Here is a 288,358-nt window from a genome sequence, read left to right on the forward strand (position 1 = left end):
AAATGCTTTTTAAATATCTTTTGCCCATTTTTTTTCTCTTGGACTTTTTTCCTACCCAACTGGTGGGAGACCTTTTTATATTATGAAGAATAACTTTTGTGCTTGTGTGTGTGTGTGCTTAGTCGCGTACGACTCTTTGTGACCCCACAGATTGTAGTGTAGTCCACCAGGCTCTTCTGTCCATGTAATTTTTCAGACAAGAATACTGGAGTGAGTTGCCATTTCCTTCTCCAGAGGATCTTTCTGACCCAGGGATCGAACCTGCACCTCTTGAGTCTGCTGTATTGGCAGGCGGAATTCTTTACCACTAGCACCACTATATTTCGTACTTATTTCAAATATTTTTCCAGGCTGTTATTTATGCTTTAACTTAAAAAAATTTACTAAGCACTTATGATTATACATAGCAGATACTCACCTAAGAGCTGTGCATACATTGCTTCATTTACTTCCCATAGCAAGTTTATGAGGTGTGGACTATCATTTATTTATTTAAAATTTATTTTATTGAAAAATAGTTGATTTACAATGTCATGTTCATTTCTGCTGTGCAGTAAAGTGATCCATTTACCCATACAAATACATTCTTTTCCATATTCTTTTCCACTGTGGTTTATCACAGGATACTGAATATGGTTTGCTGTGCTATACAATAGAGCCTTGCTGTTTATCCACTCTATATATAATAGTTTGCATATGCTGAGGTGGGGACTATTATTACCCTAGTGTTACAAACAAAGAAACAGAGTCAGAGGGAAGCCAAGTAAATGGTCTAAGATCACATGGCTAGGATAGTGGAGCTGGGATTAGAACCCAGGCAGCTTGGTCTGTTGCCATGGTCTTCACCTCTCTTTCACATAATCTTCTTTGCAGGCATCACTCAATATCTCCTGTCATCTTTACAACAGTCCTAGAGGTGGGTACTGTAGCTATCTGCATCTTACAGATTAGAAAATGGAGGCTCAGAGAGGTCAAGAGAGGTCAAGGCATTTGCCCAAGGTGAGAGAGAGAGCTAGGCTTTGATGTGAATTTGTCTCCAAAGTCCATGTTTTTTCTCATCTACAGTTCCCCAGCATCTCCCGTTTTGAAGAATTCTCTCAAAAGGGGGAGCTCTCAGAAGGGTTGCCTGAGCTCAGAAGGGCTGGGAAGACCTTGCTAGTCACAGAGCTTTGTATTAAGGCCACTGCCCTGCCTGCTCCTTTAAGTCCCGCCCAGTTTTCAGACTGTGCTTATTTAGAAAACTCCCTTCCTCCATCTTAAATTTGCTGGTACAACATAGTGGGATATGGCATGAATGTGCTGGCCGGTCTCTAATGGGATCGTCGGGTCTGTAGGACACTTGTATCTCCCAATATGCCTTTCTCCTCGTTCTGGACCACATCCTGCCTCCTACCCACTCTTGTCCTTGGAAACAGAAATTGACATGAGTGGGGGTGGTGGTGCTTGAATATACCATCTGTGTGAAAGGAGATTTCAGAGTCTGTATTTTCAGCAGCCTTCAAGAACATTCACCTTGGGGTGGAAGCCAGAGCAGACATGTTAGGATGTGGGATGCGAATCATATGTCAAGGAGATAGAACAACCAGATCAGAGCGGTCTGGATCCTGACACTTCAGAGTACTGTGCACCGGGTTGTTTAGATTCAGTTCACCGTATGAGAGAGGAATAAATGTATCTTGTTGAAGCCTCTGTTTTATTTTGTAAGTAGCTACCTTTATGCTAAGATAGCTAATGAGCATATAAAAATACACTCAATTATGTTGATAGAATACAAATAAAACCACAAGATACTGTTTTACATCCACCAGATTGGCAAAAATGTAAAAGTCTGATACTATTGATTGTTGACAAAAATATGGAAAAACCAAAATTCTACTCATGAGAGAATGAATTTGTCAATTTTGCTAATTTGGTCTTTGCTAAACAATTTGGTGTTATTGTGGAAAATATGCTCTAGTAGCTACAGTCTTTGATATATTCCCAATATAAACAAGTGCACATAGATATTGAGAAGACAAATTTCTAGCATTCATAGGATCATTATTTGTAAAAATAACAAATTGGAAATAACTCAAATGTCTACTAATAGGTGAAATACATACAAATATATGACCTGCTTCTTGAGAAATCTGTATGCAGATCAGGAAGCAGCAGTTAGAAATGAACATGGAACAACAGACTGGTTCCAAATAGGAAAAGGAGTATGTCAAGGCTGTATATTGGCACCCTGCTTATTTAACTTATATGCAGAGTACATCATGAGAAATGCTGGACTGGAAGAAGCACAAGCTGGAATCAAGATTGCCGGGAGAAATATCAATAACCTCAGATATGCAGATGACACCACCCTTATGGCGGAAAGTGAAGAGAACTAAAAAGCCTCTTGATGAAAGTGAAAGAGGAGAGTGAAAAAGTTGGCTTAAAGCTCAATATTCAGAAAACTAAGATCATGGCATATGGTCCCATCACTTCATGGCAGATAGATGGGGAAACAGTGGCTGACTTTATTTTTGGGGGGTCAAAAATCACTGCAGATGGTGATTACAGCCATGAAATTAGAAGATGCTTACTGCTTGGAAGGAAAATTATGAGCAACCTAGAGAGCATATTAAAAAGCAGAGACATTACTTTGTCAACAAAGGTCTGTCTAGTCAAGGCTATGGTTTTTCCAGTAGTCATGTATAGATGTGAGAGTTGGACTATAAAGAAAGCTGAGTGCAGAAGAATTGATGCTTTTGAACTGTGGTGTTGGAGAAGACTCTTGAGAGTCCCTTGGACTGCAAGGAGATCCAACCAGTCTGTCCTAAAGGAGACCAGTCCTGGGTGTTCATTGGAAGAACTGATGTTGAAGCTGAAACTCCAATACTTTGGCCACCTCATGCGAAGAGCTGACTCATTGGAAAAGACCCTGATGCTGGGAAAGATTGAGGGCGGGAGGAGAAAGGGGTGACAGAAGATGAGATGCTTGGATGGCATCACCAACTCAATGGAGATGAGTTTGGGTAAGCTCTGGAAGTTGGTGATGGACAGGGAGGCCTGGTGTGCTACAGTCCAGTTCAGTTCAGTTCAGTCACTCAGTTGTGTCTGACTCTTTGAGACTCCATGAACTGCAGCACGCCAGGCCTTCCAGTCCATCACCAACTCCTGGAGTCCACCCAAACCTATGTCCATCAAGTCAATGATGCCGTCCAACCATCTCATCTTCTGTTGTCCCTTTCTCCTCCCACCCTCAGTCTTTCCCAGCATCAGAGTTTTTTCCAATGGGTCTGCTCTTTGCATCAGGTGGCCAAAGTATTGGAGTTTCAGCTTCAACATCAGTCCCTGCAATGAACACCCAGGACTGGTCTCCTTTAGGACAGACTGGTTGGATCTCCTTGCAGTCCAAGGGACTCTCAAGAGTCTTCTCCAACACCACAGTTCAAAAGCATCAATTCTTCTGCACTCAGCTTTCTTTATAGTCCAACTCTCACATCTATACATGACTACTGGAAAAACCATAGCCTTGACTAGACAGACCTTTGCTGGCAAAGTAACGTCTCTGCTTTTTAATATGCTCTCTAGGTTGCTCATAACTTTCCTTCCAAGGAGTAAGCATCTTCTAATTTCACGGCTGCAATCACCATCTGCAGTGATTTTTGACCCCCCAAAAATAAAGTCAGCCACTGTTTCCCCATCTATCTGCCATGAAGTGATGGGACCATATGCCATGATCTTAGTTTTCTGAATATTGAGCTTTAAGCCAACTTTTTCACTCTCCTCTTTCACTTTGATCAAGAGGCTCTTTAGTTCTTCTTCGCTTTCTGCCATAAGGGTGGTGTCATCTGCATATCTGAGGTTATTGATATTTCTCCCAGCAATCTTGATTCCAGCTTGTGTTTCATTCAGCCCAGCGTTTATCATGATGTACTCTGCATATAAGTTAAATAAGCAGGGTGACAATATACAGCCTTGACATACTCCTTTTCCTATTTGGAATCAGTCTGTTGTTCCATGTCCAGTTCTAAATGTTGCTTCCTGACCTGCATACAAGTTTCTCAAGAGGCAGGTCAGGAAAGGGAGCTAGAACAGTATAAAGAAGCTGATAAGAAACTTCACTCTTCACTCCAGGTTTCAAACTGAGGATAAGGATGAGGAAATGAGGAAATGAGAAACAAAAGTGTCTGGAGTGTTTACTATTATCCTGGACTATAGTTAATATGATTGTTCGACTGATTTGGATTGTTTGTTTTTAAAGCTAAGAGTTCTTGGGAAATATGTGAAAACTGTCTAAGATCTTATCCAACGTACTGAGAAGGAACTTTTTGTCAGAGGGAGGAACACCAAGGAAAAGAATAGGTGCTTTGTGATTGTACCTTACTGGGTCCAGCTCCCTCGGGAACACAGTACAGTTGGCACTATCAAATCTTTTCATATGTGCTAATTTTGGGGTTTGCTTGTTGTCCTTTAGGAGAAGGATCTATATATTTCAGTGTCAGAGTTGAGATGAGTTCTATTTCAAGCGAGGATAGAACTTCTCTACTGAAGGAAGGAGAGAAAATTTTATTTTATTTTATTTTTTTTTATTTTTATTTATTATTTTTTTTTTTTTGGAAGGAGAGAAAATTTTAGACTAACTATTGTTTTGTTTTTAAAAAACCAGAAGCCTAATTGGTTGGGATGGTGGCCAGAATATGGAAGTGAGGAGCTTCTCCAAGGTTCTGTTTGAGTTGCAGCTTGGCAGTTGTTTGGGAAATTCCCCTGGGCTGCAGCTAGCCTGTGAAGGTCTTTTCACGGACAAGGGCACCTACCTGGGCAAAACAACCTCATGACCACAGTGCTTAACTGGAGGAGGGTACTGTTGCATACAAGAAAAAAGCGCGCCTTCCCCAGAGCAGCAATACTGGGGGTCTTGTCAGACATAGCTTAAATCTCAGCCTCTCACTGCGGCCGTGGCAAACTGCGCATGTGTTCTGTGAGCCGGAAGCTCCCGCTAGCCCCACCCTTTCATCTAACAGTCCCCATGGTCTACAGGAGCACTGCACTTCTCCTCCTTCAGATCCACTCACGGCACCGAGTGGGCTGACAGTAAGTGCCGAGCAGCACTATTCCATGGTTCTTGGTTTCCCGCACTTCTCCAAATGTTCTAACAAGACTAGGATTTGATTGGCATCAAACTTCAGCAGACCATACTTCCGAAAGTTAGTCCTTTCAGTTTGTCCGTGTTAGGGGGATTCCTCTGGTTATCCATCCTCTTAGTTTTTGCTTGTTGGTGGTGATGGTGTAAGGCCTTTTTAAAAAATAGCATCTTTAAAAATCTGAAATTTCTCTGACTCAGTGGACATGAATTTGAGCCAACTCCAGGAGACAGTGGAGGACTGAGGAGCCTGGCATGCTGTAGTCGGTGGGGGTAACAAAGAGGCAGACCCTACTTAGCAACTAAACACATCTTTAGACAACGAGACTTATGACTGCATTAAAATCTTGAACTTAACAAAGGTGCACTCTTTTAAAAAGTGGTGTTCTTTACCTTCAAAATGTTTAGAGGGAGAGAAAGAACTGATGAAATAAATTTTCCATTGCAAAAGAGTCCTGGTTCAATTTAAAGCCTTTATGAACAAATAGGATGTGAACATAACAATATGGAAATGGTTACATCAGAATCTACATCTGCACAGAAGATGAATTGGAAATGCCTTTTTTTTAAACTAAATATTGACTATATTTTAGAATAGTTTTAGACTTAAAAAAAAATTATATAGTAGGGAGAGAGGTACTATATGCCCTCTACTCAGTTTCCTCTATTTTTACATTCAGTCCAGTTCACCCACGCAGTCATGTCCAACTCTTTGCGACCCCATGGACTGCAGCACGCCTGGCTTCCCTGTCCATTACAACGCCTGGAGCTTGCTCAAACTTATGTCCATCGAGTTGGTAATACCATCTAACCACCTCATCTTCTGTTGTTCCCTTTTCCTCCTGCCCTCAATCTTTTCCAGCATCATGATTTTTTCCAATAAGTCAGTTCTTCCCATCAGGTGGCCAAAGTATTGGAGTTTCAGCTTCAGCATCAGTCCTTCCAATGAAAATTCAGGACTGATTTCCTTTAGGATTGACAGGTTGGATCTCTCTCATTGCAGTCCAAGGGACTCTCAAGAGTCTTCTCCAACATCACAGTTCAAAAGCATCAACTTTTCAGTGCTCAGCTTTCTTTGCAGTCCAATTCTCGCATCCATACATGACTACTGGAAAAACGATAGCTCTGACTAGATGGACGTTTGTTGGCAAAGTAATGTCTCTGCTTTTTAATATGCTGTCTAGGTTGGTCATAACTTTTTTCCAAGGAGTGAGCATCTTTTAATTTCATGGCTACAGTCACCGTCTGCAATGATTTTGGAGCCCAAGAAAATAAAGTTTGTCACTGTTTCCATTGTTTCCACATCTATTTGCCATGAAGTGATGGGACTGGATGCCATGATCTTAATTTTTTGAATGTTGAGTTTTAAGCCAGCTTTTTCACTCTCCTCTTTCACTTTCGTCAAGGGGCTCCTCAATTCCTTTTCACTTTCTGCCATAAGGATGGTGTCATCTGTGTATCTGAGTTTATTGATATTTCTCCCGGCAATCTTGATTCCAGTTTGTGCTTCATCCAGCCTGGCATTTCGCATGATGTACTCTGCATAGAAGTTAAATGAGCAGGGTAACAACATGCAGCCTTGACGTACTCCTTTCCCAATGTGGAACCAGTCTGTTGTTCCATGTCTAGTTCTAACTGTTGCTTATTGACCTGTGTACAGATTTTTACATTAGTATGACCTATTTGCCATTATTAGTTCACTGGTATCGATACATTATTATTAACTAAAGTTGATACCTTCTTTAGATTTACTTAGATTTCCCTTAATGTCCTTTATCCTGGATCCCATCCCATGTTACAGTCATCACATATCCTTAGGCTCCTCTTAGCTGTGGTGGTTTCTTGGAACTTCTTTGTTTTTGATGACTTTGAGTACCAGTCAAGTATTTGGTAGAATGTTCTTCAGTTGAGACTTGTCTAACATTTTTCTCATGATTAGGCATGAAGAGTACATACTTTCAACCTGAGCTCTCACTGTTGGTATTGACCTTGATCACCAGGCTAAGGTTTGTCTGTTTTCTCCACCATAAGCATATTCTTTTTTCCTTCCTATACTATACTCTTTGAAAGAAAGTTACTACAAACAACACACGACTAAGGAGTGGGATTTCTGCTCCATGTTTTTGAGGGTGGAGTATTTACTCAAATTAATTGGAATTCTTGGAATAGATTTGCCTGTTCTCTCATTTATTTAATTATTTAATTCAGTAATTTGTTTATCTATCTTATTCTTTGGACTATAGTCCAGTACTGCTTTATGTATTTTGTAGTTCAAATTGTTCCAGCTCTGGCCATTGGGATTTCTTTCAGTTGGCTCCTGTGTCCCTTTGACATAACCCATCATTGCGGTTTTACTTATTTTAGCAATTTTTAGCACTTCCTTACTTTCTGACACTACAAGATGCTCCAGGCTCATCTTGTGTGTTTCGTGCCGTAGTCTGAGAATCATCTATTTCTCCACGGAGCCCTCATTTCTTTTACTGGAGATAGTGCATCAAGATCTGGGCAGTAGGCGTGTGTGTCTTAATCAGTTTAGGCTGCTGTGACAGACTACCACAGGGTGTGTGTGAGTTACTCAGTCGTGTCCAGCTCTTTGCGACCCCATAGACTGTAGCCTGCCAGGCTCCTCTGTCCATGGAATTCTCCAGGCAAGAGTACTGGAGTGGGTAACCATTCCCTTCTCCAGGGGATCTTCCTGACACCAGGGTTCAAGCCTGGGTCTCTTGCATTACAGGCTGATTCTTTACTGTCTGAGCCACCAGAGAAGCCCTGGGAAGGCTGCTATGACAAACTACCATAGACTGTCTGATAAACAACAGAAATTGATTTTTTACAGTCCTGGAAACCAGATATCCAAGATCAGGGTGCCAGTGTACTTGGGTTCTGGTAAGGGCTTTCTTCTCTATTGCAGACTGCCATCTTCTTGTGGTATCCCCATGTAGCAAAAAAGCAGAGAGAGAGAAAGCAAGCTATCTTGTGTCTTTGTATTAGGGCACTAATCCCATTCATGTGGGCTCCACCCTTATGGCCTAATTACCTTCCAAAGGCTCCATCTTCTAATACCATCACATTGGGGGTTAGAATTTTGACATATGAATTTTGGAGGGACATAAACATAAAGTCCATAGTATTGTGGCTGTTGCTACCAGGGTGTTGTTGCTTCTTCGCCCTCAGCTAGCAAAGCTAGAAGATATATGTGTGGAAATGCTTTCATTGAAGGAAATGGGTATATGCATAGATAACTTTTATATTTCTTTGATCATTTCTACATGAATTTTGTGTCTCTGTGTCTGTTGGGAGGTTCATTTCAGTTCAGTTGCTCAGTCATGTCCAACTCTTTGCGACCCCATGGACTGCAGCACACCAGGCTTCCCTGTCCATCACCAACTCCTGTTGGGAGGAATTGCTGTTTAATACGCATACGTGGTTCATTGGAACTGACTCATTGGAAAAGACCCTGATTCTGGGAAAGATTGAAGGCAGGAGGAGAAAGGGATGACAGAGGATAAGATGGTTGGATGGCATCACCAACTTGATGGGCATGAGTTTGAGCAAGCTCCAGGAGTTGGTGATGGACAAGGAAGCCTGGCGCGCTGCAGTCCATGGGATCACAAAGAGTAAGACATGACTGAGCAACTGAACTGAACTGATGGGTGCTTGGTTACGTATTTTGCGCTGGAGGCCCACTGGGCAGAGACTAGATATTCTCTAATGGGTTTAAATAAATTAATAATTTAAAGTTTTCCTTTTGTTGGGAGACACTTCTCCATGGATCTCTTGTGTTTCTCTACAATTTGCAAGCAGAGGCACTGTCTTTTCATGGATGTTTGTATAGTGAAAAACAACCTTGGAAGGTAGAGAGAGGGTGTCTCTCCAGAGCAAGGGCAGATTTGTTTTACTGTCCAATATCATTTCACATGCTAGCAAGGTAATGTTCAGTGTCCTTCAAGCTAGGCTTCAACAGTATGTGAACCAAGAACTTCCAGATGTACAAGCTGGATTTAGAAAACACAGAGGAATCAGAGATCAAATTGCCAACATCTACTGGATCATAGAAAAAGTGAAGGAATTCCAGAAAAACCTCTACTTCTGCTTCATTGACAATGCTAAAGCCTTTGACTGTGTGGATCACAAAAACTGTGGAAAATTCTTCAAGAGATGAGAACACCAGATCACTTTGTCTGCCTCCTGAGAAAACTGTTTGCAGGTCAAGAAGCAACAGTTAGAACCAGACTTGAACAACAGACTGGTTCAAAATTGGGAAAAGATTAAGTCAAGCCTGTATATTATCATTCTGCTTATTTAGCTTATATATAGAGTACCTCATGTGAAATGCCAGGTTGGATGAAGCATAAGCTGGAATTAAGATTGGTGGGAGAAATATTAACAACCCCAGATATGCAGATGATACCATTCTAATGGCAGAAAGCAAAGAGGAACTAAAGAACCTCTTGATGAGGGTGAAAGAAGAGAGTGAGAAAGATGGCTTAAAACTCAACATTCAAAAAACAAAGATCATGGCATCTGGTCCCATCACTTCATAGCAAGTAGATGGAGGGGAATGGAAACAGTGACAGGTTTTATTTTCTTGGGCTCCAAAATCACTGTGGATGGTGACTACAGAAATGAAATTAAAAGATGCTGCTCCTTCGAAGAAAGGCTATGACAAACCTAGACAGTGTATTTAAAAAGCAGAGACATCACTTTTCCAACAAAGGTCTGTCTAGTCAAAATTGTTTTTCAAGTAGTCAGGTATGGATGCAAGAGTTGGCCCTTAAAGAAGACTGAGCACTGAAGAATTGATGCTTTCGAACTGTGGTGTTGGAGAAGACTCTTGAGGGTCCCTTGGACATAAAGGAGATCAAACCAATCAATCCTAAAGGAAATTGACCCTGACTATTCATTGGGAGGACTGATGCTGAAGCTGAAGCGCCAATACTCTGACCACCTGATGTAAAGAGCCGACTCATGGAAAAGACCCTGAAGCTGGGAAAGATCGAAGGCAGGGGGAGAAGGGGGCGACAGAGGTTGAGATTATCCGATGGCATCACTGACTCAATGGACTTGAATTTGAGCAAACTCCAGTTGATAGTGAAGGACAGGGAAACCTGGCATGTTGCAGTTCATGGGATTGCAAAGAGTCAGCCCCGACTTGGCAACTGAACAACAACAATAGCAATAATAAAGACAATGTCTCCCTCTGAGGCAATGTTTGGGCAGGTTTGCTTGCAGCCCGTGATCAAAGATTCGGGTTCCCTAAGCTTGAGTTCTCAGCTGTGATGCAAACCTCCTGCATGTTGCAGCATCCATTTGGGCCACTCCATCTTGCCTCACAGTCCTTGCCTCACCCCTCACAGTCCTCACAGGGGTAAGAAGAACAACACAGACACGAAGCTTATCCTTCCTGCTGTGCTGTGAGTAATAACGTCCTTTGTTCCATCCTAAGGTCTGAAAGTCTGGTATCTGATGTCAGCTTCCACCAAACTGCGGAGACAAACTTGTAAACTTGCACGTAGGTAAACCTCAGACTCTTCCCTGGTTTTGACACCTCCATTTAGGTTGAGTACTAGCAGTATTCTGATACTTTTCAGCCACATGTAAGGCTTTTTTGGAGTTACCCATGCTGAAGAATAAGTTATTAGAAATTTAAATTAAAAAAATTAAAATATCAAGGTGAAATCATGACTCACGTGTAATAAAGTAAAAACTTTATTTAGCTCATGAATTAAAGTGGGAACCAGCCAGATATCACAACTGGTTCAAAGAAGAAGTCAGAGACAAATTCATATTGAGGAAAGGAGTGGGAAAGTCAATTTACAAATGGACAGAAAGTTGGCTTTTTCCCTGGGGAGTGGAGCGGGGTTGAAACTCCATCACAATTCATTTACATGTTCATAGACAAGAATTGTTTGCATTGCTATCAGTTATCCACAATTTATAGGGTTGTGAAATAATTCAAATACAAGGAAAAGTACAAACTTCATAGAATTAGAGAATGTGCAAAGTTGTGCCATAAATGATGCCTAGTTTTCCAGTGGAGACACACGATAATCTTTTTTGTTTATTCCAAAGTCTTAAAATTTCCTTACACCAATAAAATATACTAGAAGAATTGTTTCCAAGGTACTGATCCAGTGTGGGAGAATTAAAAGGAATATGGTTCACTCATGTCTGACTCTGTGTGACCCTATGGACTGTAGCCTGCCAGGTTCCTCTGTCCTTGGGATTCTCCAGACAAGAATACTGGGGTGGGTTGCTATACCCTCTTCAAAGGGAACTTCCCAACCCTGGGATTGAACCCATATCTCCTGCATTGCAGGCGGTTTTTTTTTTGTTTTTTTTTTACCACTTTGCCACAGGGGAAGTCCAAAAAGAATACAGAAAGAGACTTAAGTCTAGACACATACACATAAAAAAGATTTTAATAGAAAAGGTTCTAATTGTGTGATCTGGGAATGGCATCTACAGAGTAGCCGGCATGTGCGTGCTGAGTCACTTCAGTCGTGTCTGACTCTTTATGACCCCATGGACTGTAGCCCGCCGGGCTCCTCTGTCCATGGGATTCTCTAGGCAAGAATTACCAGAATAGAAGATTTGCTAAATATTCTGGCTAGAGAAGTCCTAGGATGTCATTGATCCAGACAGTTCACTCTATTGACCACTAGGGGTAGCTAAGCAAGCATAAGGACCCCTGGCAGGAGGAGGAGAAGCCAGGGTGGTGGTATCTAATACAGCCTGGTAATGTTCAGCTGATGAACAAGCTTGGGATGCTCCTTGGTGGCAAGACAGTTTTACCTAGTCCAGGGCCTGGCACACATGGTAAGCATTCAATACATAGTCCTTTAAAGGAATTACTTGGAGTGCAGGGGATGTTTTTACACTGTAGGCATTCAAGAGACAGATTTTGGAGAAAGGATTCTTTAAGACCTCTGGTGATATTAGGACAAAGAGAGAAAACATTATAAATTAGGTATCAGTGGGTTAATTAAGCAAAAATAGATACATTTAGCCATGAAATTTGACTTGATAAATCTATGATGTGTTGCCTGTATAAACACCTAAGCAGCAAAATACTTGTTTCAATGCAGATGTGGCAAGTCATCCTTTTATTTGTTTCTGTTTTGCTTAGATGTCATCAAATGCCAACTCTTCCTCTCCTATCCCCCCATAAAACCTTTCTACTAATTTTTTTTAAAACTAATTTTGGTGCAGTGAGAAACTGATGGCAAGTCACCTATAATTTTAGGGAACTGATTAGGGTAAAATGAAAAGTGAAGTTAGAGGAACAATGACTGCTGGTGAGGAGAAGAGGGAATCAGGAAGCCCTTAGGAAACCCCAAGAACAGATATTCTTCCTGCCCTTCACTTTCCTGGCTCCTCACATGCCTTCTGTGGACATTTATCAGATTTGCCTGCCTAGGGGCCCTTCACTCTTCTACTGTTAATAATAGGTTAATATTGATTTTACCCTGGGGATGAGTCCCTTTCCCAAGGCACTGTCCTGATGGGGCTGCTCAGATGACTGAAGGGTCAGCACCAAGTCAAGCTAGGCCAACCAAGCGTGAGGGGCCCTGGAAACTCTTGCAGAGCCTGAAAACCACAAGTTCTTTCAGTTTTGTGGTTCAATGAGACTGTCCCATTACCTCTTGCTTCTTAGAATCTCACAGCTGTCCAGTTTTATGTCCTTTCAAAAACTGGAGTCTTTATTTCTTCAAGTCCATGAGCCACCCCACACTCTTCTAGAAAGTTCCTATTTGCCTATATAAGCCAGAGTTGGTTTCTGTGTGACTGCAGCCAAAAAATGCTAACTGATGTAATAGGGAAAGTGAACTAGTCAAAAATTTAGTCCTGTGTTACTTCTATAATCTGAGCTGAATTTATCATTGAAAAGGACTAGCCGTAAAGAAATGGAGACTCCTTGAAAATGAGGCATTGCTAACATTTATGGGCACCTATTATGTTCCAGACACTTTTCTAATCATTTACAAGTATTCTTATTTAAGAATACTTAGATAAAAAAAGAATGCTTACATAAGAATGGTCCCATTGAATAAATGTTATTATTCCCATCCTACCCATGACAAAACTGAGGCATAGGTGATTAATCCAATGTGATCATTTTCACATAGCCAGATTAACATTCTCAAAGTTGGTTTTATAGAATATTAGTTTTCCAGAGTGTATTAGTTTCCTAGGGCACTGAAACAAAACACCAGAAACAAGGAGACATATGCAGGGGTTAACAGTCAGCCGCCTGTCACTCTGGCTAAGCCATGAGAAAATCACTATGGGAAAAGAATAAAAGCAAAATGTAGCAATACAACATAACCCAAATAAAAGTACACTGGGTCGATCAGTTGAGTCATGCCCTGCTAAGCTAAGGAAAAACACAGGGGTAGACCTTGGAATGCCCAGTCAGCGCAAGTGCACTGCTTGTGCACACACTAAGATGCTTTCCCAAGGCATATGCGGGTCTATGACCTCCAGCTAGGTGATAGCCTTTGTACAAGAAAATAACAAATATTAGTTTAAAGTAATCAATAAAATGGGAGACTGGGGACACAGGAGGCTGACTTCATCGTAACACAACAGATACTTTCTGCTTGCCAAGACACTAAATAAAAGTGATGTGGTTCCAAGGAACAGGGCTCTTGATCCAAGAGGTCTTGAGTGCCCCGGTCCCATCTTTAAAACTTTAATTCTGTCTCTAGTTTCTTTTTCCCAAACTGTGCATTGACCACATTCGATCCCTACCTGCTGTGCTGGCCGCAGCACGTGGCACCCAACGTGGGGCTCGAATGTGAAGGAGAACGAAACTGAAGTTGAAATATCCGCGCATGACCCTGAGTAAGAGTGGGGTGAGGCCTCTGAAAATCCTCCTTTGCGGTAAATAACCCTCTCTCAGCACTGAAACCGGAGTTGCTGCTGCTGCTAAGTCGCTTCAGTCGTGTCCGACTCTGTGCCACCCCATAGACGGCAGCCCAGCAGGCTCCCCCGTTCCTGGGATTCTCCAGACAAGAACACTGGAGTGGGTTGCCATTTCCTTCTCCAATGCATGACAGTGAAAAGTGAAAGTGAAGTTAAATATGGGAAATTCAGAGAGCTCGGAACAACCCTGACCATGTATATGCCTCTTCACTTCAGTTCAGTTTAATAAGCCTCTTAAGGCAGTGAAAGCAGGGTGAACAAAAATAAGTGAGCACCGGCTATTGGAGCTTTTACAAACCATTGAGAAACATTGCTCATGGTTCCTTTCTCTCCTTACTTTAGATTTAGGAACGTGGGAGAAGGTAGATAACGAATTAGAGAAACTTCTTTACAAGGGAGTACCCTTGCCTGTATCTAGCTGGTCAATTTGGACACTGATAAAATCTATTTTAGAACCTCTTCAGACCCCAGAAAGCTCAGAAGGAAGGGGGAGGATGACGGTGAAAACCCATCAAAGGGAGAATGTGAAAATGCAAAGGCCGAGGGGATAGAAGAAAAAACGCAGGAGGCTCTTAAGGCTACAGTTCCTTCTGCACATTTGTTTGGGGAGGATGAATTTGCTTTACCTCCTCTTCCTCCCCTTCCTGTCTTAACTGCTGGAGTGACTCAAACTTTTCCTTCCTTGCCACAGACCCCTCTTTCTGTCACCCCTCCAGAAAGGTATTTGGTGGGCTCGACGTGAGGGTGACTTGGACGCCATGTCTATGGCATTTCTAGTGACAATACATGAACAGATAGCTCCTGGGAAAGATCCTAATAATCCTAATGGAGTGTTTTAGGCTGTACATAAACAGATTCCCTTCAAAATACTAAAGGAACTTAAGAAAGCTGTTCAAAATTACGGAGTAAATTTTCCTTTTACTTTGAAAATAGTGCAGGGACTAGCTGAGGGTTCCCATTTGATTATGGTGGCTCATGACCAAGCCAGACAGATACCCATCTCTTTTAATTTTTTTTTTTTGGTTTTTAAAAAATTAATTTATTTTAATTGGAGGCTAATTACTTTACAATGTTGTAGTGGCTTTTGCCTTACATCGACATGAATCAGCCACGGGTGTACACGTGTCCCCCATCCTGAACCCCCCTCCAACCTCCTTCCCGATCCCATCCTTCAGTGTCATCCCAGTGCACTGGCCCTGAGCTCCCTGTCTCATGACTGAACATGTACTGGTGATCTACTTCACATATGGTAATATACATGTTTCAATGCTATTCTCTCATATCATCCCACCCTCGCCTTCTCCCACAGAGTCCAAAAATCTGTTCTTTATCTCTGTGTGTCTTTTGCTGTCTCACATATAGGGTCATTGTTACCATCTTTCTAAATTCCATGTATATGCATTAAGATACTTTATTGGTGTTTTTCTTTCTGACTTACTTCACTCTATAATAGGCTCCAGTTTTACCCACCTCTTTAGAACTGATTCAAATGCGTTCTTTTTAATAGCTGAGTAAAAGACCCTGATGCTGGGAAAGATTGAGGGCAAGAGGAGAAGGGGACGACAGAGGATGAGATGGTTGGATGGCATCACCGACTCACTGGACACGGGTTTGGGTAGACTACGGCAGTTGGTGATGGATAGGGAGGCCTGGCATGCTGCTGTTCATGGGGTCGCAGAGTCAGACACTACTGAGAGACTGAACTGAACTAAATTCCATTGTGTATATGTACCACAACTTTCTAATCCATTTGTCTGCCGATGGACATCTAGGTTGCTTCCATGTCCTAGCTGTTGAAAACAGTGCTGTGATGAATATTGGGGTACACGTGTCTCTTTCAATTCTGGTTTCCTCAGTGTGTATGCCCAGCAGTGGGATTGCTGGGACATATGGCAGTTCTATTTCCAGTTTTTAAAGGAATCTCCACACTGTTCTCTATAGTGGCTGAACTAGTTTGCGTTCCCACCAACAGTGTAAAAGGGTTCCCTTTTCTCTGCACCCTCTCTAGCATTTATTGTTTGTAGACTTTTTGATAGCAGCCATTGAATGGCATGAGATGGTACTTCATTGTGGTTTTGATATGCATTTCTCTAAAATGAGTGATGTTGAATATCTTTTCATGTGTTTGTTAGCCATCTGTACGTCTTCTTTGGAGAAATGTCTGTTTGGTTCTTTGGCCCATTTTTTGATTGGGTCATTTATTTTTCTGGTATTGAGCTGTATGATCTGCTTGTATATTTTTGAGATTAATTCTCTGTCAGTTGCTTCATTTGCTATTATTTTCTCCCATTCTGAAGGCTGCCTTTTCACCTTGCTTATAGTTTCCTTCATTGTGCAAAAGCTTTTAAGTTTAATTAGGTCCTATTTGTTTATTTTTGCTTCTATTTCCATTATTCTGGGAGATGGGTCATAGGGGATCCTGCTGTGATTTATGTCAGAGAGTGTTTTGCCTGTGTTTTCCTCTAGGAGTTTTATAGTTTCTGGTCTTACATTTAGATCTTTAATCCATTTCAAGTTTATTTTTGTGTATGGTGTTAGAAAGTGTTCTAGTTTCATTCTTTTACAAGTGGTTGACCAGTTTTCCCAGCACCACTTGTTAAAGAGATTGTCTTTTCTCCATTGCATATTCTTGCCTCCTTTGTCAAAAATAAGGTGTCCATAGGTGCGTGGATTTATCTCTGTGCTATTTTGTTCCATTGATCTATATTCCTGTCTTTGTGCCAGTACCATACTGTTTTGATGACTGTAGCTTTGTAGTATAGTCTGAAGTCAGGCAGATCGAGTCCTCCAATTCCATTCTTCTTTCTCAAGATTGCTTTGGCTATTCGAGGTTTTTTGTATTTCTATACAAATTGTGAAATTATTTGTTCTAGTTCTGTGAAAAAGACTGTTGGTAGCTTGACAGGGATTGCATTGAATCTATAGATTGCTTTGGGTAGTATACTCATTTTCACTATACTGATTCTTCCAATCCATGAACATGTTATATTTCTCCATCTATTTGTGTCCTCTTTGATTTCTTTCATCAGTGTTTTATAGTTTTCTATATATAGGTCTTTTGTTTCTTTAGGTAGATTTATTCCTAAGTATTTTATTCTTTTCATTGCAATGGTGAATGGAATTGTTTCCTTAATTTCCCTTTCTGTTTTCTCAGTGTATAGGACTGCAAGGGATTTCTGTGTGTTAATTTTATATCCTGCAACTTTACTATATTCACTGATTAGCTCTAGTAATTTTCTGGTGGAGTCTTTAGGGTTTTCTATGTAGAGGATCATGTCATCTGCAAACAGTGAGAGTTTTACTTCTTCTTTTCAAATATGGATTCCTTTTATTTCTTGTTCTTCTCTGATTGCTGTGGCTAAAACTTCCAAAACTATGTTGAATAGTAGTGGTGAGAGTGAGCACCCCTGTTCCTGACTTTAGGGGAAATGTTTTCAGTTTTTCACCATTGAGGATAATGTTGCTGTGGGTTTATCATATGTGGCTTTTATTATGTTGAGGTATGTTCCTTCTATTCCTGCTTTCTGGAGGGTTTTTATCATAAGTGGATGTTGAATTTTGTCAAAGGCTTTCTCTGCATCTATTGAGATAATCATATGGTTTTTATCTTTAAATTTGTTAATGTGGTGTATCACATTGATTGATTTACAAATATTGAAGAATCCTTGCATCCCTGGGATAAAGCCCACTTGATCATGATGTATGATCTTTTTAATATGTTGTTGAATTCTGTTTGCTAGAATTTTGTTGAGGATTTTTGCATCTATGTTCAAAAAAAAAAGCTTTCTTTTTTTGTGGCATCTTTGTCTGGTTTTGGTATTAGGGTGATGGTGGTCTCATAGAATGAGTTTGGCAGTTTACCTTCCTCTGCAATTTTCTGGAAGAGTTTGAGTAGGATGTGCATTCGGTTCAGTTCAGTTCAGTCACTCAGTCATGTCCGACTCTTTGCGACCCCATGAATTGCAGCACGCCAGGCCTCCCTGTCCATCACCAACTCACGGAGTTCACTCAAACTCACGTCCATCGAGTCGGTGATGCCATCCAGCCATCTCATCCTCTGTCGTCCCCTTCTCCTCCTGCCCCCAATCCCTCTCAGCATCAGAGTCTTTTCCAATGAATCAACTCTTCACATGAGGCGGCCAAAGTACTGGAGTTTCAGCTTTAGCATCATTCCTTCCAAAGAACACCTGGACTGATCTCCTTTAGAATGGACTGGTTGGATCTCCTTGCAACTCCAAGGGACTCTCAAGAGTCTTCTCCAACACCACAGTTCAAAAACATCAATTCTTCGGTTCTCAGCTTTCTTCACAGTCCAACTCTCACATCCATACATGACCACAGGAAAAACCATAGCCTTGACTAGACGGACCTTTGTTGGCAAAGTAATGTCTCTGCTTTTGAATATGCTATCTAGCTTGGTCATAACTTTCCTTCCAAGGAGTAAGTGTCTTTAAATTTCATGGCTTCAATCACCATCTGCAGTGATTTTGGAGGCCAAAAAAAAGTCTGACACTGTTTCCGCATCTATTTCCCATGAAGTGATGGGACCAGATGCCATGATCTTCGTTTTCTGAATGTTGAGCTTTAAGCCAACTCTCTCACTCTCCTCTTTCACTTTCGTCAAGAGGCTCTTCAGTTCCTCTTCACTTTAGTGTGGTGTCATCTGCATATCTGAGGTTACTGATATTTCTCCCAGCAATTTTGATTCCAGATTGTGCTTCTTCCAGCCCAGCGTTTCTCATGATGTACTCTGCTTATAAGTTAAACAAGCAGGGTGACAATATACAGCCTTGATGGACTCTTTTTCCTATTTGGAACCAGTCTGTTGTTCCATGTCCAGTTCTAACTGTTGCTTCCGTTAGCTCTTCTCTAAATTTTCAGTAGAATTCAGCTGTGAAGCCACCTGGTCCTGGGCTTTTGTTTGTTGGAAGATTTTTGATTACAGTTTCAATTTCTGTGCTTGTGATAAGTCTGTTAAGATTTTCTGTTTCTTCCTGGCTCAGTTTTGGAAGGTTATACATTTCTAAGAATTCATCCATTTCTTTCAAGTTGTCCATTTTATTGTCATATAGTTGTTGATAATAGTCTCTTATGATTCTTTGTATTTCTGTGATGTCTGTTGTGATTTCCCTATTTTCATTTCTAATTTTGTTGATTTGATTCTTCTCCCTTTTTTATTTGATGAGTCTGGCTAATGGTTTGTCTATTTTATTTATCTTCTCAAAGAACCAGCTTTTAGTTTTGTTGATTTTTGCTATAGTCTCCTTTGTTTCTTTTTCATTTATTTCTGCCCTAATTTTTATGATTTCTTTCCTTCTACTAACCCTGGGGTTCTTCATTTCTTCTTTTTCTAGTTGTTTTAGGTGTAAAGTTAGGTTATTTATTTGATTTTTCTCTTGTTTCTTGAGGTAAGCTTGTATTGCCAGGAACCTTCCCCTTAGTACTGCTTTTACTGAATCCCATAGGTTTTGGGTTGTCTTATTTTCATTTGTTTCTATACATATTTTGATTTCTTTTTTTATTTCTTCTGTGATTTGTTGGTTATTCAGAGGCATGTTACTTAGCCTCCATATGTTTATATTTTTAATAGTTTCTTTCCCTGTAGTTGACATCTAATCTTACCACAGTGTGATCAGAAAAGATGCTTGAAATTATTTCAATGTTTTTGAATTTACCAAAGCTGGATTTATGGCACAGGATGTGATCTATCCTGGAGAATGTTCTGTGTGCACTTGAGAAAAAGGTGAAATTCATTGTTTTGGGGTGAAATGTCCTTTAGGTATCAATTAGGTCTGATTGGTCCATTGTATCATTTAAAGTTTGTGTTTTCTTGCTAATCCCCATCACTTTAGATCAATTGATAGGCAGTGGAAATTGGGGGGAAACTCAAGATCAAGTGCTTATGGAAGATCAGGCTATAGAACAGGTGAGGTGATACTGCATAAGAGCCTGGGAGAAAATAGAGGTTAAAGGACAGGCTTTCTTTACTTTAAGAGAAGACCTCATCTGCCCAGAGAGACAATCTCTGCTGGGACAACTTCTTATTAGTCTGTCCAGTCCTGTCATCAGAGCCAATTTGAACATTCTCTGGTGTGATTTTTAACTATGAAACTATGACTACAAAAAGAAAGATGAAATTTTTGATACTGAATGGCCATAATATTCTTTAGACTCCAGAGAAAACGGGTTAAAATGAAGCCTTTTGAAATTGCAAAACTGGTTCTTCTTGCACATGTAATTAAAATAAAAATGTTGGCTTGTTAAAATACTTTTTTGGAGCTCAAATTCTACCTGAGAAACAAAAACAGGCCTAGGCAAAAACCTAAAGTTAAGTCTTATCATGTGCTTGGGATGCACAGCCCACTCTATCTGGGACTCCAGCCATGAACAAATTGGTAGAACTCAAACCAAGAAAAAGAGAAGGGGCAAAGAGACATTTTAAATATCGAATAGGAAAAAGAGACATTTTAAATATCAAGCAGAAAACTATGAGATCTCTGTCTATATGGCTATCAAAATTTATGAGTCTCAGTGTGTGTCTTTGTCCTTGGACAAAATTGCTAAAGGCTGATTGGTCAATGAGCTCTATTTAATTGGCCTAAAGAGAAATAAGTGCTTACAAATCAATTCTAAATTCAAAAAAATTAAACTAAAATGAATTTCAGACTTGTGTAAACTGGGAAATATTCACTATTGATTTGATACCTGGTATTAATGTTTATTTATTGACTCTGTGAAGATACTTTTGCAAATGACATAGCTTTGAGTGGTTTATATTTACCAATCTACAGAATGATGATATAAGGTACAGTTCATGGTTGCTAAAGGAAAGTAAGCTGTGTTTTTAATAAAAAGGTATAAGGAATGGAATTACATTCTATTAACGAAAAAGGAAGTACATCTGAACTTGCAGGTGGCTGTTTTCTGAATGGGCAAATAGAGTGATGAATATAGAAGTGTAAAAAAGATGTGTGGCAAGTGAAAGAGAGTTTTGTGCATGATACAAGTTTCTTAAGACGTTAAACTGCCTTTGAAATCTTTTACTGTTACTATGACTAAATGAATAACTATTGTTTCACAATGAATTTAAGCTGGTATCAATCTGGAATTTGATTTTCTTTTCTTGTTAAAAAAAAACAAAGTCTTCTTGGAATATGGCTTTTGATAACAGACTATGTAAATTTCTTTGTCTTTAAGTGAGTCATATTTGCTTTTAAAATCTTTTGTTACTTTGATAAAGTGAATGAGTGTTATTTCACAATGATCTATGAAGACTGTGACACGCATAGACAAAGCTCATTCTGCTTCTACAAAATTAACCCCTCATCAGGAAATTTAAAATGGATAAACAATGGCTATAAACCAAACAGTCAGGGCTATGGGAAATCCAAGATAGCTGCTTGGCTTTTCCCTGCTCCCTGAACAACCTTACTTTTATTTGATAGGATGAAGCCTTTCTTGGCTGTGGGGTTAATAATCTCACAATGAAAAAAAAAATGGTTAAAATACATTTTCTGCAATCTCCAGTGATCGGAGCACCCACTTTGCTGGTCAGGTCATACAGACACTGGCAAAAATTTCATGAGCTTCTTGGAGACCATCACTTTCACTGATGTCCTTTGTTGTCAAGCAAGGACCACAGAACAAAGGAACTGGTTACATGAGATTAAACAGACTGCTAAATATAAATACTATTTTCATGACTTTTAGTCTGATGCATTACTGGCTTCTAATCTTTGTTTTCAGATATAAAAATCTTTTCTCCTCAAGTCACTGATGGTTTAAAACAATTTAGTGATTTACACCTGTGGGTAAAATTAAAACATTTTTCTTTTCTCTCTGCCTCATCCCTCCAGAAATTGAATACACATGAGTTCTGAACAGCCTCATCAAGGTAAAAAAGACTGTCTCCAGACATATACAAAAATCTCAGAGTATACTGGGGAGCCCAAACTCATATAGATGAGATTAACAACAGGTTGGTGGATATAAAAAAATGCAATGCTACTCTTAGAAGATGAAGTACAATGTCGTAAATTATAAATATGTTTAAAGTGTGATTGGAACATTACTACTTTTTGTGTAACCCCCCAGGAATATAACCAATCTGAACACTCCTGGGAAAAAGTTAGATGGCACTTGCAGGGCCATACAGATGACAAACCTTCCTCTAGATATTAAAAAGCTACAAGCAAAAATCATTGGCATGCAGCATGGTTCTCTTAGACTATTAACAGATATAGGTAAACTTCAAGGAATAGAAGAGAGCCTTAACTCATTGAGTCCTCTCGATGGATCAAAGGCATTGGAGGTGGTCTCATTGAAACACTAGCCTTGTTTTGCTGTTTGTTGTTTTAGCTATAATCTTCTGTTTAGTCCTCAGATACATGCAAAAATCCCTCTGAGAACCAATGAAGAAAGAAATTGCAAGAGCAACATATCTTCAGCTACAAAAACAAAAAAGGGTGTATGCAGGGGTTAATAGTCAAGCCACCTGTTGTTCTGGCCAAGCCATGAGAAAATCACCATGGGAAAAGAATAAAAGCAAAATATAGCAATACAACATAACCCAAATAAAAGTACATTGGGTTGATCAGTTGGGGTTGTCATGCCCTGTTAAGCTAAGGAAAAACATAGTGAGGACCTTGGAATGCCAGGTCAGCATAAGTTCAGAACACTGCTTGTGTACACCCTAAGATGTTTTCCCAAGGCATATGCAGGTCTATGTACAAGAAAATAACAAAGATGGTTTAAAGTAACCAATAAAATTGGAGACGTGACCGGGGACACAGGAGGCTGATGACTTCATTGTAGCACAACAGATACTTTCTGCTTGCCAAGACACTCAGTAAAAGTGATGTGGCTCTGAGGAACGGGGCTCTTGACTCAAGAGGTCTTGAGTCTCCCGGTCCCATCTTTTAAAACTTTAATTCTGTCTCTAGTTTCTTTTTCCCAAACTGTGCGTCAATTACTTTTGATCCCTACCTGCTGTGCTGGCTGCAGCAGACATAAAACATCAGAGATTGATCATTTCACAATCCTGGAGGTTAGAAGTCTGAAATCAACTGGCAGGGCCATGTTCTCTATGACTGCTGTAGAAGAGAAATTTGCCTGCTTCTTCCAGCTTTTGATATTTGCTGACAGTCCTTGACATTCTTTGGCATGTAGAGATATCACTCCAATTCTGCCTTTGCTCTCACATAACTGCTTTCTTTCTGTGTCTCACTCCTCTTCCTTTTTTTTTTTTTTTTTTTTGATGTGGCTATTTTAAGAGTCTTTATTGAATTTGTAACACTATTCTGTTTTATGTTTTGGTTTTTTGACCACAAGGCATGTGGGATCTTAGCTTCCTGACCAGAGATCAAAACTGTACCCACTGCATTGGAGGGTGAAGTCTTAATCATTGGGTGACCTGGGAAGTCCCCTTACTCTTCTTATTTAAGGGAACCAGTTATATTGGATTAAGGCCCAACCTACTCCAGTATGACCTCATCCTAACCAATTACATCTTCAATAACACTATTGCCAAATAAGGTCGCATTCTAAAGTACTGGGGGTTAGGACTTTTTTTTGCGGTTGAGGGTCATTTTTAGATATTCATGTTAAATATGTTTTTGAGTTTTTTTTTTCAATTCAACTTATAACAAGAATGTTGATAGAAATTGCTCAAAAAAGAATTCTGTGGTCAAATGAATTTGAAAAACACATTTTAAACACCATGACAGCAGGATTCTTGGCTGTAGTACTTGTGGGTGTGTGTGTGTTGCGGGGGGGGGGGGGGGGCGGTCTTTAATTTGTACAGCTTCTCAAACATGTTTGAATACTGGCTTCTTTTTACTGTGGGATTAACGTTCTGTGTGACACACGCATCTCGCGCCAGATAGGAGACCCAGCGCCCTGGTAAGGACGCTCCCTACTCTTCTGGCCCTTACCTGCTGTGTATCCTCAAGACAACTCTTTTCTTCTCTAAGCACAAGTGTCCTTACATCTTGAGTTTTACAGAAGGAACAGTATACTGTCCCCTATGGGTTTCTTGTAACAGCTACATTAAATGAGGCCGGCCGAAACACACCTCGGAGAATACCTGGGACAGACCTTCACTTAATACTGGTTGCCTTTATGTTCACCAGTTTTGAATTTCTTGGCATTTTTATTAAGCATTTTGAGGCTCTCAGGAATAATTCCTAAGCCAGGACAATTTCCATGAGTAGGGTTTTCTTTTTCACTTTCACCTTCCTTTCCCCATTTTTCTCCCTTTAGGAGAACGCTTTCGTTTTTGGTAATAAAAATTGACCCTCAGGTAAATATTCAACCCAACTGTACTTATGGTAAGTCTCCAACATTAGCAAAGAATGGGTTGTTTCAAGCTGCAGTTCCTTATTCTGATCTTCCACCCCAGTGAGGAGAAGAGGATGTGATCACGAGATTGCCCGCAGAGGGGAAATTGTGAAAGAGACCTCACTCTAGAAAAGCAGCCCACAACTGCCCCACCTCTCAGAGGAGGCTGAGCTTCTGAGACGACTCATCTGTGAGGGCCCCCGGCTGTCTGTCCATCCGACATGGAACCAAAGCGGATCAGGGAGGGCTATCTAGTGAAGAAGGTAAGCAAAGAGTCACCTGCATCGGTGACCCTGGGCATAGGGTGGGGTAGGATTGGGGTCCAGCTTTGCACTCTCTACCGCTGAAATAGGAGAGTACTGCAGGTTGTGGAAGGTTGTGGGGAGAAGCCAGTATGTATTCCACTGCCTTCTGGTTCTTAAAGGTGGAAGGTTCCACCTCAGGTGTCAGCATAGCTTGATTATGTGGGACTGAGAATTCCAGAATGCGGGGTCTGGAAATCCTTCATGATTTAGAGCATCCTTTTCAAGAGTATGCGTGTGTGTTATGCCAGAAGACTCAAACTCCTGCTATAGAGGTTATTAGGAGAAACTACTCATTTGTTAGTTAAATTCTTCCTCCCCTTTTTACTTTTTTGGAAAGGAAGAAGAAGCAAATGATTAAAGATGAGCTGATATAGTGATACAGTAATGGTAGCTTATTTATCTTTTTTTACTGGACTGAAATCTCTTTATTTGTAGTTCTTAGTGAATTTGTATAACATGCTGTTAAGATGGTAGGTAGATACACCATTTTAAAGGTTAGAAAATAGAGACAGGAGTTTACTCAAAAAAGCTCAGTTTGACTGGTTAGGCATCAGGAAACTGAATTTCATTAGCACTGCTGGTTTATCTTCTGATGGTGGGTGTGTGCCGCGCCACTGTGAATCTTCCCAGGAGGGTGAGTTCTCACATAGGCTTGTTAGCATCCTGTGGACGACACTTTTATGAGCAAGTAACTCACACTGACCCAAGTGAGCTCAGGGTGTTAGAAGTGAACTGGATTCAGTACATTCCTTTAGAGGCCCCGTTTTTTAATTGATGGAGTGCATAGTGGGACTTTGTTTAGACCATTCATGGTTTAACCTGAATTTTAGCCTGAAGTGTTCTACTAAGAGGGGGTCAAACTGCTCACATTGCTGCCTGATTCTGTTTTGATTTAAATCTAGAAGGGACCTTAGACCATCTGACCTCATTCCCTCATTTCCACAAGAGTAAGCTGAGACCCAGAAGCTGGTGACTGCTCAAAGTCACATGGCTGTGACAGTGTTGGGATCAGAAACTTACTCCCTGTCTCCTGGCACTGCCTGTCTCCAGTACACTGGGATTTTCAGAGTAAATTTCAGAGTAAACCCTAAATTAGGGTTTGTAATGTGTAATGGCACCCCACTCCAGTACTCTTGCCTGGAAAATCCCATGGACGGAGGAGCCTGGTAGGCTGCAGTCCATGGGGTCGCTAAGAGTCAGACACGACTGAGCGACTTCACTTTGACTTTTCACTTTCATGCATTGGAGAAGGAAATGGCAACCCACTCCAGTGTTCTTGCCTGGAGAATCCCAGGGATGGGGGAGCCTAGTGGGCTGCCGTCTGTGGGGTCGCACAGAGTCGGACACGGCTAAAGCGACTTAGCAGCAGCAGCAGCAATGTGTCTGTGGTTGTGAGAGTTACAAGTAGGTGCCAGAGAATAAATGAACCCTCAGCAGGTATTCTCTCTCATTAGCCATATTTTGAAACATCCTTTGGAAAAGATGCACATATACACACAGAGGTGTATGTAGATACTTTGCAGTAGGCCCTAATAATCTCTTTGAGAACCAGTAATAATTAATGTTGCTATTTCTTTCCTGCTTGCTTAGGCTAGTATCCTGACAAGAGCAGATGAATGGAAACATTTTCTGCAAAGGTTTTCTGTTTGTTTTAAAAACAATTTAAGCATCTTGTAATTAAAATTGCTCTTATATTGTATACTTGTATTTTTAACTCTATAAATTAGTTTATCAGAGAGAATAAGTGACTTGCCCATATCCAACAACTGATAAGAGGACAACCTGGGATTAAAACCCAGGCTTGCCTAACTGCAAAGCCTACCACCATCTTGTTGATCCCAGGCAGCCTTCTGAAAGGCAGGTTTCCCCAGCCAGCTAAAGGGAGGTGAGATGAACTTTGCAGAGCCAGAGTGGGGTCTGGACAAACTGGACTGTGGGTAAGAGTGTGTGCAGTGACCTCAACCTCTCTTTGTCTCTGATTAGGGGGTTACTTCAGACAATAAGCATAAACATATTTTGGAGGTCCTTGAAAGCAGACCACTGATTTGAATATGTTTGTAATAATAGCTTAAAAGAAGAGAGAGAAGCAGGTTATATGCAACCAATAACTTAGACTCCACCAAGTCACCTCCCAAACTAACCTCATTTCTACACAACTTATGGAATCAGCTGTTGTTTCTATGACAACCATTCCACCATCATGTTGAATGGCAGGACTGATCCAAAGAGTGTATTCGGAATTTAGGTGGCCTGAGAGGCTGGGGAAAGCACAAGAATAGGAGTGGTGAGAGAGAGGACAAGGGATTTTTAAGGAAAGAAAATGGCTGCAAAAGACGGAAGCAGAAGGAGAAAAGCCTGGGGCAAAACAGAGAGCAGGACTCGGTGGTCTCCGCCCAACAATTCTTCCAAACCTTGTCTTCCAGATGCCATGAAATAATCCCCTATGATCTGCACCCATTGAATTATCATTGTCAGAGTAGCCAGTATATGTGGCCCTTACTTTGTAGCAGTAACAGATCTAACCATTTAATGCACTTTATGTACATATAATGGGTACAACTATTACCTTTACTTTATGGAAGAGGAAAGTAAGATCTGACTTTCATGGATTGTAGCCCGCCACGCTCCTCTGTTCATGAGATTTCCCAGGCAAGAATACTGGAGTGGGTTGCCATTTCCTTCTCCAGGGGACCTTCCTGATCCAGGAATTGAACCCACATCTTCTGCATAAACAGGCAGATTCATTACCACTGAGCCACCAGAAAGTAAGGTACAGAGAGGTAAAGGGCCTTGCCTAAGGTCACGCAGCTATTAAGTGGCAGATCTGGACTGGAACCCAGCAGTGTGATCCAGTGTCACAGAAAGCCATGCCTAGCCATGTTTTATGTGGCCCTCATGGGCCCAGACTGCAGTGATTTTTCTTTTCCAAAGAGCTGTTGTTGTGATGGGTGGTACCCAGGAGAACCTTAGGCCAGAATGACTTCACAGTACTGCCTACAAAACTGTGCTATCTTATCTGCCTATATGGTTACCATTTTTTGAGCATCTACTATAAGCTAGATGTAAGTTATCAGCCCTTAAAGTGTATTATCTCATTTAATCATTGTAGTAATGGGAAATTGGTACTATATTATTTTCATTTTACAAGTGAGGAGACTAAGGTTTGGAAAAAATGAAGTAACTTGCCTATGGTCATGGAACCCGGAAGAGACAAACTTGAAATTTGAACCTAAATCCCTAAGACCCCAGAAACCATACTGTTAAACATTTGTGTCATCTCTCTATTGCTAACATAATATGTTTTCATTGAGAAATTGTCCAACCTGGAAAAGTTTATATTTATATAAAAAAATACACTGCTGAACAAATTAGTTTCCTTGCCTTCAAAGTATTCAAACAGGAACAAAATGACCATGGATCTGGGATGTTATACCCGTGATGTCATGGATCAGACTGGTTGACTAAATGATGCAATCTAGGATGTAGCAGAAATAAGGACTTCATTGACTGTAACACCAAACTTAAAATAACATTTCCCACAAGCATGGGAGAATAGATGATACTGACTCACAATTCTGCTTTAGTTCAATACGTAGTTTTGACCATCAAATAGTTTTCCTTTGAATTCTAGCTGTATGTCAACATGGGAAAAGAGAAGTTTGAGGAAAAGGAGAAGTGAAGGGAGGTGTCTGGGAGGGGGTTCCACACAAAATCAAGCTTCTCCACCTTCAGCAATGAGTCATGACTTCTTTCTGTGAAACTGCCCATGTGTAGGAAGGCTTCTCTCAGTTTGTGCATTATCACTCTGACCTGGAGTTTCAGGTCAAGGTCACTCTCTCCCCGGTTAGACTATGAGCATTTTGAGAGTAAAGATAGCATTTTGTTTATTTTTTTACCGCAGTACAAAGGCAAACGTCTGAAATGTGCAGGCTGCTTTATCATCATTTGTAGAGAAACCAGTTAGCAGGGCAAAGGCTAATAGAGTTTTGCCAAGAGAATACACTGGTCATAGTAAACACCCTCTTCCAACAACACAAGAAAAGACGCTACACATGGACATCACCAGATGGTCAACACCGAAATCAGATTGATTATATTCTTTGCAGCCAAAGATGGAGAAGCTCTATACAGTAGCAAAAACAAGACCGGGAGCCGACTGTGGCTCAGATCATGAACTCCTTCTTGCCAAATTCAGACTTAAAGTGAAGAAAGTAGGGAAAACCTCTAGACCATTCAGGTAGGACCTAAATCAAATCCCTTACGATTATATAGTGGAAGTAACAAATAGATTCAAAGGACTAGATCTGATAGACAAAGTGCCCGAAGAACTATGGATAGAGAGGTTCATGACATTGTATAGGAGGCAGGGATCAAGACCACGCCCAAGAAAAAGAAATGCAAAAGGCAAAATGGTTGTCTGAGGAGGCCTTACAAATAGCTGTGAATAGAAGAGAAAGTGAAAGTGAAGTTGCTCAGCTGTGTCCGACTCTTTGCGACCCCATGGACTGTAGCCCACCAGGCTCCTCCATCCATGGGATTCTCCAGGCAAGAATACTGGAATGGGTTGCCATTTCCTTCTCCAGGGGATCTTCCCAACCCAGGGATTGAACCCAGGTCTCCCGGATTGCAGGCAGATGCTTTAACCTCTGAGCCACCAGCTCAAATTGAATAGAAGAGAAAGGAAAGGCAAAGGAGAAAAGGAAAGATAAACCCATTTGAATGAAGAGTTCCAAAGAATAGCAAGGAGAGATAAGAAAGCCTTCCTCAGTGATCAATGCAAAGAAATAGAGGAAACAATAGAATGGGAAGACTAGAGATCGCTTCAAGAAAATTAGAGATACCAAGGGAACATTTTATGCAAAGATAGCCTCAATAAAGGACAGAAATTGTATGAACCTAACAGAAGCAGAAGATATTAAGAAGAGGTGGCAAGAATACACAAAGAACTATATAAAAAAGATCTTCATGACCCAGATAATTACAATGGTGTGATCACTCACCTAGAACCAGACATCTTGGAATGTGAAGTCAAGTGGGCCCTAGGAAACATCACTATGAACAAAGCTAGTGGAGGTGATGGAATTCCAGTTGAGCTATTTCAAATCCTAAAAGATGATGCTGTGAAAGTGTTGCACTCAATATGTCAGCAAATTTGGAAAACTCAGCAGTGGCCACAGGACTGGAAAAGGTCAGTTTTCATTCCAATCCTTAAGAAAGGCAATGCCAAACAATGCTCAAACTACTGCATAATTGCACTCATCTCACATGCTAGCAAAGTAATGCTCAAAATTCTCCAAGTTAGGCTTCAACAGGATGTGAACTATAAACTTCCAGAAGTTCAAGCTGGATTTAGAAAAGGCAGAGGAACCAGAAATCAGATCGTCAACACCGGCCAACATCCGGAGAAAAATAGTTGGGACTAGGAATTGGGGCAGAAAGCAAAGAACTAAAGAGCCTCTTGATGAAAGTGAAAGAGGAGAGTGAAAAGCTGGCTTAAAATTCAACATTCAGAAAACGAAGATCATGGCATCTGGTCCCATCACTTCATGGCAAATAGATGGGGAAACAATGGAAACAATGACAGACTTTATTTTTTTGGCCTCCAAAATCACTGCAGATGGTGCCTGCAGCCGTGAAATTGAAAGATGCTTGCTCCTGGGAAGAAAAGTTATGACCAACCTAGACAACATGTGAAAAAGCAGAGACATTACTTTGCCAACAAAGGTCAGTCTAGTTAAAGCTATGATTTTTCCAGTAGTCATGTATGGATGTGAGAGTTGGACTATAAAGAAAGCTGAGCCCCGAAGAATTGATGCTTTTGAACTGCGGTGTTGGAAAAGACTCTTGGGAATTCCTTGGACAGCAAGGAGATCCGACCCGTCCATCTTAAAGGAAATCAATCCTGAGTATTCATTGGAAGGACTGATGGCTGAACCTGAAACTCTGATACTTTGGCCAGCTGATGTGAAGAACTGACTCATTTTCAAAAGAGCCTGATGCTGGAAAAGATTGAAGGCAGGAGAAGGGGACAACAGAGGATGAGATGGTTGGATGGCATCACCAACTCAATGGACATGAGTTTGAGTAGGCTCTGGGAGTTGGTGATGGACAGGGAAGGCTGGTGTGCTGAAGTCCATGGGGTCACAAAGAATAGGACATGACTGAGTGACTGAACTGAACTAAACTGTAGAGAAACCAAAATGTCAGGGGTTCATATTATAGTAACTTAAAAAATTTCTATTGAAGTCATTTTTAGACATTCATGTTAAGCAGGTTTTTGTGGGTTTTGTGGGGTTTTTTTTTTCATTGTTTTTCTTGCAGATGAGGCCCAAGTGTTCAGATGAGGATAAGGAATTAGGAGACTAAAGGCACAATAGGGACAACAGGTTTTTGGAACAGATGTGTAGAATCTGAGGATTGAAAGGAATGTGAAGTATTTAATTGAACTTCTCATCTGTGGCCTGCATTTCTTTTACTAATCTGTTCACAAACATGCTAGAAGACCTCTTGTGCCAGGGAACTCACTAACTTGACTTTCTCCCATAAGTTATGCAACAAACTGTTTTTTTTTCCTGAAACTTTCACCTGCTGGGACTTCAAAACAATTTAGTGTTTCACACCTCTGAAGACAGCCCTCATTTACTCTGTCTGTCCCCTTTTGAGCCCAAATTTGTGAGTTCCAATAATTTCCCAAGAGAGATGCCATTTTTTCTCTTTTTTAAAAAAATTTTTCATTGGCTTATAGAACAGGCTTCACTTCATCTGCAACTTCGAGGCTTCCTGAACTCAGTTTCATTCTCCAGTTATATCTATATGGTTAGTCAATCAGTCGTGTCCGACTCTTTTGTGACCCCATGGACTGTAGCTCTCCAGGCTCCTCTGTCCATAGGATTTCCTAAGCAAGAATACTAGAGTGAGTTGCTATTTCCTTCTCCAGGGGATCTTCCCAACCAAGGGTTCGAACTAGTGTCTCTGATGTCAGGTGAATTCTTTACCCACTGAACCATCAGGAAAGCCCTGAGGTATATCTATAAACACAGAATTACAGAGACTAGGTAGGTTTTATTGGTATATCTATAAACACAGAATTACAGAGACTAGGTAGGTTTTATTGGGTGCTTATTATGTTCTGGATATTGCCCTTAGCAATTTACATGGATTATTTTAGTTAATCTCCCAATCATCCTAAGAAATATGTAGTAGCATTATTTGCATTTGCCAGACATAGCAAATGAGGTTTAAACATTCCTCAAGGTCACATTCCTAGAATGAGGCAGAGCTGGGATTTGAGTTTGGGCCACCTATCTCCATGGTCACTACTGGTTAGGCTCCATTTAAAGTTAGAACCTTTCTTACTTTCCTATGCTTCTATTTATACAGCCCACAAATGACTTCACTCATTTTGACATCCCACATCAAAGTGCTGACTCATAGAGCTTCTTTGTTGTCCTCCACATGCCAATTTCCCCAAATCTTCATATATTTTATAAATCTTTTAAAAAAACATATTAAAAAACAAGACTATATTTTATTTAATTTGCATGTGTTTGAATGCTGTTGAAGCAGTGCATTTTTACATTTATTGGACCCAGATGTTTCTTCTCTTGAAAATTGCCTGCTTATATCGGTTGCCCATCTAAAAAATTGATAGGGTTTGTATATATCTTATTGATTCTAAAGGGTTAAAAATATATTAAGGATATTAATCTTTAATTATATGATAATTTGTTATAAATATCCACACCTTTTAATTTGTTTTTCAGTTGTTCAGCATTTTTGTTGTTATTGTTGCTGTTTGTTCATTTGCTTTCTTACTGTACAGAAATTCAATTTTTTTATATGGTCAAGTATCTTGACCTTTAAGTTTTCTTCTTTTCGTGTCATTCAGTGTCAGACTTTTATGCACGAAACTAGCTGTTTCCATGGTGATGTACAGTGACTCACTTGGAAACTTTAAATTTGATTTAGTACCTAAAACTTGCTGGTTCTGACACGTAATTGTATAGATTTTGGCCTATAATGGAAGAAAGCAGACATGTGCCACATATATATTTATTTATGTGTATAAACCTTATATATGTACAGTATCATAAAACATAGCTTTTATATATGATCATGCTATGACATGATTTATGATTTAGATATGTTTTATGATTGATGGAGTCATAAAGAGTCAGACATGACTAAGTACACACACACACACGATTTTATACACATACACACATATATATAGCTGGCTAAGTGACCTAAAAATTGATTTAGATTCCAATATGACTGAAGTTTATGTGAGACCCAGAATGGAGATGGCATCTAAGAGGAAGTAGAAAGAACATAAAGTTGGGTATCAGTAGACCTGGGTTCTAATTTTGGTCTCACATTAACTGGTCGAGTATACTAGCCCCAGTTACTTAAACGAGCTTCAACTTTCTTGCTTGTGTGATGAGGGTGATGGTAGATGATACTAAATGTCCTTCTAGCATGGACACTCTGTGATCACACTTCAGGGTTTGCTCTTGTGTGAGCACCAAGAGAGTTAAGGACAGAGAAGGGTAAATACAGGGATGGTGGAGGGAGGTGCTTTCAGGTTACTCCAGGGAGAAGCTGGCAGATGCAGAGAGTGATGACCCAGAATTCCATCATCCTAACCTAACTAACAGTGTTCTTGTCTGGAGAATCCCAGGGACGGGGGAGCCTGGTGGGCTGCCGTCTCAGGGGTCGCGCAGAGTCGGACACGACTGAAGCGACTTAGCAGCAGCAGCAGCAGCAACCTAACTAACCACCACCAAGCCTGGAAGAAAGTCCCCACTTTATAAGCTCTCGGGATTTCTCTTGCTTTTACCAATATCAGCCTCCTCAATGAACACAAAGGCCCCGAATCCCAAATGACACCCTCCTCTGAGTGAGCAGACAGACCCTGAGGCTACATTTGAATTAGGAGAGCACAAGCTCATTTTGAACAGTTGGCTGCATAGTAGTTTTATTTAAACTGTCTACAGAAGGAATGCAGTGTTGGCTGACTTCTCATTTTATGCCAGTTCCAAGGTCAAAAGCCCTGAGTGACTCTGGCATTTATAAACCTTTGATAGGCATGAAGTAGAATCTAAAATTTGAGCCTTGACAGGCATTTCAGCAGTCATCTAGTCCAGCTTCTACTCCTAGCTCTGTGAGTAGATCTTTTACTTGTTTCAGATACTTGATTTTTTTAGACTTGTCTGTATATTTCCTTAAAAGTACATCCCAAATTTCAATATGTAGTGTCTGACCTTGCTCATTTCTTTTAAAAAAGGGAAATAATCCAGTGTTAGCATGAATAGTTATTCTGCCTGTACAGAAAAGAGATAGTGTGTTTTAATTAGTGTCATATTGTTAATTTATTTATTACTTTTCCCCAATTATTTAGAAAAATTTCAAACTCATAGAGAACTGGAAAAAATAGTGCAATTAGCTATATACTCTTTCCCTAGATTTATTAATTGTTAATTCATGGCTACATTTGCATATCACTCCATATTACTATATAAATATATACACATATTTTTTTGCTGAGATATTTGACAATAAGTTTCAGACATCTTGCTCCCTTGTGTCTAAGTGTATCAACATATATATTCTGAGAATTAGAACATTCTCCACAGTTTTCCTAATTGAATGTACCATATTGCTCTCCTGCCAGCCATGTATGGGAGTTCCAGTTACTGTCTTTGTGAAGTCTTGCTTTTCTCAATCTTTCAGAATTTTAGCTGCTCTAGTGTGTGTGCAGAGGTATTTCATTGTGGTTTTAATCTGAGTTTCCCTGATGGATTGTGATATTGAACATATTTTCAGAGTCTTTTTGGATACCATCTCTAATGAAATGCCTCTTCCAGTTTTTTGCTCGTTAAAAAAATAGATAATTTGTATTTTTTCTTATTGATTTGCAGGAGTGTTTTATATTCTGAGTAGATGTAAAACAGAAAGACATTTGATTGAAATTATTTCATGTGTTGGCATAGTGTCCGACCTTGCCCATTTTTTTAAAAAAAGGGAAATAATCCAGTGTTAGCATGAATAGTTATTCTGCCTGTACAGAAAAGAGACAGTGTGTTTTAATTAGAAACTTTTTTTTTCAGTAACTAAAACAAAGGAAACACTTGGACCAGCAAAATGATAGTTCCATGAGTATTTATCTTCAATGCATAAATAGTCTTCCTTTTGGGCAACTGGACCTTTATATAGAGGCTCTTGGTATTTTAAGATAAGCAGAAGGATCTTCTAGGAACTGGTTGATAATTCCATTTTTGTGGTAATCATGACAGGGTGACAATCAGGAGTTCAAAGATGAGAGGCAAAGAACGCTATTCTCTTCTTTTTCCAAAGTCCTCATAAAGTACAGACAAGAAAGAAAGACTTCCTAGTCAGAATGGTTATCTGTTACTAAAGGCACAGTTGGCATCAACCCAAACTGAAAACTTTTAAAGTAAGAACTGACATGATAGCACCATGCTGGCATCAGAGACCATTCTGAACGTGGTTTTCATCCCTCCTAGCCATGCCTATACACAAGGCTGTGCTCTGAGTCTCTTCTTGACATTCATACCCAGATAAAATCTGATTAGACCAAAGGATGGAAGTAAGTGGAGCTTCCATGCTGCCATTAATGGCACTTTTCCAGGGAGTCCAGCTTCAAGCACCAGCTACTATGCAGTCTGAGTTGGCACTTGAGGTAGATTCTTTTGCCATCCTTACTTAAGTTGAACTGAAAACAACGGGCAGGGTTAGGAGCAGAAAATATGCTGCAGAAAGTCAGTCTGAAATGCACAAGAAGGAGAGTTGAGATCCATACCATATTCCCTTGGTAATGGCCCAGGAGAGGCTTATGGGCTACTGATAGATGTGTATACATTTTATATTAAAATTTTTAAAGAAGTTCCAGAAGAATGGCATTGCCCTTCTCCCCTGGTCACACAAATGTGGGTCTCCTGCATCCACGCTGGCCAAAGGTAGGCTGTTTACCGAGCCCTGCGGCATCTACAGAAGAGCTTTAGAAAACATCCTTACCCGAATCTTTCTGTTGGCATCACAGGGGAGCATGTTCAACTCTTGGAAACCCATGTGGGTTGTATTGTTAGAAGACGGAATTGAATTCTATAAGAAGAAGAGTGACAACAGCCCCAAAGGAATGATTCCCTTGAAAGGAAGCGCTCTGACCAGCCCTTGTCAGGACTTTGGAAAAAGGATGGTGAGTTGATGTCATTAACTGTGATGAACATCTTCTCAGGTGCTGACCTTTGCATAGCCTACTAATGTGAATGGAGCTCCCTGGGCCAGTCCCTCTGCCCACCACTCATCCTGAACCCTGGGCGTTTGGGTCTTTATTGGCTAAGCATTTCCAGAACAGGGTTGGCTCAACTCCTGTGCTTCATAAAAGCCCTCACCCCCTTGAAAGGAGTCGTTCCTAATGGGATGTGTTTTGATTTCAGTTTGTGTTTAAGATCACTACGACCAAACAGCAGGACCACTTCTTCCAGGCAGCCTTCCTGGAGGAGAGAGATGCCTGGGTTCGAGACATCAAGAAGGCCACTAAATGCATTGAAGGAGGCCAGAAGTTTGCAAGAAAATCCACCAGGAGGTCCATTCGACTACCAGAAACGATTGACTTAAGGTGACTTTCTATGTCTACTTTCCTTCACTCTTTCTTCCTTCCACCCCACTCCTTGAGGCAATCCCACAGCAGACCCTACTCCAAGGCCTGCTTTGGGCACCTCTGAAGGCTGTACACACCCTTACCAGTCCTTAGTACTTTCACTTGATGTACTAAGATGTTTACCTGGCTCTGAAGGAGTGGTCATGGCATCTCCAAAGCCTAACAGCTGAGGAGAGGAGGCATGGGAGTTCCCTCATGTCTGCGTAATCTTTGCAGAGGGACGGACGGGGAGAAGGAGAGATAGAGAAAAAGGAGGGAAGAGAGAAAGAGATAATACATCATTGCATTTATAAAGTAGCTATAGTAAATTACTCTTAAAAGAAAGCTTTGGGATCTATACATAGGTAGGAAAAGATAGGAACTATGTGTTCATGCAGGTAAGGTTTTTCAAGTTCAAGTTCACATATTCAGCAAGAGTGAATATCTCTCCTAGGCAGAAACCATTTGTGCCCCGACCTAGCTTAGTGACCTCTAATGTTGACTGGTGATAGTTGACAGGTGATAGTTGTTGCCTAAAGATTGATATCACTTAAGTCCCTTTCTTTAGGAGTGTCTTTATTTTTTACTGGTTTTTGCTTTTATGTGGCACATACCCTGTAACAGGAGCTCTATCAGGAAGAATTTCATATTGACTACTTACAGCATCTATCCAGGATTCTGTTTACCAAATGCAGGAAGTCCCTAGGAAGAGAATAGAAAAAGCCCCATGCACACCTAATGCAGGATTTGGCAGGTCATAGGAGTTTCATGAAGTTTGCACATTGAGCTTAGAGAGAATGAGCGCTTTTTCTCACTAAGAAAGCTTTCTGGTAAAGACCCAAGAGGAGTTGCCTAGTCCAGCTGTAGCTGCTGGGTGGGTGGTCCAGTGACTGCATTTCTGGCCACAACTGTCAGAGCTAAGTGGGAATGATGTTTGTGCTACATGGAGCCACAAGACACACAAAATTGCTGCTTGCAATTTTTCTGATAAGGCTATCTTTATTATTCAAGGATAAAAATGAGAACATCTCACTATTTTGTTTTATCTCTTATAAATTTTAGGATAAAGGATAAGTTTAGTCAAAACATTCACTTTCTTGGGACTTCTGTGATGGCCTGGTGGTTAAGACTTCACCTTCCAATATCAGGGGTGTGAGTTTGATCCCTGGTTGTGGAGCTAAGATACCACATGCCTTGCAGCCGAAAAACCCACATGTTAAAAAAAGAAGCAATATTGTAACAAATTCAATAAAGACTTTAAAAATGGTCCACATTAAAAAAAAAACAAACCAAAAAACTCTAACCCCTTGCAACTCCCCTCTGCTGCTGCTGCTGCTGCTAAGTCGCTTCAGTTGTGTCTGACTCTGCGACCCCATAGACGGCAGCCCACCCCACCAAAACACATTCACTTTCTTGGAGTCAAATGTCTACACCAGATGGTCTCTTAAAGGGCACAAAGAACTGGGACATGAGTATTGAGGCCTGAGAACTTTTAATCTTTTGACACCTAACTGGAGACAACTCTCCATCTCAGATACTAAAAGTTAAATCAACAAAATTTAGTGAATTTAAGGGCTATTAAATACCTTCCCAGTACATTTTGCTGAATGCTGTGCAGGCCGCAGAGTTCAAGTATGAGCTCTGCCTTCTAATGACCTACTTATGATCCAGTGGAGAGATTAGGCTCAGGTTTCACCTGGGGAGGGGGAAGCTTGTGCTCAGGGCCAGCCCCTCCAAGCCAGCGAGTCCCAGAGAGGACGAGCTATACTGAACCGCTCCTGCTCATCCATGTGTTTTCATCTCTGCAGTGCCTTGTATTTGTCCATGAAAGACACTGAAAAAGGAGTAAAAGAACTGAACCTAGAGAAGGACAAGAAGATTTTCAATCACTGCTTCACAGGTAAAAGGCCTTGTGGGTCTGATGTGGGGCTTCTGGGGCAGGCAATATGGAGGTCTTGCTCAGCCTTGAGTGTGTGTAGGGGGATGTGGAGCGAGGTGGGGGGTTTGGTCTCATGGAACACAGACCGATGGACATGATCATTGGACTTCCCCAGCATGGAAAGAGAAAGAAAGGTAGGCCCATACTTTGTGGTTCAAGGTAAAATCTTAGAAGTTCTAGCTATATCAATCAAAGGGTCATTTTTTGCCAGAAAATGGCAGGATGTTGAAATAGACACAGAGTTGAGCAAGATGATAAATAAGAATCAAGACACCTAATGTTAGACTTAAGTGACAAATTAGGGATGTCTGAGGCTGCATAGTGTTTTGTTGCTGTTCAGTTACTAAGTTGTGTCTGACTCTCTGTGACCCCATGGACTATAACATGCCAGGCTCCCCTGTCCTTCACTATCTCCCAGAGTTCGCTCAGATTCATGTCCATTTAGTCATTCTTAAAAGAGGTCTGTACTTACCTCCCTACCTCTTTTACAGGATCACTGCAAGGATTAAAAGCAGAAATGCAGTATTAATTAGTTTTTCTTTTCAGAGAAAGAAAACTGGGCAAAGCCTTTTGTATATGAAATTCATGAAAGGTGCTCTTATCAACTAACTGCTTTCACTCTTGTTTCAAAGATGGTATACCTTACTGCTTTGATGACCTGGGGCCTGTTAAGTTGGCTCTTTGGTTGGCTATATTTGTACAGTATATATTGTAGAGCACAGGGAACTATACTCAGTATTTTGTAATAATGTATATTTAATAACATAAATTTATACATATATATAAATGTTTGAAAGAAATTTGTTTTATTTACTTTTATTGAAGTATGGTTGATTTACAATATTGTGTTAATTTTAGGTGTATAGTGCAGTGATTCAGTTATGCATACACACACATACATATATATATTCTTTTTCAGATTCTTTTCCCTTATACATTTTTACAAAATACTGAGTATAGTCCCCTGTGCTATACAATAGGTCCTTGTTGGTTGTACAAAATATTTTTAATACAGAGCTTCATTGTAGCCTGCTAATAATCCAGTTGGTGGGTCAATTTCATTTTATTCTCCTCACAGTCTTCCCTTGATTCAGAAGACTGATTGAATGACTTCTCAAGGTCCCTGCTAGATCCTGCAGTGGTGTGACATTCGATGTAAGGGATGGCATAAAATTCTAAATTAGGACATACACATACTAGCACATGTTGTTTTCTGCTTAAAAACTTGCAACAGCTCCTCATTGCCAAATTCTTAATGTACCATCAAAGCTCTCCCCACCCACCCCATGACTTCCTCTCTCTCTTGTCTTCTTTTGTCTTCTTTCCACCGGCCCCTCTCCCATCAGCACCCGGAAGGGATCCGTCATGCCTGTTTGAGTCTGTTCACACTGCTGCTCCCTCAGATCCTGCTTCTCCTTCGGCCTCTGCCTAGGTAAATGCTTGATAAACATTGTCACTTCCTCTGTGAAACAGTACCCATTGCCCCAGCCACCCCTCCACACCTTCCTACAGATTTGACCCAGCAGCTCCACTGTGCTGACCCCACAGCAAGGCACTTGTTACAACACTTACTCATTACCCAGATCTTCCTTTTAGACTCCCCCCGGGGGGCCTCCCCAATAGCCATTACTGAACTTAGTTCTCAGCAGAAGTTCTGGGTCATTAATGGAAGACGCATGCATTGCTGCTTAAGGAGCATGTAGGTGTTTTTTTTAAACCGTTTACATGGTTCCTTTTGTTTCCAGGTATCTATCTCAATAATTTCATTTTTCCTTCTTGGAGTAACAGGGAAGATGAAACAAGTAAGAAAGCTGGGTGCTCTGCAGCTCTCTAGGGGCAACTGTCTGTGCCTTGTTCTTTGAAAAAGAGAATTAACCTTCTTTCTGATGGTCCCATCCAGGTAACTGTGTCATTGATTGGCTTGTTTCCAATAAGTCTGTTCGGAACCGCCAGGAAGGCCTTGTGATCGCCTCCTCCTTGCTCAACGAAGGGTACCTGCAGCCCGCTGGAGACCTCTCCAAGAACGCGGTGGATGGAACTGCTGAAAACCCTTTCTTGGACAACCCTGATGCCTTCTATTACTTTGTGAGTGAGGGAGCTACCCATCTACTCCTCCGGGCATGGGGGTTGACCTGGGTGCGTTCTAGGTTGATTTCAGTTAATATCTGCTGATGTGAAAGAAAGCACCTATCCCTACAGCTTTGGTCCATGTCCTTGACTTGACAGCTGTCCCTCTCCATAATGCCTATCACATCCAGTAAGTTAGTCTAAAGGAAAATACTGTTTACTTGAATAGTTTTCTTTATTTTTGTTTAAAAATTTGCTATATTTATTTCTATTTTAAGCAAGAATTTCTTTTGTAAAAGCTTATTAGGCCCCAGTACATGCCAAGTGGGGCTTCCCTGGTGGCTCAGTGGTAAAGGATCTGCCTGCCAATGCAGGAGATGAGGGTTCATCCCTGGGTCGAGAAGATTCCCTGGAGAAGGAAATGGCAACCCACTCTAGTATTCTTGCCTGGGAAATCCCAAGGACAGAGGAGCCTGGCAAGCTACAGTCCATGGGGTCACGAAGAGTTGGATGTGACTTAGGGACTGAGCACATGCCAGGCACCCATTTAGTCAAAGTAGATCCAGTAGTGGAAGGAAAAATAACCAGCAAAATTATGGCCCCCGGGAGTCCAAATATACATTGAAATATGTGACTCATTACCAAGTATGTTCATCCTTATTCCTTCCCTCTGTCATCATGGGTACCTCCAGTGGCATGCTTCCCACAGGCTGGGAAACACTGTATGGTACAACATGGACTTAAATCTTGGGTCACATGAACATCTGGCAACAGTGGATTTCTAGGGGGATTCTGGCAATTTTGTTTCTATTTGGGGTCAGAACACAAAAGTAAGGAAGCTACTTATATAAATGAAGTGAATGTACCAAAGAGAGTTTCATTTCACTTTGGGGAATTTCCTCTACCAGAATATTTTTTTCTTTTCAGAATTTTAACCTGGTTGTTTATAGCTATTTAAATGTAGGACTCTAAAAAAAAAATGTAGGTCTAAAAATACCGAGCACAGTGGCTTGTGTGATTCACTGGTCTCGTTTAGCTGAGCAAGGCCCAGTTCCTGCCTGAACTCAAAGGATGTGGCTGGACCTGGGCTCTTGGTTTCTTAAAGTGGGGGAGCCGAGGAGCAGGGGGCATATGGAGGTTATGTTTTATGGACAGTGTCTTATAAACCAGCCAGCTCGCTTTCAGCAATGTGGCCATGAGGTCCCTAGAGAAGGAAGGCTTTGAAGGGAGAGATGTGCTGAGCTAGACATCCAATACAGCTTGGGGAACCCAGGAAAATGAAAGTATATGGACAAGATCATAATTGCATGGAGACAAGGGAGCATCCAGCAACAAGCAATAAACATCTAGATGGGACTTCCCTGGTGGTCCAGTGGTCAAGACTCTATGCTTCCACTGCAGGGGGTTCTGGTTTGATCCCTTGTCGGGAAACTAAGATCCCACATGCTGCATGGTGCAGCCAAAACAAAACAAAACAAAAAAAGAAGAAGAAATAAGCATCTAGAAACAAGAACAGTGCGGAGGGGGAACAAGCTAACCAAGGATAACCTTTAACGTTCAGGTTGGGATGCGAATCACAGGGAGAAGGAGTGGCTAGAGGGAAGAGGGGAGAGGAAGGTGGTATAATTAGCACTATGCCTAAGACTGGAAAAATAAACTGGTTCTTTGGTTCCCCAACAGCCAGACAGTGGGTTCTTCTGTGAAGAGAATTCCAGTGATGATGATGTGATTTTGAAAGAAGAATTCAGAGGAGTCATTATCAAGCAGGGATGTTTACTGAAGCAGGTGAGTGGTCACTATATTCTACCCTAGGCTTTCTCCCTAACCAGGCCCTTTGTATTCTATAGGATCAAATGGTGTTTTGTTTGTTTGGTGAATAGTCAACTAGAGAATGAAACTGACCTAGTGAAAGAGAGACAAATAGTTAAGTAGATGATCAAAGTGGCATTAGGTCAGGAGGACTGAGGCAGGCAGGGCAGAAGGACCTAAAAATAGGGAAATTTCTATCAGTGTTTCAGGAAAATGCTGAACTTTTCATTAGTTGGAGGATATCAGTTGGCCAAGAGATGCCATCCAAAAGACAGAGATGTTTCACAATGAAAGTTCTTCCATTGGCCTATCCTTCCTCCTTACAAAGTAACCAGGAAATAGAAACAAGCTGCACCCAGAAGAGGAGCATCATAAACCACTGAGAGCAAGGAAGTACCATTGCAGACTGTGGGTAGGTCACAATGAGACCATACCCAGGCCAGCTCTGCAGGAGCAGCAACAGATGAAGGTCAAATCCGGTCAGAGGGCATAGACTCAGTCATTATCAGGTATCATCAGGTACTGGCCACTGTCAGTCTGGGAGACAGGGGCTGGGGTGAGCTGAAGAGCTCTGGTCAGTTACCAAGTGCAAAGGCATGGGACACCAAGAGGTAAGAGAACCCGAGGGCTGGAGCTGAGTGAGGAAGCCAGGGTCAGCACCTGGTAGAGAAGAAGCAACTGGAAAACAGGAATATTCAGAGTGAAACAACTGATGCTGGTATATGTTGTCATAGAAGCCTAAGCTGCTTTATGAGGCCAAGGTCTTGCCCCTTGTGATTGCGTCATGAGCTGTCTCAAAGGCACTGCTCTGTACCTGTTAATAAAAGAGAGGATCTGGCTGCTGCAAGATTTCTGTGCATTGTGTATAGATCTCATGGGACTGAGAGATTTGACTTATCTCATGATAGAAGCCTGAACTTCTGGGTAAAGAGGGAAGAACCAAAGTTGAGCATATATTTACATTTAAAAAGGAGAACTTTGGGTTGACTAAGTATAGATAGACATTTTTTAGTTTCATTAGAAGTAGAGCATTAATGCGGAAAACTTACCTTCCCATTATATTTTGAGAGAACAGGGTCCTAAGAGGATGGGGAACACATGTATACCTGTGGCGGATTCATTCTGATATTTGGCAAAACTAATGCAATTATGTAAAGTTTAAAAATAAAATAAAATTAGAAAAAAAAAGAAAGAAAGAATTCCAGACTATTCTAATAACTTGTATGCCCACTGACTAGATTAAAGAATGAGCAAAGGAGCAGGGTCAGCCTTACACAGGGTAGGTTCTGGAGGTTGCCCATAGGCAGAGTTTGCATATCACCTGCTTCCTCTTTGGTTCTGGCAAATGTTTGTATGTATATGGCTCTGATCACAGGCTGTTAAGGCAGGAGTCACTTGGAAAGGAGTTCCATTATTTCCTTATGATATCTTCTATAATTCTATGTTACTATCAGCCATGAATGTCTTTTCTTGAGTGAGTTGATCCGACTGAACGTGAAGGTTGAATAGGGATAGATGAAGTCCAGGCTGGACTGGAGTGAGGTCTGGGCAACGGATGCAATGGAGATGCTGGATGTTCAAAAGTCAGCTGAGGGTTGTGGTGTGAGTGTGTGTTGAAAGTAGTGGGACTAGATGTAGGCTTCCCCTTCCATTTTTCTTCATCTTCTTTACGTGGCCTTTGATAGGTACAGGTCAGCCTTCAATAGCTCAGGTGGTGTACATTTGAACCCTCCAGGGATCTGTTAAAATTGCACCCCAGGCCAGTTAAATCAGAGTCTCTATATGTTACAGGTCCCCAAGAGATTCTGGTATGTGGCCAATGTAAAGAATTACAGAGCTAACCATTTTCTTAAAAGTTAGTTTATCCTATTATCAAAATATCACTGTTTAAATAGTCATAAACCTCCTTTTAACATGAAGAAAACAATTTTTTTTCATTCAGGAATTTTGTTCTTTTTTAATATTCCCCCCATCTCTAATTTCTAGGGGAGGGAGAGGGAAGAAAAACCTCTTCTACTTGAATTGATAGTCCCCCTTTAATGTTTCCTGTCCCTTATCTCAGTCGTGTATAATCCTAGCTCATAGCAGGATCATCTGAGAGATTTTTGAAAATCTTTTTAAGTACCAAAAAAACTAATCAACCCTATGTCTTCTGTTGTGAGTTAGCCCGGGTTACCTGGCAGAAGCCTTATTTCAAAAAAGGGTACCTGTGCTCCACACTTCATAGGTGGGAAGTAGATGGATCCACTTGGGGGTCAGTCCTTACCCTCATTCTACCCCATTCACTGGTTCCAGAGGCATTAATTCAGTTTGGGGGACATAGCCAGTTTGAGGATGAATGATACTGGATTATATTCAACATAATCCTTTTTATATAATTCATTCTGTGACTACTGCTGCTGCTGCTGCTAAGTCACATCAGTTGTGTCCGACTCTGTGCGATTCCATAGACGGAAGCCCACCAGGCTCCTCTGTCCCTGAGATTCTCCAGGCAAGAACACTGGAGTGGGTTGCCATTTCCTTCTCCAATGCATGAAAGTGAAAAGTGAAAGTGAAGTTGCTCAGTCGTGTCCGACTCTTAGCGACCCCATGGACTGTAGCCTACCAGGCTCCTCCGTCCATGGGATTTTCCAGGCAAGAGTACTGGAGTGGGGTGCCATTGCCTTCTCCGTGACTATGATGAATAAAATACCTCATTTCTCAACCACATGTAGATTCTTTGATGAGAAAGGACAATGTGTTATACATATTTTTCTTGTATCTGCTGCAGAGTTCAGCATCCTTCTTAGTCTGTAATAGACAATAAACATTTTTAGAGTGAATTAAGTTGAATGTAGGTACACCCGTTCCTCAGTACCCACAGAGGATTGGTTCTAGGACCTGCTATGGATACCAAAATCTATGGATGCTCAAATCCCTTATATAAAATGATGTAGCACATAGATGTTGACAGAGCAGCAACACTTCTTGGAAACCCCAGCTGTGCATGCATTCCTTAAAGTGCCTCAGGAAACACTCATTCAGTGAAAGACAACTCTTCAGCGCCTCACATCGTGTGCCAGTGAGGACCTCAAGACAATGTGGTAGTTGGCCAGGGCTGGCTGATTTCACATCCTCCTGTGCCTTCCTCTTCCATTGACTCCTGAGTACTTGATACTCACCCACTGACTGTGTACGAGAACATGATTTGTGTGCCTGTAGATCTGGAGAAAATGGTGTGGGGCAGCACCCTTTGCGACCCCATGGACAGTAGCCTGCACCAGGCTCCTCTGTCCGTGGGATTTTCAAGGCAAGAGTACTAGAGTGGGTTGCCGTTTCCTTCTGCAGGGAACCTTCCCAACCCAGGGATCGAACCCAGGTCTCTCGCATTGTAGACAGACAATTTACCGTCTGAGCCACCAGGGAAGTCCTCTTGGCCTATGGGTAACGTCAATTAAGGCAAAGAACAGGGACTCCTGACAAGAATTTTAGAAGTTGATGCTTTACAAAAGCCATATAATATTGCAGATAGAAATATTCTGTTTTCTCCCGTATGACTCTGCAGTGTTCTTGGCTCCATCCTTCAGGCAAGGAAAGTGTTCTTTGGAGATGAGCTCCTTGACCAAATGCTCTGCCAAATAACTTAAACCCATTCTTGAAAGTGCCCTGACCTGGCTTTATGAAGGAGACATCGTTTGCTAAAATCGCAGACGTTCCATTGCTTTCTATACAAACACAGAGAAAAACTTTGGAAGCTTTCTGTATGTGCCTCTTAATACATGCTGCTTCAGAAATAACACATAATATTCTTCATGTTGGCAACATGGAAACTATATATTTTCTAATCTAAGGTTTTTAACTTCTGGAGTTAAAAGTCACTTGAATTTACTGTAGGAAATCATAGAATCAGGTTTAGCACAACATTTTAAACAACTACTATCAGCTAATGGAAATAACTGGGCAATTCAAGGCAATTACAAACATACGAAGTGGCTCCCACAGGCCAGGCGCAGTGCTGGGCTTGGGAGGAACAAAGAGAAACAGACACAAATCCTGCTTCAAAACCCACAGTCTAGACAATGGCAGTGTTTGACATTGGAAGAGTCAATGGTTCTCTAGGGAAGGGCCAAGTCCTGTTCTTCCTCATCGTGTCTGTCACAACCACTACTGCTTCCAATTTCCATTGCTGCTCCCTGTTGTTGCTGCTGCTGCTGCTGTCACTTCAGTCGTGTCCGACTCTGTGTGACCCCATAGACGGCAGCCCACCAGGCTCCTCCGTCCATGGGATTTTCCAGGCAAGAGTACTGGAGTGGGTTGCCATTGCCTTCTCCGGCTCCCTGTTGTTAGTTCCTACTAATTTTATGCTGGGATTGTTGTAATCATTTCTTGATGGTCTTCTTTCTACCTTATTATATTTCCCCTGGCTTTATCTTTAATCCCTAGCTGATCCATCCTGTATGTTGTCCCCATATTAATCTTCCTAAAGTGTTACAGTAATCTTTTTGCTTCCAACTCAAAAGCTGTGAGTGACAACAACCCCTGTGTCTTATTTTTACTGTCTCCTTCCACTTTTCCAAACTTGCCTCTGCTATACCTGCCTTCTAGCCTGATGGTCTTACTCATCAGGGTCTGAATATGCCTTAGACATTCCCACCACGGTTTTTTTGTTGTCAATGGTCTTCCCACCCACCTCTTTCTCACCCGTCTAACTCCTGTGTGTCCCACATGGATAAGTGAAGGTTTTTATGAGGCTCTCTTTGACATGCCAAACCACAGTTATATATCTTTCATTTAAATCCTTTGAAACTGGACCTACTGAATAGCACAGGGAACTATACTCAATATCTTGTAATAACCTATAATGGAAAAGTATCTAAAAAAGAATAATATACGTGTGTGTGTGTGTATAAGTGAATCACTTTGCTGTATACCGGAAACTAACACAACACTAAATCAACTATATTTCAATGAAAAAAAAAAAAATCTCAAATGAAGTTTCCAAATAATAAATAGTAAATTAAAAAAAAATCCTTTGAATCTGTATATATGGAATCTAGAAAAATGGTACTGAAGAATTTATTTGCTGGGCAGCAGTGGAGAAACAGACATAGAGAATAGACTTGTGGACATGGGGAGAGGGGAGGAGAGGGTGAGATGTATGGACAGGGTACCATGGAAATTTACATTATCATATGTAAAATAAAATGAAAAATCCTTTGAAAAACCCTTATCTATAGAGATTATTTGATTTGGACATTTGCTATTTTATATTTCCACATAGATTATAGACTCTTTGAAGAGCAGGGCCATGTCTTAAATCTCTTGATAGCCCCACATTACCTAACATAGTATGTTATACATAGTGCTGTCTTATATGATGCTAAAGCTGCGAGATGATCTTAGAAATAATTTAACCCACAATTTAATAACATCTAAATTGTTCGTTGGTTCTAGTGCTATCTCTGACAAGGCCTGGGTTGTGGCCTGAATTCTTCTGGAGATAGAATATCATCTTTATTTTTTTCTTCTTTCAATTCAACAAGATTTATCCTGTAGGGACTATGTGTACTGAGTGAGACTAAAAACTCATCCTTCCTTTTTCTATGTTCATCCTGGATATAGGGCCATAGGCGGAAGAACTGGAAAGTGAGGAAGTTCATTCTGAGAGAAGACCCTGCCTATTTGCACTACTATGACCCTGCTGGGGTGAGAAACTGTGCTCCAGAAACCCTCCCAGTAGAAGCTTGCGCTGCTCCTAATCACGGGGCTGCCTGGGCCCTTCCTGCTCTGCTCCCTTCATCTTCACCCTCCCTCTTCTTTTTCCTCACCCTCCTCTACCTTTTCCAACCCCTTCTTACTGCAAAGATCTGAGACCTTAGGCTTTGAGGCCAGCGGAATCTCAGGGGATGGAAGAAAATATCATTATATGGCCATTTATTTGATCAACACAACACAACTTTTTATTATTTATTCCAAGCTGATATTTTCAGAGGAACTCAACCAACCTAGCACCGTGCTCTTGGTTTAATGTGCAAAAAAGTGATAATCCCTCTTCTAGGCCTATTTGAATGAGAGCATCTTTTGAGCCCAACCGTTTAGGCTGTTGACTATTCAGAAGAGGGCTTTTTCCTTAATAAGTTGAGTCATGTCTATCTGGGTTGGGTCCTCAGCTTCTGCAGGGCTCTCTTGATTCCCTCCTATGAGGGTTCTACTACTATGTCTGTTGCTTGGGGCCAAAGGACTCTGGAAACACCTGGCCATTCTCCCGTGGGGAGATGATTCGGCCTCCCTACCTCCCCCAGCTGTCACTTTCTTCCAGACGTGAAGCTCAGGTTGACTTGCGTCTCCTCATCCAGCTCCCCACCTCCCCTCTGTGTGAAGTGGGAAGAGGGGTGGAGGATCCAGAACGGGTTCCCTTTAATCTCCTTCAGCTCTTCTCTAAACCACAGTGAGTCTGTGTGGCTTTTGCACCAAGAGGATCAAGTATACGCCTATGTTTTACTTTGGAAACATAATGAAGGACTCCTTTCTCCTTTAGGGGGAAGATCCCTTGGGAGCGATTCGCTTGAGAGGCTGTGTGGTGACCTCAGTGGAGAGCCACCCAGATGGTAAGAATGAATTTTGGGGGGAGAGAGGTGTGTCTCCCCGGGCTCCCTTCCCACACCTGTGCACCCTGAGCCAACAGCAATCACTCCCTCACTCACTCCCTTACTCAGGCATGAATAAGTTCACTGTCTGAAAACTTCAGAGAGACCCAAAGCTGTTCTCTCTCAACTGCTGTCCTGGCTGTCTGGGTCTTGGGGAGCTGTAGTGGTTTTGTGGATGCCTTGAATAAATCCTAGCACAATGCTGAGAAAAACCCATCACCTCAGAACCGGCATGGGTGGGGAGACTTTTTACCTCCTGATGCCTGTGATGGAGCCCAACATTCCTCAACGTGCACCTTTACAAAATAGGAAACGTCCCACAACAAGAGGAACATTTGTGCCGGGAGGCAGTGTGGGGAACAGGAAGTGCTCTGGGGTTATGTTAGGTCTAGGTTCCTTAGTTAGGGGCACAACTTTGAGTGAGTTGCCTAACCTGGGTTTTGGTTCCTTCTCTGAGAATGATGGAGTCCTACCAGCTGACCCTTGGGTCCTGATCACAACTCTATGATTCGGTGATGAAATGACCATCTTCTCAGGTGTAGGAATGAGTGAGTAGTGTCAGCAGGAAGATGTGGTTCAGACCCCCAGACCCTGGTTTCTCTTGTCATTTGGGCTAGTGATGCTATAGAGGTGGACTGGAAATGCTGCAGCTGCAAGTGCCTAGATTTTAACTATTCCTGGATCTGCTCCCTCCCCTCTCCCCTTAGAGTCATCCTTCACTGTCAGGGTGGACAGTGTGCTTCTTTTTGATCTGCGATGGATGTGTTTTGAGCCTTGTCACAGTATTGGCCAGTTTTCTGCCTTCTGATCTTTCAGTAGAGATGCTCACTTAGCGCTTGATAAAAACTAGTTTAGACTGCACCGATGGTACTGGTGGCACATCTTTTTTTTTTTTAATTTCTTTTTTAAGAAAACTAATATTGAGGCCAGCTTTTGATTTATATTGTGAGTGGAGTACCTTTCACTCACTGGACACTATTACAGATTACTCATTATACACTGTATGCAAAAATGAGAAATGTAGTTTGCTTACAAAAGAAAATGTTTTTCCTTGACTGTTTTTAACTTACTTCTTAAACACACAAACACAATCATACTGCACACCTGTCTGTATAAGTACTATATATATATATATTAATCATACATATATAAATGTATAAGCATACAATAATGGTAAGTTTGAAAATCGCATTTAATTTCCTTAGAACACTTGGAAAATTGCTTGCAGAAGGAGGGCAAGCTAGGTGGCCTTTCTGGTGCCCACGCTCACTGTCATCAATTTCTTTCTCACCAGGCAAGAAGAGTGAAGAAGAGAACCTCTTTGAGATCATCACGGCTGATGAAGTTCACTATTTCCTGCAAGCAGCCACCCCCAAGGAGCGCATTGAGTGGATCAAAGCCATCCAGGTGGCCTCCCGGACAGGAAAGTGAAGACACTCCCTTCCAAGGGAACCACATGGATAAGCTCAGTCCAGGGCCTGGCCACTTCTGCAACAGAAGGCCCAGGGGTGGGATATTGTCATCCTCGGGGGTCCTGAATGTAACTAACCTCATGCCGTGTGATGTTCGCCCACACTGACCACATCAGTCGCTGAAGCCTCTCTGCCACTCTCTGTGTTCCCTGGGCAGACATGCCAAGCTGTGTGGCCTGGGGACATTGCTTACCCTCTCAGACCTCAGGTTCCTCCTCTGGAAAATGAAGGAGTTGAACTAGAGGAGAACTGTCCTCCCTAGCTTCAAAAGCCTGCCAATCTAATACCCATGGCAGGGCAGCTGAAGTCCCTCCATGACCAGGTCTTGGCCTTCAGAACCTGAGACAACTGTTCCTGTTAAAGCCATTGCCCATCTGTACTAAGAGCACTAGCACAAACCTCTTTTGTTCCCCTTTGCTGCCTTCCCCTGCTCTTGGCACAAGTTCATGTATCAACACCAAAGAGAGCCCTCTTCTTCCTTCTTTGCCCTCGCCAGAAACTTCCTGACAGCCAGTATACTGCAGTCGTGGTTTTTAGCTTGAAGCCTTGTGACTTCAGTCTGGAAAGTTTTGTCTTCAGAGAAAAAGACCCGAGGAAGCCAGGGGTAGCTGAGGGTCCTCTCCTCTTCCCGAGGCCTCCCAGAGCAGGCGTGTTGCACTCTACTGGGGGCTGGTCAGACAAGAAGCTATCTTTGCCTCTTTCCAGAGAGCATTTCTAATTAGGAGCAGGAACTCCAAATTTGTGAGATTCTGTTTCATTTGACTGTTTACAGAGAAAAGTGGCCAGAGGGGTTTTCTCTATGAGGTCTCTGCTTGGGTGAGGGGGCTGGACAGCTGCCTGATTCAAATGTCCCCTCCTCCACCCCCCACCCCAGCTCCAGAGGGTGGAGGACTTAGATCACGGGCCGGCTGATGGGATAATGAGTTTATACAAAGACAGCTCTGAAAGGACTTAACGTTTAGCTTGCAAATGGATGTGGCCGTCACATCACACTGTGCCTTCAGTGCTCGAGTTGTTGAGATTGTGGTCACACCTTAAAGCATGTGCTTTAAGCACAAGCTGTCCGATCTCCTGCTTGGCCAACAAGGGGCCTCATGGGCCCATCATCATTCAGAGGGGTCTGATCTAGATTCAGATTGTGTACTGGTTTTCAGTTTTTTTTTTTTTTTTTTTTTTATCCTGTCTGCCAACTAATGATTCTAAACCAAAATTGAGAAAGAAATTAAATATGTTTGCGAAGGTGTATTTTCCAACTTTCGATTTTTAATTTTAAGGCCCTAGTGAGAAAAGAAGAGTAGAAAGTTCTTCTTGATTTTAGCAGCTCCTTTCCCCTCCCCCAATTCCACACAATATCCTTGAGGCTACTCTTACCCCCAGATTGTTTTTTCATTGGCCAAGAGGTGAAAGACTACTTTTCTGTGATTCTTTAGTAAACTGTATTAGAACATGCACAGTACTTTTTCTACATTCAGTGTTAGAAGTATTTATTAATGTGGAGTGAATTTTAAGTTTTGAAATAAATGTTACCATGTTGTGTGTCATCTTGGTGTGATGACTGACGTTTTGCCTGTCGCTAGTGACTCTGCTTTTCTACCACCTACATTCCCTTACTGATTTCCACACCATCTGTCATCTATGAAGTCATCCCAATGGTTTTAAAATTGTTTTAAAAACAAAGTCCGTGTATTCTAAGGAGCAAGATTATAGGGAAAATAAAGATAAGGCTTAGGGAATAGAAAGATATATGGACAGCATAACTTTCTGTTCCCTAAACCTTTATCAGTGATTAAAAAAATGAGTTACTTGCATTATACACTTTTTTCTTTTCTTTTTTTATTTATTTGGCTGCATCGGGTCTTAGTTGTGGCATGTGGGATCTTCATTGCCTCATACAGGATCTTTCATTGTAGCATTCAGACTCTAGCTGTGGCCTTAGTTGCTGCTCAGCATGTAGGATTTTAGTTCCCCAACCAGGGATTGAACAAATGTCCCCTGCATTGCAAGGCAGATTCTTAACCACAGGACCACTAGCAAAGTCCCAGTAATTTTTAACTTATGAGAACTTATAATGTTTAGGCAAGCAAAAGAGTCCATACATGGCCATTACCTATTAAGAATGCTGAAAACTGCTTACATTAGGGGGAAAGAAGTTTCTCACTGAAAGGCTGCTCAGTATGGTTGAGCAGGATGTGCACTGCTCAACTTCAGGGGGCCTTGTTCACTCTGTATCCGGGCGATTGTCATCCCTTGGAATCTGCATTATACAATTTGCATTACATGTTTGAATATTGTGGTCTGCAAAGAATTCAAAGCATCATTATGGCTTCCTAATGGGGGCAACTGGAATGAAGGTATCACTTGCCAAAGTAGATATTTAGAGTATAGGTATAGATATTATCCCGGAGTAGGAAATGGCAATCCACTCCAGTATCCTTGACTGGGAAATCCCACGGACAGAGGAGCCTGGTGGGCTACAGCCCATGGGGTCGCAAAGAGTCAGACACAACTGAGTGACTGAGCATGCATAGATATTATGTCTGAATTGCTTTGGCTTAGAAATCATCTGTGTGAGCATGCTTAGTGGCTCAGTTGTGTCTGACTCTTTGTAATCCCATGAACTGTAGCCTGCCAGGCTCCTCTGTCCATGGAACTTTCCAGACAAGAATACTGGAGAGAGTTGACATTTCCTACTCCAGGGGATCTTCCTGATCCCTGGAGTAGAGACCCAGGGATCCAACCTGAGTCTCTTGCATCTCTTGCATTGGAAGACATATTCTTTACTAGTAGTAAACAATCGGCCTTTCAGTGCAGAAATAAGCAAACTACACAGGGCAGAGCCCCAGTGATGAATATTGCCCTCAGTGATGTGGGTGAAGGAGTGTACTACCTGTCATTCCATTTGAAGGACATTAGAAGCTAGGAAAGGGCTGCTCAGCATTTATCCAGGATTCCAATTTAGAGTGGGGAGAAAAAAAAAATCGGAAAAGAATAATTTATAAGAGAATTAGGAGAATATATATAAAGGGGGAAAATGGATTCTCACATCATGTAACTGACAGCAAGTCAGAAAAATAAAACATTAAGTCTGCTAAATCTAACACCCTTCTGGGAAACAAAAAATAGAAGGAGAACTTGTAAGGTGAGGGCTTCCCTGGTGGCTCAGCTGGTAAAGAATTTGCCTGCAATGCAGGAGACCCCAGTTTGATTGCTGGGTCAGAAGATCCCCTGGAGAAGGGATAGGCTACCCACTCCTGTATTCTTGGGCTTCCCTGGTGGCTCAGCTGGTAAAGAATCTGCCAGCAATGCAGGAGACCTGGGTTCAGTCCTTGGGTTGGGAAGGTCCCCTGGAGAAGGAAACAGCTTACCCACTCCAGTATTCTTGCCTGGAGAATTCCACAGACAGAGGAGCCTGGCAGGCTACAGTCCGTGGGGTCACAAAGAGTCTGACACAACTGAGAGACTTTTAGTTTGTGAGGTGAGAATCTTACACGCAGGTGGAAAACCCAAGACTAATTTAAGGAAGGATGTTAAGTGTCTCTTGCAGACACATAGGCACACACAGAGTGGCTAAAATCCTACCAACAGGAGTTGTCTTTCAAAACCAGAATGAGGAACAGGCTTAGATTAAAATAACAACCAGTTTCCCAGTGCTTGCTGGTAGACATGTGAGAGAGCTAAACAGCGCATCCATATCATTTCCTGTGGATTTCAGGTGAAGTCCCCTCTGGACAAACCCCCTCCGATCCCCAGCTACCACCCATGTTACCCTTAGGGTAAAAAGAAAACCACGAAAAGAATTATTTAAGATTTTATGTTCCGTTTGTGTCTTGCTCTGAATAAGAAGTTTTGTGACTGCATAGGGTGCTTTCCCATGTACACTGCAGTATTATTTACAAAAACCAAGATCTGGAAGCAGCCTCAGTGTCCACTGATTGATGAATAGATAAAGAGGATATGATGTATATGTACAATGAAATGCTACTCTGTCATAAAAAGGAGTGAAATCTTGTCATTTGCAATAACATGAATAGACATTAAGGGTATTACACTGATTGAAATAAGTCAGAGAAAGACAAATACAGTCTGATATTACTCGTATGTGGAATCTAAAATACAAAAAGCAAAATACAACAAAATCTCTTACATACAGAGGTCAGATTAGTGGTCACCACAGGGGAAGTGGGTCATGGGTTGGATAAAATGGGTGAAGAGGGTCAGCTGGATGGTAATGGATGGTAACTAGATTCATGGTGATTATTCTGTAGTGTATATAGATGTTGAACTATAACGCTGTACACCAGAAACTTTACAAAACAAAACTGCATAGAATAGATTAGGAGGTGTCACAGAGAAGAGGGTGGAAGAAAAAGAAAGTTGGAATAAACTTGATTATAGAAATGGCAACCCACTCTAGTATTCATGCCAGGAAAATCCCATGGACCACAGAGCCTGGTGGGCTACAGTCCATGGGGTCGCAAAGAGTCGGACACAACTGAGTGACTTCTGTCTCTTCTATAAAAATAAACTCCACTTGAAATGATGGCCCTCAGTGATTTTGGCTCAGCTTCAGGGCAAAGGGAAGGTAAACTCAGATTTCACTGGAGGAGAGAAATGGGGATGGGGGTGAGTGATTATGATGCCACTTTTGCTACTGGGCTTTGAACTGCACTAAGATACAGGGGAAGGATGACGGGCGTTTCTGGGGCAATCGGGTGGTACGGAACAAAGTATAGTCATTCTGACTCCTGGGACTTGACTTTGAAAACCCTCATTGTGACTTATAGGCTTCCCTTGTGGCTCAGCTGGTAAAGAATCCGTATGCAATGTGGGAGACCTGGGTTCCACCCCTGGGTTGGGAAGATCCCCTGGAGAAGGTTGTGGCTACCCACTCCAGTTTTCTGACCTGGGGAACTCCATGGACTGTATAGTTCATAGGTTAGCAAAGAGTCAGACACGACTGAGCGACTTTCACTTCACTTCTGTGATTTACACATCTGAGTTCTGACTTCTTTATCCCTAACATGAGAATCAGAAAGTACCCCCCCAATGGACTGTTGTTAGGACTCAATGGAAAAATATCTGTCAGTCCCCTGGCATGTGTGGGCTCTCAGCAAATCCTAGTTTTCTTCCTCCTGACCCCTCTGCCAGAGAAATTGTCATGATAATCCAAGTTTTTAAGGCTTTGTAGCAATGGATTTCAACTTCTGGTTTCTATCAAAACAGCCTGTGGAATTCTTTCCCTGAGCCTCTGTGTCAGGAATTCTGATTTCTTAAGTGTGCAGTGGGATCTATAGGTTTGCATTTCTGCTTTTTAACAAAAACAAGACTGGTAATTTTAATCAACATTAAAGTTAAAAACTAGCAATAAAGTGCTTGAATCCCCGCTGCTTCTAGTGTAGCTAGCTTTAAAGACTTTTTAGACTAAAGACTTTTAATGACTTTTCAAGAGCTGGCCCCCAGTACCTTTCCTAAGTAATTGCTCCTTTGCCCCCAACTCCGGACACCTGCCCTCTCTCTGATTCTGAGAGACCAGCACCACCATGGGACCCTTGAGGCCCAGAACACTCTTTGCTCCCTGTCTCTTTGGCCCTCTCATTCTTCTTCATCCTCAGGGTCCAGCTGGATTCCTTAGCGCCTCACCCTTCTCTCATATTCCTCTCCCCACAGCTGTGGTCGACCTTACACCTCTGAACTTCTCCGTTATCTGCTTGCATCAGGCATTTATGAACAGTTGCATACTGTGTTGGCTGAAGTTACTAACTCTGCTTCCTGTTTTAGGGTTTGTGTTCTTTGGGGTCAGAGAAAGTACCTGTGTCTTACAACTCTTTCAATCCTTCCTAACACTTGTGTAGAAGGTGCACTATAAATAGCTGGTAGTTAAGTAATGTGAATGAATGAATTACTAGTCACAATTAGGAGGCTCCAGATACACTGTCTTGAGCTTAGAGAGATCACTGCAGCTGTAACAGCAAATGTTTCCTGTTTGCTACCGCCTTTCTAAAGACTTTGCACACATGAACTCAGCTGATATTCATAATAAATCTAGGAGGTTTATCTCATATTATTCCCATTTTATGGATGAGAAAATTGTGCCTGGAATGGTGACGAGATTGTCCAAGGACACACAGCTAGGAATTGTCCAAGTTGAAATTCTAGCCAGGTTGGGCTGACCCCAGAGTTCATGCTTTTAACCCCTACTTTTAATTTCCCCTTCATAAGAGCTGGAGTTTAATTAGCGCTGACTATGAATGCTAGGAACTTGGCTACATACCACACGAGTTTTCCACTTAATTTGTACAATTCATTTTTTTCTAAAATTCGGAGATATATTTGAGTCCAGGTTTTGATTTTAACTTGCATCATTTCACTGTAGTTAAAAGCAGTTTATGGTAGAATGGCCACACTTTGAATTAACCCAAGCATGTTGTGACTCCCTGTCTGCCTTTTTCTAAGTGAATGCTATTTTGCATCATCTTTTTCAAACTGCTCTGATAAGCTATCAAAAAAAATTAGCTTCTTTATACTCAATCTACAAGTAAGGGAAGACATTCCTTTGGAAAGAAGAGAGAAGTTGCATGGTCTAGAAGTGTTCCCTGTGGCACAGAGTGGAGGGATGATTGGAAATGGGTTAGGTATTTATTGGGTTGCGTCCCCAGTTTGCAAATGAAGGAAATGAGTATAGTCATACTGGGGAAGGGCCCCAAGCTGGTCGCCCAAGGAGATTCAAACACAGATCAGCCTGGCTTCTGAATCCCCGTGCTGAAGTGCTCTGTTCTGTAGTGGATAGATCTCACTCTCACTGCCTTTCGGCTCTTTATCTTGTTGCCAAGGGAACACCTGGCTTACTCCACCCATCCGCCTGCCCTATCAGCTGCAGCCCACGTTTCCTGTCAGGCCACGGCTACCTTCTAGGCTTTTCTTAAGGAAAACCTCTACAGTTAGATACAGCTATGCAAATAGCTCTGCCCTCCTGATACTGGTTTTGAGGCTTTTGAGGATTGTATTCTTAATGTTACATGTGGCAAAACATTTCCCGAGTTGATTACTGTGTATGCGCCTATATATGGACACATATGCAGTATATATATTTATTTGTATGCTTATGTGCCTATTTAAAGTTTTTAAACCTAACTACTGATATCACTGGGTGGATGCACATGAAAAATTGCTATGTGGTCAAAAGCCATGTTTTGCCAATAATAAGAAATTAAAACATAACTCAGTTGGTAAAGAATCCGCCTACAGTGCAGGTGACCCCAGTTTGATTCCTGGGTCCGGAAGATCCACTGAAGAAGGGATAGGTTAGTCACTCCAGTTCTTGGGCTTTCCTTGTGGCTCAGCTGGTAAAGAATCTGCCTGCAATGTGGGAGCCCTGTGTTCAATCCCTGGGTTGGGAAGATCCCCTGGAGAAGGGAAGGGCTACCCACTCCAGTATTCTGGCCCAGAGAATTCCAGGGACTGTATAGTCCATGGGGTCGGAAAGAGTTGGACACGACTGACTGACTTGCAGTTTCAAAATATAATAAAAGGGGGGACATTGTGCTGAAGATGTATGGTTGGCAAATAAGCACATGAAAAGATGCTTACCATCATTAGGGAAATGCAAATTAAAACTGCAATGAGATGCCAAGGCATTTCTAGTAGAAAGTCCAGAATTACAAAGACTGATCACTCCAAGTGTGTGCAAAGTGCAGAGGAACTGAAACTCTCATATGCTGCTGGTGGGATAGTAAAATTATTACAACCATTTTGGAGAACAGTTTGAGAGCTCCTAAAAAAACTTGAACATGCACCAGCCATTCCACTCCTGGATATATTTTAAGAGAAATGAACGCATATGACTATACAAAATTTACATATGAATGTTCATAACAGCTTTACTTGTAATAATCGAAAACTGGAAACAACCCAAATACACAGTAAAAGGTTCATAGAGAGACAAATTATGTATACTTATACCAGGGAATGGGAGAAGGCAATGGCACCCCACTCCAGAACTCTTGCCTGGAAAATCCCATGGATGGAGGAGCCTGGTAGGCTGCAGTCCATGGGGTCACTAAGAGTTAGACACGACTGAGCGACTTCATTTTCACTTTCCACTTTCATGCATTGGAGAAGGAAATGGCAACCCACTCCAGTGTTCTTGCCTGGAGAATCCCATGGACGGAGAAGCCTGGTAGGCTGCAGTCCATGGGGTCGCACAGAGTCGGACACGACTGAAGCGACTTAGCAGCAGCAGCAGCAGCATACCAGGGAATATTACTCAGCAATAAAAAGAAATGAATATTCAACATGGTGGTGTTGGTTTAGTTGCTAAGTTGTGTCTGACTCTTGTGACCCCAAGGACTGTAGCCTGCCAGACTCCTCTGTCCATGGGATTCTCCAGGCAAGAATACTGGAGTGGGTTTCCATTTCCTTCTCCGGGGGATTCTTCCTGACCAAGGAATTGAACCCAGGTCTCCTGCATTGCAGGCAGATTCTTTATTGACCGAGCTATGAGGGAAGCCATGACATTCAACATGGGGTGAATGTAAAAATAAATTGTGGTGAGTGAAAAAAGCCAGACAAAAAAGTGTACCTACTGGACTCCTCTGATGGTCCAGTGGTTAGGAACCCACCTACCAATGCAGGGGATACAGGCTCAACCTCTGGTCTGGGAAGATTCCACATGCTGTGGAGCAACTAAGCCCATGAGCCACAGCTACTGAGCCCTTGTGATGCAACTACTGAAGCCCAAACACTTTAGGGCCCATGAGCTACTCCTTCTGAGCTCGCGTGCTAAAACTGCTGAAGCCTGTGCACTTCCAGACTGTACTCTGCAACAGTAGGAGCCACGGCAATGAAAAGCCCGCACACTGCAACTACTAGGAAACTCTCTTAAGTACCCCTGCCCCTGCTCTGCACCTGATCTCTCACACTGACCTGCTGTCTTGTGGCTTGCTGCTTTATTTTAGATTGGAATATAGAAGAGAGTTCCTGTTAGTTTGAAGTTCTGGTCAGTTGGGTTTTGTTCAGTCAATTTTTCCTGTAATTTCAATAATCAAGTTCCCTTTGAATGGCAGTTCAGAGGAAATAGATTGTCTGATGTGCACAAATCTTGAAGCTGAACACACTCCCAAGAAAGGCCAGAATGACAGAGAAATGTTGAGTTAGCTGGTGAGCACACATTAAAATTGAAGTGTGTTTGGCTTCATGATCAGACAAGGAAGCCTGAAGTTCCTCCCAACAGCACACATCTAATAGATCAACCCACTGAAGTTGAATAATTTTAAATAATTGTGAATTTTTCTACCCCTACTACAAAAAGGGATTTTACCCATAGTCAGTAGGCAGATCAAATGCCAGACTTCCTTCACCAAATACTAACCTCTCTGAGCCTTGCATATACATCTGTAATGTGGAGAGGTTGACACTGACGTTGCACCATTCACATGACAATTAAATAAGACCATGGAAGTGAAATGACTTATGTGGGCATGAATGGTCAATATATAGTAGTTTAGCAACATGTTAAAATAGGATCCTTTTTTTTCTATTTGGGTGATGCCCTTAAAACGTCCTGGTATTGTACTCCCATGTCAGAACGACGCTAGACTTGCAAAAGATAGACAAAAGCCAGATGTAGGACTCTTTGTCCTTCTCCCATCTAAGAGATCTAAATAGGAAGAATTTTAAAATATCATTTGGAAATCAGGGAGACTGTTTCTTTGGGGAAAGCACTTGCAGTGCAATGGAAGTTTTCTTTTTCACTCCATGAGGGTACTTCCCTTCACCCCAAGTAGACCGTGAAAGGCTTTGAGAAGACTCTCACCTTGACCTGAATCTGGTGGAATCTGTGTAGCCCAGAAGTTGATGGCAGATCACACCTGGAAATAGCCTAAGGCCAGAGGCTGTGACTGGTGTGTCCTGGTGGCAGAAGCAAGGAGCAAAGGTTACACTGGAATTGGGCTCTGCTCCTGGATTGCTGGGGCACTGGCTATTTGAATGAGTGTGTCCCAGTGTGCAAGGAGATCCAACCAGTCCATTCTGAAGGAGATCAGCCCTGGGGTTTCTTTGGAAGGAATGATGCTAAAGCTGAAACTCCAGTACTTTGACCACCTCATGCGAAGAGTTGACTCATTGGAAAAGACTCTGATGCTGGGAGGGATTGGGGGCAGGAGGAGAAGGGGACGACAGAGGATGAGATGGCTGGATGGCATCACTGACTCGAGGGACGTGAGTCTGGGTGAACTCTGGGAGTTGGTGATGGACAGGGAGGCCTGGCGTGCTGGGATTCATGGGGTGGCAAAGAGTCGGACACGACTGAGCGACTGAACTGAACTGAACAGAACTTACCCAGTGTGGGCCACAGGTAGGAGAAGGCCATGTGGAGCTTTATAAAATTCTGCCAGAGAGGACTGCCTGAATGGAAAGAACATGACCTCAACAATTGGAATAGGCCATCGGATTCTCATGGGCAAAAGGAGAAATGTAGGCAGACAGCCATGGGAACACATGTGGCAGGCCTCATGAAAAGTTCATCTTAATGTTGCTGGGGGTGTCTATGAGGGCAGTGTCTTTGGGAACCCACCAAAACCTCCCTGAAGAGGCAGCTTTGAACTTGTACAAGTTGAGAGGAGAGTAACACAAGATAAGATTGGTAACCAGAATGCGAAACCTTTCCTTCCCTTGCTTCCTTCCTTCCCCAACCCTTTTTACTTCTGGAGGAGCTGGAGGAAGCAGGGCCAGGGGTACAGGGCAAGGAAAGGGAGAGGACTTCATCCACCATCACCCTTTCTCCTGCAGAGTTCTCAAGCCCCCAGGACTGATCTGTGAAGGCAGCCTCCTTACTTCGAGATGAGTTTTGGAGTACTGTATGGAACACTGCATTTTAATTACCCAGTTGAGATGGTTTTGTGACTTGAAGTATCTGGAGGATTTTTCATTACCCTGGAGACTGAAAATATGATGGAATCTGCCTGATAGTCCATCAAGAGTGGAGAAAGATGTAGTCCCAGAGAACTGATTTAAATGGGTTATGGGACTGGGGCTTATCATGATTGCCTCCTAGGAGACCAGCTTTCCAACATAATGGTTACAGTAGCTATGGTTATGACAGGAAGACGTTATTCCTGGAAGGCATATGTGGCAGTCCTGAAGGCTGCTCACTCTATCGGTTCAACTCTCTCTCTTCCGGAAACCTGGAAGGACTGTACTTTTCAGTCCCTCAGGGTTGGGTGTTGTCATGTGGCAGGTTCTGGGTTAAGCATTTCAACGTGGTATAAGCCTTTTAAGGGTTCTCTTTTCCCTTATCAGTGTCCAGATCCACCCTGTAGCCACTGTGTAGTCACATGGAGCCCCTGAGCACTCAAAAGTGGCTAGGCTAAACTGAGGTATAAGTGTAAAAGACACATCAGATTTCAAGGACTCAGTACTCCCCAATCCTTGTAAATATCTCACTAAATTCTTACATTTATTACTTGTTGAAAAGATACTATTTTGAATGCAGTGGGTTGAATGAAAACATTCTTAATCTCATCTGTCTCTTTTTACTATTTAAAATATGACTATGAGAAAATTTTAAATGTACATACTACTTGCTTTATGTTTTTTAAAATTTATTTTATTGAAGAATAGTTGATTTACTGTGTTGTGTTAATTTCTGCTGTACAGTAAACTGCATTACGTTTTGTTCTAGTAGTCATTCAAAAGGAGAACAGCAGATCCAACATCACTGTGGATTTTCCTTTTTTGGCAGTATCTTGACACATGGGAAGATAACTTTCCAGTTGTCTTTGGATTAGTAAATGAGTCAACATAAAAACGGAAGACAAGTGACCCAGTTTGGTCACTTGCTTCCTGCCACAGTGAGTGATCCAGTTGGATAAACAGTTGCTCTTTCTCTTATGCCTTCCTTCCTGTTCCTCTGGCTCTCTAGGCCTCTCTGTGAATGGTTTGCATTAGCATTTTACAAGGTCATTCTGACCACAGTGTGAGTATCTGGAGCTGACTGAGCATCTTTGGGAGAATAGTGGCAGTAAGGCTCATTACTGTAATCCAGGTGAAAGGTAACAGAATCACAGCCATCAAGGTGAGGCAGGTGAGAGTCCATTTCAGTCAACAGTTGAATAAATATCTATGGAAGGTGCATCTTATGTCTGGATCTGTGCTAGAAAGAGAAGTACCTACACCTTACTCTCTGCCCTCAAAGAGCTCATGAACTAATGATTTCAATACCCTGTGACTGCTGAGTGTTCTGATGGGCAGATTAAGAAGGGAAAATGGGCTGTTTAGGGTAGAATTCCTGGAGGTGGTGATAACTGAGTGAAACCTTGAAAGATGGATAAGATTTACCAAGGCAAAGAGTGTAGGAGACAGATTTGACAGATACTTTTAGGAGAAAGACTCAATCTTTTCGTTAAGAAATCTAATATGATTTCCAGTTTCTGACATAGCAACCTGGAATTCTGATGACCATTTTGTTGATGAGTGTAAGAAATACAAAAATCTGCAGCCTAGTTCCTGAAAAGGATATTGCATTTAGATGGAAAAATATTGAACTTAAAGTCCTAGTTAGGAATCTAGGAGTGACTGCTTAGTAGGAATTAGGAATCTACAGGACTGGAGCAAAGAAGAAGGGTCAAAGTGGAGTTTGAGGTTTTGGAGTCATGAACTTGTCTGTGGGCATTTGAAGCTGTAGTAATAAGGGAGAACATGAGTCCATGTATTCATTCACTCATATATTCAACATTTACTGTGTGCCCACTGTGTGGTAACTGAAGAACTGTGAGATCAATCTGGGTCAGTGTTTTAATGACAAACAAGAGTTTAGACTCTTCTTTCAAGGTTCTTGATAGTGTAGAGAAATAGATGAATAGCTGATAATTAGGGATGGGAGAGAAAACCAAGAGAACACTCTTTAAGGATGAGATAGACTTTATGGAGTTGAAAAGTTGAATATAACCTACACTTGAAAAAATTTTTTGCCAGTGAGAGAATATAACTTAAAAATTTTAATTGATTGTACACGTAGGTGTTAATACTGTTAAATGTGCAGAGATTCCAATAACCTTTATTAATGATTGTAATTAATTCATTTACATCTATGCTTTTTCTGATTCTTCTGTTTTGCACATGGGCACAGAAGACTTCTGCTTCAAAAGAAACTGGCTGGACCACCTTTAATTGACCAACTCCTGAGCTAGGTCTCATGCTGCTGCTGCTGCTGCTAAGTCGCTTCAGTCGTGTCCAATTCTGTGCAACCCCATAGAGGCAGCCCACCAGGCTCCGCCGTCCCTGGGATTCTCTAGGCAAGAATACTGGAATGGCTTGCCATTTCCTCCTCCAATGCATGAAAGTGAAAAGTGACAGTGAAGTCGTTCAGTTGTGTCCGGCTCTTCACAGAGGCACAAAAGTCAAGACCCAATCATGCCCTCTGGGGCATAGTGTCTGTTTATAAAGCTAAACATGAGTGCACTGTATAGATGATCCCTGTGATGAGACCACAGTTGAACTTAATACCATAAAAAGTAAGAAAGCAGACATATCAAGAAAAATCTAGAAAATTGGCTTGTGGCTCTATTTATACTGAATTAGTAAGTAAGGAATTTGAGCTTTCCATCTTTCTTTGGAGGCAATGGGGAGTTCAAGGGGTCCTGGATGGAGGTAACTTGGGAGAAGGTGACTCACGGACTAGGAAATTAGGTAGTGAACTTTTGTTTATTTGAATTGCTGGTATTAAGAGTGTAGGCAGTAGAAATAAGGATGAAGATAACCATTTCAGAGGAAGGATCCACAGGTAGTACAGACTGAATAAAGTGGTGAGAGTTGAGAAGTACTTAGAACTGTAGTATTTTAATCCTCTGAGAACAGCAGCTCTTTAGTAGAAAAAGGAAAATCATAGCATGAGGGTGGGTTTGGGACATGAATTTGCTGTAAAGAGAGTGGAGATGTAGGGGTCTACTTAGACTTATAGGCAAAGAAGGGTTGCAGTCTTAGGAGATGGGTTCCCCAAAGGAGAACGTGTAGAATTAAGATATGAACACAGGTTTATGTTGAAGAACTGGAACTACCTATAGATGGAGTTCAGGAGCAGGAAGAGGATCCAGCAAAGGGGTTGGTCAAGATGCGGTCAACAGAAGAAGGCTTTCAGAAGCCTTGGGAGAAGCACGATTCTGCAAGAAAACGTAAGTGGTCAATAGTGTCAAAGGCATGGTGGGTGCCTGGTGGGTAAGAAGGCTGAGGCCTCTAGAAGCCAGTTGGGTGTGGTCATGAAAGCACACAGTGGTGAAGTTTCAAAAGGATGGTGAGGGGAAAAGTCACAACAGAGTGAAAATGGGGTGGGTAGTATTAATAAAAAAGGGAAGCAGTGGTTGCAGATGATTCATTCTAGAACTTTGTTACATTGCGTTATAAGGTAGACAGTTGGGCTGTAGCTTCCAGAAGTATACTAACTCACATTAACTCATTCATTATTTGTTCAATGAACCCACATTAATTAGAGTCTATGAGTGCTTGTTCACTGCTAGGTGAGTAAGGCAGGTAAGATCCCCAGGATTAGGGAGTTTTCATTCTAGTGTAGAGGAATAGTATGTAAACAGTCAAGACAATTTCAGATACTGAAAGTGCTTTTGATGAAAATAAAACAAGGCAAGAAATAAGTACATACTAGTCTGTGGAAAGAGAAAATGCACAGATCTGGAGGCAGGATTGAGTGTTGCATGATCAAGGAACAAAAACAGGCCCATTGTATCTGATGCTTGATAAACTAGGGGGAAAGTGATAGGAGAGATCAGAGAGACAAGGAAGGAACTTGGGTTATATTCTCAGTGCAAGAGGACATCATTGATGGATTTTAAGGAAGTGACATGTTCAGATTGACAGCTTTCAAATTCTCCTTGGCTTCCTCAAGAATGGACTATGAAGGAAAGAATTAAATCTTGGGAACATGGGAAGTTGCTGACTCATTCAGGCAAAGGGTAAGGTTGATTTATCCAGACTGGTAGCACTGAAAATGGAGAGAAAGAGTTAGAATGAGGATATGTTTTAGTGGTAGAATGATCAATTAGGATCTGCTAAACAAGTTGGGATAAAAGGAAAAGACAAATGAAGGATGACTCCTAGGTTTTTGACCTGAGTGACTGGACAAATGGTAGAGCATTTGCTGATATGAGGAGCCTGGGGGAAGTACAGATGTGGGGTGTGGTAGGATGTTAGCATCAGGGGTTTTGTTTTGCTCACAGTGGCCTGTTCTGAGTCATCCAAGTAGAGCTGGGGTCCAGAGGACTGGTCAAAAACAAGTGAAAGATTTTTGTTTCTAAGTGGAACACTGAATCTTTGTAAATTGTAGGCTGAGGATAGGAATACGTTGGAGACGATAAGAAAGGATGAAATGAGGAAGGAAGGTTATGGAGGTGGTGATGAAGGGTTGTATCATGGGGCCAGACAGAACATTTTCATGAGAAACAGGAGTGATACCACTAACATGAACAAGGAAATAGAGACAGACGTAGAAATAGATTTCTTTAGAAGTTGAGAGGAAGAACGAGGGAAGAGGTTATGCTGATTGCCCTTGACATCTCTCTAAAGCAAGAGAAGAAGTCACTGCAAAGGGAGTTTGAGTGAGAGGAATTCTTGGGGAGCTTGAGGAGAATGGTTTGGAACAGATGTTTTGGAGACTTGGTTGAGAATAAAGAGCATCCATCTCTATGTAGTGCAAGGATGAAGAAAGTCTTTTTGACCTCTTTCAGGAGTTCTGTCACTAAGATCCTAAAGTAAGAATGAGGAATCCAATGGAAATGAACCTGGGCACACAGGTTGGGTGAGTTACTAGCAGGAGGTCAAGCACATGTTGGTAGACTAGATGAAGGGCATGCATGGGATCTGAGCAGGGGGTCTGGAGTAACCAGAAAAGCCATATGTGCTGAGATGGGGTGAGGAACCGGTTAGGTTCATGATGTAGGCCAACATGGAGTGAGTTCACTGTGGGACAGAGATGTGAAAGTATGGCTATAAGAGTGGTCCACAGACTGGCAGCCTTAGCACCTCCTGGAAGTCTCTTAGAAACACAGAAGCTGGAGTTCCAGTCAAATCTCTGAGTCAGAGCATGAGTTTTAACTAGATTCATCAGATGATGTCCTATGCATATTACAATTGGTAATAAGCTGCTCTGGGGAATGAGCTTGCAAAGGTTAAATATCTTTAAAAATAAGACCTGTGTGTTTCTGCTGAAGATCAGAAGATCTCTCTTAGGTTCAGTCATTCAGTCGTGTCCGACTCTTTGCAACCCCATGGACTGCAGCTCACCAGGATCCCCTGTCCATCACCAACTCTCGGAGCTTACTCAAACTCATGTCCATTGAGTCGGTGATGCCGTCCAACCATCTCATCCTCTACCATTCCCTTCTTCTATGCCTTCAGTCTTTCCCAGCATCAGGGTCTTTTCCAGTGAGTCAGTTCTTCCCATCACGTGGCCAAAGTACTGAAGTTTCAGCTTCAACATCAGTTCTTCAAATGAATATTCAGGACTGGTTTTCTTTAGGATTGACTGGTTTGATATCCTTGCAGTCTAAGGGACTTTCAAGAGTCTTCTCCAAAACCAAAGTTCAAAAGCATCAATTCTTCAGCATTCAGCTTTCTTTATAGTCCAACTCTCACATCCATACATGACTACTGGAAAAACCATAGCTTTGACTAGATGGATCTTTGTCAGCAAATAATGTCTCTGCTTTTTAATATGCTGTCTAGGTTGGTCATAGCTTGTCTTCCAAGGAGCAAGCTTCAGTCACCATCTGGAGTGATTTTAGAGCCCAATAAAATAAAGTCTCTCACTGTTTCCATTGTTTTCCCATCTACTTGTCATGAAGTGGTGGGACTGGATGCCATGATCTTTGTTTTTTGAATGTTGAGTTTTAAGCCAGTCTTTTCACTTTCCTCTTTCACTTTCATCAAGAGGCTCTTTAGTTTCTCTTCACTTTCTGCCATAAGGGTGGTATCATCTGTGTATCTGAGGTTATTGATATTTCTCCCAGCAATCTTAATTTCAACTTGTGCTTCATCCAGCCCAGCATTTCGCATGATGTACTCTGCAGAGAAGTTTAATAAGCAGGGTGACAATATACAGCCTTAACATACTCCTTTCCCGATTTGGAACCAGTCTGGTGTTCCATGTCCAGTTCTGTTACTTCCTGACCTGTATACAGATTTCTCAGGAGGCAGGTCAGGTGGTCTGGTATTCCCATCTCTTGAAGAATTTTCCACAGTTTGTTGTGATCCACACAGTCAAAGGCTTTGGCATAGTCAATAAACAGAAGTAGATGTTTTTCTGGAATTCTCTTGCTTTTTCTATGATCCAATGGATATTGGCAATTTGATCTCTGGTTCTTCTGCCTTTTATAAATCTAATTTGAACATCTGGAAGTTCATGGTTCATGTCCTGTTGAACTTGCAGAATTTTGAGCATTACTTTGCTAGCGTGTGAGATAAGTGCAATTGTGCAGTAGTTTGAACATTCTTTGGCATTGCCCTTCTTTGGGCTGGAATGAAAACTGACTTTTTCTAGTCCTGTGGCCACTGCTGAGTTTTCCAAATTTGCTGGCATATTGACTGCAGCACTTTCACAGCAGTATCTTTTAGGATTTGAAATAGCTAAACTGGAATTCTATCACCTCCACTAGCTTTGTTCATAGTGATGCTTCCTAAGAACCACTTGACTTTGCATTCCAGGATGTCTGGCTCTAGGTGAGTGATCACACCATCGTGGTTACCTGGGTTGTGAAGATCTTGTATATATAGTTCTGTGTATTCTTGCCACCTCTTCTTAATATTTTCTGCTTCTGTTAGGTCTATACCATTTCTGTCCTTTATTGTGCCCATCTTTGCATGAAATATTCCCTTGGTATCTCTAATTTTCTTGAAGAGATCTCTAGTCTTTCCCATTCTATTGTTTTCCTCTATTTCTTTGCATTGATCACTGAGGGAGGCTTTCTTATTTCTCCTTGCTATTCTTTGGAACTCTGCATTTAGATGGGTATATCTTTCCTTTTTCTCCTTTTGCCTTTTGCTTCTCTTCTTTTCACAGCTATTTGTAAGGCCTCCTCAGACAGCCATTTTGCCTTTTTGCATTTCTTTTTCTTGGGGATGGTCTTGATCCCTGCCTCCTATACAATGTCACAAAGCTCCAACCATAGTTCTTGAGGCACTCTGTCTATCAGATCTAGTCCCTTGAATCTATTTGTCACTTCCACTGTATAATCGTAAGGGATTTGATTTAGGTCATACCTGAATAGTCTAGTGGTTTTCCCTACCTTCTTTTAGTTCAGTCTGAATTTGGCAATAAGGAGTTCATTATCTGGGCCAAAGTCAGCTTTCGGCCTTGTTTTTGCTGACTGTACAGAGCTTCCCCATCTTTGGGCGCAAAGAATATAATCAGTCTGATTTTGGTATTGGCTGTCTGATGATGTCCATGAGCAGATTCTTCTCTTGTGTTGTTGGAAGAGGGTATCTGCTATGACCAGTGTATTCTCTTGGAAAAATTGTTAGCCTTTGCCCTGTTTCATTTTGTACTCCAAGGCCAAATTTGCCTGTTACTCCAGGTAACTCTTGACTTCCTACTTTTGCATTCTAGTCCCCTATGATGAAAAGGATATCTTTTTTCGGTGTTAGTTCTAGAAGTTCTTGTGGTCTTCATAGAACCATTCAACTTTAGCTTCTTCAGGGCATAGACTTGGATTACTGTGATATTGAATGGTTTGCCTTGGAAATGAACAGAGATCATTCTGTCATTTTTGAGATTGCACCCAAGTACTGTATTTTGGACTCTTTTGTTGACTATGAGGGCTACTCCATTTCTTCTAAGGAATTCTTTTCCATAGTAGTAGATACAGTAATGGTTATCTGTTAATCTCTTAGAGATTAACATATTTTACTTTTAAATATATCTATGTTTTTCTGCCTGTGGTCATGTATGGATGTAAGAGTTGGACTGTGAAGAAGGCTGAGCGCCGAAGAATTGATGCTTTTGAACTGTGGTGTTGGAGAAGACTCTTGAGAGTCCCTTGGACTGCAAGGAGATCCAACCAGTCCATTCTGAAGGAGATCAGCCCTGGGGTTTCTTTGGAAGGAATGATGCTAAAGCTGAAACTCCAGTACTTTGGCCACCTCATGTGAAGAGTTGACTCATTGGAAAAGACTCTGATGCTGGGAGGGATTGGGGGCAAGAGGAGAAGGGGACAACAGAGGATGAGATGGCTGGATGGCATCACTGACTCGATGGACGTGAGTCTGAGTGAACTCCGGGAGTTGGTGATGGACAGGGAGGCCTGGTGTGCTGCGATTCATGGGGTCGCAAAGAGTTGGACACGACTGAGCGACTGATCTGATCTGATCTGATGTTTTTCTGATTTTAAAAAAGAATGTATACCTGTTTGGAAGTGGGAAATACAGATGTGTGTGAAGAAAACCATAATTCAATAAGATACATGCATCCTAATGTTCCTTGCAGCACTGATTACAATAGCCAACTACATGGAAACAACCCAAATGTCCATCAGCAGATGAATGGATAAAGAAGATGTGGGTCTTCCCAAGTAGTCCTAGTGGTAAAGAACCCACTTGCTAATACAGGAGACCAAGGGAACCAGCTCAATTTCTGGGTCAGGAAGATCCTCTGGAGGAAGGCGTGGCAACCCATTCCAGTACTCTTGCCTGGAAAATTTCATGGATAGAGGAGCCTGTCCATGGGGTTGCAAAGAGTCAAACACAACTGAAGTGACTTAGTCCGCACACACACATGATGGAATACTCCTCAGCCATAGGAAAAGAATGCCTGTTTTTTGTCAAAACCTCATAACTGGTTTTTCTTGCCTTATTATTGGCTCCCTTCAACGTATTTTCTGTACAGAGTCAAATATTTTAACTCTAAACTCCTCCACCTGGGATGAAGGACTCGAGGATTTAATCCCATGTATTTCACAAATATCAGCCGTCCTCTCTAACCATCCCTTGCTTAAACTCTAATGAACACTCATGAACTATAGGGAGTCCACCTTAGTCAAACACTAATGATTTCAATCACCAAATCCAGAAGGTTCTATTGGATAGAAAACCAATTCAACACAAACATTTTTACTGAAAAGCAGACTGTTTAAAAAAAACTATGCCCCTCTCAAACATCCCTCCCACTTAAACGAATACCCATGTCCTGCCACCACATGAGTGTATTGTTGGTAGCCACGATGTTGTCTGGGATAAACATCTGGTAATAGGGTGAAAAAATTTACAAGAATTCCAAAGGATGTGGGATTCTAAGAGACTAATACAAGTGTTTCAATAGCAGCTCCAAGAATATGAAAGCCAATGATAAAGGTTATCTAGGAAGAAGCAGAAATCAGCAGGGTGATGTGAGATAGTCACTTCAAAGGAACATGATCTGAAGATCAAGATGTTAAAGCCACAAAGATTTCTGCAAAATAACTTAAGTTCACACTGAAAAGAATGATCTTGTGTTCATGGAATTCGTGGAATTCTCTAGGCAAGAATACATTCCCTTCTCCAGGGAGATCTTCCTGGGTTTCTTGCATTTTAGGCAGATTCTTTACCATTCCTGGTGGCTCAGACAGTATTAATATGTGGAAGACAAAATTTTGATGCTTTATAAATTTAATTGTATGCAGGATTTCAATAAAAATTTATTATATTAATTTCCTGCTGTTGTAATAAATTACCACAAGTTTAATGACTTAAAATAGCACACAGTTATTATCTTTTAATTCTGAAAGTTAGAAGTCCAAATGGGCCTTACTGGGCTAAAATCACAGTGTTGGCAGGGCAGTGCTCCCCTCTGAAGGCTCTAGTCGGGGAGAGTTGTATTTTATTTTGCCTTTATGAGCTTCTAGAGGCTTCCTACATTCTCTAGCTCAGAATCTCTCTCCATTTTCAAAGCCAAAAATGGCCATATGATGCCATCTGCTTGTTTTTGACTCTTCTGCCTCCCACTTCCCCCATTTAATACCCTTGTGATTACACTGGGCCCACTCGAATAATCCAGTAGAGTTTCTATACAATATTGTAAAGTTTAAAAAAAAAAAAAAAAAGTCAGTTGGTTAATGGGACTTCCCTGGTAGTCCAGTGGCTAAGACTCTGTGTTTCCACTGGGGGCACAGGTTCAATCCCTGATGGAGGAACTAAGATCCTGCATGCTATGTGGTATGGACTACCTGCCAAAACCTCCAAAACAAACAAGCAAAAAAACCTGAAAAACAAAGGCAGTTGGTTAACAACATTCATTCTCTCTTACCAAGTATCCTGATATACTCACATGTTCCAGGGGATAGGATATGAATGTAATTGAGAGGCTTGTTATTCTACCATAATTATTATCCTATAGGCTTCCTTGTGTTGTTGAAAGAGGGTGTTTGCTATGACCAGTGCGTTCTCTTGGCAAAACTCTATTAGCCTTTGCCCTGCTTCATTCCATATTCCAAGGCCAAATTTGCCTCTTGCTCCAGGTATTTCTTGACTTCCTACTTTTGCATTCCAGTCCCCTATTTAAAAAATGGACATCTTTTTTTGGGTGTTAGTTCTAGAAGGTCTTGCAGGTCTTCATAGAACCATTCAACTTCAGCTTCTTCAGCATTACTGGTCGGGGGATAGACTTGAATCACTGTGATACTGAATGGTTTGCCTTGGAAATGAACAAAGATCATTCTGTCATTTTTGAGATTGCCTCCAAGTATTGCATTTCGGAATCTTCTGTTGGCTATGATGGCTATTCCATTTCTTCTAAGGGATTCTTGCCCACAGTAGTAGATATAATGGTCATCTGAGTTAAACTCACCCATTCCAGTCGATCTTTGTTCACTGATTCCTAAAATGTCAATGTTCAGTCTTGCCATCTCCTATTTGACCACTTCAAATTTGCCTTGATTCATGGACCTAACATTCCAGGTTCCTATGCAATATTGCTCTTTACAGCGTCAGACAGTACTTCCATCACCAGTCACATCCACAACTGCATGTTGTTTTTGCTTTGGCTTCGTCTCTTCATTCTTTCTGGAGTTATTTCTCCACTGATCTCCAGTAGCATATTGGGCACCTATCGACCTGGGGAGTTCATCTTTCAGTGTCCTATCTTTTTACCTTTTCATACTGTTCATAGGGTTCCCAAGGCAAGAATACTGAAGTGGTTTGACATTCCCTTCTCCAGTGGACCACATTTTGTGAGAACTCTGACAAAACAAGACTGGGAGCTAACTGTGGCTCAGATCATGAACTCCTTATTGCCAAAGTCAGGCTGAAATTGAAGAAAGTAGGGAAAACCACTAGACCATTCAGGTATGACCTAAATCAAATCCCTTACGATTATACAGTGGAAGTGACAAATAGATTCAAGGGATTAGATCTCATAGACAGAATGCCTGAAGAACTACGGACGAAGATTCATGACATTATATAGGAGGCAGGGATCAAGACCATCCCCAAGAAAAAGAAATGCAAAAAGGCAAAATGGCTGTCTGAGGAGGCCTTAAAAATATCTGTGAAAAGAAGAGAAGCAAAAGGCAAAGGAGAAAAGGAAAGATATACCCATTTGAATGCATAGTTCTAAAGAATAGCAAGGAGAGATGAGAAAGCTTTCCTCAGCGATCAATGCAAAGAAATAGAGGAAAACAATAGAATGGGAAAGACTAGAGATCTCTTCAAGAAAATTAGAGACACCAAGGGAACATTTCATGCAAAGATGGGCACAATAAAGGACAGAAATGGTATAGACCTAACAGAAGCAGAAGATATTAAGAAGAGGTGGCAAAGATACACAGAACTGTACAAAAAAGATCTTCATGACCCAGATAATCACGATGGTTTGATCACTCACCTAGAGCCAGACATCCTGGAATGTGAAGTCAAGTGGTCCTTAGGAAGCATCATTATGAACAAAGCTAGTGGAGGTGATGGAATTTCAGTTGAGCTGTTTTAAATCCTAAAAAGATGATGCTCTGAGAGTGCTGCAGTCAATATGCCAGCAAATTTGGAAAACTCAGCAGTGGACACAAGACTGGAGAAGGTCAGTTTTAATTCCAGCCCAAAGAAGGGCAATGCCAAAAAATGTTCAACCTACTGCACAATTGCACTCATCTCACATGCTAGCAAAGTAATGCTCAAAATTTTCCAAGTTAGGCTTCAACAGGACGTGAACCATGAACTTCTTGATGTTCAAGCTGGATTTAGAAAAGGCAGAAGAATCAGAGATCAAATTGCCAGTATCCATTGGATAATAGAAAAAGCAAGCGAATTCCAGAAAAATTCTACTTCTGCTTTATTAACTACACTAAAGCCATTTACTGTGTGGATCACAACAAACTGTGGAAAATTCTTCAAGAGATGGAAATACCAGACCACCTGATCTGCCTCCTGAGAAATCTGTATGCAGATCAGGAAGCAACAATTAGAACTGGACATGGAATAACAGACTGGTTCCAAATTGGGAAAGGAATACGTCAAGGCTGTATTGTTGTCCTGCTTATTAAACTTCTCTGCAGAGTACATCATGCGAAATGCTGGGCTGGATGAAACACAAGCTGAAATTAAGATTGCTGGGAGAAATATCAATAACCTCAGATACACAGATGATACCACCCATATGGCAGAAAGTGAAGAACTAAAGAGCCACTTGATGAAAGTGAAAGAGGAGAGTGAAAAGTTGGCTTAAAACTCAACATTCAGAAAACCAAGATCATGGCATCCTGTCCCATCACTTCATGGCAAATAGATGGGGAAACAGTGGAAACAGTGACAGACTTTATTTTGGGGGCCTCCAAAATCACTGCAGATGGTGACTGCAGCCATGAAAGTAAAAACACTTGCTCCTTGGAAGAAAAGTTATGACCAACGTAGACAGCATATTAAAAAGCAGAGACATTATTTTGCCAACAAAGGTCCATCTAGTCAAAGCTATGGTTTTTCCAATAGTCATGTATGGATGTGAGAGTTGGATTATAAAGGAAGCTGAGTGCCAAAAAATCGATGCTTTTAAACTATTGTGTTGGAGAAAACTCTTGAGAGTCCTTTGGACTGTAAGGAGATCAAACCAGTCCATCCTAAAGGAATTAGTCCTGAATATTCATTGGAAGGACTGATGCTGAACCTGAAACTCTAATGCTTTGGCCACCTGATGTGAAGAACTGACTCGTCTGAAAAGACTCTGATGCTGGTAAAGATTGAAGGCGGGAGGAGAAAGGGATGACAGAGGATGAGATGGTTGGATGGCATCAGTGACTCAATGGACATGAGTTTGAGTAAACTCCGGGTGTTGATGATGGACAGGGAGGCCTGGTGTGGTGCAGTCCATGGGGTCGCAAAGAGTCGAACACGACTGAGTGACTGAACTGACTGAACTGACTGAAACTTCTTTACTTTACAATTAAAGTTTTCAAGATGAAGTCCTAATCAAAAAAGTTTCTTAACTATTCACTATCATATTTGATCGCATTTTCAAGTGGCATCTCCTTAAATAGACTTTTCCTATGGGGCTGCACAGAGTTGGACACGACTGAAGTGACTTAGCAGCAGCCGCAGTACCAGTTACTCTTGGATAAAAGAGTCCTCTGACTCTAGTGCTCCCATGTCAATAACATGCCTCATGATGATCCAATCTCTTGTCCTGGCAATTCTTTGAAATATAACAGAAAAATTTTAGCTGTAAAGAATGAGCTACGCAGGTTTCTGTGGGGAAAAACATGGAAAAATACATATCAAGAAAGAAAAAAAAAATCGGCTGTGACTTCCCTCTCAAGGAGCTCGAAAGTCAGTTCACCCCTCAAGGAGCAGAGGCTGTGTGACCGCCTTGACCACTCCCAGAAACTTGGCTCTGTCGTTGGTGTTGATTGGGCCTTTGTTTTCTGAGAGTTCTGCACTTTACCTGTTACCCCTGTCTCCTGGAGAAACAGTCCAGCAAGTGTTCTTCAGTGGTAATGATCCAGCATGCATGGAAAGTTTTCCAAAATTTTACACAGTACTTAGAAAAAATATATTTTCTGGGTAGGACAAGGCATCAAGTAAGGTGATTTATATGACTTTAATTTTAAACAAGATTGACTGGTGAGTTCTTATTCTCTTAACTACATAAGATCTCTAAATTCCATTGTTGAAGCACTGCAGTTATGATGCTGGAGTGGATGGTGCTAAACTACCTGGTAATTTTGTTTTTGTTTTGTTTTTGCCCAGGCCATATCGTTTGTGGGATTTTAGTTCTTATATCAGGGTTTGAACTCTTGCCCCCTGCAGTGGATAGATGGAGTTTTAATCACTGAATCACCAGGGAAGTCCCCTACCTGGTAATTTTGTAATCCTCTGTAATTTCTCATAATTTTGTAATCCTCCGTAATTTCTCTAATTTTGTAATCCTCTATAATTTCTGGTAATTTTTTAATCCTCTGGAATTTACAGGTAAAAAAATCAACATGAAGTTTCATCACAAATAAGGCAATGGGATGAATACTGAAAAAATCCTAAACTTGGATTTGACTTACACTTAAAAAAAAAAAAAAAAAAGAGCTTATGGTATAAAAATGGAAGATTTTAAACAGAGAGTGTAGTATTAATTTTTCTAGGCCCATCATTGTGAAATTCAAGAACATCAGAGAAACAACAACAAAAAAAAATTGGGCACACAGATGGAACTGGAAATAAGAATGTTATTGGATTCCTCAACAGCAACATTGAAACTGTAAGACAATGGATCAATGCCTTCAAAATTCTGAGTGGAGTTTATTTTTGACCTGGAATTCTATATTTGTCTCCCTTAAGGCATTGTACCTTCAATTTCTGAGCCATTCTGGATTTCCACTATGCTTCTCACTCAGATTCTTTCTGGTATCTCCCCCTGCAGGCACTTAAGATCCCTCCTCCTCTTCCTCTGCTAAAGCATTTCACATTCCTCTAGCTACTTTCTGTTCCCATACCATGTTTTTCTTTTTTTCCCTTTGAGAAAATCTTTATTACACATCATTGAATTAATTTGTTTGAAAAAACAGCACACAAACAAAGATTTATGTTGTGACTGTAGACTTTGGTTTTGTGTCTTTTTAAGGCATATGTTTCCCATTTATTTTTAAATTTTGAACATAATTGTTTTCCAAAATATTTTTGATGTCAGTTATAGAACTTCTCCCCATGAAACCGCAGTTCCTGACCCTTAAAATACTACTCTTTTCTATGAAACTGAATGTGCCCCCAAGGGACCTGGTGCATCATGCACTTTTCACAAGGCTGTGCAAATACTAATAAATCAATCCTTGTGGGATCGAATATTCATTTGGTATGCACTTTATTATTTTTTTTTTTTTTTAGGGTTAGAGCACTTTTTATAGATGCCTGGGTTCATAAACACAGCAGCACTGCTGCCTCACAGCAGTGTTGACACATCTTTCTTTTTCTTTTTTTTTTTTTAATTTTATTTTATTTTTAAACTTTACATAATTGTATTAGTTTTGCCAAATATCAAAATGAATCCGCCACAGGTATACATGTGTTCCCCATCCTGTATGCACTTTAATTTTCATAGATATATAGAATACTCTTTCAGCTTTGTCCTTTAATATTAAAGGAAGGGAGAAAACCTATACGCAAGTACTAAAAAATGTGATCTTCTCCAGAAATCAAAACAGTATCAAATAACAGTTGTCCTTCAGAACCGAATATGTGACTGTTAGCTGATGATTGTTTTTCCTTTCTCATTCTTTCTTTTGAAAGTGAAATTCACTTAGCTGTGTATGACTTGTGAGATCCCATGGACTCTTGTAGCCTGCCAGGCTCCTCTGTCCATGGAATTTTCCAGGCAAGAATACTGGAGTGGGTTGCCATTTCCTACTCAACCATACCATATCTTCATGTAGTCTTAATGAAGATGCAATTTGTATTGCTGTTTCTTTCACTTCTTCTTGTTTTGGGGTAATATGCAAGAAAGCCCATAAGTCTTTGCCTTCCTTCCTTGAGATGGAAAGTTCATTTTTCTTTGTACTACTTATTCAGTCTTTCAGCAGGTGCTGATTGCTGCTCTCAGCAAGCCTGAGAAAATAAAACAAAGGTAAGCTCCTAATGGCTTTATTACAACCTATTGGCAGTTCTAATTCCATCCTGTTCTTCCCATGCAGGTTGATGACTCTAGGTAGTGCTGAGTCACTCAGTCATGTCCAACTCTGTGACCTCATGGACTGTAGCCCTCCAGGCTCCTCTGTCCATGGAGTTTTTCCAGGCAAGAATATTGGAGTGGGTTGCCGTTTCCTCATCCAGGGGATCTTCACCAACCTACAGACTGAGCCTGAGTCTCCTGTGACTCCTGCATTGCTGGTGGATTCTTTATAGCTGAGCCATTGGGGAAGCCCACAGGTAGATGACTAGGTCAGGTTTTAATTCTCAGGAAGGCAAAAGAATAAAACACATTCAAATTGTGAACACTATCCTGTTTCTTGCACATTTTCACACCCCATCCCATATCCTCTCTATCCTCACTCTTCATTTGCATTTATCTATGAATTTCTTGTCTTTTGTCAAATGAGTCAGCAAAGATGTAAATGTCCCTTTGTATGACTTGTTTCAGTGGGATCCTGAAGCATCAATGCCAGAGATGCTGTACTGAGGTCCACCGTGTCTGTACATGTGGCATATGGTGTGCACATACGAAGCACCTATTTATCTTTTCTGCTCCATCTGGACATGAAGCTGTTGGATACAAATGCTAATTGGTTGAATGCTTTGTGTACTTTCTTTTACAAAGTTTGAAGGTTTTTTTTTTAAAAAAAACAAACCTGAAACTTCTAACATCGATAAAGCTAAAGTTAAAAAGTGAAGCCTCAAAATAAAATATGGTATATGTAGTTTATTAAAAAGCTAACTTGAGAAAATTATCATTTATAAAGAAAGAAACTTTAAAGTAATACATTTGCTGTGCTGTTCAGTTGATAAGTCATATCCGACTCTTTGTGACCCCATGGACTGTGCCAGGCTCCATGGGGTTCTCCAGGCAAGAATACCCCAGGCAAAAAATGGGTAGTCATTTCCTTCTCCAGGGGATTTTCTGACCTGGGGATCAAACCCTGTCTCCTGCGTTGGCAGGTGGATTCTTTGCCACTTGAGCCACTAGGGAACTGTATAATTCTTCTACTAACTAGTGTGTAAAAAAAAAAGCTTATACAGTATATATTTTTTATTCATTCCAAATTGAATGAAAAAACTTCAGAAACTGTTGTTACTGGAGGGTATTTAGAGAAGAGGAAAGAATCCACATTAGAGCTTTGAAGAGAATGCTCTCAGGTAGCCATTTATATCTTGTTAGACATAAACGTGAGGGTGGGGATATTTGCAAGACATTTGCCTTGTGGACTCTAAAAATATGTCCCTTAACCAAAGTTGGGGTTTTCACCCTTCTTGGTGAATGAATAATTATGTTGCATCTAGTTGCTCTGAAAATATCCTGGCCAGTTGTTTTTCATTCATTTTTTTAATGAATGTTCATTCAAAATATTTATTGGATAATCACTGTCAGCCACTGTTTTGGCTGCTAATCTCATTGAGTTTATATTCTTGATAAACAAATAAATTATATGATAATTGTTACACAAAAAGATAATAGGAATAAAGGATTGAAGGTCAGTGCCTAGTGGTGCTCTTTTAGTGAAAGGAGTTGGGGAAATCCTCTTCCATAAGATGGCATTGGAGCAGAGACCTAAGGGAAGAGATTGAACCATGTTGCTATCTGGAAGGAGAAGCATTCTAGACAGAAGGAACAGAAAGGACAAAGGCTCTGAGGTGGGAGTGTGCTTGAGGAACATCAAGGATGCCAGTACAGAAAAGGCAAAGTATGAGTGGAAGGAGAACAAAAAGGTCCTGAAAGTAAGATCAAGCATCTGTGGAGTCTAGGTCAAATGAGACCACTTAGAAAATTTCCTTGTAATGTGTCCTACAAGTTCTCAGGCATCTTCTCAACTCTTGAGCAACAATATTTCCAATTGAATCTGTATATGCAATAAATGGTACTTGTTAACTTTTTGTACACATAAATGACCTCTACATTGTTAAAATCAATGGTCTTAGTCATCCTATTATTTGACTTATCAGTGGCACCTGCAGTCATTGATTTCTCCTGCCTCCTTAGAGCATTTCACTTCCTAGTTTTCCCTCTACCTCATTTCTCAGTCTCCTTTGCTGACTCTTCTTCATAATTTTCATTTCTGAATCATGGGGTGTCTCAAGGCTCAGTCCACGGACTTTATCTACTTAATCCTGTGCTGTGAAAAGTCTTACACTTTTTAATTTAAGCTGATCAAAATATTATGCTTCTACAATGGTTGGTATTGATGCTGGACTTACTAAAAAACTTAAATTCAAAGACAAATATTTCCCAAGGATTTGATACATACACGTGTTCACTACAGGGTCACCAAGAATACTGTGTTTAAAATAAAATAGAAGAGACTTCCTTGGTGGTCCAGTGATAAAGAATCCCTCTTGCAATGCGGGGGACATGGGTTTGATCCCTGGTCAGGGAACTAGGATCCCACATGCCACGGAGCAACTAAGCCCAAGTGTTGCTACTATAGAGCCTGTGTGCCACAATTAAGAACTGACACAGCCAAATAAATTAATATTAAGAAAAAAGTAGTTCTAAAAATTAGAAAAATATAGAAAACACCATGGATGCATCACTACGAACTAATATGACACCGTTGCTTCAGTTCAGTTCCTTCACTCAGTTGTGTCTGATTCTTTGCGACCCGATGAACCGCAGCACACCAGGCCCCCCTGTCCATCACCAATTCCCGGAGTTCACCCAAACCCACGTCCATTGAGTCGGTGATGTCATCCAACCATCTCATCCTCTGTCGTCCCCTTCTCCTCCTGCCCTCAATCTTGCCCAGCATCAGGGTCTTTTCAAATGAGTCAGCTCTTTGCATCAGGTGGCCAAAGTATTGGAGTTTCAGCTTCAGCATCAGTCCTACCAATGAACACCCAGGACTGGTCTCCTTTAGGATGAACTGGTTGGATCTCCTTGCAGTCCAAGGGACTCTCAAGAGTCTTCTCCAACACCACAGTTCAAAAGCATCAATTTTCCAGTGCTCAGCTTTCTTTACAGTCCAACTCTCACATCCGTACATGACCACTGGAAAAACGTAGCCTTGACTAGACGGACCTTTGTTGGCAAAGTAATGTCTCTGCTTTCTAATATGCTGTCTAGGTTGGTCATAACTTTCCTTCCAAGGAGTAAGCGTCTTTTAATTTCATGGCTACAATCACCATCTACAGTGATTTTGGAGCCCAGAAAAATAAAGTTAGCCACTGTTTCCCCATCTATTTTCCATGAAATGATGGGACTGGATGCCATGATCTTCGTTTTCTGAATGTTGAGCTTTAAGCCAACTTTTTCACTCTCCTCTTTCACTTTCATCAAGAGGCTCTTTAGTTCCTCTTCACTTTCTGCCATAAGGGTGATGTCATCTGCATATCTGAGGTTATTGATATTTCTCCCAGCAATCTTGATTCCAGCTTGTGCTTCTTCCAGCCCAGCGTTTCTCATGATGTACTCTGCATATAAGTTAAATAAGCAGGGTGACAATATACAACCTTAATGTACTCCTTTTCCCAATCTGAAACCAGTCTGTTGTTCCATGTCCAGTTCTAACTGTTGCTTCCTGATCTGCATACAGGTTTCTCAAGAAGCAGGTCAGGTGGTCTGGTATTCCCATCTCTTTCAGAATTTCCCACAGTTTATAGTGATCCACACAGTCAAAGGCTTTGGCATAGTCAATAAAGCAGAAATAGATGTGTTTTTCTGGAACTCTCTTGCTTTTTCGATGATCCAGCAGATGTTGGCAATTTGATCTCTTGTTCCTCTGCCTTTTCTAAAATGAGCTTGAACATCTGGAAGTTCACAGTTCACGTATTGCTGAAATACCCAAATGATTTTATACTCGGTTTAATAAATTTGCTGCACAATGTGGCAGCAGCAATTGAATGACTTAGTTCTGCAAAATGTTGAAGAGATTTCTTGAAATGTTAAACAAAACAACCAACTTGTTTCATGCTATTACAAAAGAATCCCTACCTTAGATAACCAGCAAGGTTGGATCAAAGGTTTGTTTTAGTTGTCATTTCAGCTCATCACTCTGAACATCATCTTGCCTGGGCATCTTTAAGTGGTGACATAAATATATTATGTAACCTACTCTTTCCTGGAAAAATCTTTCTTGAGGAAACTCAACTGGCACATAAAAACCTGACCCACTTTTGCTACACTGAAGTCAGTCTCCAAAAATAGAAATTGTCATATGAAGTATGATTGTGAAAACTAAGGACTAAACTTCAAAAAGTTCTCTGATTTAAAACTTTATGAAAATGAGCTAAGATTCTTTTTACCATCTAATTGAATATTGAGTATATAGAAAATTGCTACAAAGGGAGTCTATGAAATTGCAGTTAAACAAAATCATAAAGAAGAAATAAGGGGAGTTCAGAAGGGGAGAATTTTACAAATATCTTGAGAGGTAAGTAAAGATACAAAAACCATGGTGCAAAGATTGCATCCATATTTGGAAATAACTATATTTGCGATCAGCAGATTTTATTATAAATGAAGATAAGTATCCCTTTTGTTTTAAGGCTAAATCCTGCATTGCAAATTGGAGCAAAAAAACAAAAAACCCCACCACCCGACAGCGGCATCTTAGTGAGGAAGGAAATGTTTGAGATTTCAGTTCCAAATTGAAGGGGTAACCACTTTTTTAAAAACTTGATTTGATAGAAGTGATATTTAGAGAGTATCATTATGTCTTTTGTAGTACCATTATGCCTTTTCTAAGTATCATTATGCCTTTTCTAATATATGACTATCTCCCTGGTTGGTTTTGGAGGAGATTTCAATCTATTACAGAAGCTGTGTGAGAGTAAGAACAATGTAATACTTCTTTTCTGACATTCTTTGAAATTTACAGCAAGACAGTAGGCTTAAACTGCAGTTAATGGTGAGAGAGAGGGTTTAAGTTTTTTTTAAGGCCTGAACACTGAGTTACTGTAAAGAAGGGACCCCAGTAGGGATGGTGAGGTGGTGAAGCTAAAGCACAGGAAGTGCTGGTGATTATGGAAACCCACCTGTCTGTTCTAGTTATGGGATTGTGGGGAAGGGCAGAGAGAAAGAATCAGGAAGGTGAGAAGGAGTGTGTTGTAATTGCCCTCTTGACTCTTGGTGTGGACAGTAGGAAGAGACAGGTAAGTTGAAGGGAGAGTGGCTTTTCCTGCTCTCAGTTTGAGATTCTGTGGGAGGGGCTCCATGCCAATATGGGCCAACCAGCACAGCCAAGAGAGTTGTTGGACATGGTCAAGAAGAGAGCAGCTGTAGTTTAGACACCAAGTCTCCCTTGGTCCCATGCTGACAGCCAGAGGGCTTGTCATCATGCCTGCCATTGGTAGGAGCAGGTTGCTCCACAACAGATATTGGAGGAAGACCAACTGGCTATGTGACTGCATGGTGGACCTGGAAGAGACTCAGGTCTACAGCCAAGCGATAGCCAAGGGTAAACTGGAGTAGCTTGAGGCTGCACAGAAAAGACCACATATCCATCAGATGTCGGTCAGCAGTTGACGTCAGTAGAGGGCCCTTGGACAGTACCAGTCAACCATGCTTCCAGCAGCCATAAGAGCAGATGATGATAGAGGAATGAATGTCATATGACTTCTTCTGATGTGAAATCACATAAATCCCTCTGTCCCTGGGAGCTTTTTACAATTTTTTGAATGATAGTAGGGTATAAGGCAACAGAGTTCAAGGTAGTGAACATTGTTCTCAAAAGTTGGATATTTAATAATGCTTTCTGTCATTGGATTGGTCTAAGGTTTGAAATGAATTCAATAGTAAATCTTTCTCCTTCTGAAACTCAGAGGTTATGGGCTTGCAAGGAGCACAGTTATATCAGCTAATAAAGGAAAAACACCTTTCTATGTGTATGTAAGTTGTGTATAAAACCTGTGATAGTATTTAGGATCATTATATTTCTAATATTTTTCATTGTTTGGGTGGGGTTTCCATTTCATTTTCAAAATAAAACTTCCAATATTTTATGAATGTATATGAGATTGTGTGCTTAATCTGTAGTTGAATCACAACAAGATAAGTTTAACTATGTCTTTCTTCTGTTGACTTCTACATTCAGCCTACTTCATTCCTATATATTGCCGATTTGACTTCTGAAGGTATTTGCGTTTATAATTTTGTATTTAAAGAAATCAAATAACTCTCCAGGAACAACTTGACCCTGAAAAGAATACAAAGGGTAGAGAGTGAAGAAAATCCATACAGTAAGTAGATTTCAGACATTAAAAGATTCTTTAAGAAATTCCCCAACAATGGACACAAATCCAATTAAAATTCACAGAAGTAGGCTTGTGAGGAATATGTTTGCCTCATTCCACAAGGGTTTGCAAGAAGGTTATAGTTCCTTACAAAGGTAAGCCTGAGTGTTACATTAAGGGGTCCTTCCTCTTCCTTCTCTCATCCTTCCTTATTCCCTTCCTCCTTTCAACAAATATTGCCAGGACCAGTTCTGGGCACTGGGGAAATAATGGGGAATAAGATGGGTATGTTGGTACTCATGATATTTAGGCATTTGGGAAGAAGACAAAGAGAAAGCGAATAGAGAAATATATAGAGTAAGTGCAAATTATATGTAGTAAGTCCTCCCCATGAAGGAAAAGAAACAGGATGCTGAAATGAGAACAATGAGTGGTGGTTGAACGGGGAACCCACTGTGGACATCACGGGCTAGGAAAGCTTTCCTGAGGAACCAAACTTGAACTGAGAATTGAAAGTTCGTGATCTATTTGACCAACTCAATTTGTTCAGGACTTTATTGGTTTTAAAGCTAAAAGTTCTGCATCCCTGGAATCCCTTTAGACCTGTGCAAACCACCCTACCTGAAGGTCAGTCACCCTACCTGAAGGATGAGAAGGCACTGGCTTTACAAAGAGTAGGAAACAAGCCCTCCAGGAAGAAAGAATCATCAGTATTGATACAAAGGCTCTGAGGTGGTAAAGAGCTTGCCATATCAGGGAAGGGTCAGTGCAGGGAGGAAGTTCAAAGAGCAAGGTGAGGAGGAAGAGACAGGCAGGGACCAGGTCACTACGTGGAGATCTGGTAAAGAGTTCTGACTTACTTGAGGTACAGTGGGCAGAGAGACATCGAACAGTTTTACTCAGGGAGTGATATGGTTTGATACATTAACACATCACTTTGGCTGTTTTATGTACGGAGGGGTCAGCATTAGAAGTCAAGCTGGGATGATAAGGCAGTAGCCCAGGTGAGCAGTGAAACTGAAGACTAGGGGACAAGTATGGGATATACAGTGGTGTTGGTGAAGACTCTTGAGAGTCCCTTGGATTGCAAGGGGATCAAACCAGTCAATCCTAAAGGAAATCAGTCCTGAATATTCATTGGAAGGACTGATGCTGAAGCTAAAACTCCAATACTTTGGCCACCTGATGCCAAGAGTCAACTCACTGGAAAAGACCCTGATGCTGGGAAATATTGAAGATGGGAGGAGCAGGGGACAACAGAGGATGAAATGGTTAGATGGCATCACTGACTCAATGGACATGAGTTTGAGTAAACTCTGGAAGTTGGTGATGGACAGGGAAGCCTGGTGTGCTTCAGTCCCTGGGGTCGCAAAGAGTTGGAAACTACTGAGCAACTGAACTGATGGGATATACATGGGTAGAATGGATAGAATTTACTACAGGGTGTATCCTGGGATTCTAGTTTGAGCAGCTGATACCTGGTTAGCTGCAAAAGGGAAAATTGGAGGAATATGTGGTACTTTTTGTTTAAATCTCTGCCCCTTATATTGGCTAGCTATGTGTCTTATAGACCTTAGATTTTTAGAACATGTAACTCCTTATAAAGGGCACTCATTCCAGCATTTCAAATATGTTTTTTTACATAAGTAGGAAGTTTAGAGCCATATGAAGTTGTTGTCATTCCTGAGTTTCTGGTATAACCTAGTTAACATTTATTTTTGGAGGAAAACACTGATTAAGACAGATGATCTGCCAAGCAGAGCCAGAGAGGTAAGCGTGGAGATGGCTAGAAGGAAAAAGGTACTCAATATTTCTGTTTGTGGTGTAGACCTCACCTTAGCTGTGTTACTTCTAGACCCATAAATCCTGCCTACAATTATAGGTTAGGATATAAAAAGGATAAAATATACACTGTGAAGTCAACAACAGATATGGTGAAGAGTAAAAATTCTGACCCCAAGATTTAGAAGAGTAAAATCATGACAAAGCTAAAATAAGCTAGAGGATAAATATAGAGTGCGAAAATAAGGAGGTGGCAAAAGAAAGAAGTGTACAGAAGCAAAATGTTAAAATTTGTTCAAATTGAACTCCAATTCTCCAAGTCCTCAAACATTTGTGGAATGAAGGTCTGTAAAACCTGTTACTTAAAAACAGAAAGAAGACTGAAGCTAACAAAGTTACTCAGAGTGATCTCTGGACTGAAGTAACTCCCACAGGTTGGGAGCTCCAGCAGAGCTTGAGGGCAGAGATGGCCTGAAATGCCAGGGTCTGTGATTCTTCAAGTGCCTTTTTAATGCCAGTACAGGTCAATAGCAAGTAATCAGCCTGGAGAGTCACTATTAACAGGTGTTAGTAATATTTCTATGGCTCTAATTGCTTCTATTTTTACTACACAGAAGTGTGTAATACAGACAATACCAGAAACACAATATTCCTTGAGTATCAACGAATTGTTAACAACTTTGCAACTTCAGCTATAAAAGAGTTATAAATGAGGTAGAGATTGGCAGGAGAGATAGTCCAATCACCAACTCTTTTTTTTCTGGGACACTTTTCTCTCTCCTCTTTGTGAAACACTCGGCCAACTAAGGTAATGTTAAAAACAAATAAATAAGAACAAAACCACCACTATCCTCCAGGAACCCAGAATAGCCAAAACAATCCTTAAAAAAGAACAAAACTGGAGGACTCACACTTTCTGATTTCAACACTTAGTACAAAGTTAGAGTAATCAAGATAATGCAGTGTTGGCATAAGGATAGATAGACCAGTGGAGTAGAGTTAAGAGTCCGGAAATGAACCCATACATTTACGGTCATCTGATTTTCAAAAAGGTGCTGAGACTATTCAAATGGGGAAGAAACAATTTTTTCAACAAATGGTGCCGGGATGACTGGAGAGCCACATGCAAAAGAATGAAGTTCCTTAATTCACACTATCTAGTTGCCTTGCACGTGAGAGTTAGGGGTGCCCACTCCACAGAGTCCAAAATCCACACCAAACGCTGTAGTCTGCCCTCTGTATTCCATATCCTTGGGTTTGACCGACTGTGGATCATGCAATTCTGTAGTGAATATTTAGTGAAAAACTTCAAGTATAAGTGGAGCCTTACAGTTCAAGCCCGTGTTGTTTATGGGTTAACTGTATAAAGAAATGAACTAAAAATGAAATTTCCAGAATAGGCAAAGCTATAGAGAGAGAAAGTAGATTACTGGTGGCTGAGGCAAGGCAGGAGGAGGTATGAGAGATGGGACATGACTGGCAATCCTCATAACAGCTCCACGAGTTTGAATACTTTTGTTCATTCTACAGATGAAAAGCAGAGGCAGAGACAACTTACTCACACAGTTAATAAGGAATTGTAGCAGGAATGAATTATCTCCAAGGGTTGTCGGAAAGACGTCTTCTCCATAGTAAGCACTCAACTTAGGGTAGCTACAAATATCTATACGTTCAACTTGAGTGGTAATTTTTGCCATGCCCTCCTCCGGGGTTTTCCCAACCCAGGAATCCAACCCGCAGCTCTGAGGTCTCCTGCATCTACAGATGGGTTCCTTACCGCTAGCGCCACCTGGGAAGCCTGGAGTGGAGATTCTTGTATCAGAAATACACTGTGCTTTAGACAAAGTCAGGACATACTGAGTCAAAGCTGAGTCATATTGAGACAAAACTCTACATCACACTTGGGCACACTTTGTTTTCCCTTTTGAGATGTGGCTATTTCTTACATAACAAAGTATGTAACTCAGGAGATGAATTTCAAAACTTACATGTGACAGGTGTGTTTTCAAATGAAATGGAATCTTGCATGTGAATTCTTACTACCTTGCTCAATTCCTCAAGGTTCCTGGATCAATCTTTCTGCCTAAATGAGTTTCAAAGGAAAAGAATAAAATACGATTCTAGAAGTATCTTGACCTCTGGGTAAATCCCTTTTATAGTCTTTTCATATATAGAAGTGGGATTTATTCATCATGTTAGTAAAAGGGTGAGAAATTTCTTTACACCTTAAGACTGTTAAACCATAAATGTCTAATTCTAAGCTCTTGGAGCCAACAAACTCAGAACTTGCATTCATTACTTCAGTAGAATACACTCACAGCTCAACCTTAAAGAGCTACAGAATCAGTGGAGGCATTGAGCTGGAGATTTGGAGAACAAACTCATAGAAAATGAAATAATACCCCTTTGGAAAAACATCTGAACAGAATAATGACTTGGACTTTTTTTTTCCTTGACAAAAAAAAAAAAAAAAAAAATTCAGATGTTCTTAATTGTGCCTTTGGAGATTAAGGTAGAAACCCTTAATCTCCAACCTTGGACCCAACCCTTAAATCCAACTCTTGGATGGTCAGGCCAGGACTGGAGGGTGGTGTGGACGGAGGGTGGTGTGGATAAGAATTCTCTTCATTGGAGTATTTTATTTCCTGACATCTTAACTTTCTAGCTGTAGAGTCTGTCATTTTTGGATGGACAAATGCTCTCTTCCAGGAAAGTCTCACTTCACTCTCAGCCCATCCCTCTCACCTGAGATGGGCAATACTAGTTTCCATTCTGTCATTTGCAACTAAATGGGTTTGGGCAAAGTTTGACATCTGAAAATTTCGAATCAGCAAACACAGGTGAAATGAACTCTGCAGTCTCGCTCCTGCTCTGTTTCAATAGGAACATTGCTCCCTCTGCTGGCAACAGTTAGCTATCACCAGGTCTCAAGGATGGCGTGGCAGAAACAGTTTTGAGTCAGACCTGGGGTCAGGATTTCTCTCCTTGTAAAAGCTGTTTGACATTATTCAAGTTACTTTGCTTTTATGAGTCTTAATTTTTGCATCTTTAAAATATCAATGTTAAAGAAACTACTTTTCAAGACTGCTTTATGAGTAGATTGCCACATAAAAGGTCCTTAATAAATGAAAGATAATATCACAATATAAGGAGAAGGCCAGCTTGTTCATCAAGCTTTTCAAAATTGTAACATATGATCTTCAATATTGTTGATTTTCTGGATTTGAGAAAACATACGTGTGTTATGTCAGCCTAGGACGCTATTCTTAAAGAATGTAGAATAGTAACATGTTATTTGTAAAGTTCTTAAAAATTGTCAGTGAGAAATGCTTAACTTAAATTATAGATGCCAAACAGCTCTTTAATAAAATACAGATGCATTAGATAATAAAATATCCTTTAATAAAATACATATGCATTAGATAAAATATAAGTTAATGGCTATTCCCCTAACATGATTATGCATATATATATTATATGTAGAATATATTCATATATCATATACATATGATAGAGTGAGGGAATGTTATGATGGAGAAATGCTAGAAGCATTCCCACTAAGGTAAGGAACAAAGCAAAAATGTCCACTATGTACCAACAACATACTGGATGCATTAGTCAGTATATTCATTCAAGGAAAAAATATAAACATTGAAAAAAAGGAAAATTCCATTTGCAAGTAATATGATAATACATTTGGAAAACCCAAGAGAGTCAGTGATAACACTAATATGAACAAAAGACTTCAGTAAGCTAACAGGCTACAAAACTAACATAGACAAATTAATAGTGTGTGTGTTTATACTTGTAACCAATTAGAAGATAAAGGAAGAGAAAATCACATTTACAATAACAGCATAAAAGATAAAAATACTTGAAAAATAAAGCAAATGTTCAAAACCCATATGAGGAAAAATGTAAAACATCCCTGACAGATAAAGTCCTTGATCTTGGATAAGATGACTTGATATCATAAAGATGTAACTTATCCCTAAATTAACACGACTTCCATAAAATTTCAACAAGTATTTTTCTTGAAATTAGATGAATTTATTTTATTTTTTAAATTAATTTATTTTAGTTGGAGGCTAATTACTTTACAGTATTTTAGTGGTTTTTGTCATATATTGACATGAATTAGCCATGAGTGTAACATGTGTTCCCCATCCTGAACCCCACTCCCACCTCCCTCCCCATCCCATCCCTCAGGGTCATCCCAGTGCACCAGCCCTGAGCACCCTGTCTCATGTGTCAAACCTGGACTGGCGATCTGTTTCACATATGATAATATACATGTTTCAATGCTATTCTCTCAAATCATCCCACCCTCACCTTCTCCCACAGAGTCCAAACACAGTTCTATACATCTGTGTTTCTTTTGCTGTCTGGCATATAGGGTCATTGTTACCATCTTTCTAAATTCCATATATATGCTTTAGTATACTGTATTGGTGTTTTTCTTTCTGACTTACTCCACTCTGTATAATTGGCTCCAGTTTCATCCACCTCATTAGAACTGATTCAAATGTATTCTTTTTAATGGCTGAGTAATACTCCACTGTGCATATGTACCACAGCTTTCTTATCCATTCGTCTGCTGATGGACATCTAGTTTGCTTCCATGTCCTGGCTATTATACACAGTGCTGTGATGAACACTGGGGCACACGTGTCTCTTTCAGTTCTGGTTTCCTCGGTGTGCATGCCCAGCAGTGGGGTTGCTGGGCCGTGTGGCAGTTTGCATGGAAAAGTGAACACACATGCATATGTGGGAAGCTGGGCGGCGGGGAAGAGTCACTGAGGAGAGATAACCTTATTAAGGGCTTCCCAGGTGGCACAGTTAGTAAAGAATCCTCCTGCCAGTGTGGGAGACACAGGAGCCTTGGCTTTGATCCCTAGGTCAGGAAGATTCCCTGGAGAAGGAAATGGCAACCCACTCCAGTATTCTTGTCTGGAAAATCCCATGGATAGTAGAGCCTAGGGGGCTACAGTTCATGGGGTTGCAAAAAGTTGAACACAACTGAGCATACACACAAACACAATCTTGTTAAGTACAAATACACTCTAAATCTTCTATAACTAAAACCGTGTGGCATGAACAGATGCGTAGACCTGGGGCATAACTGAAAACTCAGAAACAGAATCAAGTCAACTTTTCTAATGAGTAAAGTGGCATCTCAAACCATGAGGTTAAAGACAGACTTGTTAAAAAATGGTGTTAGGACTACTGCACAGCTATTCGAAAAAAATTTTTCTTTGGATCCATAACATACTTCACATTTCAAGAAAATTTCCAAATGGAAAAATCAGCCAGAAATGTACTAGGAAAAAAAAAAAAAAACCCAAGTTAATTTATTCATAGTCTTGCGGTGGAGAAAATCTTTTAAAATATGCTCATCATCCAGATGCAATAGTGGAAAATATCAACAAAGTTGACTATGTTAATAAAAATAAATTTTATGAAAAGTGACTATAAGCAAAATCAAAAGACAAGTGACAAACGGGGAAAAATGTAATTGCAACATATACTGTAGATAAAGAACTAATTTCCGTATTTACAAAGCACTCAAACACCGAGAAAAGCAAAGATTTATAAGTACCAAAAAATACAAGCTCCTTTAAACATATGAACTTTATTTATGAGATGAGAAATGCAAATCAAATCTACATGAGAAAGTTCTTTCAACCTTGTTCTTTGCTTGAAAAAGTTCATAATAAGTCATTTCAAAAAGCCACATGAAGATATCGCTTCTTACTGACAGATTGGCAAGCATTCAAAAGCATTGAGTGAAACTTGGAACTGAGCTGGGTATTAGATGATATATTCATGTTTTTCCATGACGTCTTATAGAAAAAACTTATTGTACGAAAGCTAAATTTCTTGGATGTGATTATGGGGTTGTGGTTATGAAGGAGTGTATGTTTACATGTCCTAAGGAAAAAATATTCTTGGGTATTTATGGGTAAGATATGAGGCCTGAAAATTTAGTTTCAAATATTTCAGCTCAGTGGAAGCAGTGTGTGCTTTTACTATAGACTAGTTCTGATTCAGGGACATTTGGCAATGATTGGAGATATTTCCATGTCACTGCTTGGGAACGGGATGCTCTAGGAATCTAATGAGTAGAGAACAGGGATACTGTTAAATAGCATACAAAGTACAGGACACCCCCTAAACAACCCATAATGTCAATAGTGGCAATGTTTAGAAACCTGATATAGATAAAGCAAATGTGCCTAAAGTTAACAGTTGGGTATTCTAGGTGATTGTATCATTATGCTATTCTTTCAAATTCCTGTATCAGTTCAGTTCAGTCACTCAGTCGTGTCCGACTCTTTGTGACCCCATAGACTGCAGCACACCAGGCCTCCCTGTCCATCACCAACTCCCAGAGTTTACTCAAACTCATGTTCATTGGGTCAGTGATGCCATCCAATCATCTTGCCCTCTGTCGTCCCCTTCTCCTCTCGCCTTCAATTTTTCCCAGAATCAGGGTTTTTTCAAATGAGTCAGCTCTTCGCATCAGGTGGCCAAAGTATTGGAGTTTCAGCTTCAACATCAGTCCCTGCAATGAACACTCAAGCTAATTTCCTTTAGGATGGACTGGTTGGATCTCCTTGCAACTCCAAGGGACTCTCAAGAGTCTTCTCCAACACCACAGTTCAAAAGCATCAATTCTTCGGTGCTCAGCTTTCTTTATAGTCCAACTCTCACATCTATGCATGACTACTGGAAAAACCATAGCTTTGACTAGATGAAACTTTTTGGCAAGTAACGTCTCTGCTTTTTAATAGGCTGTCTGGATTGGTCATAACTTTTCTTCCAAGGAGCAAGCGTCTTTTAATTTCACGGCTGCAGTCACCATCTGCAGTGATTTTGGAGACCAAAAAAATTAAGTCTGCCACTGTTTCCACTGTTTCCCCATCTATTTACCATGCAGTGATGGGACGGGATGCCATAATCTTAGTTTTCTGAATGTTGAGCTTTAAGCCAACTTTTTCACTCTCCTCTTTCACTTTCATCAAGAGGCTCTTTAGTTCTTCTTCACTTCCTGCCATAAGGGTGGTGCATATCTGAGGTTATTAATATTTCTCCTGGCAAATAAGCAGGGTGACAATATACAGCCTTGACATACTCCTTTTCCTATTTGGAACCAGTCTGTTGTTCCATGTCCAGTTCTAACTGTTGCTTCCTGGTCTGCATACAGATTTCTCAGGAGGCAGGTCAGGTGGTATTGTATTCCCATCTCTAAGAATTTCCCATAGTTTGTTGTGGTCCACACAAAGGCTTTGGCATAGTCAATAAAGCAAAAGTAGATATTTTTTTCTGAAACTCTCTTGCTTTTTTGATGATCCAATGGATGTTGGCAATTTTATCTCTGGTTCCTCTGCCTTTCCTACATCCAGCTTAAACATCTGGAAGTTCACGGTTCATGTACTGTTGACACCTGGCTTGGAGAATTTTGAATATTACTTTACTAGTGTGTGAGATGAGTGCAATTGTGCGGTAGTTTGAGCATTCTTTGGCATTGCCTTCTTCGGGGTTGGAATGAAAATTTCTGTATGTTTGAAAATTTTTAAGCAAAACATTTAGGGAAAAGGTAAATTGTGTAATAAAAGAAGTCTAGGAAAGAAAAAAAGAAGCTGAATTGCTAAACTGACATTGCTGCCAAAATCTTGGCTTTCTCTGCCCATTGAGGCCGAATAAAAAATATGAGACAGAGTTTGCAGGAAATAGAAAGATGGCTTTAATCCTCATCCAGGTGAGGGGAGAATACAACAATCTAGTGCCTCGAAGAACTGTACCCGCACTGTGGAGAGTCTGAGGGGATCATATAAATGGGCCTCGAAGTCTGGGGCATCCTTTGTCACCCTGTTCTCCTCCTGCCGTCAGTCTTTCTCAGTATCAGGGTCTTTTCTAATGAATCGGCTCTTTGCATCAGGTAGCCAAAGTACTGGAGCTTCAGTTTTAGCATTAGTCCTTCCAATGGATATTCAGGATTGATTTCCTTTAGGATTGACAAGTTTGATCACCTTGCAGTCCAAGGGACTCTCAAGGGAATTTTCCAACACCACAGTTCAAAAGTACCAGTGCTCAGCTTCTTTGGTGTTCAGCCTTTTTTATGGTCCAACTCTCACATCCATACATGACTACTGGGAAAACCATAGCTTTGACTATACAGACCTTTGTTGGCAAAGTAATTTCTCTACTTTTTAGTATGTTGTTTATGTTTGTCATAGCTTTTCTTCCAAGGAGCAAGTGTCTTTTAAGTTGAGAAAATTATCAAGCATGGCTTTTATAAAGCTTCTTTTATAATGTATATATTTTCTCCTAGGTTTTCACTGATCATCAAGTAGATGATTTTGTCTTTTTAAAACTAAATCAAAACAAGCAAATTTGGAAACCAGCAGTGAATTTCTTCCTTACTGGGCTCAGAGACCCATAGCTAAAAAATAGACCTTAGAAAACAGTTATTTAAAAATTTTTCCTTGCCAGGTTAATGTTTATGGTAACAGCATAATTGGTGTGGTTTGCAAACCTCTAGTTTTATCTTATTTTATCATCCATTCTGCCCAGATGTCAGGGACTAGGAAGGTGTTGGAAAGTGTGAAATGAGTCTACAAAAAAGGGGGTGGTTATTTTTAGTAGAGCTGACTATAAAAATGCTGAGCTCTAACCAGATCTGACTTGCACCCTTCATTTGTACTTTGACATTCTTCGGGCTCATCTCAGTCTCTGCTGTTCTCACTGTTCCTTCTTTCCCCAGATTGTTTTATCATGAAAAGTAACAATAGAATGAGTTGATTTTTTTGGTATCACTTCCCACTGTACTTTCCATTCCCAGTAAGTCTTGTTTCTCTGCCTTCTCCACCTGTGAAGGCACCTGTCCAAGTCTTTGTAGGAAGGATGGAACATATGACTAAGAATAAAGAAGTCAGAGCTGTTTTGAATTTCAAGGACTAAAAGAAAAAGAAAAAAAATCACAGAAGAAATGAAAGTTTTCATAAGCCAGCTTTGAATGCAAAGATCCAGGTACTTGAGAAAAGGGTCGTCTGAATTCCAAAAGATTCACTTTAAATAAATCAAAAACATTGTTTATTAACTGAACTACCATAAAATAGGAAGGATATAAGATACAACTAAAGTTCAGCATTCCCTTTCAAAAAGCGATTGAGGTGTTTGCCAGCTGGTGGAAATGTTGCAAGAAGGGGGACCTCTTCTAGGGCTGCAGAGTAATGCTGACCAAGCAAGAGACTTCACTGGGAAGGGGTGCCTGGGGGGAGAGCTGGAGGTCAAGGGAACCCAGAACTGCTCTGCCATGTGACTCGCTCTCTCAGGTTTTATGGTGATGGGGTTAGTTTCCGGGTTGTCTCTGGCCAATCATCCTGACTCAGGGTCTTCCCTAGTGGTGAGCACATTGCTCGGCCAGGGTGGATTCCAACAAGTAGGATTCTGGGAAGTTGGTAGGACATATGGACTGGCATCTCCTCTTTGCTTTTGATCATTCCTGAGTCCTTCTGATTGATAGTGGCTTGTTAGTTTCATGTTCCTTACCAAGACCTCCTATCCTAAAACAACTCAGGCAAATGGTTACTATGGTGCTTGGCCAGGGTTGGCTGTTCCTGGCCGTGGGTCCCCTAACAGAAGAAAGAAAGTCAGAGAAGTCTAAGGAAGTCATAGCGGGGTGCCTCTGAGCACCCTTCTCCTACCTTCTGGAGAGTAGAAGCCCCCAGACACATTTGAGGGGCTTCATGGTAGAACATTCTATGGGAATGTTCTATGGGAGAAGGACGTCTTATAACATTCTATGGGACGCACAAGGCAGCCACAGCAGAGTGGAAAGGGGCATGCTGAGGGTATTTAGGCCAAGGGGGGCTGAGGAGAGGCTGGATTACCTTATGGTGTCACACTCAGTCAGCAACGATTTTGTGTTCAGTGAGGGGTGTGGAGTTGGGAGTGGAGATGGGACACACTACGAGACTCAACCTTGGTATTCTACAGTCATTTTCTGGTTAATTCAAACTCAGCCCTTTATTCTTCAAACTACCGCACAATTACATTCATCTCACACGTTAGCAAAGTAATACTCAAAATCCTCCAAGCCAGGCTTCAACAGTACGTGAACGGAGAACTTCCAGTTGTTCGAGCTGGATTTAGAAAAGGCAGAGGAACCAGAGATCCAATTGCCAACATCCGTTAGATCATTGAAAAAGTGAGAGAGTTCCAGAAAAGCATCTATTTCTGCTTTATTGACTATGCCAAAGCCCTTGACTATGTGGATCACAACAAACTGTGGAATTCTTCAAGATATGGGAATGCCAGACCACCTTACCTGCCTCCTTAGAAATCTGTATGCAGATTAGGAAGCAACAGTTAGAACTGAACATGGAACAACAGACAGGTTCCAGATAGGAAAAGGAATATGTCAAGGCTGTATATTGTCACCCTGCTTATTTAACTTACATGCAGAAACATCATGAGAAACACTGAGCTGAATGAAGCACAAGCTGGAATCAAGATTGCCAGGAGAAATATCAATAACCTCAGATACGCAGATGACACCACCCTTATGGCAGAAAGTGAAGAAGAACTAAAGAGCCTCTTGAAAGAGGAGAGTGAAAAAGTTGGCTTAAAACTCAATATTCAGGAAAGGAAGATAATGGTATCTGGTCCCATCACTTCATGGCAAATAGATGAGGACGTAATGGAAACAGTGACCAGCTTTATTTTTTTGGGTTCCAAAATCACTGCAGATGGTGACTTCAGCCATGAAATTAAAGGACGCTTGCTCCTTGGAAGACAAGTTATGACTAACCTAGACAGCATATTAAAAAGCAGAGACATTACTTTGCCAACAAAAGTCCATTTAGTCAAAGAGATGGTTTTTCTAGTAGTCATGCATGGATGTGAGAGTTGAACTATAAAGAAAGCTGAGTGCCAAAGAATTGATGCTTTTGAACTGTGGTGTTGGAGAAGACTCTTGAGAGTCCCTTGGACTGCAAGGAGATCCAAACAGTCCATCCTAAAGGAAATCAGTCCTGAATATTCATTGGAAGGACTGATGTTGAAGCTGAAACTCCAATACTTTGGCCATGTGATGGCGAAGAACTGACTCGTTGGAAAAGACCCTGATGCTGGGAAAGATTGAAGGCAGGAGGAGAAGGGGACGATGGTTGAATGGTTGGATGGCATCACTGACCCAACGGACATGAGTTTGAGTAAACTCTGGGAGTTGGTGATGGACAGGGAGGCCTGGTGTGCCGCAGTCTGTAGGGTCGCAAAGAGTCGGACATAACTGAGTGACTGAACTGAACTGAAGACTGAGTTATAAACTAGAAGCAACTGAGAAAAGGTTTCTATAAACAACAACAACAACAACAACAAAACTAGATCTTGAGCTGATCAAACATTAAGAAACACTGGAAATTCCTCTTTATAGATTGTATATATATGTTTTTTTAATCTCTGAGTTAAAGCACTCCTTTCATTTGAATCCACCCACACACCTTCTCAGATGCTAATGACTCGATCTGATAAATGCACAATTCATTCTAAACCCGTTTCATATATTTATCATTAAGTTCCAAAACTTTCCTTTCAGTGTAGACTGTAATCACAGTAATAACTTATTATACAAAGAATTATTTTAATGGTATAAAAATGGTATAAAACAAAAACCAAAGATTATTCATATAACAATATTTAAAACTGGGGTGATACAATAAGTAAAAATGAATGATGCTTTTGGGTGAAGTATATTTTCAAGTGTTTATTCAAAAAATATTTCTTCTTTACTATTTTTCTCTTACAGCTTTTAAGAAAACAAGAATAATTCTTCATATATTAGCATTAATATTAAGCATCCCATATATCTTATGGGTTTGTACACTGTATTTCAATATAATATTATCTACTAAAATATGTTGAATTATTTTTATTTTACATTCTGGGTAGGATTAAAATAAATAATATAAAAATAACTTAACAATTCTATGAAATATCTACTATATTCCAGGTTTGGGAACACAAAAATAAATAAATGGTCCCTGCCATTAAGAGGCTCACAATCTAATGGGGGAGATACACAAATCAAACAGAAAATTTAATGTAGTATGACAGCTTTGAGAATGGTATGTACAAAGAACTACACAACCTTAAAAGGGTCACTTAATGCAGAATGGTAGAAAGTAGGAATGGTTTCCAGGTTAGGATGATACACTGCACAAAAGAATTTACGAAGAAAATTGCTGATGAGTGAAAAGAAGAACATTCCTATAGTGGGGATTACTGAATAATCCTAGAGACTGGACTGCCTGATCTTCAAGGTCCCTTCCAACCCCAAGAAGACAGTAGGAGATAACACTGGCATGCTGCAGTCCATGGGATCGCAAAGAGTTGGACATGACTGAGTGACTGAACTGAACAGAACTGAACTGAACCAGTCATCACCTACTTGATTCAACAAAGGGAATCTGTATAGAGTGGGACATATTCCTCATATTTTTCTACTTGTTAAATATTGAGTTCCTGGACTCTTACTTTTCATGCAATAGAGCATAATTTAAGAAGAAAATCCCATACTAACTAAAATGTTTTGTAGTCACGTTACCTATGGTGCTGATCACAGTTTCAGACTGAACAATCTCGTAGCGTGAGTAATGTGTCATCTACTTTTAAGTAAAAGAGAACAAAAGTTAAAGGTTCCTATAAAGCTATAAATTCTAACAAATTCAAGTATATAGGTTTCTTGTAAATAATATTTTCCTTTCTTTTAAATGTGGAAAACCAAAAAGGAGCTGGTCCTTTTTCTTGGTTATCTACAAGGAGTACACTAGATGGTGCTATAAGATGTCAGAAAGAAGATAAGTTTTACCAAGAAAAACAGCGTGGAGTTTCTGATGGCACTTTCCATACATTTCAGCCCCTGAGAGTAATCTGAGGTTTGTAGGCAAGTAATGGGGAACTTAATCTCACAAATGAGTCTGGTTGGACTCATTTAAAATTAAACCACATGTTTAACACAAAATGTTTTCAGTGTTTGACAATTCAATCTGCACTGAAATGGAAAATTTTAAGTTATTAAAATATACATTTATTATACATTTAAACATATTGCTATTAATTTCATTTAGGGATTTTGCCCATAAGCCTATGTCTAACAATTAATAAATCTCTAAATCAGTTCCTTCACATGGTTTCTTGAATTTTCAAATTATCATTAAGCAGAGAACACTAATAAAACTCTCTAATCATTAAAATGCTGAAGTACTGCAACAGACCAACACAAATACATGAAATAATACATTTTGAAATCACCCTATCAGTATAGTATTTTTAAATAAATAACATTTCATGGTTTTTCCACATTACAGTAAAACCAGAAACATTTAGATAAAACATTATTTTACCTAAAGTGCAAAATAAAAACAAAGTTTTATTTTTTATATTTTCTATTTAGTTTTCTTTTAAATGTTAAATAGTAAAAAGGCAAACAAAAAAAATGGGCAGTTAGAGACATACTTTTTATAATCTAAGAGTCATTTTAGTTTTAAACTCTCAAAGTTAGGAGAGTTTTCTGCTTATCTTTCCAGTTCTGCTTCTAGAATTTCCCCCCACGTGTCTGCATCCATTGGGTACATGATTTTTTCTGGTAGGCTGATAGGAGAACATATGTTGCTGTATCTGCCACTTAGCCATTCATGTTTCACTTTACTCTTCTGGTAATTCCTCAGTAGTATGACCTGAAAGAAGTAAACCACCATTGTTAATGGCAATCCACTCCAGGATTCTTGCCTGGAGAATTCCATGGAGAGAGGAGCCTGGCAGGCTACAGTCCATGGCAAAGAGCGACTAACACTATTTACTACTACTACTACCACCACTGTTAAAGAAGGTAGTCAGTGATTGGTGAGTGAGTCTGTTTGAAGCTAGAGAAGCTGATTGAAAGGCTGGAAAGATTAAGTATTTACAATGATACACATGTCTATTAAATGTGTGTGTGAGTGCGCACGTACAGAACAGTGTGAGTAACACAGTTTGCTGGGGATTTTGGATATGTGGAGTAAAATGTAGCCATTGTGGTTTATGAGGTAAATGCTCCCCAAATTCAGAAGGATAGATGGGAGATATCCTTTTTGCAGGAAAAGAATATAATTGGACTTTAACTCCCAAAGCCAACCCATTCTCCCAAAGCCAACCCACTCTGTATGTCATTCTGTATATGAAATCCTCTCTCCAAGCCAGAAGGTAGAGTGTGGCTCAAACAGACCACCGTATTTTCAAGAGGACTTCATATTTCAAAGGTTAAACTTACCCTCCAGGGATAACCACTCTCTAGATCGTCGTCTATCTCTCTTTGACATACAGCTCTTACAGTCAGGCAGTGAGGTTTCCATAAGGAGTCGCTGTGTCTTATTGCATGATTCCAGCTCCTGCATGTCACTGAAGCCCTGCACAAGCTCCGGATGTCTAGCTGACTGAAAATTTTAAAAGTAACTTCTGGAGGCAGCAGTTCAACAAAATTATTTGGACACTCTTTTTTTTCCCTTTCGGCATCCACAGAGTTCCATTCTATGTCAGAAACTCTTGAAGCATGGTTTCTCTTGGAGTTTTTCTTCATAGCTTGGTATTTTAGTGAATTATCCTCATAAATAACCTGAAAGGCAAAGGTTAAAAATATTCACTGCCTTTAGATCAGACTGTAGACCCCGCTTTGAGTTAGATACTTTCGTGGTTAGATTTAATGAACTTTAACTTTCTTGACTTGAGCTCTTCAGTCTGTCAAATGGAGCCAGTGATGCTTCTCTGGTGAGTCTTCTTACAAGGATGAACAGAGATGATGAGTGAACAATCTAGCCCTACATCTGAACTGCACGCAGGAGAAACCCAACACATGCTACTCCTTTTCTTCTTTTTAGATATTTTTGGTAAATGCGTTTGTTTCTAAACATTTTTCTACTCCCAAAGAAAATTATCTGAAAAAGAGACGTGATTCTTCACATTCAATCTATAATTTATTTTTAGTAGTAGAAATAACTATTGTGAGAACACATTCTATTCCAAGTATTGATTGAAAAAACTTTTGAAAATGTATATGTTTCAATTCTACTCAACACACTGAATACTAGTCTGTGGGAACAAATGCCTTGTCTTTAAGTTTTTCACTTATAACTTATGACTTAAAGACAAACCTGATGAACTTTTAATAGTTTATATAAGAATTGTTTATCTACTTGCACTTAATGGGTAGGTGCTCACATTTGACACAAAAGCTGTCTGAAATGGATAAGAGGTTGAGGTCTGGGCTATACTGACAAAATCTCTAATATTCAATCAGTTATAAGAGTTGTGTTTTAGAAATAGCTTCTTGAGGCTATTCCACATGTATAGTTAATTATGAACTAAGATAACTAGTCATTAAGCCATCAAACAACAGTGACTAACAACTATAAACAATATTTATAACATCTAGGTAAAGCACATGACTAAAGATTGAAAGTCCAGTTTGAGCTAATTTACCTAAGGTGAGTGGTATAGGCTCCTGATATTAGTTGAAAGCATGGAGGTATTTTGGCATATAAAGACAGTTCATATTTACTTAAGATCAGTTTATTCCGGTTTGTACTTCCTTTTATAGTGAGGGGTGTTGGTGCAGGAGGGGTTTCAGATACAGCTAATACTTCATTTATTTTAGCTAATGAAAAATTCCCCTTTCTAGATGTGCTACTCACCTATATATTTCTAAACCTGCCAAGACCACAGATGCTCCCGTTCATTTGGTTATGGATCCAAGTTGGCTACAGTGGTCAGAATTTTAATGTCTGAGTTCAACATAAGATTTCCTCTTGAGAGTTTGGGGAAGTAAGAAAGCAACCTGCAAAAAATAAGTTCATAAGTCAAGTTTTTGCCCTTCCACCCTCTAGCCCTCATCAATATAAACTAAAGCCAAACTACTCTATTCTTGAAAAGAATCTCATACTAGGAAAAAGTTACTGTGCATTTAAACGCACATTTGTTATTTCTCCTAAGATCTCACTGGAGATAAAATACGTCCTCCCGTTACAATTATTCCACGAGGCAGATGAAAGAATTTGAATTTAACAGATGGGGGTGCCTAAACTCCACTATGTTTCTTCTTCTAAGTCCCATTTTGCCTGGATGTTTAGAAATCTATCCTCTTCTTTCTAAACCAAACTTTGCTAAATTACCTCTCTAATTAGGTGACAGGTCACCCCTCTTTCAGGTGTCACACGGAGGGAGGAATCGTAAAGCAGGGCAGACGCCCGGCTCTCGGGGAGCCTCCACCCCAGGCAGACACTACAGGCCGGAAGGAATGACCCCACGTCTCATGTGAACCACCCTCCTGGCATGCCCGGAGCCGACAGCAGCTGTCGGAGTCCAAATACCTGGGCATTGACAGGTAAACAATAACAACTGTCAGCACCGACTGTCACCGCAGCTCCGGTCGGCCGAACAGAGGCTGTGCGAGCGCCAGGGCCGCGCCCCGGATCACGCCTGCCAGATCTCAGCGTAAAGGGAAGACCCGTCTCCTACCTACTGGGCAGCTGCTACCTCTCGATTCGCGATTTAAATTGTCCAGAATTCGAATCCTTCCCTCTAGTCCCTGTCTTCCCACCCACTCTAGCCCCGCCTTGCTGACTCGGATTTCGCACAGGCGCAGAGAGGGGAGCGCATTGCCTCCTGGGATTGGTAGTTTTCTCAGGGCGCCTGAGATCGTCAGTGGAGGAGAAGGGAAGGCGTCATGGACTACAAGGACCGGCGTCCTCCGAGCCGGGTGGGCGGTTGAGAAGGGCTGGGGTTGGGGGGTTGGGTAACCGGGGCTTTTAAAAAACAGATTGGAGGCGGTGTGAAAAGGGATTCCCTGAGTACGTCACTGGCCGGAGTGGAAGGGCGGGGTTCGGTCCCCCTTGGTGGGGCCCCATCTCCGCGCAGCCGGGGCATACTCGAGGGCAGTCTTTGCTCTACCTCCCCCTGTGTTTCTTGGGGCCTCTCTGGGCCCAGCGCCTGTCGTTGGAAGGTGGAAACGGTTGCAGGGTCTCGCTTCTTGCGAAGGGGTCTGTTTAATCCTCGCCGCCATGTCCGGGGGCTTCGAGCTGCAGCCGCAGGACGGCGGCCCCCGGGTGGCCTTGGCGCCCGGGGAGACGGTCATCGGCCGCGGGCCGCTTCTGGGAGTAAGTGTGGCGGGGGTTCGGCGGCCCCGGAGAACCGCGAGGTCCTGGCGGGCTCCTGAGGCCCTACTGTGGGTCCTGCCCAGGTTCCCCACCGCTCCGGCCAGGTCTTTCTGGATTTTAGAAGTTTGAAGGCAGCACGTTTTTCAGTCAACTTGAACTAACTCGCAGACGTTTCCTTCTGCTGCCTTTAAAAAGCACTGACCTGGATTATCGTCATTAGTGTTTTTACCCCGGAGAAGGCAATGGCTCCCCACTCCGGTACTCCTTCCGGGAGAATCCCGTGGACGGAGGAGCCTGGAAGGCCGCGGTCGATGGGGTCGCTGAGGGTCGGACACGACTGAGCGACTTTACTTTCACTTTTCACTTTCATCCATTGGAGAAGGAAATGGCAACCCACTCCAGTGTTCTTGCCTGGAGAATCCCAGGGACGGGGGAGCCTGGTGGGCTGCCGTCTATGGGGTCACACAGAGTCGGACACGACTGAAGTGACTTAGCAGCAGCAGCGTTTTACCCGGAGGTCGGCAAACTGTGGCCCTGGCTCCAAATCCAGCCTGCAGTTGTTGGGACCCACATACTAAGAATGCTTCTCAGATTTTAAAATGTAAACAAAAAAACCCATATTAGCCTTTCAGGGAGAAGATTTTCTCTAAGGGTTGGGAATATTGCCTGTTGCCTTGATAAGCCACGATATTTATGGTAGTTTCTGGCCCTTAACAGAAAAAGTCTGCCAACCTCTGATCTTAGTTTTTCTAGAATAATTTCTTTTAAGCTTTGGTCCATCTGGTGGTACTGCTTGGGCTTTACTTTTATTGTAAAAATCTTTTTTAGTAACGTCAGTGACTCACCGTTATATAGTGTGTAGAATTCCAGGCATTGATCCTGTACCAGCTTCTTTAAACCTTTCCAGACTTTTTGAGTTAGGTGCTCTTATCGTCATTGTTCAAATGAGAAAATCGAGTTATTTAAAGGACACACACAACAAGATTTTGGGTAACAGAGCGCAACTGGGTTATGTATTCTTTCTCTGGGGTGTTTAGGAGTTAGAAAACTTGCCTGTAACATTCTGGAAATTTGTAGATCTCTCACTAAATACGTATATATTGTTTTCTCTACATTCGACGTGTCTTGTTTACTGGCCACTGTATGCTGCGCATCTGCAGACCCTAGCACTGCGGGGCACACATAGATAAAATGGGTACTTGCCCTTCAGTTTTCTCTTGGGCTGTCTGAACAAAGCTGTGTCAGTGAGCCTATACCAGGGAGTAAGGAGTCTGGTCACTTAGCCTGATTAACCACCAGTGTCTAAATGGAACTTTGGTATTAGACTTAGGACCCCTCTCGGAGCAGAAAAAAGAAAGGTGGTTCAAGGTGGTGATGGGGAAATTAGTTTTAGAGGAGTGTGAGTGTATGTATATGTAGTGGGATTGTTGAGAAACTTCAAGTTTACTTGCTGGTTTTTTGTTTTTTTTTTTTACTTAAATGTGTATTACTTTTCTCCATAGTCTATTATATACATAATAGTATATTATGTACATAGTAATAATATAGTATACTATACTATCACAATAGTAATTGACAGTAATAGTATTTTCTCCATAGTCTATTATATACAAACCTTTGGAGGAACTGCTTGGGAGGTTTTCTCCCTCTCCTTCCAGTTTTCCTTCCTTTCTTCCTCCCATCTGTCCTTTGCTCTCCTCCCTCCCCCTCTATTCCTCATTCGCTCTCCCTCCCTACTTCTCTCTCTCATTTCATCTCAATTAGAAATAGAGTATCTGCTTCATCTAGAAATCTTATGTCTGGTTACTAATGAGTTTTAATTTACTTAACAAATCGTGTAACTAACGTAGAGTACTATGGATTGGGTTAAATGATGGGTGAATTTTAGGCCTCTGTTTTATAAACTTGGCACCAGGTCACAGACCCTTCATTATTTGTAGCTTGCTGTTTGCTAATAGGTTTGCTAATGTGAGACAAGCTTATTTGATTTCTGTTTTTTTAAATGGTAAGGAATAGGAAGTCAATTATCTGGTCAGGATTAAGCTTTTCCTTTTTGAATAGTCATTCGATGATGAGATTCTGTTGCCAAGTTTGATGGGTATTAGAAGTGAATGATACTAGATGTGTTGAAGGAAAACTTTGAAGAACAAACAAATCACCTTGTGGTTTTCAAGATTTTGGAGCTGACAGGTGTTTCTTCTCTGCAGTGGTTTAAAACTCCACACGAGGGCTGCAGTTTCAAACAACAATTCCAGTGAAGGTTTTTTTTTTTTTTGTCTTCATGGTGTGTGAGAGAGCACATAGTTCTAAGTCAGAAAACTCAGGGAGTTTAATTCATATCTATCATAAGTGATTAATAATAGGATGATTTTTTTTACTCTCTTAATTAGTCATGTCTTTTGGAAACAAATTTCACAAACCTTCATGGTTACAACCGTTACGTTTATAATTCCAATGTGTTAAACATTCTTTGTGGTAAAATAATTTGGCAGTGGGAATGTCTTCATGTTTTTACAGTGGAGGGAAAGCTTAGAACTCTTGTAGATAATAGAACACAGTGAAATTTCAATTTCTCGTGCCCTTTGCTTTAGTGTGAATCCTCAGGGAACCCAAGGTCTTTGTTTACTGAGTTGTAATTCTGGTTCCTGATCACCAAACAAAAGGTTTTGCAGCAGGATGAATCTCCAGGGAATTATCCTGGCCAATTCCAAAGGTCACATATTGTATGATTTCACTTACATGATGTTATTGAAATAACAAAATTATAAAAATGGGGACTAACGTAGTAGTTGCCAGGGCTTACTGAAGAGGTGAGGGGAGCAAGAAGCAAATCACGTGTGCCTGTAAAACAGCAATGAGGAATTTGTTTTGTATCTTCACTGTGTCAATATCAATATCTGGTTGTGCTGCTGTACTGTAGGTTTGCAAGATGTTACTGCTGGGGGAAATGGTAAGCAGTACAAGAGATCTTTTTGTAATAGTATCTTATCACCATGAACCTACAACTATCTTAAATTAAAAATTAGTTAAAGATTTTACAGCATCTCAGCAGAATACCATTAGACCAAATTATTTGCTTTGTGGTTTTCCTTTAATTAAATCTGATTATACTCTTAATGAAAACTACTCTTTCTGGTTTCACATTTTCCTTATTTGATAGCAGGGATTATAGGGCACATTCCTTAATGATCTATTTTCTTTCAAGGAAATAGGACAGCACCAGGTATCTAGTGAGATTTCCTGAAGGCAGATGTAATTGAATCTATTGCTCTAATTAAAAAGGGAAGGGGCGCCCAGTGAGGTGTGGGGATAATCCTGGGCTCTAGTGCAGACTGCTCACCAGGCATCAGTTGACTACTGTTGTAAGTGTTCCACAAAGTTTATATTAATACAAAGTAACCACTCCCAAGCCTGGCAACTCTGCACTGTTCCTTTGTGTGTGTGCAACTGTGTGACCTATGGACTGTAGCCCGCCAGGGTCCTCTGTACGTGGGATTCTCCTAGCAAAAATATTGGAGTGGGTTGTCATGCCCTCCTCCAGGGGATCTTCCTGACCCAGGGATTGAACCCCAGTCTCTTTCGTCTCCTGCAATGACAGGTGGTTTCTTTACCACTAGTGCCATGTGGGCAGCCCCTGCACTGTTCTTCCTTGTTGCCAAACCTCACCCACTCTCTTGGAATGCTAGTTTTACTTGGTCCAACAAGATTTGTCCCTGGGGAGGTGCCAAGCACTTCTAGCTGCAGGGTTTTTTGCCCCTCCCTCAGTTATTGAGCCTAGTTAATTCCTGGCACATAATAGGCCTTCAACACATGATTTCTTTCTTTTCTATTTCTCAAACCCACTCTTCCAAACCTCATAAAGAGCCTACTCGTAACTTAGGTATAAAAAGGACAGCATAGAGTTTTGAAGTGGATATAAATATAGTAAAGAGGCAGTGCTGCCAACCGCTAAAGCTTAAGGAGCAACAGTCATGATGGATTGTTTACATTTTTCCTATTTTGTTGACTAATTAGCAAACTCAGAAAATAGTTCATGAATATTTACTCTAGTTAGATGGGAAGAATGAAGAGAAGTTAGTCCTTGCTTTCAGGAAACTTACAGTTAGTGGGTACGAGAGATACAGAAGCAAGTAACTAGAGAAGGGAGCTGGACAGACGCTTCCAGTGAGTGGAGTGGAAGACAGTAAGGAAAATGACATGGAGACAATGACAGATGACAGCAGTATCATGAATGGCACTGCTTTGGGGTTGGGGAGGCCACAAGGAGAGGGACCTGTAATGTAGCTTGTGCTACTTGTCCCCATTCCTGGTACTGGAGTAACTGTTGGTACCTGGGAACAGTCATTGTTTTTCTCAAAGGTACTAAGAAATCTAGATTTTTAGGTATAACCTCTGATTTAAAAAATTAATTTATTTAAATCGGAGGCTAATTATTTTACAATATTTTGGTTGTTTTTGCCATACATCGACATGAATCAGCCACAGGTGTATATATGTCCCCCATCCTGAACCCCCCTCCTACCTCCCTCCCCATTGCACCTCTGCTGCTGCTGCTAAGTTGCTTCAGTCGTGTCCGACTCTGTGCGACCCCATAGACAGCAGCCCACCAGGCTCCCCCGTCCCTGGGATTCTCCAGGCAGGAACACTGGAGTGGGTTCCCATCCCTCTGGGTTGTCTTAAAGCACCAACTTTGAGTGCCCTGCTTCATGCATTGAACTTGCCCTATAACCTCTGATTTTTAAAAGGTCACATTAAAAGTTGTTTCAGTACCTTGAGCCAAACAGAAGAATCCTACACCTACAGAAAGATGTAGGAAGGAACCCACAATTTAGATGAGGTCCGAGAAGGCTTTGTGAAAACAGTGACGTATTGAGCTGACTTTGAAGTGATAGAACAGCTAGAGTTTTGGTAGGTGGAGAGTGAGTGGTAGGAAGGGAAGGGCCCTTCAGGCTAAATGAACGTGTGACTTAAGGCTCTGAGTTTGGAGAGTGTATGGCATATTGGATAATTGGATAAGAACGAGTAGACTTGTGGGATGATCACATTACAGCAGTGATTCTGTTTAACTTTTACAAACATTTAACAGTATGTACTAGTTTTCTTTCTTTTTAAAAATAGTCTCTATTAAGTTCACAGCAGAACTGAGCAGAAAATACAATTCTCATATACCCTCTGCCCCCACGCATGTACCATCTTCCCCTCTGTCAGCATGCCCTACCATGGTGGTGCATTTGGTGAACCTGTTTTGGCATGTCATTATCACCCAAAGCCCAGTTTACACTAGAGTTCACTCTTGGTGTACATTCCATGGATTTTGACTAATAGGTAATGACACGTATCTACCATTGTAGTATTAGAGAATACTGCCCTAAAAATTCTTAATGTTCTGTCTGTTCATCTTTCCTTCCTTCCCCAACTCCTAGCAACTACTGGACTTTAACAATCTGCACAGTTTTACCTTTTAGCAGAATATAATATAGTTGGAATCACACAGAATGTATATGTAGACTTTTTTTCAGATTGGCTTCTTTTCATGTATTTTCATGGTTTTTGAATGATGAGTAATATGTTCCACAGTCTGGATGTTTCAGAGTTTATCTACTTGCCCACCAAAGGATATCTAGGTTACTCCCACATTTTGGCAGTTATGATTAAAGCTCTTATAAACATCCGTCTGCAGGTTTTTGTGTGAACACAAGTTTTCAGTTCTTTTGGTTAAATAATAATTAGGAGCACAATTGCTGGGTAGTATGGTGAAAATATTAGTGTTGTAATATTAGTGTTGAAAATATTAGTGTTGAAACTGCCAACTGCCTTCCAAAGTGGCTGCACCATTTTTCATTCCCACCATCAACGGATGAGAGTTCCTATTGTTCCTCATCCTTGTCAGCATTTGGTGTTGTCAGTGGTTTGGATTTTGGCCATTCTAATAAGTGTGTAGTGAATTGCTTTTCATATGTGTTTATTTCTAAGTCAGTGTCTTTAAATTATCATCCCCTATGTACTATTGGATGTGAATACGCTGCCTTCTCACTTGCATCCAGACCTCTGTCCAAACACTTTTCTCTGGTTATTTGATTCTGTAGATAGTTTCTGGGTATCTGTATTTTTTAAAGCTCTGAAGATGATCCTGTTGAGAAACCAGATTTGAAAACTGCTTCTAGACACACTAAGTAGAATGCTTTGCACAGAATAGTCTTTAACAGATGTTTTACCAAAGTCCCAAGTGGAAATTTAGACCCTGTTTTATCTTACTAAGTTGTATTTATGTTTTTATTCACTATGTTGCCTCTTTCGTAATATATTAAAGATGAGGATGATGTTCTCAAATTTGTATAGCATTCACTGTGTAAGCAGAATTGCAAGCCAAACAGGTTGAGTGAGTTGACATTTCAACGGCAGCAAGTCAGCACAATTCCATTATATTGGCTAACAATTCAGCAGTCTTGAATTAGGAGCTCAGAAAGTATTGGATTTTACTTTTAAAAATCTAAATGATCCATATTTCATTAGTATTGTGGATTACGCAGGTGTTTGTGAGGTAGCCTGATAAACTAACTCTAATTTACTCCATTAGTCATTGGAGAAAGTATGTTGACAGGTTTCAAAGCCCACGTGCAATATAGTAATAACCTTTTTAAAGAGAGATCATTCATAAACTGGAGTCTGCCTCTGACTAAAATCAAGTCCATTTTCTCAGACTTGTCCTTTCTTAGTTTCAGAAGTTGGACTCTGATGCAGCAAGTACAATGATATTAAACATCTTCTATCAACTAGCTTTTGCTCTGTTGAGAAATAAGGTCCATTTATCATCTAATATATGGCAGGCTTGGTGTGGATGTGTGAGCTCTGGAGTGTGTGTTGGACCTGATACTGGGAAGCACTCTAGATAAGAAGAGTTTATGGTGTGTCGACTGGTTTATAGTAACCAGTCTGTCTTCAGTTTGGCTCTTAATTTTACATTTTACTTACTTGCTACACAATTTAAATTTGGGGAAAGAATTTTATGCCAATTATGCCTAACTAGATCCCATGCTTCTTTAGGTTTATGTATTTTCTCATAATACAGGCTCAAATCTCATAGCAGATGATTTCCTGTATTTTTCTACCATGATAGTTTGAATTTGTCTGTTGTTGATAGAACAAACCAGATAATCTTATGTGAAAGTACTGGAAATTATAAAGCATTGTACAAGAAAATTTTTATTATCTCAGTCCTTGGTTTGCTATGTAGTTTGTTCTGAAAAAAACTAATTTTGCCCCTTCTCTGTTCTTCCATTAATAGGAACCAGGCTAAATGGTAACATTGACTTCATGAGATATATTATTCCTGTCTATGATATTCAGAAATTTCTCTAGGAAACATTGTCAGAAAAGTTAAATGCTGTTGATTTTTCAGTCAATACTGTTGTTATTCACTTGTGTCCGACTCTTTGTGACCCCATGGACTGTAGCATGTCAGTAAATATTATATATGGACAAAATAAAATGAAAGGTCCAGTAGCTTTTCTACTTCTACTTTTGCTTTATTCAGGTTTGTTTTTTATTTTTAGAATTTTGGGAAAAAACAAATAGTTCAGAGACCTTGTTTCAAAACACTTAAACGTTTCTGCTGGTAGCATAAGGAGCTCTTCATTTTGTTTGACTTCAGTAAATGCCAAAAATAAATATTTGGCAAAGAAATCACAAATGGTTCTTTTAAGCTTTCATGTCTTTTTTCCCTCCACAAACACCATGTCTTATAAATGGAGAAAACTTCATCATAATACGTGAAATACACAATTCAAAACCAAAAAATCAAAGATACGGGATCCACACTGTAAAATACAAATGTGATAACAAAAACAGAGAGCTTTGTCCCCATTCAAGACACAGCATGAAGAATTTAAGCAAAAGGGTTTTTTTATAGTATCTGAAGAAAAATTACCATCATTTTGGCTGTTGCTAACAAAGGATAGAAGTGGTTTAACAAAGGATAGGAGTGATTTCAGTGTATTCTTCTATTGTATTCTTCAGAATTTCTTTTCTAAGCTTCTGCTGTGTGCTCTGCAGTTCTTTTAATAATAAAATATACCTGTACTTGAATGCTCAGTTTAGTTAACTTTTTTGTTTTCTAATATTCCTTCTCTGACCGGCTGAGTATAAAGAAATTTACTGTCAGTGTCCAGTATCAATATAACATTTGTTAGAGTAGTGTGTGTTAATCATAATTACTTTGGCTACAAGTAACAGATGTGACAAACAGCAGTGTAATCAAATTCATTTTTCTTCTGTAACAGAATCTCAGGGGCAGTCGGTCCAGGGCTAGTGCAGCTGTTCAAGGAACCCCTGTTCTCTGCTCCTTCTTGGTCGTGCTTTGCGTATGGCTTCCTGTCTGTACTCATAAGACAGCTGCTGTACTTCGAGGTGTTTGCATGTGAGCAGGAAGAAAAGGAGAAAGGCAGACGGGAAAGGGTGTAGGCTGTTTGAGCCTGTTCCTTTTTACCAGGAACACGTGAGTCTTCCTAGAAGCTCTACTCTGTTTTGAAATGTAGTTTTGTTGTTTCATTAGGTATGGTGAGGCCCAGGGACCAGGAGATGATAGTTGTTGAAGAGAGAATTAAAATTCCAGAGAGAAATAAGGGCACACTGCGCCACACAGGACCACACAGGATTGGTGGAGGGCAGAAGGCAGAGCTAGGGGAACTGCTGGAAAGCCTTTCTTGTGGTTTTCTTGGAAATGAATGGGCAAGGCAGGGAAACAGAGTATCATCTAATTTAAATAATTATATGGGACTCTGGGCTATGAGGGCCACCTCTCGTTGTCTGATGCTAGCCTGGGTGGTTAGGACAGTGTAAAAATCAGGTAAAGCCAAGATTGGGGTATGGCTTTGAATGGGTTCATTTGCATATGAAGGTTGCACTTGCAGGTAAGTCTTTTACTGTCTCTTTAGAAGTAGTCTTTCTCTAGTCAGCAGTCTTAGATACCAAAGCATCAGGTATAGAAACTAGAAAACATGGTTCATACACAGTCTTTTGTTTGTGCTTGGCTCGAACTAAGTATCTGAGCCATCTACAGTGATGAGGAATTCTCGGCTTTTGGATGTTTTTAACTGGATATCATGTTACCCTAAACAAAATTTAAGTAAAATTAGTGTAAAAGAAGAAGTGAATGGATACTGATTAAGCAACTAGTAGCAACTGGTATACATGATACGTGTCAAGAATTAGCATCTAAAAAGTTTGGGTGTAGTTTAAATCATGAGTTACAAATTGAAATGCCTGCAGAGCCAGATATGCAGAAGAGTGGCGTGGGCTAAGTGGAAGATTATAGGGAGTGCTAGGGACTCTGAGGAGATGGAGGGTACGTGTACTCTTCAGAGCACAAATTTAAAAAAGATAGTGATTTCCTGTGTTGGCTACCAGTTTGTGGTGCTTAGTCTAAATCAAAGAAGTTTAAGAGAAAAAGTAGATATAACTAATAGAAAGAAGCTTATTAATTTCAGTGGCATAGCTGTAAATTAAATCATACTTCAATTATCATGTCACACTGCTTTTATCATGTTTACTGCTTTTTCAATAACCCAATGATAATCCTTTTAGTACCAAACAAAAATGTATCAACACCTCAAAAATATTAACTATTTTCCTCTCAACTTTTTAGTTTGAAAGATTTCAGGCCTGTTGAAAAGTTGAAAGGCTGGTACAAAAGTACCTATGTAGCCTTAACTTAGATTAAGGCTACATAATCTTAGATTAGTTGTTAACATTTTGCCACATTTACTTTCTCTTTCTCTGTTGCAAATTAGTGAGTTAGCAACAGAGAAGCTGTAAGTATCTTTTTTTTTTTTTTTTAAAGAAAACCTTTTTATTTTGTATTGAGGTATAGCTGACTAATAGTGTTGTAATAATTTCACTGAACAGGGAGGGATGGCCATAGGTATACATGTATACATTTTCCCCCAAACTCTCATTCAGGCTGCCACATACCATTGATCAGACTTCCATATGCTAAACAGTAGGTCCTTGTTGATATCCACTTGAAATATAGCAGTGTGTACATGTCCATCCCAAACTCCCTAACTGTTCCTTCCCCGATCCTTCCCTCTAGCAACTGTAAGTTCATCCTCTAAGTTTGTGAGTCTTTTTCTGTTTTGTGAGTTCAGTTGTATCATTTCTTTTTAGATTCCACATATAAGGGATGTCATACGATATTTCTCCTTCTCTGACTTACTTCACTCAGTATAACACTATCTATCCATGTTGCTGCAAATGGCAATTTTCCACTCTTTTTAATGGCTGACTAATATTCCATTGTATATATGTACCACATTTTCTTTATCCATTCTCCTGTTAATGGACATTTAAGTTGCTTCCAGGTCCTGGCTATTGTAAATAGTGCTGCAGTGAACACTGGGGTGCATGTATCCTTTCCGATCATGTTTTTCTCTGGATATATTCCGAGGAGTGGGATTGCAGAGTCTGAGGGTAGCTCTATTTTTATTTTTTAAAGGATCTTCCACAGTGTTCTCCATAGTAAGCCTTTAGTACCTTTTGAAGGATGTTATGTCTTTCAACCTACTCTCAGTAGCCTCTAACCAGTGTACTACTTTGAGTCCTTACATTTCTTGGATTTTCTTTAACCTCTTTCCACTTGCAGACCAACACCATTGTCAATGCACTGCCTACTAAACTCTATGCACTTTACTGTCTACTGTGAATAGACAACTGGAAATTCACATGACTCATTAGACTTGGGTGTGCTCTTAGAATAAACAGGACCATATGAAAGTCGGAAGGCATCTTGAAACTTTATTTAGGGCTTGAGTTTTCCCAGAATGTCTACTTGCTTAATAAATAGCCATTTGTCTTATTTCTAGATTTTTAATATGTTCTAGTTTAGACAGTTAAGCTGATGTTAAATCATCTAAAAATGATGTTTTACATAACGATAATGAGGGAAGCAGTACAGCACTAAGAGCGAAGGTGTCTTTAAATCACAAATCCTGGCCCCTGTCCTCTGCTTATTGGCTCTGTAACCTCTCTGCCGTTCCATTTCTCACCTGTAAAATAAAGATGGTAGTATCTTCCACAGGTTTTGTAATGGGAAAAAATATATGTGATAAATATAGAACAATGCTGTGGTCTTGATAAATAATTGCCATTACAGTTTGTATGTTAATAAAAATGTGTGGATATTTACTCTGCACAAAAAGCAGTGATTGCTGTTACATAAAGCAGGTCATCAGATCTTTAGGATCAGTTTATGACCTTACTCCTTTAAGCCCCTTACCACCCCCATCCTGAAATTAAAATAAGCTTTAAATATCATTTGTTAAACCTTTAAGCTCTCTATTGAAAAAGCATAAATTACTGTTTTGTATTACCAGCTCAATGGACATGAGTTTGAGTAAACTCCGGGAGTTGGTGAGGGACAGGGAGACCTGGCATGCTGCAGTCCATGGTGTCGCAAAGAGTCGGACACGACTGAGCGACTGAACTGATTGTTTTGTAACTTACTCATTATTTAGAGGTGTGGCATAAAAGGGACAGTTGTAGCTGAATGCCTGAATGATGTTAATTTCAGAGACTCTTTAAAGCACTTTTGTGGGTACTATAGAAATACACAGCTTGCAGTGAAATCACACTGTTGAAGAAACATGTGTCCACTAGAGGTCATTAAACCTTTATATCATTGCTTTCTGCAAAAACATGGCTTGAAAATGAAAGAAACCCAAGTTGGACTATTACATGAACTATAATTATATATCATGGTTTTATATTTGACAGTTTGTTACTCTGTTGGTTAGAAGATCAATTTGTATAATTGAAGTTAACAATAAGATATTACTCCCCAAGTTATATATAGAAACTTCTTACTCCTCGCCTCAGAATAATTTGCAGTTCTTGAAACTATTTCTGAATGATTACATGTAGGTATAGAGTAATAATACATGACTTTTTCTCACGTATTTATTTTTGTTAATTATGGAATTGGAATACTTACTGTGTGAAGAGTGACCTACACAAGCAACTAAAATTCTCTGGACTTTGAATTTCCAATATGTAAAATGTGAATAACATTTATGACAGCATTATGGTGTAGCTCAACATTTAAGTGAAAGTTCTATGCAAATCATAAAATCTGTGTGAATGGTGAAGTGGCTTATCAGATGACTGCTGTTTTGGGCCCACTAAGACGCATTATGGGAAGAATATAAGAGCCTCCAAATTTCTATCCTCTCTTTTCTGATTGGCTAACAGTTTATATTTAATTTTCAGAAATAGCCTTTGTAGCTAATAATGGGTGTATTTTAAATAGGCTTCCCAGGTGGCTCAGTGGTAAAAAACCCTCCTGCCAATGCAGCAGCTGTAGGAGATGCCAGTTTGATCCCTGGGTCCAGAAGATCCCCTGGAGGAGGAAATGGCAACCCACTCCAGTATTCTTGCTGGGATAATCCTATGGGCAGAGGAACCTGGTAGGCTATACAGTTCATGGGATTGCAAAGAGTCAGACAGAACTGAGTGAACAAACACACACCTGTAAGATACTTTATTTTAGAAAATGTCCTAAACGTTAACTGTAGCTTTGTGGAAAAGTCACATATATGGAATTTATTTCACTGTGATGCTGGATGTTACTATTTTTGTATAGTCACAGCCATAAGTCAAGTTGGCCTTAGGAAGCATCACTATGAACAAAGCTAGTGGAGATGATGGAATTCCAGCAGAACTAGTTCAAATCCTAAAAGATGATGCTGTGAAAGTGTTGCACTCAATATGCCAGCAAATTTGGAAAACTCCGCAGTGGCCACAGGACTGGAAAAGGTCAGTTTTCATTCCAATCCCAAAGAAAGGCAATGCCAAAGAATGCTCAAACGACCGCACAATCGCACTCATCTCGCACGCTAGTAAAGTAATGCTCAAAATTCTCCAAGCCAGGCTTCGACAATATGTGAACCATGAACTTCCAGATATTCAAGCTGGATTTAGAAAAGGCAGAGGAACCAAAAATCAAATTGCCAACATCTGTTGGATCATCGAAAAAGCAAAAGAGTTCCAGAAAAATGTCTACTGCTGCTTTATTGACTGTGTCAAAGCCTTTGACTGTGTGGATCACAATAAACTGTGGAAAATTCTGAAAGAGATGGGAATACCAAACCACCTGACCTGCCTCATGAGAAATCTGTATGCAGGTCAGGAAGCAACAGTTAGAACTGGACATGGAACAACAGACTGGTTTCAGATTAGGAAAGGAATACCCCAAGACTGTATATTGTCACCCTGCTTATTTAACCTACATGCAGAGTACATCATGACAAATGCTGGGCTGAATGAAGCACAAGCTGGAATCAAGATTGCCAGGAGAAATATCAATAACCTCAGATATGCAGATGACACCACCGTTATGGCAAAAAGTGAAGAAGAACTAAAGAGCCTCTAGAAAGTGAAAGAGGAGAGTGAAAAAGTTGGCTTAAAACTCAACATTCAGGAAATCTGAATGGCATCTGGTCCCATCACTTCATGGCAAATAGATGGGGAAACAATGGAAACAGTGACTTTATTTTTGGGGGCTCCAAAATCACTGCAGATGGTGACCACAGCCACTTGCTCCTTGGAAGAAAAGTTATGACCAACCTAGATACCATATTAAAAAGCAGAGCCATTACTTTGCCAACAAAGGTCCATCTAGATAAGGCTATGGTTTTTCCAGTAGTCATGTATGGATGTGAGTATTGGACTATAAAGCTGAGTGCTGAAGAATTGATGCTTTTGAACTGTTGTGTTAGAGGACTCTTGAGAGTCCCTTGGACTGCAAGGAGATCTAACCAGTCCATTCTAAAGGAAATTAGTCCTGAATATTCATTGCAAGGACTGATGCTGAAGCTGAAACTCCAGTACTTTGGCCATGTGATGCGAAGAACTGACTCATTTGAAGACCCTGATGCTGGGAAAGATTGAAGGCAGGAGGAGAAGGAGATGACAAGATGAGATGGTTGGATGGCATCACCAACTTAATGGCCAAGACCTTGAATATTCTCGGGGAGTTGGTGATGGACAGGGAAGCCTGACATGCTGCCGTCCATGAGGTCTCAAAGAATTGGATGCAACTGAACTGAACAGCCATAAGTGTGGAATTGCTCTTTGGTTAAAAAAATGAGTAGTGATTCCTGGAAATTTCATATTTTTGCAAGTTTTTGCAGAACTAATGGGATTGAACTGAACTGAGTGGATTTAATTGAATTTAGGCCTTGCTGCAGTCTGTTTTTACTGATAATTTTGGTCCTGATGTGGATAAGGTTAGAGATGAAGTGATAAATACTAAGGTAATGAAGAGATAGGCCAAATAATTATGCTATTAAGTAAAGTTGATGATTGAAACATTTTCATTACATAAAACTACAAATCATGAAGATAATCTTCTTAACTGTTGAGTTAATAGCCATGTAGGGAAGGCTTGCTTGGCAATTTCAACACTTAAAGTGCAAGCAAGTTTTAAACTTTGGTGTGCAGAAGTACACACCAAATGTAAAAGTGCACACCTTTTACATTTACCAGACTGCTGCTTGTTAAGACCTTTTTTCATTGTAACACATGGTATATTTTCTGTATTTGAAATGTTTCCTGATACATATTATATAGAGTTTTTTTCTCATCTTATGAATTTTATTGATAATCCCTGCTAAAGATATGTCTTGAAATGATCGTGAAAGGTTTTGGGATCTATTAAGTTCCAAGCTTGAGTCTCTGCTTCACTATTTATTTTTCTGTGACTCTGGGGAGGTCCTTAATCTCTGAGTTGTTTTCGATACGTATTCAGCAAGGACAGTCGTTTCAATGTACAGTCATCAAATGAGTAATAGATTTCATATCTAGTCTACTAATTTCAGAAACATTGCTGTGGGGTTTTTTGTTGTTGTTGTTGTTGTTGTTTTAAGGAAGGTGGCTGTGTTTGAAATGTTAATTTTTTTTCCCCCTGTAGATAACAGATAAGAGAGTGTCCAGAAGACATGCCATTCTTGAAGTGGTGGGTGGTAAGCTTCGAATCAAACCGGTAAATATGTCATTAATGATTTATTTTAACTTTTTCCTCTCTCACCTTTTTCCAGCTCCTGATTGGAGCGACTTATTCTTAAAGTTATGAAAATAGGGAATTAATGTTAGAGTGTGTTTCCCTTATTGCCAGAAGATAACTGGGAGACAAAGATCTAAACTATTTAAGCTCCTTTTTTTCCCATGGGGCAGTGCTACATTTAAGTAGTTAGAATTTTAATGAAAGGTGACTACCAGTTCATGTATGCATTACGATTTTGTTCATAAGTGGATATTACAAAGAAGATTCTATAAGAAAGCACCTACGGTGTAATGGTTAGTTTTTGGGGGATGGGGCAGCAACCAAAGTCACTTAAGTGTTTTAGGCTTGTTTTAATGGATTTCTAGACCTAGAATATTTTCCAAATTGGCTTAAAAAAGATGTTTAGTTGGAGTTGTCCATACTTGGATGAAAAGTATTCAGATATATTCTGAACTTCTATGACTATTTAAAAGAGTATTGATAATGTAAAATACATAAAGGTGATTTTATTAATGGAAAATTTCTTCTTTGAGTTAAACATGATCCGTTATAAAGTGGGTCAAATATCTGTATGGGAGTTTAATCAATGCTTAATCAAAGAAGACACCTTTTAGAAAACATTCTTCACCTTACTTGGTCTTTAGTTAGATTGTGCTTATATAAGTAAACAGTTGTTTTTTGAGCACCAAATTGTGGTAGATACAAAATTAGACCTTGTACCTCAAACCATACATAAAAATCAATTCCAGCTAGATTAAATGTGAAAGTCAAAATTATAAAACTATTAGAAAATATAAGAAAAAACCTTTATGACCTTAGAGTAGGGAAATATTTTTAAATAAGATATAAAAAGCAGAAACTGTAAAAGAAAGATTGGAAGAAAAAGCCAATTACATGAAAATTAAGAACTTTTGCTGATCAAAATATAATGAAAATGAAAAATGCCACAGGGAGAAGATATTTAAAACACATAAAATTGACAAAGGAGTGATATCCAAAATTTACAGCAAATGCTTTGAATCAATAAGAAAAAGATAATCCAGTAGAAAAATGGGCTGATGACTTGAGTTTCACCTTACAGAAATGAAAATCTGATGGTTAGTAACATGAAAAGCAGGCATACAGTCTTCTTATTAGCTGGGGAAATAAATGAAACCACAATGAGATACCATTGTACACAAAAGAGATTGGCCAAAATGCAAAGACTGACAACTTCAAGTGTTGGTGAGGAGGTAGAACAAGTGCAGTAGTGATGAACTGTGGGTGGGAGCTCAAATGGTGCAGCCACTTTGAAAAATAGCTTGGTGTTATTTCTAAAAGTTAAAGGCTTGTATTCCCTCCAAGCCAGATGTCACACGTACACAGGATATATACAAGAGCCCGAAGAGCAAAATTGTATGATAGCAAAACACCAGAAATTTCCACCAACAGTAAAATCAATAAATATATTGTGATATATTCATTTAATGAAATACAGTACAACAGTGAAGATATTGTGAAAGCTGAGAAAATATAGATTAAATTCTGGAACAAAGTATTGAATGATGAAAGCATGCATTGGAAGAATATATATATAGTATGGCTCCTGCAAAATTAACAATATATTCTGTGGTCAGACATAGGTGGTGAATAGGAACCAGAATGTACAATAGTCAGGGTAGCTATGTCTGAGGGAACTGAGAAGAGAGTGAATAGGGAAAGACAGGGAGCGTCAAAGGAATGGTAATATTCTTCTTAAACTGGGTGGTGGGTCTATACATACTATCTCACATTAGTTACCTCTCTGAAAAATTATTACGGAATATTTATAACATGAACAAAGTTATGAATACTACAGCAGTTATTTCTGTAATGCCAGACTACCAAACATTGGAAGACACAAGAAAAGTTTTTTAAGGAAATCTGCAGTTTTAGTACTAGAATTTGATTCCTCTTTTAGAAAAATATTTAATTGGGTTTGTGCTTTATTCCCACAATTATTAAATTCACATTATATTAGTTGAAGGAAAACTGACTCTTGGATTTAGTGATATATGTCTAGTTTCTTTGCTTTATGTAATGCTTGATTTCTTATTTATATTAATATAGTGTCAATAAAATAACTATCCCCTGGAAATAGATTGATTTATTTAATCGGCCTCTTACTATTGCTGTACCTTCAAGGGGTGATGTAGAGAAATTTAGAGGAATTCTAATGCAGACTTTGGTAATGAAATTTAAGATCAGTAGTAATGAGTGCGAGATGGACAGATAACTTCTAGTCTTTATCATAATGCTAAATATCACTTATTCTCTGTTCCTAGTCAATTACAAATTATTTGATCTACTAAAGCAGATTATATATGCATATAATAAAATGTTGAGAGAAGTTTTAGTTTAAAATCTTTGTAACACTGCGTAAGTAAATATAGCAAATATTTTTTTATGATCCCTTCCATAAGTTATATATTTCACAGTTATCTTTATGTAATTAAATATTGTAATGTTATGTTTAAGTAATTAAATATTTTTTTGCTTTCCTTCAAATTAAATAAAACAGTAGCTTTGCCAGTGATACATGAATGCAATTAGGGCAAGAGCTAATTTAGACTTTTAGATTAGATGAATCTGTCTCTTTTTTCCTCTTCTAATATTTCCCTTTAGAAAAGGCTGTAACACTTAGTAGTTCTAGGAAATAGTGCATGAGGAGATAATATTAACTCATGAGGAGATGATGTTAGCTTTTTTGTGTGTCATTTAATCTACAGTCTGGTATCAGCAGGGAGAAAATGCATTATGAAGGCAAAATGACAATGTTCTCTATAAATGACTGTATCACCAGTGGTTAGTTATATCCTCCGGGTGAATTCATAGCTATCGGTGCTTTTATTTCATTTTAATAAAAACTTACTTCTTGGTTCTTGGATGACTGAAGGAGTAATTCTATAACTTTAAATTGCAAAAGATATTTATTTTTTGCCATTTCATATTGGTTCTCAAAATATATAGCTTTAAGTGATTGTATTTTTTCTATTGCACAGTGAAATTTCTGAGTTGTGATTGTTTTCGTCCCATGAAATTATGAGTGTACTTGTAAAATAGCTGTAAGATACTACAGTAGCTTTTCCACGACTCATTTAGTTTAAAAAACAAACAACTTTCTAAATTAAAAAAACAATCACACAATATTGAAGAGCTCTTTTTTTTGTGACACATTAATCTTTCTTTAATATTTAATGATAACTCCAAGAGCAAGCTATAGGAAATTGATTTGTATTTTAGTTCTGTTCTTTCAGGGATAATGCATCCTTTGTATCACTTTGAAGAACACAGCATATTCATTTAAGTTCATACTTATAGTCACATGGATCTGTGAAAAGGCACATACCTCATGTATACCTCTCATACAGGTAGCTTGCATCTGTTATTTACTGTGGGTTTGGGTTTGCCAGTATTTTCCTTGCCCTTTTCTGCTAGCCTCATTGAAGGAATCAGAGCCTTCAATCTTTTTTTGGTCTCAGAGTTTGAATATTAAAAAGAATCTTTAAGGTTTGGGGAAGAATTGGAAAGATTTTTAGTTATTGATTATATTTTTAAAATATAAGTCTAATTCAGTCTTTTTTGTTATTAAACACTTTTTAAACAGGCCACACATGCACATAACATACATGCTTTTTTTAAAAAGTCAGTTTAGTGTATATTTAAGATAGTTGTCAATTTCTGCCATATTTATAAATATATTGATATTAAAGTATTTATAGTGTTCTATTAATTTTTAAAAGTTTCATTTTATGAGTACTTATGTCATTGTTTTCATTCCAAATATTCCATATATATTCTCCATTTTTATTAATATCACTAGATTTTTGTCTACTTTATTACTTATAAAAAACTATCTTTTGGATTTCTTGTATACATGGCTTTTTAGTTGGAGTGTACATAGTTTGACATAGTTTTTTTATTTTAGCTGACTGAATGAGTAATATTTATTTAGATGTAAATTATAGGATCAAACATCAGACCTCTTGCGATGTCACTCTTGTGCTTAGTGGGGATCTCCTGGCGTGGATACTTTTAGGGAAAGAAGAAGGTGATGATGGACCACACAGCTTGGCCCACTTTCTTTGTGGGTGGATTTGCTAAATGCTTAGCATTTCACCACCTGTGTATTAAGTGCTTTCAGCTGAGGAAAAATACTCAAGTTGACTTTTGTTTGACTTTGGGTTTTTTACGTCTTTTTAAAGAAATATAATCACTTTCCTTTCTTAAATATTTAACCTTTTCTTCTCTTAGAATTTTATGCTTTTGTATTTAACATCTTACTTTTGTAAACTTAGGGCTGTATCATTATTTAATATTGTTTATAGATTCATCTGAATCTTTCAAATGCTCATGAATAAGAACATCATCTTATCTTAACCTATGAGAAGGAAACCTCAGAGTTCAGGCAGAAACTCTGTATATTCTTGTTTTGACTGTTGCCCTTTACCGCTACCCAGCATTCCTCACTGGTGACCATGACATATCAAGAAAGGGGAGGCTTCACTTAAAAGGCTGAGGAATAACAGGGAACATTTCTAAGCCCAGCAACGTGCAAAAGCACTCAAAAGCTCTAACCGTATACCAGAGTGCCACATTGAGAGAGAAATTAGGGGTGGCTGATAACATAATGAAAGGTTAAGTTTAAATTATAACTTAGAAAATATCAAACATTCACAGCTCTTTTTAGGAATATAATATTGCATAAATGACACTGCATCTCTGTTCTTATGCCATCTTGTTTGTAAAATTTTATATTATTATAGTTTGTAAAATGACTCTGACCCAGTGAAATAAAGTGTAAGTTGCTCAGTTGTGTCCAATTCTTTGCAACCCCATGGAATTCTCCAGGCCAGAATACTGGAGTGGGTAGCTGTTCCTTTCTCCAGGGATATCTTCCCAACCCAGGGATCAAATCCAGGTCTCCCTCATTGCAGGTGGATTCTTTACAAGCTGAGTCACAAGAGAAGCCCAGTGAAATAATTACCTACCAAATCTAAGGGCTTTCCCTAGTAGCACAAAGGAGAAGGGAATGGCAATCCACTCCAGTACACTTGCCTGGAAAATCCCATGGACGGAGGAGCCTGGTAGGCTACAGTCCATGAGGTCGCTAAGAGCCGGACATGACTGTGCGACTTCACATTCACTTTTCACTTTCATGCATTGGAGAAGGAAATGGCAACCCACTCTAGTATTCTTGTCTGGAGAGTCCCAGGGATGGAGGAGCCTGGTGGACTGCCATCTGTAGGGTTGCACAGAGTCAAATTCGACTGAAGTCACTTAGCAGCAGCAGCAGCTAGTAGCTCAGACAGTAAAGCATCTCCCTGCAATGCAGGAGACCTGGGTTCAATCCCTGGGTCAGGAAGATGCCTTGGAGAAGGAAATGGCAACCCACTCCAGTATTCTTGGCCTGGAGAATTCCATGGACAGAGGAGCCTGGTGGGCTACAGTCATGGGGTTGCAAAGAGTCAGACACGACTGAGCGACTGACACACATACACCAAATTTATATATCCTCTATTTTTAATTTCTAATTCTATCCTTTCCTCCAAATTTTATTTTACTGCTTTTTTATCTTTTTCAACACAGACAGGAAATAGAAATGTTTTCCCTTGCAGATACACCTGGGAAGGACTTAAGGCTAGATCCTCATGAAATTCAGTTGCTGGAACTAGATAAATTATATTCCTTGCAGCTTTCAGAGTTTTTTTTTTTTTTTTTTTTAGAATTGAGCTTATATGTAGCAGTGCTTATTTTCCTGGTAGCTTTTACTTTAATACTCCCAATTCTGTAGTAGGTCTGCTCCCCACCCTACCTACCCCTCTACTCCCCTACCCCTTACCCCCCACACTAACCACAGGCCTGGATTAAATGTACTGTTTGGATGGTTTAGCTTGTAAAATGTAATCATTTTCTTTCTCAATTTAGCTAAATACTTTCTGATTCCTCTACCCAAATTCTATGATTCTGTGGTTAATTTAAAAGTATATTGTGGTATTTGATCAGATGAAGTCATATGAAGTTACAGCTAATGTTCAGTTCAGTTCAGTCACTCAGTCGTGTCCGACTCTTTGCGACCCCATGAACTGCAGCATGCCAGGCCTCCCTGTCCATCACCAACTCCTGGAGTTCACTCAGACTCACGTCCATCGAGTCGGTGATGCCATCCAGCCATCTCATCCTTGTCGTCCCCTTCTCTTCCTGCCCCCAATCCCTCCCAGCATCAGAGTCTTTTCCAATGAGTCAACTCTTCACATGAGGTGGCCAAAGTATTGGAGTTTCAGCTTTAGCATCATTCCTTCCAAAGAAATCCCAGGACTGATCTCCTTTAGAATGGCCTGGTTGGATCTCCTTGCAGTGCAAGGGACTCTCAAGAGTCTTCTCCAACACCACAGTTCAAAAGCATCAGTTTTTTAGCACTCAGCTTTCTTCACAGTCCAACTTTCACATCCATACACGACCACTGGAAAAACCATAGCCTTGACTAGATGGACTTTTGTTGGCAAAGTAATGTCTCTGCTTTTGAATATGCTATCTAGGTTGGTCATAACTTTCCTTCCAAGGAGTAAGCATCTTCTAATTTCATGGCTGCAATCACCATATGCAGTGATTCTGGAGCCCAAAAAAATAAAGTCTGACACTGTTTCCACTGTTTCCCCATCTATTTCCCATGAAGTGATGGGACCAAATGCCATGATCTTCGTTTTCTGAATGTTGAGCTTTAAGCCAACTTTTTCACTCTCCTCTCTCACTTTCATCAAGAGGCTTTTTAGTTCCTCTTCACTTTCTGCCATAATGGTGGTGTCATCTGCATATCTGAGATTATTGATATTTCTCCCGGCAATCTTGATTCCAGCTTGTGCTTCTTCCAGCCCAGCATTTCTCATAATGTACTCTGCATAGAAGTTAAATAAGCAGGGTGACAATATACAGCCTTGATGTACTCCTTTTCCTATTTGGAACCAGTCTGTTGTTCCATGTCCAGTTCTAACTGTTGCTTCCTGACCTGCATATAGGTTTCTCAAGAGGCAGGTCAAGTGGTCTGGTATTCCTATCTCTTTCAGAATTTTCCACAGTTTATTGTGATCCACACAGTCAAAGGCTTTGGCATAGTCAATAAAGCAGCAGTAGATGTTTTTCTGGAACTCTCTTGCGTTTTTGATGATCCAATGGATGTTGGCAATTTGATTTCTGGTTCCTTTGCCTTTTCTGAAACCAGCTTGAACATCAGGAAGTTCACGGTTCACATATTGCTGAAGCCTGGCTTGGAGAATTTTGAGCATTACTTTACTAGCGTGTGAGATGAGTGCAATTGTGTGGTAGTTTGAGCATTCTTTGGCATTGCTTTTCTTTGGGATTGGAATAAAAACTGACCTTTTCCAGTCCTGTGGCCACTGCGGAGTTTTCCAAATTTGCTGGCATATTGAGTGCGGCACTTTCACAGCATCATCTTTCAGGATTTGAAATAGCTCAACTGGAATTCCATCACCTCCACTAGCTTTGTTCATAGTGATTCTTTCTAAGGCCCACTTGACTTCACATACCAAGATGTCTGGCTCTAAGTGAGTGATCACACCATCGTGATTATCTGGGTCATTAAGATCTTTTTTGTACAGTTCTTCTGTGTATTCTTGCCACCTCTTCTTAATATCTTCCTGCTTCTGTTGGGTCCCTACCATTTGTGTCCTTTATTGAGCCCATCTTTGCATGAAATGTTCCCTTGGTATCTCTAATTTTCTTGAAGAGATCTCTGGTCTCTCCCATTCTGTTGTTTTCCTCTATTTCTTTGCACTGATCGCCGAGGAAAGCTTTCTTATCTCTCCTTGCTATTCTTTGGAACTCTGCATTCAGATGCTTATATCTTTCCTTTTCTCCTTTGTTTTTCACTTCTCTTTTCTTCACAGTTATTTGTAAGGCCTCCCCAGACAGCCATTTTGCTTTTTTGCATTTCTTTTCCATGGGGATGATCTTGATCTCTGTCTCTGTCACGAACCGCCGTCCATAGTTCATCAGGCACTCTATCAGATCTAGTCCCTTAAATCTATTTCTCACTTCCACTGCATAATCATAAGGAATTTGATTTAGGTCATACCTGAATGGTCTAGTGGTTTTCCCTACTTTCTTCGATTTCAGTCTGAATTTGTCAATAAGGAGTTCATGATCTGAGCCACAGTCAGCTCCCGGTCTTGTGTTTGCTGACTATATAGAGCTTCTTGTAATTTTCGTGGGATTTTGAAAGCTAGTAAGCTCATGTGCTGAGCTGTTGGCTACTAGGAGCTTTTTAGAGGATGAAAGTGGATTCTGTTTAAAATTTAGTTTACCTAATTGTATAGATTATAATTTCTTAAGATCATACAATATGGTATCTTGTAGAAAATGGAATTAACACATTTTAGGGTGAATCTATTTAAGTGACTCAACAGGTAGCATTTTTAGTAAGTATTTTGGATTTCCAGCCTCACTTCTTATAGTAAACTATTTGGAACCATTCCTAAGATTATTCATGTAATGACTGACAGTTGAAATACCATTGATTCTTCCTGCTACTAGAGACTCCTGTAGTCATTTTAATCATAGACTGTAAGAACTGTGGTAGATAATTATCTTCGCCCAGGGACCTTAGAGTCTAGTGATGATTTGTCAGATGATTGTAGGTAATCTTTGACTGATAGAAACTGGTTCCAATAGTTCAAGCAGAAAGGTGGTTGGGACAAGACATTACTGAGGCTGTAGTAAACAATAGAGCATTTTTGAGTAGGTCTTAATGATTGGACCAAAGATTGTATGTATAAGGTGAAGATTTTGGTGAATGTGGGAGTTGGGGTTGGAAACCATTGTAGGTTTATGAAGAACCTTCATTTCTATGCTTTTTTATATTGGAGAAGCATCAGAGGCCTTATGTAGAAAAATGTAAAAAGTAACCTGGGAAGCAGTAGGTGATAGAAGACTGGGAGACTTGATGTGATGTTAGCACAAGTAAGAAATGCACGCAGTGGGTCAGAGTTTGAACTAGGGCCATGACTGCTAATGGTAAGAGAAATGGACCTGGTATACTTTAGAGGAAAAGGATCTGGGGTTTGACATTTGAATGGAATGAAAAAAGGTTATAGATGTTCAATAAAAGTTTGTGGATATTTTGCTGTGGCTTAATATAGAAACTAAATCAAAATATCTTATATTTACCCTTTAAATACCCTATTCTTTTTCCGTAGAAATAGACATTTTTAAAAAATAACAAATGAAAAATATAATGCAAAGTAATATACCAAAGTTAATAACAGTATTTGCTTCATGTTTATAATAATATTCTAAACTTACTTATATTTTACTTAGTTTGTATTCCATAAATGATTAAGATTTTTTAAAAAAGAAAGTAACTGTATTTAACAAAAATTTTAAACTGAATTTCCCAATGGAAAGAAGATTTTTGAAGGGTAAAAAGAAAAAAAATACTAATGCATTTTTAAAATTTCAAAATACATTTAAAAAGAAGCCTATTACAAGCTTCCTTAATTTTTCTGTAATTAATTTTTTTTACAGTAGTAACAGAAGGTTTTACCTTTTGAATTTATACTCAGTTCAAGTCTGTTCAAACTCAAGGTGAATAAGACATATCTTAACACCTACAGATAATTTAAATGGTTGGGGTCAGAAAAGGTTTTGATGTATTAATGAAAATATACTTCTGTCTCAAGATACATTAATGAATTATAAATAGAAAAATTGAGAGCGTTCAGCATATGTCAGTCTCAAGGTGATATTTATGTTGCCATGCTGGAGAGATGATTGATGTCTCCAGAAAAAAATGTCATTTAAATTGATAAAGTAGACAGATGGGTGGTAGGGGGGAGTTGCTTTATATAAAATTCTTTAAAAAATAAACCTGAAAATCTGCATTAATGTGGATTTCTTTGTTATATGCTAAAGCTTATTTATTTAAAAGACCCAATGGTATGGATGACAAGAAGGCTATCTGAAAGTGGCTACTTTCAGTTTGATTCTAGTTAGAACTTTTAAGGTGCCTTTCAATAGGTCTTAGTCATGAAGGCAGCTCATGTTGTCTTTGCTAACACGAGGTAATTAGTGGAAACATAATTCAAAATAATGGCTATTGTAATAGTTTTGACAGTGATATATATTTACTTCTTGCAATTTGAATATGAATGATGATCTTCAGAGGGGAGTTTCATTGAAACAAAATAAGATTCTTCTGTGAGGATTTTTTTTTTTTTATAAAAAGGTATGTTGTTTGCTTGAGAAATTTGGTCAGAATTTTCCTTCCCATAGATTCTCATTTTTTAATTATAGTAATTATTAGGGGAAAATGAACAGAATTGAATTTTCAAGGGATTAGTGAATTTTGGATAAAAATTGGGGGACTCAGTTTCCATACTGATTCCGTACTGATAATTATTTATCATGTTTCTCTTTCCAGTGTCTAGTCATCTCTCAAGCACAGCCTCTTTTAACCAGTTAATTAATAACTTTGCTTTTTTCTTTGATTCCTAGAGAAATCAGAAGTATAATACAACTGTTTTTTTGTATGGTTAGATTATAATTATATGGTGTCTTGAAGTGCCAAATTTATTAGACTTTTAAGTGTAGATTTATACTTAAAATTGTTTTGACACTAACATTTTGAATCAGTTCATATTTAGTTGTATTTTTATCTTGATTTTGAGTTATAACATCACTGTATTCTGTTTTTTAAATTTGTTAGCTACACAGAAATCCATGTTATTATCAGTCTTCTGAGAAGAGCCAGCTCTTACCATTGAAGACAAATATATGGTGCTGGTTGAATCCTGGAGATCACTTTTCTTTATTAGTTGACAAATACATTTTCTGTGTCTTGTCTACACATTCTGAAATGGAAATGGAGTGTACTTTAAGGTAAGATTGCCTGATGAAGTGTGATTAAAGTGATGATATTTGTAATCTAATTCCTCAGTCATGCACAAAAGCTTCAGTTGAAACCACTCTAGAATTTAAATATAGTGGTGATGTAGGGGTGTGTGTGTGTGAGTGTGCTTCTAGAAAACATATGGTTTTGGAAACTTATGCCTCAGTAGTGGTTGCTTCTATATGTTGCATCTTTTACAAACATTGTATTTAGAATGCTTTTTCCATCAAATAATAATCAGGATAATTAATATGAAACTGACTATATTTTCTTAATCTTTTCTTTTTTTAACTTTTAAAATTTTCTTAAGGTATTAACCTCTGGTTTAGATTATATTTGTGTAATTCCTCTTTCTTATAAGAATAATAGAAAATATAAAGTAGGGAAACTGGTGAAATGAGGTATTACAATAAATAGCTGATGTAAAGTTATAATTAATGCAGTGAGTTTTATTGAGGCAGTCATTAGCAGATTATTTGCCTTTGTTTAGCTTTTAAATTATAGAATACTTAAACTGGACCTATAGAAATAGATGGACAGAATTATATAGAGTATGTTCTTTGATTGCACTGGTATTAAATTAAAAATCAATAAAAATACAATATCTAGGAAGATGTTTAAGTGTTTTGAAATTAAGTAGCATGTACTAAGTAGCCCATGGGTTCAAAAGAAATCTCAAGGGAAATTAGAAAACATTTTGAACAAAATAATACTGAAAGCATAACAGAAACATTTATGACAGTAGGCATTTGAGGAAAATTTATATTAAATGCTTTTATTAGGAGAGAAGAAAGCTATAAAGTGAATGCTATATGCTTCTACTTTTAGAAGATAGACAATCAGGAGTAAATTAATCCCAAAAAAGAAATAATAAGAAAAATAAGACTAGAAATCAGTGAAATAGAACATAGACAAATAACAAAGAAAATCAACAAAGCCTAAAGTTAGTTCCTTGAAAAGACTAATAAAATTGATAAGACCTTAGTAAGGCTTACTAAGGGAAAAAAAAGCTGAAAACAAATTGAAAACAAATTGTCAAAACCAGAAATGGAACAGGGGCTATCACTACTGATCCTGCAGACCTTGAAAGAAGATGAAGAAATTATTATTTAAAATTCTATGGGAGTAAAATTGATGGCCTAAATGAATACATAACATTTCTAGAGAAACACAATTTACAAAAACTGACACAGGAAGAAATAGAAAATCTGATGAATCCTATATTCATCAAAGAAATTGAGTTCCTAATTTAAGAATTTCCCACAAGGAACTTCACCAGTGAATTCTTTTAACTTACAAAGAATAAGTGATACCGCTATTATACTTTTTCCTCCAAAATAGAAGAGAGTACACTTCACCACTCATTTTATGAAGCTTTTATAATCTTAATAGCAAAATCAGATAAGAACATTACAAAAGAAGTAAATATAGACCCAAAGTTATTATAAGTTATATACTTATAAGTTATTTACAAGTCAAAACCAGCAATGTGTAAAAAGGATTTTAATATTCTATGACCAAGTGAAATTTTAAGAACTGCAAGGTGAGTTTATCATATAAAAATCAATCAATGAAATTTACTATAACAGATTAAAGAACTGTCATTTCAGTAGATGGATAAAAGCAGCTGTGACCAAAATTTAATACATGTTCATGATTAATTTTTAAAAACCTTAGAGAAAACTAGGAAAAGAAGGAAATTTCCATCCTATAAAAATATACTTAATAGTGAGGTATTGGAAAGTTCTCTGCCTACTGTTGGGGGCAAAACAGAAATATCTATTTACTGAAGGTCCTAGCCAATCCAGTAAATCAAGAGAAAGAAACAAAGGGCATCCTATTGAAAAGAAAGAAGCAGAACTGTCTTTATTTGCAGATGATGTTATTGTCATCACTCTAAATTCTTTCTGATAGGTTCCCTATTTCCTCTCTATGTGTTACGTTTTGTAGATTTTTACCTTGCGCCTTCATCTGTAACATATATATATATATATTTTTTTTTTTTTGCCTTTTATTTCTTTTTGTTTTTGATGGACGGTATTGTGTTCCTGTCTTCCTAGTTCTTTGGCTTGAGGTTTCCAGCAGTAGAGTTTGCAGGCAGTTGGGTGTGGAGATGTGGACCTCTGGGATACCTCACTCCAGTTAATCTCTCTATACTTTTATAATACATGTTGAAATATTTTAAAATTTGAATAAGAATAAAAAACCTGTGTGCTTTGTGTAAGTTATGAGGACCCTGATTTCATTATAAATTTTTTCTTCCAACCAGCTATGAATTTAAGAAAGAGGTTTGAAGAACAAAATAACAGTGCAAAAGCTTGTCGTTTCTTCAAGTTCTCATTTTACTCATGTCAGCATGCTTTTCATGTAGTATTTAGAGTCTGTATAATAAAGCCCATTCATAATTGACTTAGAGCGTAGGGGTATATACACATTAGCTCTAGTGTGTTCATTTTTCACTCTGTATATGTTTCTATGAAATTATTGTACCAAAAGCTGTACTTTTTTCAGAAGTCAAAGTAAGAGAATGTAAAAAAAAGTTTTATATTTTAGTTAATTAAATTATGATGTATTTCATATAGAAGGACCAGCATTAATTTTGCATTCCTGTTGCCTTCCCAGCAGTGGGTGCTTAGCAGCCATTTTGTTGCTGTTATTGTTCAGTTGCTCAGGTGTGTCCGATTCTTTGTGACCCCATGGACTGCAGCATTCCAGGCCTCTCTGTCCTTCCCTGTCTCCCAGAGTTTGCTTAAACTCACGTCCATTGAGTTGATGATGACATCCAACCATCTCATCTTTTATTGCCACCTTCTCCTCCTTGGTGTCTTGAATAGATGAATGAAATACTCTATAATACTTTCCTCATCTGAATCTCATTGCTGATAAGCAAGTACAACATTAGCTCTCCGGAGTGATTGTTTTCTTTAAAACACTGTTGAAGAAAGGAAAGTAAATCATTTATACCAAATTATTTTTTCTTTCAAATTTTTAAAGTGCTTAATAGTTTCCATTTAAATAGGTACTTTTAATAACTATTTAATTTTGGACAAAATAATGAAATGTTGATGAAAATGCCATTGTAGTATGAAAACATGCATGTTTATAATTTATTTATAATTATTTTAAACTTATAGGTCTAGCTCATTCACCTTAATATATTTTGTATTAAACACAAAATATATAACTTATATTTAAATATAACAGACTATATTTTTAAAAATAACTTAATTGCCAAAATAGTCTTTATTTTTATTTATGTATTTATTTTCGGCTGCACTGGGTCTTTGTTGCTGTGTGGGCTTTCTCTCGTTCCGGTGAGTGCAGGCTGCTATTTGTTGTAGTGCATGGTCTTCATGCTGCGGTGGCTTCTCTTGTTGCGGACCACGGGCTCTAGATGAATAGGCTCCAGTAGTTGCAGCACGCAAGTACTGGACTTCCAAGCAGTCTTTAAAAAGAAGAAAAGAGTTGGAAGATTCGCACTTCTCAATTTCAAAACCTGCTTCAAAGCTACAGTAATCGAGACAGTGTGATACTTGTGTAGGAAAGACATATGGATCAATGGAATAGAATTGACAGTCCAGAAATAAATCTTTACACTATGGCCAATTAATTTTCAATGAGAGTGCCTAAACAATTAAATGGAGAAAAGAATAACAAATGGTGCTGAGACAAATGCAAAATACTCCTACCTCACACCATATAAAAATAGATCAGAGACCTAACTAAAAGAGCTAAAACTATGAAATCCTTAGGAAAAAACACTTGGATCTGGCAGTGATTTCTTAGATATAACACCAAAAGCACAAGCAAGCAAGAAAGTAGATAAATTGGACTTCATCACAATTAAAAACTTCTGCACTTCTAAGGATGTCATCAAGAATGTAAAAAGATTACCCTCAGAATGAGAGAGAATATTTGCAAGTCATGTATCTGGTAAGGGACTTCTATCCAGAATATATAAAGAACTTTTACAATTCAGTAATAAGAGAACCCAATTTCCAAAATCCATACTGGACTTGAGTAGACATTTCTTCAAAGGAGGTACCCAACTGGCCAATAAGCACATGAAAAAAGATGCTCAACATGATATGTAAATGAAAGCCACAATGAGCTCCCATTTCACATTCATTAGGATAAGATAGTAAGTTAAGGATAAGATAAGTAAGACAGATAGTAAGAAGTGCTGGTGAGGTTGTGGAGAGATTGAAACTCATATATTTTGGTAGTGGGGTTGTAAGTCTACTGCCTCTGTGGAACTCATTCTGGCAGTTCCTCAGAATTTTAAATGTAGAGTTACTTGTGACCCAGTAATTCTACTCCTAGGAATATACACAAAAGAACTGAAAACAACTGTATACACAAAAAGCTGTATGATTCTGTCTATATGAAGTGTCAGAACTGAAAACAACTGTGTACACAAAAAGTTGTATGATTCTATCTATATGAAGTGTCAGAAAATGTACATGCCTAGAGATGGAAAGTAGATGGCAGTTGCCAGGGCTGGAGAAGAGAATAAATGACTGCTAATGCATATGGAATTTCTTTTTCAGACAATGAATACATTCCAAAATTAGATATTGGTGATGATTGTACAACTTTGTGAATATACTGAAAACTACTAAATTTTATACTTTAGAAGCATGAATTTCATGATTATGTAAATTATGTCTTGATAGCTATTGCCAAAGAAAAGGAGAATTCATTTATCTTTGTTTTGTATTTAAATTCCAAGTTTTTAATTTTTAACAAATTCTAGTTCACTGTATTATAAATCTGTGATAGTTGATTGCTCGAGGAAGTATTAATATTTGAGGCTAAAAATAGGAAGATGTTCGTATTACAGTGGCAATATTTATATTTAAATAAAAGTGTACTAAAATCATTTGTATTTTGACCTATTTGGAACTAAATGTTAAATAGAATTTTGGGGAGGGGGTTAGGGTTTTTTTTTTTGTCATATTTATTCTTGGTAAATACTAAAAAATTTCCCTATGGCCATAGGATGTATATTAGTGGATTTATGCCAGAACAGAAAAACTAGAAATGGAATGGATGATGTTGCTCAATTTCTAACAGTGTAAGTTGTGAAAAGCCATAACATTTCTCTAGAGTGTTTCTTAATATTTTTCAAATAAAATGTTAAGAAAATTTGAAGGAAAAAATTAGAATTTGGAAGCACACCTGTGTGTTGTAAGTAAAATGGATTTGAATATTTTGTGGGAGTGCAGTTTTATGGGTAGAACAATCATACGTTTTCAACTCCAAATCCCCTATACCTGGTGTAGTATCTAACATACCCTAGGTATTTTTAAAATATTTATTGAATGAACAAAAACTGTGGTGTTACACATAAACTTGGTCTAAGTTTTTATTTTGGCTGATTCCTGCCATGAATTCAAGTCTGCCTTTGAGGGAGGTTATTACTAGGAGATAACACAAAACAAGATAAGCCACTAATTATTCTCTTCTCAGCTAGACAAATTTTAAAAATCTTATATCTTTAATTTTTAAAATTTCCCTTTTACTGAGAAACATTTTACACGTAGTAAAATTTACCCCCTTTAAATGTACAGTTCGATGTAGTTTGACGAATTTATATAGTCACGTAAGAACCACCACAATGAGATATAGAACATTTTAATTTCCCCCCAAAATTCCCTCTTGCCTGTTTGTGGTCATTCCTCTCCCCCCATCCCAGCTTCTGGAGACTACCGATCTGATTTCTGTCCTTTCAGCTTTACGCCTTCAGAATGCCACATAATGGATTCATGTGATACATACTTCTGTGTCTGGCTTCTTTCACTTAGCAAACTGCCTTTGAAATTCCTAGGATGTTGTATAATCAGTACTTTTTTCCTTTTTATTTCTGAGTAGTATTTCCATCTGCATTTTCACATTGTCAAAAGTAAGTTTATTGATTCCTGTCTATGCATACATAAAGAATAATGATTTAGAACTTTGGATAATCTCACCACACTTTGCAGCAAGTAGGAGGCAGTTAGTTCTTCTGGTATGTTCCACATATGACCTTGGATGCTCCTTTGTTGGACTACAAGTTGGGAGATTTCACAAGTGGCTGTAATGGCCAGGACCCAGTCGCAGCTGTGTGTGAACTTGACCTCAGGGTTTTGTTTTTTCTTCAAGAGCCTAAGTAGTTTAGCTGATGTTCTTACAGTTTGCATTTTCTCTTTGGAAACTTAGAGGTGATCTTAACTTTTGTAGACAACCTGGACTTATTTGCCTATTTACTAAATAAGTAAGTAGCTCTTCATCCTTCATAGAGTTGGCTACTGCCCATTTTATAAATAGCTGTGGTTTCTAGGCCCATCCTTTGGGAAGATTAATGTGATGGTGATGCAGTGGGCAGAACATGAAGAACATATTCTAGTCTATGTATTTTATTTGGGTATACCATAATCTGCTTTTGTCTTCCTAAGTCTGATAAAAGTAGCATGACTCATTAGTTAGATATACTTGGGAGACTCACATAGTGTCATGGTAGGTAATAGAAGTGTCTTCAGTTTAAATGGTTAATAAATGAATTTCAATTGTATTTTATAGAAATAGTCAAATGCTTGATGAAGATGATATATTGAATGAAATACCAAAATCTTCCTCAGCTGATTTGCCTGATAAAACACCCAGTGCCCCACGGCGGGAAAGAAGTACAGAAACAGCAAAGCCCCAGGCCGCTGCAAATAACATGGTAAGAAATTTAAGATCTCACCCATTTATAACACGTTACTTAAGTTGTATTGAGGAGAGAAAAGACAACTGATATTAGACATATCTTGACAAAATTGCTAGCATTGATCTGCTTTTCCTGTTTTTAAGTAAAGCTCTAGAGAAGGTCACACTAGACCAACACTTCAGCTAATAGAAATGTTGAATTTCTTCCTTTGAGAAATTTAACTAATTCAGTCCACAGCTGCAGATGGGTTTTTTAATGGTAGCTTTCTTCAAAGTAAATCATTGTGAAGTTTCATTAAGGATGCAGGATTATTTTTAGCACTTAATACGTAGATGCCTTTTAGTCTTTCATAGGTGAAAGTAGAGACTTGAGTAAGCAACAGCCAAATCCTTCCGAGAGGAAAAGAATCCTCCCAGCATGGATGTTAACAGAAAATTCAAGTGATCAGAACCTTTCAGTCATCAGTGGAGGTAGGTTTTGTTTCAAGAAATATTTGACAGAATTTGAAAGTTTTTGAACAAGTGAAGATAAAATTATAGTTATATATGTGTGTAACTTAGCATAACATTTCTTTAGGAAGGAGTCTTCATGAAGTTTAATTTAAATCATAAATTATTATTTTGTGCCATTTATCAAACACCGTTCTACTACTTACTATTATTTTTTAATTTTTTAATCTTTTAGCAGCTTAAAATAATACCCGTTATTAACTCACAATTTTAAAGTCTGGGCAGATTTGACTTAATTGTCTGTTGAGATTTTCACGAGACAAATCCAAGTGTCAAGCTGGGCTCTGACCTGGGCATCATGGGATATCCACTTACAAGATCATTTCAGTTTTTATGGAGAATTTGCTTCCTTGTAGTTGGAGCCTTTGACTGTGTGGATCACAATAAACTGTGGAAAATTCTGAAAGAGGAATACCAGAGCACCTGACCTGCCTCTTGAGAAACCTATATGCAGGTCAGGAAGCAACAGTTAGAACTGGACATGGAACAACAGACTGGTTCCAAATAGGAAAAGAAGTATGTCAAGGCTGTATATTGTCACCCTGCTTATTTAACTTCTATGCAGAGTACATCATGAGAAATGCTGGGCTGGAAGAAGCACAAGCTGGAATCAAGATTGCCGGGAGAAAGATCAATAATCTCAGATATGCAGATGATACCACTCTTATGGCAGAAAGTGAAGAGGAACTAAAAAGCCTCTTGATGAAAGTGAAACTGGAGAGTGAAAAAGTTGGCTTAAAGCTCAACCTTCAGAAAACTAAGATCATGGCATCTGGTCCCATCACTTCATGGGAAATATATGGGGAAACAGTGGAAACAGTGTCAGACCTTATTTTTTTGGGCTCTAAAATCACTGCAGATGGTGACTGCAGCCATGAAATTAAAAGACGCTTACTCCTTGGAAGAAAAGTTATGACCAACCTAGATAGCATATTCAAAAGCAGAGACATTACTTTGCCAACAAAGGTCCGTCTAGTCAAGGCTATGGTTTTTCATGTATGGATGTGAAAGTTGAACTGTGAAGAAAGCTGAGCGCCGAAGAATTGATGCTTTTGAACTGTGATGTTGGAGAAGACTTTTGAGAGTGTCTTGGACTGCAAGGAGATCCAACCAGTCCATTCTGAAGGAGATCAGCCCTGGGATTTCTTTGGAAGGAATGATGCTAAAGCTGAAACTCCAGTGCTTTGGCCACCTCATGCGAAGAGTTGACTCATTGGAAAAGACTCTGATGCTGGGAGGCATTGGGGGCAGGAGGAAGAGGGGATGACAGAGGATGAGATGGTTGGATGGCATCACTGACTCAATGAACGTGAGTCTGGGTGAACTCCGGGAGTTGGTGATGGACAGGGAGGCCTGGTGTGCTGCGATTCATGGGGTCACAAAGAGTCGGACACGACCGAGCGACTGAACTGACTGACGGACTGACTGAGTCGGAGGATTTGTTTTCCTGCTGACTATTGGTCAGGGCTCACTCTCAGCTACTAGAGGGCATTTTTCAGTTCTGAACTTCATCTTCAAGGCTAGCATGGCACAACAGACCTTTCTCGTGCTTTGCATCTAATTTCTCCTTGGTGACCAACTGAGAAATCTCTGCTTATAGAATTTGTTGATTAGATCAGGCCCATGTACATTATCTTCCAGTTAATTAACTCAGGATAAACTGATATGTAAACTTAAAAATAGGTGCAACATTTATTTTGCCATATAACCAAACACAATCATGGGCATGATATTGCATTCACAGTCCTGGGGATTATGACAGGAAATCTTGGGGAGGGTTCATTTTACAATTCTGCAGACCACACTAATGTCTCTTTACTTGTCCACTCTCCTCATATTAATATATCATAATTTAAGCAATATGTTATTATTTAACTTTTGTCACTGTCCCAAATTATAGTGTCATTAAGTGTGATTAAAAACTGTGTAAATGTCTTAAAATAATGTCTACCATTATTTTATTATTATGGTATAAATTGTAGAAAGGAAATTACTTGATCAGAAACTACAAGTATTAAAGGATCATGACATGTTACTAAAATACTCCCTTTGTACTACAGTGAAAAAAAACCATTTTGAAAAATTGTTTCCTGTCAACTCTAGGTTTCACCCATAACAATATGTGCCATTTATATATGTAAGAAAAATAGTAAAAGTAAATGTAGAGGCAGTAGTACACCCATTAGTGAGGGAATTCACTGGAGCCCAAATGACAGGGATTGAATCCTAGTTCCTCTGCAAATTCTGCTAATTATTATTATTATTTTATTTTAAATTCTGCTGGTTTTTTGATTTATACTAATTTTAGTTCCAGATGTCATTAAATAGATTTTCAAACTAATCCATTAGGGTCATGCCTATGATAAAAGACAAGCACAGTAAAAACATTTCAAATTAAATTAAAAAATTACAAGCACACAATATTATGTGCTGAAAGAGTCAAAGATGATGAGACCAGTGTTCTAGCACAGTTTGTAGTCGTGGCAGATACCACAGTCATCTTCTGGATATTCCCATTGATTAAAGATTATTAAACTTTTTGCTACATTGTATTATTCAGTCAGCATTTCATGTGCAACTTCTCAGTCATCTGAGGTTTAATTTCTGTTGGTTGCCTGTTTTCCTTTATGTGGTCACATTTTCCTGTTGTGCTATTGGATGTTGGATGTTATAAATGATATAGTATAGAGACTTTGATTTTATATCCTTCTGAATAAATATTTTTATTCTAATAGGCAGTTAACTTGTCCTAATAGAAAATAGGAAATTTTCTTCCTGTTTTCTTTCCCCCCACCAAGATTATGAAAATCTTATGCTTTACTTTAAAAAAGGTATTTTCAAAATTTAATATGATTTTTCACCTACACAAATGCAGGGTATAAAATAATGTGTGATGAAGTCAGTGATGGAAGAGCCAGAGATTCATGTGAGTGAGGATTATTCCTAGCTCATTGCAAGCCTCGATCACAGCTTTGCAGCAGCAGAAGTGGAAGGGGCAGCATATAGGCCATGCCACTCCTTTTAGCTCTGTCTACATTGTCCCAGAAAGGAAAGAAGCATCAGAGCTGATGGAAGTTTCATTAAGTTTGTCAACCCATTCCTTCCTTTCCTTCTCAGTTAACAACTCAGGGATCTGTACATAATATTCCTTACTTAAAATGCTAATTTGGGTAGGATCAGAACGATCTTGTGGCAAGAATAGGTTATATATTATGTGTTGAGGGAGATGTGATTTAATCCAGAGCATTTTCACATTTAAATCTAAGATTTCCTGGTAAGGGTTTTATTTATTCCAGGACAGTGGTTTTGAATTCCCTACTCCCCACATCATTACATGTATATCTTTATCAGTAACATTTCTCATTAAGTGTGGGTCCTCTCCTTTTGCTGGAAGGGAGTGGGAATGGGGGATGGTAGTGGAGAGGGGGCAGATACTTCCTCTCATTAGAACATTTTCTGTAATATAGAAAGAATAACTACTTAACCAAAAATTGACCAGTGTGAATTTCTTCCTTGCAGGCAAGTTCTTTTCTTTCCTAGTTGTCTTGTTCTGTAATTGCTTCTGTAAGGCTGGGCTGGAAGAAGCACAAGCTGGAATCAAGATTGCCAGGAGAAAGATCAGTAACCTCGGATATGCAGATGACACCACCATTATGGCAGAAGTGAAGAGGAACTCAAAAGCCTCTTGATGAAAGTGAAAGTGGAGAGTGAAAAAGTTGGCTTAAAACTCAACATTCAGAAGACGAAGATCATTGCATCTGGTCCCATCACTTCATGGGAAATAGATGGGGAAATAGTGGAAACGGTGTCAGACTTTAATTTTTTGGGCTCCAAATCACTGCAGATGGTGATTGCAGCCATGAAATTAAAAGACACTTACTCCTTGAAAGAAAAGTTATGACCAACCTAGATAGCATATTCAAAAGCAGAGACATTACTTTGCCAACAAAGGTCCGTCTAGTCATGGCTATGGTTTTTCCAGTGGTCATGTATGGATGTGAAAGTTGGACTGTGAAGAAAGCTGAGAATTGATGCTTTTGAACTGTGGTGTTGGAGAAGACTCTTGAGAGTGTCTTGGACTGCAAGGAGATCCAACCAGGCCATTCTAAAGGAGATCAGCCCTGGGATTTCTTTGGACGGAATGATGGTAAAGCTGAAACTCCAGTACTTTGGCCACCTCATGTGAAGAGTTGACTCATTGGAAAAGACTCTGATGTTGGGAGGGATTGGGGGCAGGAGGAGAAGGGGACGACAGAGGATGAGATGGCTGGATGGCATCACTGACTCGATGGACGTGAGTCTGAGTGAACTCCGGGAGATGGTGATGGACAGGGAGGCCTGGCGTGCTGCGATTCATGGGGTTGCAAAGAGTCGACACGACTGAGCAACTGAACTGAACTGAACTATCATTATTACATTAATTATAATTGTCCAAAATATATTTGCTTCCAATTATGAATATATTCATTTATTTTCACTTGGTAAATGTACCATATAAAATATGAAGCACTTTTTTGGACATCTCACCTTGAAAACACAAATGAGAGTAATTTGACATTGCTTTAGACAGGAATATTAAATAGTGTGTGTGCGCTAAGTTGCTTCAGTCAGGTCCGACTCCTTGTGACCCTATGGACTATAGTCTGCCAGGCTCCTCTGTCTATGGGATTCTTCAGACAAGAATGCCATGCCCTCCTCCAGGGGATCTTCCCTACCCAGGGATGGAACCCCTATCTTTATGGCTCCTGCATTGGCAGGCACTAGCTCCACCTGGGAAGCCCCCATTATATAGTGCACAAAGCTAAAGCTTCAAAATAAAGTCTTTGCATTTACGCATTTCTTATAAATTCCTACTTTGGGGAAATATAAGAAAAAAGGTAGGTTACTTAACTTTTTTAAAGACAGATTTAGAAGGAAATAACAGTTTAGTACTTGAATGCAGCTAATTAAAGTTTGGAGTACTTTGACTTTTTCTGCTTTGTAGTTTTTATTGTTGTTGTTATGTTCGTTTAAGTAGTTTATCATCCAGGTCAATAGACCAATGCTAGTGATTTTTAAAAAATCAATTTCCAGGATGCATTTTAGGCTCATTTAGGTATAGGATACTTTAAATCTTTTTACAGCTTTAATACTATATTGTGTTCATTGATCTTTATGTAGACTACCTGAAACCATCTTGATATTTTTGAACCATCTGTGTCTTTAAATACAGGACAAATAATAATGTTAATTGATGTTAACTGACTTGACTTACCTAAGATCATAATAAATGGCAGAGATATAATTGAGATGTAGCTCTGCCTGACTGTAAGGCACATGCTCTGAACCATATCACTTTATAGCCACCTAAATTTACCCTCTGTATGTTTTGGAGGTTTAGTTTTGTTTTTGCTTTTTATTTTATTAATATGCCCTTGCATTCTCTTCTAGATCTTTTCTCAGTTTAACTGTTGTTTTAACTCTTTTATTTTTAATTTTTTTTCCATTTTTATTTTATGTATTTATTATTATTATTTTTTTTTTTTTTTTACTTTACAATATTGTATTGGTTTTGCCATACATATGTACATGAATGTTTGCTGTGATCAGGCTATCCTTTCTGTTTTTCAACTAATATACTTCTAGTTTATTTAGTTTTCTGGGTCCCCAGGTATTATCCCTTGGATGTTATCATGAGTTTCTTAGACCTGAGCTAAAATTGTTTCCATGTCCCTTAGTGATTGGTAAGTGAGTATATTTGGGCAAAGACTATCAGAGCTTCCCCTTTTCTTTGCTTATGTCTGCTTCCTTAGGTCTCTAGGGCCCAGGACAAGGTGTAACTCCTAGGGTTTGATGTTCTTGGTAGATTAAAAGGAGCTTTTATATTTTTACTGGCTTTATGCTACCCTTTAGTACTCTTCTTTCCCCATCTTCTAACCCTCCAACATGAAGTAATGAAAAGTGACAGATGCTGATAAAGGTTGAAGTAGTAAATAGTCCCCAAACCGTTTGGTTTACATTTAATTTTGTACACTGAGTATTTTCTCTGTGACAATACAGATGATAAATATTTAACTGACATTGTTTAGTTTGATTATAGTTCAGTGTTTACTTAAAGTACTAGTTATTCTGTTTATCTCAAGCAACCTTGTTAAGTGGTTTAACTAATTCTGATTGTTTTTAGCCTCTTGGATTTTCTAGATGTATAGTCATATCTATAGAATTATGATAATTTCAGCTCTTCTGATCTATTTATTGCTTTTAAAAGCATTTCTTATTTTATAAGTTAGATCCTGTAAGTTTTAAATAAAAATGGATAAAATTGGCATCTCTGTGCCTTTCCTTTATCACAGTCTGGGCCTGGTGCCTACTTCTAGTAGTTGATAGTTCTGCCATAGGACTTGGTTAAGTTGACCAGTGAAAAAGAATGAAACACCTCAAAGCAAATTAGAATGACACACATTTAATGTACAAGGAATTATCAGTTCAAATTGGTGGAGAAAGGATGCATCATTGTTAAATACAACGTGGGAGAATTAGATTTCCATCTGGAAGAAAATAATAATAGAGCACTCACTGCTCATGTCACATTTATAAATAAGCTTCTACTGAATTAATAACCAGTGTTAAAAATTGAAACTAAGGCATTTGAAGAAAATTTGGGGAAACATTTTTCTATTACTTCTGGGAGACTTTGCTAAGATGATGGGAAGCCTAGAATAAGGGAAAATTTGACAGACATATTTTGGTCCAGAAATTCCAACTCTAGATATTATTTTCTGGGCTCCAAAATCGCTGCAGATGGTGATTGCAGCCATGAAATTAGAAAATGCTTACTCCTTGGAAGGAAAGTTATGACCAACCTAGATAGCATATTAAAAAGCAGAGCCATCACTTTGTCAACAAAGGTCCATCTACTCAAGGCTGTGGTTTTTCCAGTGGTCATATATGGATGTGAGAGTTGGACTATAAAGAAAGCTGAGCACTGAAGGATTGATGCTTTTGAACTGTGGTGTTGGAGAAGACTCTTGAGAGTCCCTTGGACTGCAAGGAGATCCAACCAGTCCATCCTAAAAGAGATCAGTCCTGGGTGTTCATTGGAAGGACTGATGTCGAAGCTGAAACTCCAATACTTTGGCCACCTGATGTGAAGAGCTGACTCTTTGGAAAAGACCCTGATGCTAGGAAAGATTGAGGGCAGGAGGAGAAGGGGACGACAGAGGATGAGCTGGTTGGATGGCATCACTGACTCATTAGACATGGGTTTGGGTGGACTCCGGGAGTTGTTGATGGACAGGGAGTCCTGGCGTGCTGCAGTCACCAAGAGTCGGACACGACTGAGCGACTGAACTGAACTTTGTGTTAGGTCCAGGTCTAGACACTGGAGGCACAAAGTAGGGAATAGTGAAGAAGGCACAGGAAGCCTCTGCCCTCTTAAATTAGAGAAGAAAGACAACCATGAAGATTTCCTTCTTTAGATCTTTTTTCTTTTCTGATTAGATAGTTCATGAATTTTTAAACAAAATATGATACTGACTTAAGTTTCTCCACTACACTGAACCTTGAATAAGGGTTATGACAATGCAGTATCCATTGTTATTGGAGATTTGTTTTCTTAGTTACGTTTGTAGAGGTTGCTTTCCCTTTTCAGTTATTTTAGGTTTTTAATCTGTCTTTAGGTAAGGTATCTAAAGGTAATCTGTTTTAAGGTAATTTAAGTTGCATTTCTCACTGTGGGTGGTAGGGGCTCAGTAAGTATGTGTAAAATTCATTGGTTTCTATAGATCAGATTTTCTGTTAAAGAAATTCACTGCTAAAATTAAGAAACTATCCATATATGTATATCACTAATATACATGTGATACTCTGATAATTTATGTATCTTACCTGATTTACTACTCCTAATAACTCCATGAGTTATTATAATTCCCTTTTTCTAGATGATGAGACCAAAGTTCAGAGAGGTAAGGTTAAACAGTTAAAGGATGGTGCCTGTCCACATTAGCATCTTGGCCTGGATATATATCTTCAGGGCTGGAGTTCTTGGCCATGGTGCTGCTTAATACTTCTTGAGATTGGGAAATATGTGTTTTCAGATTGGCCTTAATATAGATAGAACTTTAGTTTTTGCTCTTTTATCATTTTTATTTTTGCTTTCATTTCTTTTTTTGGGGGGGGGTATGAATTATTGACATTTGAAGGTACGGGAGATAATTTTCTTCTTCTTTTTCCTTGTGTTTATGTGCTTGTGTATGATTAAGGTAATAATGTAACCTGGGAAAGTGAAAAAGAAAGAGTCTGCAAAGATAAAACCCAAGTAAACATAACACAGCCAGGAAAAAAGCGATTAATTTCATCAGGAAGTTCAGAAAGTACATCAGCAAAGCAAGACACAGGAAAAAAGTGCAAAAATGATGATCAGGAAGAGTCTATCATTTCATCCAAGGTGATTTTTAAAATATTCATTATTTGGTTGTTTATTTTCTCTGACAAGTGTTCTAGTTAAGATAATTATATGCTATATATATCAATGAAAAACCAAAAATGCTTTTTATATTGTTTCTCAAGATTTGTTATTTTGTTTGATTTTGTTGTTTGGCTTTTTAATATAGGACTTGCAATGTAGAAGAGCTATTTAATTTAGAAATTTTCAAACTGAAAAATAGGTGGAGACCACTTGACCCTGGTCATAATTTGGTACCTTCCTTTTGAAACTCTGGGTTTTTGGTCATTCTCAAGCTGCCTTTCACTACTTTTCTCTTGCTAAGTATTAAGAGAGGAACAATTAATGAGTAGTTCTTAACAGCCTGTTGCATAACTACTTCTGGGTTTACTTGCAGTATTTATAAATCTTTTCTATCCTCTTTCAGTTTTTGCTAATTCATTAGAATGGTATGGCTGACTTAAGCATTCTTTGATACTGGGTACTCTAAGAAAATGAGATTATTGGATGAATTTTAAAAGAAAGAAAGGGGAAAAAAAGGGAGAGATATGACTCTAGGACAAAAAGGTCAGGTATTCTTCCTTTCAGGAGAAGAGTGGCTTTAAAAGATCATTTTCATGATCCTTGTAGTCCTGTGGCTACGCTGTGTGGGTCTCCATCTGTTTAGTCTCAGGGAGAGCCAAAGGAATAGGATTGCTTTTAGAATTGTATGGACTGGATTGATTGAAATTTCAGCCACTATCCCAGAGAATCAGGTCTTTTATAGTTCTCCCCTCACTCCTGCCTCCTTTCTAGTGAGAAACAGGATCCTTTCTTCCAGCTAGAAAGCAGGGTCTAATCACTATAGGCTCAACTCTTCTGCTTACTTATGGAGTCAAGCTTAATAAATGAAAACAAAATGTATTCTAACTCACATATATGGACCATAAAAACTTACCTATAAATTTTATGTGAATTTTGAGCCCTAATATTCTCTGCTGTACTCTCTAAACATATTATTGACCTAAAGGAAATAGATTTCCAGATATTTCTCCAGCAAAGATGAGTTTATTTGGGATCAGCAGAGAATTGTATTTTGGAGTCTTCAGCCATGGGTGCAAGTTCCTGCATAGCAGAGGAAAAAGAATACTTTTATAGCTGATAGTAAACAGATTTCATGGTTTTTCATTGGCTGAGTCTTTGCCATGAAGGAAGAGGACTCTTTCGTCTTCCAGTTGTGCCCTGCTGTCATCTCAGGGCATGAGAACTGTACTTTCTGGTCTCCCAACTCTGTTTAACTTTTTACACTTCCTCATTTTGGTCAGGATTTTTCTCTGAAAGCATTGCTAATCAAGAGTCAGGTTTTCAGTGACTTTATGTCCTTTAGTGCCAGGAGGGACCTTTGCTGGGTGTGGCATCTCACACTGGAGAGAAAGTACACAGATGGAAACCTATTGAAGTCACATTCAAGTATCAAGGAGAGGTAGGAGGAAGAATTTTCAGGCACTTTTAATCTAAAGTTTGTATGTTATCAAAATCATAGAGATTGGAGGATATTGAAGTGTTCTGTCGTCATCAAAGGTTTGACAAACAAGCTGCCAACAGGCCTGGTCTGGATATCTTCAGAAAGCTGTCTCATCAGATGTCATCTGCTTCAATTCTGGGAAATCTTCTCTTTCAGGTCATCAGATAATGTGCAGATCTAGTCAGGGTTTGGTACATTTTTATATGTGTCATGTGAATCCAAGAGTCTCCTTGGGGTTTGGTGGCACAAAGGCTGGTTAACAGTACGTGATAGGGGCCTTTCCAGTGAGGTTGAAGAGAGTTCTTCTGGAGGTGCTTCTTTCCAGTAGACAAAATGTCCAGGTTGTCAGGTATATTTTAGGTCATCATCCCCCAAGAGTACACTGTGAACAGATTGCTCTACCAAAACACAGTTATTTTTAATAGTATTTAGGCTTTTGCTATATTGGAGTATCTCTCCTTTTACCAGTTGTGAGTCAAAAGAAGCAAGAGCATCCTGTGGCTATCTTAAGGTGCGAGAGCTTATGAGTTCTGAAAGGGGTGGATCTGAGATTCAGAATGACCAATGACAAGGCATTTTGGCCAAAATTTTTAGAGGGCCTTTACTAATTTTGTCAACTGAGTAGTAATAATACCATTAGTGCATTCAACTAAACAGGGATCACTTTCAGCACAGTGAAAGTGTTGAAAATTGGCCAAATAGCACAGACTTGTTGAAGTGAAAGTGAAGTCGCTCAGTCGTGTCCGACTCTTTGCGACCCCATGGACTGTAGTCCACCAGGCTCCTCCATCCATGGGATTCTCCAGGCAAGAACATTGGAGTGGGTTGCCATTTCCTTCTCTAGGGGATCTTCCTGACCCAGGGATCGAACCCGGGTCTCCCGCGTTGTAGGCAGACACTTTACCGTCTGAGGTAAAGTCCAGGGAAGTCCACTTGTAGTACCTGACCAATAAGATGTGTTCCTTGATGGCCATGAAATTTGAGAGGAATTCCCCTGATAGGGATAATCTTTTCTAAAAGGACTTTACAGAAGCAGTAGCATGTCTGCAAGGGATGCCTGTCTGTATGTGAAAACACACAGGCCATTACTAAAACATATTTGTATCCATGAGCCAGAGCAAGTTGTGAGACCTTGAATAGTTCATTGGGCTGTTTAAATTGTCTGGGAGCATTATAAACAAGCTTTCTTGGGTTGTATTTCAGACAAGTGGGACAAGTGAGGTAGATATTTTTGATGGCCTTGTTAATGTTTGCAGATCAACACTGATTGATGAATGCTATCATTTTTTTTTCAGTAGACCAGTGGTTTAATGCATGTACAGTGCTGAAGAATGGGGATTTTAGAGTGTCCAGGAGGACTGGGTTGTTAGTCTAAACCAGAGTTTCCTCTTTTATCAAACCAACAATTTTTCTATTTCCAATGTTGTTTTTCCTTTTCTGAAGCCAGCTGTTAGGCTTCTTTAGTCTGTTTTTTTAAGTTATCATTTGGGAAAATTTCTCTTTGGACCAACAGCTTGCTATTGGCCCCGTTGCTATAGGCCCCTTGCTATTGGCAACATTCCCTGCAGAAGTGTCATCAAAGTTATTTCCCTCAGTTTCCAGAGAGTCAAGTGTAGAATGTCCCAGAATAGAATGTCCCAGAATATTAGTAATACCTAAAGTGGCAGATAAAAATATTACATCCAGTAAACATAAGGGTCACTTAAAATTTTATTTCAGCAGGGAGTAAGGAAGTCACGTTGCTTCATAGTATTACAAAATCCTAAGCTACTGTATAGTGTGTAAATATTATGTTTGTGTATAATATTGTAAAAGTGTATACCATCAGTATAAATATTGGCAGCTTTGCCCTTGGCTTAAATACAAGCCCATATGAGAGTGTATAATTCCACCTATTTGGCCAAAGCTGCCTCAACAACATCAAAAGGAGTTGCAAAGCATACCTGGCATATTTACCATTGTTACCTTTTAAATAAGAATATCAGTGAACCTTGAGAAGTCAGTGTTACCAGGAGGTCTTTCCTGTAAATCATTATGAGTCAGGAGGTGGTCAGTCAATGTCTTCTTTGGTGGTCAGTTAGGGACTTCTTTGGTGACAGAGGGGAGAAGAGTAGCAGGTATAGCACAAAGGAGTTATGTGAGGAGAAGTTAATGAAAGGACTTACTTCTTAGGACGTAAGGCACCTGACTGAGAAGTACTAAGTGTGATGAGAATTCAGGAGGGCTTCTACTGCGTGATGTACAAAGTTGCTTAAGGGGATCCCATGATTTTCTTGGTGGCCATATCCAAAGGAGCAGTAGCTGTAATGGCTTTAAGGCAAGCAGGGTATCCCTATACCACAGAGTCCAGTTTCTGGCTGTAATGCAATGTGGGTTGATGGTGGACCCATGGTTTTGGGTGAGTACCCCAAGGGCATTTTCTTCCTTTTCATATATAAAAAGGAAAAAAAAAAAGAGAATCTGATAATTGGGATTCTCAAAGGCAGGTGGGTTCATGAGACACAACTTTCAGGCTTTAAAGGCTGCGTTGTTTGGTTCTTTCTATAAGTTTGAGTCATGGTTGTTATTGTTTAATAAAGCATATACATAGGTTTGGCCATGAGAGAGAAATTTGAAATTCAGCTTTGGAAATAACCAACCAGCCCGAGAAGACTTAGCATATAGCATGTAGTCTTGGGTTTGCGGAAGCTTAGGATATCATGAAGTGTATCTGGATCTCCTTAAAGCTTTTGTGCTGATATCAGATGCCCTAAGTATCAAACCTGGGTTCGAGTAAACTGTAATTTTTCTTTGATGACCATATGTTCCTAAAAGCTTTGGCAAGTGGATACTGTCTTTTTGTGAGGAGGCTTGAGAAGGAGAGCAAAGAAGCAAATGAAACACATATTACAACAAAGTAGAACCTCTAGGGAACCTTACATAATCCAGATCAGCCTTTAGTATTTGTAAGAAATAAGGATTCTCAGCAAAACCCTGAGTCATTACTGTCCAGATGAATTGCTTTTCTTCCTAAGTGAGGGCAGAAGGATATTGGTCAGCCTCGTCAACTGGAATGGATGTTAGTAATTATGGGTATTAGGAACAACAGAGTGTCAAGGGATAACAGTGTTGTTTACTGCTTAGAGATCCTGGAGGAACCTCCACCCTCAGCCCCTAGGTTTTATTCACCTGGCTGGCGTAAGGATTAATGAGACCTTGAGCCTTGTAACGTTCTTTTATGGTCTTTATGCCTTTCAGGGCTTTCTTTTCTTATAGAATATTAATTAAGTCTGGTTAAGTGGTTTTTGAGGGATCTATTTGAATCTTGGGATGTGTGCTGTGAGTTTTGCCAGTATCAGCTGGAGATTTTACCCATAAGGGGAGTGGTAACTGATTCACTACAGACAAGTGATCAATATTTCTAGATCAGTATTAGCTCTAGTACTATCAGAGGCAAACCAAATAAAAGATGTCAAAGGATCATTTCATTCACCTGGTTTGTTACTTTGATAACTGTTGTCAAATTTTAGAATTATTTCCCCTTTTTGGGAAAAAAAAAATTCCAGCATGACACTTCTTTAAGAAGTCTCAGCCTAATAAATGAGTTGGGGGCCGAGGAACTAAGGAGAAAGGGGTATGCATCTCTCAAAGGGCCTAAGTGAAAGGAAATAGGTTCAGAGACAGGAACCTCTTGAGGCTCGTTAGAAATCCCACTAGTTGAGCTGTGTTCAGACTGCTTTATAGTAGTGGGGTTGAGCACTGAGAGTATGACTTCAGGGTCAGTTAGGACTAAAACAGACTTGTCCCCAATCTGGAGAAATGTTTCTCCAGGTTGACGGAGAGGGGAGACTGGGAAGAGCCCCTGTTGTTTCTCAGAGTACTGTCATTGAGAATTGGGCAGATGTTGGAAAGGCTAGTTAGAGGATTGAAGGCATCTGAAGTACTTGTAGCATCTCTTTTGAATGTCCTGGCTCTTCGCAATAATAGCAGAAACTAGGAGGGTTTTGGTTTTGTTTGGAGTCTTTAGTTGGTGGTTTGAAGATAGTAGTCTTCCTTTTGGGTGATCCATCTAGAGTTTGAGTGAGCTGGCTTGCCAGATGAGCTAAATATGGAGTGGACATAGTTCCCCATTCTATCCTGGTCCTTTTTACTAGAAAAGAAAGGACCCAGTTCAGTCCATTAATAAACATGGGGTTAATAGATACCCAGGTAGAATCAACATCTGAAAGAAGAGTAGAATTTTCCTTTAAAACAATCTGAAGTTGATTGTAATAGTCATGAATAGGATCATCAGATTTTTGTGTGCAGGCCTGAATTCTGTTCCAATCAACAGGCTTTGGGAAAGCCATAGAAATCACCTGATGAAATTGCCTCATTATTGCTGAAGTGGATCATATAATGGGCTTCCCAGGTGGCTCAGGAGTAAAGAATCCACCTGCCAATGCAGGAGCCACAGGAAACACAGGTTCGATCCCTGGGCCTGGAAGATCCCCTGGAGTAGGAGATGGCAACCCACTTCAGTATTCCTGGGGGAATAATCCCATGGATGGAGGAGCCTGGCCAGCTGTAGTCCATGAAGTCGCAAAGAGTTAGAAAAGACTAGGCATGCACACATGATCATATAATAAGTTAGTGGTCTGGTCACTGAGCTGTAATTCTAGAGACCTTTCAGGATTTTCCCAACTAAATGTTTTTATCCAGTGCTGGGCCCAGTCTTCACTGACAAGTATAAAATTAGATGATATAAGTCAGAAACAAGGTTGGTAAGTTTGAATAACTATATTAAATTCCTCTGCAAATCAATGAGGATCTTCTGTTACTTTGGGAAGGTCTTTGACTATGGCTCACAGTTCAGCTTTAGTCCAAGGAATATAAGAAACTAAGAGTTTAACATCTGGATTCTCAGAAGGCCTAATTTTAAAGGGACAGGTTCTGGCAGTTTCAGAGGAAGAGAGTAGGGAGAGTTTCAGAGAAAATGGGAAGTTTGGCAGGAAAATGAGTGTGGGGTCATTGAGGATAGAGAGGAGGTGTTGACAGTGTCGAAGGGAAGAGGAAGATTGTGCCAGAGGCATAGGGGCTAAGGAAGAGGCAAGATGGCACCAGATGTGGAATCTGAGAAAAAGAAGCTAAGGAAGAAGAGCCTGAAGCTTCAGAAACCATTCTATTTTTCTTTAATCATTTGCCTCAGTTAATCTTAAAATCTTATTTTGCAGAGAGGCAATTTTAAACTTCTGATAACATTGGGAAGCTTCAAAATACCAATCAAAATCGTCATTCCATTCAGTCCTAGAAACTTTTGAGTTACTGTAATCCATTTTGGCTTTAAGAGAATTAAATTTGGGGATTTCAAAAGTTTCCCACAATGGCCATTGATATTCTAAATTGCCTTTGGTCAGGTTAGTCCAGTTGGAAATGCACATGAAGAAGGACTAGTTTTTAAGCATAGAATCAGTTGAAGTATCTATTGTGGGGGGTGAGGTAGCCTCAAAATATTTAGGTAACTGGAATCTTACTTCTCAGAAGTTTTCTTCTATAATAAAATAATAATTTTCAAGCAGCTTAAATAATTTACAACTTAAACAGCTCAATTCAAACAGCTTACAACTCAAACAACTTGCAGGCCTAGTAACAGCCAGTTCTAAGAAATAACTTGGTCCTGGAAAAGCCAAGCTAAAGGCTTCTTAGCCAGCTTCAGTTGAAACAGTCTCATCTCAAAGTCAGACCAAAGTGCCAAATGAGTACCCTCATGCAGAATAAGGCCTTAACCTGGAAGATTAAAACTCAAAACAGATTCCAAACAAAGCCAAGAGAGCTTCAAATGCAAAGAGGGTATGGGCTCACATCCTGGAGAAACATGTACCTTCAAACTCCAGGATCTGTGAGAAAAATCAATGATCACAGTGGACTTGATTGTGGATGCTGCACCTGTTTGCTCATCAGCCCTGGAGCTGTTGAAGGTCTTCTCTGATCCCTGTACAGATCACCAAACTGTTGACCTGAAACAAATGGACTTCCAGATATTTCTCCAGCAAAGATGGGTTTATTTGGGATCAGCAATTTGAGGTCTTTAACCTTGGCAAAGAAATAGAGGAAAACAACAGAATGGGAAAGACTAGAGATCTCTTCAAGAAATTAGAGATACCAAGGGAGCATTTCATGCAAAGATGGGCTCGATAAAGGACAGAAATGGTATGGACCTAACAGAAACAGAAGATATTGAGAAGAGGTGGCAAGAATACACAGAAGAACTGTACAAAAAAGATCTTCACGACCAAGATAATCAGGATGGTGTGATCACTCACCTAGAGCCAGATATCCTGGAATGTGAAGTCAAGTGGGCCTTAGAAAGCATCACTATGAACAAAGCTAGTGGAGGTGATGGAATTCCAGTGGAGCTATTTCAAATCCTGAAAGATGATGCTGTGAAAGTGCTGCACTCAATATGCCAGCAAATTTGGAAAACTCCGCAGTGGCCACAGGACTGGAAAAGGTCAGTTTTCATTCCAGTCCCAAAGAATGGCAATGCCAAAGAATGCTCAAACTACCACACAGTTGTACTCATCTCACACGCTAGTAAAGTAAAGCTCAAACTTCTCCAAGCCAGGCTTCAGCAATATGTGAACCATGAACTTCCAGATGTTCAAGATGGTTTTGAAAAGGCAGAGGAACCAGAGATCAAATTGCCAACATCTGCTGGATCATCGAAAAAGCAAGAGAGTTCCAGAAAAACATCTATTTCTGCTTTATTGACTATGCCAAAACCTTTGACTGTGTGGATCGCATTAAACTGTGGAAAATTCCAAAAGAGATGGGCATACCAGACCACTTGACCTGCCTCTTGAGAAACCTATATGTAAGTCAGGAAGCGACAGTTAGAACTGGACATGGAACAACAGACTGGTTCCAAATAGGAAAAGGAGTACGTCAAGGCTGTATATTGTCACCCTGCTTATTTAACTTCTATGCAGAGTACATCATGAGAAACGCTGGGCTGGAAGAAGCACAAGCTGGAATCAAGATTTCCGGGAGAAACATCAATAACCTCAGATATGCAGATGACACCATCCTTATGGCAGAAAGTGAAGAGGAACTAAAAAGCCTCTTGATGAAAGTGAAAGTGGAGAGTGAAAAAGTTGGCTTAAAGCTCAACATTCAGAAAACAAAGATCATGGCATCTGGTCCCATCACTTCATGGGAAATAGATGGGGAAACAGTGGAAACAGTGTCAGACCTTATTTTTGGGGGCTCCAAAATCACTGCAGATGGTGACTGCAGCCATGAAATTAAAAGATGCTTACTCCTTGGAAGGAAAGTTATGACCAACCTAGATAGCATATTCAAAAGCAGAGACATTACTTTGCCAACAAAGGTTCATCTAGCCAAGGCTATGGTTTTTCATGTATGGATGTGAAAGTTGAACTGTGAAGAAAGCTGAGCGCCGAAGAATTGATGCTTTTGAACTGTGGTGTTGGAGAAGACTTTTGAGAGTGTCTTGGACTGCAAGGAGATCCAGCCAGTCCATTCTGAAGGAGATCAGCCCTGGGATTTCTTTGGAAGGAATGATGCTAAAGCTGAAACTCCAGTACTTTGGCCACCTCATGAGAAGAATTGACTAATTGGAAAAGACTCTGATGCTGGGAAGGATTGGGGGCAGGAGGAGAAGGGGACGACAGAGGATGAGATGGCTGGATGGCATAACCAACTCGATGGACATGAGTTTGAGGGAACTCCGAGAGATGGTGATGGACAGGGAGGCCTGGTGTGCTGCAGTTCATGGGGTTGCAAAGAGTCGAACATGACTGAGTGCCTGAACTGAACTGAACTGAACCTTGGCAAGCCTCTGCTGGAAGCTCCCTCAGTGTAAGAGAAGGAGAACTCTTACGAGAACTCTTAGAGAGAGGAAAAGGAGGTTGTCAGGACTATAGTCAACTAAGAGTCTGTGGCTCTTTTATTGGCTGAATCATTGCCAGGAAAAATGAGGAGTCTTCTTCTTGTTGGGCTTTGCTATCATTGCAGGGCATGAGAGCTCCATCTTCTATCTAATTGAGTTTTATTTTTATTGATTTTTTACAATAGCAATACAACTCCCTTTTTTTCCCTAAGAAGAGACATTTTTTTTCCAGAAGAAAATCTGTAGTAGGCATGTCTTACTGTAGTTAAACCATAAATACAGTATTATTTAAACCACATAAAGTTTGATAATCACAAGTGAAACTTTTAAGAAAGGTCAAGCCTTTTCTGCCAGCTGTAAAGGCTGTAATCAGGGCTGTTCAGAAAGAAAAATATTAAGTTATCAGGAATATCAGAAGATCTAGATGTTCAAGAAATCTTTGAAACATTACCAAAAATAGGTTGTTTATTCCTGAAAGCTGGTAGGGAGGTGATATTTTAAGAGTATCTTCATTTGTCTCCAGTACACTAGATTCTTGCCTTGACTGACCAAAATAACAGGAGAGGTAAGGAATATAACTCTTATTTACATAGCTCTCTCTTAATTAAGACTGTATCCCCAGAGCTCCTTAGTGTTGGTTTACTACATCAAGGAATCTTATATCCTTTGCTTCTGATTGGCTATTTGGATTGTACCATTTATAGCATGTCTCTGATCAGTCCCACAGAAACATCTATTCATTCATTCATTTAATAAGCATTCATTAAACAAATAGTAGTAATACATGTTAACAACAATGGCTGAAAAATTACCCAAAACCATTTATTGAGCTCAAAGACCATTCTAATAATCATTACACTAAGCAGTCTTTCTGTTATATGTAAGGCAGTATGCTGGAATGTGGGGTTAAATGCATAAAGATGAAGAAGACATAGTTGATAAGGAGCAAATAGTCTCGTGGGGCACATGATTCAAATCCTAAAATAAAGTGACAACACATTCATTTTTATGGCAGTCTTGAGGAGGACTCCATAAACCAGCTTCTAGGGAGGGGTTCCTGAAAGAAGTGACCCTGGGCCAATCCTAAGGGCAGTGGGCATGAACCAGGTGTAGGAATCCATCCCAGGTCGATGAGGCAACAGGCGTAAGAGCAGAGAGGATACAAAGACTATGCTGCGGACAATTGTTCTTAGCATTCTTGGTGCAGAGCTGGGCGGCAGGGCAAGATGAGGATGAAGCCGGTAGTGTGAAGGAGGACCTTGAAATGTTTTCAGCCAGAGATAATCTTATCCGCTCTTCAAAGGAGAAATTGGAAGAGAATAAGATTAAAAACGGGGATAAGGTCATTGACGATGTTATGAAGAGGATCTGACTGAGGCACTAATATTAAGGATGATAGGGATGAATTAGAGGAATATTTAAGAAACACACTGCAGCACTTGTTGTTTAGATCTGGGGGAAGTAAAGAAGGAATGAAAGATAGTCATCCAAGAAATTTATCCACATCTTCTGGCTAAAACAAGTGGGTTAGATTATTTTGGCCAAAACTATGGTACAGAATACAGAGGGTAGATTTTGAATTTGACATTTTGAGTGTGAGGTGTATAGAATATTGAGGAAGAACTGTCTAGCTGTTGTTATTGTTCAGTCGCTAATGTCACTGTTTCCACTCTTTCCCCACCTATTTGCCATGAAGTAATGGGACTCGTTCAGTTCAGTTCAGTCACTCAGTCGTGTCCAGCTCTTGGCAATCCCATGGACTGCAGCACACCAGGCCTCCCTGTCTATCACCAACTCCCGGGGTTTACTCAAACTCAATGTCCATTGAGTGGGTGATGCCATTCAACCATCTCATCTTCTGTCGTCCCCTTCTCCTCCCACTTTCAGTCTTTCCCAGCATCAGGGTCTTTTCCAATGATTCAGTTCTTTATATTACATGGCCTAAGTATTGGAGTTTCAGCTTCAGCATCAGTCCTTCCAATGAGTATTCAGGACTGATTTCCTTTAAGATGGACTGGTTGGATCTCCTTGCAGTCTAAAGGACTCTCAAGAGTCTCCTCCAACACCACAGTTCAAAAGCATCAATTCTTTGGCACTCAGCTTTCTTTATAGTCCAATTCTCACATCCATACATGACTACTGGAAAAACCATAGCTTTGACTAGATGGACCTTTGTTGGCAGAGTAATATCTCTGCTTTCTAATATGCTGTCTATGTTTTTCATGATTTTTCTTCCAAGGAGCAAGCATCTTTTAATTTCATGGCTGCAGTCATGAAATCATCTGCAGTGATTTTGGAGCCCCCAGAAATAAAGTCAGCCACTGTTTCCACTGTTTCCCCATCTATTTCCCGTGAAGTGATGGGACCAGATGCCATGATCTTAGTTTTCTGAATGTTGAGTTTTAGCCAACTTTTTCCACTCTCCTCTTTCACTTTCATCAAGAAGCTCTTTAGTTCTTCTTCGCTTTCTGCCATAAGTTGTGGTGTCATCTGCATATCTGAGGTTATTGATATTTCTCCCGGGAATCTTGATTCCAGCTTATGCTTCATCCAGCCCAGTGTTTTTAATGATGTACTCTGCATATAAGTTAAATAAGCAGGGTGACAATATATAGCCTTGACGTACTCCTTTTCCTATTTGGAACCAGTCTGTTGTTCCATGTCCAGTTCTAACTGTTGCTTCTTGACCTGCGTACAGACTTCTCAGGAGGCAAGTCAGGTGGACTGGTATTCCCATCTCTTTCAGAATTTTCCACAGTTTATTGTGATCCACACAGTCAAAGGCCTTGGCGTAGTCAGTAAAGCAGCAGTATATAAAAGCAAGGAACTCTCTTGGTTTTTCAATGATCCAGTGGATGTTGGCAATTGGATCTCTGGTTCCTCTGCCTTTTCTAAATCCAGCTTGAACATCTGGTAGTTCACAGTTCATGTATGCCATGAATGAGTTTGAAGTTCAAGAGTGAAGTTAAGGCTGGAGTTTAGAATTTTTTAGTCCTTAACCTGTGGGAACTAATGGATTCATACAGCACTTTTAAGACAATTCATTAGCACAAACATTCTTTCCAAGGGCAGCTTGGAGACAACAGCAAATTGCTTCATTGACCTTGTTTCAGGAAGTGAAGTGAAGTCGCTCAGTCGTGCCCAACTCTTTGCGACCCCATGGATAGTAGCCTGCACCAAGCTCCTCCATCCATGGGATTTTCAAGGCAAGAAGTACTGGAGTAGGTTGCCATTTCCTTCTCCAGGGAATCTTTGTTTCGGGGGAAGTTCTTTGTTCTCTCCTTTGAAGTATATTAGAACTTCAGATGGGGAATTCTCTGGTGGTCTAGACACAGTGGTTAAGACTCAGTGCTTTCACTGCTGTGGGCCCATGTTTAATCCCTAGTCTAGGAGCTAATATCTCACAAGCTAGAAAAAGAAAAAGAAACCTTCAGAGAGTTGAGGGATAAGGGAGGACTTATTGGGGGAACTTAACAGTCTACTTTAATAGCCTTGTTGTTAAGTGTGTTGTTCAGTCACTAAGTCGTGTCTGACTCTTTTGTGACCCCTTGTACTGTAGCCCATCAGGCTCCTCTGTCCATGGATTTCCCAGGCAAGATTACTGGAATGAACTGCCATTTCCTTCTTCAAGGGATCTTCTCGACCCAGGGATCGAACCCACGTCTCTTGCATTGGCAGGCAGATTTTTTTTTTTTTTTTTTTTTACCACTGAGCCACCTGGGAAGCCCAAATAGCCTTAATATAATACATTTTAGCCAACTTCAAGCACCAAGGTCACCTTCCACCAGCTGCATGCTCCTCAATTCCTGAGGTCTATAGCATGTATTTTTATAGAGAGTGTAGGAGATCTGTCTCTTCTGTCATGAATCTCTAGCCTCCTACACTTTATTCTTAACATTTTCATGTAATCTGGGACATAAGCCATGTGGGTCTCAGATATAAAATAAAAAATGGACCTCTCTGCCTTCCCCTACTTCTTCCAAGTACACAGCACCCTCCATCTTTCCTCTTCTCCCATTTGCCAGTTCAGTGACTTGTTCTGGCTCATGAGCTTTTTAACTGGCATAGTATGAATTTATATCTCAGCAAACTTACAAATTACTGCATGTAATGGGTTTTTGGGACCATTTATGAATAATTGAAACCACAAATGTTAAATTCTTGAATGCCAAGGGCCTACTGAATATCAATATTTCATGGAGTTCCATAATGAACATTATGAATTCCAGCTTTTATGCCTCTTAAAATATTTGAGAACCCCTGATCCATATAGTATTGATATCTGTGACTTTATTACTCCTTTCTCTTTTGGAATAAATTAACATGTTAAACATATTCCTTGTAAAGATATTTAAAAAATAAATCCTTCTTTACATTTCATAAAAGTAGAGCGAGTTGAAATATGAAGGCTTTATACTTTATATCTTTTCTTGTATTACTTGGTTTGCTTTTCATTTTTTTAAATGGTAATATAGTAGATGCTTGTTGACAAAAATGCATTCAGACGCATGTTAAAGTAAAATGAAAATTTTGATTCACCTTTTCCTTCCATCTCATTGCATACTAATACATTGGTTTACGCCCTTCTAAATCTTTTCATTTGGATTTACATAGGTAAGTACTGAAATAGATATGTAGGGAATTTTTTTTTTTTTTACAACCTAGATGGAATCATTGTGTGTGTGTATGTGTGTTTGTATATAATGTATATATATTTTAATTTTAAAAATCCTTAGAGATATATATAGAGAGAGATCTACCTCATTCTTTTCAATCTCTGCCCAGTGTTTCATGGTAAGAAAGTATTCTCCTTTATTTAACCCTTTCCTACCTGTGTCCTTTTTTCCCCTATAATAAATATGACAGGAGTGGGATATTTTTCCCTGTTGTCCCCATACTGTTGCTGAGGCCCAACACCCAGTGCAGAAGTACTAATTATAAGCATCTCATATTTGAAAGGAGCCCCCATCAGTGAGGGCTAGGCTTTTTCCTATGGGATCTTTTGAAAGGGATGAGAAATTCACTGTCCCTTCCCCCAGGCTTTATACTTAGAGAACTGAGACAAAAAAAGGTTGTAAGATTTGGGAGAGTGCTGTGTTTGGTGGAAGAAGTTATTTTGTCCCTTTCTAAAATTAAGAGAAGAGATGTGCTCTGAGAGCGTTTATTGTGGAGTTCTGAGATGCCAACAGGAACAAGAGACTGAAATTTTACTGGCCCTGCTTAGCCAATAAAGATTTGCTCACTTATCCCAGTACTACCTGAACAGAGAAAAAGAAAATTGGTGAGAGTTGAGCCAGTAGGGGACTGCAGATAAGGAGGTGGGTCAGAATTGCTCTGTTTCCACCCCACAGTAGGTCCTGATTAGTTGGGGTCCTATAGTAAAGGGAGATGAGATTGGGGTGTACTTGAGCAGCTTGCTGGGAAAGAGTATATATGTTGGCAGGATGTGGTACAAATGCCATCAACTGAGGGCCAACTCCACCTGGTTATCTATTGCTATACAAGAACCATGATTTGATCTAGGTTCTTTTTGCAAGGTCTTTAGTCAGTTTGGATAACATTTGAAAGTTGGCCTACTGTGTTTCTTAAAAATGAAAAAACTATGGAAACACCTAAGGAATTAGTCTAAAAAAGTCATGTTGATAATATCTTCAAGAAATTTGAGCTGTTGGATATCAAATAACATTAAAACCAGCTTTTTCCAGAAGACAGCCAGCATACATGAGTTCTTGTTATACGTGGGGGTGAACATTCGTGTGTATCTAATATGTTTTCATCACATCCTTACCCTGAGGACTGGAGTTTATCTGAGCAATGTCTGCATTGCACAGGAAGTATAAGTAATTAAGAGGTCATTTTTAATAGGATAAGACTAGGCTTACTCTTTGTACTTGTGGTAAGTACATATTAAAAAGGTTCTGTAATGCTAATGAGAATACTTACTTGATTCAAAATACCTTTAATTCGTTAAACTGAAACTGTTATTCATACCACTTCAAAGGAATCTTATTTTCTAAGTTAATCATAAGATAGCTTTCATGTGAATTTTTCTGTGAAGGAGGATCAATTTCATCATTCAGCTGAAGGGGGAAAAATCTTGATTTAAAGGGTAGAAATAAAGTATTACAGTAACTTATAAGAAATTATAAGAACAGTGCAGAAGAGTGTGGCACATTGTTGAACAGGAAATTTAAGAGCCAAGTAGGTTTTGAGGGGAAGACTATATTCAAATGAGCAAATGTTGGATTTTCTCATGTTTCATTTGTATTTTTCTGGTTATTTTTCACTGAATGTTTGACATGATTGTAAAGGTTTGACATAACTGTAAATTCCTTTTCTAATAACAGTAGATTATTTCAAAGTTATTAAACTAGAGATATAGACAATGACATTTTTAATAACTTTAAAATATGGATCTTAAAGTTTTAAAATATACATATTGCATGAATCTTACAGTTTCATGCATTTATGCTTAAACTTACACATTTCCTTTGAAATATGCTTTTATTTATTATTTATTTCCTGATTTTCTTATAGGAAATGCCACAGTCATTTTCTGCAGCCATGTTACATAACACAGAGATAGATAACACTAAGACTAATCCACAGAGAAGCAAAGTCCCAGTAGAGGCACTTGGTAAGGTTTCTGAACATAAAATCATCACTAAGGGAAGTTCAAATGAAGACAGCACGGCGAGAAGTTGTTCTGAGAGTTATTCCAGTACCCAGAGCAAGTCTTTCTGTGACAAGCCTCAAAAATCTCATCCTGAGCCCAGCTCTAATCCGCCCAGTCCTGAATGTGTGCAGGCGAAGGCAACCGATTCAGTTCCAAATGGTTCTGAAGAAAACAAGGTACAGAGAACATCCTGCATGTATGGGGCAAACTGCTACAGGTAAAGCAAAATTACAGGTAGCATATAATTCCAGTATTTCATAGCATGTAGCATGTAAATATATGCTATCATGTGTTAAAAGACTAATAAGACCCATTGGCCTAAAGGTTAGGAGCTTTATTGTGTTTCTGCTGGTCTGTACTTTTTCAGTATGTGTTCTTGCAAATCCTTCTAGAGGCTTTTAAAATATAGTGGGGAATTAAATGTTTCATTGTAGATACGCTGACTACTACAAGAAACTGGGGAATACAGACTTGAAAACAGGATCACTCAGACCTAAATACCTGCTTATTAATGTCTTATTTAGGTGTTAGAAAGATAGCTTCATAAGTAGTTTATGTATACAGTATAACTCTCAGAATTCTAAGTTGTGTTTAGGCATCTTATTATACTTATGCCTTTTCTTTTATATTTTTCTAAAAATGTTTTTAAATCACCATGGTGCCTTCTAAAACAACTGAATATATATTTTCTGGATTGATTGGTAACTCTTCTACTTACTTCATTTGATTATATTGTATTATATTTTTTAATTTCATACTTTGTGAATTAGTTTTAGGCTGTATGTTTATACTGTGTTTTCTCTATGTTTCATAGCCCTATTGCAGAAGTTTTTCTTTGCTATTGCAACTTATCAAACTAAATATCTTATAAATACATTCTAGTATAGTTTATCTTCTATGCAATAGCATATGTATATCACATATTCTGTTAATTTCTCATTCATCATATCTCTTTAAAGTGCAGTGCCATTTTAACATTTGAATAACCAATTTTAACGATTATAATTTATGCATTTATTCACAATTTTGTCTTATTTATGATGGCCTTAGTCCCGCATATGGAACATAATTTATAAATAGATTAGGTGGTTTAAATAGGAGAAATTTATTATCTCACAGTTCAGGAGGCTAGAAACCTATGATCAGGGTGTTGGCAGGTTGAGTCCTCCTGCAGTCTCTCTCATTGGCTTACAGATGCCACCTTCTCATTGTGTCCTCACATGGCCTTTCTCTGTGAATAAACATCCCTGGAGTCTCTTCCTCATCTTATCAGGACATCAGTCATTTGGGATTAAAGGACCTACCCTTATGAATTTCTTTAATCTGAATTATCTCTTTAAGGCCCTGCCTCCATATATAGTCACACTAGGGGTTAGGGCTTTAATATATAAGTTTGAGGGTGGGGCACACAGTTCAGTCTGTGACAGTGTTCAACTGGTATTTATCTTTGTTAAACATGATTTAATGTTCTATCAAGATCATAATGAATTCAGTCATACTTGATGATGACACATTAATCAGTCATAGCTTGTGAATATTTTTTTACTTTTTCACTCATTTTGATATACATAATTAATACCCATGAAATATTTGCAACTGAAATCTGGAAGACTGAACACTTATATTTATAATAAAGGGGAAAAAAAACCCTACATTGAGTTCTTGTTATATATGTATATCATAGCAGTCAGTTAAATGTATCTTTTTTCTAGCCTCAATGCCACTGCTTCAGCTCATGCCATGATTCCTCTGGAGCTAGTAAATAATCTCCCAAGTCTCCACACTTTCCCTAGGTTCAGATTTCTTCCTCATTCTTGACTGAATGATCTGACTGAGAAAATAAAAACAAAGATAAAAAAGAAGAGAGAAAAAAATCTGACAGTATTACTCTCTTTTACAGAATCCTTCAGTGTCTAAAGGCTGGATTTCTTAGCAGAGTCCAGAAGGCCCTGAACTGCCAGTGATTCTTCAGACGCACCATGCCGTCAGGCTGTTGTTGTGTCCTTTGGATGCGCTGATCCCTTTTCCTCCCTTTTGTCCTGCTGAAAGACTCGTTCAGTTCCTTTTTGCATCCTTTTCTGATATGCCTGTTCTTCCCTACATTGCTCAGCTTCTATCCTACACAACTGTTTTCCTAGTACAGTTTCTAATGTGTGATGTTAGATCTGATATTTAATATCATAGTTCATTAGGTAAAGAATCTGCCTGTGATGCAGGAGACTCGGGTTTGATTACTGGGTCAGGAAGATCCCCTGGAGAAGGAAATGGCAATCCACTCCAGTATTCTTACCTGGAAAATCCCATGGACAGAGGAACCTGGCTGGCTGCAGTCCATGGGGTCACAAGAGTAGGACACGACTTAGCAACTACACCATCACCACCACCGATTATTTACATGTTCTGTCATAATAGAAAATTATTGCTCAAGAGAAGTCTTATTCAACCCCTTGATGTTATGCTATTAACTCCCAAGTCTGTATCTCCAACAGAGATTTCTGTACTAAATTTTAGATCCAGATAATCACTGTTTATATCACAGACACATCAAGTTCAGCCTTGTCTAAAGCAGTCACATCTTCTTTCAATCCTTTGAGAAACTGAAAACAACAAAACAGCATTTAACTTTGTAGAAACTGTTGTTTCCAAAAAACTTGTTTTGAAAGCTTTTGTTCTTCTGGGGTCATGTAGTTTTTTTGTTTAATAGCATATGGTTCCATTAGTAAACTTATTTTAAAAATTGGACAGAAATTGAAAGATCTGTTATTAGCATGTAAGAAATTAATGCTTTAATTAAAATAGTTTTATCTGAATAAGAACATAAAAATTATGAGTTAATAGTATATAAAATAAGGTTTTTATCTCTAATACATGTGCAGTGTCTCACTGAGGACCAAACCTCCCACTGAGAACAACTAGCAAAGCTGAACACACATGTTTGAGAACATTAGAGGCAGTCACACTTTAAGGCTTCTTTTTCCCTTGTGACATTTGACAAATTTTTAATGTTTCATGCTGAGGGCTAAGAGAACAGGCAGAGCTTTGGGCAGTCTCATGGAGCTTGGGCAACAACAATGGAGTTTAGTATTTGCCAAGCAGGAGAGACCCTGTATGGAAGTTATAGACATTCAGGAAGGAAAAATAGAAGCATAATAAAATTGAATATGACTGTATAAAGCACTAATAACTTTTGTGTTATGTAACATATTTGTGAAATTAAAATATATGAAAATAGTACCGAAGTGGTCAGGGATTAAAACAAGTAAATTTTGGCTATAGTTACATAAGTGGAAGAATACCATATTTGTTATTTCGTGACTGTCTTAACTTTATGTGGGCTTCCCTAATAAATAGCTCAGTTGGTAAAGAATCCACCTGCAATGCAGGAGACCCCAGTCCAATTCCTGGGTTGGGAATATCTGCTGGAGAAGGGATAGGCTACCCACTCCATTATTCTTGGGCTTCCCTTGTGGCTCAGCTGGTAAATAATCCACCTGCAATGTGGGAGACCTGGGTTTGATCCCTGGGTTAAGAAGATACCTTGGGGAAGGGAAAGGGTACCCACTCCAATGTTCTGGCCTAGAGAATTCCATGGACTGTATAGTCCATGAGGTCTCAAGAGTCAGAATTGACTCTTTATGTAGGTCTTCAGAGTTTATCTATATTGTAACATGAGTCAGAATTTCTCTTCTTTTTAAGGCTGAATCATATTCAATTTTATGTATATACCTTGTTTATCCATTCATCTTTCAATGGACATTTGGGGTGCTTCCATTTCTTGGCTATTGTGAATAATGCTGCTGTGAACTTTGGTATGAAAACAACTCTTTGAGATCCTACTTTCATTTATTTTTGGATATAAATAAAGAAGTTAAATTGCTGGATCAATTCTATTTTTAATTTTGCAGGGTACCATCATACTATCTTCCATAGCAGATATACCATTTTATATTTCTACCAGCAGTGCACAAAGCATTACAGTTTCTCCACACTTGTTACATTTGCTGCCAACAATACTCAAAGTGTTACACTTTCTCAACAACACTTGCTATTTTCTGGGTTTTTGGTGGTGATCATTTTAATGGATATTAAGCATGATACATTGTGATTTTGATTTGCATTTCTGTAATGATTACTGATTTTGAGCATCTTTTCTTATTGCTCATTTGTGTATTGAATAGAAATTTCTTTGGATTATAGACTTTCCTTTGCTCATTTGTTATTCAAGGTTTTTTTTTTGGTCATTGAGTGGTACAAATTTTGTATATATTCTAATTATTGACCACTCATTAGGTACATGACTTGTAAATATTTTCTCCCATTCTGTAGGTTGCCTGTTGATTTTATTAATTGCATCCTTAGATGCAAAGAAAATTTAAATTCTGATGTAGTCCAGTTTGCCTAGTTTTACATTTCTTGCCTTTGCATTTGGCAGGAAATCTTTGACAAATCCAATGTCTTGAAGCTTTCTCCCATTTTCTTCTAAAAGTTTTATATAGGTCATATTTTTATGTCTTGGATACATTTTAAGTTGCTTTTGTATATAGCGTGAGCGAAGGGTCCAACTTCATTCTTTTGCATGTGAATATCCTGTTTTCCCAGCACCATTTGTCTTTTTAAAAAGAGTATTCTTTCCTTTTAGAATGGTCTTGGCATCTTCATTGAATGGACAAAAAAATCATACAGTGGACCATTGCACAGTAATAAACGTATACTGTTGTTATATGAAACAGTATGGAGTAATAATATAAACATAAAAAGTCATTCTCAAAGAAGTACATACTATATATTTCCATTTTAATTCAAGTACAGATGAAACTAATATACTTTTTTTTTTGGAACTAAGATGTTTTATTTCTTTGTAAAAACAATATATCAAGAGTAGTTTGAACAGTACTTGTCCCATTCTCTTCACATAACTTATTATATGAAACAAAGATCATCTCTATGCCTGAGCTAATTGGGGTGTCCCAGATGGCTCATTGTAAAGAATCTGCCTGCCAAGTAGGAGACTCGGGTTTGATTCCTGGGTTGGGAAGAGCCCCTGGAGGAGGAAATGGCAACCCACTCCTGCATTCTTGTCCATGGAAACCCCATGGACAGAAGAGCCTGGTGTGCTACAAATTAAAAAAAAATTGTTATATACCTTTTGAAGTTTTCCTTAGCTTCCAGTATTTTATCTTTCATAGTAAAATATCTCTGATAATTTCTTTAATGTGAAGATTTTTGCTGGTGTTTCTTCCTCTGAGACATCTTCATTCTTTTGTCCCAACCACTTTTCCAACTTATGTTGATAAATTAGCTTCACTAAATTCTGTGCTGTGCTGTATTTAGTCGCTTCAGTCATGTCCGACTCTTTGTGACCCCATAGACTGCAGCCTGCCTGGCTCCGCTGTCCATGGGATTCTCCCGGCAAGAATACTTGAGTGGGTTGCCATACCCTCCTCCAGGGAATATTCCCAACCCAGGGATCAAACCCGTGTCTCCCACATTGCAGGCAGATTCTTAACTAATATACTGTTTTATAACATTGCTTCTCAAAGTATGGTCCAGAGGCCCTTTCAGGGCCTGGTCCCCAAGATGCTTTTAGGAAAACTGTTGGGCCAAACCATTTTCATAATAACCATTGTGCATATATGCATAACCATTGTTCATATATGCCTTTCTACTCTGATTTTCTCACTCACAAGTGTACAGTAGAATTTCCCAGAGGCTTATGGCTTATGATTTGTGTTAATGATTGAATGCAGAAGCAGATAGGAGAATCCAAATGCCCTCCGTTAAGCCAGATATTAAAGAAATTTCTGAAGTATAAAACAGTGTCTCCATCAATTTTTTTTTTGGAAGATAGGTATTTATGTTAAGATTTGCTTTTTATGATAATGTGTAAAGGGTTTACTGCTATTTTAAAGTGAATATATTTTTAAAAATTTCTCATTTTTAGTTTCTAATAGATTAAATGTTCTCAGTCACTCAATCATGTCCTACTCTTTGCAGCCCCATGGACTGTAGCCCATCAGGCTCCTGTGTCCCTGGGATTTTCCAGGCAAGAATACAGGAGTGGGTTGCCAATGCCTTCTCGAGGGGATCTTCCTGACCCAGGGATTGAACATGGGGCTTCTGCATTGCAGGTGGATTCTTGCATCTGAGCCACCAGGAAAACCCTTAAAAGCTATATGTGCTTATAATACTTTTATCCTACATATATATTAGTCAACATAGTCTGTTATATATATCCTATTTAAAGTAATGTTTGCAATCATGGTTTTTTCCATGTCACCAGAAATTAATTTTGCTATTATTAGGGTTCTGCACTGACTAGTTATCATGAGCTTTATTTTTAACAATGTAATGTTAGTTGTTCATGCTCTGGAATAATCTGATGTGTATTATTTGATTTTCTGCTATATGCTATTATGTTTTCTAGTTTATCTAGAAATCTGGTATACCCTATTAATTATTTTTTCTGACAGTATGTTTGTCACTCTCATAGGAAAAATCCTGTCCATTTTCAACACTTCAGTCACCCTGGTGATAGTGATTATGGAGGTGTAAACATCACGTGTCAAGATGAAGCTGATGACCGACCTGAATGTCCCTATGGAGCATCTTGTTATAGGTTTGTAAACCTAAAATGTTTGATTACATTGCTTTTCTGTTTAATCTCTGTTAACTTACTCAGGAGAAACTACAGGTAAGCTTCTCATCTCAAGCCTTTAACTTTTAGTTTTTAAGCTTCCATAGGTATTAGGTTTTTATTTTATTACTAGGTAGAATTATATTATTTCCTTTAGAGAATTCTAAATTTTTGAAATTATTAACATTAGAAATGCCTGAAAATTTTCCTGACTTTATAACACTGCAAATCAGATAATTTAAAAACTGTCAATGCTACCCCATTATACATTCTATCCAGACTCCTTCAGTTCAGTTCAGTCACTCAGTCATATCCGACTCTTTGCAACCCCATGAACCGCAGCACACCAGTCCTCCCTGTCCATCACCAAGTCCCAGAGTCCACCCAAACCAATGTCCATTGAATAAGTGATGCCATCTAACCATCTCATCCTCTGTTGTCCCCTTCTCCTGCCCCCAATCTTTGCCAGCATCAAGGTCTTTTCAAATGAGTCAGTTCTTCACATCAGGTGGCCAAAGTATTAGAGTTTCAGCTTCAACATCAGTCCTTCCAATGAACACCCAGGACTGATCTCCTTTAGGATGGACTGGTTGGATCTCCTTGCAGTCCAAGGGACTCTCAAGAGTCTTCTCCAATACCACAATTCAAAAGCATCAATTCTTCTGCGCTTAACTTTCTTCACAGTCCAACTCTCACATCCATACATGACTACTGGAAAAACCATAGCCTTGACTAGATGGACCTTTGTTGACAAAGTAATGTCTCTGCTTTTTAATATACTGTCTAGGTTGGTCATAACTTTCCTTCCAAGGAGTAAGTGTTGTATTTTTGAGCTCCCCAAAATAAAGTCAGCCACTGTTTCCACTGTTTCCCCATCTATTTGCTGTGAAGTGATGGGACCAGATGCCATGATCTTAGTTTTCTGAATGTTGAGCTTTAAGCCAACTTTTCCACTCTCCTCTTTCACTTTCATCAAGAGGCTCTTTAGTGCTTCTTTACTTTCTGCCATAAGGGTGGTGTCATCTGCATATCTGAGGTTATTGATATTTCTTCCAGCTTGTGCTTCCTCCAGCCCAGCATTTCTCATGATGTACTCTGCATAGAAGTTAAATAAGCAGGGTGACAATATACAGCCTTGACGTACTCCTTTTCCTATTTGGAACCAGTCTGTTGTTCTATGTCCAGTTCTAACTGTTACTTCCTGACCTGCATACGGGTTTCTCAAGAGGCAGGTCAGGTGGTCTGGTATTCCCGTCTCTTTCAGAATTTTCCACAGTTTAATGTTATCCATACAGTCAAAGGCTTTGGCATAGTCAATAAAGCAGAAATAGATGTGTTTTTCTGGAACTCTCTTGCCTTTTCGATGATCCAGCGGATGTTGGCAATTTGATCTCTGGTTCCTCTGCCTTTTCTAAAACCAGCTTGAACATCTGGAAGTTCACAGTTCACGTATTGCTGAAGCCTGGCTTGGAGAATTTTGAGCATTACTTTACTAGTGACTCCTTAGTTTGACATAAATCATTTCAGGATGTTATCTCTGCTCCCTCAACTCCAACCACTCCGCCGTTCTTGTGAACATGTGAAATTCAACCCTCAAAGAAAACAGTACCCCCCCTCCCTCCTTCCATAGCGTCTGGTGCTCGTTTGTGTCATGCACAGTGGAATTTATCTCATGAGGCTATGTTGGTTCTTTCCTGGATTGGCTTCTCCTCCTGGCCATGTAAGTTCCTTGACAGTAAGTACTTTTCTATCTGAAACTTTGTTTAATGAATGAATGAACTTGAAATAAATGAAACCACCAAGGAAAGAAGTAGGATTCCATTCTTGGAGAGCTGTAATTCTAGATAGCTATTTTTCTTAGGTGATTTTCGAATATGGGTAACTGAACCCGCTGGCCTTTTTGAAATTGTTACTATTTCTGTGACTTGGTTTTCAATAAGAAAGCAGAGTAAGTTTCTGAGGCTGGAAGAAAAATCAAAAAGCTTGTACCTTACCATTTGAAAATTAAGTGTTCCATTCCAGCAGAGCATCCTACAGATAATAATGACTATGTTGTCATCAACTATGTCAATAAATATGAAAATTTAGGAGAAATGACCAAATTTGTAGAAAATACAACTTGTAGAAAAGATACAAGAAAAGAAAGAAAATGGGATAATCCTGTACCATTAGAAAAATTGTATATAAAAATAACAGGCTTCCATTAAAGAAATTCTAAGTCCATATGACTTTAATAGCTAATGGCTAATTCCCTGGGTGCTCAGATGGTAAAGAATCAGCCTACGATGCAGGAGACTTGGGTTTAATCCCTGGATTGGGAAGAACCCCTGAGAAGGGAATGGCAACCCACTCCTGTGTTCTTTCCTAGAGGATTCCATGGATAGAGAAGCCTGGCAGGCTGCAGTCCATGGGGCTCCAAAGAGTTGGACATGAATGAGCGAGTAACACTTTCACTTTCACCAGCACTTAACGAAGAAATACTCAATTTTTATATAGAGTGTTAATATTCTAAAAAAGGTAAAAGAGAATATATTCCCCGACTTATATTATGATACAGAAACCCAGCAAGAATAATATAAGAATGAAAACTTACTTTTGATCTTCAGTTCAGTTCAGTTCAGTCGCTCAGTCGTGTCCGACTCTTTGTGGCCCCATGAATCGCAGCACACCAGGTCTCCCTGTCCATCACCAGCTCCCGGAGTTCCCTCAAACTCACGTCCATTGAGTCCGTGATGCCACCCAGCCATCTCATCCTCTGTCGTCCCTTTTCCTCCTGCTCCCAAATCCCTCCCAGCATCAGAGTCTTTTCCAATGAGTCAGCTCTTCACATGAGGTGGCCAAAGTACTGGAATTTCAGCTTTAGCATCATTCCTTCCAAAGGACACCCAGGACTGATCTCCATTAGAATGGACTGGTTGTATCTTAGATGTAAATTAAAAAAAAACAGATTCATTAAGTGAATTAAATAATTGGTTTTATTCAAGGAATGCTTGCTTTAATATTAAAAAGTAATTAATTTACTATACATCAGACTAAATAGAAAATCATATCACACTAAGTATAAAATCATATAATTGTTTCAGTAGGTGTTTTAAAAAACTGACCATTCATTTATGATAATTCATTTTAAAGTAGGAACAGAAGGAAATGTCTTTCATATAATAAAAGGTTATCTATAAAAAAGTTTACAACAAATTTCTACTTAGAAGTGAGATATTCAACATTTCTTTCTGATAACAGAAATAAGACAAGAATGCCTTTTCTTACTAATGTTATTCAATGTTTTCCTAGTGATCAAGATAGTATAATGAACCAAAAAAAGGAAATGGATAAGGATTGGAAAGGAGAAGTAAAACTTTTATTGTCGACAAATAGTTTTGATTATAGAGATAGAAAATGCAAAATAGTCTCTAATGAATTGTAAGTATTAATAAGTTCTTAGCAAGATTGTTTGATATAAATATCAATATACAAGGCCAATTATATTTTTATATTTCAGTCAACAATTATGAAAATAAACTTGAAATATTTTATTTATAATAGCATCAAAAAGTATCAAGTTCCTAGGAATAAATCTAATAAAAGATGTGAAAGAAAAAATTTGTTATAAAAGCCTAATATATATAAAGACTGAAATTATCACAATTAGAAGACTCAATATTGTTTAAATTGCAATTTCCCCCAAAAGTGATTTGTATGCAAGGCCATTCAAAATCACAAAAGTTTTTGTATACAAATTTATGATGTGATTCTAAAATTTATATGAATAGGCAGTGGGCCCAAAATTGCCAAGACAATATTAAATAAGAAAGTTGGCAGACAGCCCAGGTTCAATACATGAGACAGGGTGCTCAGGGCTGGTGTACTGGGATGACCCTGAGGGATGGGATGGGGAAGGGGGTTCAGGATGGGGAACACATGTACACCCATGGCTGATTCATGTCCATGTATGGCAGAAATCACTAGAATATTGTAAAGTAATTAGCCTCCAATTAAAAAAAAAAAAAAAAGTTGGCAGAACTTGTTATACAGTTACTGTAATTAAGATAGGTCAGTATATGCTCAAAGATAAAGTAAGAAGGCCAGAGCAGAATAGAACCCAAAAACAAACCTCTGCATACACAGGTGACATGTTCATGAAAAGAGTCATCTCAGGCAGTGAGAAAAGAGTGAATTTTTTCAGTTAATTTTATTGGGATACAAGTGTTTAACGAAAAAAAGAAAATTCACACCATAGTCAAAACCTGAATTCCAGATGGATCATAAAACTAAATGTGAAAGAAAACAATAAAGTTTTAAAGATTTATAAAAGAGAATAATTTCACAATCCCAAAGTAGGAGTTGTTTCCTAAGACAAGATATATGAAGTAGTAACTAACAACAAAGATTTACTGTGTAGCACAGATAACTATATTCAATATCTTATAATAACCTATAATGGAAAAGAATCTGAAAAAAAATATATAAAATTGAATCACTTAATTTCAATAAAAAGTCAGTAATTAAAATGGAAAACAATTATTTACTGCATTAAAATTAAAATAATTTATTTATTTTTAATAAATACAAATAAGCCACAGAGTGAGAAAAAGATATTTACAGTGACATAATTGACAACAGACTTATATCCTACTGTTCTGTATCCTGAAAGTAGACTTATAAATTGCTATTGTTTTTCTCTTAGTGACATATACAGGTTTTTTGCCCAAAAGAACATCTAGAATGAATAAACTTATGAAAAAACACTCAGTATCATTACTAATCAGGGAAGTTTCACACACTTGCATACACATGCATACACACAGACACACACACACAACCTTGAAGTAACTAATTCGTTGCTCCCACTTATTCAACAAACATTTCCCAAAGAATCATTAAATATCAAGGACTGATGAAGCAATGTTGAGTGAGATTGCTTGTAGAACAAATGCATTTATGTCTGTCTATATTTTGGAACAAAACAGCTTTCACAACTCATGTCATAATTTGTGGCACTATGATAATAGACCTTTTCATTTTTAAAAAACTTTTGTAATGCAGGATTTTATATGTATACACAAGTGGGGGGGGAGTGTAGAATAAGTTCCAATGAAGCTGTAACTCATTTTCAATAATTATCAAGTCATGGCCAGTATTTTTTCATACATACCACCTTTCCCTCCATCTTATCCCTACTCCTAGATTATGTTGAAGTCATTGTATCTTTTTCATCCCATTTTATCCATAGTTGTCTTAGATATTCTGTCAGGTATCCCAGTTTCCTTATAGTCTCATTTTTTCCCTCCTTTTGTTTCTCCATATCAGGATCCAGTTAAGGTCCATCTATGACAAAAAGTGGCCATTTTTCTTAAGTTATTTAATTAATAGATTTCTCTTTTCCTTGCAATGCGTTTGTTGAAGAAAGCTGACTTTTGTTTTGAGGAGTATCCATCCCTTAGTCAGGATTTAGCTGACTGCATTACCAGATTGTCATTCATTATATTCCCTTGCATTTCCTAATAATTGTTGGTTAGAGACTAGTTATGTGTTTGTTACAGATCTCTTCCTTCTAGTGGTACTTTGTCTCTGAGATACTACCTGGGTTAGAAATTTTACTCTGCATTTTTCAAAATTCAAATTCGGACCTTAAGCCTCTCAGAGCTCCTAGGAACTCAGCAAATATTTCATGGGAAAAATCTGCCTTGTGTTTGGAATTCCCTGAGTTTCTAGACTGTTGTGGTGACAACCCCGTGAGACCATGATAAGCTCTACTAGTTTCTCTGTCCTCAAATAGTGTGCCTCCATTTGGTCCAAATCTTATCCTTAGCCTGTGCTAAGAATTGTCAAAGCTCTCTTCGGAAGAGAAGCACGAGTTATTGTCAGTTCCCCTAAGAAGGACTTTTTCTCTTTGGAATTTTAGATAATATAAAATTCTCATTGTTCCCACAATTCTCTCATAAATAATTTTTTAACAATATATCAGGGTTGTTTCCCCTCCGCCCCAGTTGTTAAAACAAGAGTATTTGTCTGCCATGATGTCCTACACCCTTTTCAGAAGTAGAATGCAGTATGCCTATTCTTTAGGAGAATAAAAACAAAATGCAAAGCCTTGCTAAGAATAATGATGTAAAAAAATTGCAGCCTTTCTTTCATCACCCTTTATTTCATCAATCACTTTAAATGGGGACAGAGTAGGGAGTAGTCAAGAGAAATTACTCAGAGGCCAGTGACTCACATGTAATAGCAAAAACTTTCATGTCTGTATCTAAATATATTTATATGTATGAACATTGTGCTTTTCTTCTTTAGCTGTTGAGCTGCTTGGTGTCCTTGTTTCTACTTGAAGATAAAATCTTAAGTTTTTTTCCCTCATTAATTTTAATTACAGTTTAGAGAGACTCTTGGAGAATGTTAGATGTTATCACTTACTCTGACTATTGTTTTACAGATAAGGGAATGGAGACTAAGAAAGGTTAAGTTAGTTGCATAAGATGCCAAAGCTAGTGAGCTCAAAACCAAGTTTCTTCTCTCTTCCAGTTCAGCCTTTCTCTGTGCTGTGGCCTGATTCCACCGTGGCTAGTCATGGCTTCTAAAGTATTGCTAGTCTTTGTCTTTTTAGCCCAATGGCAAAATAATATTTTGGAGCTGAAAAAAAGAAAAAACCAGATAAAGTACTTTGATTGAAGAAATTGTGAATTTTTCAAATCAACAAGATCCTAGAAACCAGATTGTAGAAGCATGATATATATTTGTATACCCTTTCTTGTTACATTATAATTTTAGTTAGGCAGAAAACAGGATCTAGTAGATTCATTTTGTATCATTGCTAAATTGATAACTAAATTGATACAGTATTATGAACCGTTTGTTCTTTAACAATCTTGATTTGCAAGAATAAACTATTGGGTTTTTTTGGCCTCACACACATTTCATGCTGTTAAAAAATGATTTAAAGAAGACAATTTGGATGATACAAATTAACTTTATTTAACACTTCATGAAGCAGTCTCCATTTGGAGAAGTGCGAATAGGGCAGAAGACAGGAAGCTGTTAAAGGATGAAGAATAAAGAACAAGGTAGAGAAAAAGAGAAAATATCTGACTGTCTGGGGCTACACAGTCAACCTTGTTTGGGGTGAAAAGGAACAAGGAAATAGATATAGAGCCCAGAGTTGGTTTGGCCTGTGGGGATTGGCTGATTGGACCCACTGTGTCTCTGATCAGGCAGAGCATTCACAGGGACCTGAAAGTTACCTTAACTTGCAGTTTGCTGGCATGGCACCCTAGGCAGAAGCAGCTCCATCTTGGGTCTAGATGTTTATTTCAGCAGTGTGAGACTATAAGCCTGTTGACTCAGAATGAGAAAGATGTTCTAATTTAGCTTGCTTAAAAGAGTTTTTATGTAAATGCATGTCAGATTTTTCCTGTCGCCACAGAAGAAAAATATTGAAGCCTCACTGATCATAAAGCACAAAATCAGCCAGAAATTATTATATTTAGAAAAGTAAATATATATCAATATATGTGTTCTAAAAGTAAAGTTGTAATATGCCTGTACTCTGTGATGGTTGATACATTTGAAAGAGGTGAAATTCATGAGCTAAAATATCTTTGCTTTTTATCTTTAAAAATTTGCCTTCACAAAACAGGATAAGAATTATTCTCAGGTAAAAAACAAGTATTCCCTCAAGTGAAATATTAGGTTGGTTTTTAATTTGTTTGCTTCTCAGTCTTACCTTCTAATCCCTTGAATGAGTCCAAGTCAGTTTCTTGTTGGTAAATCTAGGTGATCTCAAATGTTGTATTCTACACTAAATAATCTTAATGTTATACTGCATCAGCTACTTACATTTATGTGGTATTGTTTTGTATTTGCAAGTATTGTCATCTGTGGTCAAAGTTTTTATCACTATAGAGCAAATATAAAAACATAAAACTGTATGTAGATGGATGTACTTAATTTTCAGATATTTCATTCAATGAGTAAGACAGATATGGATCACATGTTAATAAATATATTATGTAGTAAAAAATAAAAATTCCCATATAATATAGGAAGTTGATGTTGAAAAAAACCATCCTTAATTGTTAAATTTTATTTTTTCCTAAAACTATAGGCGTTATTAACATTTTCTTTGACATTGTACTTTTAAAAATATAACAGAATTAAATCAGCTTGAAAATTGATAATTTGAAGGAACTAGTTCATGGTATCATTTTCAATATCTTGCCCATTTAACTGATTTTTTCCCTTTTGTGCTATCTGCTGCAATTTGTCAGAAGACTCGTTCAGTTTAATGCATTTGATTAGCTTAAGGTACTTGTCTAAATTAGACACTTATTGTCCAGGATAACCCAGTGATTGCTGTGCTTGCCACTGACTCACTTCCTCTGGTGCATAATAGGATTTTATGCAATGTATTACTCCTGTTTTTATTTGTTAAATTAAGCACTAAACTTAAAATGCATATACACTAAAATGAGCAGAATCCATCTTCAACCAGCTTAGTATCAACATGTAAAGTCAAACTTACATATATTGCCTTAGATTTACAAAACCTTAGGAAGGCATGTATTATACGAATGAAAGTGTTGGTACCTTCATATTTTCCACAAGCCAAAGCTCCACTTTTTTAAAAAAATTGTAATACCTTCTAAGAGGGATGACGTAAGGAAGTGTATCAGTCACCATAGAAGTGTTCTCATTATAATGAATCTGTGACATGATCTGTATGCTGTGAAAGAACACAATGTTTTTGCCACAAGCATAATTCATTTTAAAAAGGATATATTTGATGTTAAAATTACTATCTTTTGTTATTTGCTGATCCAGATTTTTAACTATCATATAAGTGAAAGTGAAGGTCGCTCAGTCATGTCTGACTCTTTGCGACCCATGGACTATACAGTCCATAGAACTCTCCAGGCCAGAATCCTGGAGTGGGTAGCTGTTCCCTTCTCCAGGGGATATTCCCAACCCAGGGATCAAACCCAGGTCTCCTGCACTGTAGGCAGATTCTTTCCCAGCTGAGCCACCAGGGAAACCCAACTATCATACAAAATCTTTTGCTATTTTCTCTTTTATTTTCAAAGTTTTCCAAGTTATTGCAGTATTTTCTTTTGTTTGGTTTTGCAGTGTTATCCTAATCATGTATGCAAATGTACACCTTAAACTACAAAATACTGATTTTTAGAAGCTGCTTAATAAAAATAGGAACATGTGTATTTAGTATAAATTCATACTATATTATTTGAGGCAAAATAAATGGGTTTTCGTAGGGAAACTCTAATTGCCATATAGTTGAGATTCCCAGAATCAGTCATGTCAGGCTGTCGAGTTAAGTATAATCAAAGCTGATAACATCACCCATTTTTATAGGACCTGCATATAGAGGAAGTAACCTGCCATGTTCACATGTTCTCTTCCTCTAAGAATACAGTCTTAGAAGAAAGTATCTTAGAGTAAATGTTAATCACTGGTTACACAGTTTTACCTGGAGACATGGCTGCAATTTTTTTTTTTAAACTTCATTTAGTATAAATGAAGTAGCAGTAAAAGCATCAAAACAGAAATAGTAGTAACAACATTGCTACTTGATATGTAATGTGTCATGTAGCCTTGACAAAATGTGCTGGAGTGTCTTCTGTGGTTTTGTTTTTCTTTCTTCTTTATTTGATTATATGTTAATAAATGTTTTTCTTTGTTATATTTAGTTAATTGCACACACACACACACACACACACGCACATATATATATATACACACATTTTCAGAGATAGTAAAATTGTAGTGATTTTAAAATAGCAGATTGACTAGTTTCTCTTATTTTATGTTGGCTTACTCTTTCAGTAAGATCATATTTTTAATTTTCCTTTTTCTCCTAAATTTGAGACTTAAATATTTGAAAACATAGGATTCATGTTTTTGCTTTAGGTTTTAAAATAAATGTTGAATTTCACTAGTGTAAGATAAATTATTTTGCAATGAAAACAAAAGCATAGTATCATCGTTTACTCATTGAGTGAATATTGAGCATCAGACATGCTTTATAAAAAAGTCTTTCATAAAAGACTTCTATAAAAGTCCATTTTATAAAAGTTGATGTGAAACAGTACTTTAGGTTCATTTGAAAATTTTAAGTGGTAAGTTTAGTATTAAGTTATCAAATTTTTGGAAGTAAAAATAAAAATGATTATTCTGTTCTTATCGCTGCCTAATTAATCTTTAGGTATCTCTGTGATGGAGAGATAATGGGTTTTTACATTAGCAGACTTAGGTTCTAGTTATGGTTATGCCAATTGTGAAGCAAAACTTTGCATGCCATTTGATTTTCCTGGGCCTTAGTTCCTCATGAAAACAAGAAGGTTGAAACATTTGTGCTCTGGGGGCCTCCATTCAATAGTAGGGAAATCTAGAACAGAGAGAAATATAGTCCAGTTCATAAAGTCAGGTCAGTTAACATTCCTGGCTGCTCTTCCTCAGTCTTCTTTCTGTCTCCTTTTTCCTACCTGTAGTTATTGCCGGACCCCAGGGTGCCGTTCTCTGAACCTTTCCCTTTGCTATTCTGCTCTTACTCCGTAGGTTAGCTAATTTAGTGTAGTGGCTCCAGACTCACTTGTTTAAGTGCCTCCACTTGGTTGTAAAATAGCTCAGACTTATCATATCCAACACAGAACTGTTGATTTTTGTCATGAAACAACTCTTTCCCAAGTGTTTTCCACCTTTGTAAATGATTTCACCATTCTCATACCAAGGCCCCAAACCAAACCGCAACCTTGATTCTTCTCTTCTCTTCACATCACTCATCAATAGTTCTTACCATTTCAGCCTTTAAAATATGTTAAGAACCTGACCACTTCTTAATTCCTCTGCCTCAGTCATCTTAGTCATAGCCGCAGTCATCTCTGATCTGGTGTACATACAATAGTAGCTTCTTAACTGACATCCTTGTTTCTTTTCTTGCCTTTAAGTAGTTCATTTTCCACACAGCAATCAGAGCAGTTCTCTAAAAATGTCATATCATGTTGATTTCTTATTCAAAATTGTCCAGTAGCCTCACACAAAACTCTTTACCATGGCTCAAGTTCTTCTCTGACTTCATTTCCTACTCTTTTCCTTCTCCCTCATTCCTGTTGAGCTATACAAGCTTTTTGTATTTGTCCACATACTCTAGCTTGTTCCCATGTAAGGACCTTAGCAAATTTGAAGACGTTTTCTATTTTCTCTTTCTGAATGTTTTTCCTTCAGATCTATATTTGTTATTCACATCATTCATAAGACCACAAATGCTTTGTAAAATGTGTATTTTAAAATATAGCAGCTCATAAAAACCTGATGTAGTTATGAGTGTATATGTCTGTGTTTAAAAACCCAAAGATTAAAAAAAAATGTCAACAGGATTTTGAGGCCTGCTGAGTTACAAAAATGCTATTTGTGAAAAAGGTTGATGTAAATTTTTTATGAATGAACTCTAAGTATTTCCAATCACTATTAGGAAATAGTCCTGAGTGGAATTTTGCTACATTGTCCTTGAAAGTTATTTCAGATATTCATATGTTCCCAAAGAGCTGTACAGTATTGCCACTTAACTTTAACCCAGGGTAATATGAAAAAGACTTTCTGCTGTATTATTAATAACTGAAATTTTAAAATAGGATATGCATGGGCAAATGTTATAAAATATTCTATAAATATGTGAAGTGCGGTGGGGGAAATATTCAAGGGTAGTAATTGTGTGTATTATTGAAGAAAAAATTCAGCTCTTTAATATTAGCTGGTAGTTACTTTACTGGCCAACTTTTACATAGAGTTTTCAGACATTGTTGCCTATCTTAAAGTAAAATTGATTTGTTTCTGTAAAAATAGCTGACCCCTGTAAAATGCTTAATGGTCCACAAATGTTTATGCACATCACTTCATTTAATACTTCAAACAACTCTCTGTGAGGTAGGCAGTATTTTCCATGCTTTACAGATCAGGAAATGGAGACTTGTTCACAGGACTTGCCCCAAATCACAAAACCAGTAAACAATGTAGTTTGAATTCAGACTCGGTTCTTCTGATCTCGAAACCTTGAGCCCCTTCTACAGCATAATGCTGATGATTTAAACTTTAACAGGCCAGATGAGAACAGGTCCAAGTCACTGTGGCATTTGTTTCTAAACCGTATGTGAAGGACTCTGTGTTCCTGTTGACTGGAGTGATTGACTAGAGCTAAGTGTCCTGTGATGCTGAGCAATCAATATCTCAGGAACCTGTTTGCAGTGGAGTCGGCTTAATGTGATTGTCAGATTTTCATTGTTTCCTGGGGAGGTAATATGAATTGTTAATGGCAGGAAATTCTAACACATTTTAGTCCTAGGTTTGTGTAAAAAGGTTCCGTGAGTACTTTGATTATTAACTTCGTAGGTGTGAGCACAGAGCAATTTTAGCACATGAACATTCTCTTCAACAAAATGAGAATAGGCTTGTATCCAACAGAAAAACTGCCTTTCAAAGGATATTCTTCTAAAAACATCAGGATCCATAGATTACAATTTACTAGAAAAAGAAAAAAAACATAAGAAAACTCATCAGTCTAGAAATGATTGGAACTGTTTTTTGTACCAGCCAATGAGAATTTTAAACTTTGGTTTGTATTGCAAATGATTCTTGCAAATTCAATAATCATTTTGAAATAATAGTAAAGGTAGCAAAAATAGGTGTCTTTTTTTCCCTCTTAAATAGAAAATATTTCATCATTTTGGATACTCATGTAAAAGCTCAGTTAAAAAAACTCTTTGAATGGAAAGAGTTGATTATATTGTAATAGGTAATTTATGAAAAGTATAGTTGACTGCCACCTCGTATAAGGTACTCTTGTAGGAGCTGTAAAAGATATTTATAATGTAAGAAAAAGCCATGACCTCCAGCAGCTCATTTGACAGATGATGAGATAATACATACACATGCACACACACACACACACACACACACTCACATTTGTGTTGAAAATTTAAATGACTGTATAAGAAATTATGTGGTGAGTACTAAATAGTAGATATGAACAATGTATTCTGGAGATAATACCCAGGAATTATCAGAGTTGTTTTCCTGATGAAGGTGCTTAGGTAAGTAGTATAGATTTAGAAGAATATTCTTGGCAAAACAGCTGTGAGCAAGTGCCTATCAATGGCAAAAAATTAGAAGCTGTTGTCCCAAAGAAGAAATGAAGGATTGGGCTGCAAATAAAGGTACAGACCGAGATTATGAGGGACCTTCATGAAGAGGATAATTTAAGGAATTTAACATTCAGAATACTTAATTTTTTTTTACATTTAAATTGCTATGTAAACATCTAAAATTTGTTTTTATTTTGAATATGCTTTTGCCTGTGATGATACATTTTTGTTTCTGCTTTGGCTTATTTTTTTATTAAAATCTATCCTGTGAGTTATATCATCAAGAAAGAGTAAAGTATATTTGAAAATACCCTAGAACAGGAAACTTTTGAACCTGTCCCAGAGGATATTTTTTCTCCATTTTCAATGAAATAACTAGCAGAATATTGATATTAATTCTTTTATTTTAAATTGGAAGTTTAACTTCTAAGTTAAATGTGGAAAAGCACCAGCACATCTAGTTTCTTCTGGTCTACACTGCAGTCTTACACCTGCCTTTTAATGAAAATAGTATCAAGTTCTCCTACAAAAGGATAGAAATTGTTAAGGAAACCTCAGAGAAACACCCTTTTCCCCTCTAAGGCAGATGAAAATCTGCACTGGAGCTGAAAATCATTTCCTTTTCTGAGCACAAAATTTCATAACACTTATTTCTGTTCTTCTTTTTTGGAATATACCAGTGTAAATCTTTCCCCCTGTTCATTTATTCTGAAAGGGCTTGCCTTTTCCTAAGTCGAATGTGAGGTTAGATTATGTAGATCGGTATGTGAGTGCAGCTGTGGATGTGTCCCAAGTTACCTTCTGTAACTTCAAGGTTGAACCATTACCCCTGTCCCCACCAGGCTTCATTTGGCCTTTTAAAAAGGATACTTTTCCTTTTTAGTCTTTCTAGCCTGAGAACTGATGTCAGCAGTCTTTTAACTGGTATTTGGTACACAAACTGTACTTATCTCTATTAACTCACTTGATTTCATTTCTGTGCTTGTTTTTAGATGCTTGAGAGTTTCTAAAGCAGCTTTTGAAGGAGACTCCAGTAGCAAACAATTAAGATCACATTGAACTTCTCAGTAATCCTGTTCTGTTCAGGGTAAAGCAGGGAAAGATAGGACTGCTTTCAGCTTGCTTTCTGAAAGCAAACGTATTAAAGGAAGGAGAAAAAGCCTTTAAATCGCAAATGACTATAGATAGATAATAATGAGGCATCTGTGTAGAATGTTAACACTTGAAGAATTTCAGTGAGGATATATGGAATTTCTGTGTACCAATCAACTACTTTTCAGTAGTTAGTTTGACATTAAAAAAAAAAAGTTACCATTATTTTACCACAGTAATAATAACAAAAAGATTTTAAGAATATTACCAAAAATAATCTCAGAGGATCAGCAATTTTTTCCAGATTATTGATGAAAACTACCTCTGGTATTAATCTCTTTCATTTTTCTTTTCTACCTCTCCTGATATCCAACATTAATTGTACTTTAATAAAGATTGAATTAAACAAGTTAATGACCTGTGCCAGAGTGTTCAGTAAGGAAAGATCTTCCCACAAAGCATCATGGCAGCTTTGTTCTTTTGCCGCTCCCTTCATCACATTTAAGTTGTCCAGTTTATTTCTTTCAACCTTGAGGTTTCTTTTTCATTAAACGGTCAGATTTGGGTTAATTGCCCCAAACACACAATCTTTTGGTGAATCTTTCTCCACTTTTCAAAACTGTTAAGTTATGACCCTAATTAATTGTGTGGTTGCACTGTTGTACTGTGTTTATGCTCAAATTGTAGGAAAAGTTACCCCAAAATAAGAGATATTAGCAATAAGAAATGTCACTGACACCTGACACAGAGCCTCACGTGTAGTAAGTGCCCTGCGACTATTTCTTGAACCACTGATGAAAGAACAAATGGCCAGCATTAATTACTTACCACCTCCTAAGCCCTTAAACTTACGATATCCTCACTACAGCTTCATATGTCCATCTCAGCATATGTCTGTTGTCAGCCCTTCCAACTCTCCTTTGTTAGTCCCCTGAGAGAAAGGTAACCACCAGTGGAGCATGATGAACCAGTTAATGCTTTGAAGTTTTGCTGCCTGGGCAATTTTGCATTATCTGGAGAATGTCTTATATGTATACAGTGTACCCAAACATTTGTTTAATAAAATGATAGAAGAGATTGTCAATATATATAATCAAAAGTAGATATTCCAACAGTGGCTTCTGTTTGACTTTGGGATATGTTGTTATATGTTTCTCAATGCATATTGACTTTCTTATTTTCTCATAACAGTTGATTGGTATCCTTTGGAGAGACATGACTTGTATGCTTTTGGTTTTGAATTCTAGAGGAGCCTTAAAAGTATCCTTTCAGATATTACACACACACACACACAATTTGATACTTTGAGTTATATATTTATATACTAATTTACATCATATCTTTATGTGATATATGATAGTGACATTTTAAGAATACAGTATATTGTATTATATTTGTTTCATATTGCCTTTCTGTAGAATGGAAGTCAAGAGGGAAGAACTTTGGTTCACCACACTTCGCATCCAGCACTATACCTGGCATGGAATAGGCACTCAGTAAATGTGATTAAAAAGCAGATGCTTTGTACAGCATGGTGACTGTAGTTAACGGCAGTAACAAAGCAAATGTTTTTCAATAAGAGGCTTATTGCTAATTTGTAGTTTAGTGAGTGCTCTAGTTTAATTTAAATAGTCTTATTCATTTTTAGTGATTGTCAAACCTGACCTTATATTTGCTTTCTTTCGTTTCTTTCTTTCTTTTTAGGAAGAATCCCCAGCACAAGATAGAATATAGACATAGTACATTTCCAGGTAAGTGATTTTACTTCAGGAAACTCAAAATGAAACCTTAAGATGGATTCTCTTGTTAAACCTAGAGACAGTTGCCACTTATTTTAATAGTATTTTAAAATCTCTGCTTCTGTGAATTTGTTGAATTATTGATTTTAATGATTTTCTTAAATTTAAAAATGATAAATTTTTATATAGATTTTTTCTGCAATCATTGTCTAACAGTGTATATATATTTTTCTTTGTATCTGTTAAACAATTCTTTTGTTTGCAGGTATCTTAAAACAAAATCTCAAACTGGCCTGAATGATAAAGAGAGCATATTGACTTCTTTTACTGAAAAGTCCAGAAATAGGGCTAGATTAGACAAGATTTGTTGCTTCAGCTCATTAATAATGTCAATAATGTCACCAATAACCCACTTTCCTTCCATCATACTGTCCTTAGAGGAGTGATTTTTATCCTAAGACTGGCTGCTCTCCCCAGCAAGGAACTATATGCATCCTTATTCAGCTGGGATGATAAGCATCCATGTTTACACCTAAGGAGAGAGAGAACGGCTTTGATTCTTGCTATTAGGAAAAGTCATGAAACTAACTTTTTAAAAAAAAACTGGTTTAAATCACATTGTTATTCTTGAATGAATCACTGTGACCACTAATTAGTTTGTTCTACCCTTGGAACCAAAGTAGAGTCTCTTTCTTCAAAACCACAGAGATCCTCAATAGAAACTATTGTTTTAGGGGAAGAGAAGTAGGGGACAAACACCAAAGAAACAACTATCGAATGACCATCAGTCCTGCTTACATCAACCTGTTCTGCCTTCTGTTTCCTTTGCTTCTGAACTCTAATATTTTTTCCCTTTAATAAACTCTGGCTTCTTTATATCATTTATATAACTCAGTGGCCAATTCAGCATCCTAAATTTCTGGATGCATCAGTATTTCTGCCCACAGAGTGAGGGAATTAACTGTATATCCAGGTTATGCCCACATGCGTTTGTATATGTATAAACACAGCCAACTTGTAACCAAGTGATAAAACCAAGTGATTAAAATAATTAATTTCACCACAAGGGAATTCTATTTACTGTTTTCTTATTAAAACACACTTTAGTGTTTTAATACTCCAGACACAAATATGATTACTTTATCTCAGTTAATATGGTATGGAGGTTATATGTTATACTTTCCTTACTGAGGCTGTATCTGAAGCTATGGCATTTATGGTTGTTAAGTTAACTTTCAAAAGTTCAAAAATATTATTTTGAACAATAATATAATAACATTTGATTAAAACTCTATTTTATTGACAAATTTTAGCATTTTCCCATGAAAGAGCATTTGACAGATTTATCTTTGTAGAACTAGGAACCTTTTACCTGAAAACTGTCAATATACATCATATGGCATGTTGAAAAGTATCTGAATTTTCTTCGAAAAATCTCTTTGAATTATCATTGAAGCAGCTTCTGAATGAAGAACATATTTTTAGAACATTTAACTGTTTTTAAGAAAAATTTTTATTTCATTGAAAATACTTTTTAAAAAAATAGGATATTTTAATATAACAGTTTAGCCTTATATATTTAATGTACTTTCAAGAGTTGTCATGTGGCAGTATAGTCAGGATATCTCTTCTTATTATAGAACCTATAAATTAAACTCTCTGAGGTATTTAAAATTTTATAAGTCTCACTATATTTCTTAGTGATATCTGACATAAAATTCTAACATATGTGTTTTTATTATTTCCCAAATCCTTAAAGTTTAACATTACCCAGATCTTAAGCTCATTTATGTAATGATTCATTTACTTATGCACGCATTTATTCATTTATTATATGACTTCCAAGTGAACAGAACTACAGAGATACATGAAAACTAGCATCTCACCACTAGTGCTTGTGGTGAGATGCTCTACAATCTTGGAGAAAAGAGATGGAGTACTTTTTGTTTGGATTTATCAGGGTAACTTAGTAAGGGAATTTTAAGTAAAGTTGGTCTTTAAGGTGGTAGGATTTCAATTATCTTTGTTTCTTAGCTTTGGGTAGGTGGGTATAGGACATCCCAGACAAATTGAGTAATAGGTTGGTCAAGGACATTGAGGCAGAAAATAATAAGTTGTGTTTGGAGTTCGAAGGTGGGTCAGTTTAACTGACAGGGAGAGTCTCTGCAGTTACTGTGAATGAATGATACTCTTGTTGTTCAGTCACTAAGTCATGTCCGACTCTTTGTGACCCCATGGACTGCAGCACATCAGGCTTCCCTGTCCTTTACTGTCTCCCAGAGTTTGCTCAAATTCATGTCCATTGAGTTGGTGATGCTCTCTTAAATATCTCATCCTCTGCCGCCCTTTTCTCCTTTTGCCTTCAGTCTTTCCCAGCATCAGGGTCTTTTCTAATGAACTGGCTCTTCACATGATGTGGCCGAAGTATTGGAGCTTCAGCTTCAGCATCAGTCCTTCCAGTGAATATTCAGGGTTGATTTCCTTTAGGATTGACTGGTTGGATCTCCTTGCAGTCCAAGGGACTCTCAAGAGTCTTCCCCAGCACCACAGTTCTAAAGCACCCATTCTTCAATGCTCAGCCGTCTTTATGGTCCAACTCTCACATCTGTATATGACTAACTAGAAAAACCATAGCTTTGAGTAGGAGGACTTTTGTCAGCAAAGTGATGTCTCTGTTTTTGAATATGCCATCTAGGTTTGTCATAGCTTTTCTTCCAAGGAGCAAGTGTCTCTTAATTCCGTGGCTGCAGACAGTCACCGTCTGCAGTGATTTGGGAGCCCAAGAAAAGAAAATCTGTCACTGTTTCAGCTTTTGTCCCATCTGTTTACCATGAAGTGATGGTACTGGATGCCATGATCTTAGTATTCTGAATGCTGAGTTTTAAGTCAGCTTTTTCACTCTTTTACCTTCATCAAAAGGCTTTTTAGTTCCTCTTCACTTTCTGCCATTAGGGTGACATCGTCTCATATCTGAGAGTGTTGATATTTCTCCTGACCATCTTGATTCCTGCTTGTTCTTCATCCAGCCCTGCATTTCTTATGATGTACTCTGCGTATAAGTTAAGTAAGCAGGATGACAGTATACAGCCTTGTTATACTCCTTTCCCAATTTTGAACCAGCCTGTTGTTCCATGTCCAGTTCTAATTGTTGCTTCGTGACCTGCAAACAGGTTTCTCAGGAGACAGGTAAGGTGGTCTGGTATTCCCATCTCTTTAAGACGTTTCCACAGTTTATTGTGATCCACACAGTCAAAGGCTTTTGCATAGTCAATGAAACAGAAGTAGATGTTTTTCTGGAAGTGTCTTGCTTTATCTATGATCCATCTGTTGACTGTGGATGATACTAGAGGAATGCTTTGAGGTCAGATTGTAGAAGCTCTTGAAAGCTAAACCAAAGATGTGGTTGCGGTGACAAATAACTAATGATGAGCTGTCCAAATTAGAGTAGAGGAAACCTTATGGTGAATGAAGGACCAGAACTAGGTTGCCATGAGAATGGAAAAACAGGATTTGATACAAATGAGATTCTGAAAGAAGAGTGGTGAGGAATTTCCAAGTGATTGGCCATGGTGTGGGGGATGGGATGAATCAAAGGAAATAAGAATGAATGAAAATTAAAGTACAAATTATCAGGAGCTTAGAGATCAGAAGGAAAAACTAGGTAGTTTGTGGGTTTGGTTTTTTTTTTTAAGTTATACATGTTAAATTTGAGGTGGGGTGTCATTAATCCATAATAAAACAATAAAAGCTATAATGCTGCTGCTGCTGAGTTGCTTCATTTGTGTCCAACTCTGCGTGACCCCATAGACGGCAGCCCACCAAGCTCCCCCATCCCCGGGATTCTCCAGGCAAGAACACTGGAGTGGGTTGCCATTTCCTTCTCCAATGCATGAAAGTGAAAAGTGAAAGTGAAGTCGCTCAGTCGTGTCCGACTCAGCGACCCCATGGACTGCAGCCTACCAGGCTCCTCCATCCATGGGATTTTCCGGGCAAGAGTACTGGAGTGGGGTGCCATCGCCTTCTCCGAAAAGTTATAATAGAGACCCATATACTATATACCAACTACTCTAGAATTTTATAATATAAAATAACTATATGAAAGTTTTATCATTTAGTTTCTGATTTGTAGCACTTCTAAAACACTTCGGTCTAAAATTTTCCCACACATGTAACAATTTATGCCATATATTTCGATTTTTGTAGGTTTGACTATTAAGCTCTCTAATTAGTTTAAAGTTTTACTAATTTTCCACACTTTTTCAGAGTGCTACATACAGTTTTAGCACAGCATATTGAATAAAAGAGTAATCAATGCTAGGAAATTTTTATTTTAAACTTTCTTAGCTACCTTATTTGCTGACATTTGAAAGAAATTATCATCATTGTTATATCACTTGATTATTGGAGTCATTCTCTCTGGCTTTTATTATTATGTGACAGTCATGATTCGAGGAGATCAGTACTGTTCATGGCTGAAATTTAGAATGTTCTACCAATCTGATAACTATTTCAGTATTTCTCTAGTTCTCCAATCATCTGTATACATATGCTTATATAGGCTTTTTTCTTTTCAGAAGTAGAAACTAAAAGATCTAGAAAGTAAGCTATTAAGTAAGGTTAGTGATGCTAAATGGGATTTTGTAAACTGCTGCTTACTGTGGGAAAAGCTGAGAGATTTTAGAACATGAAAAAGGCAAATGCAGTGGTGTTTTTAAAAAGAAATAAACTTAATGTATTAATATAATAAAGTGGATAGACCTGCACAAACTGCTTTTCCAAAGTTAAAATATGAATACCCAGCTAATAGTTTGGTTCATTACAAAGATCAGTCTTCTGTAGTAAAATGAGGCATTTAAACATCTTTATTCTTGTAGTATGTAGTAAACTTTCATCTTTAGAGATATTGGGCTAAAATATTTTTTCACTTAAATGAAAATTAATATCCTAACTCTAAGATTTACTGGGCAAGAAAGGAAAATAAAGCCCGGAGAATTATTGATGTTAAACTGTAAGTCTGCTATGAAACATCTGTCTTCTTATTTCCTGTTACCAGAAAACTATTTGGAGAAAATCAGCAGATTGGAAAGGTTTTTTTCTCCACATAAACATCTTCCAGCACGCATATAACACAGTGTACTCTTTAGTAGCTCTGCAGACTTGGTTCTTTGGCTAGGAACTTGATGGTGAAATTTTAAGTTGTACAAGAAATGTTAAGATACAAATTTCATATAATACAAATATTATAAATACTTCTGCAAAAAAAGAAAAGTCAGAAGTTACCACATCCTAATAATACCAAACAGTTAATAGCATGTTCTTTCAAATATGTTAAAGAGTTTGTTACTTTTTCTAGTTTGTTATTTTTCAGTATTATGGTAGAACAGTATTATCCATCACTTTTTAAAAATAAGTGACAGCTTATTTCTCTTGTGCTGCTTTCAAATAGTCAAGCTGTCAGCCTGTCTGTACGTTTCATATTCCTGTAGAGAAAATGAAGATTCCTGCTTTGTTCTTAAAATTAGAACTTTGGGGTTGGAAAGGATCTTTGAAGTCATTTAATCAACGTCATTTGATTCACAGATAAAAAGATAAACTCCACCAAATGCCTTGTTCATTGACAAGGGATATATGACACAGATCTTTAAACTTCTAGCCTCCTAGTATATATCTTTTTCTTAAACCATGTTATTTTTTAAGACTTCTTATTTGATGAGGGGAATGGAACATCACAGATAAACAGTCACTAGCCAGCTAGAAACTTAAAAGTGACCTAAGTGAAGATAGAGAAAAAAATTACTGTTTACGAGCTCACCTTGACTTGGAAGAAACATGCTTATTTCTAATTTCTTAGACATGCTCAACAATTAGCTTTCAAATAAAGTATTTGTAATATAAGAAAATGCTAAATGTAGGCTCTTATTTTTCCAAAGATGGCATTATACTGTTTAATTCTGTGGAAACCTATTGGAAGTCACAACTACAAAAAATAAAGCCACAAAAATTGGTTTTTGCTGTTGCTTAAAAATATTAAACAGCTATTATTCCATCTCAGGCTCTCACTGTTGTACTTCAGTAAGCTTTGTACTAACCGTGGTGTTCTGTGTACAGTGTTGGGGTCTTGGTTTGGGATCATCTATAATGTGACTCCTCATGACTGAGTTCTCTAAACAACATGCTTCCTTGTCTGAGAGGGTTTCTTTGAACTTTTTGTGTAGCAAACAGTGTTATAGCAAGGTTTATATGAACTTTACTGGCTTTATCACTTTAAATCCAGATACTCAGATACCATGCTTCGGCTTGCTCAGGGAATATATGCATGGGTGTCTATTCCTCTTTTCTGTGAATGCCCCTTTGCATAAAACTTAATTGTTATGGTAAAGACAGACATTTTATTCCTAAATTATGTGCTAGTCATATATTCCCTGATTCAGGAAATCATGAAATAATTCAGATCAAGTGTGCCGATTCAGCATTTTCTAGTAAAGTTTCATCATCTCTATGGCCCACTTATACCTTAAGCACTTAAAAAAAAAAAAAAAAAGCCCTCCCATCTAGATGGCATTTCTATTGTAGAATATTTGAAGTCGCTACTACAGAATTTGCTACAAGAGGGTCCATTTAATTGGTTCCACAAAAAATGTCAGCATTCAAAATCCTGTCGTGAAATGTGGGCCTGGGACCACTAGGAAGGGGCATAGAGCTGAGTTCTGGCACCGACTTGCCCTTGTCATGACTTTGCCTTGCTTGCTCATGTCAAGGAGTTCTTCAGGTGCTTTCACTTAAAACACAGAGTGCCAGTTCATATGAAGCAGAGGGGAGAGAACTTGACTACCAGCTACACTGAGTTCTGTTACATATTGTTATTTCAGATTCTACACCTCCTGCTAAAAGAATGTGAGTGTGATGTTATGATTTTACAGATAAAAACAAATTTTTGATGAAATGAGTGGGATTCTTCTGATTAATATGTCATTATTGCTTCAGCAAATGAACCTATCCAGTAAGTTGCTAAAGATTCCCAGGGCTCATTGAAGCTTAAAGCTGATTCAGTTATCAGGATTTAAATAAAAGTCTGTAGTATAATTCATTGTGTTGACAGGCAGGCTAGTGATTAAAAGTGTAGGTTATAATAAAGCATTTCTTTATTGATTTATTCAAATCAATTGCTGAAGGTGTTCAGCAGTTGATTTGCAGATGGTTCATTTATTCATTCATGTATTTAGCAAATATGAGTCTATAAGTGTCTTTTATGTGTTAGGCATTGTTGAAGAAGTTGAGAATACAGTAGAGACAGAACCTTGCTCTTGTAGAATTTCACAAAGGTGGACAGTGCACATGTTAACAATTATGTGATGTCATGTAGTGATAACTGCTAAGAAGAAAAATAAAGCTGTGTAAGAGGACAGAAGGAAGGAAGCTGTGGCTTCCCTGGTGGCTCAGATGGTAAAGCATCTGCCTGCAATCCTGGAGACCCAGGTTCGATCCCTGGGTCTGGAAGATCCCCTGGAGAAGGAATGGCAACCCACTCCAGTACTCTTGTCTGGAAAATCCTATGAACAGAGGAGCCTGGTAGTCTACTGTCTATGGCGTCACAAAGAATCAGACATGACTGAACGACTTAAGAGGACAGAAGGGCAAGGATGTGTATGGGGGTGGGAGGCAGGTCCCATTTCAAATAGGACAGTAAAAGAAGGACTCTGATAATTTGATATTAGAGCAGAAGGCTAGCCAGGTGATTCTCTGACGGATGGCTATGTTAGGCAGTGGGAAGGATGCTTCAGAAGCCCTGGAGATGATCCCGTTGGTTTATTCAAGGAGCAGTGAAGAGAGGGTAGGATTGGAACAAAGTGTAAGTGAAGAATGGCAGGTGAGACTAGAAAAGCTAGTGAATCAGTTTTGTAGGGTCCTGGAGGCCAAGAGATACAATTGAGGACTTCAGATCTTATTCTGAGTGAGATAAAAAGCTATTGGGAGATTTTTTGGCTTCTTTGTGAACAGATAAGAGTAGAAGTAGGGAATCCAGGTAGGAGGATATTGGAATAGACCAGGAAGAAGATGGTGGTATTGGATCCAGGGTGTTAGAGTGGATGTGAGAAGTGGTGGATATATTTTGATGGTAGAGCCAACAGGATCTTTTGACATTAAATATTATGGAGGATATTCAAGGATAACTCCAAGGTTTCTTGCCGAAACAATTGGAAGGGGCTTCCCTGGTAGCTCAGTGGTAAAGAATCTGCCTGCCAATGCAGGAGATACGGGTTCAATCCCTGATCCAGGAAGATCCCACATGCCTTGGAACGACTAAACCTATGCACCACAACTACTGAGCCTGTGCTCCAGAGCCTGGGATCTGCTGCCTCTTAGCCCATGTGCTACAGCTACTGAAACCCACATACCCTAGAGCTTGTGCTCTGCAATGAGAAAAAGCCACTGCAACAAGAAGCTCTTGTACCGCAACTAGAGAGTATCCCCCATTCACTGCATCTCGAGAAAGTCTGCGTAGAACAAAGACCCAGCATAGCCAAAATAAAGTAAATAAAATTATTAAAAAAAAACAAACAATCGGAAGGTTGGAAGTCATACGTATGTTCGAGATTGAAAAGAGAATGACCACATTTGGGTGAAGCACCTCAAGAGCTATGTTCTGGAAGTGTTGCATTTCACATTTCTGTTAGTCACTAAGTAGAGATGGTACACAGGCAATGAGATAAATGAGTCTGGAATTTATGCTGTGGTCAGAGCTTAAAATATAAATTTGGGGATTTAGGATATACAACTAGATGGAATCATCTGAGGACTATATTTGGAGAAGGAAATGGCAAACTTGCTCCATTTTTCTTGCCTGGAGAATCCAATGGACAGAGGAGCCTGGTGGGCAGTCAGACACCACTGGGTGACTGAACACAGCATAAAGAGTATCTTAGAGAAGAGGTCCCAGCCTGAAATTTGGGCACTCCAAAATTTAGAGGTTGAGAAGATGAGGAAGATCCAGCAAAGAAGATGGAGAAGGAGCCGCCAATAAAGTAGGAGAACCTGAAGTAGTTTCAGCTTTGTATATATTTTCCTTGTAAGTCTGCTAAGCTAATTTCCGAATCTAAAACGAGACTCTTAATTGAGATGGCATTATTTATATATATGAGATACTTCCAAGAGCAAAATGGTCAAGATCAGAAACATTGCTGTTCTTTCTTCCTCACTCCCTTTCCCGTCTGCAAACTATCCTCTAAATGGTTTTTAATTGTTTTCTATCATAAAAGTTACATGAGGAATTGAGGTTAGTTAGACATAAAACATGCCCTCAAGAGGCAGATAAAACGTGTACACAAATAAATATAATCTCAGACTTCCCTCAAGGAACTGGTGTGCTGCTTATGCTAATGAGAATTGTATAAGTTTTTATGTAGCCTTTTTGGCTTTTTGTTACCAAGAAACTTAGGGAGAAATTTGATGCTCTGCCTATATTGATTACGTTAAAAATTGAGGTTGATATACTTACATTCTGCTTTCTTTGTTCTTAATTTCTACTTTTATTTGTGTTATCTCATATTAGTACAGGCTTCCCAGGTGGCACTAGTGATAAAGAATCTGTGCAGGAGACCAAGGGATATAGGTTTGATTCCTGGGTTAGGAAGACCCCCTGGAGCAGGAATTGGCAACCTACTCCAGTATTCTTGCCTGGAGAATCCCATGGACAGAGGAGCCTGGGGGGTTACAGTCCATGGGGGCGCAGAGAGTCAAACACGACTGAGCGACTAATCACAGTAAGCACATGATTATAAGCTGTCTCAAATCCCCTTGGAATGAGTAGTGATATTAAGAAAGAAATAACTGTCTGGGCTATGAAAGTTAAAAAGACAAATCAGTTACTTTCTTTGTCATCATTCTGCCATGAAAAATTTTCCTACCAAATTTCTTAACTTTCTTTTTTATATCTGTTCCATATGAATGTTTTAGGAAGAAGCTAGCTGAAGCATATGTGTGTGCTCAATCGCGCCCAACTTTTTGCAGCCGTTTGGACTGTTGCCCAAAAGGCCCCTTTGTCTATTGGATTTTTCAGACAAGAATACTGTAGTGGGTTGCCATTTCCTCCTCCAGGGGATCTTCCCGACCCAGGGATCAAACCTGCATCTCCTTTGTCTTTTGCATTGCAGGCAGATTCTTTACGTGATGAGCCATTGAGGAAACCCCCGCTGAAGCATATTCAAAAGTACAAACATTTTTAACCTTTAAATATTCCACATCATCCTAGAGTCTCTCACTGCCTTATTTTAAACCAACTCTGTTGCTCTCTATGAAAAGAAAACTGGGATGAGGGAAGAAATTAGTTTTGAGACAGAAGAATTTTAGAATTGTAATTCTACTATTATGATATTATTTAGAAACCTGTAAATTCTGATGGTTGTTACCATAGTAATTCTAGTCTTACCAAAGTGTGAGCTATAAGATCTGTAAAGCTAAATTTTTCAAAGTCTGTGAGCTTATATCTCCTCATTTGGTCTCAACTCTGGTGTGTCACCTGGAGAAGGAAATGGCAACCCACTCCAGTTTTCTTGCCTGGAGAATCCCATGGACAGAGGAGCCTGGTGGGCTATAGCCCATGGGGTCACAAGAGTCGGACATGACTGGAGCGACTGAGCACACACACACTGGTGTGTCAGTCAGATTGTGCTAGCTTTGTGGTGATAACAAACAGTCCTCAAATTTCAGTGCCTTATAACAATAAATAGGTACATTTCTCCTTCATGTTAATATGCATGTAGCTACATGCTGGCTGTTGCCCTGTCTCACATGTGTCTCATCCTGAATCCAGGCTGAAGGATCAACCTCTATCTGGGGCACACTGTTCTCCTAGCAGAGGGGAAATGGCAGTAGCAGAATCACAGAGGCCCTTAAGGCTTCTCCATGGAAGCCACTACTTCCACTCACTTTTCTTTGGCCAAGTCTGACGTCAGTGGGAATGGGTAAATAGAATCACATTGCAAGGATGGACAGTGAATAACTGGGACAGAAATATATTCTACCATTATGGAAGGTGGTGTAGCTTGATTATGATATTATTAAGGAACCATTATGATGAATCTAAGGACATTTTAATCTTGGAAGCCTCATAGTAGGGGCAGTTTGATTTAAGCAAATGTTAAAAAAAAAAAACAAAAAAACTTTAGCCCCCTTTCTAGAATTTTGTAATTGTTAGCTATGTATTAAGTAAAATCTTCTTGACAGGGATATTTTACAGTTAGAGGTTTCTAAACCCAGGTTGAGTGACAGTTGACATGCTACATACTAAACTGTTTTTCAGTGAGAAGCATTTCAGATGAAGATGACAATGTTGGGCAACCCAATGAATACAACCTGAATGACAGCTTTATAGATGATGAGGAAGAAGAATACGAGCCAACAGACGAAGATTCCGACTGGGAACCAGAAAAGGAAGACCTAGAGAAGGAAGATATGGAAGGGCTTTTGAAAGAAGCAAAAAAATTTATGAAAAGAAAAAAGTGACTCCTCTGCAGTAATATATGGCTCATATTTACTGTTTCTTTATGGAAAAATAATTCAGGAAGCACTTAAGGGATAATTGTTTTTCTGCTTTTTATGGTTATGACTTTACTATTGACTCTTCACAAATGAAACATTGAAATGTCACCCTTCAGTGTAGTGGATGAAATTTGTTGCTTTGCTTTTTCTATGTTATTTCAAACATCTGGAAATAATAAGCAGACAGAGTTAAAAAGAAATAATTGATATTTTTCATGTACTTTATAATAAAAAGTAAACATCATAGGTTGCAAAAAAAAAAGGTCTTTTTTTCTTTTTTCCAAAGATTCTGTCTTTAGATAAAATACTATGCAAATATAACCAGGCAGATTACGTAACTGGTGGGAAAGCATGCTTCTTTTCATTCCTATTGAAGTAATTCTTAAAGCAGAACCAGACTTTAAAAAATACCAGCTATCATATAATGGCTATTATTTTTTCTAATGTCCTAGATGTGAGCTTTGCAATTTCATTGACTACTTTCGTTCTTTGAAACTTGGGGAAATTAGTACAAAATGGATACTGAAAATAGATTCAACTAGACTACAGAAATGTCCACCATGCAGGGAATGCTATTTTATGTCCCAAGTCTAATTTACTATATGTTTGAGTTTAAAAGTAGAAAACCTGAAAGAATTTGACCATTTCTTTTTCAAACAAGTCCTGCCTGATGCTTTTAACTCTCATTATGCTATTCTTAAGAATATAGGGATTATTTTTAACCATAATTTTCTCAAATTATATTAGTTCTTTTATCCTCAGATGACAGTAGCAAGTTGTCTGCCAGCATTCAAGATTCTGGCCTTTTATTTCAAGAAGAAACCCCTTCTCCAGTTTTATGTAGTATAATATTTCTGCATCTCTGTTCTTAAATTCCTTTAGGCTATGTAATACTCTTCATTTTACATGACTTAGAATCTTTGAAATATAGTTTACAATCTTTAATATGGGTTTGTACAAACAGCAGTAAATATAGCTTTGAAATTGTAAATCATAAACTAAAAGTTCCTCATTAAGCACTAATATTTTATATTCTACGAGGACCTAAAAATGTATATCTTAAAAGAGCAGGACAGATTTGTAATTGTTTTCTTAGTGTTTTTAAGTTTGTTTTCAAATAATTGCATAATATTAAAATTTACTTATATTACAGCAAGGAAAAGATAAATATTTTTCTATTATCTTTTATTCTAATTTTTCTCTCTGTTGTTATTTAGAAGCTAATTTTCTCTTCTAATGTCCCTTTAGTCTTCCGGGCTTGACAAACCTGTGAAAAAAATTCTTTGAACTTACTTTTACTTTCACTTTGCACAAACTTAATCCTTAAAGTGTTTCTTAATCCATTCATAGATATATCCCAAAGGAATTAAAAACATGTGTCCACATGAAAACTTGTACACAGTGTCGGTAGAAACATCATTTGTAACAGTCAAAAAGTGGAAACATCTAAATGTCTTATCAGCTGATAATGTCGATAAGCAAAATGTGGTCTATCTTTACAACCAAGTATTTTTTGGCCAAAAAAAGAAGTGAAGGATTGAAACGTGGTACAGCATGGATAAACCTTGGAAACATTATGGTAAGTGAAAGAAGTCAGACGCAAAGGCCACAAATGGTATAAGCTCAATTATATAAAATATCCAGAACAGGCAAAGCCGTAGAGACAGAAAGTGCATTGGTAGTTGCCGGGGTCTAGAGAGAAGAAGAGTATCTTTCTGAATTGATAAAAATGTTCTAAAATTAGTGGTGATGATGTAAAACTCTGTAAATATACTAAAATCCATTGAATTGTATACTTTCTATGGGGGAATTTTATGGCATATGAATTATATATGTGTCAAGAAGGCTATGATAAAGAATATAAAAGGTGACATTGGCCTTTTAGAAAGAAAGAAAGGCGTTCAGTATCAGAATATATTCTTCTTAGAAGTTATGTGATAGCTCATGTTAATTTTTAAGAATAGTTTGATGTGCTTTGCATAAACATCCTGAAGACACTTTTGAGTATAACGAATGTATAAATATTTAACTTCATTGTAATGAAAATTTCCTACTTGGACTATATTTAAGTGTATGATTTTCAAAATAGAGGCAAAAGTGATGAAATTGGTGGGCTCAAAAGCATTGCTAACAAAACTTGATTTAGTTGCTGTCCTAAACAGTGGATTGAGAAACGACTATCCCTATCATGGTATTCATAGAATTTAAACTATATCCTAACCTCCTCCTTCAAGCTAAGAATGGTCACATACATTTTTCTCACTAATGTGCTTAATTCGAAAAGCAAATGTTTTTTGTCGACTTCTTGAAGTGAGGTGGGTTTTCTGGGACCTTGGGAAGCTGGAGTCATGAAGATTTTCAGTGACACATGGGTATTGATTCTGCTTTTCACCCAGGTTTGAGGATGGCATTGTTGATACTATTTCCAGAATTAGAAGATCTTAATGATTGGAAACATTCATTATAGTGAAAAGAAATAGATTATGAGCATACTTTTTCCAGAATGGTGATGTAAAGTTAAATGGATAGTGACTTTCCTCTGATTTATCTGTGCAAAGTTCAGTGTCACCAACACATCCCATGGAGGCAGAAACCACACACCAGCGCCTACATCTAGCCCTGCTCTTTGAGTTCACCTTTTTGTGCCCATTACTTTCTCTTTCTTGAGGAGGAATCTGTAAGAGAGGCTCTCTGTGTGTGTGCGTTCTTCCTGCCGGTCTGCAAACCTACAAAGCTGCTCCTCCACAGTAGGTATTGAAAGAAAAATGATAATAATTATTGCCAAGATCGTTACTGGCCATCCTGATATAATGTACACAATAAATTTGATTATCATAAGCAACCCCAGTTGTACTCTGTTGTGCCCAAGACCCCGTCTTAGGTGCTGGTGATTCAAAGAAGAATAACATGGAGTTTCTGTTTTCAGTGTCCTTACAGTCTACTGGGGAAGATAGGAATATTTATTCATTCAACAGTGACTACAGAATACTATGGAGAATACAAGGAAGAAAAGGACATAGCTTCTACAATCAGAGAGCTTGCAAAGGCAGTGAGGCAAATATGCAAATAACAAAATGGGTAGAAATGCAATAGTCCGAGAAAGGAATGCTGGAGTATAATTTAAATGGCCTGTCTTGCTGCGTATTGAAATACAGCCTCATTCTTGAGGAAGAGCCTTTGTCTGATTGAGTTGCAAGCTGAACTTGTAGATTTTTTCATGGAACACAACCTTTATCTTCAAAAATGACTGGCAGACATACTACAGTTATTCAGAATGGAGTGTGTGGCTGGCATTTCCTCAAAAATGAACTTAGCCTATTTTTTTTCCCAAGGAAAACAACAAACAGTATATATTATAATTGTAAAAATGAGCTTTCAAACAAAAATTAGAGTTTTAGAAAACTTCTATATGTCACTGAGCTTGTTAGCTCTCCAAAATTTTAAAAACTGTTATGAGATATTGTTGGTGATAAAATACAATGAAATGTGTCAACATTTGGAAGATCTTGAAAACTGAGCAAGCCAATGTTTTCTGAATGACCAATGCATATTATAAAATCAGGCATGGGTAAAAGATCCACTCAAAGCATAAGATAGGCCAACGAAACTTAGTGTGTGACTTCAGATAATACATTGTGCCTAACACATTTCAGAAGCTCTTATTTATTTTTGGTGGCACATTGAAAATAATATTCACAATTATCTGAAAAGCATATGAAACTACTTTCTTTTCTAATTACATATCTTTTTAAGCCCTAATTTTCTCTATATACTTCAAGCAAAACAACATACAAGAGCGGACATGAGAATCTAGCTGCCTTCTATTAAGCCACGCATTAAAGAATTTACAAAAATGTGAAGCAGTGCCACTCATTTTACTAAAAGATTATCATAAAATATATTAATTGTGTTTATATATAATGTATTATTTTAAAAATCATTAGTAAATTTCTCAATTTCAAAAAAGGTGAGTATCTATAGATATGACCCTCATAAATAAAAGCTCTTTGGGATCCTCAATAATTTTTATGAGTTAAATCTTAAGTCTCAACATTTTGAGAACCATTTAATTAAGTCACTATACCAGTCAGTGTCAGATTTTATTTTCTTGGGCTTCAAAATCACTGCAGACGGTGACTATAGCTATGAAATTAAAAGACGCTTGCTCCTTGGAAGGAAAGCTGTGACAAACCTAGACAGTATATTAAAAAGCAGAGAGACATTACTTTAGCAAAAAAGGTCTGTCTAGTCAAAGGTATGTTTTTTCCAGTAGTCATGTACGGATATTAGAGTTGGACCATAAAGAAGGCTTAGTGCCAAAGAATTGATGCTTTTGAATTGTGGTGCTGGGGAAGACTCTTGAGAGTCACTTAAACAGCAAGGAGATCAAACCAGTCAATCCTAAGGGAAATCAACCCTGAATATTCATTGAAAGGACTGATGTTGATGTTAAAGCTGAAGCTCTAGTACTTAGGCCACCTGATGTGAAGAGCTGACTCATTGGATAAGACCCTAATGTTGGAAAGATTGAAGGCAAAAGTGGAAGGGGTGGCAGAGGATGAGATGGTTAGATAGCATCACTGGCTCAGTGGACAGGAATTTGAGCAAACTCCAGGAGATAGTAGAGGACAGAGGAGCCTGGTATGCTAGAGTTCATGAGGTTGCAATGAGTTGGACATGACTTAGCAACTGAACGACAACCACCATTCAGTTAGGCTAGTTGTGATGGGCTAACCCCCAAATCACAGCGCCTTAACACAAGGAAAGTTTTCTTAAGCCAAGATTTTGTGTTGGGTGAATCTTCAGGCCACTGTCTTTCATGTGGCAGCTCATCATTCCAGGATTTCAGAAGCTCTGTCATCTTGTAGTTGCACCACTGGAACATGAAACCTACCAATCATGACCATAGGGGGAAGAGAGAAAGTGAAGGGTTGGACCCTGTTAATTAAATGCTTCTGGCTAGAAGTGTCCCTCATGCTCACAGCCCATTGTCCAGAGGAAGTCAGATGGCCTTGCCCACTGAAAGGGGCCTCAAAAATACAGTTTTGGTGCCCAAAAAAGACAAGAACCAGATAGAGTGAACACTAGTAATGTCTATAGTCACTAAAGGGGTGAGTGATAAATAGGGAAAAGAGTTGAAGACATGATCTTGAGTGTCAACATTCAAGTAGTAGAAAGATGAAGACTTCAGAGGAATTAGAGGAAAAAGAGGGATGTCAGGAACTTGCTGTGCTGCAGAAGCTAAAAGTAGAGGACTGTTGAAAGAGAAAGCAGCAAACATTGTAGTTGCTGCAGAATGGATACAAATGCAAGTCCTGAGGTTAGATTCGACTTCCTACTTCTTGGAGATAATTGAGGCTATTAGATGAGAACTTGCCCAGACTCTCACCTGTGTCTACCTATCCCCCAGCTATTCCCATATTCTCTGTTGTCTTTCCAGATATTACAGATGAATTGTCTGTGTTCCTATTTAAAGCCAATCCCCCATTTTCAGGCACCTCTTACATTCTCGTGGATTTCACACTGGTTATTCTTCCCTTTTGCTCCCATTTCATCCTTTTTTTCCTATATATTGAACCATTCCCATCACCATATAAATATTTCTTCCATCCTAAAAACAAATCTTCCCACCAATTTCACTTTTCCCTGCAGCTTCACTACTCCGTTTCTCTTCTCCCTGTCACAGCAAAATTCCCCGTGTGTTGTCTATACCTGCTGTCACCAATGCTTTTCCTCCTTTGAAACTCTTTCAAGTCAGGCTCTCCTTATCACCTCTCCATTGCAACTGCTGTGGTCAAGAGCATCTGTGATCACTCCTCTAAATCCTGTCACCAATTCTCAACCCTCATTCTTCTTGAACTTTCTGCTTGTTTGAAACAAGTCACTCCTACCTCCTTCAGACACTTCATTTTTCTTCTAGGAAATTAGAATATCTTGTGGCTTTTTCTACCTTACTCCCAGTGTCCATTGCTGGGTGTTTAGTTTTTTCATGAGCTCTTAATGCTCAGAGTACCCTAAAGCAGAGTCCTTGGTCTTTATTTTACTATTTACATTCATTTGCTTCATGTAATCTGTTTTTTGTTGTTGTTTTAACAATAATTCTAAAATTTTAACTCAAGCCTTGACCTCTTCTCTAAATTCCAGATTTACATATGCAATTGTCTATTCAACATCTCCACTTGAATGATAGACATCTCGAACTTTACATGTTTGGGACTGAATTCTATTTGCCTTTTTTGTTCCCCCGCAAATCTTCCTCTCCTGATCAGGCTAAACAACTTGACATTATTCTTGACCTCCCACTTTATCCTACACTCAGCAAAATCTTGATGGATCTACTTTCAGAATATATCCAGAATTTGACTCTATATCTGAACTTCCACTGCTGGCAACTTGGACTCCCTGCTTCAATCTTTGGATCCTACAGTTATGCACTTCAGTTCAGTCGCTCAGTCGTGTCCAACTCTTTGTGACCCCATGGACTGCAGCACGCCAGGCTTCCCTGTCCATCACCAACTCCCGGAGCTTACTCAAACTCCTGTCCATTGAGTTGGTGATGCCATCTAATCATCTCATCCTCTGTCATCCCCTTCTCCTCCTGCCCTCAATCTTTCTCAGCATCAGGATCTTTTCAAATGAATCAGTTCTTCACATCAGGTGGCCACAGTATTGGAGTTTCAGCTTTTGCATCAGTCCTTCCAATGAATATTCAGGACTGATTTCCTTTAGGATGGACTGGTTGGATCTCCTTGCAGTCCAAGGGACTCTCAAGAGTCTTCTCCAACACCACAGTTCAAAAGCATCAATTCTTTGGCACTCAGCTTTCTTTATAGTCCAACTCTCCCATCCATACATGACTACTGGAAAAACCAAAGCTTTGACTAGACAGACCTTTGTTGGCAAAGTAATGTCTCTGTTTTTTAATATGCTGTCTAGGTTGGTCATAACTTTTCTTCCAAGGAACAAGTGTCTTTTAATTTCATGGCTGCAGTTACCATCTGCAGTGATTTTGGAGCCCCCCAAAATAAAGTCTGTCACTGTTTCCATTGTTTCCCCATCTATTTGCCATGAAGTGATGGGACAGGATGCCATGATCTTAGTTTTCTGAATGTTGACCTTTAAGCCAACTTTTTCACTCTGCTCTTTCACTTTCATCAAGAAGCTCTTTACTTCTTCTTCACTTTTTGCCATAAGGGTGGTGTCATCTGCATATCTGAGGTTATTGATATTTCTCCTGGCAATCTTGATTCTAGCTTGTGCTTCATCCAGCCCAGCATTTCACATGATGTTTATAAGTTAAATAAGCATATAAGTTAAATAAGCAGAGTGACAATATACAGCCTTGACGTACTCCTTTCTGATTTGGAACTAGTCTGTTGTTCCATGTCCATTTTAACTGTTGTTTCATGACCTGCATACAGATTTCTCAGGAGGCAGGTCAGGTGGTCCCATCTCTTGAAGAATTTTCCACAGTTTGTTGTGATCCACAAAGTCAAAGGCTTTGGCGTAGTCAATAAAGCAGAAGTAGATGTTTTTCTGGAACTCTCTTGCTTTTTTGATGATCAACAGATGTTGGCAATTTGATCTCTGGTTCCTCTGCCTTTTCTAAATCCAGCTTGAACGTCTGCAAGTTCACAGTTCACATAAACTGTGAAAAAGGGAAGAAGCCTGGCTTGGAGAATTTTGAGCATTACTAGCATGTGCGATGAGTGCAATTGTGTGGTAGTTTGAGCATTCTTTGGCATTGCCTTTCTTTGGGATTGGAATGAAAACTGACCTTTTCCAGTCCTGTGGCCACTACTGAGTTTTCCAAATTTGCTGGCATATTGAGTGCAGCACTTTCTCAGCATCATCTTTTAGGATTTGAAATAGCTCCACTGGAATTCCATCACCTCCACTAGCTTTGTTCATAGTGATGCTTCCTAAGGACCGCTTGACTTCACATTCCAGGACGTCTGACTCTAGGTGAGTGATCATACCATTGTGGTTATCTAGGTCATGATGACATTTTTTGTATAATTCTTCTGTTATATATAGCCTTAATATATAGTTATATATAGCCTTAATTGGTGCTAGTGGTAAAGAACCTGCCTGACAATGCTGGAGACATAAGAAATGAGAGTTCAATCCCTGGGTTGGGAAGATACCTGGAGGAGGGCATGGCAACCCACTCCACTACTCTTTGCTGGAAAATCCCATGGACTGAGGAGCTTGGCAGGCTATGGTCCATAGGGTTGCAAAGAGTCAGACACAACTGAAGTGACTTAGCACGCACGCACATACATATTAGGAAAAAGACTACTAATAAAAGACTAAAAATGAACTGAGTTTTCTTAAGAAATAAGACAAAAGCATCAAAAGAAACCCAAAGAAAGTAGGACAGAATTAATAAAGTAAAACTTGGAATAAAAGATTCAAAAAAGCAGTAGACTTGATCAATAATACACAAAAATAATTCTTTGAAATGATTGATAAAATAGACCTGTTGTGAAAAAAGACAAATATTAGAAACCAAAAGGGTTAGAACTATACATAGGAATGATGTAAAGTTTTTATAGTATAATATGTACAACTTCTTGTTAATAAATTTGTAAATCTAGATAAATGTATAACTTTCTGGAAAAATATAATCAAAATTTACTTTAAAATAGATTTAAAATCTGAGTAGATCAATAGCTCTAGAGGAAATAGAAAGTATTCAAAATTCTGCTCCTAGTATGGTACTAAATGCTGGGGATTACAAATAGGGCTATTAAATCTTTGTTTAGCAAATAGTTCTCCTGTTATAAGAACTATTACAAAGTGTGGAAAGACATGGATAACTCTCCAGTTCTTCAAATCAGCCAAAGACATCACTGAAAAACTTACAGATTTATTTCAATTTGAACACAGACATAAATATCCTAAATTATTACTCAACTTGTCTTCAACAGTGCATTAAGATATCATGACGTAGCAGGATTTATGCTGAGAATATAAGGGTAGTTCAGTGTCAGTTAATCTATGAATGTAATTCATCACATTAACATCACTGATCACATTAAGAAAGGAACAACTTATGATCTCATAAAAATCCAAAAAAAGTACTTGGTAATTCAACACTGTTCTTCAGAAAACAAAAAGAAAACAGTTGGAAAGCTAGGAGTAGAATTAAACTGTTTTAACTGATGAAAGTATTTATTGGGTTGGCCAAAAATTTCATTCTGACTTTTTTCTGTAAGATGTTACAGAAAAACCCAGACAAACTTTTTTGCTAACCCAATATTAAAAATTTACAGCAAATATCCCAGTTCATAGGGAAGCATTAGAAGTGTTCCCAGAGAAGAAGTTTGAAATGAGACAAGGGTCTCCATGATCACCTCTACAATTTCATGTTCTGAGTATTCCACCCCTGGTAATAGAAATGAAGAGAAAGAATAGTTTTCAGTATTGGCTAGAAAAAAAAAGCTTGTTACTATTTGCAACATATTTGGCTACTTAGGAAACACATGAATTGAAAAATTATTAAAATTAACAAGGATATTTTTTAAATTGACTAGATACAAGGCCAGCAAAAATTAACAGCTTCCCTTTCCATATGCAGGAACAAGTTAGAATGTGTATGTGAAAATGTATTCAGCCTCAGTGTACATGGGTGCAAATTAATGAGGTTTTCTTTTAACTTTTTATTTTGTATTGGAGTATAGCTGATTATGTAATAGTTGCAGGTGAATAGTGAAGGGCTCTACATATACATGTTTATATGTATATACACATGCATGTGTATATGTATACAAACATATACATGGGTATAGGTAGACATACATATGCATATGTATATGTACACACACAATGCATGTGTATATGTATACACACATATGCCTGTGTTATGTATATGCACATATGCATGTGTGTGTGCACACACGTGTATATAAACATATACATGTGTGTGTGTATATAAACATGTAAATATGTTTATATATATATTTATATGTATATATACATACACATACTCAGCCATACATATACACACATGTTTCAGGTGAATAGTGAAGGGTTCTACATATACATGTTTATATGTATATAAACACACACGTTTGTATGTATATAAACACATGTTTGTATGTATATAAACACATGTGTTTATATATATACTTATATGTATATATACACACACATACTCAGCCATACATATACACACGTTTCCCCCAAACTCCCCTCCCATACAGGCTGCCACATAACGTTGAGCAGAGTTCGCTGTACTATACAGTAGGTCCTTGTTGGTTATCCATTTTAAATATAGCAGTGTGTACATATCCATCCCAAACTCCCTATCCTGTCCCCTCATCCTTCCCCCCAGCAACTTAAAGTTCATTCTCTGTGAGACTATTTCTCTTTTGTAAGTAAGTTCATTTGTATCATTTCTTTTTAGATTCCACATGTAAGTGGCGTCATATAACATTTTTCTTCCTATGTCTGACTTACTTCACTCAGTATGACAGTTTCTAGGTCCATCCAAATTGCTGCAAATGGCATTATTTCATTCTTTGTAATGGCTGAGTAACATTCATTGTATATATGTACCACATCTTCTTTATTCATTCCTCTGTCAATGGACATTTAGGTTGCTTCCATGGCTTGGCTATTGTAAACAGTGTTGTAATGAGCATTGGGATGGATGTATCCTTTAAGATCATTTTATATGATCAAGAACGAGTTCTTGACTGCCAAGTTTTAAAATCTAAAAATGTTGACAGCTTTCAGTGATAAGGAGGATGGTTCATTGGTCAAGTCTTTCTGGAAGACAATTTAGCTGTAGTTATAAGTATAAATATTTAAAATGCATGCCCTTTGAATATATTCCTATTTTAGGAAATGGTCCTGCAAAAACATTTGTGTAACAAATTTGAAGATGTAAACAGGTGTAAAGATGAATGTTCCACAAAGTCCATTGCAGTTTTGTCACTAATAAGAAAGAAAAAAAAGAAAAGGAAAAAACCCTTGATTTCCAACTATCAATAGGGAAATAGTTGAATAAATTATGAAGCCACCATATTATGGAGTGTTATACAGCCATGAAGAAGAATGTGTTTGACTTTTGTACAAATATGAAGAGCTTGCCAAGAAATGCTATTTCAAAAAAAATAAATAATTGAATAATGAGGCCAGTATGACCACATTTATGCAAAGAAGTACTGTGTATATTTATGTACATTTGAATAGAAAAAAAAAAACAGGATACAGGTAACTGTTAATAGTACTTACCTGTGAGATTGGGAATGGATGTGGGAACGGAAGGCGATTAAGGGTAGATTGTCAAATTCGGTCTACTTAATGATGTATTGCCTGAATATACTATTATATTATAACAAGAATATATTCAAGTACCACTTGTGTCAAAAAAAAAAAAAAAAAGATCATTACTGAGGATCCCCATGGGTGAAAGTGAAAGAGACAGCGGTGCAGTCCCAAGATAAAGCCCTCAGACATATGCTTTATTTCTGCTGCTGTCAAGAACATTTCTGTCAATGAAAGCTATTTTAGTGACCAGGACAAATCCCTCCTATGCCCATGGCCCCTGAGGTTTTACCAAAATATAAATTCAAATAAAAGCAATTTAACTAGTAGAAATGTAAGAGCTTTTACAGATTCAAGGTATACTCTATGCCGTGGGTGTCAAACAATGAAGAAATATGAGAGATTTTACCAAAAAAATGAAGCTAAATTTTCCCAGTTCCCTCCAAATTCCAAGCACTTAACCAATATAACTCCTGGATGAGGAGTTTGGAAGAAGCTACCGAAGAAGGAGCATCGTAAGGTGTGACAGGATGAATCAGCTCAGTGCTATATCCTCATCCTAGAAGGAATCTTTTCCCCTCCTCCTGGCAATCTCTTGGCATTCCATGGTGTTTAGCATCCATCATAAATACTGAATGACTGGATTCTCTTAGATGTCTTGGTGCTTGAGCTCTTCCACTGTGTCAGCATCATTAGGTCAGCAAGCATGCACCCATAATCGTTGATATCCTATGTATTATCACAGAGCAAGGTGAAAAGCCAGGAGGGTTAACCTCTTGGTCCTGAACATTGGACGAAGAAATGCACATTGAAGAATGTGAGCTAATTAAGACCCCAAATAATTTCCATCCCTTTCCAGTGCTTAAGTGAGAAGTCCAGAATATTCCCTAATTGTATTAATGCTAGCTTGTGTGCGTGCTCATTCACTCAGTCTAACCCAACTCTTTGTGACCCCATGGACTGTAGCCCACCAGGCTTTTCTGTTCATGGGATTCTCCAGGCAAAAATACCCAAGTGGGTTGCCATTTCCTCCTCCAGGGGATTCCAACCCCCCCCTCCCCGCCCCCCCGCCCCATCTAGGGATCGAACCGGCATCTCCAGTGTCTCCTGCATTGGCAGGCAGACTCTTTTACCACTGAGCCACCTGGGAAGCCCCTGGAGCAAATCATCTATGCCTAAATATTAACCATGCCACCTGGTAAAGAGATGGCTCTTTTATGACTTAGCAGGTTGATTGGTCTGTGAAATAGTGTTTGAAATGAGCAGACTGGATAAATTTTCCCTAATCAATGACACATGTTTGTTCCCCCCAAACTTTTTTTCCAAACTGGCACCCTATCTGTATTCCCCTAAATACTAAAAAAATCCAAGTTACCTAAGATGTTTTAACAAAACAAAACTATCAGCTCTATCAGGATGACAAAGTTAATGAAATTCCCACATTTTTACTCAACACATTCTTGGTTCATTTTAAAGAACATCGGAAGTTTTCTTAGTGGAGGCTGCCCACTGGTGATGGTCTGTAGGCTCTGAGAATGTGCCCAGGAGTGATTCAGGGGACCACACCCCAACTCTATGATCTTACCTCTCTAACCTCAGCCACTGATGTAGGGGGAACTCAGACCCCACCAGGCCCATCAGGTGCTCCTTCTAGGAAATTTGTCCTGGATGAAGACAGAGAGGAGAGTCAGAGCTGGGGCATTGGTACTGTGGCTGTCTTAAGAGCGGGTCTCCAGACCTTTGACTGAACTGCCACAGGGTCTTTTTTAGCTAGCTGGAATTGATGTGTGCTGCATCCAGCAAGAAGAAAAAAAAAAACCCTTTTAATTATTACCCTATACATTATGATTAAGCTATGTAGTCAACTACAGTTTTCATTTAATTAAGGGAATTTCAATCATTGTTACAATCTTTCTTCTGTTTTCTTCAAAAGTCAGTGATTAAAGAGGTAGGCTGTGATAGAAATGTTGAAAAAAAAATATTGTCTGTCTTTTAAAACATCTGACATAATGCTTTCAGGTGAACTTCTTGGCATTTTGTCAAGTAATGAGTCTCAAAATGTATTCTGTTATACAGGTGCTATTTCAATGCTTCCTTAGCTCAAATATGTACAGGATCTTCTTAAAGGAAGGCCCCAGTACACCAGCATTTATTCACCTGATTAGAGATTTAAGAATAGCTTTAAACTACCAAAGTTGGAAGTGAAAGAAAAAAAAAACAGTGGCTCTATTTCATAATAAAACATTACATAAATATGAATTTATGATTACATAGAAATACTACTGTTACTAATATTAATAATAAATATTTTTGCAAATTAAAACAAGGGAAAGTCATTTTCATTAACTTTGTGCTCTGGAAATTTGAAACAACATTTATCCTGCCTTTGAGGAGGAACTGCATTTCATCCTCAGTAGAGGAGGGAAATCTTGTTTCACTGTAGAATGCCAGCTGATACGTGGAGAAGAAATGAGAGAACTAGGAAATCACCATTTTCTGACTTGCCAAGTAATCACAGATTCAGTCAAGGACAATCAACACATCCTGCAAAGTATCACCCTGTAGAGAACTTACTAATGAGAGAATGAATATAGCTTTACAATGGGAGGTAAGGTGTCACCAGCAGCATGACCTTATGTGCTTCCTGAAGTGATGTGCTTTACCACAATATTTTACTGAATCTAATAAAGCCTTTGAAACTAACTCCCAGGATACAGAAGATGTAGTGGATAGAGAACCATGGTAAATGACACCACAATAAAGTAGTCAGATAAACACAAAATGTAGGACATTATACCTGATCTCTTAAAAAAAGACAATGTTGTAAAACAATTGGCGGGGGACCACTCTAGACTTAAAGAGAATAAAGAGTCATGAGCACCACAAGCAGTGCACAAATCTGGATTGTATCTTTCTCTGGGGGAAAAAAACAGCTATAAAAGATATTTTAAGGACTATTGGAGAAATTTGAGGGCTTCCTTGGTGGCATGGCTGTAAAAGAATCCACCTGAAATGTAGGAGACCCAGGTATATGACCTGAATATTAGAAAATTCTTAATTCCTTTGGCTGTGATAATAACATTTTGATGCTGAAGAAGAATGTTCTTAATTGTAGGAGATATAAGCTGAGGTATTTATAGCTGAAGTGGCATAATATATCAATATTTAGCTTATTTTCAAACAGTTCCATTTATACTTTTTGCCATTTATACAGTGAAGTGAAGTAAACAAGGCAAAGAAACAGAGGAAGATAATAGAATGGGAAAGACTAAAGATCTCTTCAAGAAAATTAGTGATCCCAAAAGCACATTTCATGCAAAGATGGGCACAATAAAGGACAGAAACGGCAAGGACCTAACAGAAGCAGAAGAGAATAAGTGGTGAAAATACACAGAAGAACTGTACAAAAATGGTCTTAATGAACCGGATAGCCATGATGGTGTGGTCACGCACCTAGAGCCAGACATCCTGGAATGTGAAGTCAAGTGGACTTCAGGAAGCATTACTATGAAAAAGCTAGTGGAAGTGATGGAATTCCAGTTGAGCTATTTCAAATCCTAAAAGATGATGCTGTGAAAGTGCTGTACTCAATATGCCAGCAAATTTGGAAAACTCAGTAGTGACTACAGGACTGGACAAGGTCAGTTTTCATTCCAATCCCAAAGAAGGGCAATGCCAAAGAATGCTCAAACTACCACACAGTTGTGCTCATTTCACATGCTAGCAAGGTTATGCTCATAATCGTTCAAGCTAGGCTTCAACAACATGTGAACCAAGATTTTCCAGATGTACAAGCTGGATATAAAAAAGAGGAACCAGAGATCAAATTGCCAACATCTGGATCATAGAAAAAGCAAGAGAATCCCCCCAAAACTACTTCTGCTTCATTGACTACACTAAAGCCTTTGACTGTGTGGATAACAACAAACTGTGGAAAATTCTTAAAGAGATGGAAATACCAGACCACCTTACCTGCCTCCTGAGAAATTTGTATGCAAGTCAAGAAACAGCAGTTAGAACCGGACATGGAACAATGGACTGGTTCAAAATTGGGAAAGGAGTATGTCAAGGCTCTATATTGTCACCTTGCTTACTTAACTTATATACAGAGGACATCATGCTAAATGCGGGACTCAATGAAACACAGGCTAGACTCAAGATTGCCAGAAGACATATCATCAACCTCAGATATGCGGAAGATACCATTTAGTGGCAGAAAGTGAAGAGGAACTAAAGAACCTCTTAATGAAGGTGAAAGAGGAGAGTGAAAAAGCTGGCTTAAAACTCAACATTCAAAAAACTAGGATTGTGGCATCTGGCCCCATCACTTCATGGCAAATAGAAGGATAAAATGTGGAAACAATGACAGATTTCATTTTCTTGGCCTCCAAATTAATTGCGGATGGTGACTGTAGCCATGAAATTAAAAGACACTTGCTCTTTGGAAGAAAAGCTATGACAAACCTAGACAGCATATTAAAAAGCAGAGACATCATTTTCCGACAAAAGTCCGTATAGTTTAAGCCATGGTAGTCATGTATGGATGTGAGAGTTGGACCATAAAGAAGGCAGAATGCTGAAGAATTTATCCTTTTGAACTGTGGTGCTGGAGAAGATTCTTGAGAGTCCCTTGAACAGCAAGGAGATTGAACCAGTCAATCCTAAAGGAAATCAACCCTGAATATTCATTGAAAGGACTGATGCTGAAACTGAACTTCCCATACTTTGGCTACCTGATGCCAAGAGTTGGCTCATTTGAAAAGACCCTGATGCTGGGAAAGATTGAGGGCAAGTGGAGAAGGGGCAACAGAGGATGAGATGATGGGTGGCATCACTGACTCAGTGGACATGAGTTTGAGCAAGATCCAGTAGATAGTGAAGGACAGGGAAGCCAGGTGTGCTGCAGTTCATGGGCTTGCAGAGTCGGAGACGACTTAGCGACTGAACAACATTTGGATAATGCAAACATGGCAAAAGTGTCAATTAATATTGAGTTTAGGTGATATATATCCTGATGTTCATTGTACTATCATTTTAACTTTTCTGTGTTTTGAAAAACTTTCTTTAAAAATCTTAGAACAGAATATTGTAGTGGTTTTTGCCATACACTACAATATGATAAAGCAATTAGCCTCCAATTAAAGTAAATTAAAAAATCTTAGAACAGAATAAATGAAAATAAAACATGGAGGTGATTTTTTAAATTACAAAAGAAATTGATGCATAGCTCTATCCTAGTCAATCTGAAGACAGAAGAATTCTGTTAAAAATATGGAGTATTTCAAGTTGATCTCATCCTTTAAAATGTTTCATTTTTTTGTATTTTGTAGTGCATATAAAATTAATATATTAATATAGTGGTACATATAAATACTTTATGTCAAGTATTTATGTGGATACTTGATTTAAAAAATATACATGCTCAAAACTTCTTGTTGATGCAATGTGCAATCAAAAACATTTGGAGACCACTTCTATGCTTAAAATTACTCATATTTTCAGGTCAAATTTTGAACTGCTACCGAGGCAGGTAGAATAACCTGCTTGTGGGTTTGTAGAGCAGAAAGTAAGCAATCAATTAGCAAGAATTTGCTAGGGGGCTTCAATCAAGATTGGGAGTGTTTGGTGAGGGGTGTCTCACTTAAGCCTCAGAAGTTAAAATTATGGCTGTACCAAGCAAAATTGCAGAGAGCTCTCTAGACTGTGTTTCTCTGTCTTCAACGACTTATTTGACCCCTTGGAAATTTGAAGTCTATGTAATATGATCAAGAAATTTCCTATAGCTGAGCTCCCTATGGCTCTGGCTGCAGTGTTTCCTGGAACTAAGGCTCATGGAAAGATAATAAAATGATAATATATTATATGCACTGTAAAACAGAAAATCAGAAAATTTAAAGAATGAGGTCAGCTTGAAATAATATTTTTAACAGGATTCTTTTGTCTTCAGATTAACTAGGATAGCTATGTATCACTTTCTTTTGTAATTTAAGAAACTACCCCCATGTTTTTTTGCCTTTATTCTAAGATTTTAAAGAAAGTTAAAAAAAAAAAAAACACACAGAAAAGTTAAAATAATAGTATAATGACCATCTGGGTACTCACCATGTAAATTCAACATTAATTAACATTTTTGCCATATTTGCATCGTCTCTGAGTATATACATATAAGTGAAACCATTTAGATTATTGGTAGAAGAAGGTGTCCTTGAGGAATGATACTTGAGTCAAGAAATGAGTGAAGCAAGGTCGTGGTCACTAGGGGAAGAGTGTTCCCAACAGAGGTAACAAGTACAAAGGCCACAGGCAAGAAGGAGCTTTGGTTGTTCCAGAACCATCAAGAAAACCAGAGTGCTTAAGGTAGAATGAGCAAGGCTGAGGGGAGTGGGAGGCCAGGAGGGGTAAGAGACTTCTCCCTTTAGCAGAGGGCAGAGCCAGATCATGGAGGGCCAGATCATGGGGATGTTCAGAGAAGGTGTGAACAGTTAGGGCATCTGGGAGGTGACAGACTGTGAATTACAGAGAGTACGTTTTGGAGTTGGGAAGGAGTGAGAAACTGAGATTTGCATATATGTTGAACACATAGGTTTAATAGATAGGGAAACAGTGGAAACAGTGTCAGACTTTTTATCTTTTTGGGCTCCAAAATCACTGCAAATGGCAATTGCAGCCATGAAATTAAAAGATGCTTACACCTTGGCGGGAAAGTTATGACCAACCTAGATAGCATATTCAAAAGCAGAGACATTACTTTGCCAACAAAAGTCCATCTAGTCAAGGCTATGGTTTTTCCAGTGGTCATGTATGGATGTGAGAGTTGGACTGTGAAGAAAGCTGAGAACCGAAGAATTGATGCTTTTGAACTGTGATGTTGGAGAAGACTCTTGAGAGTCCCTTGGACTGCAAGGAGATCCAACCAGTCCATTCTGAAGGAGATCAGCCCTGGGATTTCTTTGGAAGGAATGATGCTAAAGCTGAAACTCCAGTACTTTGGCCACCTCATGCAAAGAGTTGACTCATTGGAAAAGACTCTGATGCTGGGAGGGATTGGGGGCAGGAGGAGAAGGGGATGACAGAGGATGAGATGGCTGGATGGCATCACTGACTCGATGGACATGAGTTTGGGTGAACTCCGGGAGTTGGTGATGGACAGGGAGGCCTGGCATGCTGCAATTCATGGGGTTGCAGAGTTGGACACGACTGAGCGACTGAACTGAACTGAACTGAGGTGAGGTTGATATAAGATAAGTAGTTGAGAAGTGATCTTAGACCTGACTGTAGCAAACAGGGCTGTGGGGCATGATGAGATGGATCTGATGGAAAATAATTAGCTCTAATTGCAGCCTCCAATTAGGCTTTGTCTATGGGCAGCTGAGTCTTTTGTGGTGTCCTGAAGGAGAGGAAGAGGAAGCATATTACCAGGGCCATTCAGAACTCATCAGAGTTCCATTATTTCTAACTGAAGGCCCAGTCCCAGCAGGGAAGGATGGTCATGCGGGTCCAGTTTCCTTGAGGGTGAGAACTATGTTCTCTTTTTCTTATGCATTTCTTAGCCCCTTGCTGTATACATAGCTGATTTTCACTAAGTGTTTTTTCCAGTGAATTGAATTTAGATCTTGTGACTTTGAGATGAATAATCGAGAACAGAAAGTGACTTGCACTATAGCCAACAGAATTCATTGGAAGGACTCAGGCTGAAGCTCCAATACTTTGGCCACCTGATTTGAAGAGCTGATCAGGGAAACATTGCTGGGAATGTTTATGGGCAAGAGGAAAAAGGAACAACAGAGGATGAGATGGTTGAGTGGCATCACAGACTCAATGGACATGAGTCTGAGCAAACTCCGGAAGATGGTGAAGAAAAGAGAAGCTGAAGCCTGGAGTGCTGCCGTCCATAGGGTCGCAAAGAGTTGAATATGACTTAGTGACTGAACAACAACAGAATCCAAATCCATATCGGAGAGAAAGATAGATTCACAACACAAGAAACCTTATGAATATTTCTATTATAACCATTAATAACACTCATAATATTAAAAATTTAAACACTTCAAATGAAAACAATAGGCTTTTATGCATATTAATAAAACATGTATTATTTTACATGTATTATGTGTATAAGAGATATTTATTCATGTTAATAAATCATGTATTATTATACATGTGTTGATATGTGTAGAAGAGATACTAAGCTTAAAACCTGCTTTGATGTTCAGTGTGTATTTGAATTTTTGTTTTCCTCCATAAGGAAAAGAGAAAAACCTTCATATTATTTTTATCTAATTATTCAGTTGCTAAGTCTTGTCTGTAATTCGATCTAACTTAAAAACATAATTTCTTCTCTGGCCATCATTATGCTGGAAAAAAATTAAAAGCTATTGAAAATGTGACTAATCATGCCCTTTCTGTAAAGCAGTTTCTTGAATTGATGAGAGGTTAGCTAATATTCCTGAACTTTTCTGTAGGGCTCATTAACTCCCGGCCAGACATTAACCCCCAAAAGCATTTCTGTTTCACCGTAATGACTCGAGAATATGTACTGGTTGAAAGTAGTTAAGGTATCATTATCATTTAATTTTATTGCTGGAAAAAGCTTGAGAATTTATTGAGAAGCAATGTAGACTGTGGAAGAATGTTGACTATAATTTGAGACAGTGATGAGCTTGTTTCCTCTGTTATCACCCTGTGTGTGAAGAGCCATCAGAAAATATAGAACATTCATCAGTAGGGAGGCAGTCACTTACCCCTAAGGAAATATTAGTAATATCAATGTGTAAAGATCAAATAATATTTAAATTTATAATATGCTTAAGATTTTATTTCCAAAAAATCAGAAAACAGAGAAGCAGAAAGAATAACATAAAAGGCCCTCATAATCACCACCACCACCTCGGACCATCTCTACTATCTCTCTTTCGGAGTATCCTATTCCCATTTTACAATTGGTAAATTAAAGATTAGAGATGTTAAGTGAATCCTCCGAAGTTACAAATGAAAAATTAGTAGCAAGGGTAGTTCTAGGAGGGGATGGCAGATGATTTAGGCCTTTTTGTCATTCGCTCTACATAGTTCAAGTTCTCCCTTCCAGCCTAGGGTCCTTTCTACCTTCTGAAGCGCCCTCTAGGTAGTAGTGGATTGGTTTAGGGATAGAATTTGTTCATCTGATGCCTGAACCAACTCTCTCACACCTAATCTTATAAACAAAACAAAGCCATAGTGTCAGGTTTTTATCTCAAGCTTTGATCTTGCTTCAGGGCACTACTTTAGGATGTGGACAGTCATTGGCAGATTAATACTATTATCAGCCCTACTGAAATCCATCCTCTTAGTGAACTAAGGTCTTATTTGCTAGATTTGCTACTTAAAAGAATGAGCGCTATAAGGGAATAAAATAGGTGCCAACTTGGCATCATTCTTTCAGTGATAAATAAAATATTTCTGAAAGAGGAGTTTCTGATTAAAGATGCAGGGACCCTGTCTTGCTAATTTCAGCCAATTTCCTGCCTCGAAATGTCTTCCTGTCTCTCTCGCTGCCAGTGACTGACAGCTGGCTTAATAATTAAATTCAAGGAGTGTTTGCTTTTCTTGACCTTTACTGAGAAATGAGTCTTCAAGCTCTGGACATGAACAGAGTGCTTTAATTTGGGGGAAATAATGTGTTTGCATCATCCCCAGCAAACCGTGGATCTGATTACCTGTGCTATTTCTACATTCCACTTCACAGCAGACTTCCAGAGGATGACTGGTATTGTAGCCTCTCTGTAATTAATTCTGAGCTTTGGCTATCTGCACATTCATTACCTAAGAGAGGGCATGCTTGTTTTTGATTGGATGCATAAAGGCTCTAGCTGACCACTGCTCTCAAGAGCCTTCAAAACCTATTTATTTTGAACACTAGATTTTTCATGTTTTACTAAGGTCTTTGTTCATGCTGGTTCATATGATCAAATAGTTTTGTCAAGCTGTAGTCTTGGTTTTCTTGCCTGTCTTCACCTTGTTTTCCTTTGTTTCCCTGTTGCTCTCCATACCCCTCTACTGGGGAAGACCTGATGGTGCAGCAGTAAAGAGCCCTCTGGTTTAAAGAGTAAATTTCAGGATTTCAAGGGTGAAATGGAGAATAATAGCCATCTCATAGATGTATTGAAAGGATGAGGTCAAACCATGTATGTAATGTGTCCAGCAAGTGCTTGGCACATGTTGTGGTAGGTGCTCTATCCGTGTAACTGCTGCTATTTTCTTACATATCCAAAGTCTTCTTTATGACCTTGATTTCTCTTGCTGTATGTGGTCTCTCTTCCTTTAAAAAAAAACAAAACAAAACTGTGCATATTTCTCAAATCCTTCAAAGAGAATCAATTTCTTGAGTGAAAACTCCCCTCTCTCCTTTATCAGCATTGGTTTAGCTATTTCAGAACATCCTGGGACTCTTTCTTTGGTTAGTCCTTAACCTGAAATTTCTCCAGTCCTCTCCGAACACTGGAATATTCCACCTCCAAGAACTCAGCTGACTCCAAGGAAGAAACCTCCTTTGTAAATGAAAGGGTGATTCCATTTCTGAGAACTCATCTGAATTGAGTCTAAGGAGGAGTAAGGACAAGCCCATAAACCTTAGAGGCCTGTGGTGGGGGTACAGGATGTCCAGACATGTTATGTAAAGCCAAAGTGACCGTATAATATACTACCCCACTGGGACACTTCTGAAAGTGAATGGAGATGCTAAAATTATCAGAATTAAATTATTTTTAAAATACTTACTTAACCAAAAAATTGGTTTCATTGTATTGGCAGACCTGCAAAAGAGTTTTATCCAAAACTATTTTTCAAAACTAAAAATCTTTTTAAAAACTTGAATACATAAGAGCATGGAGTGGATCAAAATTTAAAATTCCCTTATAGGTTTTCTTTAATATTAAAAAATAACATTAGGAGAATAATTATTTTGGATAAATCCAAACAGACTTATAAAAAGATGGTCAACATCACTTTTCATTAGGGAAATGCAAATAAAACCTGCAGTGAAATATCACTTCACACCCACTGGGATGGTTACTTTCCAAAAACAAACTATTACCACAACAAAACCCAGAAAATTACAAATGTTGATGGTGATATGGAGAAATTTGCACACAAACGTGTGCACTGTTGGTTGGATAAAAGATGATGAAGCCATTGTTGAAAACAGTACAGAGGTTCCTTAAAAAATTAAAAATAAGACTGCCACGAGATCCAGCAATTTTATTTCTGGGTATACATGCAAAGGAGTTGAAAGCAGTGACTCAGATATATTTGTATACCCATGATCATAGCAGTGTCATTTACAATAGCCAAAAGGCAGAAGAAACTCAAATGTGCACTGACAGATTAATGAATAAACAAAATGTGCTGTACACACACAATGAGTATTTTTCAACTTTAAAACAGAAGGAAATTCTGACACATGCTGCAACATAGATGGAACCTTGAAGATACTGTGCTCAGCGAAGTAAGCCAGTCATAAAAAGACAAATAGGGTTATGATTCCACTTATTTGAGGTATTAGAGGAGTCAAATTCATAGAGACAGTTTGCCAGGGGTTTGGGGTAGGGTTCAGAAAGTGGGCAATTGTTGTTCATGGGTATAGAATTTCAGTTTTGCTAGATAAAAAAGATCTGAGATTTTCTTGTAAAACAATGTGAATATACTTAATATTACTGTGAGCTATTCACTTTAAAATGACTAAGATGGTAAATATTACATTACATGTATTTTTTAACACAATTGAAAAGAAAGAGGGCAGGGGTGAGAAGAGGAGCCTGGGGAGCCCCCTACATCAACCTACCTGCAGTTGCCTCACTACTACAACCTCATCTACCCTCTCAACCACCTCCCCAATCCCACCAACCCCAAATTCCCAAATGGTAGCATCCACCAGCCTTCCCAGCCCAACTCGCAGTCGCCACTACCTGCTCTAGCCTCTGGGACCCAGTTCAGTTCAGTCGCTCAGTCGTGTCTGACTCTTTGTGACCCCATGGACTGCAGCACGCCAGGCTTCCCTGTCCATCACCAACTCCTGGAGCTTACTCAAACTCATGTCCATTGAGTCAGTGATGCCATCCAGCCATCTCATCCTCTGTTGTCCCCTTCTCCTCCCGCCTTCAATCTTTCCCAGCATTAGGGTCTTTTCCAATGAGTCAATTCTTCACATCAGGTAGCCAAAGTATTGGAGTTTCAGCTTCAACATCAGTCCTTCCAATGAATATTTAGGACTGATTTCCTTTAGGATGGACTGGTTGGATCTCCTTGCAGTCCAAGGGACTCTCAAGAGTCTTCTCCAACACCACAGTTCAAAAGCATCAATTCTTTGGTGCTCAACTTTCTTTATAGTTCAAATCTCCCATCTATACATGACTACTAGAAAAACCATAGCTTTGACTAGACAGACTTTTGTTGGCAAAGTAATGTCTCTGCTTTTTAATATGCTTTATAGGTTGGTCATAGCTTTTCTTCCAAGGAGTAAGCGTCTTTTAATTTCATGGCTGCAGTCACCATCTGCAGTGATTTTGGCTGTGGGACTAGGCCCCATTAAAAATGTTTTTAAAAAGAAAATTCTTATAAGCAGAAACATTTCAAAGCACAATTAGAAAATATCAGTTAAAATTTTCATTTAATTTTTAAAGGTCCTGTAGCATACATAGGAATAAATGTCAATGTTTCTGTTTATAAGCTTTGTTTTCAATGATTGTAATTTGCTAAAAGCTTTAAAACTTGACTTATGTTGGTATTATAGTTAGTGACACTTGACTTGCAGATTTTAAATTATTTTATGCTTAAAATGCATCCAAATTTAAAATTTTTTTAAATTTAATACAATTGTAAGACACTTTAATTTACAAAATTATTCCTTAAGGGCCCCAGTTTTATAAGATCTGTTTAACAATAGAAAATAGAGACAATAGATTCTGCCAAGCTAAAGGTTTTTCTTTAAATTAATTAGTTAATTTGGCTGTATTGTGTCTTAGTTGTGGCACACAGGGCCTTTGATTTTCATGGCACGTAGAATCTTTAGTTGTGTTGTATAAGATCTAGTTCCCTGACCGGGGATCGACCCTGGGCCCCTTGTATTGGGAGCATGGAGTTTTAGCCACTGGCCCACCAGGGAAATCCCAAAAGGGCTTTTTTTTTTTTTTTCCCCCCAGTATTTAACAGTAACTTAATTTTCTGTACTATTCCACATATATTTATTTATTTATTTTTTGTTTATTTTTTTTATTTTATTTTTAAACTTTACATAATTGTATTAGTTTTGCCAAATATCAAAATGAATCCGCCACAGGTATACATGTGTTCCCCATCCCGAACCCTCCTCCCTCCTCCCTCCCCATACCATCCCTCTGGGCCGTCCTAGTGCACCAGCCCCAAGCATCCAGCATCGTGCATCGAACCTGGACTGGCAACTCGTTTCCTACATGATATTTTACATGTTTCATTGCCATTCTCCCAAATCTTCCCACCCTCTCCCTCTCCCACAGAGTCCATAAGACTGTTCTATACATCAGTGTCTCTTTTGCTGTCTCGTACACCGGGTTATTGTTACCCTCTTTCTAAATTCCATATATATGCGTTAGTATACTGTATTTATGTTTTTCCTTCTGGCTTACTTCACTCTGTATAATAGGCTCCAGTTTCATCCACCTCATTAGAACTGATTCAAATGTATTCTTTTTAATGGCTGAGTAATACTCCATTGTGTATGGTACATATCCACATATATTTATAAATGTTGTCAACTGCAGCTCCTACATGGTTTTGTAGAATATTGAAAGCTTGAGTATAATTATGAATTATGTGTGCAAAAAACTAATTCTAGAGATAGAATTATCCCCATAAGTTTTTTCATTTAATAAGAACATAGCTCTTATTACAACACTGTGCTCCACTGAAATTCAGATTACTAACACACACACACAAACACACACATCCCCCTCAAACAAGTTTATCATAAATGTTGAACTTATTATGTGATTCTATAGTAGCATTAAGTATAATGGCAAATGTTTGTCTTTGCCAGAATGAAGTTCCAAAAGCTTTATTATGATTCTGTGAGTATTTTAAAAAAGTAGTCAAACCATTATTGGAATCAATCCAGCTGATTTTCAATTAGAATCATTTGATGATATCAATGTAAAATACATAAATTTTTTTCTTTGATAAATGGGACCTGCCTATGTACTAACAGCCATAACTTTGTTTCTACACATCAAAAAAACTTGAGTTAAAGCAGAGTTAGTTTAGAAAGTAAGAACTTAGAAGACTGATCATTTGATCTAAATGAAAAGTTATACTTCACAGAATGATGGGTAAATGCAGCTTCTGCAGTTGGTGATGGCAAATTAGACACAATCTTAATCTCTAGCTCTTGTAGCAGATACAGATGCTTTTCCAAGAGATATGTATCTTCCTGTTTTCATGTGGTCAGTGATATCACTATGGCCCCCATAGTAAACATTTATTATCAATTTCCCTTAAAAAATAATTAGTATTTTCCTTTATGTAATTTCATTGCTACCAAAAGGTTTTATTGCAAAATAATTTTTTAAAGGCACCAAACCATATTGTAAAATTTTAAAACTTCATGTTTTTCTGATGCCTGAAGATTCCCATAAATAGACTGTGAGCACCCTGCCCAGGTGACCGGGAGATAAGACTGGTCCCTGCCACATCTTCCCCTTCTTGCCCTCCCTGACTGTGACCTAGTGGCTTCCGATAACCCCAGTGCAATTCACTCACAGCTTTTACTCATGTACTTCACCTTAACCCCCAGTACAGGCACTTGTCCGCAGGGCCTCACTCTCTCGGCTCCCCACCTGCTTGGGTGGGCCCACTCCCCTGGCACTCCTCCTGTGTGGCCCCCTGCAATAGTGCTGCCTTTACCTCTTCTAGGACCTGTGAACATCGTAAATCTCTTGCACATTCATGGCTATCTATGGTGTTATTCTGTGTCTGTTCACTGATTAGCCAAAAGATCCATTTTAAGTAATAGAATTATTACAACACACAAACCCGAAAATAAATACACAGATCTGGATTTACACTGTCCCCAAAATAATGAAACTAGTATAACACAAGCATTCAGACCACTCTCTATAAACTCCAAGGCAGGACAAGTCAGCCTCTGTTCCCACAGTCCTGTCTATCACTTTTTCTGGTTGCCAGGGACCCTGACAGCTGGTGGCAGGAAGCTTGGGGCATCTCACAGGCCATAGCACATGGACCATGGCACAGCTGGCTGGTTTACCAAGGAGCTGGCAGGAACAGAAATGGTGAAGACCTGAAGGACTTATATGACTCTCAAACCTGGTTTTATCTGCCCCTGGACGCATCATCTATTTAGACTTCCTTCCGGGCAGATGTTTGAGTTTGGCACTCCTGGTTCTAAAATTCTTTCACCATTCAGTCTTGTGAAGGGTGTATTTGTGTTTATCATCCTTGGATTTCTTTAGATGATTTCTTTCCTTGCTTTCTTTTTCTTGTAGCAGCATATTATCTAGTTTTATTTTTAATTTATTTTTTATTATTGAAACATATTTGACTTGGATCACATGTTAATTGGATACAGTTATATATTGTGATTTGATTGCCATTTTAGTGAAAATTAGCAACTTTATCGGGAGAAGGCAATGGCACCCCACTCCAGTACTGTTGCCCGGAAAATCCCATGGATGGAGGAGCCTGGTAGGCTGCAGTCCATGGGGTTGCTAAGAGTCAGACACGACTGAGCAACCTCACTTTCACTTTCCACTTTCATGCATTGGAAAAGGAAATGGCAATCCACTCCAGTGTTCTTGCCTGGAGAATCCCATGGACGGAGAAGCCTGGTAAACTGCAGTCCATGGGGTCGCACAGAGTCGGACACGACTGAAGCAACTTAGCAGCAGCAGCAGCAGCAACTTTATCATGTTGCATAGTTTTCCTTTCTTTTTAGGAGTTGGAATAGTTGAGTTATGGTCTCTTAGCAAGTTTGGTAATCATGGTGCAATATGTCACACAAGACTGTGCATTGCATCTCTAAGGTTCATTTACTATTTGTTGTATCTGGATGGTATCTAGGGCTTCCCAGGCAGTGCTAGTGGTAAAGAATTCACCTGCCAATGCAGGAGATGCCAGAGATGCGGGTTCAATCTCCGGGTCGGGAAGATCCCCTGGAGAAGGAAATGGCAACCCACTCCAGTTTTCTTGCCTAGGGAATTCCATAGACAAAGGAGCCTAGCAGGTTGCAGAGTCAGACACGAGTGAGCAGGCACAAATTCAAGAGATGGTCTCAAATACTTCTTCTATCCATCTACTAACTTTCTCAAGTACTTCTGACAGATGCAAAGTGCTGCTCCCTTTCCTGCAGTCCAAGTAGAAAGTACAGATGATAAATGACAGTGCAGGAATGTGGACCTTGATTTATCTGATTTCAAGGCCCATGTTCCATCCAAGACTCGGTGCTGCCTGGCTCGTACCTAAACCCTGGTGAGAACAGAGATAATGGATGACTGTTATAGCCCCTGTTTGTTGAGAGCTGCCAGGTTCCATCGTAAGCACTTTAGGTTCTGAAGCACTTCAGAGTTTCAAAGTGGTTGTTTTAAGTTGCTTGGTTTGGGTGATTTGTATGTAGCAATCGATAATTAAAATGATTAATGTTTAATTTGATTCCTTTAACCAACTTCCCGACTTTATTCATCTTCCACTGCTGCCCAAGAAACTTACCCAGAGAGAAGGGGTGATTCATGGAGACTGGTATACTCATGATTCCATGTGCACTCGTTTTCCTTTTAAATTTGTAAATGGAAATAATTTTATTCTTCAGTCTTTCATGGTTGACTAATATGAGCCCTCTTAAGAGATGGATCAGCTATTATTTGGCCACAAAATCAGGTTGCTGAGGACTGTAGCTGAGTGGTTGTGAACATAGGGAGTTAAAGATTGCCCTGGGAGGGTAAGCCAGCCTTCAGGCCATTTTTTCCATGAATGCACCTGCTGCTCCACACAAAACTCCTCAACATGGGAATAAGAGTAGGAGTTCCGAGGAGCCTTGAGATGGCAGAGCCCCGTGACTCATCTGTTCTCTGTCTTAAGTTTTAATGGATGTTTAATAAGATTGAGGCAGTTGTGGTTAAGGAAATTGAATATTTATGGGCGTGTTAATTATTGATTATTGTATAAAAATTATCCAAAACAACGAACACTTATTATTTCTCTGTTTGTATGGGTCAGAAATCTAGGCATGTCTGAGCTGGGAGCCTCTGGGTTAGGAGCTCTCACAAGACTGCCACCAAAGTGGCCGATGTGGTTGTGTTTATCTCAAGGCTCAGCTGGGAGAGTCCGCTTCCAAGCTCACTCACATGCAGCGTCAGGCCTTATGTCTTCACTGGCCATTGGCCAGAGACATCAGTTTCTTGCTCCATGAACAGTTGCCCCAAAGGGCAGCTCATATCATCACAGCTTCCTGGCTCTAGATCAACTGAGGGAGCAAGAGAGTGTGCCCAATACAGAGTCACAGTCTTTTAAAACCTGATCTCAGAAGTAATGTCATCACTTTCGCTATGTTATATTTATTAGAAGTGAGGCATTAGGACTGGCCTGCTTAAGCAGAAGGGGTTACATGTGGCATGAATACTAGGAAGCAGGGGTCACTGGAGGTCACTTTAGAAACTTCCTTCCACAGCCCTCCTTGTTCTTTTTGAAAGTTGCCATGGCTATTCTTGCAGATGAACTTTAGAATCAGTTTGTCAAATTTAGTAAGGAATTCTATTCTGATTTTTAATGGAAATGCACAAAATTTATAATTTAATGGGGTGATGCATATTTACAGACCCCTCGAGAAGGAAATGGCAATTCACTCCAATATTCTTGCGTGAAGAACCCCATGGAACCTGGCAGGCTACAGTCCATGAGGTCCCTAAGAGTCAGATATAACTGAGTGACTGAACAGCAGCAGCAACATATTTACAAAATTCAGTCTCACCCATAAACACACCAGTCCCTCCATCTGTTTGGTTCTTCTTTATGCTTTAGTATTATAGCTTTTAAAATAATGTCTTGCATATATATTTCTTATCACCTTTATTTCTAAATACTTCATAATTATTATTGCCTTTGTGAAGGGAACATATATTTCCCTTGCATTTTCTAATTGGTTATGGCTATTGCTGTGAATAAGAAAACAACCCACATTTTCTGTGCTGGCCTTTTATCAGACCAATTTAATGGAGAGCCTTATTAGTTTTAGAATTTTTTTAACACATTCTGAGAGATTTTCTAATTTGACCATGATACCATCTGCAAACTATGGCAGCTTTGTTTATTCCTTTCCAATGTTGGCACTTCACTTATTTTTCTTGTTGCATTAAGTATTGAATGATGGGAACTTGTAGCCAGATTCCTTACCTTGTTCCTGATTTTAACGGGATTGCTTCTAAGGTTTTGCCATGAGGTATGGGACTCACTCCCATTATAGATTAAAAAGATCATAGACTTAGAACTTTACAAAGCTTTTGTTCTTTGTATAAATAATTGTATAGAGAAAGAAATGAGGGAAACACCGTATTTTAGTCTTTTTCACATAAAAATCAATGGGTCTTTTTTACAATATTAGCATGACCTAAGCTGCTCAAGCTTGTGCACCCTAGAGCCTGTGCTTCACAACAAGAGAAGCCACGCATGGAGAAGCCTTCACTCCGCAACTAGAGAGAAGCCCCCACTTCCTGCAGCTAGAGAGAGCCTGCATGCAGCAATGAAGACCCAGGGCAGCCAAAAAAAAATTGCATTATTTTAAGCAAGGAGGAAAGGGGTCTCATGACATCAAATTGGGGGAGATAAGACCCAAGACACTCAAAAAGGAAGATTAAAGTGGTACTTATGTCATAATTTAGAAACTCTAGTTCAGTTCAGTTCCGTTCAGTCGCTCAGTCGTGTCCGACTCTTCATGACCCCATGAACTGCAGCACTCCAGGCCTCGCTGTCCATCACTGACTCCCAGAGTTCACTCAAATTCATGTCCATTGAGTCGGTGATGCCATCCAGCCATCTCATCCTCTGTCGTCCCTTCTCCTCCTGCCCCCAATTGCTCCCAGCATCAGAGTCTTTTCCAATGAGCCAACTCTTCGCATGAGGTGGCCAAAGTACTAGAGTTTCAGCTTTAGCATCATTCCTTCCAAAGAACACCCAGGACTGATCTCCTTTAGAATAGACTGGTTGGATCTCCTTGCAGTCCAAGGGACTCTCAAGAGTCTTCTCCAACACCACAGTTCAAAAGCATCAATTCCTCAGCACTCAGCTTTCTTCACAGTCCAACTCTCACATCCATACATGACTACTGGAAAAACCGTAGTCTTGACTGCTGCTGCTGCCGCTAAGTCACTTCAGTCGTGTCTGACTCTGTGCAACTCCATAGACGGCAACCCACCCGGGTCCCCCTTCCCTGGGATTCTCCAGGCAAGAACACTGGAGTGGGTTAGGGTTAGCTTTGACTAGACGGACCTTTGTTGGCAAAGTAATGTCTCTGCTCTTGAATATGCTATCTAGGTTGGTCATAACTTTCCTTCCAAGGAGTAAGCATCTTTTAATTTCATGGCTGTGATCACCATCTGCAGTGATTTTGGAGCCCCCAAAATAAAGTCTGACACTGTTTCCACTGTTTCCCCATCTATTTCCAAGGTCCACTTAAAAAAATCTTTGATAACACACGCATTATTTGTCCAGAAAAATATTTGTGAAGGCACCCTCGCATCTTTTCAAGGAGAAGCCTTAGAATTTTATGAAGTTTTGTTTGTAAAGCACTGAAAATCTATAAAAAGATCATGAAGTTGGTCTAGAGAAATAAAATACTAAATAATTCAACTCTTGTGACCTCATGGATTGTTGCCTGCCAGGCTCCTCTTCCGTGGGATTTCCCAGGCAAGAATACTGGAGTGGGTTGTCATTTCCTTCTCCAGGGGATCTTGCTAACCCAGGGATTGAACCTGCCCTTCCTGTATTCCAGGCAGATTCTTTACCACTGCACCTGCAGGAAAGCCCAAATAATTCTTTGCTGAGAGGTTAAGATCTGCAATATGTGACATGAAGTTTTATTGATAGTGGGTCTGTTTTTTTCTGTACGATAGGTTTCTAGTTAAGTTTACTTTTATTCACAGCTTATGAAGCGTTTTTTAAAGAAAAACTTTTTTAATTAATGAAATTCTTTAGCATCTAGTAAGTATGTTTCTTCACCATTCGCTGCTTCATGAAATGAATTACATAGTGGATATCTAATGCTGGACCACGCATGTAACCATGGAATATATCCTAGTTGTGACTCTTCTACTGTACCCAGTTTTACTAATTTTTATCATAAGTTTTGATCTTTGTTCATAAGAAGGGTGGATAAATATTTAGGGGGGATTTCCATCATCTTGCCTGGAAAATCCCATGGATGGAGGAGTGTGGTAGACTACAGTCTGTGGAGCCGCAAAGAGTCAGACATGACTGAGCGACTTCACTTTCACTTCACTTTCCATCATTTGTTACTCACCCTTCAGTAGACTTTTTACATAAATCTGGCTTTGTTAACTTTCGTAGGAAGAGACTTTACTTTTTCATCTAATCTATAATTATTGTGATTTTTACCTCTTTTGAGTCAATTTTTGTAATTTCTAAAAAATGATTCATCAAACTCATAAAACTTTACTGTCATATTTTAAAAAATCCTGTACAACCATATTTACTTCCTTTTTTGATTGCTAAAGCTATCCTCTGTCACTGATCTGTTTGTTTTCTTCAGAAATTTTGTGCCTTTGAAACTTTGCCTTGGTAATGGTAAATGAGGTTTGTAGGTGATTTGAATGTGTATGATTGTTGCTTGCTTTCCCAGCATTAACAGTTAATTCCTTTATTCTGTTTGCTCTAGCTGCCTCCTCAGATCACTGACCACTGAATAGGCATAATTGAATAGGAAAAATGTTCTAAAATCCAGCCAGACACCTGGATTCTAAGCCTGGTTCCTAAATTTACAAAGTTTGTAAGCCTAAAGCTCAAACACACACCATGTCATGAACAACCCACTCTTCTCAAAGTGAGAATTATTATAATAAGGCCCAGTGGCCCTGGGTGGGGGAGGGTAAGCCATAGTGTTTAGTCTCTAGTTTTCCCCTCATTCAAGGAATGTAACTATAAAAAAACACTGTTATGGATTGAACTGTGTCCCCGCCTCGACTGATATTGAAGCTGTAATTACCACTAGCACAGAATATCACAGACTTGGAAATAGGGATACTGCACATGTATTTAGTTAAGATGAAGTTATACTGGAGTTTGGAGAAGGCAATGGCACCCCACTCCAGTACTCTTGCCTGGAAAACCCCATGGACGGAGGAGCCTGGTGGGCTGCAGTCCATGGGCTTGCTGAGAGTCAGGCACGACTTCACTCTTACTTTCACTTTTCACTTTGTGCATTGGAGAAGAAAATGGCAACCCACTCCAGTGTTCTTGCCTGGAGAATCCCAGGGACGGGGGAGCCTGGTGGGCTGCTGTCTATGGGGTCGCACAGAGTCGGACACGACTGAAGCGACTTAGCAGCAGCAGCAACAGCAGAGTGGACCCTTAGTCCAATATGACTGGTGTCCTTAAAAAAAAAATTCATGCTTATGAAAACATTTGAGCACAGGAGAATGCCATGAGAAGATGAAGAGAGAAATAGGGCAATGGTTCTACAATATCACAGATTGCCAGCAAACCACCACAAATAGAGGGAAACACACAACAGAATCTTCCTCATAGCTCTTGGCAGGGACCAACTTTGCACTTTGATCTCAGACTTTGAGCTTCCGAAACTGCAAGACAATCAATTTCTATTTTTTAAGCCACTCAGTTCGTGATGTTTTGTTACTGCAGCAGTAGAAAACTGGCCCTAGGTGGGCTCTCAGAGATTATTTCTAGATACCCCAGCATTTCATGCTGTTCGTCTTTGTGAACCATTACAGACTGTATTAGTCAGCGTTTGCAGCAATAAAGGAGCATTACTAAGTACCTCAAAGCTCAGTAGCTCAAATCCCAAACAGTTATTTTTCACTTGTGGGTCTGTGGCTGTGGCATTGCTTGATGCTGCTGGGCTGTGCTGGACTTGACAGTATGTGGGAAAGATCTAGATTTCTCTGTCCTCTTGTTTTGGGACCAAGACTGAAGGAGCAGCCACTTTTTAGACATGTTATTTGCAGGTGGAAGATAGGAGTTCAGAAGGCCAAGTCAAACCATGCAAGTGGTCATAATATGTTCATGCACATTCTATTGGTCAAAGCAAGTCCTAAGACCATGCCCAAAGTCAACCCGGGAGGGGCAGGGCTTGTACCTAATGGAGTTAGCAAAGTATACTCAACCTAGACAGGTATGAACAAACAATTAGTAACAAATAATGCTGTCTAGTGCACAGTCAGGCTTAAAATAAGCTTGCTGGTTTGTTTCACAAGATGTCTATATATCTACATCTATATATACAGTCATATTTGTATTAATCTGTAGACGTTCTCTGAGCCATCACTTTGTTTGATTGTCCTGAAATCCCCTCCCCACCTCCATTTCCTCATTTCTCCTTTCAAAATCTGCATTATTTGGCATGGGGCTTTGCATACATCAAGCAATCAATAAATACTTGTTAAATTTATTGTTGAATTTAACCTTTTCTTCTTGATGTGACTTGTAAAAAAGTAGTCTTTAAAAAAGCAGACATTCATAAAAAATGACTGAATTGAATTGAGGACAGGAAAAAGAACTCTTTAAATACAACTGTTGATGGAGACCCAGACAACATTGTCTGAGTCAAGGATTACAAACAAGAAAGCAGAGTACCACCCTACTGAGATGTTCTGATGTCTTTAAGAGCTAATAAGGTAGCCCCAATTAATTAAAATATATTTTTTATTCAATACTTTTCCTTGGAGCTTTATTCATTCTCTCACTCTTTTTATTTGATGTCTTTTCTAAAAATTATAAGGAAATATAAATAAACTTTTTCCTCTTACTAACCAGATCTTCCAGTGGGTAAATTCCAGGCATGTGTATAAAGAAAATGCTCCTCTGGTAATTCTGATGAACAACAGATAATAAACATCATGTTTTGAGAGGTAACAGAATAAAACCCCAGGAAGCCTATTATTCCACTCCCTACCACCAAATTCACTAGTGGATGTGATGGAATTCCAGTTGAGCTATTTCAAATCCTGGAAGATGATGCTGTGAAAGTGCAGCACTCTATATGCCAGCAAGTTTGGAAAACTCCTCAGTGGCCACAGGACTGGAAAAGGTCAGTTTTCATTCCAATCCCAAAGAAAGGCAATGCCAAAGAAAGCTCAAACTACCACACAATTGCACTCATCTCACATGCTAGTAAAGTAATGCTCAAAATTCTCCAAGACAGGCTTCAGCAATACGTGAACTGTGAACTTCCAGATGTTCAAGCTGGTTTTAGAAAAGGCAAAGGAACCAGAGATCAAATTGCCAACATCCACTGGATCATCGAAAAAGCAAGAGAGTTCCAGAAAAACACATCTATTTCTGCTTTATTGACTATGCCAAAGCCTTTGACTGTGTGGATCACAATAAACTGTGGAAAATTCTGAAAGAGATGGGAATACCAGACCACCTGACCTGCCTCCTGAGAAACCTATATGCAGGTCAGGAAGCAACCATTAGAACTGGACATGGAACAACAGACTGGTTCCAAATAGGAAAAAGAGTATGTCAAGGCTGTACATTGTCACCCTGCTTATTTAACTTCTATGCAGAGTACATCATGAGAAACGCTGGGCTGGAAGAAGCACAAGCTGGAATCAAGATTGCCAGGAGAAATATCAATAACCTCAAATATGCAGATGACACCACCCTTATGGCAGAAAGTGAAGAGGAACTAAAAAGCCTCTTGATGAAAGTGAAAGAGGAGAGTGAAAAAGTTGGCTTAAAGCTCAACATTCAGAAAACGAAGATCATGGCATCTGATCCCATCACTTCATGGGAAATAGATGGAGAAACAGTGGAAACAGTGTCAGACTTTATTTTTTTGGGCTCCCAAATCACTGCAGATGGTGACTGCAGCCATGAAATTAAAAGACGCTTACTCCTTGGAAGGAAAGCTATGACCAACCTAGATAGCATATTAAAAAGCAGAGACATTACTTTGCCAACAAAGGTCCATCTAATCAAGGCTATGTTTTTCCAGTGGTCATGTATGGATGTGAGAGTTGGACTGTGAAGAAAGCTGAGTGCTGAGGAATTGATGCTTTTGAACTGTGGTGTTGGACAAGACTCTTGAGATTCCCTTGGACTGCAAGGAGATCCAACCGGTCCATTCTAAAGGAGATCAGCCCTGGGTGTTCTTTGGAAGGAATGACGCTAAAGCTGAAACTCTAGTACTTTGGCCACCTCATGCGAAGAGTTGACTCATTGGAAAAGACTCTGATGCTGGGAGGGATTGGGAGCAGGAGGAAGAGGGGACGACAGAGGATGAGATGGCTGGATGGCATCACTGAGTCGATGGACATGAGTTTGAGTGAACTCCAGGAGTTGGTGATGGACAGGGAGGCCTGGAGTGCTGCGATTCATGGGGTCACAAAGAGTCGGACAGGAGTGAGCAACTGAACTGAACTGAACTGAGAGTGTATATGTTAATTCCAAACTCCTAATTTATCTCTCCATCCCACACACTATACTCTCTTCCATCTTTTCCTTTATTTTCTTTTTTTTAAATGTTATTTTATTTTTAAACTTTATAATATTGTATTGGTTCTGCCATATATCAAAATGAATCCGCCACAGGCATACATGTGTTCCCCATCCTGAACCCTCCTGCCTCCTCCCTCCCCATACCATCCCTCTGGGTCGTCCCAGTGCACCAGACCCAATCACCCAGTATCATGCATCAAATCTGGACTGGCAACTCGTTTCATATATGATATTATACATATTTCAATGCCATTCTCTCAAATCATTTTCTTTCTTTCTTTGTGTTACCCATCAGCAAAGAAATCTGGACTATTTTCTTTACCTGTGATAAACTTACTACATATGTGTGTGTGTGTGTTAGTTGCTGAGTCGTGTCCAACTCTTTGTGACCCCATGGACTGTAGCCCACCAGGCTTCCCTATCCATGGAATTCTCCAGGCAAGAATACTGGAGTGGCCATGCCCTCCTCCAGGGGAATCTTCCTGACCCAGAGATTGAAACTGGGTCTCCTGCATTGTAGGTAGGTTCTTCACTGTCTGAGCCACCAGGGAAGCCCCACCTGGCACATGAAAGGTACTCAAGAGATATTTTTGAATAGTGAGAAAATTGAGACCTGTAAGGTAAAGTAGCACTTTCAAGGTCGTACCGCTAGTTAGTGGCAGAGTTAGAGCCAGACCTATATTTAGTTCAGTTTCCGCTCTTCTCCACATTACTACCATGGAATCAAAAACAGAGCCAAAGAATTTTGCAATTAGCGTGGCTTATTGTTTCCTGTTACCGCCTCCAAGTATAGTCTAATTGCACACTCACACAACTAAGTCATTAGCAGAAGAGTACTTGTTGAATGAGTGAGCTGTCTATTGAGAAGAGCAGAAGAGTACTTGTTCATTGAGTCAGGTGAAAGCTTTCATGCTGGCAGTCAGTATCAAAGACACAACGTGTTGTAAAAAACCAAAGGGTATGTTTTGGAAGGTAGGGTGGTGGAGGGCCTGGACCACTGGTACAGTGTCCAGTCAGAGAAGGGTGACTTAGCTGCAAATTTTCTTTAATGAGGGGAAGAGAGAGAAAGGAAAAATAGCATCAAAAATTGTCAAAGTAGAAAATGCCACATTTACTGCTTTGCAGATAAGGGGCCAGAAGGCAGACAGACTCAGAACATACATCATTAAAATGACCTGTTATGCTTTCTGGAGAGCAAAAATATGATTGGCCAAGGCTTGAAGGACCTCTTTCAGCACGAGGGCAGGATGTCTTCAGTGTCTCCACATGATATGCAGCCAATTCAGGCAGACCCAGAGCCTGAAATGGATCTGGAAAGCAAGAATGCCTGTGCTGAGACTGATGGTGTCTCCACCATCCTCACAGCATTGAATAAGTCCCACAATAGATCCAGCTGCCACCCAAACAAAGAAAGAGGTGAATTTTCATAGTAGATAGAGCAAGCCAGAGACCCCAAGGGGAAGTCACCAAATCAATAGGTATCTGGCCAGAAGATGGCAGTTGTTATAGTCAGGCCAGCGCAGGTCTCTGTCTATGACTGATGCTTCTACCAGCTCAGCAATGGCAGAAACAGCTTGTGTTGCTGCTGTCTTTCAACCAAGAGTAGTTGGAAGTAAGTAGCCTTGCCCAGACTTCCACTAGCCCTAATGGCAACATCCAGGGGACTCCATGGATAGACTACCAGATACTCAGTGCACAAAAGCTGCTGTCACTCACCCATGACAGAAGATTCTGGAGTTTACATAACAGATTGAGGTTGTACAGACATCCTAGAGGACAACACTGTTGAGTAGTTGAAGCTTTCCAGCAGTGCAGATGAGCAGCAGACCGCCCACATCAAGCAGGTCTTTGAAGAACCAGAAATCTACTCAAAGCATCTTCCAGCTACAAAAGTTTTGTACCCCTGGAAGTTTGGGGAGGTTGAGCAGGGTAGGATCCCATGGAAACCACAGGACATCTTAGGGATATGCACCAGGGTCTGAAGGATGTGGAAGTGAAGGTGGATGGCTTCAGTGAGAGTGTGGTCGACTTGACAAATGTGTGCTCTCCGGCTTCTCCCAGCAGCCACTCAGAGATGGGGGCCATGATCTCAAAGCCCAGGAAGATCATCTGATTAGTTGGAACAAATTTGGCAGAACAAATTTCTCAAACTCTATGCCACAAGAAATCATGTAATTTTAGAGCTTGAAGGGACCTGGGAGATTCTTAGAGATTATGACAAAGCAGAATCCCAGAGAAGGTAGGCAAGCTATACACCACCACCCAGACAAGAACAAAGTAGAAATTTGAACTACTGTACGAACTACTGAACTAACTACAGCATGTTAGTCTTCTGGACAGGTGGTGTTAGTGGTACAGAACCTGCCTGCCAATGCAGGAGAAATAAGAGACTCTGGTTGTGTCCCTGGTGTGGGGAAGATTCCCTGGAGGAGGAAATGGCAACCCACTCCAGTATCTTTGCTTGGAGAACCCCATGGACAGAGGAGCCTAATGGGCTACAGTCCATGGGATCACAAAGAGTCAGACATGATTGAAGAACTTAACACACATCACTAGTCCTGGAGCCCCTTTATCCAACTGAATGTAGAATAGAAAGTGAAAGTGAAGTCGCTCAGTCGTATCTGACTCTTTGCAACCCCATAGACTGTAGCCTACCAGTCTCCTCTGTCCATGGGATTTTCCAGGCAATAGTACTGGAGTGGATTGCCATTTCCTTCTCCAATGTAGAATGTAGAATGGAGGAATACAAACTTGGATGCAGATGACCAGCTGGCATGCTGAGTTGATAAAGCCGACTTTTAAGGACCAAGGATTGATCCAGTAGACGGACTCTGGGCCACAGCTAGCATTTCATTTGCATAAAGTCACCCCTTCCTCTGGGTGGACTCGGGCCACAGGAAGGCCATCAGCTTGGCATGAGGTGTGTGGGCAGGGCTTCAGTCTCTGTGTGCTCTCTTGTCCAGCTACTTTGTGTAGGATACACCCTGAACAGTCTCACTCAGCAGCTTGGCGGGTTGGAGAAAAGTTGCAGGGAAGCCCTTGATCTGGAAGGATAGTGCAGGAAGTCAGGGGGCTGACTTATTTCCCAGTTTCTGGGGTCTGAGGAAGGGTGAGTCTACACCCCACACACCTTTCCCAATAACTAGCAAGTTACTAAAATTCTATTACAGAGGGTCAGTCATGAAGCTTGTGGCTTTATCTCCATAACACATTGAAAACATCCTTTATAAAACAGCTGTGTTGGAGAAGGTGATGTGTTCAAGCACAGTCTGTAATAGTGAAAGACTGGACACAACAGAAATATCTATCAGTGAAGGATTATATAAAGAAATTGTGGTATATCCGTTCATTGGAACACAATACAGCAGCTAAAAAGGATGGAGTAAATCTATTATATATACAATGGCATGGAAAGGATCACATTGATAAGTGAATAAAGCAAATTGCAGAGCAGAATACAAGATATATTATTATCTTATAGAAGTATATATGTGTAAATTCCCTGACATGTTCACATCATTAGACTGGACTCCAAAGTGAGGTCTATTCCTTTTAGAATTCAGCGTAAATGTCAGTGAGCCTATATGTCAGTCCTTTATGAGAATTTCCTTCTTGTCATTCCCTCCAGAAGCAAGTCCAGGGTTCCCCAGGATACTTTTGTATCCAAAGCCCTTTTCTGTGTGCTTCTGTCCAGCTACTGGAGTCAGAACTCAGATGTGCCCCCTAGAGGCTGGAGGACTCCACACAGTTACCCGACGTGGTTCCTCCAGGGTGTGGAGGAGTTCTGTGACTGTCACTGCTTAATCCATGAAACTCAGAGACTCTCACCAGGAGCCTCTCTTCCTCACTGTTGCCTCCAGTACCAGAATGCATCTCTCCCTTATATTGGGTGCCTAGGGTCAGTTCTAGTTGCTGTCTTGGATAGAGGTGGCACTGAGGCGTGCTGCCTAGAACCTGGGACTCCAACACACCACCAAGCCTTTGCTCAGTCAGTCCCATCATCATCAGAGGAAAGTGGAGGAAGGGTCTGGCCACAGAACCATCTTGGCTAAGACCAAGGCAGTTCACTTCTACCACTGGATCTTACCTATGGCCCCTCCATGCCTCCGGCCACACGCTTCATGGTCTATCCTCCTGCAGGTCCGAGGCTCACCAATTTCATGCCTGAGTAAAACTGATATGCAGAGTAGCTGCATTCCTGCCTTTTCTTCACGGCTTCCAGGAGACAGTCTCTCCAGGGAAAATAGTCTGAGCTTGGAATTCTACCAAAGTACAGATTGCTCAGTCTTCTACCTGGTTTCTTTATTTAAAAAATATACATAGAGAGTCTTCTAACAAACCATGCTCACCAATAGAATGTTAGACTAATGCTCTGACCCTTAGGTGGGTATTTTTTTTGGTAGCACCCTGTGGCAAGCAGGATTTTAGTTCCCTTAAAAGGGATTGAACCTGTGGCCCCAGCAGTAGAAATAGAGTCCTAACCACTGAACCACCAGTGAATTCCCATGAGGTGTGTGTTTTGAACATTTTTGACTTTATAGTCTACTGTCTACGTGTATTTTAAACTATATTGACATATGCTAGCATCGCATTAATAAATTCTGTATAAAATGATTTTAAGACACTCTGTTCTTAGGAAAATACCTACACCAAACCGCTAAAAATGGGATTAAGGATAAAGGTAAGTGTGAGAAGTTGCATTTTCTATACTTAATATGGTTTGAGATTTTGTTTTACAACAACAAATGTTACTTTTGTGATCACAGACAAAACTTAAAGACCCTGAAAATATATACTTTATGTACTATGCCCAATTAAACACCACATATGTGTGTTCTTGAGAACACACATTTCTTTGTTCTTGAGAACAGTATGTGATGTTGGGGGGAGAGAGAGTGCACGAGCAGGTGCAAGTGAGCATGGAGTCTAGAGACACACCTGAGCTCGGATGAGGCGATGTCATCCACAGGAGATGAAGTTCTGCCATACAAAAGAGCATTTTGGTCTGAACAGCTTCAGCTCTTCTCAGACCCTTCCATCTAGGTCATGACGTCTGCTCTACTTTACCTAAATTACAAAAAGTCGTGTACTGTGTTTCAGTCTTCACTCCTTTCACCCTTTTGGTTAATTAACATCGAGAGCAGTTTCATTAGATGAGCTCTAGCATCGCGGTCTGGCTTCTGGCCAGTGTTAAAAGTACTTCCAGGTGTTGCCATGTATGTCACTTGTCTCCCACCTCCTCTACACACCCTTGCAAAACCATACACAGACACACACACACAGACATGCACATACACACACACATAACTTGAAAACGGTCTGAATATAAGGCAGTTTTGTACATTATTCAGTAAAACATGTAAAAGATCAATTACACCTTCTCCTGTGCATAACTTGAAAACGGTCTGAATATAAGGCAGTTGTGTACATTATTCAGTAAAACATGTAAAAGATCAATTACACCTTCTCCTGTGCATTTCTCTACAAGTACAAGAAGCACAGAACTCTGACACTTGACTTGACTTAGAATGACATCATCTTCTTGGCTCTGTGCCTGTGGCTACAGTTCAAGCAAATGTTAGGCAGATCGAAAATCAGAAGAGGGAAAAATGGTTGTGTGAAATCAACTGAATCAACTCACATTTATTATAAAGCAACTCTTGGCAGAATGCAAGAAAGGCTGAAGAATCAGAGAAAGCTTAAGATATTCTCAAAGTGAGAGGGTTTATTTGAATTCTTAAATTAAGCTACTGATCCAGTTTCCATTTTTACAGTCTGTGATTGTGGCTAATTGGGGATAGCCAAAATTGCATCTCATTGTTTTTAGATGAAATTTCTTTGATTACTGGTGAGAGTAAGCACTTTAAAATACATTTTTATTGTTATTGGCATTTTTTTTCATGAATTGTCTATTTGTATATTTTGCTCATTATTCTTTCTAGATACCAGCTTTTTCCTTATTATAATGTAACAGTACTTAATATATCAAGAATCTTGACCTTTTGTTTGCAATATTTGCCATAAATATTTTTCCTAGTTTGACATTTAGTTTTGACTTTTATTTATAGTTTTTCTGATTTTCAAATGTTTTTAATCTATCCATTGCTTTGGAGATCATCTATTACCTTTTTGTTTTTTACTTCATAAAGCCTTCACCATCACTACCCTGAAATCTCATGAATTTCATAAATGTTTTTAATCAGTGTTTTCTTTCAGTTTTTAATTCTTTGAATTTAACTCTTTCATCTTTCCTTATTGCATTTTAGAATACAGTGTGAAATAAAGATCTAAATTAATGATTTCCCTTAATAGTTGATTCTCCTATTCATTGTATTGATTAATTCACCCTTTTTTCATTTATAAAATTTAAAGCATTATACAAATAATATAGATTCATTTAAAAATAAGAAAAATAAAAATATTTTAAATGACGGATAGAACACTTGTATTTTCTTTCTATTCTGAGTTGAGTGTTAGCAATTTTAAAGACATTTTCTTCTCTAGAGGGTGCATATATTTCTCCTGATGTTTTTCCATTCAGTAATGCATCATGACTATCTTTTCATGTCAATCAATATCCTTTTACAGTACTATGTCCTAAGTAACTTTTCATTGAAATATACTTTACATTCAGAAAAACATACATGACATAAGTACATAAGTTCTTATGGATGAATTGAATTTTTACAACTGGACACATTTGTGTAGCCAGCTACTAGATCAAGAAAAAGAATATTACTAGCACCCCAAACCTTCAAGATGGCTCTTGCCTGTGATCTTCTTTCTCCAAAGGTAATCACTGTCCTTCTGTGCTGACTCATAACACCATAGATTCACTTCACAGTCCTATTTCTGACAGCTAAATGTATTCCATCATACATAAATGCATCAAAATATACTTGCTTTGGGTTAAATTGTGTCCTTCCAAAAGATATTTTGAAAACCTAGCCCCTAGTGCCTGGGAATGTAACCTTATTTGAAATAGGGTCTCTGCAGATGTCATCAAGCTAAGATGAAGTCATTAGGGTGAGTCTTCATCCAATATGACTCATGTCCCTACAAGAGGAAAATGCCATATGAAGACAGAGACATGTGGAGGAGAAGGCTATGTGACCCTGGAGGCAGAGATGAGAGTGATGCAGCTGCAAGCCAAGGAACACCATGGGTTGACAGTCACCACTGGAAGCTAGGAAGAGGCAAGGAAGGATTCCAGCTAGAGACTCAGAGGGACAATGGTCCTGCCAACACCTTGATTTCGGACATTAGCCCCCAGACTACGAGAGAATAAATATCTGTCGCTTTAAGCCACTTAGTTTGTGGTACTCTGCTACGACAGCCCCAGGAGACTGATGGCCCAGTTTTGATGGCTTTGGCATTTTTCTAACATTTTGTTATTCTATAGTGTTATGAATATTTATTGTTTTCCTTAGAAGAAACTATAAGAATGAACTATCTAAAACAAAGAATACCAGTAGACAATATGAGTACAGTGTACTTAGTAAGACAAAGGCTGTGTGTGTGTATGCTCACCCCGTGGACTGTAGCCCACCAGGCTCCTTTATCTATGGGATTTCTCAAGCAAGAATACTGGAGTTGGTTGCCATTTCCTCCTCTAGGGGATCTTCTTGACCCAGACATCAAACCTGTCTCTTGTGTCTCCTGCATTGGCAGATGGATTCTTTACCACTGGGCCACCTGGGAAGCCCGAAGACAAGGCTCAGTTCAGTTCAGTTGCTCAGTCATGACCAACTCTTTGCGACCCCATGGACTGCAGCATGCCAGGCTTCCCTGTCCATCAGCAACTCTGGGATGTATCTAGATCTTCACAGTGGGCACACTTTCTGCTCAAACTCATTACCTGCTGCCTTCTTGAACTTTCATATTTTTGATAGTAACAGGTAAAATTTCCTCTTATTTCTCTTCTTTTGCAAAACATGTTTGTATGCCATAATCTGTTTACTTTTCCAGATAAACATATGATAGTTTTGTCAACCACTAAAAGTTGTCAGGGATGACATCAAACCAATTAAATTAACAAGAGATTTGACATCTTTGGTGTGTTTGGGAATGAGAGCATGTCTCTGTGCCTAGCTGAATCTCTCTTCACATCTCCTCCTGAGGGATTTGGGGAGCTGGAGAGGAAGGCAGAGAGCAGTCCAAATGACCTGCTGAGTGGGCTTTGGGAAGCCGATCAAGCGTTGCTGGCTTGAGTATAGGGGAGGTCATTGGAAAAGGAGGCAGGTTGAGTTCTGAGCCAGCTCTGGGTGTCTTCCAGGAATCCTTCATTTTTTTCACGGCACAGAATGAGAGTGTATGCTCAGGGAACAAATCTGATGAAAGCAGAAAATAAGCTGTTTTAGTAAATTTGCCAGACAGGAGGAATTGTGGCTGAACCCTGGAGCCAAGGATCATGGAAAGAGGGGCAAATTGAGAATAGGTAGTGATGTGTATTGTGGGTATGGCTGGCCAGGGAGGCAAGGGTTGAGCTGAAGTTCAGAAGACTGGATTCCAATCTGAGATCTGAAGTCAGCCTGTTCCCTTGGTCTAGAGGCCTTCCCTCTTGAGCATGGGTTTGCTCCTTTCTCAAAATGAGTGCTCACAGAATGCCCTCTAAGGCCCTCCCTGAGCTGGGATTCTAAGTGGCATTTGCTAGAGCATCATGGGAGTTGCATGAAAAAAGCCCCAAGATGTTAAATTTTCATGTCTAAACCAAGGAACTTAATTATAGAATGATACAATGAAGAAATGCAATTTCAAAGGGCCTTTGGGATGATTCCTACTAGTGGAATGAAGTGAAGTAAAAGTGTAAGTCACTCAGTTGTGTCCAACTCTTTGCAACCCCATGGACTGTAACCCACCAGGCTCCTCTGTCCATGGGATTCTCCAGGCAAGAATACTGGAATGAGTTGCCATGCCTTTCTTCAGGGGATCTTCCCAACCCAGGGATCAAACCCGGGTTTTTTGCATTGCCGGCAGATTCTTTGCCATCTGAGCCACCAGGAATAGGAGAGGACAAAAATCCAAGGTAGCTCAAGAACATTGTTTAGGGGTGAGGGACACGTAAAAGCACTAAAAAAATACTTTCCAAACCAGTTCTTTCTTTCGGTTTTCTTTGGTGAGGGCTCCCCGGGATGTCATTCTCTCAGGTATTGTGACTTGCTTTGTAGGCGGGATGAGGCAAAGCACGTGCCCTTTGTGGCAGCAGACTCTAATCACACACACACAAAACTTCCAGGTCATTGGTGTCTTTGGGACACCAATTTGGAAAAAATGACATTATTGGAGTTCCAAATTTTTTAAAACACCTTTCCTTTCCTTCTTCTCCTTAGCTTTTTTTTTTTTTTTTTAAGAAAAAAAAAAAAAAACACAACTTTTTAGTTCCAGATTTTGCTATAAGTCTGGGTTTAACTCTGTCACAGAAATGAATGATTAAAACTGACCACCAGATGGATGTCTGCTTCTCAGATGGAGGGAGCTCCCCTGAAGCCTTTGGCAGAGACTGATCTGTAGGGACCAAGGCCTTCAAAGGAGTCCCCATCAAGACCTGAAGTGCATAGAACCTGCCAGACTGTGTCTGCCTCCAATATTTCCATTTCCCCCAGCAGGGTCTTGGCCAATAAGGTATTCCAATTATGCCCTCCTGACTCCAACTCCAGAAGCCACCCAGTACTTCCCTACTCTGAAGGTCAAAAAGTCTTCATTGTGGCTAACTTTGTTAGCCTCAAGAACCATTCATTATCAGGTTTTTGATGGGGAAATAGGAAAATTCTAGTTTTGCATTAGTACCTAGCTTCCAAGATGGCCTCCAAATCAGTTCCCAGTGATCCCCCTCTTGGTATTCATGCACTTGTGAGGTCCCCTCCCACACTGTGGCAAGAGGTGTGTGTGTGACAAATACATACTGCAGAAAAGAGGAGGTCAACCACAGGTAGTGAGGTCACTTGGGCAGTCTGTGGTGAGCCCCACATGAATAGGAGGAACTAAAGTCTCCAGCAACAGCTAGTGAAACCTAGAGGCCTGACAACTTTGTGAGTAAACTTGCAGGTGGATCCCCCCCACCCGAGTTGAGACTTCAGATAAGGTATCACCCAGGCCAACAATTTGGCATGAATCCCAAGGTAAACCTTGAACATGGAACTGCCCATCTAAGCCACTCCTAAATTCCTGACCCTTAGAAACTAGGTGAGACCATACCTGTTTGTTGCTTTAAGCTCTGAAGTTTGGCCATAATTTGGAATGTGGAAATAGATAACTAAAGCACAGTGTGCTTTGCTTTTAATTTTTTGATTAAATGGGAAGACACACTATGTGGAATGAACACATATATGTTATCTGGAATGACAAGTCAACAATTGTCTGAAAAGCCTTTTCTATCTTCCCTTTGTTTGGGGCAGGACTGGGAATTGTATGTTTAACTAACACCCCAAATAATTCTAATGATCAGGAAAGTCTGAGAAACAATACTGAACAGGATTCAAAAATGAATGATGTTTGTTTTTCTCTTTCTGACTTCACTCTGTAAGACAGACTCTAGGTCCATCCACATTTCTACATATATGGAATCTAGAAAAATGGTGCAGATGAACCTATCTGCAGGGCGGAAATAGAGACGCAGATGCGGAGAACAGACATGGGAATGGGGCAGGGGAGGGGGTGAACCGGGAGACTGAGATTGGCGCTCATGCACTGCCGTGTATACAGCACATGGCTAGTGGGAACCTGCTGTATAGCATGGGAAGCTCAGTGCTCCGTGATGACCTAGATGGGTGGGATGTGGGGAGGGAAGGGAGATCCAAGAGTGAGGGGATGTGTATATATATATGTATGTAGCTGATTCACTTCATTGCACAGCAGAAACTAGCAACACTGTAAGGCAACTATACCCCAATTTAGGAAAAAAAGAATGAGACAGAGCCCTTCTGCAGGAAACTTCAAGATAAAAAGCAAATTGGTATACAGCCGTACATTCAAAGAGAGGCATGAAGTGGCAAGAAAAGGTGTGAAAAGCCTTCAGGGAATCAAGGAATGCTTCCTGGAAAGAGTGAAACACGGGTAAGATCTCTGGTCCCATCACTTCATGGGAAATAGATGGAGAAACAGTGGAAACAGTGTCAGACTTTATTTTTTTGGGCTTCAAAATCACTGCAGATGGTGACTGCAGCCATGAAATCAAAAGATGCTTACTCCTTGGAAGAAAAGTTATGACCAACCTAGATAGCATATTCAAAAGCAGAGACATTACTTTGCCAACAAAGGTCTTGTCTAGTCAAGGCTATGGTTTTTCCAGTGGTCATGTATGGATGTGAGGGTTGGACTGTGAAGAAAGCTGAGCACCAAAGAATTGATGCTTTTGAACTGTGGTGTTGGAGAAGACTCTTGAGAGTCCCTTGGACTGCAAGGAGATCCAACCAGTCCATTCTAAAGGAGATTAGCCCTGGGTGTTCTTTGGAAGGAATGATGCTAAAGCTGAAACTCCAGTACTTTGGCCACCTCATGTGAAGAGTTGGCTCATTGGAAAAGACTCTGATGCTGGCAGGGATTGGGTGCAGGAGGAAAAGGGGATGACAGAGGATGAAATAGCCAGATGGCATCACTGACTCGATGGACGTGAGTCTGAGTGAACTCCTGGAGTTGGTGATGGACACGGAGGCCTGGCATGCTGCGATTCATGGGGTCGCAAAGAGTCGGACACGACTGAGCGACTGAATTGACTGAACTGAACTGAAGTGTATTCAGTGTTGTGCAACCATTACCATTATCCATTTCCTTGTCATCAGCCCAAACAGAAATTCTGTGTCCATTAAACAATTACTAGCTATTCCTCGTCCTCATTCTATTCTCTGTCTTCATAAATCTACCTGCTGTAGTGCCTCATATATGTGGAGTCATGTGTGTGTCCTGTTGTGCTGGCTTTTTTCACTTAACATGTTTTCAAGATTCACCTGTATTGTGTCATATATCAAGACTTCATTTTTTCGCCCCATTTTTTTCTATTGTGGTCAAATACATATAATATTTGGGCCTCCCTTGTGGCTCAGTGGTAAAGATCTGCCTGCCAATGGAGAAGATGGCCATTTCGATATCTGAGTTGGAAAGATCCCCTGGAGAAGGAAATAGCAACCCAGTCCAGTATTCTTGCCTGGGAAATTCCATGGACAGAGAGACTGGTGGGCTACAGTCCATAGGGTTACAACATAACAACATATAATATTTACCTTCTTAACTGTTTTAAGTGTGCAGTTTAGTGAATTAAGTACATTTATATTATTGTGCAACTATTACCACCATCCACCAGCAGAACTTTTTTCATGTTACAAAATTAAAATTCTATTTGTATTAAATAGGAACTCCCCTTCGCTTATCCCCCCAGTCCCTGGCAACTACCATTCTACTTTTGGTCTCTATGATTTTGATGCATCTAGGTACCTCAGATAAATGGAATTTTGCAGCATTTGTCTTTTTGTGACTGACATTTCAATTAGCATAATGTCCTTAAGGTTCATCCATATCATATCATATGTCAGAATTTCTATCCTTTCAAAGTCAGAAAAATATTCTGTTGTATGTATAATACAAGCTACATTTGTATTTATGCATTCATCTGTTGATAGACATTTGGGCTGGTTCCACCTTTTGGCTGTTGTGAATAACCTTGCTAAGAATACGGGTGTACAAATATCTCTTTCAGACACTGCTTTCAGTAATTTTGGGGATATACCCAGAAGTGAAATTACTGGATCATATGGTAATTCTTTTTTTTTTTTTTTTGTGGTCCTGCCATATTGTTTTCCAGTGTGGCCGCATCACTTTACGTTTCTACCAGCTGCACACAAGGGTCCAATTTCTCCACGTCCTCAACAACGCTTTTATACTTCCTTCCTTTCTTCAAGGATGAGATATATTCTAACGTATGCATCAGTTCAGTTCAGTCAGTTCAGTCGCTCAGTCGTGTCCGACTCTTTGCGACCCCATGAATCGCAGCACGCCAGGCCTCCCTGTCCATCACCAACTCCTGGAGTTCACTGAGACTCATGTCCATCGAGTCAGTGATGCCATCCAGCCATCTCATCCTCTGTCGTCCCCTTCTCCTCCTGCTCCTAATCCCTGCCAGCATCAGAGTCTTTTCCAATGAGTCAACTCTTCGCATGAGGTGGCCAAAGCACTGGAGTTTCAGCTTTAGCATCATTCCTTCCAAAGAAATCCCAGGGCTGATCTCCTTCAGAATGGACTGGTTGGATCTCCTTGCAGTCCAAGGGACTCTCAAGAGTCTTCTCCAACACCACAGTTCAAAAGCATCAATTCTTCGGTGCTCAGCTTTCTTCACAGTCCAACTCTCACATCCATACATGACCACTGGAAAAACCATAGCCTTGACTAGACAGACCTTTGTTGGCAAAGTAATGTCTCTGCTTTTGAATATGCTATCTAGGTTGGTCATAACTTTTCTTCCAAGGAGTAAGCGTCTTTTAATTTCATGGCTGCAGTCACCATCTGCAGTGATTTTGGAGCCCAAAAAAACAAAGTCTGACACTGTTTCCACTGTTTCCCCATCTATTTCCCATAAAGTGATGGGACCGGATGCCATGATCTTTGTTTTCTGAATGTTGAGCTCTCCACTTTCACTTTCATCAAGAGGCTTTTTAGTTCCTCTTCACTTTCTGCCATAACCACATTTAAAAAGTTCCATTCATCAGTTGATGAACACTGGGTTGTTTCCACCTTTTCACCTGATGTAAACAACGCTGCTGTGAACATTCATGTGCAAGTATTTGAGTCCAGGCTTTGGATATTTTTGGAAGTGGAATTGCTGGATCATAAGGTAATTTTATAGGGCTTTCCTTGTGGCTCAGCTGTTAAAGAATCTGCCGGCAATGTGGGAGACCTGAGTTTGATACCTGGGTTAGGAAGATCCCCTGGCGAAGGGAAAGGCTACCCAATGTGATTTTATATTTAAGTTCTTGAGAAATTTGTAGACTTTTGAAGGAGATCAGTGCTCTGTAAGTTAGTTCTGAGAATCCTAGCCTTTTGATCAGATATCCCTGGGTAGATGGGTGGATGGGTGGATGGGTGGATGGGTGGATGGGTGGGGGTGGGGCGGTGGGGCTCCTCTCTCTCCGGCATCCACACCGCTGCCCTCCTCCAACTTCCTTGCTTTCCGGAAAGCAGTTCTCTGAGCCTCTAACAGCGGGGTCAAAGGGCTGAAATGAAGCTGACCCCCGCGTCCAGTCGGGCTTGCCCGGGGGAGCGACGTTTGAGTCGCTCCCAGTGTGTCCTGCGAGGGCGGTGTGGGCAGAAGGGAAGGCTCCTCCCGGTTCTTTGAAATCTCGCCGGCTCATCAGCCCGACCGCCCACTCTGGCGGTGGCTCCGGGGCAGACCAGGTGAGCGGCCGAGCCCCGGGGACTGCAGGGTGGGTACCTCGAAGTCGGCGCTGAGCCCGCTCCCAGCGCCGCCGCCCTTGTTCCCGCCCCGGGCGGTCGTTCCGGAGCCTGAGAGCCCAGGGAACGCGCGCTCCCTGCGGCGTGTCCTCGCCTCCAGCTTCGCCTCTGCGTCCTCGACACTCCGGCCCGGGGGCGACTCCCGGGTCCCCAGCCGCGCGCTGGCCTGGGCGCCCCGACGTGGCCCCGCCTGGAGCCCGGACCTCCCAGCCTCGGTGTGTCCCGGAGCCTCGCGGACCAGGAGGAGCACGCCTCCCAGAGCCAGCCACCCGGGCCCCGGGCGCCCCGCGGCCCCCGGGGCGGAGGCAGCGAGTGCGGGGCGGGGGTGGCCTCGCCGCGGAGCCGCGGTTCTCTGATCTGCGGCGGCGAGAGAGCAACTCCTGCAGAGCCCAGCCAGGAGAAAGCCCCGAGCGGGGACCGTGCTCTTCCTGCGGGCTTCTGGGAGCAGTGGCTCGTGCCCTCCGACCCTGGCTAAAGAGCCCAGGACCTCGTCTGCCTGGCTGGGGACTCCGGGATGAATCAGGTACAGAGCGCGCCCTCCGGAGCGATGCTCCAAGGATTCCAGGCGGCACCGGCCTCCGGGGCGCGGGGGCTTTTGAGTGGGAAGGGGGCTTTCCAAGAGACTCACACTCGTGCTCATATCTTCACGGGAGCCGGGCTGCTCGCTCCTTCTGCCCTTAGGTGTGGCCTCTGAGGCTCCGGAGGACAAAGTTGCGAGCCGGAGACGGCTTACCAGCAGGGGCTGCGAAGGGAGGCTTCCAGAGATGGGAGGGGTCTGGCCGGGGGGTGGGGAGGTGGGGGGGGCGGGCGCTAAACGCTAGGGCTCCAGAGGACACCAGGTGACAGTGGGCTTCCTCTTGGGGAGGTGGGGATAAAGGGGGAAATCCCAAAGCTCCTAACACCCGGTCTCCCCAAGAAGTTTTTATGCTCTTTGTTTTAAAAAAGACTGAGTCTTCCAGGTAGCAAGCTTGCAGGGCCTTTTCCAGAGGTGCCCTGCCTCGGAGACACACAGGGCCCGCCAGGGACAAGGACTGTCCCACCCTGACTGGGTCCTTCCTGCCTGGGTGGCAAGCCTGACATCCTCTGCCGTTTAGGCTCTGGATTCTGCTTCTTACATCTGACAGGGGCCAAGGGCAGGGCCTGAGAGGGGCAGAACTGATGCTCAGAAGAGGAAAAAGCTATCTGAGGCAAATAGAGGCAAAGAGTTGGGGGAGAGATGGAACTGGGGCCGAGCCTCCCCAGGGTGCAGAGGCGCTTTAATTCTACCCCCAAAGGTAGGCTCCAGGTGTGTCACCTTTGAGGGATGTGGACAGCAAGCTCTCCTGGGGGTCCTTGGAGTCTTCCTTGTGTCTCCCTGTCCCAGGAACCTCAGACTCCCACATTTCCCCTCCCTCTCCGGATTTCCTGCCCTCCACGGAGCTCTGCAGACTCCAGCCTTCTTATTCTATCCCAGCAACCTGGTCTGATTCTTGCAGACTGTGGGACAGACTGGGTCTGCAGGGAGAGTGCAGGGGACATGGGGACTCCGGCTAGCTCTTGGCTCTCTGTCCCCATCGGTGCAGCAGACAACCCCTCCTGATACCCCAGCCCCAGCATCTGGGTCAGGTGGACCCTCCTCTTCCTTGCAGCTGACCGAGGAGGCTTGGGTCCTCACTAGTAATTCCTTGCAGTCCTAGGGTGCAACAGTGGTTATGGTTGTTTCTTTAAAGCATCATCTTGGTTTTTTTTTTTTTAAGGAAGAGTTACTTTAAATTTTTTTTAATTTATTTTTTGTTGTGCTGAGTCTTCAATGCTTCACGGTTTTCTCTAGTTGTGGCAAGCAGAGGCTATTGTCTGGTTGTGGTGCTCGGGCTTCTCATCGTGGTGGCTTCTCTTGTTCAGAGCACCTGATCTAGAGCCTAACTGCTTCAGTAGTTGCAGCTCCCAGACTCTAAAGCACAAGCTCGATAGTTGTGGTACAAGGACTTAATTGCTCTGCAGCATGTGGGATCTTCTGAGATCAGGGATCAAACCTGTGTCTCCTGCATTGGCAGGCAAATTCTTTATCACGGAGCCACCAGGGAAGCCCAAGAGTTATATCTTCTAGGGATATACTGAAATATTTACAGGTGAAATACCTGTATCTGTTTTGCTTCACAATAATCTAATAGGGGGCAGAGAGAAGTAGGTAGGAGTACAGATGAAACATTAATGGCTGTTTGAAACTTCAATTGGGTTTAGAAAGTTGCCATAATAAACTGTATAGAAGGGGAAAAAATCACTATCAATAATTGCAGAAAGACATTTCCAATCTTTACAAGCTGAACAGCCCTGGGCTAGTCACATAACCTCTTAATGTCCACATTGGGTAGATGGAGAAAAAAAAAAAAAAAACCACCTCATATTTGCTCAGGCTAGAAACTTGGGAAATATTTTTAACTTCTCTGGCTTTCCCAGTCTCCCACATATGGTCTATCATTGAATCCTTTCTGTTTCCCTCTCTCTTCCATCTTCCCCCTACTGTCCATCTTGTCCATCACTGTGATCTCACAAAATTCCAAAAGCCTCCAACCTGTTCTCCACTTTGTAATCAGAGTGGTATTTCTAAAATTCAGTCTGATTGTGCCATTCCCAACCCCATTTATAACCATTAAACTTGATTCATTTGGGGTCGCTGAGGGTCGCACACAACTGAGGGACTTCACTCTCACTTTTCACTTTCATGCATTGGAGAAGGAAATGGCAACCCACTCCAGTGTTCCTGCTTGGAGAATCCCAGGGACGGGGGAGCCTGGTGGGCTGCCGTCTATGGGATCGCACAGAGTCAGACATGACTGAAACGACTTAGCAGCAGGGTGTAACACCCTCCCTCTCCACGGAGCTCAATGCTTTACAGACATCATTGAGCTCTTGCCTGGAGGATGTCTAAACTCTTTATCTCAGGACACACAACCATCCCAGGAAGGACTTTGCTCCGGTGTCCCCTTTCTAAGTCACTCGGTGATTAGGCTGGGAATTCACCCTGCAGCCCCTGTCTGGGGACAGGCCTTGGTAAATGCTGTGTGTGGCTTCTAGGGTCTCAGCTGCCTTGGATGTAGGAATAGGAAACCCAGTAAGGAGAGGGACAGGCAGCTGCTACATAGGCTCTGTGATTTTAGAGCAGTGTTTTGCCAGAAGGAAGGAGGCCAGCTCATGGAGAGTAGTCAGGTTTGTCTCAAAGCCTTGCTTCTTCAATGGGATTCAGAACAATTTCTTTTAAGCCACAGAATGGGACAATTTCACAAGGACATAGTTCAGGCTGTTGAGACAAGGAAAGGAGTTTGGAGCAGGTTACTTTGGTTCTCTTCAGCCTCCCCACATTCCTTACTTTGGCCCCTGAGAAAAAGTGCAACATTCAGAATCTTCAGTGGAATGGAAATAAACTGAGTTGGTGCCTGTTTGTCTCTATAGCAATCTAACCTTACCTAAATGAGTGGGTGTGTGGTTTGGATTCCTTTGTTTTCTTCCCCTGGTTCCTTTATCTCTATTCCAACCCAGTGCTCACTCTGGGCAGGTGCCTAATGGGCCAGCTTAGGTTACACGATGGTTTTAAATTTGGCCTGGTTTGTGTGTAATGTCTTTCAAAGGCTTAGGATGAAGTTTGGATTCTGGACGCCATGGATGTTTGCAGGGACACACTGACTCATGAAGGAAAAGCTGAGTTTCAGCAGAAAAGGGAGACCTCAGCCTAGCAACATCACCCCAGAGGAATTCCCAAGAGTGTGGCTCAAGGCTTCAACCAGCCAGATGGAGATCACCATGGGGGTCATGGATGAGAATGCCACCAATACGTCAACCAACTATTTCCCTCTGCTTGACCCCCTCGGAGCCCAAGCTGCTTCTTTCCCCTTCAACTTCAGCTACGGTGACTATGATATGCCCTTGGATGAAGATGAGGATGTGACCAATTCCCGGACCTTCTTTGCCGCCAAGATTGTCATTGGCATGGCGCTGGTGGGTATTATGCTGGTCTGTGGTATCGGCAACTTCATCTTCATCGCTGCCCTGGCCCGCTACAAGAAGCTACGCAACCTCACCAATCTGCTCATCGCCAACCTGGCCATCTCTGATTTCCTAGTGGCCATTGTCTGCTGCCCCTTCGAGATGGACTACTATGTGGTGCGCCAGCTCTCCTGGGAGCACGGCCACGTGCTGTGCGCCTCTGTCAACTACCTGCGCACGGTCTCTCTCTACGTCTCCACCAATGCCCTGCTGGCCATCGCCATCGACAGGTGAGTGGGGGTGGGGACCACCAAGGAAGGGCAGCTGTGACTGATGAGAGGTATCTGTGTTCACCAGAACTGTGGATGCATGGAGGGGCCAAAGGTGGCCCATTTACTGAAAGTGAGAATTGTAGTTTTCTAGCTGTAAGGAGTCAGGAGATAGTAGAGGCCCCTAGAGTTGGGTAGCCAGAAGGCTGCTGATCTCTCTGCTATGGACTTGCTGCTAGGTGCTGTCCAAGGCCTAGAGGCAGACAGCCACCAGGAGGTGTGGAGGGAGAAGTTTAAGTTGCAGGCAGTTACCTCCTGAGTCAACTTGGTAATCTTAAAGGAGGTTTCTATCTCATCAAGACCTACTATACTAAACATGACACCCTACTAATACCAGTTGACTTTTTAATAGTTATTATTATTTTAAAATTTTTAATTTTATATTGGGGTATAGTAGATTAGGGCTTCCCTGGTGGCTCAGATGGAAAGAATCTGCCTGCAATGTGGGAGACCTGGGTTCGATCACTGGGTTGGGAAGATCCCCTAGAGAAGGGCATGGTAACCCACTCCAGTATTCTTGCCTGGAGAATTCCATGGACAGAGGAGCCTACAGTCTATAGGGTCACACAGAGTCCAGCATGACTGAATGACTAACACTACTACTACAACTATAGTAGATGAACAGTGTTAACACTGGTTGATTTTAAAGAAGGTTGAGGAATTTGTTTTGAAAAAACAAACAAAACTAGTCAAAACAAAGCATATGCTTACTTACTCTTTGTTTTTGTTGCAATAATCAGTTTGCTCCTTTTCATACAGTAGTGTGCAACAGTACAGAAGAGCTGATTCTAGTAAGATAAATAAAATCAGTAAGAGCTGCCTTTGCCAATCTTATATCTTCAGGCTTTTCATTTAGTATAATCACCTGTGCTAATGGACCAGCGTGGTTTTTGTGCCCTTGGGACAGTCTTTGAAGGCTCCTCTGCCCAAAGTTGAACTCTTATTACAAAACACTGTGTTGCAGTGTAGAGACAGATACCCTGAGGGTCTGACCGGGCCTCTGTGTACTTGGATCTGAACAGTCTGTCTCTCCGTCTTAACCCAGAGGGCCTGAACCACAGATGCTCTCTGTGTCCCATGGCCCGAGGGCTCTGGTGGCATCTGGCCCACTCCTTGCAATCAGGACATCCTGGGATTGAGAGGGGATTGAGAAGGAGCCTGGCTTTAAAACCTAGAAGCATGTCAGAGGGTTAGCACATTAATCAGCCCTTGGTCTGTCATCTGTAGAAGGTGTCAGAAGTGTCATCCCTGAAGAAGGCTTGGCTGAGGTCCTCAGTGTGAGCCATGGAGCCCCATGGTGTTCTGTCCACCCATGAACAGGCTCTGGGTGAACATGTGGAAGGAGCACCTGCTTCCCAAGTCCTCCTCACAGCTGTTGAGGAAGATCTCCAGGGACCTTGTCTCTGAACTTTTCTGCAAGTGGAAGCTGCACCATCTCTTTTAGCACACGAGCAGGACAAAACAAAGGGGTCATTTCCTGAAGTTTCGCTCTAGTAGGACATCTTTTCACAGAGGGTGCTCCCAGCCACTGCGGGCGAGTAGGTAGATGCCTGCTGTGGGGTGGGCCCCTGCTGCCTGCGTGAGACCCATTTTACCAGGGAGGGGCCTACTGGTGGAAAGGGGTAACACTGAAGGAAGAAGCAGCTTCAAGGGGAATGGAAGCCAGGGTAAAATCAGGACATCGGGCTATTCTGAACATGTAAGATAATATTATCTATTATTATGTCAATCAACTCACCTCCATCTACCAAACTCTTTCAAATTCTTATTCAACTTTCATATGAAACTCAGCTTGTCTGAAATATTGCAGGCATTTCTTTTATAGTAGGGATTTTAATTGGAAGCATGCTTTGCATCCTGGGGACTGCTCTTGTTTAGAGTAGTGTTGTGATTGGAAACTTGAACCCAGACACTGGAGGAAACGGTGTTGCCTGCACGGGACCATCCAATGGCCTTGGCCGACTAACTGACTGCTCCAACGCCTTAAGTTCATTTAGTGATGATTGTGATCTTTGTTTCAAATTATTTAGATTTTTACGTGTTTTTACATGTCAAGTTTCAGTTTCATGAATAGATTCCTGTTTGGCCTCATGTGTTCAGGATTTAATCAGTGATTTTCAGGTTTGATTTTGTTGTTGGGAACTAGTTTTTATCTTGATAAAACAAATATGCCCACAGTTATAAAAATATCTTTAATTTTATAAATTTCTGTAAGAATGGTATGAGCAGTTAGTCTATTGTTCAGTCACGTCCAACTCTTTGTGACCCCATGGACTCTAGCCTGTCAAGCTCCTCTGTCCAAGGAATTCTCCAGGAAAGAATATTGGAGTGGGTTGCCATTTCCTTCTCCAGGGGATCTTCCCCAAAGAGGGATCCAACCGGGCTCTCCCACATTGCAGGCAGATTCTTTACCATCTGAGCCACCAGAGAATCCCAAGAAGTTAGTCTGCCTGGGTTTAAACTCCTACTGCACTGTCTATTGGCTTCAGGGTTTTGTTATTTGACCCCTCTCTGCTTCAGTTTTCTCATGTATAATATAAGAATGATAAGAAAACTTAATGTATTGGATTGCTTTAAAGATAACATGAAATAACACATGTAATTCTTTCAGTTCAGTTCAGTTCAGTTCAGTCGCTCAGTCGTGTCCAACTCTTTGCAACCCCATGAATTGCAGCACACCAGGCCTCCCTGTCCATCACCAACTCCAGGAGTTCACTCAGACTCACATCCATCAAGTTGGTGATGCCATCCAGCCACCTCATCCTCTGTTGTCCCCTTCTCCTCCTGCCCCCAATCCCTCCCAGCATCAGAGTCTTTTCCAATGAGTCAACTCTTTGCATGAGGTGGCCAAAGTACTGGAGTTTCAGCTTTAGCATCATTCCTTCCAAAAAACACCCAGGGCTGATCTCCTTCAGAATGGACTGGTTGGATCTCCTTGCAGTCCAAGGGACTCTGTAATTCTTTAGAACAATGCTTAAAGCAGAGTAAGTACTAAATAAACAGCGGATGTTATAATATGTAAATTACCCTTTAAAGGAACAGTAATAACAGAACCAGATAACCTATGACTATTTCTGATTGGCTCGCCTCTTTTGCTTTCATCACAGTGGTTGTTTTATGATTTGATTAAAGAAATAATACTACAAAGTTTCTAAGAAATACAGCTCTCAAGTTATAGTAGAACAAAACTATTTATCTCCTACCTGTTCTCTGTCTCTACTATTGGTTCCATGGTTCTCCCAGGCATCTAACCTGGCAAATCCCTTTTGTCCTTGCTGCTTTCTCCCTTTCTCCACCATTCATTTTATTCCCAGGGCCTGACAGTACGCCCCACCCACAGCCCCTGCTCCCACCTCCCACTTTTCCAGCAAGGGCTGAACTATCACAGTCTTCTCTTGGTCTTCCTGCCACCAGTGTTTCTTGGCTCTGCCCCTTTGCCAACCCTACTCCCTCACAATCCATCCTAAACATTCATTCATTTACTCATTTGTTCATTCAAACAATGCATTTTTATAGAGAGCCTTCAATGTGACAAATACTATTACAAACACTGGTGAAATGATGGTGAATAAGCAAAAAAATTCCTTGCACTCATGGAGCTTGATGGAGAGAGACCAGTCAGGCAAGCAAAGAAGGAAGGTAATTTCAGAACATTAGAAATACTCTGAGTAAAAGCAAAAATATACATACCCTATAATGAAAAAGAATCCAAAAAACAAGTACATGTAAGCATAACTGAATCACCTTGCTATACACCTGATCCTAACACAACATTGTAAATTAAGTGTTCTTCAATAAGACAGACAGACACACAAGCAGAGACTGAGAGTGACGGAGCATGGGAGAGGCTCTAGGTGGGAGTCAGGAAAAGTGTCTCAGAAGAGATATTGAAACAGATCTCTGAATGATGGAGGGGAAAAAAAAAACTGGCCTTGTAAAGACTGGGAAAGAGTATTTCAGACACAAAGTGCAAAGGCCTCAAGATAGGAGAAAAATTGAAGGTTGTAGGAATTGTGAGAAGGGCCCTGTAGACTGAGGGAAGAAAGCAAGACTACAGCCAAATTCATCTTTTGCCTCATACACCCCTCCCTCTCTTGCTTGAAAGACCTCTAACACCACCATTGTCTACAGAACACGGCTGGAATCTTTTCATCTGCTTTTCCAATGTCTTATTATTGAGCTCCAGACCACCTGCCAGTCTCATGCTGGGTAAACACATTGATCTTCTGTTTTCCAAAAACAGGTTGCAATTTTTTTGAGAACTGTCACCGTGGCCTGTTACATTTCTGTTCATCCAGGGCTAGGTACTTGTCGAGGGTGACGTTTTATTCAGATTCTAAGTACCTGGAGTTCACAGTCAGCAAAGGTTATGAAAGAAGTAAGACATGATCCCTTTTCTTGGGAAGCTTGTCATCCAGGGCACAGGGAGGGGTGAGAACTAACACGGAAGAGTTAGAGGGGAAGTAAAGCGTCAGTTTGAAATGAAATTTGGAAAAGGGGAAGATCATCCGATACCAGAAGAGTCAAAGGAGGCCTCATGCAGGAGGCAGATTTTTAACTTGGCTTCAACCAGTGACTATCAGTAAAGAAGAAAGGATTTCCAAGAGGGTAGAATGGTGTTTGCAAAAGCTGAGAGGTGAGAATGCTTGAGGTGAGAGTGAGATCCGGGGAGGACAGGAGGTGTGGGGACAGAGCAAAGAATGTAAGAGAGTAGAGATCAGAAAGAACAGGGACCTGCTCTAAAAAATAAATGGGACCTAGTTAAACTTAAAAGCTTTTGTACAAAGGAGGAAACCATAAGCAAGGTGACAAGACAATCCTCAGAGTGGGAGAGAATAGCAAATGAAACAACTGACAAAGAACTAATCTCCAAAATATACAAGCATATGAAGCTCAATACCAGAAAAGCAAACAACCCAACTCAAAAGTGAGCAGAAGACTTAGACATTTCTCCAAAGCAGGCATACAGATGGCTAATAAACACATGAAAAATGCTCAGCATCACTCATTATTAGAGAAATGCAAATCAAAACTACAATGAGGTATCATCTCACACCCATCAGAATGGCCATCATCAAAAAGTCTACAAGCAATAAACGTTGGAGAGGGTGTGGAGAAAAAGGAACCCTCTTACACTGTTGGTGGGAACGCAAATTGAAACAGCCACTGTGGAGAACAGACTGGAGATTCCTTAAAATGCTAGGAATAAAACTAGCAACAACAATCCCACTACTGGGCATATACCCTGAGGAAACCATAACTGAAGAATACACATGTACTCCAATGTTCATAGCAACACTATTTACAATAGCTAGGACATAGAATCACTCTAGATGTCCATAGACAGATGAATGGATAAAGAAATTATACATATACACAATGGAATATTGCTCAGCTATTAAAAGGAATGCATTTGAATCAGTTCTAATGAGGTGAATGAACCTAGAGCCTATTATAGAAAGTGAAGTAAGTGAGAAAGAGAAAGACAAATACTGTATATTAGTTCATACATATGGAATCTAGAAAGATGGTACTGATGAACCTATCTACAGAGCAGCAGTGGAGATGCAGACACAGAGAACAGACTTTAGACACAGTGTGGGGGAGAGAAGGTGCGATGATTTGAGAGCGTAGCATTGAAACATTATACACTACCATATGGAAAGTAGACAGCCAGTGGGAATTTGTTGTATGATACAGGGAACCCAAAGCAGGTGCTCTGGGACAACCTAGAGGGGTGGGGTGGGGAGGGAAGTGGGAAGGAAGTTTAAGAGGGAGGGGACATATGTATACCTATGGCTGATTCATGTTGACATATGGCAGAAGCCATCACAATATTGTAAAGTAATTATCCTCCAATTAAAAATAAAATTTAAAAAAAAAAGTAGGACCTTGCTCTACAGGATCACAAAATCTGGGCACAGGGAGTTAGTCCTGAGGGTAGCAGGGAACTAAGAAAAACCCTGAGAGCACCCTGTCCCCTAGGTCTGGGTTTCCCCTTTGATGTGGAGACAGCCGCACAATCTTTGGGGTGTATCTTTGGATCTCAGGCACATAGGGCACTGGAGTCCCTTCTTTTACCTGGAATCTAGGGGAAGCTACCAGTCAGCCTGCCTGTTGGCCGCTCTTCTCTACTGTCTGGATGAGGCAACTAAGGCAGGAGGAACAGCACTCAGCCTTAGGAAGCACAAATACTTCCTGGTGAGCTTATTGGTTGCTTAAGGAGCAGGTTGTGCATTAGCTGCCCATCCCATGAGCCACCTAGTAGCCACTGTGATCACCATTTCCATGATGAGATCTGGGGCTGAGTCCCGGGGACAGAAAAGGAGCTCCAAGTCTTTTTGCTTAATCACACAACCCACTGCCATCACACAGCTAGTGGCTGGACATTGCTTTGTCTGGCAGCCTTCATTCTTTGTTCTCTGGGAAATGCTGACTCTAAGTGGATCTGAACCTGAGCCATTGTAGTGTTAGACACACTGGTCAAGCCAATGGCATACTCCTAAGCAAAGAAAAGTAGTTGCCAACTATCTAACTCCATTTTGGAACATCTATAGGTAGAAACTGACTATGATGAAAAGAAGAGAGGGGCTGCTAGGATTTCAGGAGGGAAGGAGGAAGGGTTGCTTGTTCTGGTTGGAAATGGAAAGAACAAATGGAGTACCCACTGGAGAACCCACTGGATTTCGAACAAGATATGGATGGATCTGCATCATCAGTATCAGTTCAGTTCAGTTGCTCAGTCGTGTCCGACTCTTTGCGACCCCATGAACCGCAGCACACCAGGCCTCTCTGTCCATCACCAACTCCCAGAGTCCACCCAAGCCCATGTCCGTTGAGTTGGTGATACCATCCAACCATCTCATCCTCTGTCATCCCCTTCTCCTCCTGCCCTCAATCTTTCCCAGCATCAGGGTCTTTTCAAATGAGTCAGCTCTTCACATCAGGTGGCCAAAGTATTGGAGTTTCAGCTTCAGCATCAGTCCTTCCAATGAATATTCAGGACTGATTTCCTTTAGGATGGACTGGTTGGATCTCCTTGCAGTCCAAGGCACTCTCAAGAGTCTTCTCCAACACCACGGTTCAAAAACATCAATTCTTCGGCGCTCAGCTTTCTTTATAGTCCAACTCTCACATCCATACATGACCACTGGAAAAACCACAGCCTTGACTAAACAGACCTTTGTTGACAAAGTAATGTCTCTGCTTTTGAATATGCTATCTAGGTTGGTCATAACTTTCCTTCCAAGGAGTAAGCATCTTTTAATTTCATGGCTGCAATCACCATCTGCATTGATTTTGGAGCCCAGAAAAATAAAGTCAGCAACTGTTTCCCCCTCTATTTGCCACGAAGTGATGGGACCAGATGCCATGATCTTAGTTTTCTGAATGTTGAGCTTTAAGCCAACTTTTCCACTCTCCTCTTTCACCTTCATCAAGAGGCTCTTTAGTTCTTCTTCACTTTCTGCCATCAGGGTGGTCACCTGCATATCTGAGGTTATTGATATTTCTCCCAGCAATCTTGATTCCAGCCTGTGCTTCCTCCAGCCCAGAGTTTCTTATGATGTACTCTGCATATAAGTTAAATAAGCAGGGTGACAATATACAGCCTAGTTCTGTCAATTACTAGCTGCATGGCTTTTGACAGTTATTTAACTTCTTCCCATCTCAGTTTGCTCATCTGTAAGATGGGTATCTTTTCTTCCTTAGCAATAGGGTTGGGGTTATCTAACTAGAAAGTAAATTTGAAAACGCTCTGTAAATTGTAAGCTGCTTTACAAACTTAAGCAAGTATTACTAATAATATGCCTCCTTGGTGGCTCATATAGTAAAGAATCTGCCTGCAGTGCAGGAGACCTGGGTTCAATCGTGGGGTTGGGAAGATCCCCTGGAGAAGGGAATGGAAACCCACTCCAGCGTTCTTGCCTGGAGAATCCCATGGACAGAGGGGCCTGGCGGGCTACAGTCCATGGGGTCACCAAGTCAGACATGACTGAGTGACTTTTACTTACTAATCATGGAGTTCAGAGTGTAGCATAGCCAAACTGGTGGCTATCCTTGAAAGTTTCCTGCAATTTCCTTATTGGCAAATATATTTGGAAGGCCTCTTGCACACCTCCTGGTGCTAACCTTGGGGATGGAGGTGGGGTGATGTCAGGATGAACTGATGAACAGTCACAGATTACCCTGAAGATTAGTGTTGATGCAAAAATGAATAAATCCAATAAAGTAGATCCAGTAAAATAGAGCCAAGTAGCAGAGAATTTGCAGATGCAGGATTTGCAAGTAACAGGTGAAAGAAAATTGCTTGCTATATAAAATAGCTCTGAAAAATACATTTTAGGATACTAACAATTTTGCATATTAATAGTCTATTGTTTATATGCAGTATCACTTTGGAGCCTCACAGTATCTCTGTGAGTTTGGAAAGGCAGTTGATATTCCCATGTCACAGATAAGGAAATTGAGTCCACAGGGCTAAGATTCACATAATAAGTCTGTGGCAAAGCTGGGATTAGATTCTTAATGTTCTCATTCCTGGATCAGTATTCTCTCCTACATGGTCATTGAAAAAACACTCTGAGTTTGAAACATCATAAAAACTTAGGAAATTACTAGTGGGAAAAGAAGGAATAGAATTGTATATTGTGAGTTCAGATAGCAAGCAAGTATGAATACAAAAACATTCTTTGACAGAGTAATCAGCAGAACATGGTGGGGTAGATAAGGGAGAGAGATGATGAGAACAAAAGCTCTAAACTCTTAGTTTTTGTTATGACTCAGAGCAGATCGGATGCCCTCCTAACAGCAGGAGTGACGTGGTCTTCTGGGAGGTCCACTGCATGCACTGACAAAGGCACTGCCAACACGCTGCAGGCCTTCCCATTTCACCCTCAGCATCCAGCCTGGGAGACTGGTGACTGCCAGGGTTTGTTGTTGGTGGTAGAACCTGTCAAGCAGTCAGCTGGGTGGCCAGGGTGAACCCAACCCATCCAACTTCATCTAACATCTGGAAGAGAGCAGAAGTCTTGTGCCAGTGAACTCTCCAAGTGCCACTCAGTGGGGCTGGCTGTCTGTGTTATGGGGTGGACAGAAACAGCAGAAATATGATATGAAAAAAAAAAGAAGGAACCTCCTCTTCCAATCAGAATCCCAAGTAAGATGACCTCAAGGGGATCAGTTGCAAAGCAAACAGAATTGTTTAGCTTTCTTTAGGCCCCTGTCATGTTTGCCCTTTGTTTTACCAGGAATAAGCTGTGGACGCGTGAGGATATGTTTATTTCCAGTGTTGATTAGTCATTCCCTCCCACTTCACTTTCCATCTTTCTCCTTCTCCTGCTTCTACCCCCTGCCAGACAGAATGTCTTCCAGGAAATCAGAGCTGTCTGCCTAAGTGTGTGCACTCTCTCTGGGAAGGACACTTTCATACTGCTCGAATGACTCACATCCCCCAGAAAATGCTCTCTTTTCTTTCGTGGACTACTGTGGTAACAGCAGTGTGGTTTAGGGGGAAAGGCCAAAAGCAATATCTTTTACTGTCTGTTGCTTTGTGGTTCAAAAAACATGTTCATGTATATTCCCAATTGATTTTCACATCAACCATGTGAGATAGGTTTAAATGTTTTCTATTGAGAGTACTATGGTATATGACCTTAAGAAAGTCAGTCATTTCTCACTAAGCTGCATTTTCCAGCCTGAAGAATAAGATAAATTGTCACATGCGTTTCTTTCACCTTTGCATGTAGAGTAATGTTTTTAATGTATTTAAAAGTGTTGAATGAAAGCAAAACCTTGCCCACTATTTCTATCAGAAAAGGCAAATTTTCCCAACAAGTCCTTAGAATTTTCAAGTCCTATTAACTCTAAACTGTGGGGTAATTAGGATGAATTTCCCTGAAAACAGCATGGACCTGGGAATAGTGCCAGGCTAGAAACCAATAAGACATGTTATTATTAAATTTAATAATAATAGTTACCATTTATTGAGTATATACCATGTTTAAAACTGTGCCAGAAATTGTGTATATACTGGCATGTTTAATCTTTAAAAACAAACAAGCAAAAACTTTTGCAGATAAGGAAGTCGAGATTCAGAGAGATTACATATAAGTTGCCTGTTCTGGGCATATATCTGGAGAAAATGCTAATTCAAAAAGATACATGCAGCCCTATGTTCACACCCATACTATTCGTAATAGCCAAGAGATGGAAACAACCTAAATGGCCATCGACAGCTGAATGGATAAAGAAGATGCAGTACATATATACAATGGAATATTACTTAGCCATAAACAATAAAAAATGTCACTTGCAGCAACAAGGACGGACCTAGAGATTATTATACTCAGTGAAGTAAGTCGGAAAGAGAAAGATAAATATCATAAGGTATCACTTGCATGTGGAATCTAAGAAGTGAAGTGAGGTGGCTCAGTCATGTCCAACTCTTTGCGACCCCATGGACTGTAGCCTAACCAGGCTCCTCCATCCATGGAATTTTCTAGGTGAAAATAGTGGAGTGGATTGCCATAAAATATGACCTAAATGAACTAATCTATGAAACAGAAGAGACTCACAGATATAGAGAACAGACTTGTTTTTGCCAAGGGGCAAGGGGTGGGGGTTGGGGCAGGGATAGATGACCAGTTTGGGGTTAGCAGATGCAAACTATTATATATAGAATGGATAAATAGCAAGGTCCTACTGTATAGCAGTGGGATGTATATTTGCTATACAGCAGAAATTAACATTGTAAAACAGCTGTCCTTCAATTAAAAATAACTTGCCTGAGGTTGCACAGCTAGTCAGATGTGGGGCTGGAGCTGGCATGCAAGTCTGCCTTTTCGGGAAGCCCACGTACCATAGGTGCCATTTGATTGTGTCTCAATGTTGCAAAAATAATATCCTCCAGCACTTCCTTACTACATGTTGACACCAGCTGTGTCCTTATCCTAGATATCTGGCCATTGTCCACCCGCTGAGACCCCGGATGAAGTACCAAACAGCCACGGGCTTGATTGCCTTGGTGTGGGTGGTGTCCATTCTTGTTGCCATACCGTCAGCCTACTTCACCACTGAAACGGTCCTCGTCATTGTCAAGAGCCAGGAGAAGATTTTCTGTGGCCAGATCTGGCCAGTAGACCAGCAGATCTACTACAAGTCCTACTTCCTCTTCATCTTTGGCATCGAGTTCGTGGGCCCAGTGGTCACCATGACCCTATGCTATGCCAGGATCTCCCGAGAGCTCTGGTTCAAGGCCGTCCCTGGTTTCCAGACGGAGCAGATCCGGAAGCGACTGCGCTGTCGCCGGAAGACCGTCCTGGTGCTCATGTGCATCCTCACGGCGTACGTGCTGTGCTGGGCGCCCTTCTACGGCTTCGCCATCGTGCGGGACTTCTTCCCCACAGTGTTTGTGAAGGAGAAACACTATCTCACGGCCTTCTACGTGGTCGAGTGCATTGCCATGAGCAACAGCATGATCAACACCGTGTGCTTCGTGACTGTCAAGAATAACACCATCAAGTACTTCAAGAAGATTATGCTGCTCCACTGGAAGGCTTCTTACAATGGCAGCAAGTCCAGTGGGGACCTTGACCTCAAAACCACGGGGGTGCCTGCCACTGAAGAGGTGGACTGCATCGGGCTGAAATAACTCCAGAACAGGACCTTTGGGCCCCTGACAATGTGCTTAAGCCCACACTATCAACCAAGAACTCTAGGTTTGCCACATAGGGCAAAAGAAATGGACAAATATGTCAGTGCTGTGTTCAGGGAGCTCAGAATCTCTAAAACTGGTGTGACCACACCATCACCAGTGGCCGACATTCAATGAACATCTAATTTGTGCAAAGTGTAGGCACTGGTGATATCTGTATCTGTTGATGATATTTGATTGGCAGAAAGAAATAGGGATTAAACAAACACAAAAAAATGATGGGACATAGTGTGGAATGATGGGTTTTCCAGAAGGGAGCCTGAGTAGTCACCTAAAACTGTGGTCTATATGTTTGTAGGGTGAAGTTCTCTCTGGATCATCTCAGCTACTCATCAGACACTGAGATAACCTGTCTCTGGGATTGTTCTTAGGCTTGAGTTCACTCCTAACACTTGCTGGCCTGGGGCAAGAATACAAAGCAGGTTCCTGGCTCTTTCTGCAATCTTCCCTTCTATCCCTGGTTCTGACTCTCACCCTGGGCACCCAGGAAAGAAAGAAACATACAAATAGGCGGTGGGGGGTGGGGGTTGGCACCAGTGAGATTCAGAGACTACAGGCTTATTGAGGGCCTTTTTAATCCACCTCCTTTGTTTGGTTTTTTGAATTTGGAAATTTGGAACCAGAAGATACGACCCAGCCTTGGATCTATCACCTGTATGGGCCTGGGTAAGGCCTCTCGGAGGCAATGAAGATGATATAATACCTGTGACAGCTCCCAATGCGGTGACCATGAAGAACCAATGAGATAATATATGGGAAAACTCTTTGAACCATGCAAGTAATCAAGAGTGGACTAAGCTATGTGTGGTGCCCTGGAAAGGAAAAGCTTGTCATCTTAGCTTATATATCTAGAATCCTCACCATCTCCCCCTTTCATATTGTTTGTGTGAATTATTCCTTTACCCCTGTTAGCAGTTCTATATGTGTATTATGTTCCTAATGACAGATTGGTACAATAAGGGATTGAAATTTGGTGGCGGAATTGTGCAAAGAAATGGTAGATAGGTCTCCAGTGAGAAAATGAGCTCAGAGTTTTAGAAACTTCAGAATCAGAGCATCTTTGTGATTGATCATGGAGGTACCAGTCATGCCTGTTCCTAGCCAGCGTGAATCTGGGGGGTGTGATATTTGTTTCTCAGTCTGGTTTCATCTCATGGGGGTGGATAGATGTGGAATGGATTTGTCTTCTTATTAAATAATTCTAGAGCAGCACATCTATTGACATAATGCTATCTAAGTGATGTATGTATGCTGTTTCCCCCTCCAAATATAGTCAACTCTTGAGTTTTGGTGGCAAAGTTTTTTTTTTTTTAATAGTTACTATATTTGCCTGGAAGACATATTTCTAAAACCTGTTTCTTTTTATTCATCATCCAGCAGATTTACCCTCTGGTTTAACTAGAATACTCTCAGAGAATGCAAACTAATTAAAATATTAGCCTGAAGCCAGTCTGCTTTGAAAGGCAATTCTATTGCATTCTAAAACTAGGAAAGTTTAATTTTTGAACTGAAAAATAATAAAATGATGTAATTTGTTGTCCTTATGTTCATCTTTTCCATTAAGAATGTTAAACATGAGTTGACTATATTAAATGGGAGCTTTTTACATGTGACAGTCAAACCTCTTCCTGATTTTCAGCCTAAAATATCAAATTTTCACTTGTTTGCCTGTCTGTAATATTTCTAGATATTATGTCTATTTGTGATTGTACAATGAATGAAAATGTTATTATCAAGTGAAATAAATAGTCTCTCTCTATATATAATTATTAACCATAGTATTCCTGTAATTTCCTCCCTCCCTCATTCTTTTCCCAGTTACACTGTAATGGTTTTCTGAGTGAACACTGAATAGGTGCTGATTCCATGATCATATGAATTCTGCTGCTGCTGCTGCTAAGTCGCTTCAGTTGTGTCCAACTCTGTGCGACCCCATAGACGGCAGCCCACCAGGCTCCGCTGTCCCTGGGATTCTCCAGGCAAGAACACTGGAGTGGGTTGCCATTGCCTTCTCCGCATATGAATTCTGAGAACAATGCTATTTCATGTTTTTCTTGCCTGTGAACTTCTCTCCATCCTAAAGAGATTTAGCTGGTTTAAATTTTTCTCCTATAAATCTACTTTGGTAAATCCATAGCACCTGAGTGCCAAGACTAGAAATCTGAGGACCACTTTATGCTGGTCCTCATGCTGCTGCTGCTGCTGCTGCTAAGTCGCTTCAGTCATGTCCGACTCTGTGCAACCCCAAAGACGGCAGCCCACCAGGCTCCCCCGTCCCTGGGATTCTCCAGGCAAGAACACTGGAGTGGGTTGCCATTTCCTTCTCCAATGCATGAAAGTGAAAAGTGAAAGTGAAGTCACTCAGTCGTGTCCGACTCTTAGCAACCCCATGGACTGCAGCCTACCAGGCTCCTCCGTCCATGGGATTTTCCAGGCAAGAGTACTGGAGTGGGGTGCCATTGCCTTCTCCGGCTGGTCCTCATAAACTAAGGCTAAATCTTTGAACAGGCTCAATGTCCACACGTGGAAAGTGAGCCAGGAGATGAACCTAAGGTACTACCTCTCTTCCCGATTAGTGGCTGAGTCACTGAACTGAGCAGTGGTCTGTCCAGCTGATGGCTTCTCTAAAAACTGGTAGAAAATCCAACAAGGTGGCACTTGTACTTGTGTATTTCTTTTCTATTTTCTAAATACTTTCAGTATGCAAAGAGATACGCACATTGTCCCATACAGGAGAATAAACACATGATTTTATAAAATCAAACCATCTCCTTAAGCAAAATAAAAGAGGAGGGCAGGTTTAGAGTAAAACTTTGAGAGGTTTTGCCTAATGAGTATACATTTAAAGAATAATTTCTTAAAGACATTATGAAATGGCAGTCAGCATAGCAAGCCCTGAAGCGTGAAACAAGTTCCATGCTCAATGTGGAAAAGAATGCTCAAGAAATTGTAAGATTGCCAGAAAATTATAAACACACGTCCTGTTTCTTGAAAAATATGATTAATTTTGGAATGTGTTCATGAAGAATGAATCCAGTTCCCCTTCCTAGAGTGTAAGAATATAAAATTCCAATGATTTATTTTGCAAGTAATGAAACTGAAGTTCAGAGAGGGGAAGAGAAGTTCAATATCACTCAGCTGGTAACTGTAAGAGCCAGGGTTAGACCCCAAAGCTCCTGAAGCCCAGTCCAGAGATTTTCTACCACAGTATTCATGAATGTAGGGAGCATCAATCTTGGAAAGAGAAGGATCCTTTCCAAGAACCCTTGAGAGGACTGTTCATCTCCAGCCAGACCTTCTCTGGAGACCCTTAAAGAGTTTAACAGAGACATTCCTGGTTCCTTTGCAAGCCAAGATTAACTCATCCTACCCCTGGGAACTTTCAGCACAGACATGGAGATCAGGAGGTTTTAGGGAAGAACTCCTAAAAACGTTTATAGCCATTCTTTCTTTAAATGCTTAGTTTGGGGTCCCTAGGAAAATAAAAGAAAGGTATGAGGCCCCTGTCCCTGAGAATAGCTGCCTTGCCCTAGAAAAGCAGAGGAAAGTGATAAAGAAGACTGGCTTAGTCTGGTGTCCAGATGAAGGGCAGGCCTATGTATTCAGTGGCATCAGAAGTGAAGATGAGAGGTAAAGAGACTGTGGACAAGGTCAGACTTGAACAGGACAAGTGGGGTGTAGAAAAGCAGAAGGCAAGCACTTTACATGGGAAGAGAAACCACTTTTATCTGCTCCAGTAAACCGAAATTGATCTTTTGCCGGGAGAAAAGGCTTCTCACTCAACGATAAGATTGTCATCCCTGGAAGAGGTAACTAAGCGCTGAAAAACACACAGAGACATAAGCAATAGTGCAGGGCTTATCTGAGAGTGGGTTCTGATAGGAGGAGAGGGTGGAGGGAAGGAGAGACAGAAAGCAGCTTTGCAAAGCTGGTCTGTATGATGGGGTGAGGGAGGCATCTCATTATTAGGCGGAAAAAGTACAGAAAGGATGTGGAGGAGGAAGTTGAAAACAAATTTGGCTGACTTTAAAAAACCTGCAGTGGGGGGTATCCACCATGTGTCAGGGGCTGAGCTGAGCAGGTTACAGGAATTATCTTGCACAGTTCTCAGAAGAGACCCTCCAAGGTGGGGGTGTGAATGACTCTCACTTTATAGATGAGGAAACAGAGAGCTGCTCAAGGCCACTCAAGGAGTGAATGGTTGAGATTTGAACACAAGAAGCTCCACTCGTGGGCTCTGGCTTGTGACCACAAGCTTGGGCTTGTGATCACAAGCTCAATGTGGTCACAAGCTCGAGCTTGTGGTCAGTCTGTACTGCAGCCTTTGCATGATCTTCCATGTGCCTTCTAGTATACCAAATAAATGCCTGTCTCCTTTGTGATAAATCATCTCTTAATCAGATTTTCTCAAAATCCAAATCCCACCTTCATTTTTCCTTCTCTGAGAAGTTTTTATTACCCTTAGCAGCTGACCCTGATATGGAGTTCTTAACCTTTGAATGTCATGGGTGCTTCTGACATCTGAAGTTCAGAGCCCCTTCTCAAAACAGTGTAATGGATAAAAGGTATTAAATAAGATACATAGGTATGCCAAAAAAATAAATTATATGGACATACTCTTATCAAAATATTTTTTAAAATTTATAGTATAATAGCTGAGTGAAGTTGCTCAGTCGTGTCCGACTCTTTGCGACCCCATGGACTATAGCCTACCAGGCTCCTTGGTCCATGGAATTCTTCAGGCAAGAATACTGAAGTGGGTTGCCATTTCCTTCTCCAGGGGATCTTCCTGACTCAGGGATTGAACCCAGGTCTCCTGCATTGTAGGCAGACGCTTTACCATCTAAGCTACCAGGGAAGCCCCAGTAGAACATCAATATTTATATTAAATTTTTCAAGTTAAATATTTAAGGCCTTAAATTATCAGATTAAGATCAGGGTTATTAACTACCATGATGGTTGTTATAACTACCGAGATGGTTGGATGGCATCACCAACTCCATGGGCATGAGTTTGAGCAAGTTCTGGGAGTTGGTGATGGACAAGGAAGCCTGGTGTGCGGCAGTCCATGGGGCTGCAAAAAGTCGGACGTGACGGAGCAACTGAACTGAACTGAACTGAATAACTACCATGCTTTCAAAGTAGTGATGAATGTGAATGACATTTTTAGCTCTCTTTTCAAGCTGCAATGTAATATAAAGTAGCTTATCATTTCTCTTGGGAATAGTTTAAGCGAATGTTAATATTCAAAGGATTTGTTGCTTATGTCATAATAGCAGGAATTACTAAAATTTAATTATAGTTAGTGAGAGTAACAATGGATTTTTTCCATCAATGTTTATGCTGTGCTCAGTCACTCAGTCATCTCCGACTCTTTGCAACCCCATTGACTGTAGCCTTCCAGGCTCCTCTGTTCATGGGATTCTCCAGGCAAGAATACTGGAGTGGGTTGCCATGCTCTCCTCCAGTGGATCTTCCCAACCCAGGGATTGAACCCAGGTCTCCTGCACTGCAGGCAGATTCTTTACTGTCTGAGCCACCAGGGAAGCCCACCATCAGTGTTTATGGCAGGAGATGGCAGGAAGGAAGACGCACGTGCATGTGAATGGAATTAAATCAACAGATCTTTTTGGGGGGTACTTTTCTTATAAAAAACACCTCTAAGAGGCTCTGTGGTTCACCCACTGTCAGTCTTGTGCCTTCTCAGTGGCCCCAAACCTCATCCATGTGGCAAAAATTCATTCAAGGAGCTAGAGATGGTCTCTTTCCTTATAACCTGGATACTCAGCATTCTTTCATAAAATTATTTAACAGTCATATATTGTCTTAGACTGTGAAGTTACAAAAATGAGTACAACACAATTTCAGCTCCTGTTCTTTAGCAATTGGTCTCAAAGAGACCAGGCATTTGGTTGATGGAAAACACGAGACAGATTTACCTATCAAATGACTGCTTTGCTTCTTTTGTTTTGTTACTTTTAGGTCTTATATTGGGTTGACCAAAAAGTTCCCTCGGATTTTTCTGCATGATGTTCTGGAAAAACCCAAATGAGCTTTTGTCCAACCCAATAGTTTTACTTTGTTTCTATTTTCCTCATTTTAATATTGTTGACCCTTTCATACATTCTTGAGTTGAATATACATTTCTTTTATTTTTATTCTTTCTGTGTCTTGTAAGTAACTAAGGGAGCAAGCTTTCTCTCCTTAGAGCTTTACTCTTGGTTGGAAGTGTGGAGTATCCTTATCTCTGAAATATATCTTTTTATTTCATTATGTTTGACAAATGTATTTCTTTCTTCAGAGTTTCCATATTCTCTCTGTGTGTTTAAGATTTCCAACATTTGCTGTATTTGTTTCTCTTTGTTCCTTTGATATTTATTTATTCCATAGTAGACTTCATTTTTTCTTTAGGAGGATCTCTTTCTTTTTCCTCTGTTTTCTTCTTTCTTACTTTCTTTTTTGCATAAATGTGCATTGTTGTCCTGTTTTGTTTTTTTTTTTTTTAATTTTTATTTTACTGACCTTGGGCAGAACCAGCTCTGCTGCCAAATACAGTGATTTTATGTCCTCTCTGTTTGTTTCTTCCATTTGAGCTTCAGCTAGATAGTATGTGCTCCATGTTCTACTTTGCTTAGGATGGGAAAGTGAAAAAAAATGAAGTTGCTCAGTCGTGTCTGACTCTTTGCAACCCCATGGACTGTAGCCTATCAGGCTCCTCCATCCATGGGATTTTCCAGGCAAGAGTGCTGGAGTGGATTGCCATTTCCTTTTCCAGGGGATCTTCCTGACTCAGGAATCGAACCCGGGTCTCCCACATTGCAGGCAGCCACTTTACCGTCTGAGCCACCAGGGAAGCCCCATGGGAAGAGAGGACTATTTATAGCCATGATTGGTCGGTTGGGTCTTTTATCTATTATTTTAAGTCCTATCCTGGGGTTCAGGCTTCCCAGGTGGCACTAGTGGTGAAGAATCTGCCTGACAATGCAGGAGACGTTAAGAGACATTGATTTGATCCCTGGGTCAGGAAGACCCCCTGGAGGAGGACACGGCAGCTCGCTGCAGTATTCTTGCCTGGAGAATCCCATGGACAGAGGAGTCTGGCAGGCTACTGTCCATAGCATCACAAAGAGTCAGACATGACTGAAGCGACTTAGCACACATGCGTGCATCCTGGGATTCACTGTTGCTAAACAGGTGCACATCCTGCCCTTGGGTTTGGGATTGTTCCTTCAACTCAAGGAAAGCCACTGAATCTTCACTTCAGTCAATGATAATCTGCCCTAAATTAATTATTCCCAATTTCATCTTATTTTTCCCCTCCTATTTCTCTTTCTCCTGCACTAGTCATTTGGTGGAAAAATAGAACTTGAAGGCTTTCATGAAAGGTTTTTCCAATAGTCATGTATGGCTTTGAGAGCTGGACCATAAGGCTGAGCGCCAAAAAATTGATGCTTTCAAATTAGTGCTGGAGAAGACTGTTGAGAGTCCCTTGAACAGCAAGGAGATCAAACCAGCCAATCCTAAAGGAAATTAACCCCGAATATTCATTGGAATATTGGAGCGCCAGTATTGGAGCACCAATACTTTGGCTACCTGGTACAAAGAGCCAGCTCATTGAAAAAGACTCTGATGCTGGGAAAGATTGAAGGCAGGAAGAGAAGGGGGGTGACAGAGGATGAGATGATTGGATGGCATCACTCAATGGACATGAGTTTGAGAAAACTCCAGGAAATAGGGAAGGACAAAGAAACCTGGCGTGCTGCAGTCCCTGGGGTTTTAGAGTTGGACAGCGAATGAAAAGCAACAACAATTTCCTCTTTGCTTCTCTGAATCCTCCCTCTACTCTGTTCTAGAACCCAGGAGACTGACTTTGGGGTTGTACCATTGATAAGCCATATATTGTATTTCTTCTAGCTTCTTGTTGGATTAAGTCAATGGCAGACACTGGCAGAGGGTCAGAGGATAAGACAGAATAAAGATGGGAATTTATTCAGTTGACTCCCAACTTTCCAGATCGCAGGGGCTACATTCTATAGCTGTTGGTCCCCTTGGGTACTGCTCCTCCCCTTTTCCTTTAGGGCTGGGGGAGGTCCTGGCTGCCTTTGTTGCTGGCTTTAGGGAGCTCACTACTCCTGGTTACTTCTTAGTCCTATCTGTACCATTACAAACCTGTCCTTTATTAAGGATAACCCCCAATCCCATTTTTCCTGATAGTTCTCTGGCTGGTAGAGTATCAATCACAGCACTATGAATTCTAGTGAAAGAAGACAATCATGCATATCTCTTATGGATTACCCACCCTGTAAGATTTAAAAACAAGTTCTTATCTGACTTTTAATTTTCTCTTTCCATTTTGCTAAGTCACTTTTCATTCTCAGAAATATTAACCATGGGTGGTCATTCTTAAAACCTTCTCTTGACTTCTTCCCAGTTGGTGAAAAACAAAATGGTGAATCCTGCAATTTTTCTCATTTCTGGTATGTTATCACCCATAGTAGTGGGAAAAGCTTTTAACCCAGAAAGGAATTTTTAGTTTTCTCCTCTAAGATGTCTACCTCCCACACGCAGAATGTACTTCCTTTGTACTATTTTTCAAAATTTCATCTTCTCACCTTGTTCATGGTACCACTTCTAAAAGATATACTATATATATATATATGGTTGTGATATATATCATTAGGTTTTATGGTCCTATGTCTCCTTTACCATATTTCCCTAAAAGTCCATCATATGTGTTAAGAGTACTATAGGAAGATTAGTATGTTGGAAGGATTTTTGCCAGAAGAACTAGAACCAGATAGATCATTAGAAAGTTAAAGAAAATGAAAGTTACTCAGTCGTGTCCAACTCTTTATGACCCCATGGACTGTAGCCTGCCAGGCTCCTCTGTCCATGAAATTCTCCAGGCCAGAATGCTAGAGTGAGTAAGTAGCCATTCCCTTCTCCAGGGGATCTTCAAACCAGGTCTCCTACATTGCAGGCAGATTCTTTACCATCTGAGATCATTACAAGGGAGTTAAAAATACAGAGGAAGACATGGATGGAGTGAAGGTTTTAAAGTGTTACTGGAGGTAAGGAAAGGGGAACAGGGAGGGATGATGCTGATGTTTTGAGTTTGGCTGACTGGAAATTCAGGAGAAGAAACTGATTTAAGGGGGGGCAGATAAGTTTTATTATTATTAGATATATTGATTTTGAGGTACTGATAAAATATTTGGCTATATCCATCAAGTTTTTATTGATGAGGAATATAGGAGAAAATTGGAAGTTAGTGTGGCTACCATCCACACTTAATTATCACAAAGGATCAAATTGTCAAATTAGACTCACAAATTAGAGCTCCTTTTCAGTACCAAGGTTTACTAATGATCTCAAGTCTCAAGAAATCCAGAGGCTTAGGTCAAGGAGGGATGTTCTAGGACAATCTAGTGACTACCTACATCCTTCCTTATCAACATTGCCTTTGCTCCCAAATAAAAGATGAGGTCTCTAACTGAGATTTGTGGGTCATTTCATTGGGTAGGGGATATTTAAAATCTGAAATAATTCTTTTTTTTTTTTTTTACACAGATCATCACAGGGATTTTGTGACTTTTTTAGAGGTCTTAACTCGTAAATGCACAAACTGTATTTTCATTTAGCATAAGTAATCCTGAAACAGGGTTATCCTGCTAAGAGAATTTTACTGATGAGGACTCTTTTCATATGAAATCATTCATTGATTATAGAAGATCCAGTGATCAAGAGATTTAAAAGGAGATTAGACTGAACGATCTGCCTTCTCACCTGTGAACACCCCCCTGATAATATGGAGAGAAATGGACCACAAACCAACTGGTTTAACACCTTCCTAGCCTCAAACTCGACAATTCAAGCCTTTGAAATGGATAAAGTTGAAATACAGAATATAGACAGAAAAGTAGAATGATCATTCAGAAATAAAAGAAGGAAAACCAGGAATGAAAAGGGAAAGAGACAGAAAATATTCAGAGAAGAATGAATTTAGTGTGACTGGGAATTTTAGCTTCTTTAACTCATTAATATCCCCTTTTTCCATAGTAAAATGATCTTTTATTTCAGAGTAAAGACTATGTTTCCCAGTCTTCCTTGCCGTTAAGGATGAATGTGTGGCTAGTAAAACCTAGGGGAAAAATTATGAAAGTAGAAAACTCATTTCCCTAAACAGGGGAAAGTGCCTTTCTCTTTCCTTTTCAAAATCTCATTATTTAGAATGAGTTGTGAAGGCTCCAGCAGCAATCTTGTACAATGAAAATAAGGCTTGCAGTATAAGCTTGGAGGACCGGAGTCCTGGAAGGATAATGGGCCCGTAGTAACTCTGTGGTATCCATTCCAACACTGGACTAGCTCTGTATTTCTCCTAAGTGAGGTGAAAGTAATTTATTTTAATTTTTTTGTCAAGTAGCTTGCAGGTTCCCCATACTCCCTGCAGTAGAAATAGGAAGTCTTAACCACTGGACTGCCAGGGAAGTCCCTTATGTTACTATTTAAGGAGGTCTGCTTCTACCTAACTTTGTATCCAGAATGGCTCAGTATCAACTAGCCTGACTACATTTGTCTTCCAATGACTGTCTTCTCAATGGAAGTTACGTTATGCAACTACCTGAACAGGATTTCAGCATTCTCCAGTGTATTAGTACCTTAATAAAAACAGAATCTGAACAATTCTAATTGAATCTGTACCACACACATGAGGAAAATTTTTCATCTGACCTTAAGATGCTTCCTTATCATAGCTAAGCTTTTCTTTGTAAGAAAAAGAATTTTTAAAATTTTCTTTTCAGCTATTATGATATGGAATATAGTAGTAGTGGTAATGATAATAATAATATATTATACTATTACTTCTAGTTAATCAAGTGTCTCTGCGACTCTATTAAGCGCTTTACAAGCATGATTTTATTTACACATCTTAACCCAGTAAGATGGGTGGTAATATTGTTGCTGAGAGATGGAACTACCCTATCTGATCTTCCATTTTTCCCCTCTACTACCTTTGTGTTGAGGAGTGTCTGAGGACAAGGATGCCCCCATTTAGTTATCTTGTAATGAGAATTCTATCTAAGCATACAAAGTTTCTGAATTTTTGTCCTTGACTCTAAAGCTGAAAGACCATAGACAGGTCTGGTGGTTCCAATGTCCAGTGGAACTCTCGGCTTCTCCACACTGCTAATTAGAAAAGATCTCAAACTGACCACTAAGTTGGGATCTCTGAGGCTGTGGATAGAAAATAATGGAGCACCTGTGATTCTTTTTCAAAATTGGGCTCTCTGAAGTACCAGAAAGCTAAAATTAATAGATTTTGTTGTTGTTGTTGAGAGGTAAGCTCGCAGAAACCCAGGGTTAGAACAGTTCTCAGTATGAGGCATTAAAATGTATGTCTCTAGCTCTGACCTTTTTATTTAGGAAGTGGGCCAACCGAAGTCTTCTATGAAATTCGAGGAGCCGTCTGAGCATCAATAAATAATGCACAACCTAATGAGTACATTTTGTTTTTTTAACAGCATTGAAAAAGCATGGGACAAAGAAGGTCGTCTTCATGTAAACATCCACAGAAGTTTATAGACTCCTTGGATTGAAATAGGTATTTGAGTTTTAGTGTAGTTATTTTTGTGTTCCACCAAGAAAAAAAAAAGTCTGTAGACTCTGAAAATGGCAGTTTGTTAAATAAACCACACCTTATTCTTCGTGTACCTCCAGACATGTTAAAAAGCTTTTGGATCCTGAGGGGGAGGTCAGGTCTTTAGATAAAATGTCCTTAGGAGTGAGTCAGTGTATCCATGGCAACCTATTTCCAAACCAAACAAATATACCCCTCCCCCAATTGTGAGTGCACTAATATCACATTTGCTTAGTGTAATTGTCATTTCATTGTCACCTGTCCATAACAGTAGCAAGTCCTCATGTGTGATTCTCTTTTGAAGTATTACTGAGGCTTCCCAAGGAAGGTCTAGCTCCCACAAATTTCTTCTTGGTTTTTGCTCATCACTTGAGCCAGGCTCTCATGCCCAGTCTGCACCAGCTGTTGCTTGAGTCTGTAGGCTGTGCCCTCCACAAGGGGGCTGCAGATGGCCTGCATGTTGTAAGCATTTGTCTGCCTCTCCTGAGGTCCTTCAATATAGAAGACAGAGGCTCATCCAGTCTGGGACCAGGCTGCATGCATTTCCTTTGGCCCAATTTTCTCATCTCTCACCCAGGGGTTTATTGATATTTCTCTCCCCAGTGGCTCAGCGATAAACAATCTGCCTGCAATGCAGGAGCTGCAGGAGACTCGGGTTTGATCCCTGGGTCCAGGAGACCCCCTGGAGGAGGATATGGCAACCCACTTCAGCATTCTTGCCTGGAGAATCCCATGGACAGAGGAGCCTGGCAGGCTACAGTCCAAAGGGTTGCAAAGAACTGGACACAACTGAAGTGACTTAGTGTGCTTGCATGTACTCACTTACAATCTGAGTTTTTAGTCTTTAATGCATGGGGTGGGGTGTGGGTACCAGTAGTCCACCTCAGCTGACTTGTGCCAGGAAGTCTAATGTCTTCCATTCAAAGGGAGGTAAGGGGCAGTTGGCCCTAATGTGTGGTCTTGAGAACGTGCTATTCAGTCAGTAAATCTTTGGGAAAAATATACGTGCACCTCTACTAAAAATTAACTCTTAATTTTAGGGATTATTCACAATCCACACTTGGGGTGTGTCTGTTGACAGGGGAGAAGAAGGTTGCTTTTGGTTGTAAGGACATAGTCTCACCAATGATATATCGAATTACATTGTGAAAGCCAAATTTATCTCAGTCTGAAGTATCAACAATCATGTAATGGTGTCTTCTCCATGAACAGTGAACAAGGAGTGGTTATTATTAATATATATGCAATACATATATAGTACAGCATGAGCTAACACCATCCTGGGCTCTTCCAGATTCTCCTGTCCTTCGCTGACCCTACCAGGGACTGTACTGTGTAATAAATCACTTCTCTGTGGTCAATGGCTTTGCACGTAATAGATACTGTTTAATCATTAGAATCAGGTGGCCTCTCTGCCCTGTTCATCTCCAAACAATGATGAAAACCTTCACTGACATATTCCCAGCACTTGAGAGACTAGTTACCTATTCATGAATTTTTAAAAAAATTAATTCATTTTATTTTAGTTGTGCTTGGTCTTCACTGCTGTGTGCAGACTTTCTCTAGTTGCAGTGAGTGAGGGCTACTCTCTTGCTGTTCATGGGCTTCTCAATATGGGGCTTCTCTTGTTGCAGCTTGTGGGTTCTAGAGCACAGGCTTAGTAGTTGTGGCTCACAGGATTAGTTGCTCCGTGGCACATGGAATCTTTAGGGATCAAGGATTGAATCCATGTTCCTTGCGTTGGCAGGCAGATTCCTATATACTGTAATACCAGGGAAATCCCCCATTCATTAATTTTTCACTTAGGAATGTACTTTCTGTTTGCATAACATCTACTGCCATCTCCTAGGTTAACTATAAAATTGTCCCCACGGCTCCTTAGCTATGTGGAGTGTAGCTTCAAGTGCTTCCAGATCATCGTCCATGGGATCCTGATCCCACCCTGGAAGTAAGTAACCCTATAATAAATGAATCCATTGATTATAGAGCTAGCTTCCTCAATTTTTTTTTTTTTTTTTTGGTCTCAAGATTGGTTTGATGGACACTTTTCATCCCTTCCTTCCTCTAACAAGTATATAGAATTTACTTTATATACTGTGATAGGCTGAATAATGGCCCTGAAGATACCCAGGCCCAAATCCCTGGAGCCTGTTGAATATTTTGTTATATAAAAAGGGACAGTACAGATGTGACTTAGTCAAAGATTGTGAGATGAGGAGGTAGTTTTGGATTAGCCAGGTGGACCCTAAATGTAATCACATGTCCTTATAAGTGGGAAACAGAAGGAGGAAAGGTGGCCCTGTGACCGTGGAAGATGAGGTTGGAGTCACATGCTTGGAAGATGGGGAAGGGGGTCCAAGCCAAGGCCACTAGAAGCTGAAGAGAAATGGATTTTCTCCTGGAGTCAGCCCCACCAACACCTTGACTTTAGCCCAGTGAAACTGATTTTTGGACTTCTGGCCTTCAGAACGATTAGATGACACCAAACTCTACTTAAAATTGCTGCCTGAGACTTTCCTTTTCAACCCTCTCACATCTGCCTCTAGAATCACTTGTGGGAACTCCAGGGTAGGTCTTGCCTTCATGCAAAGCCCTCAAATCTGGATTCCTTTTGCTGTTGGATTTCAGGCTCCAGTTGCCAAATCTGCCTTGTCAAGCTGAAAATGCCTGCCAAGGCCTTCCTTGGGAGACTGCATTTTTAGAGAGTGAGATTATTATTGTGGTAAATGAGATATTTTGACTACCACTGAATTTCTTTTCATTGTCCTCTCTTTACCCTTATTACAGTGTAGATAGCCCATAGGAGTTGACAGTCTAAATGAATAAATGCTCTTCTTAGAAAAGCCTCCTTTGTGATGTAAAGTCCGTCCTTCCTCCTCCTCACCCGCCCCTCCTTCTCCTCTCCCCGCTCCTCCTCATGTCTTGGAGATGAGAGCAACAGTCCCAGCTGTGAAAAGGCAGATTAGTTGATCTATTCTTCCTCCAAAGGATTCTCCTTGAACCATCAGTCAGGAACCACTTTCCTTGGTAGGTCCTTGGTCCATCTTTGGTAGGAATGTAAATTTGTGCAACCACTATGGAAAACAGTATCAACATTTTTCAAAAAACTAAAAATAGAGCTATCATATGCCCCAGCAATTCCACTCCTGGATCCGAAAACACTAATTAGAAAAGATACATGCATTCCAAAGTTTAGAGCTGCCTTATTTACAGTAGCCAAGATATGGAAGCAGCTTAAGTGTCCACCAACAGATGAATGAATAAAGAGGATGTGGTATATACATATATATGTATGTATGTTTGTATAATTGAATACTACTCAGCCATAAAAATGGAGAAGGCAATGGCACCCCACTCCAGTGCTCTTGCCTGGAAAGTTCCATGAACGGAGGAGCCTGGTAGGCTGCAGTCCATGGGGTCGTGAAGAGTTGGACACGACTGAGTGACTTCACTTTCATTTTTCACTTTCATGCATTGGAGAAAGAAATGGCAACCCACTCCAGTGTTCTTGCCTGGAGAATCCCAGGGATGGGGGACCCTGGTGGGCTGCCGTCTATGGGGTCGCACAGAGTCGGACAGGACTGAAGTGATCTAGCAGCAGCAGCAGCAGCAGCCATAAAAAATAATGAAAGTTTGCCATTTGCAACACCATGGATAGACTTGGAGTGGGGTATTGTGCTGAGTAAAATAAACCAGGCAGAGAAATACAAATACTGTATGATATCACTTATATGTGGAGTCTAAAAAATAAAACTAGTGAATATGACAAAAAAGAGGTAGACTCACAGATGTAGAGAACAAACTAATGGTTACCAGTGGGGAAGGAATAGGAAGGGGTAAGATAGGGATAGGGATTAAGAGGTACAAACTACTACATATAAAATAAACAAGCTACAAGGACATACAGTACAATACAGGGAATATAGCCAATATTCTTTTTTTTTTTGCCAATATTTTATAATAACTGTAAATGGAGTATAACCTTAAAAATTGTGATTCACTCCTATATACCTGAAACTTATATAATATTGTAGATCGACTATACCTCAATTTAAAAAAACAGAATCACTTTCCTGGAGAATTTAGCTCACTTGGAACTGAGAGTGCTTCTCCCTTGGTGTGTCCCAGTGAAAGCATTTTATTTATATGCAGATAACAAGCTAGGCGGCAGCTGATTTGTTTATATACTTGGCTAACAGAGGTGCTGTATTGCTCCTCTTCTGTGCCTGAGGCTCTGACAGAAGGGAGGTGCCTCTGGGGCTCACAGAAGAAGTGTCAGAGCATGCTGTTAGTCTAAATATGGTGTCTGCAGCTACTCCCTTGAGGGCTTGAGGGCCTAACAAAGATGTAACCAGTTTCTTTTGTTTTGCACAAACTTTTACTTTATTATTTTTCAGATTGAAAATCAGAGAAGCTATAAAAAGTTATTGCAGTTGGAATCATTGTTTTTACCATCTGACATTATTTATTAATTTAACAAATCTTGCATTTAATGTTTACTCTGTACTAGGACCATGTAGGTGTTGGGGATTCAGCAGTGAATAAGACCAAGTTCCAGCCCTCGTGGAGCTTATAGTCTACATCAATCAATCAATTAAACAAACAACAGCACATGCATAAATATAATTTCTGATAGTGGTAACCATTATTTAAAAAAAAAAAAGTACAGCAGGGTGAAGGGACAGCAAGTGACAATTCATGGAATGAAGTCTAAAGGAATTGGAGGTGGTTTAGGTTCGAGGTCTACTTGGCTTCTTGGAGACTTGAAATGAAATGAAGGAGCCAGCTCTGTCAAGATCTGGGAAAAGAGCTTTACTACAAGCAGAGGATCTAGCAAGTGCAAAGCCCCTGAGGAAGGAGCAAGTTCATGGGATGTGGAACAGCAAGAGACTAGTGTGGCTGGAATGTCAGGAGGGAAAGACCAGAATTGCCCTTGGTGAGGAATTCATAAGACAATACAGGACCTCACAGGCCACAGTAACTGTGTGAATTTCATCCTAACTGTGAGGGGAGTTAGCTGGAGAGCTTTAAGCAAGGAATTAATATGGGTCTAAACTAGGGTTTAAAATTAAGCATTCTGCCCATTGCACTGAGAATAACTTAGAGTAAGTGGGCCAAGTTTGGAAGCTTGGAGACCAGCTGCAGAGCTATGACTTGCTCTAGCTTCTGGAAGACTTCCGTTCCAAGGAGTATGTTTCCATATTTTTAATTGCTAAGGAGATTCATTGGTTCTCTTAGTAATAGCATTCTCTTCTTGTTCAGGATTCTTATTTTCTTAGATAAAACTTCAGGATTATATTACTGTTAATTTTTGAAGTTTCATTTTCTAATAATTGCCTTTATTACTAAAACATATGTCTAACTTATTATTATTATTGGGTTTGTGGTTAACAGCATAGATTTAAGCCAGATTGCCTGGTTGAAATAACAGCTTCTCCACTTATTACCTGTGTGACCTTGGGCAAGTTACTTACTATCTTTTTGCCTCTGTTTCTTTATTTCAATGGAGATAACAACAGTGTTAACTCCAATGCTGATTTTAAGGTTTAAATGAGTAAATTCAAATGAAGTACTTAGAATAGTGCCTAGGTCACATATATGCTCAATAACGGTCAGCTTTTATTTTCTGTTTGCTTTGGTCTAATTGTTACATTAGATGGTTGCCTCAACTCTCTGGGAATTCTTGACTCGCTGTGCAAACTTATAAGCACAGAGGAAAGGCTTGTCTACTGTAGGCATGATTCTAGCATCCCTGGTTAAATTATACCTTTTGGGGAAAAAATCTAACTTGCTCTTTTCTCTCAGAGTGATCAGGTTCATAGAGAAGGATCTCCCATTCTCCAGTTTGGAGATTACAGGCTGAGCTGTGCCATCTTATGAAAAAGAGCTAGAGGTCTCAACCTTCAGGCTATAAACTTTCATCTAATCCCCCTGTTTGCGAGTGGTGCCAAATGAGTGTTATCCATTCATCCATCAGCTGTGCTTTATGCCATAAATCCAGAGTTCCCTGTTTAATGATCTCCAAAGAACAGGTCTTCTCCTGGATAAGTTGGGAAAGACATTTAACTGTCTAAGGTTGGAAGAAAATCTGGAGTTCAATTTTCTCTTCCACACACTTTCCATCTCCTTGTTTTCAGCCTCATCTTTACTCTCACTTCCAAAGTGCCAGAGCCTACTAATTCCTGGATTTTCTGGGGATTCAGTGGTGCAAACAGGGCTCTTTCTCAAGCTGTTTTCACTGATTTGGGGAATTTTGGCTTCTTGAACACCTAACTCTACCTGTTTTCCAATTTCCAAATACTATGGCTATTTTACCTCTTTCATTTTTCTTTTCTTTGTTAAAAATTCCTTTGCAGTTGTTTTCATGGGCACTAGGAAGGATCAGAGATACATATAAGTATTCAATCTGTTATTTGTAATTAGATATTCAGCCCCTTATTACTATTTTCTTTTGGAAACTTGAAGCCTGAGGTACAGGCAGGCTACAAAGCTGGTTGGAGACAACATTCAGGTAGGATTGGGTTCTTTTGGTTGGGGCCAAATGCTCTTTCTATTTGTTTTAGTCTGTTCTGGCATCTATAAAAGAGTATCATAGACAAGGTTACTTGGAAAGAACAGAAATTTATTTCTCATGATTCTGGAGGCCAGGAAGTCCAAAATCAAAGTGCTGGCAGGTTCAGTGTCTGATGAGAGCCCAATTCCTGGTTCATAGACAGCTGTCTTTTCTCTGTGTCTGCATATGAAGGAGGAGGCAGAGGGTAGCTCTGGGGTCTCCTTTATAAGAGCAGTAATCCCATCATCAGGGCTTTACCCTCATGACCTAAGAACTCCCAAAGGCTCCACATCCTAATATCATCATATGGGGCATGAGTTTTCAACATACGAATTTTGTGGGAGACACAAACTTGCAGAACATAACATCACTACTACCTCATCCTAACTCTGAATAGCCTCAAGAGACCTGATTTGATAAAGCTTAGCGAATTCCCTTTGTGATCTCAATGGCCAAGATCAAAGAGCCCACTCTGGCCTCCAGGCTGTTGATTCTACCTCTGCCCCATCTTCTTACCCACACTTCTTACCCATAAAGTTGTCATCTGTGCTTTGGAGAGCAACTATTTTCCCTCACAGTGGGCTAATACCTGAGGGAGGCTCCTCCTTTTTAGAAATTAATTTTCATAAAGATGGTGAAACTCCCCTGAATTTTAAGCAACATGATAGATCAGTTCAGTTCAGTCACTCAGTCATGTCCGACTCTTTGCAGCCCTATGGACTGCAGGACATCAGGCTTCCCTGTCCATCACCAACTCCTGGAGCTTGCTCAAACTCATGTCCATTGAGTCAGTGATGCCATCCAACCATCTCATCCTCTGTCAAACCCTTCTCCTCCTGCCTTCAATCTTTTCTAGCATCAGGGTATTTTCAAATGAGTCAGTTCTTCGCATCAGGTGGCCAAAGGATTGGAGCTTCAGCTTCAGCATCAGTCCTTCCCATGAATATTCAAGACTGATTTCCTTTAGGATTGACTGGTTTGGTCTCCTTGATGTCTAAGGGACTCTCAAGAGTCTTCTCCAACACCACAGTTCAAAAGGTTAATTCTTCAGTGCTCACGTTTCTTTATGGTCCAACTCTCATGTCTATACATGACTACTGGAAAAACCATAGCTTTGACTAGATGGACCTTTGTCAGCAAAGTAATGTCTGCTTTTCAATATGCTATCTAGATTGGTCATAGCTTTTCTTTTTGCAGTGATTTTGGAGCCCAATAAAATGAGATATAGACTGACAAAATGATAGACATGATAGATATTTCCTCTCAAGTTGAAACACAACTAGACAATGAACTTATGTGTATAAGACAAAGGAATGTGGAATAATATAGATGATGAGTTGGGGTGAGGGGGAAATGGCACCCAATCAGGGCTAGGATCAAATAAGGAAAATTAAGATGAGTCTTATAAAAGGATGGGCTGGTGTGTGGTAGAGGAGGAGAAATTGAAAAGTTTTATCTGCTGAAGTTCTTATATTTGGGGTTGTGACTATCCTAACTATAAAAGAGAAAACCTTGCCATAATATGTGTCAAAATGTTAACTGGAGTCTGCTGTAATTCAGAACAATAGGTGCCTACAATGTTTGATATTTTATCAGTATCTACCTGCAAGCCCATGAACCCCTGAACATGACTCTGGAGGGAACCACTCCTGGTACATGAAAAACTGCAGGAAACCAACAATCCAATAGACCTGGGTCTCCATTTCAGCAATTATTGCCGAATCTCCGTAAACCCAGGTTCCACCCCTGCTACCCACTTGCTATGAATGGTCCCATTTAAAAACACCTAAATGAATGAAAATCTTTACAGAAATCTCAAGGCTTATCATTAGACTGTATGTGAGCTGGAAGAGACCCTAGCAATTACTTAATCCATGTTTTATATTAATAGTAAAGGAATTTGGTTCTAGGGATTTGCTTCAGTTCAGTTCAGTTCAGTTCAGTCGCTCAGTCGTGTCTGACTCTTTGCGACCCCATGAATTACAGCACGCCAGGCCTCCCTGTCCATCACCAACTTCCAGAGTTCACTCAAACTCACGTCCATCGAGTCAGTGATGCCATCCAGCCATCTCATCCTCTGTCGTCCCCTTCTCCTCCTGCCTCCAATCCCTGCCAGCATCAGAGTCTTTTCCAAAGAGTCAACTCTTCGCATGAGGTGGCCAAAGTACTGGAGTTTCAGCTTTAGCATCATTCCTTCCAAAGAACACCCAGGACTGATCTCCTTTAGAATGGACTGGTTGGATCTCCTTTAAGGTTCTGTAACTAACTCATAGTGGAATTTTAGAAAAACTTAATTCCCCTTCACACAGGGATGCAGAGGATGTTGAAAGTCATTTATTCTTTCAACAGATATTCATTACAGGCCAACTATATGGCAAGTGGTGCCATGGATATTGGAACTCCTGGGGTAAACCATCAACTAAAGTTTCAGCTTCATGAAGCTCATATTCTAGTGGGGATTGACAGAGGGAATAAACTAACAAATGATTGAATATAAGATGCAAAACATGAAAGAAAAAAAAAAGGCTGACAGTGAGCAGGGGGTGATGGCTATTTTAGATTGACGGTCAAGGAAGTTTTCTTTGAGGAAGGGCACATGACCAGACACCTTAAAAAAGTGAAAGGAAAAAACTGTGGAAATATCTAGGGCAGACCATTCCAGGTTGAAGGAACTGCAAGTGTAAAAGCCCTGCAAGGGAGAAAAAGGCTGGAGTGTGTGAGGAACAGCATGAAGGCCATGGTGGAGGTGCCGAGTGAATAGATGGGGGAAACGGGTGCTAGGAACAGGGCAGCCAGAGAGCAAGTTCACGGGATCTTGTAGGTAATGAAGAATATTGGTTTTAAGTGTGTGGAAGATTTGAGTAAGGAAATAACCAACATGAACTGGCCTCACTGCTGTGTGTAGAATAGACTGTGGTAGACAAGGGTAGAAGCAGGCGGACCAGTTAGGAAGCAGTAGTCCAAATATGTTATAAAAGTATCATAGACGAGGATGGTAATGGTAGGCAGGGGGAGAAATGGATGGATTCATATTATATTTTGGAAAACAAAGCTAATCAGACTTCATCAGTATCAGATATGGTATAGAAGGACATACGAGCAGGTTTTTTTCCTGAAAAGCTGGGCAAATGATGACATTTTATGTGATGAAATCACTGGGGATGATCAGGTTTGGGGATGGTAGTCAACTGAGCATTTGGAAAGACTTAGTTTAAGTGTTAATACAGAATAAAGAAGTTTAAAAATCATTTGGATATACAACTCTGCTGCTGCTGCTGCTGCTGCTGCTAAGTCGCTTCAGTTGTGTCTGACTCTCTGAGACCCCATAGACGGCCTCCTACCAGGCTCCTCTGTCCCTGGGATTCTCCAGACAAGAACACTGGAATGGGTTGCCATATCCTTCAATGCATGAAAGTGAAAAGTGCGAGTGAAGTCGCTCAGTCGGGTCCGACTCTTAGCGACCTCATGGACTGCAGCCCACCAGGCTCCTCCATCCATGGGATTTTCCAGGCAGGAGTACTGGAGTGGGGTGCCATTGCCTTCTCTGATACAACTCTAGAGGACACAAAAAAAATTGGAGTTGGAGATAGAAATTTTAGAGCCATCAATGTCCAAACAATATATATTCAATTTTGGATGATCAAAGACTTAAAAATATAAGCAAGAACCACAGGACTTCAACCAGAAGACAGTAGAATATCTTCAAAATCCTGGGCAGAAACAGACTTTCTAAAAAAATTTTTTTTAATTTTTTAACACTAAAAACCCTTTTGTGTTGAAGTCTAGCTGATTAACAATGTTATGGTAATTTCAGGTGAATAGTGAAGGGACTCAGCCATGTATATACATGTATCCTGTACACTGGCTGATTCATGTCAATGTATGGCAAAAATCACCACAATATTGTAATCAGCCTCCAATTAAAATAAAAAAAAACAAAAACATAGACATGTATCCATTCTCCCCCAAACCTCCCTTCCATCCAGTCTGGCACATAAGATTGAGCTGAGTTTCATGTGGTACACAATAGGTCTTTGTTGGTTTTCCATTTTAAATATAGCAGTGTGTACATGACCTTCCCAAAGTCTCTAGCTGTCTCTACCCCTCAGTAATCATAAGTCTATTTTCTAAGTCTGTGAGTCTCTTTCTAAGAAACATGTTTATTAGCACATGAAAAGAGTAACATAAAATAAAAGTTTGATGAGTTGAATTCATCAAAACAAAACATTTTGCACATTTAAAGGCATCATTAAGGAAATAGGCAAGTTACAGACTGGGAGAAAATTTTTGCAATACAGAAAACTGATAAGAACTTGAATCCAAAGTGTATTTAACAACTCCTAAAATTAACAATAAAAATGACAAACAGCCCAATAAAACATGACAAAAGACTTGTATAGATACTTCACCAAAGAAAAATATGATTCATATGTCCTAATAAGCACTTGAAAGTGTTCTCAAACATCATCAAATATTAAGAAAATGAAAATTAAAACCACAAGATGTCAATTCTCACCAACTGGAATGGGTAAAATAAAAAATATTAGCAATACTATTGTTGTTGTTCAGTCACTAAGTTGTGTTCAACTCTTTGCGACCCCATGGACTGTAGCACGCCAGGCTCCTCTGTCCTCTCAGAGTTTGCTAAAATTCATGTCCATTGAGTCAGTGATGCTATTTAACCATCTCGTCCTCTGCTGTCTCCTCCTACTGTCTTCACTCTTTCCCAGCATCAGGGTCTTCTCCAATGAGTTGGCTCTTCACATCAAGTGGCCAAAGTATTGGAGCTTCAGCTTCAGCATCAGTCCTTCCAATGAATATTCAGGGTGATTTCCTTTAGAATTGACTGGTTTGATCTCCTTGCACTCCAAGGACTCTCAAGAGTCTTCTCTGGCACCATAATTCAAAAGCATCAATTCTTCGGCACTCAGCCTCCTTTATGGTTAAACTCACATTTGTACATGACTACTGGAAAAACCATAGCTTTGACTATACTGAAGTTTATCAGCAAAGTGTTGTCTCTGCTTTTTAATACACTGTCTAAGTTTGTCATAGCTTTCCTTCCAAGGACCAAGTGACTTTTCATTTCATGGCTGCAGTCACCATCTGCAGTGATTTTGGAGCCCCCGCCCCAAAAGAAAATCTATCACTGCTTTCACTTTTCCCCTTCTATTTGCCATGAAGTGATGGGATCGGATGTCATGATCTTTGTTTTTTTCATGTTGAGCTTCAAGCCAGCTTTTTCACTCTCCTCTTTCACCCTTATCAAGGGCTCTTTAGTTCCTCTTTGCTCTTCTGACATTATAGTGGGGTCATCTGCATATCTGACGTTATTGATATTTCTCCTAGCAATCTTTATTTCAACTTGTGATTCATCCAGCCTAGCATTTCGCATGATGTGCTCTGCATATGAGTTAAGTAAACAGGGTGACAATATACAGCTTTATTGTATTACTTTCCCAATTTTGAACCAGTTAGTTGTTCCATGTCCAGTTCTAACTGTTGCTTCCTGACCTGCATACAGGATTTTCAGGAGACAGGTAAAGTGGTCTGGTACTACCACCTCTTTAAGAATTTTCCAGTTTGTTATGATACTCACAGTGAAGGAAATCAACCCTGAATATTCATTGAAAGAACTGATGCTAAAGCTGAAGCTTCAGTACTTTGGCCGCCTGATGAGAGGAGTTGACTCATTGGAAAAGACCCTGAAGCTGGGGAAGATTGAGGGCAGGAGAAGGGTTGACAGAGGATGAGATGGTTGGATGGCATCACTGACTCAATGGACATGAATTTGAGCAAACTCTAGGATATAGTGAAGGGCAGCTAAGCCTAGTGTGCAAAGGGACACCATGGTGTCCACAGGGTCACAAATAATCCGACATGACTTAGCAACTGAACAATAGCACAGTCAAAGGCTTTCGTGCAGTCAATGAAGCAGAAGAAGATGTTTTTCTGGGGCTCCTTTGCTTTCTCCATGATCCAGCAAATGTTGACAATTTGATCTCTGGTTCTTCTGCCTTTTCGAAACTCAGTTTGTATATCTGGAAGTTCTTGGTTCACATACTGATGAAGGATTTTGAACATAATCTTGCTAGCATGTGAAATGAATACAATTATATGGTAGTTTGAGCATTCTTTGGCATTGCCCTTCTCTGGAATTGAAATGAAAATTGACCTTTTCCAATCCTGTGATCACAGTTGAGTTTTCCAAATTTGCTGACATATTAAGTGCAGCACTAACAGCATCATTTTTTAGGATTTTAAATAGCTCACCTGGAATTCTGTCACCTCTACTAGCTTTGTTCATAGCAATGCTTCCTAAGGCTCACTGACTACACTCCAAGATGTCCAGCTCTAGGTGAGTGACCACACCTTCATAGTTATCCAGATCATTAAGACATTTTTTGTATAGTTCTTCTGGTATTCACAGAGCCACCCAGGTCAGAAGGTGTCCGATATGCTACTGGAGAAGAGCAGAAGGCAATTACTACTAACTCCGGAAATAATGAAGTAGCTGGGCCAAAGCAAAAACGACACTTGGTTGTGGATGTATCTGGTGGTGAAAGTAAAGTCTGATGCTGTAAAAAAATAATATTGCATAGGAACCTGGAATGTTAGGTCCAGGAATCAAGATAAATTGGACATAGTCAAGCAGGAGATGGCAAGATTGAATGTCAACATCTTAGGAATCAGTGAAATAAAATGGACAGGAGTGGGCAAATTTAATTCAGATGACCATTATGTCTACTACTGTGGGCAAGAATCCCTTAAAAGGAATAGAGTAGCCTACATAGTCAACAAAAGAGAGCAAAATGAAGTACATGAGTGCAATCTCAAAAATGACAGATTATCTTGGTTCATTTCCAAGGCAAACCATTCAACATGACAGTAATCAAGTCTGTGCCCCAACCATTGATGCCAAAGAAGTTGAACTTGATTGGTTGTATGAAGACCTACAACATCTTCTAGAACTAATATCAAAAAATATGTCCTTTTTCATCATAGAGGATTGGAATGTAAAAGTCAGGAGACACCAAGAACAACAGTCAAGTTTGGCCTTGGAGTAAAGAATGAAGCAGGGCAAAGGCTAACAGAGTTTTGTCAAGAAAGCCCACTGGTCATAGCAAACACCCTCTTCCAACAACACAAAAGTTGACTCTATACATAGACATAACAGATGGTCAATACCAAAATCATGTTGATTATATTCTTTACAGCTGAAGATGGAGAAGCTCTATATAGTCAGCAGAAGCAAGACCTGGAACTGACTGGTTCATATCATCAGCTCCTTATTGCAAAATTCAGGCTTAAATTCAAGAAAGTAGGGAAAACAACTAGGCCATTCAGGTACAACCTAAATCAAATACCTTATGATTATATAGTGAAGGTGATGAATAGATTCAAGGAATTAGATCTGGTAGACAGAGTGCCTGAGGAACTATGGATGGAGGTTCATAACATTGTACAGAAAGCAGAGACCAAAACCAACCCAAAGAAAAAGAAATACAAGAAGGCTAAGTGGTTGTCTGAGGAGGCTTTACAAATACAAAAGGCAATGGGGAAAGGGAAAGATATATCCAACTAAATGCAGAGTTCCAGAGAATAGCAAGGAGAGATAAGAAGGCCTTCAAAGAACAAGGCAAAGAAATAGAGGAAAACAATAGAATGGGAAGGACTAGAGAAATTAGGGATACCAGGGGAACATTTCATACATGGATGATCACGATAAAGGACAGAAACAATAAGGACCTAACAGAAGCAAAAGAGATTAAGAAGAGGTGGCAAGAGACACACAGAAGAACTATACAAAAAAGTTCTCAATGACCTGGATAGCCGTGACGGCGTGGTCCCTCAACTAGAGTCAGACATCCTGAAGCGTGAAGTCAAATGGACAATACTATACATGTGGACAAAGAACTTCACCTGCCAATTCACTAAACAAAGGATGTTGTGGCCACCATGCCATCAACCACTGCCACCACTCCCAACTGTGCACCTTGAGTGAATTCAGGATGGAGAAAAACCAGGTACTGGCGTTAAGGTACATATCAAAGGAGTAATTTCATTAAGCCCAGACATATTCCCATACATAGCAAAGCACTTAAATTCATTAACTTGAGATGTCTGTTTCTCTAATTAGCAGTAAAATTTCAATGTTCCACTACCTACCTTTTAATTTTTTTTTTTTGACTTGTTTTTGTTTTGCAGAACCTCCTATATATCCTGGCTTCTCATTACCTTTTTGGGACAGTCCCTCAGAGCTATCTGAGAGGCTATATCCTGGGTTCAATTCTTCAGTAAGTCTGTGGAATAAAATGTAATTTTCAATGTTTAGGTTGTATATATATATATATTTTTTTTTTCAGTCAATGTACATAGCAGGAATGTGGAAGAGGTGCAACTCTCTTACATTGCTAGTGGCAATGCAAAATGATATAGCTCCTCCAACAAAATGCTGACTTCTGTGTTCCTTCTCTACAGTTTCCCATAGAAATGATCCCCCTGAATACAACCAATGTCCCATCTGGGCCACTGAGCCTGTCTAGGCACATAGTTATTCATGGTGCCCTGTCTCTACCCCCACCACACACACACACACACACACACACACACACACACACACACAAGAAAGAATGTTTTTGTTACTCTGTATTTGCCAGAAAAATGTGAAATTTCCATTAAAATATAACCAGATTTGTATCAGTACTTTTTAGGGATCTGGGTGATCCTGGAGAAATTGTCCATGAAAGCAATACAGAAAATAAGAACATCCACACTAGCCCACCTTCCCCAGCTCCTCTGAGAAGGAGTACCAAACAGCATTCCCCCCACCCATAGGCTCCTCCTGCCTGGTTCCCGACCCTACAGAAGGTAAGAGTGGGAGCCTCAGATAAGGAATTCTATTTTTTCCCTTTGCTTTGTAGTTTATTATAAGATATTGAAAATAGTTCCCTATGCTATACAGTAGGGCCTTGCTGTTTATTTTATATGTAGTAGCATGTATCTGACAATCTCAGACTCTTAATTTATCCTTCCTACTTTTCCCCTTCATTTACCATAAGCTTGTTTTCTATGTCTATGAGTCTATTTCTGTAAATAAGTTCATCTCTATTATTTTTCTTAGATTCCACATATAATGATATCGTGTGATATTTGTCTTTCTCTGACTTACCTCACTTAGTATGATAATCTCTGCATCCATCCATGTTGTTGCAAATGGCATAATTTCGTTCTTTTTTATGTCTGAGTAATATTCCATTGTACATATGTACCATATCTTCTTTATTCATTCATCTGTCAATTGATATTTAGGTTGCTTCTATGTCTTTGTTATTGTAAATAGTGCTGCTATGAACATTGGAGTGTGTGTATCTCTCTGAATTAGAGTTTTCTCTGTATATATGCC

General features: G+C 39.7%; 4 protein-coding genes across 9 annotated transcripts; 3 read left to right on the forward strand and 1 right to left on the reverse strand.

The window, feature by feature from the left end:
* The first annotated feature begins 24,489 nt into the window (after positions 1-24,489).
* On the forward strand, positions 24,490-51,800 carry PLEK (pleckstrin). The gene is made up of 9 exons (XM_019970419.2): positions 24,490-24,642; positions 35,747-35,902; positions 36,144-36,325; positions 38,155-38,246; positions 40,186-40,370; positions 42,033-42,137; positions 47,763-47,846; positions 48,679-48,748; positions 50,082-51,800. The coding sequence occupies exons 1-9, from the start codon at positions 24,601-24,603 to the stop codon at positions 50,216-50,218; spliced, it is 1,053 nt and encodes a 350-aa protein (XP_019825978.1). The 5' UTR covers positions 24,490-24,600; the 3' UTR covers positions 50,219-51,800.
* Positions 51,801-96,269: 44,469 nt separating this feature from the next.
* Positions 96,270-102,029, reverse strand: FBXO48 (F-box protein 48). 3 transcript variants are annotated; one of them, XM_019970420.2, is made up of 4 exons: positions 101,908-102,029; positions 101,085-101,227; positions 99,668-100,009; positions 96,270-99,095 (listed from the first exon to the last, which is right to left on the reverse strand). In XM_019970420.2, exons 3-4 carry the CDS (start codon positions 99,971-99,973, stop codon positions 98,934-98,936), a joined length of 468 nt encoding a protein of 155 aa, XP_019825979.1. In that variant the 5' UTR covers positions 99,974-100,009; positions 101,085-101,227; positions 101,908-102,029; the 3' UTR covers positions 96,270-98,933. The 3 variants fall into 3 exon arrangements, with proteins under 3 accessions (XP_019825979.1, XP_019825980.1, XP_070654996.1); XM_019970421.2 differs by having other exon boundaries at positions 101,760-101,993; XM_070798895.1 differs by lacking the exon at positions 101,908-102,029 and adding an exon at positions 101,562-101,733.
* Positions 102,030-102,245: 216 nt separating this feature from the next.
* Positions 102,246-197,180, forward strand: APLF (aprataxin and PNKP like factor). 2 transcript variants are annotated; one of them, XM_070798896.1, is made up of 10 exons: positions 102,246-102,545; positions 117,508-117,579; positions 128,339-128,511; positions 135,083-135,227; positions 135,556-135,682; positions 143,962-144,146; positions 160,055-160,410; positions 166,684-166,809; positions 182,766-182,812; positions 194,100-197,180. In XM_070798896.1, the coding sequence occupies exons 1-10, from the start codon at positions 102,450-102,452 to the stop codon at positions 194,300-194,302; spliced, it is 1,530 nt and encodes a 509-aa protein (XP_070654997.1). In that variant the 5' UTR covers positions 102,246-102,449; the 3' UTR covers positions 194,303-197,180. The 2 variants fall into 2 exon arrangements, with proteins under 2 accessions (XP_070654997.1, XP_070654998.1); XM_070798897.1 differs by lacking the exon at positions 117,508-117,579.
* A 46,814-nt stretch (positions 197,181-243,994) lies between these two features.
* Positions 243,995-263,072, forward strand: PROKR1 (prokineticin receptor 1). 3 transcript variants are annotated; one of them, XM_070798898.1, is made up of 3 exons: positions 243,995-244,142; positions 248,365-249,009; positions 260,002-263,072. In XM_070798898.1, the coding sequence occupies exons 2-3, from the start codon at positions 248,423-248,425 to the stop codon at positions 260,696-260,698; spliced, it is 1,284 nt and encodes a 427-aa protein (XP_070654999.1). In that variant the 5' UTR covers positions 243,995-244,142; positions 248,365-248,422; the 3' UTR covers positions 260,699-263,072. The 3 variants fall into 3 exon arrangements, with proteins under 3 accessions (XP_070654999.1, XP_070655001.1, XP_019825981.1); XM_070798900.1 differs by lacking the exon at positions 243,995-244,142 and adding an exon at positions 244,473-244,702; XM_019970422.2 differs by lacking the exon at positions 243,995-244,142 and adding an exon at positions 244,711-245,282.
* Positions 263,073-288,358: the final 25,286 nt, after the last annotated feature.

Source organism: Bos indicus, chromosome 11, assembly GCF_029378745.1.
Source record: "Bos indicus isolate NIAB-ARS_2022 breed Sahiwal x Tharparkar chromosome 11, NIAB-ARS_B.indTharparkar_mat_pri_1.0, whole genome shotgun sequence".
Classification (NCBI taxonomy): domain Eukaryota; kingdom Metazoa; phylum Chordata; class Mammalia; order Artiodactyla; family Bovidae; genus Bos; species Bos indicus.

What these genes read in the sequence shown, in the direction of transcription:
- PLEK (XM_019970419.2), top strand. Translation starts at nt 24,601, where the DNA reads ATGGAACCAAAGCGGATCAGGGAGGGCTATCTAGTGAAGAAG. An exon ending in AGGGCTATCTAGTGAAGAAG is followed by an intron (nt 24,643 to 35,746) that starts GTAAGCAAAGAG and finishes TTGGCATCACAG; the next exon opens with GGGAGCATGTTCAACTCTTG. An exon ending in CCAGAAACGATTGACTTAAG is followed by an intron (nt 36,326 to 38,154) that starts GTGACTTTCTAT and finishes TCATCTCTGCAG; the next exon opens with TGCCTTGTATTTGTCCATGA.
- FBXO48 (XM_019970420.2), bottom strand. Translation starts at nt 99,973, where the DNA reads ATGAAGAAAAACTCCAAGAGAAACCATGCTTCAAGAGTTTCTGACATA. An exon ending in AGAGTGGTTATCCCTGGAGG is followed by an intron (nt 99,096 to 99,667) that starts GTAAGTTTAACC and finishes TACTTCTTTCAG; the next exon opens with GTCATACTACTGAGGAATTA.
- APLF (XM_070798896.1), top strand. Translation starts at nt 102,450, where the DNA reads ATGTCCGGGGGCTTCGAGCTGCAGCCGCAGGACGGCGGCCCCCGGGTG. An exon ending in AGGCCGCTGCAAATAACATG is followed by an intron (nt 135,228 to 135,555) that starts GTAAGAAATTTA and finishes GATGCCTTTTAG; the next exon opens with TCTTTCATAGGTGAAAGTAG. An exon ending in TATGGAGCATCTTGTTATAG is followed by an intron (nt 166,810 to 182,765) that starts GTTTGTAAACCT and finishes CTTTCTTTTTAG; the next exon opens with GAAGAATCCCCAGCACAAGA.
- PROKR1 (XM_070798898.1), top strand. Translation starts at nt 248,423, where the DNA reads ATGAAGGAAAAGCTGAGTTTCAGCAGAAAAGGGAGACCTCAGCCTAGC. An exon ending in CTGGCCATCGCCATCGACAG is followed by an intron (nt 249,010 to 260,001) that starts GTGAGTGGGGGT and finishes TCCTTATCCTAG; the next exon opens with ATATCTGGCCATTGTCCACC.